This window comes from Pseudoliparis swirei, chromosome 23 (assembly GCF_029220125.1).
Source record: "Pseudoliparis swirei isolate HS2019 ecotype Mariana Trench chromosome 23, NWPU_hadal_v1, whole genome shotgun sequence".
Taxonomy (NCBI): Eukaryota; Metazoa; Chordata; class Actinopteri; order Perciformes; family Liparidae; genus Pseudoliparis; species Pseudoliparis swirei.
Window position 1 is genome coordinate 20,187,640 of NC_079410.1, and position 248,559 is coordinate 20,436,198.

Genomic DNA, 248,559 nt, shown 5'->3' on the forward strand with positions numbered 1-248,559 from the left:
TTTTATAAACCATCCCGCAGTGGGCGTCAAACGGGCTCGAACATGTGTTTTGTGAAGAAGGAAAAATATGAATGATTTAAGGTATGCAAGGTATGTGATCCCCTCTTTATTTTAAAGTGTACTTTGTACACTTTGTACTGTCCACCTACCAACACACACACACACACACCTCAACACTGGGCTATATGGAACCCACGAATATTACATAAAAGTTACACTGCACTTCCTCATCCTCCTCCTCCCCATCTCTCTGTTTCACACCTGACCCTGTTTGAAGATTTGAAGATGTTGTTCTTGTACTGGTTCTGAGCAGGGCCGGCTGCAGGGACGTCCAACCAGTGGGGCCCACTAGGGCACCTTTTTATACCAAGGGGTATGGGGGTATACGAATGCCAAAGAAGGAGCTTTAAACATGCTAAAATGAAATGACATCAAGAAATAATCGCTATTTATAACCCCACAAAGCCTGGACAGATTAGGAGGCGACGGGTTCCTGGATACGGACTTGTGAAAGCCCCCCCCCTCATATGAGTAGGACATCCAGAATGACAACATACATTTCTTTTAGTTGTTTTCGTCTATTTCTGTCTCCCTGTAGTCGTTTTGGATCTCTTTGTGTTCATATTGTGTCTCTTTGTAGTTTAACGTGGCTGAGTAGTTGTTATTTGACTCTTCTTGGCTGTTTTGCATGTCCGCATCATCATTTACTATAACTTAATCGTTGTTTTGCGGGGGTTTATTCTTGTCATAAAATGGTTATAACATTTTCTTTCTTAGAGTTGATATTTGTCTCTTTGTAGTGTTTTTTTTTAAACATGTCTTCATCATTTCACGTCTGTTTGGGGTTGTTTTGAGTTTATTTGTCGTCGATTTGCATGTCCTTGTAGTCATTTTTGTTGTAGTCTTTTTGGGTGCCATTGTGGTCTTTGTGCATATTTTTCGAGCTTCCATTCCAAAATGTTGTGGGTGCTACTGTATGGTTGAATCAAAGTTGTTAGTCCAGGCCGATATCGAGCCGATCCGATCGATTGGCCCCGGTCCCATGTTGGCGGGGCCGTGCTGGTGTGATATGAGCTGGACTGATGCCAGCTGCCTCCGGGCTCATTGGAGTGTCGTAACGGACCGGCTGGTTGTGAAAAGTCTGTCAGCGTCTGCCATTTATTTCCCTCAGCAGCGTCTGAACGAGGAGCCCCTTCCTTCTTTCTTTGCCTCCACTCTCGGCCGGTCAGGGGAGCTCTGCCTGTCCATTTCTATTTTTAGTCTCTATTTACAATGCAGTAGCTATAGTGACACTCTCTCCCTCTGTTTCCCTTCATCCGTCTCTTCCTGCCTTGCGATCCCTCTCTCTTACGCCGGCACCTCTTTCACTCGCTCACTTTTCAGACGTGCCCCTCACCTTTTGGTTTTCTCCTTCAAGCCGCCATCGCCATCGTCGACCATAGAGTCAGACGGAGCGATTCAACGCATTGAGCATTAGTGCTGTAGCGGCGCGCCACACCTGCTCCGCCGTTACGCACACACGTACAGTGTATTACTTTGTAAGGGGGGGGGAGGTTAATCTCTGGATGCTTTTGACCCAAATCACCACGGAACCTACATTACATGGCACCCCACCCCGATCCCACCCCCCCCAAAAAACAACAACCACCCCACAGCCCCCCCACCACACACACACACCCAAACATGTCAAGCAGCAGTCTTTTGGATGCCGACAGAACACCATATTTTCAGAGGCTCAGAGAGTTGTTAATTATTCCTGAGAAAACACGCTGGAGATATCGGATTTGGCCTGAATTGCCTTCAGGCAGAGATGAAGGGAAAAAAAGGAGAACAAAGTTTGATTAGAAGATCTCAAAGAATAGTTTTTAATAAAGCAAATGTAATTAACTGGTCCGTCGTCTTCCATAATTCCAGAGCACAAAACTTCAGGCAACCCCAACCTCCCTTAAAGCTCCACGTCCGCTGCAGTTCACCACTGAACAAACGCCCCGCGCTGCAGCTCTGCTATAGCTTCACATTGGCAAATTTACTTCAGCCAATTATTGACGTATCAGAGTACACATGCTGGAGAAATGAGCATCACTGGCATGCCTGCGCTGTGTTTCACAAGTCGGATGTCATGCAAAGCACAGGGCACTGACGGATCATGTAGAAATCGACTGGACCTTTTTCTCTACAGTGACTCATCGACTTGGTTGAGGACAATACGTCACACAGTGCACAGGGATCCAGTGCAGCAGATGAGGAATAATACATCTATTTCTTTTGTGTGTTTCCATTATACTAGCAGCGTGACTCCGGGGATGGCGACGTCGACAGCCGGTTTGTCATTTCCACAGTCCACCACTCCGGTCCGGACTGTAATAGCTCAAAACGACGAGATGGATCACCGTGAACTTTAGCACAGGCGTCTCCTCAAAATGTCTGCGGCTGACTGATTCTTTTGGTTTATTACCAATGCCACATTTATAACATTCTCGAGTGCCTCAGCGTGTGTTTAACCCTCCTGTTACCGTAGGGTCAATTTGACCCCATTCAATGTTTAACCCTCCTGTTACCTTTATATTTCCTGACATATTCTACCCTCGGGGTCAATTTGACCCCAGCAATTAAAACCTCTAGAAATTTATTAGAATTAATATTGTTTTCCAAGTTTAAGTGTGAGGTACTTTATGTTTGTTTGTTGACTACCTAAATAGCCCTTTAAATATATAAAAAAGTTGATATTTCTTATATGTTTGACACCGTGAAAAACAGCCTGGGGTCAAATTGACCCGAAAGGACACCGACATTAAACATTGAATGGGGTCAAATTGACCCTAAGGTAACAGGAGGGTTAAGGGGAACTGCGACCCATTCTTTAAATTCATACACGTTGTTTTGATGGTCTAAGAAGACGGTGCAAAAATATTAATAAATATGAACAACTCTCCCAAATCCAAAAACTTGAGCGCTGAAAATCTCATTTGTGATATCATCGGGTATACAGTGCAGAGCCGCTCAGTTTTTGCTGTGATTTTCTGAGTTTATGGGTACATGTTCTGTCTCACAACCGAGAACACTACTATAGAATAACAAATTAAAAAAGAAAATTCAACGTCTTCCGTTCACGGTCCGTGGAGCAACCCCGGACTTTAAACCTGATGACATCACAGGTTCGGGATCTACTTCTCTGCTTCCTGGCTTTGAGAAAGAGAACAGCTGAGAAGATGACTCGACTTCTCACTAGATTTATTACCTCACATTGTAAACAATGGAGTTCATGGTCTCATTCTCTAGTTTCAAGTCATTTCGTAAATTACGGTCCCATTTAGAGTCAAATAGGCCATAGAACAGGGTATGGGCGGGCGTGCTGGAATTGACAGGTTGCTTTAGTACGCGGCGTCTCGATATGGTAACTTCAGTTCACTCTTGCCAAAAGCCAAGACGGCAACGACCAAAATCTAAGATGGCGACAGCCAAATCGCCAAACTCGAGGATTCATAACCGCAGTGGGTGACGTCACGGTGACTACGGCCGACACTTTTAACCCTTGTGTTGCCTGAGGGTCATTTTGACCCGAATCAATATTACACCCTCCCCCCGCCTTAGGATTAATTTGACCCCATTCAATGTTTAATGTCGGTGTTCTTTCGGTAGTCAACAAACAAACATAAAGTGCCTCACACTTAAACTTGGAAAACAATATTAATTCTAATAATTTTCTGGAGGTTTTAATTGCTGGCGTCAAATTGAACCCAAAGGGTAAAATATGTTAGTAAATATAAAGGTAACAGGAGGGTGAAACATTGAATCGGGTCAAAATGACCCAAAGGCGGGGGGAGGGTGTAATATTGATTCGGGTCAAAATGACCCTAAGGCAACACAAGGGTTAAACAGACTGGTTTTTCCCGATGGCAGATAAAATAATTTCCCACGGACGTGCTCTTCAGTGCCGTGAGATGAGCTTTGAGGAGCGCCAATGTCGGCCATGTGACAGTAAACAGATGAGGCGTTATGAGAGTGGTTTATATTAATTGTGTCCATATAAATATTGGTGTTTGAATAAAATGACACAAGTGCCTTTTAAATATGGCGGCTGGTTGTGATGGGATTGTATCGTTATTGTGAAGTTTTTTTGCTGTCAGTAACAACCATAATCGCTCCTGGCAGGGCAACAGAGAGAAAGAGAGATTGATCACGTGTTGGAGAAAGTGTTTTGAAATCTGTACAGCTGGACAGAAAGCACTTAGTGCGGAGGCACTCGTGGAAGACGGTGGGGGACAGATGGGAAACGGATACGAGAGAGCGATGAGAGGAAGACAGTGAGAATGAAGCAGGGGGGGGGGGACCTGTCTCAGATTTAAACCTCTCGGTGTAAGACAAACATGGAAATCCTCATTTCCATGATTTTGAATTTCATTCGTTACCTTGCGGGTTGGAAGCTTAACGTTTGCTCAGGTGTTAGTCAGCTGTTATGCGGAAGATAAACACGGAGATGCACGGGGTGGCTATTGAGCAGTGGAGAGGTGGGGTAATTTGAGAAGGAAAGGAAGATGAGAGAGAATGGGGACAGTATAATAGAGACAGACAATAGATTGATGAGTCAGCGTATAAAAACATTGCTTTGACATCAAAGCTTTGTTTGAAATCATATGCTAGCACAGTATTCCCACTATCTATTGCAAAATGTAGCATGTGGTGCATTCCCACTGCAGTATGTGGGTTTTTCTGTACGTGAGAACATTAACTCGCCTTCAAATAAAACTGGAAAATATTAAATTGAGATACAAAGTGGTGATTTTTTTTTCTTCATCTTACAGAGCTGTTTGTCCTGGGCTCACAAAGTAAATGTAGTTTTCTATTCCTAAATGAGACGGCCAACGATGTAGAGATGGATGGAACAATCAAATAAAGGTGAAGGAGGGAGGGAGTGAAAAACAGGGATGAAGGAGATGGTGACCGAAAATAAATGAGAAAAGCATTCAATCCTTCTGTCGTCTCTGGAGGATGCTGCTGCAGCCTGATCTCAGCCTCTCTCTGCCTCTCCAATATTGGTGGTACAGACACACACACACACACCTGTCATCATATAATATTTCACCTGGTGTTTACCTCAAACTCACAGAACAAATATACTGGTACACACACTTTACTAACTCATTATGCCCGTCACGCCTCATTGAGCCACAGCTTTTTCTTGTTTGTGAAATATTGACATATGGGACCCTGTCGATATTTAGTATAAATAGGCATCGCTACGTCACCGATTGGCCGATTTGTTTGCCGTCGCCATGTTGTTGTTTTTTTTTGCAGCCAGTGAACAGTGAATGTTTGGAATCAGAAGAATGACGTAGTGACACCGTGTATGGCTCTGGTAGCAGCAGTGACCGGTCAATCACAGTAAGACCCGCCCTAAAGCATACCCTGCTTTATTCAATTCAATTCAATTCAGTTTATTTGTATAGCCCAATTTCACAAATTACTAATTTGTATCGGAATGCTTTACAATCTGTACACATAGACATCCCTGCCCCAAAACCTCACATCGGATCAGGAAAAACTCCCAAATAACCCTTCAGGGGGAAAAAAAAGGGAAGAAACCTTCAGGAGAGCAACAGAGGAGGATCCCTCTCCAGGATGGACAGATGCAATAGATGTCATGTGTACAGAAGGACAGATTTAGAGTTAAAATACATTCAATGAATATGACAGAGTGTATGAATAGTTCATAGTAGGCATATACCACGATGGAGACCTCCACGATCCATCAGGCAGATTATGGCCTATTTGAATCTAAATGGACTAGGGCTGCAACTAACGATTATTTTGATAATCGATTAATCGGTTGATTATTCTATCGATTAAACGATTAATCGGATAAAAAAACAAAAACACTTTAATTTTCAACGCTTTATTCAAAACAGGGTCCGTACGGTCATGGAAAACCTGGAAGTCATGGAATTTTTAAATGGCTATTAGCAGGCCTAGAAAAGTAATTGAAAAAAATAAAATCCCAAAATATTTGGAAAAGTACTGCAAATTTGTTTTATTCAAATTTTAATTTACACTGTATATATACGGTATGCTTTGGAATTCTCATTGTTAGTTTAAATACTACATCTTCTCACTTTGTCACGTATAGACAGAGTTTTCACAAAATGTTTAATCATGGAAATTTGGTTTAAAGTCATGGAAAGGTCCTGGAGATCCACTGGTCACCATGGTGATGAACCCGTCACAAACAGACTGACAGCTTTACTCTCCTGAGCAGTGGTCCCCATGTGGCCCCCTGAACAATATCAGAGACGCGTTTTCTTTTTCACCTGGCCCGCTGCCGTTGAGATTGCAGTGAGACGCGGAAAAAATGTGAAGTGGTGCTCTTCGCAATAAAACATCTTTGATGGACGTGTCGCGTCTCGGCCAATCAGCGTTCAGATGTCCACAGCGTTTTGGAAGTTGGGTTAGCTTGAATGTTAGTCCGCTACATCTGCTGCTGTCACGCTGCACGGTGTAGCGATACTAACAAAGTACCCGTACGTTAAAAACGATGTGATTTAGCATATTTTTAGTATCGATACTTCATTAAAAGAGCGATCAGAGCGCACTCGCTGCTCCGCTCCGTTAAATGGTGTCTGCACGCGCAGCGCTCACAGCGAGTCGTGGCTTATCTCCGTTGCCTTTCTCCATGGAAAAATATTTTCCGCTATCCGCCACGGAATAAATAACCACGTTTTCTACGTTATACTCTTGTGGAAATGCCACACGTAGTGACATGTAGCGCCCTGGTGTCTGGGTTCATAATGTCACCCGGAGGCGCACTTAGCTCCATGAATGTCTCCGACGACGTGAATGACTTCCGCATCCAGCGCCACGTGAGCAGCAGCAGCCAATTAGATTCATCAACAGAGGAGCAGCTCAGCGCTGATTGGCTCTCACAACGCAGCGTTCCGTCTCTCCTCTCCCTCTCGCTATGCTCTTGTTTCTCCTGCGCCGCTCTGCGCTCAACTCAACTTTGTTTATACTCCGTGACTTATTGAGTGCCGTAATAATCGCGCGACACAACGAATCGATAATGAAATTCGTTGCCAACTATTTTAATAATCGATTTTTATCGATTTTATCGATTCGTTGTTGCAGCCCTAAAATGGACCCTAATATACTCAATGGTAAATAGACCTGGACTTGTATAGCTCTTTTCTAGTCTGAGACCACTCAAAGTGGCTGTAAAAAAAGGAATAAAGTGGTAAAGCCCTCTTGATTGATTTGACTGGGTTTGAACATGGACATTTTATTTTTTACTGCGGATGATTGGTCTCGATCGGGCCTTTATGATCGATTCATTCTCTTTCTACATCTAAAATATATCTATTCTGAGGGAATGGTATGGAACATTGTTTTCCAATATGAGGCAGGGACATACAGTATATAGAAAACAAAGCATATATCTTTTTAGATTCCTGTTCTATATATATTTTCCAAATCAAGCCACTCTGCAATCACTTCAAAATAGACGTTGAGAGTTTTTCAGAGCCGTTTAAATACAAATTGAACGTGCCTATCGTGCCGCTCATTAGCAGCCTGGCCATGCGGTGAAGTAGGTGTTGAATTCGGAGGAGCTATTTCCAGCCTCGCAATGCCCCCTCACTCACTTAACTGTCATGAAGGACAATTGCGTAATATTAAGTGTTATTCGATACAATAGCATTGTTGTTTCGGTGCTGGAGCACCACAGTGGGATCGATTCTGAGTGCAGATCAGACAAGTGCTCGGCTCATCCCAATCCTCAAATGACTCGCACAGGCGTGCGCACACACACACACACACACACACAAGGGTACACAAACACTAGCACACACAAGAGGGAAAGAGTATTGTTGAGAGGGTAGAGTGGACACAGAGCGTAGGTGGGGAGAGAGAGAGAGAGAGAGAGAGAGAGAGAGAGAGAGAGAGAGAGAGAAAGAAAAAGATGCAGCGGATGAGAATGGAGGCAGTATTGTTGTAGAAGAGTTGATCACTGGCATATTTGGCTTTCTCAAGGTGCGTTCTCACCAAAGCGTTGCGAATTATCCGCGCGAGTAGATCCATTGCAAAGTCAACGTACAAACGCGAGTGGTTGCGTGCATAAGAATTTTTCGCCGGGCAGCGAATATTCAAAGTGAAATATTTCAATTTTGGCGGAGAATTCGCCCAATGGCGAGATTATTAAGACGTAGTCAGTGAAAGTCACCGAGCTGTGTGCGCCTACGGGTGATGTTATGTATATAAATATATATACATGATATTAATCTTATGAACCCAAACAGCGTTAGATGTTCAGACGTTTGTGGGATGTCTTCAGCAAGTGTAAAGCAGAACTAGTGGTTAATTCTTCCGTGATGGATGGCTTAAAATGTAACCGTTTCCACGGACTAAAGCCACAGAGATAAGCCCCGCCCCTCGCGTGAGTGAAGCAAAAAGCCACAAATAGTCACGCGAGTAAACTCACGCGAGTAAAGCGTTGCTAAACCTGGTGACCACTGAGCTACAGCCAACCCACCCAGATAGAGGTGCAAACTGTCCGTACCACACAATACATTTCACTTTAACCCAAACATATGTGTGTGTGTGTGTGTGTGTGTGTGCCGGGTTATGTGAAGTCCTAAATATTCTGTGGGTAAAGGCAGGCTTGGTTAGCGTGCTGTAACTAAGATGGTATCCATCAAGTGCAGAAACCTTACATTATCATATAATATGAGTAAAACTCACGATAAATACATGAGTGTTCTGTCTGCAATACTCAATCTTCAACTTTAGGCACGGATTCTGTCTTTGGTTAATTGTGGCTACTCCTACCGACTTACAGTTTTCGGTGAATATGAGCTGTTAACATGGACATTACTGATACAGATTGCAGAGAGAGGCCTGTTTCTTCTGTGCTGGGCAAGTGAGTACAGGCTGTCCTTTTTGTTTGGCAGAGAGGAACAAACATGTTCTCCTTTCCCTCCCTGTTGAACATAAACTACTCTGACCCGCATGCGATGCTCAGGAGTGGCAGTCCGATAGAAATGTGCAGGGTTGCACTTGAGTGCTATGTGTTGCGTAACTTTAACCGCCCCCCTCCCCGCTGTACGCAGGTAGAAAAGCCCCCCACATCGAGCTGCAACCATGGATGAAATGGACCTTCCCCAGATGCAGAAGGAGGTGGAGAGCCTCAAGTACCAGCTGGCCTTCAAACGAGAGAAGTCCTCCAAAACGGTGACTGAGTGAGTTGGCTCGAGTTCCACAAGCCAAGAGCTCATCGCCCCAAAAAGCCACTGTGATGAATAACTCTGAAATGAAACCGTGTCTAGCCTTTAGTCAAAAAAACGTGTTATCGTTGTACACAATTCCATTGGGTGATTGAAACCAGTTATCCTATTCAGGGGTCACGCTGGAGCCAATCCCAGCGGACATTGGCAGGGTTCACCTGGACAGGGAATCTCAGGGCAATAGTTTCACACATTTCAGTTTTTATTTTTAAGCCAAGCTTTTTTGCTCATTAGTTGAAAGGATGAATACCACTATTATGCTGAATAGTAAATATAAAGGTACAGCCAGCAGCAATTAGCTTAGGCTTAATGTGTTTGAACTCTAAATCTGTCCTTCTGTACACATTACATCTATTGCACCTGTCCATCCTGGAGAGGGATCCTCCTCTGTTGCTCTCCTGAAGGTTTCTTCCCTTTTTTCCCCCGTGAAGGGTTGTTTGGGAGTTTTTCCTGATCCGATGTGAGGTTCTGGGGCAGGGATGTCTATGTGTACAGATTGTAAAGCACTCTGAGACAAATTTGTAATTTGTGAAAATGGGCTCTACAAATAAACTGAATTAGCTTAGCACAAAGTCGAGGAAAAGGGATATGGCTCGCGTGACTCAGTCTAAAAGTAACTCAAAACAACCGAGATATTGAGTTGTATTCGTTGTGCTTTTGTTACCTTTTACCGACGCACAACCACCACTGTAACAACAGCATTGTTGTAAATAAAGAGCAACTCTTATGTACAAAGCGAAAAAAAGCTCCTCCCCATAAATTAGGCCTTTACATTAAATCAAACGTGACTGGTCGGTGTGGCAGCCGGCAGCTTTATTCACAGACGGCACCATGACTACCGAGCAAACCACATCTGCCAACGGAGGCCGTGCGACGCGGTTGAAAGCTCTGGAAGGGTTATTTGGGAGTTTTTCCTGATCCGATGTGAGGTTTTGGGGCAGGGATGTCTATATGTACAGATTGTAAAGCACTCCGAGACAAATTAGTAATTTGTGAAATTGGGCTATACAAATAAACTGAATTGAATTGAATTGGAAAAAGTGCCGGAGTGGACCTCGGGTTAACCAGCGGCTGCTCCCCAGCTAGCTCAAGTATTCAGAGGGTTATTCCATTACACACCAACGGAAAGACATAAGTACAATGATTACATGAACACAATGACTTTGAGTGTGACAGCGTTAGTCACTCCCCCACAGCAATAAAACAGTGATATGGCTTCATTAACTAATGCTGCCTAGAGGGCTATCGTCACAGTCGCGCACGTCGCATCATTAAGCGAAGCTGCGGCCGCCATTAGATTCTGTTCAGCGCTCTCTTTGCCCGTCTGACGCTCTCACTGCAGCGGCGGCGGCATATTAATCGAGGCGTCCGCAGACTCGTTGTTTTTCATGTTCAGAAGTATTCGGGACCAGTGTGTTGTGAATCTAAGAAACAATACTGAATAAAAAGCAAAACATAATAGATACTGTATATTCATTTCGAAGTACTGTTCACGGTAACTAACTGATTTAGTATTTTTACAAATGAGAAGTTCAATTCCTGAGACAATTAAATACACCTTTAGCAAATAGCACCACCATGAATTGGACTTCATTTCCATCTCAAGGTTTTGATTCACAAAAGATATTCCGCTATCGATATTCCGCTATCGATATTCTGCTATCGATATTGCCCTATCGATATTGCGCTATCGATATTACGCTATAGATATTACGCTATAGGTATTACGCTATCAGTATTGCGCTATCGATATTGCGCTATCGATATTAGGCTATCGATATTGTGCTATCGATATTACGCTTTCGAAATTACGCTTTCGATATTACGCTATCGATATTACGCTATCGATATTACGCTATCGATATTGCGCTATCGATATTGCGCTATCGATATTACGCTATCGATATTACGCTATCGATATTACGCTATCGATATTACGCTTTCGATATTACGCTATCGATATTACGCTATCGATATTACGCTATCGATATTGCGCTATCGATATTACGCTTTCGATATTACGTTATCGATATTACGCTATCGATATTGCGCTATCGATATTAGGCTATCAATATTGTGCTATCGATATTACGCTTACGATATTACGCTATCGATATTACGCTATCGATATTACGCTATAGATATTACGCTATCGATATTGCGCTATTGATATTACGCTATTGATATTAGGTTATAGATATTACGCTATAGATATTACGCTATTGATATTAGGCTATAGATATTACGCTATCAATATTACGCTATCGATATTACGCTATCGATATTACGCTATCAATATTAGGCTATCGATATTGCGCTATCAATATTGCGCTATCGACATTACGCTATCGACATCACGCTATCGACATCACACTATCGACATCACGCTATCGACATCACGCTATCGACATCACGCTGATGAATTTACACTACTCTTATTACGCTCGCAATATTACGGCAACGATATTATGCAAGCGACTTTGCGCTGACAATATTATGCTATCGATATTATGCTATCGATATTGCGCTATCGATATTTCGGTGTCGATATTTAGCTAACGACATTACGCTGACTTTATTACACTAGCGTTATTACGCTGGCGATATTATGACAACGATATTATGCGAGCGTCATTGCGCCGACGCTATTACTGTGCCGATTTTCCGCTAGTGACATTGCGCTTACGATATTATGGTAACGGCATTACACTACAGATATAACGCGAGCGACATTACGCTGACGATATAACGCTAGCGACATTACGCTGACGATATTACACTAGCGAAATGTCCTTCTCTCTTTCTTACCTTGTATGGAAAAAGGAGTGTAGATAGAGGATGGATTGTGCTGATAAACTTCCCCTGGAATAGCAAAAAGTCACTCTCTATTTTTCTCTCTCTCCATAAAGTTTGGTAAAGTGGATAGAGGACGTCATCCCGGAGGATCCCTTCCTGAACCCGGAGCTGATGAAGAGCAACCCGTGGGTGGAGAAAGGAAAGTGCATCCTTCTCTAGAAGAAACCACCCAGCACTGCCCCGACCCTTCACCTTGAACCACTCTGACCAACACGCACCTCGCGATGAGCCCCTGGACCTGACCCTCCTGTCCCCCGGCCTGCGAGGGCCACGGCGGGACAACGCCCCCCCAACCTCTCACCTTGAATGTACGACAGCTGATGTCTCCCCACCCCCACCCCGACTTCCCCGAACACACACTGCAACAAAGCACACACACACACACACACACACTTACACACTCCAAACTCTGGGTTGTTGCCCCCGACCACCACACACATCCACTGCAAGTTTATTCCTGCCATGGCGGTTGCATACGATATATGATGATCAATATTCCTATTACATGTCTCTGTATGATATATGGTATTTATGCAGCTGCCAGTTGACACGCTTTCTACTCTTCATTGTGTGCATAGCACTTTTTTTTCTCTTCCATTTTTGATGAGTTGTAATAAACTGTATTCTCATTCTCACTGCCAGACTGACCGCAGATCAGCGGGGGGTTGAACGTCAATAGATTGTAAAAGTATGTAGTCGACAAACTAAACTAAACTACACAAACCTATAATGATTCATAATTAAATGACGAGAGAGTATATTAATACACCAAATACGTGCTTGTATTGGCTTACAGACAATGGTTTTAATTCCCCAGACTTTCTATCGAACAACTAACCGTAACATACAGAACAGATGGGGGGGGGGGGGCGTCCTTGGCTGCACATCTGACGGCTATCGAACACGGTGGCGTCGTCTGCATACACTGCAAGCCGCTGTGGCGTTCTGAATGTCATTGTCAACCATTTTAAATCGTTATAGGTTTGCGTGCTGCAATTACAAATGATTAACTAATAACTATGTCAACACGGACAAAAAACGACCGTCCTGTTACAGGTCCGACTTTGAGAAGAATCCCCATGATTTGTTGCGTGAAACATATTAAAAAATGCTCGGAAGCCGGTCCGATCAGCTCGCCGTCCTCGAGACAAGCGATAAACAAGCAAGCGCGACAGTGGAATTGAGCGACTCTTCAACAGTTGTGTGTGTGTGTGTGTGTGTGTGTGTGTCCGGTTTGGTTTTGCGAGACTAGTAAAGCGTGGCTATCTACATCCTCTTGAGACTTGGATCTGCAAACGGTGTTGTTTTTGCCCCCCGGTGTCATGAGGTCACGAGGTTCCATAGCGGCTCTGTTTGTGTTGAGCTCTCGGTCTCTGGGGGTCGTCATCGGGGTTGAGTTTACTGCTCCTCCTCCTTAGCGACAGCCCCTGAGGACAACATGCACACACACACACACACACACAATCCCTCTCTACACATGTACAGACAGACCCCTTAACTTAACTTATTAACTTATTGATATTTACTTGCTTTATTTATTTATTTATTTATTGATGAGACCTTTCGGTCACCTTAGTTTTTCTGTCTTACGTCTACCCCCCACCCCTCCCCCCTCTGGACTACACCTTGCCAGGTCACCATCTACCACTGCCTTGGACACAGTTTCCTTAAAACCAGAATGTAAATACATGGCATGATAACCACTGACCTCAGAATTGGCCTGTGTGTGTGTGCGTGACTGTAACTGTGTTTTTGTGTGCATTATTACGAATATATTTTTTAGGTGCCCTTTTGGCTTGTGAAGCACGCACACACATACTGTACATGCACACACACACACAGGCAAGTCTGAGGCCAAGAAGATCAACAAAACAAACACACACACACACATGCTGCTGATTGAGAATGTGTATGAGGAGGAGTGTCAAGGATGTGAGGTCTCTAAATGACTTGGGACAGGGGAGCCTCACATCATCTCGGTACTGTAATGAGTCTCATTACATGCGTTTCCCCCGAAGGCTAATCTTAAAGAGTTTGTTTTTATCAAACATGCTGGCGTCCATCTTCCACCTGCACTTCATCGGGGGCCGTTCGCATGTTGCGTCTCAAAAATAAAACGTGTGGAAAACCGGACCGCTTTTAATCTTTTTATCCAAGGTGCTTAGGGGCGCCGCTTGCCGTTACCTAGCAACCAAAACCTGTGCGCTGCCACGGCGACGATGATGCGATCTCACTCACTGACTAAACTAAACAAAAGTAGATGGTTGTGAGTTTGGCTCACCTTTGACCCGAATGTCAGCAGGAAAGATCTTTAAAATCTTGGTAGGTAGTTTTTCCTCGTCACATGACACGCTACAGTGTAACAGGCGCTTGCACATGGCAATATTTCGCTGGCATGTCTTCGTTGTCAACACTGAATTTGAGGGGGTTGCAAAAAAACTAATTCCTGCGTCAAAGATTCCATCCAATCAGACCGACATGTTTTAAGGTTTATAATTTTAAAAAAGTGAAGTGAGGCCAGATAATTTAGATCTTCAACAATAAGCATATATGCAACATGACGACTCCGAATGGAGCCGTTTTTTAGGCTGCGTGGTTCACCGACATGTACAGTCAAGATCGCGCTTATTTCATTTAAAAATGTGTAATGTGTGTTTCCTGGTTGACAGAATGCTACTTTTAAGCTTTGCGTTAAAATATAGCTTTGTGAGTTCATGATTAATGCATGTAGGCTTTTAAAACAGCTTCCGCAAAGACATGTAAATCTGAGCTTAAGGTTTGTAGCTTTTCCAGTGTTAGGCTTCAGTTTATTCCCTCTGCCAACATGATCTCACAACTCAACGGTTTGAAACTTTTTTTTATTTTTCTTTCTCTCACAACTGGAAAAGCAACAAATGCTGCTCCAAAAGTACGTGAGAGGATCCCTGAGCCCGCTTGTCCCTTCTCTGTTTCCTGTTCAGCAACTGTAACATTGTTTGGTTTGTTTTTATATAACCTGAACGTGCGTATGTAAGTTATTACTATTATAGTGACAGCATAAAATATTGTCTAAATATCTAGCAACATATTCCTTGTGAGAGTGCTTTGGGAAAGAAGAAAAATATATTATGCATCAGATCAAGTCCTAGTGTAAAGATGACAATGAGCAATAAATTGAGATCATTTTTTATTGAATGTTTTACAAAAATCATTTCTCTTACTGAATAAAGTAGAAGATTTTTAGACAATTTGGTTGTTTTCTGTGTGTTTTGTATCAACGTGTGCATTTCAACAGTGGCCTCTTGTCAGATCTATGGATCGATGTGACATGTTCATCTTATTTGTTTCATTTTGGGAAAAAACACAAATGCAAAATGACGTCAACAGAAGAGATATGCCACTTCCAACTCATTTGTTGGTGCGAAGAAATACGAAACAAAACAACCCAATCTTCAAGCTGGAAATTGGAAAAGAGACAGAAGAATGAAATCTGATCAGCATGGTACAATATGGGAGAAAGGGAGAGGCACACATAGCAATACGTTTTACAATATCGCAATTTTCAGCTTAGTTTTGTTTGTGTTTCCTGATGTTACACACGATGTGTTCAAGAACCGCCTGAAAGATGCCTGGCCGAATAAACACTTCAACAAACTAGAATGGGCACTCGGTAGAGCGCATACCTTCACATATCACAAGATTAGGCATTGAATTATGAACAGTTGGCATTAGTTGCATGCCAATTAGATAAAAATTGACCGTGCTATGGTAAAAAGAAGATTTTGACCTATCCATGACCTTGACCTTTGACCCGATTGATCCCAAAATCTAATCAAATGGTCCCCGGATAATAACCAATCATCCCACCAAATTTCATGCGATTCAAGAAGATGTTGACCTTTTCATGACCTTGACCTTTGACCCGATCGATCCCAAAATCTAATCAAATGGTCCCCGGTTAATAACCAATCATCCTACCAAATTTCATGCGATTCGGTTTAAAACTTTTTTTGTTATGCGAGGAACACGCATACAAATAAATAAATAAAAAACTAGAATGGGCACTCGGTAGAGCGCATACCTTCGCATATCACAAGATTGGGCATTGAATTATGAACATTTTGGCATTATTTGCATGCCAATTGGTAAAAAGAAGATGTTGACCTTTTCATGACCTTGACCATGACCTTTGACCTGATCGATCCCAAAATCTAATCAAATGGTCGCCGGATAATAACCAATCATCCCACCAAATTTCATGCGATTCGGTTTAATACTTTTTTACTTATGCGAATAACACGCATACAAATAAATCAATAAATAAATAAATACACGGCGATCAAAACATTACCTTCCGCATTTTCATTGCGAAGGTAATAAATAAATAAATACACGGCGATCAAAACATAATCTTCCGCATTTTCAATGCGAAGGTAATTAGGGACTTTTGTGAAGTGATCGATGCGATATTTATTACAATATCAGCATTCGTGTTCATGGTATTGGGAAATCAGCCTGGTTATGGATAAGGATCCCAGCTATGCCAAAAAATATAGCCACGAAATTATATTTTGTATCATCTTAATTTGAGTTTCTTTGCAGAACACAAACATGCAGCTTTGGAGTGTGCCAACTTAGAGATATCTGTTGGCTTTCCTCTCTTCTATTTCGGTTATTTTAAGAGTGTCTCTCCTTCGCCCCCCATCACTCCCCTCACTCAAAATCACCGCTGTCGCTTTCTGGTTTCCTCCAACGAGACGACCCGAGTGGGCCTCATGTCGTCTCCCTCCCTGCGGATTACTGAGCTGATCCGCCGATCGGAGCGGCGGATCCCCTCGTCTTTGGGCCGTCATTATCTCGGCAAGGGGTTAATCCATCGCGGCTCACACCCTCGTATCACACTCTGCCGTATCCAGATGGAGCTGTCAAGTAACCAGAAATGTTTTTTTCCCCAAGTCTGTGCCAGCGCTGGGCGGCCTCTCAGTGGCCCCCAGTGAGCTGCTGCTGACACTGAAGGATCCCTCACATGACACCTGAAGAGAACAGGTGTCAAACACAAGGCCCGCGGGCTGAATCCGGCCCCGCCACGTCATTTTATATATATATGATCACCTTTTCTTTAAAAGATCCTGTGTTTTTATTTTGAAGGTAATTTTTTCTTCAGCGGAGTGCGGCTGTTCACTCTCCTTCGTGTTGCGTTCACACCAAAAGAGAAGCGAACTCTCGCTGGACTATTTGTGATTGTTCGCTTAATTCGTGCTCAAAGCGCCAGAGGAGGCGTGGCTTATCGCCATGGAAACAGTTCATTACCGCCTGTCCACCATGGATGAGATAACCACTTTCTGCTCTTTACATGTTGAGGAAGTCCCACAAACGACGGACCATCAAGCCCTCGTGTCTGGGTTTATAATATTAATATTAATATTGTATATTATCCGTAGCCACACACCCCTTCTCCAGGAACTGCGTCTGTGTGACGGCCGCTTTCAGAAGATCCACTTATCCTCCATAGTTTCTGATTCAACAGCATGACGTCAGTGATGACAGGGGGAGCATCTCAATGCTGATTGGCTGTAACGACACAGCCTCACACACTTTTTTGGTCTGAGTTAAAAAATTCAGCTTGCGTGAATGAACCTAGGACCACCTCATGTGTGGCTCTTGGAGTATTTTGACATCAACAATTTTCTTTACACTTCAATAATGCAAAAGATCAACACAAGAGAAGTGTATTAGAAAGATATTCAACAAGTATTTCAAATATTTGCACCATCTCAACACAGAACAATGTAATGGGTTGCAGGAACGTTGGGCACTCAACCCTGAAATTCGTAGACATTTTTTTGCAACCATTGAAAGCAAGTTTCCATATCTGGAATGCGGAGGAGTGTATTAGAGACGGCTCTGGTAGCAACCTGTCAATCACAGAAAGCCCGCCCTTAAGACTACCCTGCTTTATGGTATATTTTACTCTAAATGGACCATAACAATCTAAACTAGAATGGGCACTCGGTAGAGCGCATACCTTCGCATATCACAAGATTGGGCATTGAATTATGAAAATGTTAGTTGCATGCCAATTGGATAAAAATTGACCGTGCTATGGTAAAAAGAAGATTTTGATCTTTTCATGACCTTGACCTTGACCTTTGACCCGATTGATCCCAAAATCGAATCAAATGGTCCCCGGATAATAACCAATCATCCCACCAAATTTCATGCGATTCGGTTTAATACTTTTGGTGTTATGCGAGTAACACGCATACAAATAAATAAATAAATACACGGCGATCAAAACATAACCTTACGCATTTTCAATGCGAAGGTAATAAACATCATTCTGTATTGAAAGAGAGTAGATATCGAGACCATAAACTCGCGTTGACAATGTTTATTAAGGAAATAAATCAAAAGAGACAATATGACTTCTTGTGGCAACCGGAGCAGTGCCACAGAGCACTGGCCTGTGAGCTGTGCTTCCGTATTGTGCGAGCCAGAGAAACTGCCGTTGTTCGGTTCATGACAATAAAGTTTTTATTTGTTTACTTACAGTTTTCTCTGGGCCTCCTATAGAAGCTCTGGCTCCGGGATATGTATACAAAACCATTATGTTGAAATCTGCAAGAACAACAAAGAATAAGAAAGAGAAATGAGTGATGGACCAAGATACCTGGAGGGGAAATAAAAGATACGGCGACCGATAGCAACTGGAGACAGATGGTCTTATAGAAGACTCCAATCAAGGGTAAGATGGAGAGCTGCAATCTCTTCTCCCCCTTCTCCTCCACTGCTTTTTGTAACTCATGAATAATAGAGAACTAGCGCTTTCACTTTCTTCACCCTGTTAGTGCCTCTAGTCCCGTTCTCTTCTCTCTCTATCCCTGGCTAGCTTTTCCTCCATCACCCCTCACTTCTCTCCCAATATCAATTCTCAGTCTGAGGGAAACATTTATGTAGCAACAAAAACTAGTGTGTCCAACCCAAAAAAAGATATCCCCTAAAGTGCTGGGGATTACATCATATAATAATAATAATGGGCCTTTGTGAGTTTGAAAAGAAAAGAATAGAACAACCTTTCTCATACAAATAAAAAGGGGAATTCATAACTCAAGTCAGTACTCTGGGATGTTGTTGCTTTGGCCTTACTTGGTCTGGTATGACCATTAGCTCATGAGACCATTAGCTCATTGTGGCTAACTCTAGATAGATTGTGTTGCCATGACAGTCAGTTGGCTGTTCTCTACTTTTTCTGATGCAACATTCAAACCATGATAACGTCATTGTGACTGTAAAACACCTTTATAATGACTTAAAAGCAGCTGGCACATGTTAATGAAGAAAACAAAGAAATAAATCAAGTCTTATTTTCCTATCAGGAGTACAAAAACAACTTTATAATGAAAGCCCCCTGTATGGTAAATGTTCTGATGTTGCTGCTTAAAAGCTCTTTCTGAACCTCTCGACCTTTTGACCTTTTGATCTTTTATCTTAAGGTCAAGATAAACTTGGCAAACTGTCGTTCAAAAATAAATTTTCAGGTGCAACTATATAACATACACTATATTTAATGCTTACTCCCTGACCAAATTAATATATAAAATGTCATCTTAATTAATTTTTATCAAATAAAATAACAGTTAATTTTCGGCTCACAAAATTAAGTTCCCATAGAACTTCACTATTAGTTGTCTTGGGTTCTTTTAGGTTACAATGGAGGTTTTAAACACGTGATTAACGTTAATTGAGACAAAACGAAAAGGCAACAAAACTACTCGGCGAGGTTGATCAACATCATGGGTTTGGCTTAAAATATAAATTGGTTATATTATTCAAATTATGGACACAAATTAAATTGAGTCATGATTATTGACTTTTGGTGTCACACATGATAACAACACTGGTCTCTTAGGTGAAGGTCTTAAATCCAACCCCAAGCATCCACCCCGACCTCCACTTTATGGAGACGTCTGCGGACTATGATTTGAAAAACGTGATGTGTCAAAATAAAACGTTCTAAAATGTTCCGGCTCAAAACATAACTGACAATGCGGTTTCATTGCATGGGAATGTCATGAGAGCTTAAATGACTATTCAAACTGTGGCATGGAGCTCGTTCATCAGATGATGCTGACGCCTTCGGGCCAATCGCATCTTTTAATTATTGCATGTTCTCAATAATAATAATTGGTGCGTCGATTCAACGTGGAATAGTTTAAAAGAAGAGGAAGAGGACACAGCTGACTCTTGCTATCTTTTTATGGGTCAGCACCCGTCAATCCCTCCGACACACACACTGACACACACACACACACACACATGCACTCACTAATGCACCCAATCCCCCTCATCCTCGCTGCTAAATCCTCAACCCCATTGTCCCTTTCCCCCCTGAAATCTCCACACACACACACGCGCACACACACACACACACACACACTGCCCCTCTCCTCATCCTTCCCCAGTCTGTCTGCAGACAGGGCTAATGCACTAATGGCCCTCTAACCCCCCCATTCACTCTCAGATTGCACTCTCCCACATCAGGAATGCACAAACTGCGTCTCCGCATGCACATGCTCATTCACGCATAGACTTAAAACACACACTAGGAAACATGGATGTGTTCACTTACATCACGCATACACACACACACACACACATATACACACAGAGGCACATACACAAATTGGGAACTAATGGCCTGTTGGTTTCTGAGCGTGTACATTCACGAGTGGATTAGGATTAACAATCCACCAGCAACACCACTACACACAGACACACAGACACACGCACAAACACGGTGCACATAAGAGACACAGGACCAATCTCTAATGCATATTCAGACGGGTGGTCATAATCTCTCTCTGCCTCTCTCACACTCACCACACACACCAGACCGACTGCTCTCTGTGCAGCCGAGGTCACCAGATGCCATCTAATCTAAGAGCTTTAATCCACTCTTTTCGGGGGCCTTTTTTCTCTCTCTCTCTCTGTCCTCCCCCCACTCTCTCGTTAATGCACCGCTCGGTGTTTAAATGGGGGAAAGCGCTGTGGGCAGAACTGCATATTGTTTTTACCAGTTGGTGTCAGACACATGAAACCACCCTCAGGTCTGTGTGTACTTGTAGCAGCATTGACAGCGTGACACACAGCGATGTGCTGATGCTTTGCCCGTCGACCAGTGGGTTGCTGACTTTGACATTTTGCCTTAAAAAAGGGGAAATGTAGCCATTTTTCAATGTAGCTGGTAGGCACCAATGAATGTTCATTCATGGGTCATAGAAAAGACCATTTCACAGGGAAGAAAGGGAAGAAACCATCAGGAGAGCAACAGAGGAGGATCCCTCTCCCCGGATGGACAGAAGCAATATATGTCATGAGTAGAGAAGGAAGCATTACAGAGTAACAAAAACACATTCAACTAGAACAGGCACTCGATAGAGCGCATACCTTCGCATATCACAACATTGGGCATTGAATTATGAACATTTTGGCATTAGTTGCATGCCAATTGGATATAAATTGACCGTGCTATGGTAAAAAGAAGATTTTGACCTATCCATGACCTTGACCTTGACCTTTGACCCGATTGATCCCAAAATCTAATCAAATGGTCCCCGGATAATAACCAATCATCCCACCAAATTTCATGCGATTCAAGAAGATGTTGACCTTTTCATGACCTTGACCTTTGACCCGATCAATCCCAAAATCTAATCAAATGGTCCCCGGATAATAACCAATCATCCCACCAAATTTCATGCGATTCGGTTTAAAACTTTTTTTGTTATGCGAATAACACGCATACAAATAAATAAATACACGTCGATCAAAACATAACCTTCCGCATTTTCAATGCGAAGGTAACTATAAGAGCAGTTGTAGCTTAGTGGGGAGTGTGGTTGTCCTGCAACCGCCAGGTAGTGAGTTCGATTCCCCGCTATCCCCGTTAGTTGTATGTTGAAGTGTCCATAAGCAAGTCACTGAACCCCCATTTGCTCCCCGGGACCTTCACTGTGTTTCCACTGCTCCTTAATACCTCAGGATGGATTAAATGCTGAGGATACATTTCATATCAATATATAATAGTATATATATAATATGACAATAAAAGTTCTTCTTCTTCATGAAGCGGTTAAAAAAAAGCTGATTTGACCTTGAAGTGAATTCACACTTTCAGCCTGAACACCTCCAAGCCCGGGAGAACGTTACAGAGTATCTTGCCAGACAGAGTGTATGCCAGAAAATATAGCCATGCAATTATATTTGGTATCATCTTAATTTGAGTTTCATTGCAGAGCACAAACAGGCAGCTTTGGAGTGTGCCAACTTAGCTTAACTGTTTGCTTTCCTCTCTTGTACGCCGGCTATTTTAAGAGTCTGTCTCTCCTTCGCCCCCCATCACTCCCCCCACTCTGGTTTCCTCCAACGAGACGACCCGAGTGGGCCTCATGCCGTCTCCCTGCGTGGTCCTTGTGGGATACTGAGCTCATCCGCCGATCCGAGCGGCGGATCCCCCTCGTCTTTGGGCCGTCATTATCTCGGCAAGGGTTAATCCATCGCAGCTGCAGCTCACACCCTCGCATCACACTCTGCCATATCCAGATGGAGCTGTCAGGAAACCAGAAATGTTTTTTCCCCAAGTCGGTGCCAGCTCTGGGCGGCCTCTCAGCGGCACCCAGGGAGCTGCTGCGGAAACATTTTGCTCAGCCTCTGAGAAGTGTTTGACTTCCGCCCTCCTTTCAGCTGTCACCAGGGGGACCAAAACGTTTGGTATCACTAGAGGTGATTGTAACGTCGAGAGAAGGAAGAATGGCAGATCGGAAGGAGGGGAAAAAGTGCTGCTTGGTGTGTGTGTAGCATTAAAACGGCTTTAATTGATAATTTTTACAACTCATCAAATGACAATGTGACATACAATGTGAAAGGGGTCGCTTGTGCTGACCAAAATTTGCAGCAAAAACCTGGGAATTGCCATCCTTTGATACGAGCATAAACCAAAAGTGTTCCGGTGGAATCAGTTATTTATATCCCACTTGAAATGGAAATGAACATTGTAATATTGCATGCTCCATGAACACCACACAGCCATCAATGCGAGCTCAGCGCTACAAGATCAATAATAACCCAGCAAACAAATCGCACGCTCGGTTCGCATAACCAAGCAAGATCAAATATGAGGTCAGGTCACAGTCCAAGCATCCCAAATATAATACAAATGCCCCCTGTGATTGATATATGAAAATGAAATTGTTGTTATAAAGCTGCATCCTTCATTTGTACCTACTTTATCATTACTTGGGTCAACCCGTTCTCACGCAGCTGTGCGTAGTATTTCAATCAGCAAAGACGTGTTTATAGATGTTTAACAATAATTCATTACAATTGCATATATTTGAATAGTGCAAAGTCTTTGGCGATTAGACTCCATCAGTGATGCAGATATGTGCGAAGGCAGAACCCCCCTGGAGTCGAGACACTGGCGGGGGTGGAGGGTCGCATCGGTTTGAGCTGAAATGACAACTCACAGCAGCAGAGAGGAGAACATATTTTAAAAGTTTGCCAACAACGCTGTGATTGGCTTACAGAACTGCTCCGCCTCCGATTGGTTCATTCATCCTTCACGCCCCCAATCAGCTGATTGAGTAATCGCTGCTAAGACTACGAGACTGATTATGAATGAACCAGAGTGTAAAGAGTGTCTACTGAACTTCCTGTTGAGCTTTATTGTATCGTCCGCTCAACAAACACTGGACTTTATGTTGTATTTGACTCTAAATGGACCATAATTTACTAAATCAAGATCATGCAGTATAGAAGAAGACTTAAAACTAGAGATTGAGACATGAACTCATGTTTACAATGTTTGCAGAGGGAATGAATCAAGAGAGAAGTAGAGTCATTTATATAGACTTCTATACAGCCAGAGGGAGTCGCCCCTGCTGGTCAGTGGAGAGAGAATGCAAATGTAAGACTTCTACATCGACTTCACTTGTTTTTAGGATCAGAAGTTGCCGCCTGGTCGTTAGTCCTGTGTGTCGTTAGTTGTCGAGTTGCTAGTCAGCAAAAGTTGCATCAACCATGTTATTTGTTGTTGTTGTTGTTGTTTCTAAATAACTATCAAAAGTAAATGGAGGAAATGTATGTCTCTCACAAACAAAACAGTGACTCTAGACACAAACTACACATAATAGGATGACATCACTATCGAAAAAATAAAAAATGTTCCACAACAATTTTGCATTAAAGATCAAGAATAAGATCATAGCCTCTCTGAAACTAAAAAACGGATGGTGAGCAGATGTTCAATATGTAAAACATATGACCTGTCAGATAAGCTCTTTTTCAAGCAGTGACCCAGGTAAGCATGCTGTTGCTGAGCCAGGAGAATTCTGGAACATTTCCAGAGGCATTCCTTATCAGAAGAGTCTCTGCAGCTTACATAACGGTAAGGATTGCGTGGCAGATACAACACTTAGTGGTGGTGATAAAACTGTGCGACACCAGATGGCTACAACGGCATTTGGACACACATTCTTACTTGTGGTCCCTAGAGTCTTAAAAAGTAAGATGGGAGCCAGAGTCTTCAGTTATCAAGCTCCTCTTTTATGGAACCAGCTTCCACCGTCAGTCCGGGAGGCAGACACAGTCACCTCGTTTAAGAGTAGACTGAAGACTTTCCTCTTCGACAGAGCTTATAGTTAGGGCTGAATCAGGTTCACCTGGTCCAGACCCTGGATATGCTGCTATAGGCTTATAGGCTGCTGGGGGACGTTTAGGATACACTGAGCATCTGTATCCTCTTCTCTCTCTACTTAACCCTTGTGTTGCCTTCGGGTCAATTTGACCCGATTCAATGTTTCACCCTCCTGTTACCTTTATATTTACTAACATATTTTACCCTTGAGGTCAATATGACCCCAGCTATTAAAATCTCCAGAAAATTATTAGAATTAATATTGTTTTCCAAGTTTAAGTGTGAGGTACTTTATGTTTGTTTGTTGACTCCCGAAAGAACACCGACATTAAACATTGAATCGGGTCAAATTGACCCGAAGGCGACAGGAGGGTTAAATATTGAATCGGGTCAAAATGACCCGAAGGCAACACAAGGGTTAAGGACACATTATTAACTCTGCTTGCTCCCCGGAGTCTTTGTGACTTCACGTCTCATCGGGCCCATTGGACCTGGCTGTGTCTGATGCCTCCAGCCTGGTGGGACGGCCTCCTGCCATGGCCCTGCTAATGTTTTATTCTATTTTTTGGGACTATTTCCTGGTCCGATGTGAGGTCCTGGGACAGGGATGTCGTAAGTGTACAGATTGTAAAGCCCTTTGACGCAAATTTGTAATTTGTGAGATTGGGCTATATAAAATAAAGTGAATTTAATTTAATTTAATTCTGGCTTTCTTTTATGTCTTCACTAATGAGAATCATTTTCTCTGGTACTTATTACGTCCTTTCACCACCAACCCGCTAGAATGGTGAAATAAATGCTTCGTCTAATGTCTGTGGCATTTCCATAGCAGCTTCTTTTGGTCTTTTTCCCGGTGTCAAGTTGTTTTAAGCCATCACTCTCATTGTTTACGGCACAACTGGCAGAAACCAAGACATTATTTATGACCCAGTGTGCTGAATGGTGTTGCAGACTCAGACTGTGTGGCATTCTGTTGACTACAAATTGACTTATTTTGGCCACTAGGGAGCAGAGGAACAAGCTGTGGTTCACATGTTTTGACCTAAGATTGATTCGCGTGAGCAGAGAGCTCCCCATCCAGCAGATAAGCAGCTAGATATATTATTAGGGTCCTCGTGACAACTTCGTCGTCGAGGAACCTATTGTTTTTCTAGGAATTTTTTTCTCTAGCAACAAAAGTGTTTTGGGGCCTTTATCATATCCCAAACATTATCAAATTTGACAGGAATATCAGGACTGGTAAAAATGTTGATATTTTAGAGGTCTCGCATTTGGGTACAATATTTTTTTCCTATAGGTAGAAAAGCTGCTTTTTTTGAAAACTATGACCGATTCTTCTGAAATTTGGTATACAGGTTCACTTGGACCTGCTCTACAAATTAGTTAATGGTGGCCATAAAATGTGCCTTCTTAGATTTTCCACCGTTTTGAATTTTCCAAAACGATAGGTGCGATTCATACACAACTTGTTATGGTTCATTATTGGTTCAATGCCATTAATAATCTTTATGAGATTGTTAATATCTAATTGCGTTGAGAGGATATGGTCCAATGAACATCTAAGGGGTGTGGTCTAATATGTAAAGACACCAAAATTCAAAATCACTTTGCCTATCCTCATTAAATTGTTGGCCTAGGTCTACATGGCATCCCTAAACGTATCCTATTTTTTTCACAATATTTTAACATTAGGGGGCGCTGCAATCAATCCCTCAACATCTGCATTTTTAGCCAATTTTTCACATTTTTGGGAATTGTAAAACAGTCAATCCTCCTAGACATTAAACCCGATTCATTCCAAAGTCGAGCAGTATGGTCTTGAGACCTTTGCCGTGAAAAATCTTTGAAAGATTTAAAAAATATTAAACTATGTGCGGTCTCCGGACCGGCAAAGAAACACTATTCGCCATGAAATTGCAAGTTGATGGAACTCGGCCATACATTATCTAATCTACTCCATAGTCCTCGTATGTCATAACATACTGACCCTGAAGACATTCATATGCTAATTTTGAATTCTAGTCATAGCGCCACTGACCAGCTGTCTCCGGTGTTCACCGACATCTTCAACACCTCCCTGGAGACATGCCACGTTCCAGCCTGCTTCAAGGCCTCCACCATCATCACCGACCCCAAAAAACCCAAGATCACAGGACTCAATGACTACAGGCCCGTCGCCCTGACCTCTGTGGTCATGAAGTCCTTTGAACGCTTGGTCCTGTCACACCTCAAGACCATCACAGACCCACTCCTGGACCCCCTGCAGTTCGCCTACAGAGCCAACAGGTCTGCAGACGACACAGTCAACATGGCCCTTCACTACATCCTCCAGCATCTGGACTCCCCAGGAACCTACGCCAGGATCCTGTTTGTGGACTTCAGCTCTGCTTTCAATACAATCATCCCGTCCCTGCTGCAGGACAAGCTCTCCCAGCTGCACGTGCCCGACTCCACCTGCAGGTGGATCACAGACTTCCTGACCGACAGGAAGCAGCACGTGAGGCTGGGGAAACACGTCTCAGGCTCCCGGACCACCAGGTTCCCCCCAAGGCTGTGTTCTTTCCCCTCTGCTGTTCTCCCTGTACACCAACAGCTGCACCTCCAGTCACCAGTCCGTCAAGCTCCTAAAGTTCGCGGATGACACCACCCTCATTGGGCTCATCTCTGGTGGGGACGAGACCGCCTACAGGTGGGAGACTGACCACCTGGTGACCTGGTGCAGCCAGAACAACCTGGAGCTCAACGCTCTAAAGACAGTGGAGATGGTTGTGGATTTCAGGAGGAATGCAGCCCCACCCGCCCCTCTCATCCTGTGTGACTCCCCCGTCGACGCTGTGGAGTCCCTCCGCTTCCTGGGCTCCATCATCACCCAGGACCTCAAGTGGGAGCTGGACATCGGCTCCATCACCAAGAAGGCCCAGCAGAGGATGTTCTTCCTGAGGCAGCTGAGGAAATTCAACCTGCCAGGGAGAATGATGGTACAATTCTACACAGCCATCGTTGAGTCCATCATCTGCTCCTCCATCACCGTCTGGCACCCTGCAGCCACAGCCAAAGACAAGTGCAGGCTGCAGAGCATCATCCGCTCGGCCGAGAGGGTTATCGGCTGCAACCTGCCTTCCCTCCAGGTCCTGTTCACTTCCAGGTCACTGAAGCGGGCCAGAAAGATTGTCGCTGACCCCTCCCACCCTGGACACTCCTGTTCGAGTCCCTCCTCGGGAGGAGGCTGCGTCCATCATGACAAAGACCACCCGCCACACCAAAGTTTTTTCCCGTCGGCAGTCGGGCTCATCAATGGAACCCGGGACTGACTGACTGTCACCCCAGGACTACCACCTCTTCTTCCACCTTCCTCTCTCCTCCTTCTTCCCGCTCCTTCCTCTTCCTCCTCCTCCCTCTTCCTCCCACCTCCTCCCTCCTCCTTCTTCTTCCTCCTCCACACGTCACTTTAACATGCACTTTAACTTGAGGCCTCCTCCACACACATGCCACTTTATTTGCATGCACTTTAACTTAAACACACGCCACGCGTAACATACACTTTTAACTAAAACACACCACTTGAAGCACACACCCAAACACTTTCACATTATTTGTTGTCTTTCTGTCGTGTTGATTGTTGTTTGTTTGTCATGTCCAAATGTTGCACCTTCCACCAAAAAAAATTCCTCGTTTGTGTAAACATTCCTGGCAATAAAACTGTTTCTGATTCTGATTCTGATTCTGATTCTGAGTGGCCAAAGCAAATTAGCCTAAAACGCATCGGATTCACATATAATTGACATGAAGTGGTCTAGAGTTTACGTAGATACACATGATGCATGTATATGTTCACATTATCAGAGCGCCACCTCTTGGCTCAGCTGGACGTGCATGAATCTGGCCCGGATTTGTCATGCTTGTTACAAGTCACGGCCTGAGGATATCGACAAGCATAGTTTCACTCAGACTCAAAGCTCCACCGACTTCTAAAATAAAATCAGTTTCGCATGACGAACAGTCAAACACCCGAACGGCGGCCTGCGTTCTCGGCCGAGGGTACCGGCGTCCGGCTGGCACCCCCGACGTGCGAAGGAGGTACGAGGACCCGCACATCGCTGATTGCAGCTTTGATTTGGAGTGTTTCTGTCCACCAAGCAAATGCAAGTCCAATATTCTTTGTAGTGCTCCGTTTTGGTCTCCACCAACTCCTGAGGGAAATGTCTGGCTCTTTCGGAGCTGAATGTTCCCCAGCGAGCAGCTCACGTTGCCTTTTCCGTTTGCTTTGGAGCTGGTGGTGGACAGCGGGCATGATCAGAGCTGTTTCACAGAAAAACACATGGTTATTTTATAATTGAAAAAAGTATGAGTATCTTCTCATTTTATTAAGAGCCTCAGTGCGAAATAATCAGCTTTTTCTCCGAGAAAGGTTACTTAGAATGTGCTTATTATTATCCATTTACACGCACTTTAAAATCTCACCTGAGTGTGACACTTGGTTCAGACCACAACACATCACCGAGGATCTGACATGGTCAACAAACACAGACACTCTGGTGAGAAAGGCAAGGCACCTCAGGCAGCTGAGGAAATTTAAAGTTTGTCCTGACAGGAAGCATCACAGCCTGGTTTGGCAACTCAGGAAGGCTCTGCAGATTGGAACTACACTCCCACCAGGAGGTGCAGAACCAGGATCCAACAACAGACTGTTTCAGCTGCTGCGGTCAGGCAGGCACAGAGAGACTGAGTTTTCCTCAGGCCATCAGGATTGTGACACACACACACACACACACACACTACTGTAAATATTGTGTTGTTTTTATTTGTAAATAGTACTTGTTGGTGTGTATGTGACAAATAAAACATCTTGAATCTTGAATCTTGAATCTTGATCCTCATTGGACAAGAGCCACGAGAGCCAGGGGAACCCCCGGGTGTCCCTGTGACGTCACCGAGGCCAGGCAGACCTTCAGCCTGGCCTAGTTGTGTGTACTTGAGTATCGTGATATCTCGATGTGAGATTTAATCGAGATATGATTCTGTTGAAAGACAGAAAAGGATTGTATTGAATTATCACCTGGCCCTAATTTAAGTTTACCAAAACAGTTAAGTTGCAGGTGGTAGCATTAAAACAATTAGCAAACTAACTGGGCTCAACACTACGAGTGACCCCAGTAAATGACCAAGACCGACAAGTTAAGCCATCACTTCATCATATTAGTAAATAGTGCACGTGTTGGGGGCTATTTTTTTTAGGCACAAATAAATATTTTATGTGCGAGTGAGTATTTAGGGCATCAGACCGGGGAATAACCGACAGTCCATTGTAAACATGACCTCCAATGAAACTGCGTGGCTCATTCCTGCATTACTAATGTTCTTTTAAACCGCAGAGGTCAAAGGCAAAAGGTACACGAGATAGATGCTAAAAATGGGTCAGGATTTACAACGTGGACCCCTCAAAGGAAACCTTGCTTTACTTTGTCCATGGCCGTATATGGAGAGGAGAAGAAGGATCTGCTTCACCATCCGACTTCAGAGCTCTGAATTTGGCCGTACAAGGAAAAGTCCAACTCCTAACTAGTTTAGCCGTCACTCATCCATCTGGTCTCTCTCTCTCTCTCTCTGTGTCCTGTTCATCCACGGCTTCCATCTCCCTCCCATTACCGTCCTCTGCCCGTTTGATGTCTCCCGTGCGTACATTGAAAAGATGATTCTCTTTAATGTCCCTCCATCTCGTTCTCTCTCCCTCTCGCCTCCCTGCGTCACGAGATATGGGTCACTCAGGGGGCAAGCTTCATTTCTGTAAATGAGGACAGAAAAAGAAATCCCGACACACTAGTTAGTTAACGGCACACTGCCCCTCTCTCACCCTGACGCACACGCAGAGCGAGCGAGCCGAGACCTGTTTGTAGAGCTAATTAATTAGCATTGACTCTCTCTCTCTCTTCGTATGTGTGTGTGTGTGTGTGTGTGTGTGCGATAGCTGGGATAGGGTTGTGCTCTGTGGCCCAGTTTTGGCTGAATAAGGGAGAAACCTGTAGGCCTGATGGAGATACAGGGGTTAGAAAGGTCAGATATAGATAGAAGTGAGAAGAGGAGAGGGAGGGAGAGATGATGGAGTTGTTAACAGCTAAAGCACCCCGGTCCCCAGAGAGTTTCCTTCATGTGAGTGTGTGTGTGTGTGCGTGTGTGTGTGTGTGTGTTTGCGTTGTGTTTTTTCCTCTCTGGTGTCATTACCAGTTGTCCCGCTCCCATAGGAGTCCGTGTTTACCCAGCATGGCTTCCGAGCTGTCGCTGCAGGAGTCGTGCATCCGCAATTGCCGTGGCAACCAACGGACGCAGCCAGCGGGGCAAGCCTCAAAGTCACCTTCAAAAAATACATATTCAATTCAATTCAATTCAATTCAGTTTATTTGTATAGCCCATTTTCACAAATTACAAATTTGTCTCAGAGTGCTTTACAATCTGTACACATAGACATCCCTGCCCCAGAACCTCACATCGGATCAGGAAAAACTCCCAAACAACCCTTCACGGGGAAAAAGGGAAGAAACCTTCAGGAGAGCAACAGAGGAGGATCCCTCTCCAGGATGGACAGGTGCAATAGATGTAATGTGACCAGAAGGAATCATTACACACAAATTAAAACACAGAAACAACACAATCAATGAATATGACAGAGTGTATGAATAGTTGGCAGTAGGCATATTCCACGACCCAGACCTCCACGATCCATCAGGCAGATAGGATCTATGACGTCTCATAGGGACCGATGACCCCATGAGATGTGAAGTCAAAAGGACTCCGGGGAGAAAGCAGAGTTAGTAATGTGCAATGGAGAGATGGAAATTCATCCACAAGTAGAGAGAGAAAAGAGGAGATAGGTGCTCAGTGCATCCTAAAACGTCCCCCAGCAGCTATAAGCCTATAGCAGCATATCAAGGGGCTGGACCAGGTGAACCTGATTCAGCCCTAACTATAAACTCTGTCAAAGAGGAAAGTCTTAAGTCTACTCTTAAATGAGGTGACTGTGTCTGCCTCTCGGACTGAAGGTGGAAGCTGGTTCACATTACTAACTCTGCTTTCTCCCCGGAGTCATCGGACCCTATGAGACGTGAGTTTTTCCTGATCCGATGTGAGGTTCTGGGACAGGGATGTCTATGTGTACAGATTGTAAAGCACTCTGAGACAAATTAGTAATTTGTGAAAATGGTCTATACAAATAAACTGAATTGAATTGAATTGAAATGCAGCTCCATTGGATTCAGGTCAGGTGATTGACTTGGCCATTGCGGGACATTCCACTTCTTTGCCTTAAAAAGCTCTCTGGTCGCTTTCGCACTATGCAAAAGACCTGGAAGACCACGGAGAACAACTGTGGTGGATGACAGAAGAATTATTTCCCTGGTGAAGAAAAACCCTTCACAAGAGTTGGCCAGATCCAGAATACTCCAGTAGGTGGGCGTATCTGTGTCAAAGTCAACCATCAAGAGAAGACTTCACCAGAGTAAATACAGAGGGTTCACCACAAGATGTAAACCATTGGTGAGCCTCAACAACAGGAAGACCAGATTAGAGTTTGCCAAAAAACATCTAAAAGAGATTTGCAACCAAGTATTAAAATTGACAATTACAATGATGATGATGTTAGTTTGTCTAATTACTTTTGATCCCTTAAAAAGGAGGGTCCACATATAAAATGTGTTGTAATTCCTATGTAGACTATAAAAGTTACTCTTTCTGTCATCAAGTCCCCCCAATGTTGTGCACCGACAGATATGCTAGAGAGGTTCAGGTCATTTATGTTCGCTTTCTCTCATTCCAGGCTTCCTGATTGTTTTCACCTGTCATCACACCTGTCTCCTATGCTCATCAGTGTCAGCCCCGCCCCTGATTGGTCCCACCTGTGTCTTGTTACCATGTGCTTAAATTCCCCTGTCTCCCAGTGTTCCTTGTCAGTTCGTCTGGTCTTTTGCCATGATCAGGTCGGGTTATGTTGTGCTCTTGAAAAGTTTTTGATCCCTCACTACGTGAGCGCTTTCATTTTGTTCACTGCAGAACCGAAAAATAAAGTACTTACAAATACTTTATCTCTGTCTCCCGGTCGTGCAATTGGGTCCTACTTCCTAAGTGTCTGAGATCGTAACAGAACGAACTGACCACATTATGGACCCAGCCGACCCAAGAACGCTTCACGCCGCTCTGTCGGTACAGGGCGTGACGATTTTCATCACGAGGAAAAACTGGACAAAGTCAGCCGGAAATACAAGAGCTGAGAGGACACCAGGCCGGGTTCAGGAAGAATTATCTACACAGATGCAACAACTGGTTGCCCAAATGAATAATTTTTCACTCATCAACAGACTGCTCCTCCGTGACGTCATCCACAGCTGAGAATTTGCCTGTCAATACTCCAGCTGACGACCCAGGTCAGGCTGTTTCCTCCCGTTACGGCTGGCTCTTCCGGAGAGATCTGCCGGAGGCTCTTCGCAGTGCAGAGCCTTTCTGGCACAGTGACATCGGCATTTTCAACACAACCCAGCAGCTTTTTATCTGAGCATGGTAAAGTGGCGTTTATTGTGTCTCATTTAACGGGAAGAGCTGCAGCCTGGGCTACTGCAGAATGGTCTAGAGACACCGAACTATGTTACTCATTGGCCGATTTCATAGAGACTATGAGGCGCATTTTGACCACTCATCGCCTGCTACGGAGGCCAGCAAAGACTGTTTCAAATCGTCAGCTCAACCGTCAGGTGGTTGATTATGCCATCGAGTTTCGTACAGCAGCAGCGGACAGCGGATGGAATGTTCCGCTCGTGACGCCTTCATGACAGGACTTCCGAACCGATAAAGGACCAGCTGGCTCCACTGGAGACACCCGGGATCTGGAATCCTCATCGCTGTGGCCATCCGGATCGATAACCGTCTTCGAAAGAGAGAGGAGCGTCGACGCAACCGAGATGTTATTCCCAGCTTCCAGAATTCGCCTCGGAGGGTCGCGCGCCAGCGGAGGATTTCCAGCTCATGTTACCGGACCATCTGAGGACTACACTTCCGAATGACTCCGTGAACCCATGCAGCTTGGAAGAACCAGGCTTTCTCTGGAGGAGAGGCAGCGCCTGGAGGGTTGCTGTTTCTACTGCGCCAGCCGGGTCATCAACTCGCTTCATGCCCGGGAAAAGATCGTGCTCACCAGTCAAAAGGAGGCGCTGGTGAGCAAGTTTCCGCAGACTTCCCTCCTCGACCTGTTACTCAGGTAGACATTTGTATTAACAATCAGACCATTGACCAGGGTGTGTTAATAGACTCAGGGGCTGACGAAAGCCTTATAGACTGGGGCCTAGTCAAACAGCTAAAAATAAAATCTGTCCCGCTATCTCATCCTGTTAGTGCCAGTGCCTTAGACGGCCGCTTGTTGTTCACAGTTACCCATTGCACTGAGCCCATACAGATTACTATAAATAAGGACCATACCGAGAGCATGCAATTTCATATATTTGAGTCGACTCAGCACCCGATTATTTTGGGGTTTCCTTGGTTGAAGATCCACAATCCTCACATAGACTGGCCTTCAGGGAAAGTTAAGGAATGGGGAGAGGATTGTAAAGGCAGGTGTAAACTGCAACCTGTTAATGCACCAACAGACTCTAGTAGGATCATTATAGATCACCCTGACTATCCTGATCTACACAAGGTACCTTCCTGTTACCATGATTTAAAAGAAGCTAAACAAGTCTAAAGCCTTGTCGCTACCTCCTCACCGAGATTTTGACTGTCCCATTGATCTCTTACCGAGCCCCCATTCCCAAGGGAGACTTTACTCGATTTCGAGACCTGAGAGAACAGCAATGGATGAATACATCTCCTCTTCACTCAAATCAGGGATTATCCTGCCTCCATCGCCGCCAGCCGGAGCGGGATTCTTCTTTCTGGGAAAGAAAGACGGGTCTCTGAGTCCTTGCTTAGACTACAGTCCACTAAATGACATTACGGTGAAGAACCGCTATCCTCTGCCACTCATGTCATCTGCTTTTGAACTGCTTCAACGGGCCAAGATATTCACCAAGTTGGATTTAAGAAATGCATATCACTTGGTTAGAATAAAACAAGGGATGAGTGGAAGACTGGATTCAACACTCAGAATGGTCACTATGAGTACTTGGTAATGCCTTTTGACTGTGCAATGCACCGCTGTTTTTCAAGCTTTTGTGAATGAGGTTTTGCGGAATTCTTGAATATTTCAGTGTTTGTGTATCTGGATGACATACTGATTTTCTCCCCAGACGCTAAATCTCATGTTAACCATGTCCGCCAAGTTTTGCAGAAACTACTGGATAATCAGCTATATGTCAAGGCAGAGAAGTGCGAGTTCCACACAGAAGAGGTGTCTTTCTTAGGATACATAGTCTCACCTAATCATATCCAAATGGATCCTGCGAAAGTCAGTGCAGTATCCCAGTGGCCCACACCAGACTCCAGGAAAAAGGTTCAGCAGTTCCTAGGATTTGCTAACTTCTATAGGAAGTTTATTAGGAATTTCAGTTCTGTTGCTGCTCCTCTGCATGTTCTGACTTCTCCTAAGGTTCCTTCAAGTGGACCCCCAGGCGGATCTTGCTTTCAAACTTCTCAGAGATAGATTCACATCAGCTCCCATACTCACCATTCCAGATCCCCAGCGCCAGTTTATGGTCGAGGTGGATGCTTCCAATGAGGGAATTGGAGGAGTACTGTCTCAACGTTCTGCAGAAGACAACAAGATGCATCCATGTGCTTACCTGTCGCGAAGTTGACAACGGCAGAGCGGAATTATGACGTGGGAAACAAGGAATTGTTAGCTGTAAAAGCTGCCCTCGAGGAATGGAGACACTGGCTGGAGGGTGCAGAGCAACCGTTTTAGTCTGGACAGATCACAAGAATCTAGAATATATAAGAAAGGCTAAGCGTCTCAACTCCCGTCAGGCCAGGTGGACACTTTTCTTTAGTAGATTCAACTTCACACTCTCTTTTCGTCCCGGGTCTCAGAATCAAAACCCGATGCTTTGTCTCGCTTTACGATCCCGAACCACTTGCGGTAGAGCCCAAGACCATCCTTCCACTTAACCGGGTGATCGGAGCCTTTTCCTGGCAAGTGGAGTCAGACGTTAAAGAGGCAAATGTCATGAATCCAGCGCCTAGCGAGTGTCCCAACAATCTGCTGTTTGTTCCTGAGGCTCTTCACCCAAGGTCATCCACTGGGCTCACTCATCTGTGCTTTCGTGGCATCCGGGAGTAGCAAGAACAATGTTCAGGATTCAACAACGTTTCTGGTGGCCATCCATGAAGAAAAATGTGGCCGAGTATGTAGCGGCTTGTCCGTGTGTGCGTGTAATAAGACCTCATCTCAAGTTAAGATGGGCTTGCTCCAGCCGCTGCCGATTCCCCATCGCCTTGGTCACACATTTCGATGGATTTTGTGACAGGATTTCCTCATCCAGAGGCAAGACTACGGTTCTAACAGTGGTTGATCGATTTTCAAAATGGGCTCACTTCATCCCATTGACCAAGCTTCCTCTGCCAAAGTCACCGCAGAGGTCATGATGAATCACGATTCAGGATGCATGGATTCGGTTATGACATTATTTCCGACAGGGGTCCAGAATTCATATCCGCCTCTGGAACCAGTTTTGTCGAGTCATAGGTGCCACCGTCACCCTGTCATCAGCATATCACCCTCAGTGAAATGCACAGTCGGAGGGTCTGGAGCAAGAACTAGACACTACGCCACGCTGTCTCGTCTCCCGAACCAGAACACCTGGAGTGACCACCTCACATGGGTGGAGGTTGCCCACAATACCCTTCCTACGGCGGCCACAGGTCTCTCTCCATTCCATTGTGTCAATGGTTTCCAGCCTCCACTTTTCCCTAACAACGAGGAAGAGGTGATGGTTCCATCGGCACATGCCATGATCAGACGTTGTCGCAGAGTTTGGGCTGGTGCTCGCCAGTCTCTTCTCCAAGTTCAGCTCGGATGAAGGCTGTTGCGGACGCTCATCGCAGGGTCGCCCTCCTACAGTCCAGGCCAAAGGTTTGGCTCTCTACCAAAGACTTACCACCCATGTCGCCTCAAAGAAACTGGCTCCGAGATTTGTGGGTCCGCTTCCAGTATCCAGAGTCATCAACCCGGCGTCCGCTTGCAACTCCCCAGGACCTTGAGAGTGCACCCAACGTTTCACGTTAGTAGAATCAAGCCGGTGTGAGAGCACACTTGTTCCCGCCTCCAAGCCCCCTCCACCGCCCCAGTTCTTTGAAGGGGGTGACGTTTACAAGGTCCGTAAGCTACTGGAGGTCCGTAATAGGGGGAGGGGCAAGCAATTCCTGGTAGACTGGAAGGGTTACGGTCCTGAGGCTAGAAGCTGGATAGCTGCTTCATTTATCTGAGACAAGACTCTTATCCACGACTTTTACAATCAGCCTGGGCCATCAGGAGTTGGCCCTAGAGGGGGGGGTACTGTTGTGCACCGACAGATATGCTAGAGAGGTTCAGGTCATTTATGTTCGCTTTCTCTCATTCCAGGCTTCCTGATTGTTTTCACCTGTCATCACACCTGTCTCCTATGCTCATCAGTGTCAGCCCGCCCTGATTGGTCCCACCTGTGTCTTGTTACCATGTGCTTAAATTCCCTGTCTCCAGTGTTCCTTGTCAGTCTGCCTGGTCTTTTGCCATGATCAGGTCGGGTTATGTTGTGCTCTTGAAAAGTTTTTGATCCCTCACTACGTGAGCGCTTTCATTTTGTTCACTGCAGAACCGAAAAATAAAGTACTTACAAATACTTTATCTCTGTCTCCCGGGTCGTGCAATTGGGTCCTACTTCCTAAGTGTCTGAGATCGTAACACCCAAATGTGTTTTAATATCCGACGGGGCATTTATCTGAGAACTTCGCCCCGACATGCTCCGCGGCGCTCACGAGCTCAACGAGCAGAAGCACAACGAACACATTAGAATGATGTTCCACAGTGTAGGCCTTATGGGCCTCAGAAGTCTCTTATTAACAAGTACCCCTGTGGGTTGCACACATGACTCATTCATTGCACTGGTGGCAGCACTGTCACACACACACACACACACACACACACGGAGCAGTGTGACATATCGTGGCTATGCAGACGATGTGGTGCTGTGGGGGTGTTCCTGCAGAAGAATAGAAGGATGTCTCTCAGAGGACGGAGAGACAACAGAGCGACAGAGTCAGTGATTCCTCTGCCACCGACACCCCAATAATAATAAAAAAATGTGAGCATGAATTTGCATGTGTGAGTCTGTTTTGTTCCATGTGGTACTATGGCACGGTAGAGAATAAATCAAGTGGAAATGAGTTTGTTACACAATCTAAAAACAAGTGTAAATGTAGAAGAGTCTTTTTTTTAATGATCTGCATTGTTTTCTGAACCAAAACATTGCCTTTATTATTCTCTATTCCTCTTTTATTATTCACTTTGCTTACAAGCATACAATGCAAATATGGAGAGCATAACTCCACCATCACTGCATTCACAAACACCCATCTTGATTTAAAGCAAATAGAGAGCAGCTTTTTATTGAATTTCTTTTCCCACACACTGACAGCACTACGTTGCGAGGCAACGCCGTGTAGCTTCCCCTTGGGAGTTCCCCGAGTGTGTTCTTCTTACCGGACTGGAAGGCCTTCAATTTCAATGCAGAATATAACCAGATCATTTACCTTTCTGTCCCACTATAACCAGCTCATTCGACCTCTCTGTCCCACTATCACCAGTTAATGTAACCTCTCTGTCCCACTATAACCAGTTAATGTAACCTCTCTGTCCCACTGTAACCAGTGAATGTAACTTCTCTGTCCCACTATAACCAGTTAATGTAACCTCTCTGTCCCACTATAACCAGTTAATGTAACCTCTCTGTCCCACTATAACCAGTTAATGTAACCTCTCTGTCCCACTATAACCAGTTAATTTAACCTCTCTGTCCCACTATAACCAGCTCCTTCTACGTCTCTGTCCCACTATAACCAGTTAATGTAACCTCTCTGTCCCACTATAACTAGTTAATTTAACCTCTCTGTCCCACTATAACCAGCCCATTCTACATCTCTGTCCCATTATAACCAGTTAATTTAACCTCTCTGTCCCACTATAACCAGTTAATGTAACCTCTCTGTCCCACTATAACCAGTTAATTTAACCTCTCTGTCCCACTATAACTAGTTAATTTAACCTCTCTGTCCCACTATAACCAGCCCATTCTACATCTCTGTCCCACTATAACCAGTGAATGTAACCTCTCTGTCCCACTATAACCAGTTAATTTAACCTCTCTGTCCCACTATAACCAGTTAATTTAACCTCTCTGTCCCACTATAACCAGTTAATTTAACCTCTCTGTCCCACTATAACCAGTTCATTTAACCTCTCTGTCCCACTATAACCAGCTCATTCGACCTATCCTTCCCTCTGAAGGTTGGGCACTCACTAAAGTGAGACAGAGGTCACTGCTGCAGGATCCATCATGAGAATCTTTGAAATGTAATTAGTTTCTTCCTCCAGCGCTGTCGTCAGGACCACCTGAACGAAGACGAGGTCACGACCAAAACCAGACCACACCAGAATCTTAATACGTATGAATACTCAGTTTTCAAAAAGCAACCACAGGAGACAAGGACGAGTGGAACAGGAGGTCGTTAGCGAGACGAGGACGAGGCCTTCAAAAAGTGGACTTGGAGGGACCGGCCACCACGCCTGCAAACCGGCTGGAACCTGTTGAAAGCTCCCCATCCTGTCATGGTGGAACTCACCGCCGACAGGATGGAGATTCGGCGTACTGAGCCCCTCTTGGAGTAAATACATGTTTGCAGCCGGCTCCCCGATCGGTGTCACTCAGTATCGAGCATCTGCAGGGCCCCGATGGAACAGACGTAAAGTCAAACGTGGACATGCATCTCTAATTAAAGGACAACCTTTCTTTGGTCTGGACAAAATATAAAAGTAAACACACACACACACAAAGCATTTTTAGTAGGTCTGTGTCTGGAGGCCATGTGCCCTCAAAACGCAGCTCGTCTCAATAAAACATGGTGGTTGGTTGTTAATCTCTAATAGTTCTGTCCTTGAGAATTAACCCAGATGAACACACATTCACTCTCCCTTCCTTTCCTCTCCCTCTTTGTCATCTTATCATCCCTTTCCTTAATTCTCTAGGACCTCCCCCCTCCCTGCCTCTTCTTCATTTTCTCCACTTTAGAAAAAGACAGGGAAGAAAGCGAGGAAGGAGAAACATCGATGAGCAAGCGGAAGGTGTGGAAGAGGTCGTGTGCGCTGCAAAGGATAAATAAAGGAGCAACAGGAAGTAGGGGAACAAAAAACTTGGCGCTGAGCGATCGATCAGGGGGTAGTTCAATAAAAGATTTATGTTGCAATGCCGGCTGGGAGGATTGTCTGGAGGGGTTACAGCCGGTAGACACGTGTGCGTTATTCTGTTAGTGTACTTTGGTGATGTGGATCGAAAGCATTGATATATTATGATAACATCAAGATGAGACTCATTCACCCATCTTCCATCCAGCGGCCATGTCGATGATGTCCTAATCACCATCGCCGGTTCTCCATTCTCCCGTCAGATCCAGTTAAACACATAAAGCACCAACCAAAAAACTAAACACAACTAGTGACACATACTGATTTTTAATGATTTGGGAAATCTCTCATTTTGTACCTTCTGGCTTCATGCTCTCCTTCTCTGTCGGGTCATGTTGCGCTGACTGACTGTCTGTGAGTGGTCGAACTCTGCCCCCTGCTGGCCACATCGCAGAACTACACAGACAAAGTGTGCGTCTGAGACACATTTTCTTAGTGACGCACACACGCACACACACACACACACACACACACACATACCCACGCACACACACACACACACACACACACACACACACACACACACACACACACACACACACACACACACACACTTACACGTTATATAGATCCAGGTAAAGATGTTCAAACTAACTCCCAACTCATTCAGATACAATTGAAACACATCATCTGTATGTTTAAGCAATTAAAAAAGGTTTAATAAATACACTTAGGGCAGGGATCCTCCACTGTTGCTCTCCTGAAGGTTTCTTCCTTTTTTTCCCCATGAAGGGTTGTTTGGGAGTTTTTCCTGATCCGATGTGCGGTTCTGGGACAGGGATGTCTTTGTGTACAGATTGTAAAGCCCTCTGAGACAAATTTGTAATTTGTGAGAATGGGCTAAATAAATAAACTGAATTGAATTGAACTAACCAATTTACCTATACATTAATAAATAAACATGGAAAGAAATTCTGCTCACAAAAAAATGCAGTGTCTGACGGTCTTTGACCTCTTCCTTTCCTGGATCTTTTTTTTCCAAGTGTTCTATGGCTTTGAGCTGGTCTGCTTTGTCCATATGTGTCACTTCTGTTCCCTTTACATTGTTATTTGTGTTATTTGTGTTATTTAATTTAATTAAATTCTGTTTATTTTATGTTATTGGCATCACACTATTACTATACAGCTAATAAGCTAAATGCGTGTTACTATATGTAGTGACCCGTTGCCTATCTAAAAAAGACCACTACATTGCTGTTTGGATAGTTTAGAGACGCGTGCAATTAACGATGAAATGTCTAGTTTCCAAACATCCATCCATCCATTATCAATACCGCTTCATCCTCATTAGGGTCGCGGGGGCGCTGGAGCCGATCCCAGCTGACATAGGGCGAAGGCAGGGGACACCCTGGACAGGCCGCCAGTCCATCCAGGGCACACATAGAGACATACAACCATTCAGTCTCACATTCACACCTATGGGCAATTTAGACATCAATTAACCTGCTGCATGTCTTTGGACTGTGGGAGGAAGCTGGAGAATCCGGAGGGAACCCACGCTGCCACGGGGAGAACATGCAAACTCCACACAGAAGGACCGCCCCGACCGGGAATTGAACCCACGGCCCTCTTGCTGTGAGGCGACAGTGCTAGCCACTACACCACCGTGCAGCCAAACATGCAGTTTCCAAACATAAAAGTAATAAATTCTATATAATTGTATATTTTCCCAGAAAAACTGAAGACAGCGTCATAATCAATTTTCCTAAACCATATATAAAATAAATGATAATGTTCATTGTCACAGGTTATCATACGTTATCACACGTTCAAAAATGGATTTCTCCTGCCATGACAGCCACACCTTACCTAGTGATCCTCCTGATTGTATTGATCTTTTGCCGGATTGACAGCACCCCAACGCCCCAATTGGTGTAAGGTTAAACTAAACGAAACAATAACAAAATGGCTCTTATGACAACAGAAAGGGGCTCCTTCAGCAAAAAATAAACGGCCTGAGGCTACAAAATGGATCGATTGCCTGCAGCTTAATTCAGTCGACAGGACATTTCTGATCTTGAAAATTCATATGACGTTAATCTCATTTACTCTCAATGACCACAGTTTCTGATAATTGCAGGAATTTGCACTGATTATCGCAGTAGATCATAGCCTATCACTGAACACTATATTGTGTCTTTCGTGAAATTCACTTATTCATAAAATGCCCTCTTGGCAAAATATCCTGCACAAATATTTTAATCAATTTGATGCAATGATTGAGGAGAGTACACTTCGTTGTGTGGCATTGGACATGTGAAGCTTAATAGACTATAGACCTGTGTATCGTATTCCTTCCGCTAAAAAAGGGTAGGCTAAAGTCCGATAAGACTAACCGAATAAAAAAACACAACAGTTTATGTAGTACTTCGGTTTATCTCGCCAATTTCTAGCTTTAATTCACGAGACACTTCAGTATTGACAATTAAGGATCATGTTGAAACTTTGTGCTTCAGAGGTTATATGTTTTGCCAACATTCATAGTTTATGTGGGTCCAAAACAATAACAAACTAGCTTTAAATTATTAGGGAGTATAAAATATTAGTCCCTCATGTCTATTTTTTTGCAGAGCACATGAAAATATGTGACTACCTATTCCGCATGCTTCATTGAGTAAAGGACCTGTATTACCATAAATAAAAGTAGGAGACTGGATTTAATATTTACTATTTTAGTAATTATTAACAGAGACATTTGCAAACCACCTTTATGATACCCATTATTGTCCAATGGAATAATGAAGCTGTTGTAAAGCCACCACGTCACCTACTTGACAGCATGGCACAACCTGGCACTCTGTGGCAATCTTCAGACAAATGATGGCCGTCTGAGATGAACAAGACAACATGCTCTGCTGACAGAATGAACCCCAAGAAATTAAAAGAAATACGCAGTCACATCAATTCAAAAAGTGGTTTGATAAAATGTCTCATCAGGATACCACTGGAGGTTTTCCAGGCACGTCCATCTATCTCCCAGCTGGCCTGGGAACGCCTCGAGATCCTCCAGAATGAGCTGGAAAATGTTGCGGGTGAGAGGGAAGTATGGGTCAGCCTGCTGCGACACGACCCCGGATAAGCAGCTGCTGATAGTGGATGGATGGAAATTCTAACATTTAGACTTAGCCTCTTGCCAGTGTCAGTTGGCACTTTGCACATGCCACGAAACAGTAAAAAACGATGTTGGGTCGGCTGTAGCTGTCTGGGATGAGTAGTTGTCCTGTAACACCCTCAACCTTGTTCTTGCATGTGGCATTGAGCATTTGAAGGTCTTCCCACAGAATCCTCTTCTGTCAGACCACAACCTCATCACTTTTGAGTTCATACTACCGGAGTGTACACCGTTAGTCAAAAGTTTCTACACCAGATGTCTAACTGACAGTGCTGTAGCTAAATTTAAAGAAGCGATTCCTTCTGCATTTGATTCAATACCACGTCTCTATATAACAGAGGACTCCTGGTCTAACTTTAGTCCGTCCCAGATTGATCATCTTGTTGATAGTGCCACAGGCTCACTGAGAATGACACTGGACTCGATAGCCCCTCTGAAGAAGAAGACAGTGAGGCAGAGGAGGTTTGCTCCCTGGTATAACCCTCAGACCCGCAAACTATAGCAAACGTCACGAAAGCTTGAAAGCATATGGCGTTCAACTAATCTGGAGGAATCCCGCTTAGTTTGGCGAGATAGTCTTAAAAACTTATAAGAAGGCCCTCCGTCATGCCAGAGCAGCTCATCAGTAATAGAGAAAAATAAGAACAACCCCAGGTTTCTCTTCAGCACTGTAGCCAGGCTGACAGAGAGTCACAGCTCTGTGGAGCCGAGTATTCCTATAGACCTCAATAGTAATGACTTTATGAACTTCTTTAATGAAAAGATTTTAACTATTAGGGACAAGATTAATAATCTCTTGCCCTTAACCAGTGCCAATCAGTCCTCAAGTGGAATGGCCTTGGAAACCGCTGTATGCCCTGGTGTATATTTGGATGGCTTTTCTCCCATCAACCGTGACCAATTATCTTCAACGGTTTCTACTTCTAACACGTCTACCTGTCTCTTGGACCCCATCCCGACGAGGCTGCTTAAAGACGTTTTGCCTTTAATTGCCAGCTCTCTATTAGATATTATCAATGTGTCTCTGCTAACAGGCCATGTACCACATTCCTTCAAAGTAGCTGTCATTAAACCTCTCCTGAAGAAGCCCACTCTGGATCCAGAGGTGTTGGCTAACTACAGACCGATCTCTAACCTCCCCTTCCTCTACAAGATCCTTGAGAAAGTGGTCGCAAATCAGTTGTGTGACTTTCTACATGATAATAGTTTATTTGAGGAGTTTCAGTCAGGATTTAGAAAACACCACAGCACCGAGACAGCACTGGTGAAAATTACAAATGACCTCTTAATGGCAGCAGATAAAGGACTCATCTCTGTACTGGTCTTGTTAGACCTTAGTGCTGCATTCGACACCATTGACCATGACATCCTATTACAGAGACTGGAGCAGTCGATTGGCATTTCAGGCACGGCACTAAGTTGGTTTAAATCCTATTTATCAGATCGATCTCAGTTTGTATTTGTAAACGATGACGCCTCGATAACCACCAACGTTAATCACGGAGTTCCACAAGGTTCTGTGCTTGGACCAATTTTATTTACCTTATACATGCTTCCTTTGGGCAATATTATCAGGAAACATTCCATAAACTTTCATTGTTATGCAGATGATACTCAACTATATCTATCGATAAAACCAGAGGAGACCAACCAACTCGGTAAAATTCAAGCATGTCTTAAAGACATAAAAACATGGATGACCTGCAACTTCTTGATGTTAAACTCAGACAAAACCGAAATAATTTTACTCGGCCCTGAGCGCCTCAGAGATCAATTATCTGGTGATGTGGTTTCTGTAGACGGCATTGCCCTAGCATCCAACACCACTGTAAAGAATCTTGGCGTTATCTTTGATCGGGACTTGTCCTTTAACTCCCACGTAAAGCAAATCTCAAGGACTGCATTCTTTCATCTACGTAATATTTCAAAAATCAGGCACATCTTGTCTCAAAAAGATGCAGAAAAATTGGTTCACGCGTTCGTTACTTTGAGACTGGATTACTGCAACTCCTTATTAGCAGGCTGCTCTAATAAATCTCTTAGGTCCCTCCAGTTGATCCAGAATGCTGCAGCTCGTGTTCTCACTAAAACTAAGAAAAGAGATCACATCACTCCTGCACTAGCTGCTCTGCACTGGCTCCCAGTAAAATCAAGAATCACTTTTAAAATTCTTCTCTTAACCTACAAAGCCTTGATTGGTGATGCTCCATCATATCTTCAGGAGCTTGTCGTACCATATTGCCCGACTAGAGAGCTACGCTCACTAAATGCGGGACTACTTGTAGTTCCTAGAGTCTTAAAAAGTAGAATGGGAGCCAGAGCCTTTAGTTATCAAGCTCCTCTTTTATGGAACCAGCTTCCAATTTCAGTCCGGGAGGCAGACACAGTCACCTCGTTTAAGAGTAGACTTAAGACCTTCCTCTTTGACAGAGCTTATAGTTAGGGCTGAATCAGGTTTGCCCTGGTCCAGCCCCTTGATATGCTGCTATAGGCTTATAGCTGCCGGGGACGTTTTAGGATGCACTGAGTACCTATCTCCTCTTTTTCTCTCCTTAAGGATGAATTTTCATCTCTCAATCACACGTTACTAACTCTGCTTTCTCCCGGAAGTCCTTTTGACTTTACGTCTCATGGGGTCATCGGACCCTATGAGACGGCATAGATCCTATCTGCCTGATGGATCGTCTGGGTCGTGGAATTCCTGCTCATGACTACGCCACTGTCCTGTTGAGACTCCGCCCTCTCCTCCTCCCCACCGCCATCTGCCTGATGGATCGTGGAGGTCTCCATCGTGGAATATGCCTACTATGAACTATTCATACACTCTGTCATATTCATTGAATGTATTTTAACTCTAAATCTGTCCTTCTGTACACATTACATCTATTGCATCTGTCCATCCTAGGAGAGGGATCCTCCTCTGTTGCTCTCCTGCAGGTTTCTTCCTTTTTCCCCTGAAGGGTTATTTGGGAGTTTTTCCTGGTCCGATGTGAGGTTTTGGGGCAGGGATGTCTATGTGTACAGATTGTAAAGCACTCCGAGACAAATTTGTAATTTGTGAAATTGGGCTATACAAATAAACTGAATTGAATTGAATTGAATCAGGTTCACCTGGTCCAGCCCCTGGATATGCTGCTATAGGCTTATAGCTGCCGGGGGACGTTTTAGGATGCACTGAGTACCTATCTCCTCTTTTTTCTCTCCTTAAGGATGAATTTTCATCTCTCAATCACACGTTACTAACTCTGCTTTCTCCCCGGAGTCCTTTTGACTTCACGTCTCATGGGGTCATCGGACCCGATGAGATGGCATAGATCCTATCTGCTGATGGATCATCGAGGTCTGGATCGTGGAATTCCTGCTAGCAACTACGCCACTGCCCTGTTGAGACTCCGCCCACTCCGCCTCCCCACCGCCATCTGCCTGATGGATCGTGGAGGTCTCCATCGTGGAATATGCCTACTATGAACTATTCATACACTCTGTCATATTCATTGAATGTATTTTAACTCTAAATCTGTCCTTCTGTACACATTACATCTATTGTTCTGTCCATCCTGGAGAGGGATCCTCCTCTGTTGCTCTCCTGAAGGTTTCTTCCATTTTTTCCCCCTGAAGGGTTATTTGAGAGTTTTTCCTGATCTGGTGTGAGGTTTTGGGGCAGGGATGTCTATGTGTACAGATTGTAAAGCACTCCGAGACAAATTTGTAATTTGTGAAATTGGGCTATACAAATAAACTGAATTGAATTGAATTGAACTGAACTCCTCTTCTCTCACTCTACTTATGAATGAATTTCCATCTCTCCATTGCACATTATTAACTCAGCCTCCTCCCCGGAGTCTTTGTGACTCCACGTCTCATAGGGTCCATTGGACCTGGCTGGGTCTGATGCCATGACTCTGCTGATGTTCCCTCACCCACTCTTCCTCTCCACTGCCTGATGGATCACGGAGGTCCATGCCTACTACGTACTATTCATACACTCTGTCATATTCATTGAATGTGTTGTTACTCTGTAATGCTTCCTTCTGTACACATGACATCTATTATTCTGTCCATCTGTGGAGAGGATCCTCCTCTGTTGATCTCCTGGAGGGTTCTTCCCTTTTTTCCCTGTGAAAGGGTCTTTTCTATTTCTTGGGAGTTTTTACTGATCCGATGTGAGGTCCTGGGACAGGGATGTCGTATGTGTGCAGATTGTAAAGCCCTTTGAGGCAAATTTAGAAATTGTGATATCGAGCGATAAAATAAACTGAATTTAATTCAATTAAACAATGTTGAACCTGGTTGCTCAACACAAGCATACAGTTTTAAGCTACATAGATCGTCTTAATCGCACCGTTGACGAGTTGCATTTCCCCATCCGATTTCAACGGGTCCTGTTTATATTATACGTGTAGAACAAAAGTTATAAATATATATTGTAATTATTAAGTATAAATAATGCCAACATCTATCTATCCAGCCATCTATCTATATACTTAGGCATTGACAAAAGGCAAAAAAGCACAGCTCCTCTGTGACTGAACTAAAGTCCATACTATGATCATACAACTTATTTACGGCAGCTGACCTGTCGCAACAACAATGGGTGTCAACAGGAAATGTGGCTCCATCCACTCAGCAGTTTCTTGACGGGTGTCTAACGAGTGCTGCTCGCTTGCCAATGTCCTGACACCTGACTGACGTCTGCCAAACGCTTGCCACTGCAGAGCTACTGGCACGAGGAGGATTTTGGCCTTGCTCCCGTTGAGGACACACAGATTCCTTGATTCCTACAACCTAAAATGTGTCACAGACCAGTTTATTTCTACACAGGTATTTCTGAGTGTTGTGCAAAAACTGTTAGATGCAGTGGCTTAATTAGACAACTTGTTATGAAGGTTCGATAAAGATGCAGCCATTGACTTTATTGAAGCAAGCAAATCAAAGCCATCAATTATATGTTACTTAACGGAACAACTTTCATACGCGAGTTTTCACTTGATAAACATCTGACCGGACTCTCCTGTTAAATGTGTGGCACGGGGGCGGGACCCAAAGCTGTATTAGGTGGTCATATTCTAAAGGAAACTTAAATGAAGTCTGACTGTAAACATATTTTATTATTTTTGTATTGCATTTGCTGTAACTATATATAATAAGAGCATTTTTAGGTTTTAAAATAATAATAAAACAAGTCTCTCTCGTGTTCAAAGTAAGTCGCGTCGGACTGCAGGAAGTCTCGTGCTCTCCGGCCGAGCGCGAGCGTTCTCTCGCCGCACCACCAACTTGTCACCAAAGATGGCGATTTGCTGAGTGCTCATGGATACACACATTTTTTGGCTTGTCGTTGTCTCACAGGAAAACGCCAACTTTAGAAACAAATTAACGGCTTAGCGAGCGACTGTTTCTCCGCCTGAAGCGTAGTCGTCCGCCGCCGCCATGCAGATCACGCTGAAGACGCTGCAGCAGCAGACGATTCAGATCGAGATAGACCCCGAACAAACGGTGAGTGGCCGCTAGCTCAACGTGCTAACGCTGAGCTAACGGCAGCAGCTGTACGGACCCGTGTTGTTAACTTTGCGTGGAGACGTTGTATTTGTTATATTCCCTAAACACGGTAACGTGGTACGTGGTCGCGAGGAACCGGTGACAATTAACGGCACGTGCGAGGAGTTTGCTAACACGCACGAAACACACGAACAAGGCGGAACCTCCCGAGCGAACGTTAGCCGGCTAGCTAGCAGAGCAGCCCGGTAACAAAAGTCACCGCGCCGCCAGTGCCGACGTGGTTTCTACTCGTTTTCAAGTTGCTACCTGGGTGGATTCTCTGCTGCCGCTCTTCGGCAACACCTGGTGTGAACGGGAACGCAGTGCTGCCACTTCAGTGACAAGCCCGAGCCCCCCTACGATAATGGTTGGCATTGCTAATGCTAACGCGTATGACACTGCTAATTACAACTAGCAGTGTTGGGAGCTGGCTAAGTTTGTTAGCATGTTCACATCATCGGACAAGCAGCTAGTAGGCCGACGTGAAGGAAGCCCCACTCTGCGGTACTGACGGGACTCTGATGGATATCATTCCGACAGTTATCTCTCTTATTTTACGTATGTCGTATGCTGTGTGGTGCGCTGCGTGTGAAGTAATATGGTCTTACTCATATTACTTTTGCAAGTCAGCCATGATGTCTGTCTGTTAAAGACATTATAATCGTAGGTGCTTTGTATAAAATCGAAGTCCTGTGACTTTCAGGTCAGTGATTAAATGGGTGCAAAGAGTCTGGATATTAATGGGTGAAAATAAAAGCAGTGGGAAGTGACTGCAACGTCGGTGTGTTGCTGATGATGATTAATCTCCTCTTCCTCAGGTGAAGGACTTAAAAGAGAAGATCGAGGCCGAAAGAGGAAAAGATAACTTTCCTGTCTCTGGTCAGAAACTGATTTATGCTGGGAAAATCCTGCAAGATGACACGCCCATTAAAGATTACAACATTGATGAGAAGAATTTTGTGGTGGTGATGGTTTCCAAGGTAAGATGTTGATCGACTGTAATTCCTCCTGATGACATTGATTTTGACGGTGTTGTTTCTGTTTGAACTGCTTTGAGTAGCATTTGTATTGTAGTACTACTTTTCCTATTTGGCTGAATTTAAGGTTTACGTTTGGAAATGTTCACTATCAAAGGCACTATGAGTATGATCTTCCTATAAAATATTGCATACACATGTTAAAATAATCCTGCTCAGTCATTGCTTACCAACCACGAGAAGTGCGTGTTTGTCGGTCTCTATCTGTATTTTTTTTTGCCATGTTCGGGACAATTCTGGGCTTCGACCTCCATTTAAAAACGTATCAACAAGGTGCCAGATCATTAGCACCTCCAACAGGACACGATACCAAAATACATTAAATGTGTGCCAAGTGGACAAAACGGGCCCGGGCAGGAGAGGACAGTTTTGGATGCGAGACACAAGTCTTAACGGCAGCTTCTCCCAAACTGGCCAAAGGCTAAACCCGCAGCTGCCGCCGCCGCCGCCGCCTCGCCTCCGGCCTCGGAAGCCCCCAAGCCCCCTGCGCAGGACTCTGGCTCCACGTCAACAGCTGTCCCGGCTCCAACCCCAGCTTCAGACCCGGCCCCGGCCCCGGCCCCGGCAGCTGTCCCCGCTCCCTCCGAGGAGGCCAAAGAGGAGCCAAGTGCCGAAGCCACGGAACCACAACCGGCCAGGTAGAACTTGTCAGAGTTGTATTATTACTCGTCTTGGATATTATCTCTAATATCTAAGATGAGTATTTTAATTTCAACATAGTATGTCACTTAAAATGTAGCGTATTGTTTATTTAATGGAATGAATGATCTGTAAATGTAGTTCTCTCTGCGGCGGAGTGTGTTGTGTCTGACTTCCCTTCTTTACGTCCTGTAGCTCCAGTGGCACTGGTCAGGGCTTGGACGCCTCCTCGGCCCTGGGTAGGTAACACCTGAGTGTCTGCCACACTTGCACGCTGTACCGCTGTTAACAGTTTCTATGCTGTAGGTGCTGTCAGCGTAATGTTGGTGAATGTAGATTGTACTTTCAGACAATTGAGTATTCTAAATAGGTTAACGTCACACCCTTTTGGGTTGTTGTGTAAAACGTGGGTTATATTTGTTGTGCCACAAATTGTAACTGCTGCGAGTCATGGACTTCACAGGCTGCAGAGACGTACATGCTGGTTCTATATTTACACTGAATCGAGTGCAGCATCCCTCATTGTGGTGCCTCGGGGATTCCCATTGGTCCTATTATAGATAAAGTTGTACTTACTTGATAGAGACTGTAAAAGAGTATCAGTCATGCTGATATTTTAGCCCATTTTGTATGTTACAATGTCTTATGTATGGTTTTAAACATGCCATATATTAGACATTTGGAGTATATCTATAGACTCCAACATGACAGCGGCAGACGGCGCCAACAGCATCAACGCTGCTGACGGAGCTAACCGCAGAGTTAACCGTCACGCATGAGGGTGCAACCTTTCAAATGTACAACATATTTAGAGTAACTAACTTGGGGCTGTGTTTGCTTCTCAGTGACCGGAGCCGAGTACGAGGCCATGCTCACCGAGATCATGTCCATGGGCTACGAACGGGAGAGAGTGGTGGCCGCTCTACGGGCCAGTTTCAACAACCCCCATAGAGCGGTGGAGTACCTGCTCACTGTGAGTCCTCCGTCTGAAGAGTCCCTCTGGGTTAACATGAAAAGTAGTTTTTATATATTCAACTTCTGTGTGCCTACTGACCGTCGTGTTATGTTGCCTATTGTGGTAACCCACTTGTAATTTCCGACGTATGTACTAAATGCAAAATACACGAGACGTCGTCTAAACTCCAGCGTCATCTCACATCTCCGAAGTTTCATCCATCACCAGCTGCAGAGACTCGGCTTCATCCTGCGCAGCTTTCACAGTGTGGAGAAGTCGAGTTTAAAGTTTAATTGCGTAATGCTCCATATGCTAAAGCTTTGCTCTGTTTGGTACATTTTAAGGAGATCTATAGGGAATTAAAGTGTATCATGATGGAGGAATGTGTCACTGCTGTCAATCTGTACCTGTCCATCCTGGACAGGGATCCTCCTCTGTTGCTCCATTTTTTTGTCCCGTGGAGGGTTGTTAGGGAGTTTTTCCTGGTCCGATGTGCAGTTCTGGGACCGGGCTGTCCATGTGTACAGATTGTAAAGCACTCTGAGGTAAACTTGTGAGACTGGGCTATACAAAATAAACTGAATTGAATCTGGTGGCGATGGCTGATCAATCAGCAGCTGACGGTTAATGGGGTTAACCTGGTAGGAAGCCAGAGTTTGGGCACTGTTTCCATGACAACGTTGTTGTTCTGGCCAGAGATAAGAGCGCAGTGGCAGCCATTAGCCAGTCGACACAAACAGGGACTTCCATGTTTGGCTGGACCAGATATGTGAACGAAGTACAGGGAAGCGCTGATTTATTTACACACACACACCGGTAGAGTGAGTTGTAATTATCTAACAATTTGAACTAAACGGTCAGTTACCCACGGCTCTCCATGTTCTTAGGCAGCATGCAAGCAGTGTGTTGACCCTTGTCGTTGTGTTTCCAGGGTATCCCCAGCAGCCCGGTCCAGGAGAGTAATCCCCCAGCGCAGGCCCCCGAGTCTGGACCCACAGAGGCCCCATCATCTTTAGCAGAGGGTGAGGCACCTCTCCCATTCTCCCCCCCCAAAAAAACCGTTCTCCCATGGTGTTGCACGTGACGCTGAAGACCTGGACACATTTACAGATTACGACTGTCAACTAGTTCAGGCCATGACTCGTCATATGACTCATTGGTCTCTCAATGTTTTTCTGCCACTGTTGTTCAACTTGTTAGTTGCTACCAAATGTTGACCTTTTTGTTCCTTCAGTGTTCTCTCTCGTGGATACAGGCTTTTTGTTAATTAGGACGAGAGCCGATTAAAATAATAATTTTATTCATCGTTTAAAAAAAATAATTTAATTGGCCGAATAACCAACTATTGATGGTTTCAAGGTTCTATTATGAAACAATCTGCCACTTTTCTCTGCTAAAAACTTTTAATGCAATATATACAAAACAGTGCAAAAGATGGATGGGTTTACAGATATCCGCGATGTCGTGCACTTTCTCATTACAATGGAGGGCAAATCTGATTAGTGTCCCATTAGGAACCGTTCATCTGCTCTACTTCACACTTGGCGGGCGCATCGCTGCACAGACTGGGACTGGTGCAATGTGGACAATATTATTAAACTGAATGAACAAGACTGGAAACTTAAATCCCGCTCAACCTGGCCATGAATGACGAGACGTGTGAAATGGCCGACGTCTCCGCTGGGTTCAAATGGTTGTTTGTTTTGCACGCCTTGCAGGAGAGAACCCACTTGCATTCCTGCGGACCCAGCCCCAGTTTCTGCACATGAGACAGGCCATCCAGCAGAACCCCACTCTGCTGCCCGCTCTCCTCCAGCAACTGGGCCGAGAGAATCCTCAGCTCCTACAGGTCCGCAGCTGGTTCACGTCTCTGTGGCCGATCTGTCTGTTACTTTTCATTCACCAAATGTATATCCTTGCTCGCAGCAAATCAGTCAGCATCAGGAGCTGTTCATCCAGATGTTGAACGAGCCGGTGGGAGAGGGCGGCGAGGCGCCAGAAGTTGGCGAGTTGGCGGCGGCCGGGGAGGAGGGCGCACCTGTCAATTACATCCAGGTTACACCTCAGGAGAAGGAAGCCATCGAAAGGGTGAATATTGAAAATATCTACATTTGTTTCCTCTATTATTAGAAATGTGCTGCAGATCCTGTTTCTAAAGCCACGCTTCCCTCCCCGTCGTCGGTCTGTCTCAACAGTTAAAAGCGCTGGGTTTCCCCGAGGCCCTGGTGATCCAGGCCTACTTTGCCTGCGAGAAGAACGAGAACCTGGCGGCCAACTTCCTCCTCAACCAGGGACTGGAAGAGGACTGAGCGGCGCCGCCTTCCTGCTCCTCCCTCCTGCTCCTCCCCTCTTCAGCTCAGCATAAAAAGACTGCACCCCCTCTTTCATTGTACAGCTACCAACCTCGGCTCGACCCTACCAGAGGGGAGGGTGTGTGTGTGGGGGGGACGGGGAAGGGATGAGGGTGGGGTTACAGGCTTAAAGTACACAAAGAGGATGTCGCGGGCAGGAGGGTCAGACTTGGATCATAAGAGGTCGAGGTGTAAAATGTGGAGGAATGACAACACCCACGTGAATTCCAATGGAATGTGTGGGCTTTGTCTCGGGGAGATCTATAATTTGATTTTAGACGCACGCTTTGTGACATTAAGGGGGGGGGGGGGGTTTGCGACGACGTGCGTGTGTGAGTACATGTCTGTGTGCCTGTGCAGATGGATGCGATACAGTCTCGCTGAAAAAGTAAACAATTTTGCATTCTCTTAAGTTTGTTAATGGCGTAGCTGGAATCGTATGGAAGCACATTCTCATTCTCAGTGTGTAACTGCTTGTATGTTCGCCTCATGTACGGACGGCCATAGATGGACTGGACGGTGCTGCACCGATGTGTGTCTGACATGTTGCTGGGGTCTATCAGTCTGTTTGGGGGGGGGGGGGGTTAAAGGAAACTAAATTGACAAAGAAGTATCTGGTTGTTCTGTTCCCTCTGTACCACCTCATCTCCATGTGGCTGCACAGATGAAGCCGCTGCATAAACATGCTGTGCCTGCCTGTTTAGGTTCATCAGATGTGGAACTCTTTTTGTCTGATAGCTTCTGGTGCTAATTCACACTCCCCGTAAACATCGTGTGTGCCACTTAACGTACGGTTTAAAACAACCAAACGATGCAGTCTTGAGCGGAAGCTGGTTGCCACGGTGACGTAGTTTTACAGCCTTAAGTAAACGCCATTTTATCCAACAAGTATTTTTTTTTCTTCCTTCCCTCCGTTCAACAAATTGGTTTATTTTATCGGCCCAGACTTCAACAGTGTTTAGTTTTCCAGCATTTGACCACATGTGGGAAGACATTTTACAAGTTAAACAAAATGATTAAAAATCCACACTTACGTTCTCACGTGTTCAGTGGAAATATATCCAGATGAATCGGTCTAAACCATCTGCAGAGTCTCGCAGGATCAGGTTATCAGGCCCATGTGACTTATTATTTTTCTCTAGGTCAACATATGTTCCAAAAGATGCGTTAAGAATAAACAACTTCATACATTTATGCTACTAACATGTTGAGGGTGTCTAGAAAAGCATTTCATTTTGTGCACTGTAACATCGCTGCGAAAACACTTCAGGGAGAGAAATGAGAGCCAGGTTCATCTAAAAGTAAACGTTCTGTACCTCATCTTCCCAACGGGGAAACGGTCTAAACTATTTATTTATATCTAAGTTATGAGGCATAGACTAAATTCGGAATAAAAGCAAAATGAAAATTTGTTTAAATCTTCTGGCGCTGTGTGCTGCCCTGGAATCTACGGCCAATGATGGTTTGGCTCCACTTAAATAACTCATACCTACGACAAGCAGGGGCCGGCCGGCAGAGCGGCCCAGCGATCTGATTGGCCACTCCTAGTAGCTGGTTTATTAGTACAGGCCCATGGGCCTTTGCCCAGAATTTCTGTATTAAGTAAATTGTATTATTTGTTGTTGGAAATCCAAACGACTACAAAGAGGCGCAGAGTGACTTCAAAGTGAAGGAAATCTTCATAGAGGCGCAAAACGACTTCAGAGATGCAAAACTTTATCAGAGAAAAGCAGCACAACTTCACAGAGATGAAAATCTATCAAAGTGCGGAACGCTGCATCTGTCATGTTGGTTCTCCTTTCGTGTTTTACTCCTGTGGATGGGGGGGGGGGGGGGGGGCTCGCTAATTCTTGATATGGTTATTCAAGAATATTTAAAGTATATTCTGCATTTATTACATGCACCACGCTCCTCTGCGGCTCAATCTTTGACTTTGAACTTTAGAAATGTGCTTCTGATGAATATAGACACAAATTCAAGGACACATTTTACTTTTAAAGGCTACATTAAAGTGTTAGGAGATCAAACTACACACACAGCGGCCAGTAAGAAGACGTCATTCAGCGATGTGAACTTGGTTCCCCATCGAATTCGTAAACCCCTTTGTGAAGCTTATACTGACTACGGCTCATCTCAATGTGGGCCACGAACATCTGAATACTGAATATAAAGACTGAATGTCTCCAGTCTCTCAGTCTGAAGGTCATCAATACTGTGACCTTAGAGGTCATTAAACGTCTTTGAGGCCTTTGGTTATGATACTCACCGGGTCAACAGGCGCCCTCTAGTGGGTTAATCCTGCTACTCCAGCATGCGGTGGATGGAAGCTTTGGAACACAAACAAACCCAAATCAGCTGCTGGGGGTCACGACGTCTTCACAAGTGCAGGCCGAAATGATTCATACTAATAACTATTTATAATAATACAGCTAGTGCTCAGCTTGGCGCATTTAAAGTTGTAGGAATACATTTTGTCACGGAAATGAAAAGTTATTTAGAAATGTATCAAAAAGTAAAAATGCTAATTGAATAATTAATCTGAATTTCGACATTGTGTTGTTTTCCCTCTGCCTGCTGCCTCACTGATGAGAGCCTCGTGACTGAACCACAACAATGAGCTAAGAAACACGTGCCAACAGAATTTGAGCTATGATGCTCGGGGTTATCTCGAAGGACACCTTTCATGTTGGACATATTCTAGTTTTATCCAGAGTACATGTACAAATATTAACGCAGCTTTCAAATGAATTTCTTCAGCAAGCAGAGCAGCTAACAGCGCTAACAGTGTGGAATAATGGAAACAGTTATGACGGAGGCAACAGTGTTAACCTGAAGGGGAAGATAATTAGGAATTTTGACTTTTCCCATCACATTCATTCTGACGAAGTTGTGAATTCCCTCCTTAAATAATAACTCATTGCGTTAATAATCCCTCCTTAAATAATAACTCATTGAGTTAATAATCCCTCTTTAAATAATAACTCAAATTAATAATCCTTCCTTAAATAATAACTTGAGTTAATAATCCCTCCTTAAATAATAACTAATTGCGTTAATAATCCCTCCTTAAATAATTAACTCATAATTTCTTTAATTTAATTTACACGTCGTCATTCTAAAAATAGTGAGAAATTGCTCTGGGTTGTCAAGCCGTTTCATTTGAAATGAATAATAATAATCTCATATTAATAAATTTGATCCTGACAAGTTTGCAGGTCAGGTTCTGAGGGTCATCTTGCATCATCATGGAGGCCGTGAAAACAGATCCGGATACACATAATAATACTGGAGACAACACTGTATAGAATCATATAATCACCAACGCTTTGACTTGTCCTTGTCTTACGTCAAATATGTTACATTCTTCACTAAAGACCCAGCTGCTGACATGACACGGTAATAATCACAGGCGAGATGGGCGGATACAGCCAAGAACATCCGTTTATTCAATCAAGAAGGTGTTGCTCTTTTCAAACTGTTTTTTTTTCTTTATTATTATTATGGAAAAGAAACTGTAATTAACACATGCATTTCACCATGGGCTCTGGGGGTGTGTCTGATGGAGGAGGAGGAGGAGGAGGAGGAGGAGGAGCACTCGTGGTGGGAGGGGGGTTTCCAGGACCGAGGCTGGCCAGGTGGGTTTGGGGGCTCAGTCTACACTAAACATAGCGCCCAGCATCCGACAAAACGTCTTCAAAACAAACGAAGGAAATTAAAAAATTAAATGTAAAAATAAAACAGCGGACAGTTCAGCCGCATGGTCTGACTGGGCTCTTTGAACGGTGCAGGGGCAGAAACGTAGACACACACACACACACACACACACACACACACACACACACACACACACACACACACACACACACACACACACACACACACACACACACACACACACACACACACACACACACACACACACACACACACACACACACACACACACACACACACAGCCCCGTGCGACCCGTTCGTCTCTGCTATGGCTTCTCAAACTGTGGCGCTTTCTCTTGTCAAAGGCTTGCTTGATAATACTGCTGCTGGCTGCATTTGCATGATGAAGAAACAATTATAGTATATCACAAAAAAAGTTGAATATTGATTTTTTTTAAATTTTCTTCACAGGAATCTGTAAATCGCTGGCTGTTGCTGGTGTAATTTCCCCGCTGCTTTTCTCTAGAACTGGGTCGTCTTTTTCTTCTTCCCTTCGGCCAATCAGACGCTGCGGCTCAGGAGAACGTGCACAGCGTCTCGTGCCCGCGCTCAGCCTGTGACCTGAGCTGTGGAACCGCTCCGCTCTAGAAGGTGCTTCAAGTCCATAAAACTAAATTTAAAAAAATTATAAATACAATTTAAATAGCTGGTCACATTCAACCACTAGAAAGGTGCATAATTGAAGGTCTCAATAAAGTAACAATGACCAACAAAAAGAAAGAATCCAAATTCAATTATTAAAAAAAGGATTACGAACACATCCGCCTACACTAGCAACACAACTGACCATCTCTCTCTCCCTCCATCTCTCTCTTTCTTTTTTCTCTCTCTCGCTCACTTCCGGCCGAACCCAGACCTTTACACGAGTGCTCTCCTCCCTCCGACAGGAGGTGATGTGTCACAGGACTATTTCTTAGCTCCGTCGTCCTCCGCACAGCCCAGAGCCCCGTGGTGTAACTTGTTCACTTACATTAGCTGTTGAATGGAGAAGCGGAAGAAGATGGGTATGGTGATACAATGTGAAAGCGTACAGACAAGAAGAATAACATGTGAGCTAACTGCATTCTGCTCAGACAAAAAAATAAAAACCAAAATCTTTGCGTAATCTTTTTTTTCTTTTTTCAACCCCGCCATTCAGAGAAAGGGAGAAAAGGGAGGGGGCATGGGGGGGGGGGAGCGTTACGCGGCTACAGACTACTCCAGTGTCCGAGAAGACAGAAGAAGACAAGATACAGAGGAAGAGAAGCAGAAAATATCTTTTTTTTTGTGGCTTTTTTTTTATTTTTATGCTTTCCCTAATTATTCAACAATAAAAAGAGGAACTAAATCACACCAATGTCCTTTAGTACTACGTATACTGCTCGTAAAAAGCTCCAAGAAGAGGAAGAGAAAGATATAGAAGTATGAAGGAGGGGGACGTTTTTTGTGTATTTTTTTGTTTGTTTCTTTCGAGATGGGCACTCAGGATTACGAGATGGAATCTGTGAACAAAAGGCACTTTTTAGGGACAACCTTTTAGATGCTCTGAGTCTATAACACTACGTCACCAAACACGTATTTATAATCATTTACAGGGGGAGATTCGGTGTTAAGGAAAGTGGGGAGGGGGGGGCACTTGAATCGATGATGGCGCCCCTCTGACCAGAGGAGGCCTCTAACTCGCTCTCCCTGAGCCAACTGGACGTCTTACATCAGACCAGGTGTCATCATTCTCTCCCGTATAAAGGTGTGTGTGTGTGTGGGGTGCCTTTTGTCACAACAACCTTTTTTCAGAACAATGAACCCCCCCAATCGGTAAATACAAAAAAAGAAAAGAGAAATAGACTAATGCATGTTTTCCTAAAATTTGCTCTTATGACAACACTTTTTGTTTTGTTTATTACTATTTATGTATAATAGAGATTGAATTTACTTTATTCTTTACGAAAGCACCAGGTTTTTCATAGTGATATATATTTTTTACGAGTTGCAAAATTGTTCCTTCAGCCCTCCCACATTTTGAAAATAAAATCAATAGAAATCAACATTTTTGATAAACGCAAGAAGAAGAAGAAAAACAAAAAAACAACAACAAAAGGAAATAAAAAAACAAATTTCCCCAAACAAAGACTGGGATATCATCTCTCCGCCCTTGTATTTAGAGTCCTGGAGCACGTGGACTTGAAAAGAAAAGAAACCTTAGAGGGTTCTGCCCTCTTTTCTCGAGACGCCCTCAAAACAATCGCTAACAAACAAACACAATTCCTCTACCAAGGCATTGCACATGGCTCAATCGACATACATCATTTAGTTTCAAGAACAATACTTCCCATCAAAACAAGAAAGAAAACAACAAAATCTAATCTTTTTTTGTTTATTATCATCCTCGACTCTATTATCATCTATTGTTGTGTTTGCCACGCATAATGTTTTAATAATGTGGGTTTGGAGACGGCGGGTTGTTTTTTGCGATGCATCCTATGACTGCGCGATGTACGCCACGCTTCAAAAAATAACTAGACTGCCACAGAGCTTATCTTGCAAATAAAACAAAAACAATTTATATATATCTATAAATATATATATGTGTATTATATATAAAGATGCTTGCGATTATCTAGGGAGCTTTTTCGCCGTTTCCTTCTCGTTGTCTCCCTCTCCTGACGTGTTTTTTTTTTCACCATGCGCTATAGCTTATACGTGAGAAAAATGAACCTGAATTCATGTTTGACAAATTGCATAATGGGAATACAGAGGCACTTCCATAGATTAGAAAAAGAAATCGCTTCAGCCGCCATTGACGCCCTTTACTCAGCACAGCTGCTTTTCTCTCTACGACTCGGTCGTGTTTCCCTGCAGTGAAGAACATGGCCAGGCAGTCCAGTTATTTTGTGAGGTCGGATGGGAGATTTTCTACTTTTGACGGGTAAGAATCAGTGGGAGTATGTGCGGGCGGATTGGTGTGAAAACGATTAAAAGCATCAAGGCCTCCTCAGATTGTCTGTTTTTTCTTTTATTCATTTTTTTTAAAGACTTCCCTTTGAATTCAGTCGCGGGGGCGTAATAGTGGTCGGTGACTTTAAGATGCTCTGCGAGTGCAATTCCATCCCAGTGATGCGTCCACTGATTAGAAAAACACTTAAGTGGCGGTCGAATACTCATGAAAACTCACAAGGTCGGCTGGTATGATTGTTTTAGTGCAGATTTTGATCATCAAGGGCTCATCGATTCACAACAGTAAAGGGGGAGTGCTGGTGTGTGTGTTTGTGTGTGTGTGTGTGTGTGTTGGGGGCATTGACATATAATCCTGATCCTGTGCACCGAAACAAAAACAACAACAAAAAGCGGGGCACATGGGTGATCCTCCTACCGGCGGCCTTGGAGGCGCCCTCGTCCCAACAGCCGGATATGTCACATATTCATTTTGCTCCGCAGTGTGGCGCCCTCTGCTCTTGGAGCAGCGGCCCGTCTGGGAGTGTAAACAACTGGGTAAACTCTAGGGAGACTCGGGGTCCCGTCTTCAGCAACCTTCCACCTCCTTGCTTTGTTTTTTCTTCTTCTATCACTCATACCACCACCACCACCAGCAGCAGCACAAGCAGCGGCTGGGCCTGGGCCAAATAGAAGATGAGGCTAGTTGGGCTTTCTGTTATGAAACTGTATGGTTCAGCAGGTACGTTCGCCAGAAATTACGCTTCCTGTGATTGTCAAAATCCTGCATCGTGTGGTCCTCCAACGTACAGTAGGTGGCAAATTGGTTCATCTGGCACTGGGAACAAAAGAACCAGTTTGACACTGTGGAAAACACGCTTCTCGCTCATTTTGTTTCTTTGCCGAGTCAGCTCGTCTCAATCTCGGCAAGAGAAAAGAAAAACAAGGGAAAGAACTAGCGCATTTCCTAAAAGGTCAAACCTCGTCTTGACTTGTTTTGGCATCTACTATTTGGTCCAGGTCAGCTGACCACCCTGTCTACACCGCTTCAACATCCCACTGTGTGTCTCTATAAGGTGCTGTCATTCAAATACAAAACAATTATAAAATAGTACAAATCCAAAAAGGAATAAATTCAAATAAGAGAACACACAAGAGATAATCATCTACATTACTAGAGGGCAAACGGGGGGAACCAATAGCTGCTGTCTAGTCCGAAATACGGCGTTTCTAATCAAATAGGTAGAGTGAGTTCACTGGGCTGACACGTGTGTGCATATCAAACGGGAAGAAAAGAACCCAACACCACCACCTACAATCTAAAAATGTCTGACTGGGCAACTGTGTGTGTGTATGTGTGTGTGTGCGTAGTAAATTGTACCACACGCGCTGTGATTGTGGCACAGATTGTGCAAGTGTGTGTGTGTGTGTGTGTGTCGCACGCGCAGGGGTGGAGGTGTGAGAATGAGCGGAGGCCAAATGATTTGTCAAACTGATGGGGGGGGGGGGTTTGAGGACACGCGGAGGCTCCTTGCCACCTTGGCTTTCCCCCCTCTGTAAACCTCCTAATAGGCCAGTCTGGTTCACCTACCATGCCTGTAGGTAAATAGTGCACATCGTTACGATTAGTGTTAATTGATTCGAGCTTCTAGTGCAACCCTCAATCAAGATATGTTTTGGCATGGTCTCTCTCTCTAGTGGACGGAGAGGAAACGTCGGTCAATTGGATTTAGTTTTGGGTGATGGGCAGACATCACAGGAGCACGGGGCGGAAACCAAATAACGGGTTCATTGTGGGTGGAGCTTAAATGTTGTGTGGGAAAAAAAACAGATTTTTGTTTGTTTGTTTGTTGTTGTTGCGACAGTTGATTTTCTTAGCCATTCATGACACAATGCGTCCTCACGGAGGAGGAGGAGTTGACCTCGGGTTCCTCCTGCTCGGGTTCCTCCTGCTGGTTCGGTGTTGTGTATTCTAAGGAGCGAGCGGCTGGCTGCCGCTCCACCCCTTCACCCCTTCTTCATCCTGGCGTCCTCTTCGTCCTTCCGTTCATCTTTTCCATCGATACGCCGCCTCGCTGGAGAAAAGAAGCGGGTCCTCACCTCTGACTGGATAAATGAGTCCAGAGTTCCTCTAAAAAAAAGCGCCGTGCTGCTGTCGTTTCTCCTGCGTTGCTCGGTTGTGTTTCGGTGTGGGCCGGTCGGTGGGTGGAGGTGATGGAGGACGGCTGTTAACCTGCGGGTTGTTTCTCTGCTTTTCTATTTCCGATTGTAAAGAAAGAATTCTAGTTGCTGGTTGGTGCACAGATCTTGTCAGAGGAACCAAGACTGGAAAAGAAGAGGGGGGGGATCATGTTAGTATCAAAACCAGTAAAGTGTGTGCAAACAAGACTGGTAGGCAGAAAGACAGATTGGCATTTAGCATTTAAGATTCATTATAAATCATATTCTATAATAATAATGACATTTCCAAATTGTCCCCCCCCCCATTTGAAAAACACGGACACAAATCCAGCACGTTTTCTTGACACTGTTGCACTAACTACGTTCAATTGAGGTCCTCGTGGTTGGTGGCGTCGCACTGGTCTTCATATCGAGTATGTCATCAGAGGCCACGAATATCGAAAGCTTAATTTCAACAGACATTCTACAGATGCACCAGACTATGTATCTGGAGAAGGATTCATCCTCGAGGGGACACCAACATCTGCACAGCATTTTGTTATGATGTATTGAGTCGTCTATAAAAAAAGTGGTTGGATTCTGTCTTTGGGACCTTTGTTTGTCAAACCCTCTCCCCAGATTCTAAACTGTCCAAAAATAGATATAAATATGAAGTGTATCAGAAATAACTTCTTATGTTTCACTCCTTCAACGCTTTATCTTTATTAATTTGTCCGCTGGCTCAGAACAGAACCACCGGCCCAGCTATCTCGTCTACTTCTGGAGCCAGAACACCGTGTCTCGATAAGAGCAGCAGCAGCAGCAGCAGCAGCGGGGTGGGGGGTCCATCTTCACGTTGGGGGTCTCTTGGAGTAAGAAAGTGGGTCACCGTCGCCTGTTGGCCTGCAGGATCCGGAGCCGTGTGCTAGTGCGCCAACATTCTATGAGGCGAGCCTAGGAAACTACTCGCAGCCTTTTGTTTAGATGACCCCCCCCCCCCCCCCCATACTCCCCTGGGCACTGGCCCAGCAGGCCGTGGGGCATTGTAACTTCTCCATTCTTAGTTACTCTCCGTCTCTCTCCTTCACACACAATCTATCTCCCGTGAAACACTCCCACTAAATCCTTGGCAGCACAGTGATCCCCCTCTTCCCGCCCCCCCCCCCCCCTCTTCTCAAATTCAAGATCAACTGGCTATGACATCACGTCTGGTTGCTGGGGGTAACGAGACGGCTGGGACGTGACTTATGCCAGGGGGCCACAACTCTGTCCCCTCCTGCTCTGGCCCCGTCGGTGTCTCGTTTCCTCCCTTCATGTTCGCAGTGTTTCACATCTGCCACTAGAGGGCACACGGAGCCCACTGGAGTCGCCACATACACACTTGCTGACGCGCTCTTTTGTCTGGTGATCTATCACTGCTCAGTGGCTCATCAATCTTTTTTGTGAGGCACATGCAAACTATTAATGCTGTGTGTTTTGGCTCTGCCACCAAAAGTAAAACCAGACACGATGTCCCACTCAGGCAGAGATGGGCAAAAGCCATGTCCATAATTCATATTGTTTTGGTGTGGGGCTATTTTTTATGGTTTGGATTGAGGGCCCGGATGATAGTTTTCGTCAGTAGCACGCTTCCAACTTTGTGGCGCAGTCTGGAGAGAAGCTTGCCCCCCCACGTGGATCTCTGACAGGTCGTGTTGGTCCAAAACATCCCGACCTCCCTGTGGGGCTCTTGTGGCTGAACGGGTAGCGAAAGCCCGAAACCCAAAAGAACGGAGGCGCACGTGAGTTTTTTGGAACGAGGTGTTCCGCGATCACACACGATGTTCTGGGGTGCCCGCCTACTTTTGGCCCCATAGTGTGTTAGTTACGTGTCACACACCAGGGCGAACACACATAATCTGTCCAGAGGGGGCAGCGAAAGAAGATAAAGATTGGAGTAAAGAGAGAAAGAGAGAGGGTGAATAACATGTGGATGAGCAGGGGGGAAAGGGAGAGGGCAGAGAAACAAGGGAGGGGATAGGCAGAGCGGTTTTCAGATGGTTTCCATGTGTTCCGGAGCAGAGCCGGCTCCAGGTGGGTGTGGTTGGAACGCTAATGAGAAAAGTACTGGTGGTGATAGAGGAAGGGGGGAGGAGAGAGAGGAGAGAGAACTAAGAAGGTGAAAAAAGGAGAAAGTGTGAGGCCGAAGTGGGAGAAAGTGAACAAGAGGGAGGCGGGGGAGGGGGACGAAGCCAAATCAAAAGGAAGAGAGAGAAAGTGAAGAGGAAGAGGGAAAAGGAGAGGAAGCAAGGAGAGGCAGTGAGGAAAAAGAAAGAAAAAGGCAGCGAGGGAGAAGGTCTCAGGCTCCAGATGTGCGAATGCTCGCGATGGCGGTGCGCTGCGAGAGGGAACCCAGCAGAGAGTTTCAGAGAGGAAGAACTATTTTGGTCAACATCCACACAGTTAACAGGTTTCCCCTCCGCTATCCCACGCTCCTACCTGTGTCTGCTGCGGGATGTTCAAAAAGTTGTTGTCCCGTGATCCGATGCCGACAAACCTGTTGGGAGCTGTGGCGCCTGGCGTGGAGTATGCTGGGGAAACAGAGGAGGAGCAAACGGAGACATCACGGTGACGCGCAGACAGCGGGCGGCTTTACAGCGGGCGGCTTTACAGCGGGCGGCTTTACAGCAAGAGTTGACATTCTGGGGAAGATTCACGTTCTTACCCAACGCTGGATGAGGCGATTGATACCGCTCTAATGTCTGTAGGCAAACACGAAGCAGCCTGTTAGCTTAGCACAAAGACGGGGCGCGGCTGGCATGGCCCTGTCAGAAGCTAGCAAAACCCAGCAGCTCAAAATAAAATTGTACCAAGAAACGTGTCAAAACGACACTCTCATTTAGGTGTTTCTACAAATTAAACAAACGTGTGAATTAGTTAGCTAGTAGGTCGATAAAGATTCCTTTAAAAGCCGTTTCCCTGTTCTTCCAGTCTTTATGCTAAGCTAAGCTAACAGGCTGTAGCCTCATATTTCCCACACAGTTACGAGAGCCAAGAAAACGTTCAAACTTATTGCCTGAACATGTGAAAAGTAAAGCGTTAACCCACTTGTTCGCTGTCGGTAAATATTAAAAGATGCAGATAAATCAATTGAGAACGACAGAAGTATTTAATTGAGGCCATCAAAACCCAACAGAGAAGTCTGCCAAAATCTGGTACGCAAACTTAGCTTCCCCGAGTGATTAAATCCCGCTGATAAACTCGGCTGAATCCTGACATTGAGGATCAGTCAGGGACATTTAAAATCCACTAGCATCAAAGCCTCTGACAAATTTAGGGCAGTCTGAACACCCGACGGACTTCGGCATTTTAATCTCACCGAGGGATTCAGGATGCAGTGTGCAGACTTGTGTTTGTGCGGAGGAAAGGAAAGGGAGGACAGGGAGGAGAGAGACAGAGTGAAAAGATCATTTGGAGATTTTATGTGGATAGACATACACAGTATACATCCATGTGTTTCTAAGTTTGGAATAACATACATAAGACATTAAAAAAAAAGACTTTGAGATGCTGACTGGGGGGTAAAACGCAAACACTAACTTTGAAGGAAAGCTAAAAAAAGAAAAAGAAAAGAAGTGCTCCATCCAGTGCCCCTCCTATCACAGGTGAGGAAGACAAATGTGTTGTGAAAAAAGACCCACGGTTGGACAACCCCAGCACCTTAAGAACACACCCTATACTGCGTAACACCAAGCAAACAGACATAAATAAGTACAAATCGCACCAATAAACTAAAATCAGCTAAACCAAAAAACCAGCACAACTAAAACCGTTCCCACCAATTTTCTACTTTAATATTTTGGAGTCCATTGTAATTAACTGCCCATGTGTGCTCGTCACAAGTAAGAATCAATAAATAATAATCCCAATTTCTTTCTTGGTTTGCTAATGAGTCCGTCAAGTGAAGAAAGGAGGATCTAGGAGCAGGAAGAACCAGGGTGGTGATGCGGCTTCCACACCAGACAACGCAGAGTGGGGCTCAACCCCATGGGGCCTAGTACAGAACCCTGGTGAACACCACAGGACTCCGTTCAGGAAGGGCGGGTCTAACCAGACCTCCGGAGGCCTCCATCTACTCTGAGCTCCACAGTATGTCCTGTGCTGGCTTCCATAGCCTTCCTTCCAAAGGGTTAAAGGAGGCCAGATGTTGGATACACAGGAACAATGATGGCGCGGAGTCGGAGAAGAACAATGGCAGCGGTCTTTTCGCTGGAGACGGTTGGAGGGTTCTGATTATTTTGGGGGGGGGGGGGGGGAGGTGGGGTGGGGTGTTGTTGGTTCGATTTTGAGAACGGTCTCTTTGAGGGTCACTTACACGGAGATGCGGGCGAGGAGAGTCCGCCGTCAGGGGGCGTGCTGTTGGGTTTAGAGTCGGGCATAGGGAGGGGCACTGGGCGGGCCACTGGGGGAGGTGGAGGCAGCAAGAAGGAGCCTGGCATTTTGCTCTGGCCGCTCCCGTTTGGCTGCAGACGACACAAACAGGGTCAGGAGGACGACATGCGACAATCCGCAGACACGGAATGAAAAAGAGGACGCAGCTCGGGAGGCCAGGTCCAAAAAGAATATCCATGACGGAGGGGTGGGGGGAGGAGGCGATGGTGGAAGGAGGGAGGGGAAGTGGAGGGAAACAACAACCAAAGGAATGATGGATGTGGACGGCATCTTTTTATGGAGGTGTGAATACACAATAATCACCACGGGAGTGGAAGCTTGAGCTCGAGGGGAGCGGTTCCACTGGGGAGTGGTCCGTGGTGGGTGGAGGAGAGAGGTGAGCAAATTATTGACTGGGTTCGTCCAGAAGATGGCAAGAAATCAAAAACCATGGGAGAATACTCGTCAACACAAGCACAACACCACCAACGATACCAGCACCAAACAACCAAATCTGACTAAAAATCGTGAACGGCTCAAGATGAAAAAACACGATGACACAACACAGGTATGTTTGACTGGAGGGTGCCGTGACCGGGTCACTCTCCTGCTAATGGTTGCAACGCCTGAGGGGTTGGGTGGAGCAAAAAAATAATTGAAATCAAAGAAAGGGTCGTGGGAGGAGGAAGAGGAGGGGGAGGAGGAAGAACGATGGTCTGAAACAGCGAACGGCAAAATGACATAGACAAGACAATACAAAGATTTGTGGAGCAGCTGAGTAAACAGATGTGTGTGGAGTGCTCTTCTCTATATCACACGTGGACAGACAACAGCATATAATAAGCCTTTTGCATACGCTGAGGGAACTCAAAGTAATGACATAAATATCATTATGGGAATATTGCATTGTAAAGCAATGCAAACATCTGCTGTGCACTATGTTAAGAATTTTAGAGTGAGACTTCTAAAGGTAGGCATTGGAATCCATCTGTTGGTTTGTGGTTTAAATTTCCCTTTATCTTTCAAGATGAATAATTAAACAATTTAGGTTTTCAAATTCAGAAAAGCGGCCAATATTTAAAAAACTATTGACCTTGCTAAAATTGGGTTCAGTCAAATTCAGATAAAAAAAGAATGTAAGTAAACCATGTACAAAAAAAATTTGGTTACTTAAAATGAGATTCGTTACATTCACATATTTCAAAATAAAAGATTACAACTACTGGGGATTAACGAAGCCTGAAGGAATCGATCAGGTTTCGTCGCATGATTCAGGAAACGTCCTCAAAAATTAAACTTGAATAGATGATTAATTAAAAATATTGGACACTGGAATCTTCTGAATTTGGATACCAGAAAAAAAATTCAAACCACATAAAGTCAAACATGGTTTTCAAAGTAAAATATTTAAAAGAGATCCTTGTGAAAATGAGAATCATTACCGCAGCCTTTTTCTTCTTCCATACACACATTTTGCTGCAAAATATAGATGTATATTAATACATCTATATTTTGCTTCTTTCAGTGATCTTTCATCAACTTTTATAATAGCACTATTACTACAAGAATGAATCCTGCCGGCTAGGCGCAGGGCGGAGCATCAGCAAGTCTGGGTGAGGCTCTCTCTTACCTGTCCGGTGGCCTGCCCCGAGCCGTCGGCACAGACAAACTGCACAAACTCCTTCAGGGGGTCCTGTCCAGGGTGGTGGTGGTAGCGGATGGTTGGGTGGGTGAAGTAGGGGCTAGACTGCTGGATGATGGAGGGAGACGGGAAGTGCAAGGCCGAGGCTGAAGCACGGGGACTCCCTGCCAACAGAGACATTTCTGTTAGGAACACAAGCGGAGAAGTGAGAGCGACAACGCCGTGGACAACTCCTGCAAACTCTTGACAGATGGGATGAGATGACGTTGAGCGGTCAACGGATGACGGCAACCGTACATGACATCACAACTAGAAACGGTCAGAATGATGTACGCGAGAGGAATGTTGTGTTGGCAAAAAGCTGCGTTCATGTTAATAGCTATTGTGGGCATTGCTCATAACGTTTCATGTTTTATCAGTCCAATAACACAGCTTCATGGAGGGGATTCTCACACACACACAAACACACACACACACACACACACACACACACACGCTATATTTTGATGATCAGAAGCAGCTTGCGAAGAGAAGAAGCACAAAGAGATCATTGAGCGCCGTCTTAAATTAGCCGCTCCCTTCGCCTGTACGCCTGCTTGTCGTTTTGAGGGCGTGATTCATCGGCGTTGACGCAATTTGGCATCTGACACTTGTTTTTCCGATGACAGAACTAATTTGACCATTCACACCATGTATATCTAAATAAATGTTTTCTGTTAATATGCTTTGAAGCCTTATATCAGTAGATATATTTGTATGTGCACACGGCAGGTGTGGGGATGCACAATTTATCAGGATTAGGCGTTATTAAGCTTATGGGTAAAAAGAACATTCTCCCCCCTTTTGCTTTACAAGAGAGGAAAATAAAGTAATTCTCACCGAACAGAGCTGCATATAGGCGTGAGAGGGGAGCAGTTGGTTGAGCCCAACAAACATGTCTCCCATTCTATTAGTCCCCTACTAATCCCATTAGAGACTGGGTGAAGGCCACACGCTGGGGGTATGGGGGCAGGTTGGGGTTGGGATGGGGAGACAGGATAAGAGGGAATCCCTACACCCCCCTACCTACTTTGATACCAAGCTTTCTGTTTCTGTTGTACCCCGACAGTCCTGTCAGAGAAACTCCAAAACCCCTTCGTCAACACTAGCCAACAAATGTGTTCATTTAAATCTCAAACTGGATGTTATATAACACGACTGATGGTACTGGGTATCAATTACTTCCAGCCAACTATTCTAACAATGTATCCATTACTTAAAGCTAACAGTGTATCCATTACTTGTATCCAACTATTTCAACCATTGATCTATTACCATTAGATAAGTATTTCAACCATTTATCTCTATAACTTTTAGATAAGTATTTCAACCACTTTTAGCTTGCCCAGATCTTCCAGCTCGCTTTCCAACTAGTTTTCACTACAGTATGTGAATGTATATTGTATAAACTGTGTCCTCAGCTTTGCTGTGTGGAGTCTGTATATTCTGTGGGGCCTTTCTCCGAGTGCTCAGGTCTTTAAATTGCCCTCAAGTGGAGATGAGTGGTTTTCCTGTGATTGACTGCTGGCCTGGAGGGACAAACCCAACCAAAACCGATGCGAGCAGCAAGCCCGAGCACACTCCTCAACTCCACCTCGCCAACCCCGTAACCAACGCAGAAGAACAACAGCGCTGACGATGTGGTCGCCACTTTCACGCCGGCGCAGGAACCGTTCCAACTTGCGTGCTGTGAGAGTTTGTGTAAAAAGATACAAATCAAAACTGTATACATGACAATTGGTGGCCACAACAAGGATGGGTGTGAGTGTGAGTGGAGATTGCCTCTGCTGTAGCTACAACTCAAGAGGCAGACCCAGGGTCTGTCAACAACCACGGAAGAAGGTTTAATGACACGGCGGTCAACCTCATTGCTTCACATCTGCTTGCTGGCGGCGAGCCTTTGATGGAGCCGAGCTGCAGAGCTCAAGCACATGGGTAATTTCCTCCAGTGGGTGAATTCAGGCGGGAACTTTTCAAAAAGAAGAGGAAATCCCCCCTTTTCGATTTATGGTGTGGTGATAAAATAAGGAGGGATGATTTATAGTCGGAGCTCCTGGCTGTTTGATATCTGATGTTATCGCATGCTGCTCGTTTCAGCCTGGTGGAGGATCAGCGGGTTCACACTGGTTCTATTGTTGCCAGTGGGAATAAAAAAACATGCGCTCATCCACATTGAGATCCATTTGTTCACACTGTGTGAGGAAAATAAATAAGAAGCAGTAAAAAAACAAAGAAGAAAAAGAAGAAGATGGTTAAGAAGAGAGGGATCCATGGCCACGCTCCTCCACCTCTCAGTGCAACGCTTACAGGAGAACCAACTGTTATTAGTATCAACGTCAAACAAGATTTTGAAAGAGGGACTCAATAGGATGAGGCCTCAAGAGTAAAGACCCCCTTTATGCTCGGTCGATATTGTGCTTTCGTGATGCACACTTGAACACTCACAAGTGCAATTCATAAAATTACCCACAAACCAACTGCCACAAAGAACGTGAACCTGGAGATCTGGAGTCCCATTTAGTTTCTCCAGGTGGCCTGGGTGGCAATGCAGCCTCATAAAAACCGGCGCCAAGATGTAAGGCCCCAGTGGTTTGTACTCCCAGAAAGATTCAAGAAATGTTTAAACCAAAGCAGTAGATCGGTTTAGTTGTGAATAAAGCTCCAAAAAAGCTGGATCCTACATTTCCCATGCAACTCAATAGCATCTTTCACTAGTCCCCCCTTGCTCCTAAATGATTATCTCTTTTTTCTGCAATTACATTTATTTTAAATCGAATAAAATATCTGAACGAAATGTTGAGAGACGCATTTGAGAGACTTCACTTTTTTTATACAACTGTATTTTGTCTTTTAGATATTATATATATATATATATATATATATATATTAAATTATATCTTTTTTATTTTGATTTATATGATAAGGGACAGTGCACATTAATAAAAACATTTCTGTAAATGTGCCAAGTTAGCCACGAGGCTATTTTTCATCTGTAGTCCAAGGAGGCAGATAACACAAAACTTTAGTAGGTATTCTTTTACTGCTGGTCACCTATTATAAAACATGGGAGTCACGTGATTCCAATGTAATTCACGGCATTAGGAACAGAATAAGCGCATGAATGCCTCACAATCAGCTGTGAAATGAGGACATGAAGACAGAATAGGCAGCAGCAAGCCCCTCTGACCACATTCTTCCACTCTATAACAAAAAGAAGAAGTCTATATAGATATTCAGAGAAGTACCATCCACCAGACAGATCCAGAAAAGACACCACACCCAGACCCCCAAGGAGCTCCGTCACCAGTTTGACCCGTAACCCTACGAGGTCAGAATGCCCAGCCCCTCTCATCTCCCAAAGACACTGCTCCCACCTCTGTGCCCGGGGAAGGGGGGGAGGGGGGGGGGCCTGAATAAGTGGTTTGGGGTGGGTAGGAGGAGATGGTGAGGGGTTGGGGGGAGAGGAAGGAGTGGACAGGGGGCGGTCAGGGGGATCTGGAGCTGGGTTGGTCTCACCTGGTCTCACTCCCGCCAGCATTGGCAGTGGGTGGTGGGTGAACGCCATGCGGGGGGACCTCGTCTGGGAGGACAGGGCGCTGAAATCGTATTTCCCCGGCTTCTTAAGAGAACCAGGCGATGAGAGTCCTGGCAAAGAGGGGATCAACAGAATGGCAGAACAGAGACGAGGTTTTAATCAGACATGCCTGCTTTTTTTGTTTTGTTTTTTTACTTCAACTTCTTTACCCTTAAGTAATAAATACAAATTAAGCTTCATCCCTTTTAAATTTGATTGCAAGAATCTCATGATTATGATTGAAATCAATGGATTGATCGGTCGATTCATTCATTGATTTGTTGATTGGCTTAACACACAAATGGGTTCTGACGATCCGTTGTGCGTACAGTCGTCGGGCTGTACCATGTCCGTCAGATTGAAGGGGGAGCGGGCAGCGGGGTTGGAGGGCCAGGGGGGAGGGGGAAGGCCATGTTTTGAAGCAGCAGGGGGGTTCAGAGCAAAGGGGGGGTGACGGGAGGAGGGGGAGGGGGAGGCTAGAGGGCACAGCGTCACAGTGAGAGAGAGGAGAACTGGGAAATGCAATGGCGGTCCAATTACTGTCAGCAAAGTCCAAAGTCCTTCTGGTGCAGTATTTCATAAAAGGAGAGCACACACGCACGCACGCGCACACACACACACACACACACACACACACACACACACACACACACACACACAGCTTGGTTCAGAGCGGGCTCGCTAAGTACAGGCCGGACTTCGCCAGCGGACCAGAAACATGGAAAAAAGTGTGAGAACCGCCGGGAGGAGAAAGGAGGCTCTCTTCTGTGATCAAGGCCTCGTGTGGTGGGGCACTGAGGGGAATTTATTTTGATGTATGGTCATTCAGAAGGCACAATTTAAGACTTCTCAGAGCACCGCCGAACCACCGCGTATTTGACCCCTGACGGGCCCCGCGCTGTTGACTATTTACGCTGAAATGAAACCCAGGAGAGCGAGCCACAAACCAGGCGAATGAGGAGGAAGTCAGGAGGAGACGCACAGGCTTCCGTCGCTCTCTCTCCCAAACTTACTCCGCAATTGGTTGCAAGAACACAGTGATAAACAAGCTTGGCGAGCGAAAGGCCCCCCAATAAAGTTCTAAACGACACAATATTCACACATAAAACCAACGCACTCGAATAAAGACGTGGGCAATTTCGACATGGCCCGGGGAGACGTGAAAATAGATTTTTACGAGCGAGGCATATAAAGTCACAGAGAGCAGATCTCTGAAAAGCTTTCTCTTTTAATGCCACACCGGGAAATGTTTTATCACTGTTTACCCACAATGCTCACAGTGCGAAGCTGTGCGGCGTTGTGTGGGCACCGGCGAGTGTAAAAAAAAAAAAAAAGGTGGCCCACCACTTATGTTCAAGCTGTGACTCCACACAGAGGTGGGAGGAGAGGATACAATGAGCAGGGTGAGATTCATTTTAATCACGGTTTGATTTATGAAAAAAACAAAAGCCAGTCTAAGTCTTTCATTGTCGTTCAAACGTTGTACGTTTGGCTCGAACTCCGGCTGAGCAAGATAACGAAACGATCGGTGAAGTCGGGGAAAAAAACAACAACTGTGGACTAGAAGAACAGATGAACACTGAAGAAGGGTTCATAAAAAAGTTTCCAGAACGTCAGCAGAACGTTAAAAACGTCGGCTTGTCGCCCATCTGCCGGTGGCAGTTTACTTTCGATGGATTATTATTATTATTATTATGTTGATCTCCAACAACCAATGGATCACATGACTTAACTCGCCCCGTAACTCTTACCGCTTTGATTCGCTCATTACATTACAGATTATTTCGCAGACGCTTTTATCCAAAGCGACTTTCAATATGTGCATCCAACCATGAGTACAAACTTAGAACAACAAGAATCAAGAAAGCAGCATTTCTTCAAGAGAGCCAAACTACAAAAATACCATAAGTATCTCACTCCCACAGCCCTCATTGGTCATTTCATATGCTGATTTGCATTCTAAATGTTACTTAATTTACTTATTCAGACTCATATTATCAGCAAATATCGACGCATTAACACTCACTGTATCACTGTAAACTGTATTATTACTAGGGATGGGTATCGTTTGGGTTTTTTCCGATAACGGTGCTAAACCGGTACTTTTAAAACGATACCGGTGCCTAAACGGTGCCTGAACCGAAACTTTTTTTTTTAAAAGGCACAATGAGGACATTAAAAACCTCTTTGGCCATATTCCCTGTTGAAGCCGTTATCATGGAGCACTGACAAACAACGGATATCAGACTGTTAACATACACAATATATGTTCTCCATTATATGAGGTGATATGTATTGTCATGTGCAAACTTTATAGGGTTAATCCTGTCACTGTTTTGATGGGCAAAGAGAACAACCAATCAGAGGAACTGAAGATGACATGTGACAAATAAAGTTTTGCTTCTGACAGCCAGTTACACTGAAACAAAGTGATGCCCCACGGTCTTTATTCCTCTGTCATTATATTCCCGGTAACACCGGGTATACAGCCGGGACCGCTGGACATCAACACATCTGCTAGCAGACTGTCACGCTCGTAGCTACGAGCTAGCTTAAACATGGTTATAATGGCTAATTTATTATTTCTTGGCCTACTTTTATGAATGCAAGACTTGCAATCAACGATACGGTACTAATCTGAGTTAAGGCTGCTCACCGGTCCCCCTGAACACGTGGAGACCGATGACGGTCTCCCCGTCGCGCCCAGCCTGACGCTGGTGTGCTCGACACGGGTTCACGCAGTCACACACGGCGCACGCCTCCGCTGTCAAAGTTAAATATGAGAGGCTCGTAACCTGCTGACAGGGCGGAGTCACCAGAGACGTTCACAACAATAGTTTTTTTCAATTTCAATCGGCTCAGGCACAACAAAAAGCACCGAAATGTGCGTTGCGTTTCGGTCCGGGTAATACCGGTTGTATTGGAACCGGTACCATATTGGCACCGGTTTCCGGTACCCAACCCTAATTATTACTATTTGTATGTAAATCTTTAATCTACACAGTTACTGTGTATGTGTCGGGCTTAAGATATACACTCTCTGTAATGTCATGGCATTGATGTATATATAAGTAGCATTAAACAGACGAGCAAGACGAGTACTACAAAATTGTACTAGAGTACTCATGGTTCATTCTCACCAACACATACAAACAGCCTTTAAATTACACAATTTGTTTTTTCCCCCTAATTAGTCTGCGTCTCTGCCGACATATCTGGCGTGGCGTGGCGGAGAGGAGCGGCAAACGAGGCCCAGATGCCCAGTGAAAAGCGTTGTCTGATAGAGCTAACAGAAGCTGCTCTGATCTCCCTTAATCTTTGAGTGTGAGTCTCACACACACACACACACACACGCACACACACCTCCACTTGTTCTACATCACTTCTATGTCCTGCTTCTGGCACACTGCGCAAGCAGACTGGTGGCCAATTGCTCCCTTGACCCTCTAGTCTTGCGGTGCTAACAAGCTGGCGACCACACAAGCCCCCCCCCCCCTCTAACTGTCAGAGTACTGGTCCGGTAACATGTGCACCAACACACACACACACACACACACACACACACACACTGAAGAGTGGAGAGAGAGGAGAAAGACAAGAAGCTCACACACTCGTCCTTCAGGTGAAGCAGAAACAATGTGCGTGGACAGAGTCTTGTCCCTCGTTAACGGCCTCACACATCGTTGGCGCTCGTAAACACTGCGGTAGGAGGAAGGACACCTTCGCAACCACCACTCACAAACACCCACACACACAATACGTCGATGCAAAATAATTAGCTGGAATTTACCGTCAATATCATCCCCCCCCTCCCACCGGTGTTTCCCCACCCGTGAGCAGCAGGAGCAAGGACGGAGCAGAGCGGACCCGATGATGAGTCACATGATCACCTGCGATGCCTTTGGAGCTTTTCATGCAGGTAGAGAATCACCTGCGGAGCGGTAGGGAGGGCCAGGAGGCTCTATGCCCCTTTTTGCCTTCATTCCTCCCTCCCTCCCTCCTCTCCATCTCCTCATCTCTCACTCCCAACACCGCCGCCACCATCACCGGAACAGATGTCCTGCTGTAACCCAGTAGCTCCCCTTCGCTGTAGACACATGGAGGCGCCATCTGGAGCGGAACACCACTCCTCTCCAGATTGCGAGAGTGTGTGTTATTACGTGTGTGAGAATGTAAATCAGAGAGAGAGAGAGAGCTGAAGTGTAATTGTGTGTGTGTGCCGTTTGTAAGCCTGCGTTGCCAGTGAGTAAGCATGTCTCATAGCCAGAAGGCGCCATGTGCGTTGACGACACACCTGAGCGCCTTCAGTCCTGTTTGTTTGGGTCGTGGGTTTTTTTCCCCTTCTTTTTTTCTCCCAGGCGGCACCTCTCAGAAAGGCGGCTGAGTCAGGCCCACGGCAGGTGGGACGCCACTCAGCGGCTCCGTCCAAACAACCGGCTGCGTGAAGTGGCTACACGCACACACACACACACACACACACACACACACACACACACACACACACACACACACACACACTCCTGTGTCTTTCAACACTCCCTCAACACCCAGAGCACTTAGTCTGAATGTTGCTGACAAATTCACACCGCCTTGGAAAAACTGTTTGTGTGCATGTGGTGTGTGACGACAATGTGGGGTTTTTTGGGGGGGGGGGGAATATGATAATGCACATAAATACACATTGAAAATACAGTGGATCGTTTGTTGAGATATCGGATTTCTTCCACAGATTTTTACAACAACATATTCGAGGCAGACAGGCGGTGGATGTTGTGGAGCTACTGGGCCACCAAAAGGCTTTGGTCAACCCACAACAGACAACAGCAGACATCTGGCAGGAACAACCACACCCAGAGACCAGCGTAGCCAGAGAACCAGAACAACAACACGAGAGGAGGAGGAGGAGGAGGAGGAGGAGGAGGAGGAGAAGAAGAAGAAGAAGAATTGGGAGATGCAGAACAGCTCACAGGAAGTGCAAACAGACTTGGACAATAAAACAAGACACGATGTCTACATGTTGAGGGTGGTGTGAGCGGAGGCAGAGCATGGAGACAGGTACACAGTATATAATGTTGAATGTTGTTCTAACCATGGTAAGGAAACTGCACTCCATCACTCTCATGCTTAATCTTCCTCTCCTGCACACTGGCCAAATGGTGTTGCACTGAAAGGCCAAACAGGGGAGAAGGGAAGAATTAACAAAAGAGAAGGGGGAGGAGAAAAAAAAGACAGAGACAGACATGGAAAGAATGAGAGAGAGAGAGAGAGGGGGAGAGAGAGGGAGGGAGAAAGAGAGAGAGAGAGAGAGTTAATTAACGGGCAACAGGGGATTTTAATGTTATAGAGTGCAGCAAGTGTCTATAAAATAGTTACATCATTACTGCTCACAGCATTAAAATGGCAGCATGTGAGTGGGAGTGACGGTTAGAAATGGAAGAGTACATAAAAACTAGAATCAAATACCAAACCCAATATAATAGACATGAAGTATATTGTAAATACATTTGATAAAGGATATGGTTTTTAGAAGTGAATGGGTGGTTAACAATGGAGCTGCTCTGCTGTTTGGGAGATAACTTACTGAGGTAGATTAAAACATCGATACCGCTGTCACGACTGTACGCTACATCTGGATTTATGGGTCCCTTCCGCCTAGGACTCCTCTCTGTCCTGGTCTTGTTAGACCTTAGTGCTGCATTCGACACCATTGACCATGACATCCTGTTACAGAGACTGGAGCAGTCGATTGGCATTTCAGGCACGGCACTAATTTGTTTTAAATCCTATTTATCAGATCGATCTCAGTTTGTATTTGTAAACGATGACGCCTCGATAACCACCAACGTTAATCACGGAGTTCCACAAGGTTCTGTGCTTGGACCAATTTTATTTACCTTATACATGCTTCCTTTGGGCAATATTATCAGGAAACACTCCATAAACTTTCATTGTTATGCAGATGACACTCAACTATATTTATCGATAAAACCAGAGGAGAGCAACCAACTCTGTAAAATTCAAGCATGTCTTAAAGACATAAAAACATGGATGACCTGCAACTTCTTGATGTTAAACTCAGACAAAACCGAAGTAATTTTAATCGGCCCTGAGCACCTCAGAGATCAATTATCTGGTGATGTGGATTCTGTAGACGGCATTGCCCTGGCATCCAACACCACTGTAAAGAATCTTGGCGTTATCTTTGATCGGGACTTGTCCTTTAACTCCCACGTAAAGCAAATCTCAAGGACTGCATTCTTTCATCTACGTAATATTTCAAAAATCAGGCACATCTTGTCTCAAAAGATGCAGAAAAATTGGTTCACGTTCGTTACTTGAGACTGGATTACTGCAACTCCTTATTAGCAGGCTGCTCTAATAAATCTCTTAGGTCCCTCCAGTTGATCCAGAATGATGCAGCTCGTGTTCTCACTAAAACTAAGAAAAGAGATCACATCACTCCTGCACTAGCTGCTCTGCACTGGCTCCCAGTAAAATCAAGAATCACTTTTAAAATTCTTCTCTTAACCTACAAAGCCTTGATTGGTGATGATCCATCATATCTTAAGGAGCTTGTCGCACCATATTGCCCCACTAGAGAGCTACGCTCACTAAATGCGGGACTACTTGTAGTTCCTAGAGTCTTAAAAAGTAGAATGGGAGCCAGAGCCTTTAGTTATCAAGCTCCTCTTTTATGGAACCAGCTTCCAATTTCAGTCCGGGAGGCAGACACAGTCACCTCGTTTAAGAGTAGACTTAAGACCTTCCTCTTTGACAGAGCTTATAGTTAGGGCTGAATCAGGTTTGCCCTGGTCCAGCCCCTTGATATGCTGCTATAGGCTTATAGCTGCCGGGGACGTTTAGGATGCACTGAGTACCTATCTCCTCTTTTTCTCTCCTTAAGGATGAATTTTCATCTCTCAATCACACGTTACTAACTCTGCTTTCTCCCGGAAGTCCTTTTGACTTTACGTCTCATGGGGTCATCGGACCCTATGAGACGGCATAGATCCTATCTGCCTGATGGATCGTCTGGGTCGTGGAATTCCTGCTCATGACTACGCCACTGTCCTGTTGAGACTCCGCCCCTCCTCCTCCCCACCGCCATCTGCCTGATGGATCGTGGAGGTCTCCATCGTGGAATATGCCTACTATGAACTATTCATACACTCTGTCATATTCATTGAATGTATTTTAACTCTAAATCTGTCCTTCTGTACACATTACATCTATTGCATCTGTCCATCCTAGGAGAGGGATCCTCCTCTGTTGCTCTCCTGCAGGTTTCTTCCCTTTTTTTCCCCCCTGAAGGGTTATTTGAGAGTTTTTCCTGGTCCGATGTGAGGTTTTGGGGCAGGGATGTCTATGTGTACAGATTGTAAAGCACTCCGAGACAAATTTGTAATTTGTGAAATTGGGCTATACAAATAAACTGAATTGAATTGAATAGTAAACGTTTTGTTCAGGTTTCATTTGAGGTGTCCGCCGGTGAGACTTGCGCCTCCAAGCCATAACAACCGAGGTGTGGTCGGCACTCCTATATAAACTTAATACTGGTAAAAACTCTACAGAAACAATGTCCAGGCCACTCAGGACTTTACAGGTCTTTTAACGATTTGAAAATAGTCCCTAATGAAAATAGTTCTCAAAAACTGGGACACTTTGGGACTCTGTCTAGAAATAACTGGGATATTGTCTCTTTTTAACCACAAACTATATTCCCCTTCATTTTCAATGTAATAGGTTGGTGGTAGAAGTTTTAACTGTGCAATTAAAACCAAAACTATCTGTGTGCCCACTAGGAAAACAGGAAATATAGTTTATTTAATATTGTAGTAGGATGGCCCTTTAAGGCCCCGCCGTGAGCGATAAAAGCTGTAAATCTGGGCCGTGGCATAAAGGCGGCCCTTCTACCTCAAATAGGTCTACTCTGGGCAATGTTACAATGTGGAGAGTAGAGGTGGTGAATGGATAATGATGGGGAGAGGGAGGGGTGGGGTAGTTGAGCTGTTGCTTCTGGTCCATTTCAAGTCAGTTGGTGTCAAATCTACCCCTGGAGAAATTAGTAATTAACGGCCTGAAAACACATTTTGTCAATCGGCTTATTTCGACAAGCGATGATAACAGTTTATAGCTCAGGATGTTTTTCTTTCTGAACTTAAAACTGTTGTCTATTCAAGTCATGGAAATTTGAAGGAATAGTTCCAAGATTTTTGGAAATACATATTTGTTTGGAGAGAAAGAATAAGACAACTCTCATGTCTGTACAGCCGGTTAGCTTAGCATAGAGACTGGAAACATACTTTGTATGTTGGGCTCGTCATGGTTTATGGCTTATGGTTCGTAGGGTTTCTTCTTCTGGTAGCACACGAGCGCAAGTCGATAAACAATCTAACAGCTAACCGGCTGCTGAAACAGAATATTTCCTGACAATGTCAAACTATTTCTTTAACGTCTGAGAGAATTAAACATGTTTTCAGGGGCTCTAAAATTTGGTGTGAAGCTGCCTGTAAAAACCTTGGAGGAGCTGCTTCTGTTCTGAAATCCGAATCAACTCGACTGACGTGACGTGGACCTCGGCCCTGCTCCAGGGAAAAGGCGTCCGGGAAGCATGCAGCAGGGATGAGATGGGAAAGGCGGAGCCGGACTACCTGTATCCACATCATTGGGCCAACCGCTGGACTGGGAGCTGCTGCCAGCTGCTGGGGAACGGCCCGAGTAGAAGACATCGTCCACCGGGCTCTCCATCTCGCTGTCGTCGATGGACTTGCGCTTGTTGGAGCTGAGAGAGAAAAAAAGAGAGGAGGTTGGTTGTCTTCTTGAAGGAGGGAAAAGGAGGAGTAAGAGGAATGTCTTGTGTTTTAAGATTAATCACATTGTTTGTTTGTTTGTCAGGCCAGTTTCTAACTGGAACTAACAGGCACTGGGGCTCTACTGAAGGCACGCATATCATTTGCGGGACATTCGAGGACAACGTACGGGTGCGGACCTTCCCCGAAGTCAGGCATGCGTCTATATGAAATGAATTTATTAAAAAAAATTTTTTAAAGAAAAGAAAAATATTTCTAAAATGACACGTTTCTCTTCTCACGTTACGGTTTCGCCAAAGGGGGACAAAGTTGCACAACTGGGGACACGGCGAGACAAACACGAGGCCGTGTGTATGAGGCATGCGAGGAGCAGAGCACGGAGACGCTGGGAGTCTTTCGTACGCGCGTCGGCAGATTCCTACCGACTCGTCACATCTGTGGCCGATAAAAGGGGGGGGGGGGGTTCACCATCTCTCTGCCGACCCAACAATGTTTAACTGTGCATTTGTAATTGCGTGCATATCTGTGTGACATGCGTGTGTGTGTGTGTGTCTTTTGTGTGAGTGCGCCGCCGCCTGTGTTACATTATGACCAAGGAAAACATTCGGTAATGAGTGCGACTACCTCCGTGGTAGACTTGCATAAAGCTCCATTTCAGTCCTGCATCGGGAGATGGGTAGAGGCAGAGATAGAGAGAGAGAGAGAGAGAGAGAGAAGGACGGTAGACAAAAGACACAAGCAGAGACGGAAAGACGGACAGATTAGTGGAAGGGGGGGAATGAGAGGACACAAGAAGAATCAGGAGTAAAGGACGGGGGGAGAAAAAGGGGGGGGGGGGGAAGAAAAAGAGAGAAAACTATCAAAAAGCAGAGCAAGCTAAGCATAAAGAACACAGCAGCATAAGGGGCTATAGGAGAAGTGAAGGATATTAGTAGAGGAGAGGAAGAGAAAAAGTACATTTGGAGTTTGCATGTGTACCTGGTGGAGGGGGTGGAGGTGATGGAGCGCCGTCCCAGGGTCACCTGGTTGATGTTATAGTAGCCGGGGCTGTCCAGGTCAGCCAGGGAGAAGTTGGGGCCGGTCGCCGTCGCCACTGGGGCTGAGGGTGGAACGCACACACACGCGCGCACGCAGGACGCACACACACACGCACACACAAACACAAACATATCATATAGAAGAATAAGCGGAAACAATGTGCTCTTAATAAGTATTACTGTATTTTCTGAAAGGCTAAGGGTGGTGGTTATCTTTTATGTTAGCCACTAGCTCCTTTGCTCTAGGGATGGAAACTCCAACAATTGTATTATTGTGTGTGGGACTGAGAGTGTGTGTGTGCGTGCACACTGGTAAAAAGTGAAATCTAGTGCAACACAGACAGCACTTCATCATTGTTCATATATACCAATACTAGGGATGCACCGATCTGATCGGCGCCGATCCATATCGGCCGATATTCCCATTATCGGTTTTGATCGGCGTTCTCAAAACGGCCGATCAAACGTGGCTGATCAGATGACGTAATATATGCGAGAGCAACTATCAGAGACGTTTTAATCGCAGCGCACCACAACGGAGACGATGCGCCCGGCGAGGGCCGGCAGAGTGCAGAGGTCCACGAGGGGATCCTCACCACCGAGCGGCCCCCGTCCCCCGAGTAGAATCACTGTGGTCAACTCAGCCGACACTCGGATCTCCGAGGTCAACTCAGCCGACACTCACATGTCTGCCCCTATAGACTGATGTTGACGGTAAACGCATTCGATCGGGAGCGTGCGAGGGTTTTGATCAAGTTAGCGGAAGAATTTACGTGACAACATTCGGTTTTGCAAAGTTAGCGGAAAGAACCACGTGAAACATCCGTTTTTCAAAATAAGATGTCGACAAATCATACACTAACATATAAAAGTAAACAATGAACTGATTTTGTATCTTTATAGATCGTTTCTGAGATTTAGCTTAAATTATGCTAACATTAAAACATTTTTAATGTACCAAGGAAGAGTTTATAAAAATAATTCAGACTTTTGTATGTTAAAAAAAGTCCTGTATATAGATTTCCCCAAGAGTTCCAATTAGGACATTTTTCAAAGTAAAAGTCCTAATGGTTAAAGACATCTCTCATTTTTTAAATGTTTGAGGCGCTCTAGACATGTTTTCCCTCAGAGTCCCAGGCAACGACTGATTCAGATGTGTTCAGGACGTCCCTGACTTCCCCTAGCCTGGCAATCAAACATATTTACTGTCGCAATTAAGAGATTTTTCAAATTAAAAGTCCTAAATGTTTAAAGAAATTGGTAATTTCTTTAATGTTTGAGGCGCTTTATATATGTATTTCCTCATAGTCCTAGGCAATAATGCTACACAATAAATAGAATGCTTCAATCGACACCGTGATCGGTGATCGGTATTATCGGATCGGCAGATACTGATTTCAGTGATCGGCACCAAAAAACCTGATCGGTGCATTTCTAACCAATACTTAACATGTAGAATAACACCAGCCTTATGCTCTACTTGGTGTAGGAGGGAAGCTGCTCTGAGTGATTTCCACCACTAAGGTGTTACAAGGAAAGCGACCATCGGAGGTGTACACTGGGAATGTGTCTGCGTTGGGACAGACTGATGAACGGGGCAAGTTCTAGGCGTGACTTACTCTGCGACACACGGACCAGCTCGGCTACGTTCCACACCCCAGAAGTCACAAAGCAGTCCTGGAAACTCAAGTGGCCTGGGAAGAGGAGAGGGAAAGAGGTGTGTGTGAGAGAGCGCACTGTACGTACCAAACATAAAGAAAACGACATGTGGACGGGGATCAGGATACACACACACACACACACACACACACACACACACACACACACACACACACACACACACACACACACACACACACACACACACACACACACACACACACACACACACACACACACACACACACATATACAGTATATATGCAGAGGGATCTGAAGAACACATGTATGGAAAAGCTTGACACAATGCCAGCGTCATCCAGTGGGACCATGTGTTTTCTGTAAGATTTAACAGGCTGTTCATTTTTTTTTTTTTAACTGTAACATAAAACTTAAAAAGGAAAATGTGGGTTTATTACAACTTTGGTGTTAATTTCACATCTTTGGCCGTCTGCTCTATTAGAGCTGTACAACATTCAGACACCTTGTAAAAGGGCAAAGCATATAGTCAGATTTAAAAGGGATGGTTCACCCCAAAATATAAAAAATACACATTTCTCCTCTTATCTGTAGTGCTATACATCAATCTAGATTCTTCTAGACGGAGGAATCATCCGTTGAGATGTCCAATATAAGGGAATGGATGGCATTTGGTGCTCAAAGTTAACTAATGAGCTAGTTAACCACTGAGCTGGTTAACTAATGAGCTGACTAACCAACTAGCTGGCTAACTAATGAGCTAGCTAACCACTGAGCTGGTTAACTAATGAGCTGACTAACCAACTAGCTGGCTAACTAATGAGCTAGCTAACCACTGAGCTGGTTAACTAATGAGCTGACTAACCAACTAGCTGGCTAACTAATGAGCTAGCTAACCACTGAACAACAAGCCGACTAGTTTTATTATATTGGAGAGCAGGCAGACATCTCAACGGTTGATATCTCAATACTAAACAGATAAAAATCCCTCAACGTCAGAGGAAACATGCACTTTTGATTTTGAGGTGAATTGTCCCTTTAATTGGGAGCCTATCCTAAACTGGTTCCCAAGTCTTTTCATAAACACATTTTTAAGACCTACAACTAAACGAACTCGCTAAAACTTCCCAAAACAAAGAATTGTCAAAATGAACCACAACACTCCGTTCTCACAAGGGGAGACGCACAAAAGCGCACACACGCCTCAGTCTCAATGTTTTGTTAGCCTGCATGAGTTAACTGCGTTCACTCATGCTCCATAATGTCCACATCCCGATGGGCTCCTAAGCTCCAGGGTTGAGTGAACTCTAAATCCACACCCTTCCTCCTTCATTTCATCCCTCTCTCCATCTGTCCATCACTTCTTTCTGCCCCCCCCCCCCCCCCCCGATCTTTTTCTTTTCAAATCCGCGTCTCTTCACTTTCCTCCATCTCTCCCCTTCTTCCTTTCGCTCCATCCCCGTCCGGGGTTAACCGCACGAGGGGACGGCGCATGAGGTCAGCGCTCGGCGGCGGCCATGTGGTTCCCATCTTCCAATAACGTCAGTGTGATTTATGAGCGGGCCACCGCAATCGCCCCCCCCCCCCCCCCCCACCTACGGTACCATCGGATCTTCTTACCATAATAAACTGAGACCCAACTCTACCGGGACGCACTCCCACACAGAGAGACGTGCTCGTTAGGGAGCTCGAGTGCGTGTGTTTACACGGTGTGTGCATGTTTGTTAGCGTCTGTACAGGTGAGACTGCTTCGAAGTCAAAGGGGACAAACTCACCATTCGCCGGGGGCTTGACGTCTGTTTCTCCTTGCTGGTTTGAGATGTCTGATTGTCCTGATTGTTCTGAGAGAGAGAGAGAGAGAGAGGGAGAGAGAGAGAGAGAGGTGTTTACTCAGAGGAGAGACGTCTGGACGCCACTCCAGGTGAAGGGGGCAGGTTTAGCATCAGAGGGAACATTTCAGAGGAGAATAGGCCACCTTTCTTCTTTCTTCCAACTGAACATAGACATACGCACAAATTTAGTTTTTAGTTGTTGTTATTTTGGGCTTCAAATCCACTTTGAGGGACTCCCACCCACTCAAATGTACATGCACGGAGGTTGGAGGTTGGGTAAAGCACTTCTTTTTGGATTGCATCTTCTGTTTGTGCTCACAGAGCCTCAGAGCCTCAGAGCCTCAGAGCCTTCCCTGCTGCCGACCCTGACACTGAGAGCGACTTCAAATCGTACGCACGTGTGTTCTCGAGTCGTTGTTTGGATCTGCATCTCCTGCGTGTGTTTACCTTCACGTCTACAGAGAGCGGCGGGCAGAGAGCCACCTGCCCCGGCCGCTAGTTTTCTTTGGCCTCCGCCGGCTGCCATTCTTCTTCTGATGCGTAATGCGGCCTTCAGGAGGCTTTTATGGTTGTACCGCGGACGGCGTTCGGCCCAATTACCCGCCTCGCAAGCGTGAAGCTCTAAAGGCCGCCCCGGGTCTCCCTCGCCTGAGAGAGAGAGAGAGCCCTCCCTGAGCCTCACACATCCACTGAGCCCAAATCAGCATCCTAATCTTGGGTGGCATAAGAGGCAGCGATGTGCCAACAAAAAACAACAACAAGGTGCACCATTCACGCCGTGTGTGCGTCACCAAAAGAAGACAACAACAACAACAAAGAGAGACAACCAAATCATCCTGCAGGCGAGAGAGAGTTTTCTCCTCTTTTCTCGAGACTCTGCTTCCCTTATTCTCAGTCCACCTTGGTGTCCTCCTCCCTCGTCTCCTCTCGTCCCGTCCCTGCTTCCCTCTCCCTCTCTCATGCTGTCGCTCTCTGCGGAATCCTGGCAGCCATCTTAGCGCTTGGCAGCCATCTTAGCTTTGGCGGTAGCCGTGCATTCCTGCTAGCTGACGTCTCTCTCTCTCTCTCTCTCGCACTCTCGCACTCTCTCACTCTCTCTCACTCAGACCCAATGGTCTTAAAAGATCAAAAGATCTACAGAGGATATGCAATGCAAATCAAGACCACAGGACGTTTGTCTGCAGCCCGGTCGTTACGATGACAAGTTCAATAAAAATAGGTGATCGCCGCGATCAGACACACACACACACACACACACACACACACACACACTCGGAAGGGAAGTACACGACTCCCTCAAGGCAAATGAGAAAAAGAATGAAACTGAGCCCGAGGCCATCGGCGCTGTGCGTCCCGACAATTGCAAAACCGCTAAAAACCTTTGAAACCTTCGTGCCTCGGAAAATAAATACACACACACACACAACACTGTGTGACGGTTTCCCAGCCCCCAAAAATTGGGGTGCCTGGTTGTCATGGTGACAGGGATGGCACACCGCAGCAGCCCACCTAATGATGAGTGGTTGTTGAAGGCTGCGTGCGCAACGTTTGGCCCGGCAGTCAGTTGGGAGGAAGGTGATCATATACATATACCGGATAGACAGAAATGTGCATGTGTGTTAATATGGACACTAATGTCCACTCCACAGGCTGCAGAAAGGCGAAGGCCCGCCCCTTCCAGCGTCCTCCATGAGTGCTAGTTTCGGGAAAAAAATTTATATGATAGTCAACGGCGAAAGATGAATTTCTATGTATTTTTTGTTTTGACATCGTTACCTTCGTTAGCTTTAGCTCACTGAACGCTATTTTAACTGTGTTTTGCCTTTATAGGCAAGAAAGATAGTTGGTGTGAATACGTCCTGGTTACAGAACACATCAGAGAGACATCACTTAGGCTACACACACACACACACACACACACACATACACATGAATCAGCCTTATCTCCTGCACACAGTCGCCCCAAGGCCCCCTGCATACGCCTCAACAGAGATAATACAACAAACACACACACACACACACACACACACACACACACAGGCCATCAAACACACCGTGCTATCGCTCTAATCGCACACGGAGCGAGTCCATTTGTTTCCTTGGTCGGCTGAATGATATACTCCTTTGCGAGTGTGTACACAAATGTTAACACTGGCCATACATTTATCACATGGCGGATGCAGACGGAGGCTAATAATTCACACCCGGGCTAATGTACACACACTCAAATATCACACTTACTTAATCGCTCCATTCATCATACGCACAACAAAAACAACATGCCCCCCTCACACACACACACACACACACACACACAAACAAATCATTAAAAAACACTTTAACGTGAAATTGCGCACACATTGCGGTCCCGCTAATGGACTCGTGGCACATATTCATATATACGGGTGAGCGCTGCTCAAACCTAGTGTTTGTGAGCCACGCATGCACACGCACACACAGGACGTCTCTCGTATGACATGGAGTCCACCGTTCTATTTTTGTTCTCCAAACGTTATGGGAGTGCCATACTAAATTACTGGTGCTCCGGGTCAAAAACTATGCTGGCCAAAGAAAAAAGGACGGGGCCAGCCGAGGACCGGCAGCAGAAGCCCGTAGCATCATTGAGGCCGCCGTCACGTCATGCTATAACCCCCACACACACACACACACACACACTGGATTACAGTGCACAAATGTACAGAAGTATTAAATATAATGGAGCATGCAAAGCAGACGGCACTGATTGACACGTGTATATATATATATATATATATACACACACACACGCACAGTTTAAGTGTGTGTGGCTGCGAGGGCTCGCCCCCTCTCTCCACCCCCCCACTAGCCTCTGGATAAAGAATTCAAGCAGCCCCCCCAATTGGGTTTCGCTTAAGAGGTTTATCTGTATGTTGCTAAACATTCTGACCTTTTTATTTATTTATTTATTTATCTCTAATGCGCTTAAAATGTTCCAACACCCCCCCCCCCCCACCACCCTAATCCACGGATATACCACACAGATGTTCAGCTCTTTTATTGGACTTCATTTCAACCTCCTTTTCTTCTTCTTCTTCTTCTTTTTATTCTGCTTCTCCTTCTCCTCCTCGTTCATCCCACTCGTCCCTCTGCTCTTCTCAACCCCCTCCGATTTGTTCCCGATTTTGAAAACTTCAAAACGGTGGCGACAGGGGGAGAGGGGGGTTGACGCCAAAGTTGCAGCCGGAATGTTTCTTGGGAATTTGCTTCATTACGTATTTAGATCTGAAAATTCACATTTTAGTTCGAGTAGAGCTAAAAACGTAAACACGTTTTCTGTTGCTTCGTACGTCCACACATTCAGTCCGTGCATTCTCTACACTGGAGGTGGCGCTCAACTCCAAATGTCACACAATAAACAAACTAACGTGACTTGCACAGCATTGAGTTTGTTGATGTCCTTGTTTTATGTTTTGTGCACATGCTGCGGGGGTCTGTAGCTCTCGTGAATGTTGCCTCATGTTTGTCTCTATTCTTCTTCCGTTTAGTGTCAGTAAATGATCCTTCAAATAAAGTTGCCGTATTCTCTCTCTTCGGAAGTCCTAGAAAAAGCCTCCTTCACGTCCTTCCTTCGTGACGTTTTCCACAGAGGAAAAGTGGTTACGGAAAGATGTGGAAGGTTTTATTTTGGACCGTCCGACCGCAGGGCCAGAGGGCAGCCCGAGAGGCCTCCGTGCACTCGTTGCCCCAAATCTGCTGCTCATTAAATGTTTGGGACAAAGTGAAGGCGACTCGGATGAGCGGATCAACATTCCTGTCAACTCTCATCTCACACTAACTTGAGTGAGGGAATCGACCTGAACATATAAATAGTTGAAATCAGAGCCTTCATGACAACCACCCGGAGTGACTCTCTGTGCTCAGGTTTATAATGAAGGACTGCCTGCATCCTTCCAACAGTACAAATGTCCTGTGACTGGAAAGATGTCCCATTAACTGTCAACGGAGCATTCAAAGACTGGAGGAATAACACTCAGGGGTTTTGGGATGGATTTACCTTTTGGCTATTTTTTACGCTTCCCATGGGAAGTGTATTTGGCCTCCACGTCCGAACCGTGCCTAATAAACCTCCAGCGTCAACACCTTCCTCTCTGTTTTGGAAGCACCCCCCCCTGAGTCTCCAATCGTGGATCTCTGTTCCCACGCGTGGCGTGAAAAAAGTGACGACGGTGCCTCTCCGTTCAGTTCGGCGGGAAAAAAAATTGACTCTGGCGTGTAACTGCATGTGACAGCGCGGCGTGGGGCGACGTGATTCATTGTGAAATGTGTTTTTCTGTGCCGGCATCCGTGGCGTGGAGTGTGAACGCGTGGGCGCCAGAGTATAAATACATCACTCGGGGCGGCCACATGATGTGTGTGGAGAGATTTGTTATAAATTTTTTTCTCAGCGCGGAGCACATGTTGAGTCCCGGTTTTGGAGATAAAGCTCGTAAACATCTGTGACTGACAGGCCGGGCGGCCGAGTGTGGGAGGGAGATGGGTGCTCCTTTTAGATATTAAAAAACGCACAAGCGCGTATCGGTGTGCGGGGGAAAAGCGGCTCGTGGGAGTCTTCGCACATGTCTGCTCCCCATGAGGGGGGGGGGGGGGGGAGAAAGAGTTCAATAAATTGAGAGATATATTTCCTGCGTTGGATGCACATCTGTGTTCCTCTATGTGTGTGTGTGTGTGTTTGTGTGTTTGTGGCCGAGCCCCGTGCCAGGAAGGAGCAGGTGTGGCGAGGCAGCCCCTGCGTTGCCCCGTTGCCCATCTGCGTGGCCGTCTGTGTGCCGCCTGCGCCCTGTCGGTGCCAACGCCACACGGGGGGAGGGATTCAACCATAGGGAGAGAGAGAAAGGTGGGTGTTGGGGAGAGGCTGGCTGGGTGCCCATCTATACCCCCCCCGGTTCTTTTATCTTTTATGTGCTCCTATGCTGATGAGCTGTGTTGCACAGGGAGCGAGGATGCAGATATGAAGCTGCTGTCAGAAAACCCTCAGAAACGTCCACCATTTCGCTCTCTTTCTTTTCTACGTGTGTCTTTCCGCTCTCTGTCGTCGTGTCCGACTTTTCCCCGTCGAACTGCACACAGAGGGCGCTATTGCGCCAGCTGGCCAGCAGAGGTCGCTTGTCGGCAGTGGAGGAAGGAGGTGGTGGTGGGTCAGGGGGCACAACGCTGCAACACATGCTAAATAAATCTGCCTCTCGCAGGGTTGAAGTGAGAAGAGAGTGGGGAAGATTTCAAAGGGGCTTCAGCGAGGAGGGAGGGTGCATAACTCCCTTCAGTCAAAATATCGACCGACGTCTAAAATATATGCGGCTCCACAGTATTAACTCGACATTTTCAAACATTTCCAGTCACTAAAAAAGTTATTTTTGTTATGTCCCTGATGGACACAGACTGAGGAAAACAAGAAGAACAAAACTTGACTTTAAACCGGACTGCTGGTTTGTGTATATTGAGTTTCATGCACACATAGCCGAGGGTAAGACGTATAGCTGCTACGTTTCCCATGTTATGATATCTGTGTGTGTGTGTGTGTGTGTGTGTGTGTGTGTGTGTGTGTGCGGGGCGGGCACAAGAGGGAATGGGCATCATGTGATAGTCTTTTGCCAGGGAAAGGGTGAGAGAGACCGACAAGGACGAGAGAGGGGGGGGGGGGGGAAATAAGGAGAATGGAAGGCAACAAAAAAAGGGAGAAGAGAGGCAGACAAGAGAAAGTGGAGACAAGGAAGAAAAAAAAGAGATAGAGGGGAAAAAAGAGAGATAGTGGGGAATGATAGACTGAGAAAGAGTGGGGGGGGAGAGAGGGAGAAGGGGTGGGGACTTGAGGGGGAGGGGGGAGGGGCCGTGAGAGCTGTGGGAACGTTTTGCTTCACCAAGAAAGAGCGGAGAGAATAAAAGGGGAGAGTGAGAAAAGAAAGAGAGACTTGTTGGCAGAGCCGTGGAGGAGAGAGGAGGGTGCAAGGGTGGAGGGGGCGAAGGCAGCATGCAGGGGGCACCAGCTAGGGAGCAGGCGGCACTGCAGGGTTGAGAGGGGGGGACGGGGGGAGGAGGAGAGCAAACACAAACACACACAACACCAGCAGCGCCACCGCTTTGTAACAAGCCAGTTACTCTCAGCTATTCTCACAGTCCCCCCCCCATTGACAAACCTCACACACACACACATAACCGGTGTGCTATGATCCTGCCACTCAAGCCACGATTAAACGAGGAGCTGAGAACATGACCTCACTCTGACTGGATGCTCTTTGAGGGGCTATACCCCCCCCCCCCTCCCCCATCGGGTCACTTGCCCCCCAACGGAACAAATCTGCATCACACTCCACTTAGCCTTCAGAGCAAGGGAGCCGCTCTGCTCCTTGAGCCGAGGCCGGGGTGCTAAACGAGGCACAGCCGGTGGCGTCCCGTTAACTCATGGGCAGGGGGGTGGGTCATGAGGATTACAGAGGGGATTTACAATCTGTAGACATACAGTAAACAGTACAGTAAACATGTCCCCGGACCTCACATCGGTTCAGGAAAAACTCCCAAGAGGCACAGAGAAGGAGGCAGGGCCATTGGGAAGGAGGCCAGGTCGAGGCCAGAGGCTGGATGCAGGACCAGCCTCAGACACAGCCAGGTCTCGATGAAACGTCTACATGCGTTCAAACTCCACCTCGGTCAGGGAGAGGGTCAGGCGAAGGTTTGGTCATCACGTTCTCTCGTGATGTAATCTTGCAACAAGATAAGAACATATATGGCAATATGGCGGCGCTCATGGTCACTATGCATGCCAGAGCAATGCGTTGTCTCCGAACTTCTGTTTATCATAAACACCACACACAAGATGCCGATGCTGTTGATGATCATGCGTTCTGAGGGTTCAGTACCACAAGCATATTTTGCATCGTAGTCACATTTGGAACACAATGTGAACAGAATTATCATTCCGGTTGGAAGACGGCGGTGTTATGAGTCGTCCGCTCCGCCGACACCAGTGGGTCAGAACCCTGTACCCTCCTGGGACCCAGTTTATTTTGGGTTTTGTGGACTATGCAAAATAAATGTTCCCAAAAATCTATCTGGGGCTTGGAGGACGTGCTTTACGAGGGCCGTAAAAAAAACTCCACACAGGCACATAAAGCCGGCCCGTAAAAATAATGTGAGCTCTGCATAAATTCTCATTTGGACTAATGAATTAGGGGAGCGATGAATGGTTCTGTAAAAACCCCACATCCTCCCTGGGTGTTGCCAATAGAGGCGTGATGTATGACATGATTTGTGAGGCGGCCTGCGTTGTCCGCTTTTTTTGGGGGGGGGCTTTATGCTTTGCTTATACACATCTCAGCAACTACTTTACAGCATGAACAGCATGTATGACTCACGCTGCATGTCTTTAGGCCTTGCAGAGCGGCATGTCAAATCAGGACACACACACTCACACACACGTGCACACACACACACACATGCACGCACGGTGGCTAAACACTGACTAGCGCTGCGTTAAACTTGGGAGCTGATTACAACTCACAAACAGATCCAAAGTGGAACTGCCAGATCTGCTGCAAAACCTACAGCGTGAACTGAAGATTTATTCTTTCAGCTGACAGAGAGGAGGAAGAGAAGGAGGACAAAGAGAGAGAGAGAGAGAGAGAGAGAGAGAGAGAGAGAGCAGATGAGGCCAAAATGAGGGCACAGATAGAAAGGCCACCTTTGACCACCAGCTGTCTGCGAGTCGCCGGGCCGCGTTTGTTTGTCCCCGGGGGAGCCCCCTTTGGCCCGAGGGGTTGGGCGGCTGCCGGGCCACCGCAGCCTTTTACATGCCGCTTTCTCCCGGGCCAGATGAGGTAGCATGCCGGCCTCCAGCTGCAGCCACAGGCCTGAGAGGTAGCAGTGTGGTCCAGAGACAGACTATTCTTACGATGCGGTGTTGACATGGAGAAAGAGGTCCATACACGACAGACATGCGGGATGGGCCTAGTTGGAACGGCTTACGGCTCTCTCTCCTCGGTCAAGCTGATAATTGTAGATTTTATTCCGGCCATCTATCAATCCAATGAGCGTAGCTGCCCTCGGTCGTATCTTATTATCTCCCAGCGTCTCCATGAAGAAGAAACCTAAACGCGCCGAGAATGAATAACGAGAGAAATTTAGTAAAGATTCTATATTGAGATTCTATACACTACCGTTCAAAAGTTTGGGATCACTTAGAAATGACTTTATTTTTCAAAGAAAAGCACTTTTTTTCAATAAAGATAACATTAAATTAATCAGAAATACACACTATACATTGTTAATGTGGTAAATGACTATTCTAGGTGGAAACGTCTGGTTTCTAATGAAATATCTCCAGAGGTGTATAGAGTTCCATTTCCATCAACGATCACTCCAGTGTTCTAATGGTACATTGTGTTTGCTAATCGCCTTAGAAGACTAATGGATGATTAGAAAACCCGTGCAATTATGTTAGCACAGCTGAAAACAGTTATGATGGTGATATAAGCTATACAACTGGCCTTCCTTTGAGCTTGAAGTTTGTAGAACAAAATTAATACTTCAAATATTAATCATTATTTCTAACCTTGTCAATGTCTTGACTATATTTTATATTCATTTGATAAATAAAAGTGTGATTTTTCATGGAAGACACGAAATTGTCTGGGTGATCCCAAACTTTTGAACGGTAGTGTATATATCTCATGAAAAAAATCCTTCTCTGTTAAATGAGCTCACAATAAAGACATTTGTGATCGTGACATGGCTTAGGTGTTTGGATAAATAAAACCGGCACCATGGTAACACTTCTTTCCCAAAACATCTAATATATAAAAAAAGGGGGAGTGAAAGAGTTCACCACATTGTGGCCCCTTGTTCCCATGGTAGCCCAGAACGGACAAACTAGACACCGGCTCTAGAGAGGGCCTTTTTCACCTCACCTGAGGGGCCACCGACACACTAGTGAATGGATGTAATCTGCAGCCTTGCCACTGAATGACAGTAAATCCTGCACATTGCTCATTTACATTTTATAGGGGCCTGACCAGAGGAGCCTGCATCTGGCTGGCAGTCGCACAGAAACACTACGGCTCGAGGAATCGCTGGCGAAGCTCAGCCAGAAGTTAATGAAAAACAGAGTAAGAGAGAAGGAACCAGGAAGGAGAGAATTGATGGGGAGGGAAGGGGGGGGAAAGAGAAATTAGCTAAATGACACAAGGAGACAGGAAGTGAGATAGCGAAGAGGAGGAGGAGGAGGAGGAGGAGGAGGAGGAGGAGGAGGAGGAGAGGCTGGACGGCTGAACTGAGAAAAGGAACCAGGTTTAGATGATGATGTGATGTTTTCCATTCTGCTTGCAGTGTGTGTGTGTGTGTGTGTGTGTGTGTGTGTGTGTGTGTGTGTCTGTGTAAATGTGTGTGTGTGCAGGGGTTCTCCTGAGGCCCCCGAGGAGCCTGAGGGGCTCCCGCCGGGTTCTGCAAGTGGATTCGGGTAGGGAACAGGTGGGACCGGGGCGACTACATTCAGAGGACTCGATGGCTTCTGAGTCAGTTCAGACCGTGTGCACGAGGATGCCTGCGTGTGTGTGTGTATTCCTTGGATTAGCATGTGACAGGCAGCCCTGCCTTCAGTCAAGCCCCAACCCCGACCCTCCACAACAAACCCGCTCTGGTTTGGTCTCCGTCTCGGCTGTCATCACGTCTGCCTCCTATCAGCCTCGCTGGGGAAACACTGGGGCCATCAGGGTTTTTCCTGGGTCAAAATGGGTCTTCGGTGCTCCCAACAAAAAAAAAATTCATGCACGTCGGGCTGTTGAGTGAGTGATCAGCAGCTGGCCGCTCTGTCCATTCGCACACCTCACAGTTCCGTATTGATCAGACAAGAAGACACGATTATCAACTCCAGTGTTTCCCCAACCATTATAACAGGGTGAAATCTGACCACCCGTCACCCTGTAATTTTCGTCTACCCCCCCCCCCCCCCCCCTCGTCAACACTTCTCGGCTCGCGCGACAGAGCGATGTGCGCGCACACATCCGCGCCCACGGGTGAGCACACTCTCACCACACTCTCACTACCCCCCCCCCCCCTCCCTCCTTATGAGTGTTTTTTGGTATGTCGGGCCAGTGTTTCATAGGACATCTGTTACTCGATCTTAACGTGTCAGAGAGCTAACGTTAGCTCCTTCTTTAGCTGTGCAGCAGCGACACCTGGCAGGTACGAGTTGGAAACTAGCTTAGTTTACGCTAATCTGCGACAACCACTGGACAGAATTCTACATTTAATTTGCTTTACTCCTCCGTGAATGCAATAATCTCCACCCATCTGGTGCCCGGGGCAGGCTAAAGCACATGCTTCATTTCCATATATCACCTCCATGATGCACAATAAACTCCTTTCTTTGAAGGTTGCAGGCTTTGACCCCAGGGGGCTGCCATCCTTCTGCAATCGGCCCACGAGTTTCTCCACTAAAACAATCCCGGTAGTTATTTATTTATAAAAGAGGGGCCTCTTCGGGTTCGGTACGGATCCACCGGGGGGACCCTCCTCGGCGAGAATGTGCACTAAACCCCGGCCTGCAGCGGCGAGGTGGCAGCGTGTTTATTTTACTGTGGACTGTATCGGGCCATCATTATCTCATGCAGCAGAAGGAGAAGCTGTAAACAGATGCTTGCGGCCTACTCGGCTGCAACAGCTCGTCTGGCTGTGGCTAGTGTAGAGGGGGGGGGGATGCCGGGGTCGGAGGCATGAGATGGAATCCCGCGGACAGAGACGCAGGCGATTTTGAGCTTTATTGCGAGGGAGCAACTGTTCTTTGCTGCAGTTGGTGATAGAGCCAAAAAAGAGGAAGCCAGGGGAGCCACGGTGCCGAGGCGGGGCGGAGCCCGGCCCGGGAGAAAAGATGGTCAAAACGACAGAGGGGAAGCCGTATTAGTTCAAGATGCTTGTGCCGGAAAGCTCAACAAACACTGCCGGCAAAGTTTTCACTGAGCCGCGTGGCCTAAACAAACGGCTGTGGAAAGAACAGAGTCATGTGTGTGTATGCCTGTGTGTGTGTATTTGTGTGTGTGTGGTGGTAATGGCGTCTCTGTTAGTTACAGTTACGAGAGAGCGGGATCTGCCGCTTTCAAAAAAAACTTTAATCAAAAGCAGAGAAAAAAGAAAGAAAAGCAAAGTTCACATGAGCTAAAGGCAGCAAGGGGGTGGCAAGGGGGGGGGGGGGGCAGAGACAAACAGACAACTACTGACGAGCAGCTGCACAGAGCACAGAGAGAGATAGAAAGAAACAAAGAAAGAAAGAAGGAAAGAAAGAAAGAAAGAAGAAAAATGGAAAGTCCTCACTTTAGTGAGGCATGGAAAATATGGTCCTCGTTTCATGATTCAATTCCCTCTCCCTCCCTTCTCTAACTACCCCGCTCCCCGACCACACTCCCCCACGCTCTCTTTTGCAGCTGCAGCCGGGGTTGTGGAAGGCCGTTAAAAACACAGGAAGACCAGTAAAAGGCACTGAAAAAATAGCAGGAGGCCGGTCCCGGGCCGAGCCACTAGAACATTGTGAAAAGAAGGGGGTCCAAACAGAGACGTGGTTTCAGCCTCAGCAGTCAACAGCTTTCATTCAAAATACGTTGAACAGATCTTACCAAACTTTTTTTCTTCTCTTTTTCAGCAAATGCAATCTCACATCTGAGATCGTGTCGCTCAAAGTCTCCCAACGTCCACGCAGCATCTGCGATGGACATTAAGTCGAACCTCCTCTGCGGACTTTTGCCAAAAAGCACCACGTCCATCCCTCACTTTAATCTCCAACTCATCTCCTCTTCTTCTCCTCCTCATCCCTCCGTTGCGTGTGCAGTGAGACACAATGTTTTCAAAGCCCCTCTAGAGAAAAAAAAGAAGTGGCGGTCGGATGCGTTCTCTGTGACCCTGTGCACAGGGGTGGCGTGGGGTGGGGGTGGCACGACTCATCCCGGCTTCGCCTCCCGTGTCTTCCCCTCATACAGTCCCTAATCTCGGCAGCTTTACATCTTAAAACCCCCCCATAGCAGCTAAGGGAGAAATAGAAAATGTCGCCCTAAGACGCTGAGGAAGAAGCGGGAAGCAAACTTGAACCCAGCCGAGCATGTCCACGCCACGCGCGCTCTTGCCACGCGCGCTCTTGCCACGCGCGCTCTTCCTACCCACGCTCTGCCCGCACACGCTCTTTCCATGTTCGTCCCTTTTTTTATTTTTCTTCACCACTATCCGTGGAGGTTTGGGTTCTTTCTTCTTAATTTCCCCTCCACCTTCACTCACTCCTTCGTCCTCCGCCAGCTCGTACCCGGCTCTCCTCCTCCGCAAACTCACTTCCCCTCCCTGCTCACATCGCCAGGCAGTTCATTATTTAAAATTTACGGCCCGTCCGTTTGGCCGGCCTCGAGGAGGAATAAAAGTGAAAATGTAAAAAAGAAATCGAGACTTTGGTTCACGTGGTGATCCAAAAAAAACCTACTTCTACAACACTTTTACAGCTTTATATAAAGTCACGCACACATGCACACACACACACCCATAAACTCAGCACATGCAGTATAAACACACACATAACAGCCCTCTTACTTACTCTCACTAATTCAATTTGGCATTAGGGCTGGTGTGTGTGTGTGTGTGTGTGTGCGTGTGCGTTTGTGAGTGAGGGGGGGCATAGGAGCCTTCATCTAGTGGAACACTGATAAATACTTTATAAAATAAAGTATATATATATATATACTTTATATATATACGAGTGCTATAAAACCAGAAAGAGACAGTACCAGCGTGTGTGTGTGTGCGTGTGGAGGAGTTCGATGAACCAACATGTCAGCGGGTGTCTTGTGCGATGCGTCCGTGTTGTAATACTAAATAATGACGGTCTGCGCAACATTGCGGCCCTCAAAGCCTTCCTATCCCTACACGCTCATAGGCCCTTTGGGGATTTCAGTCATTTGAAAATATTGTAAAGAGGCCCGTTTCCCTCCCCCCCCCCCCCCCCCCCTCCCTGGATCAGCGGCTCAGAGAAGCCTTAAAACCCTGCGGCTAAATCCTGGGGTTATGTAAGGTAAAGCCCTAAATCTCACCACGCCTGATGTTACATATTACTGGAATTGCAAATGGGGTGGGGGGGGGGGGGGAATACGAAGAAGAAAAATAAAGGCTGGGGGGGGGGGGGGGGGGGACACAGAGAAAGTGTACTTTTGGGGGCTTGCAGAGGGAGGACAGAAGAGGAAAGGAAATGAGCAAGGTGTGAGAGGATAGATGGAGTTGTGGAAAGAGGGATGGAAACAGGAAACGATCGGGGGGGCGAGTCCACCCGGGTCCCTGGCGTGTACTCTCTCACTTGCCTTCCCTCAGCTCTTGCCTCTCGGCAGACAAGAGCGCACTCGAGAGGGGAAAATCAAGGGCGACGGGTCAAAACCGTGGACTAAAGAGGAAATCCCAAAAACACCAATAAAAATAGCATTTATCATCTGTCCACCTGACATCGTCCGTCATCTTCCAACCCAAAAACCTCACGGGGCAGAAAGAGACAGGCCGAGTCTGGGAAAACGTTAAAAATGAAGCGACATGAAGAGAAACTCCAAAGTGTCACTTTCACCCAGTTTTTCACGTGCGCACATGGTTTTTGGCGTGCGTGTTCTTTTTCCCTCTTCATGTATGAATCGGAGATGTGTGCGGAGGCGGCTGAGGGAGGTTTAACATTGATGATCGGGGTGCGTGATGCAATGCAGCGTCTGAAGATGCAAACAGGCTTTAGAGTCGCCCCCTCCTGTCAGTCAGCCAACGCAAAATGTGTAACACCCTGTTCTGTTTCTCCTGTGTTCCGTGTCTCCTATGTCTCCTCTGTGTCTTCTCTGTCTTAATTGTTTAATTCCCTGCACCTGCCCTCAGCCACTCTTGTCTCGTTACTGTCTGATGTCGTACACCTGTTTCCCCCCCTATATATTGTGTCAGTCTTTCCCTTGTTTCCTGTCGGATTGTCGCCTCTAGTTCCGTGTCCTTTTCCCGTCGTCCTGTCCGTGTTCCTGGTTCTGCCTGTTGACCCTGCCTGCCCTGAACCTGGATTCTCTGCCTGCCCCGTTTGGACCTTGTTTTTTTGTAAACTGTTTTGCCTCATTAAAGAGTGCTTTTTTTGTTATTTATATTGCGTCCAGCCTGTCACTCTGCGCCTGAGCCTCACCCCATCACAAGAACCTGACAAAATGTACACAGGGGCTGGTTCGTTTATTTCACAGGACATTTAAAAAAATAAAAAATGTCATCAATTCCCTCATTTTATCTTATAAACATGTGTGAAATTGTAAGAAATAGCATTTGACCTCCACATTTGACCCCTTCAGTCCTAGTGGAGGTGCTCCAGGGATGGATGTACGTACGGACATAATACCATAAAACAAAATACCTCTGGCATGACACATCTAGTGTGTAAGCATGCAAATATTTCCTCATCGACACAAAGAACAGTGGAGGCTGGTGGGAAAGAGAGTTTTGCAAGTCTTAGACAGGTTTATCCTAATGATGCGCCCACAATATTGTGGCAGCAGAATGAGAGTTCAGCTGCAGACGGACACAAAAGGTGCTCGATCACTCATTCACGCACGCGACCGATTGCATGATCCTCCCATAAAGAAATGTGATGGAAGGGCTGAGTTCAAGAATGCCCATGGGAATCTCCCCCATCGTGGGACCCACACATCCCTGCAGCCCTGTAACCCAGCCCGTTGCCATGCCCATTGAACATCATAATGAAATCAAGCCTGCATTACCACTGGCACCAGGGGACGGGATTATACCTCGCCGTTAGATTAGAGGGCCGTGAGCGGTACAGACTCAAGGACGGACGAGGGAGAGGGAGTGAGGAAGGGGGCTGACGGAGGGGCTGGCTAAATGCTGCTCACATAGATCACTCACACAGTCTGTGGCATTGGCCGCCGTCCAAGAGGAGGCCAGTCAACAAAGGGGGCCGTGAAAAAGAGGAGGAGCTGAGATGTACTCTTGCTGTGTAATGGCTGGGCATGTCAGGTAAGAGGAGCTGCCGGGGAGCTGTGCGAGTCAAGAGATCAATGGAGGTTTGTGTCAGGTGGCACCGGACGAGCTGACAACAGGCCGGCTGCAAGGCCCAACTGAGGGATCAGCGAAATCTCGTTGCCTGGTTTGAATCTCCAGAGACATTTTGAGCTGGTAAAACTCTCAACGGCGAGTTCAGGATTCCATATGTTCATGAGGACTTCTTGAAAACACACTGCGATGTGCAAAGGTTGTACCGAACTACAGCACTCAAAGAAGGGGCAAAAATCCCGTCATGGCCTCCAAACGACTTCCTCCCTGATCCCCCCTCTAAGAATTATGTGTCTTTTTAACGTTTTCGTAGTCCCAACACAATGAATCTTACCAATGGGGGATAACAGAACACCTGGCCATTGGCTGTGTAGAGTTGGCTTGATTGTCCAATTCATAAAGTGTCCCAATTTATTGGAAATACTTGTATTACGTCTTAGAAAAAAGGTTTCATAAACGGCTTGACAGTTTCCCTCGGGAGATGGTGTGCAACAATAACCAAGCAAAAAGGAGAGAGAATGCGCGACTTTCATCAATCAGTTGAACCATGGATGTATATAGAGAACAGGATACGGTGTACTTCCAGTAAAATATTGCATGCCTCTTAGCCCTCGGCCCAGCCTTGGTCTCGAGGTCATTCACATGAAGACCGAGGGAGGAAAATAACTTGGGTTTCGTCTGTTATAATCAATGTTACAAAACTAATTTCTAGAAGTATTTAGATACTGTATATCTGCCCAGCTCTATTCCCCTGAAACTCAACTCTTTTCTTCTTCTTCTTCTTCTGCTGCTCCGTCTTTTCCACTAGAATTCCTGCCAACCATGTGATTTCACTTATCTTTCTAGTGAAATTAGAGTGGAGAGGAACAGACTAATGGTCATCTCACTGTCTCCTTTCCTCCTCTCTCTCTTTCTTCACCGTGGCAGGGCTTGATGAAAGGACCTGTGTATTTTTGCTTCAGTTTCAAATTCCGCTGCCCCGGGAAAAAAAAAAGAAGAAAAAGTGCAGATGTGGGCTGCGCGCCACACCTACGCAAAAAAGAAACGTGGTGAAAAAAACAAAGCAGTGCAGACAAGGAGAGGAGCAGAACGATCTATAACAGCAGCCATTGTGAGCAGAGGAATGAAGTTTTGCCTCCTACCCAGAGACTCCAAAGGTTTGCCCATGACCTTGAATGCCTCCATGTGTTGTATTCACACACCTCCCAAGTGAAACGCCAGTCATTAGTGTAAATCACCGCCTCTGTGGTATTCCCAGACGTGCTGAGCCAGCACGGGTCGGGTCACGAGTCGACGGAAATCACCTCCGTCCCCGACAGCAGCCTCCCCTGCGTTCTATTGGTCCCGAGGAGGGTCTGGTGTCGTCTTCAAGGCGCAGTAATGGCAATCAGAGAACCCCACGGTCCTCCGGGCTCTCTCCGTCATCTCCTCTCGATCCCTTCGGGGGCGTTTACGAGCCACGAAGACGCAGTGTTCCATCTGCGGCAGCCATCATCGCTCGAGTTTAGGGTCAAGAGATGCAGAGACCGCTTGGAACGAGCGGATGTGATGTGGGTTTTCCAGAAAATTAATGTAATACAATCTATTCTCGAGAGATGGAATTTCGGCGTTACGAGCAAACGCTGACGTTTGGTGCAAAATGTGTGTTTGGGTTTTCTTTTTTCCCAAATGCATTCAAGTCGAGCGAAATCTCAGCGGGGGAAGATGATTCCTTTTTTGGCTGAAACAGTTCATCCCATGAGAGGGCGAACAGACAGCCAAACGAGACAAGCCAAAGAGCCATTCTTCGGAGCCAAGAGCGATCACAAATGTGGAGAATATATATTTTCTGAGTGAATATAAATTACTCTTATGAGATGAACATGTGTAACATGGAAAATATGTATTAAAAAAAAGAGAGAAAAAAGAAGAAATAATTGAATATTTGAGCCATCTGGACTTTCCCTGAGTGGTGTGCACAGGGCTTTAGTTAGACTGACTGTGTATATTGTGTTTAGCATTTTGAAAACCGAAAAGATCAAGAGTAGAGTGTCAGTTGGCTCTTGTGAAACTGGCAATTTTTGTAGCATTTCTGGCAAACTATCTTAATACCGACAGTAATAACCAAGTGTACCCAGAAACAAAGAAGAACTGAACCTCACTTGGCCCACCGGTTACCTTACAGTCAAGAAGTAGTTATTGACCACTTAAGATAGCAGTTAATGTTGTTATAAAAAAGGGTCACTAAAACAGTCAAAAAACGTGAATCACTGCAACCACGAGAGTTCCTTGAGCACACAGTCGTAAATCAGCACAAACATATGAGGCTGGTGAGTCGAGTGGTATGCAGGATACGCCAAGGACAGAAAAACAGACCCAGTGCATGCCTGGCGGACATTACTGTATCCCTCTACTATTTTGTAGGCTTACAGGTTGCGTCTAACCACACAAGCGTCAGCCGCGTATGCTATCCAGTAGCTTAGGCTAGTATTAGCAGCTAGAGTCACCTTCCAACCAACTCCGGGGGCTAACGTTAGCTTAATTAGCAAGCTAGCGACAGCTGATAAAAATAGCTACCCTTTCAGCCGACATATGGGGCCTGCTTTTGTCTTCTTGTCTGTAAATCAAGGACTCATTGTTTAACCCATCACCCATCATTTGGCTGGTAAACGGTCAGAGTTATTGTAAGCTGCATATTTGCCATACAACATGAAATTAAGAGGGGGGGCGGGGCCTATTGAACGCCAACTTGTTCAGTTTGGGAGCAAAAAAAAAGAATTGCGTCAAGTCCTTAAATGCTCCACAGTGCACAGAGAAAGGAAACTTACAGCAGTACGTACCTCACCAATGGAAACCCCACCGGGATCGTAAGATGAAATGGAAAGAAAGAGAGAGAAAAAATAGAGGGAGGGAAGACGGGAGAGAAAAGTCCGGGGAAGAGATTGGTGGAACGGCTGCTAATGCATTCTGCAGAAACTGGCTCCTGAATGTTCGTGTAATTGGTGCAATCTGAGAAGTCTGATCTTTCCATTCCTCTTCTCTGCATCTTTCTTTCTTTCTCCTCTTTTCCTCTCCTCCTTTTCTTCTCCTCTTTTACCTTTTTCCCATCCTGTAAACCAACGGGAACCATGTTGTTTTCTCTCTCTTTCTTTCAAATTCTCTGTCTCCTCCATTTAGCAAAAACCCAAGTCCGAGAGGAACCACAGAGTAGTGACACCGAACAAGAGGGCGAAACAACTCTGCCCTCGACGGAAAGGCCCTGATTATTCCAATCAAAATGTTAAGTCAGCATGGCGCCCGATGAAGGGCGAAGCCAAAATCAACGTCGGTGAAGAAACACAGGTGGCAACTTCATAATCGCAGCCTGAGAGGTTTTCCACATGGGCTCTACTTAAGACTTCCTTAATGTGCTGCTTACATCGCCAACAGTCTGTACTGGTCAACCAGCTGCAGGAGACCTCCTCATAGGCGCTGATCCAGGACTGTAGGACTCCACTCTCTGTCCCTCGGGTCCATTTTTATGTTATCTAGTAATTGTCTCTGGGGGGGGGGGGGGGGGGGTCCAGCTGGTTCTGGAAGGTAAGTAGGTCCAGTAAGAAACTGAACTTTGCAGCCCAGTGTTGATCTTTACAAAGTCTGCTGATTTGAGATTAACTTGTTTTAAATGTATTTAAGAGTTTCCCCATTACGTAAATCCTAGTTAAGTATCATTGGTGGGGGGCGTGGGAGGCGGACTGAGAGGTTCTCCCCGGCATGAGCACCTTTAAGACCTGTGGCTTTAGAGCTGAAACAGAAGAGATAAGCTCACTCAGCGGAGCACAGAGACGACCGACACACCACACCGGTGGAGAGGAGGTGCCGATTTAGACGGATTATTCACCGGCTATCTGATCCATTCATGTGTGCCATAAACCGGTCCATGATGAGCCACACAAGGATGCTGAATACCGGTGCCCACACCAGGTCACGGGACCGAAACCAAAACTTATTTTGATACCTTATTACGTACAGCTCTACAACAACTATGCCCAACCTATTTTAAATATGTCTAAAATGAGCAAATTAAATATCTGAGAGCAAAGGTTGTGACCCGAGCATTCAACACATTTGGATTCTGGGTAGGCTTTCACATGTTACACTTTAGTTAGTCATAGTGTGGGCTCTGATGGAGAAGCAGCGGGGTTTAGCTAAGGGTCAACTACACCATCCTCAGTTCATGTCCAGCTGGGCTGTCTGCGTTCATTATAAAAAAAGATCTGATATGCGTCCCTACAGAGGGCACAATCTGGATTATGTGATAGTTTAGCTTGCGTACTTGAAAAATGGAAGTGGATCTCCGCTCTCCATAAAGGATCATCCAATTCCAAACAAGCTAGCCCAACCTCAGCTCAGATTCTGTCCCAAATAAAAAAATGTTTTTTTAAAAGCACAACCTCTTCGTTTAATCCAGCTCCATAATCACAAACACTTTCGTTCACATCAGTCTGGCCTCGCCGGCGCTCTGTACAGCGTGTACAGGGCCGCACGGGCAGAAAATGAATATCTCCGCTGATTAAATCATTACGGAGCTTTTTTTTTTTTTTTTTAAAGTCCTGTCCGCTAAATTTGCCTCTGCTGCCCCTCCCTCTGCCACTGCAGCTCTGGAGTTAGTGAAGGGGATACGGTGGGGGCGGGGATTAACTTGTTTGGGCTGTCGGCAGGTTCAAACACTCAGCGCTCAATCACTCAATCACCAGGATGCACACGCTCACCGGGACTTAGCCCTCACAGATCCCATCGACATTGACCCGCCGGCAGACTCCTGAGTTGACCCGACACAGCCTGCCGCAGATCCCGTATCTCTATCTGCAGCTTGCTGTGAGGGATGATATCAAACCCAGAGAGGGTGTGGGGGGGGAGCAAGAGAGGTAAAGCAGGTAGGTTGGCCCGTTTAAGTTTTTCTCCAACGTACCCAGAAGGGACAAAACAAATAGAAACGAGGGGGGTGTTTGATCCAAATTTGCAGATTGTTCGGTTGAAAAGACCCTTTGAGGATGGTGACGGCCCTCCTTTCTGCTGAGCACCATCAAACTTTCTCACGCGCACTTCCTGCTGCCCTCTATGACAGGGTTCTTACACATTTTGACCAATGGATTTCCATGACTTTCCCATAACTTTTCCATGACTTTAAACCAAATTTCCACGATCAAACTGAAATCTCGGTATAAACATGAACAATTTAGAGAATTTTGAATTTAAAAAATGAGAATTCCAAAGCATACAGTTTACCTTAAATGAAACAAATGAATGAGACAATAGTTTGATAAAAAGAATAAATATTTCTATTCAAGTTTATTCCTTTAATCACTTATATAAATGTTTATTCTTTATGTGCAAATCCATCTGTTTATATTAATTATTTCAAACTCGGCATAAATGAACATGTGAATATACCAACATTTCCATGACTTTTCCAAAACTTTTATGATTTAAGTTTTTTTCCAGGACTTTTCCAGGCCTGGAAATTACCATTTTAAAATCCCATGACTTTTCCAGGTTTTCCATGACCGTACGAACCCTGTATGACCAACATATTAAGAGTGCTTTGTACTGCCATATACAGGACTGTCTCAGAAAATTAGAATATTGTGATAAAGTTCTTTATTTTCTGTAATGCAATTAAAAAAACAAAAATGTCATGCATTCTGGATTCATTACAAATCAACTGAAATGTTGCAAGCCTTTTATTCTTTTAATATTGCTGATTATGGCTTACAGCTTAAGAAAACTCTAAAATCCTATCTCATAAAATTTTAATATTTCCTCAGACCAAGTAAAAAAAAAGATTTATAACAGCTGAGTGTTTGTCAAGGCTCAGGAAACCCTTGCAGGTGTTTCGAGTTAATTAGACAATTCAAGTGATTTGTTTAATACCCTACTAGTATACTTTTTCATGATATTCTAATATTTAGAGATAGGATATTTGAGTTTTCTTAAACTGTAAGCCATAATCAGCAATAAATCAGAATGAAAGGCTTGCAATATTGCAGTTGATTTGTAATGAATCCAGAATGCATGACATTTTTGTTTTTTAAATTGCATTACAGAAAATAAAGAACTTCATCACAATATTCTAATTTTCTGAGACAGTCCTGTATGTAAATATAACCTCATTCCCTCGACGCAAGTTCTTTCTTTTTTTACCTGCCTTTTCTTTCTCTCTCTCTCACTAGCTCACCCAAATAAATGGACGCAGCAGAAGGTCGTTGGGTTGCGTTGTTTTTATCGGAAGAAAAACGGTGTGTGCGTGAGAGGGAGCGATAGAAGTGACGTCAGAAAAGTTAAACCCCCCCCCCTTCCCCCACCCCAGAGCTCATTAATATCTTGCTAGCGTCGACGTGTGTTCCCTCCTCCTCTCGACACCTCGTATACCAACGCTGCTCTCATCGGTGTCTGAAGGCTACCTGTTCAGGAGAAGGGGAGCACTCCAGAGACGGAAGTCCCCAAACTGGAGCTTCCTGGTTGTGCTCCAGGAGAAAGCCGATCTCATTAATAAACCACATTTCATGTCATGTAAAGTAATAAAGATACAGCATTGAAGCAGAGAATGTGTGTGGGTTTTTTCATCTGGATATTTAAAATAAAAAAAGGGTCTGATATCAGTGTTTATTCAATATTTCTGCTGAAGTCTCTCTAGTCTTCCCGCCGTCTCTCTCTATTGGCCAAGACAATTTCAAAATAATAAATATACAGGCATTCGGGGGGGGGGGGGGGAGGGGTCGACAACGAAAGTTTGATCCTTTTAGATACGCGGATCCAGAATTTTTTTTGCTTTTACTGGCAGCCAATCACCGCATGCCTCTTTCCATTTATTGCCACATGGGATTGGCCCAGTACAACCTACACGGTCCGCTGTGTGTGTCGAGACGCCGCCGAATCGGTACCGGTTTGGTGTTTTTTTTTTATGATACCGAGGCCTAAACTACTGTGACGGAAAGGAAGAGCGAACCTGAAGAGCCTGAGGATCCTGGACAGTGACCAGCAGAAACACCCCCGAGGCAGCTGTGCAAGTTGCCGTGCCAATAAAAATCATAAATATACATATATTTTTTTACTTTCAAACCTGCCAGTAAATTGGCACGGTGAGCAGGATAACATTTGTATTTCTGGTAAATTGGTATATTAAGGCAGAACTGTTTTACCGTGACAAATGCGTTCATAGAGTGGGCACAATGACTCGCCTGCTCCACCACCTATCCCTCCACACGCACACACACCCCTGCTCCCCCCCCCCCCCCACCCATAGGAAACATCAGGTGGTGATTAAGCTCATGTAGCCATCTTACAAACAGAGAAATACTGAAAGCCAGTCAACTGTAACACGGGTCTGTTTTATTGTCCATAGATTTTATTGTGCAAACTGGAGGAATATTAAAAAGAATTGCCTTGATGAGAGCAAACTGTTGATTCAGGGCTCGGGCCAACTCGCAGCGGGCCAAGCGCTGCCTTTATTTATAGAGGGTATTACATTTTCATTTCACTAAAAAAACACGGCCTCTTAAAGTGTGCGCTCATTCTTCTATTTGAGTGTCATTATCTAAACATCTTATCTCCATTAGCCGACAGAGGTTTGCCCGCTGGGGCGACTTCAGCTGCTGTGGCCTGGCCTTTAAAAAAAAAAAAGTGTTATTGTGGAGCGACTACGGGAATAATCTCTTCCTATTCTCTAACCATTGTGAGAGTTGCAGCGTGCTTCTCAAGGGGGAAGAAGGGAGGGAGACTATGGACTGAAGAGGAAAACCTTGGAGAGAGGCGGAGGTGAGAAAAGGATCACAACGAGGGTTTTGTAGAGGGGGGGTCGGGGGGAGGAGAGCAAACCTAGTGGCGCTGGGTGTCTGTTTTCCCTCTGGCTGGCGATGGCCGACTGCAGCCAGCATAAACACATGCCTTCATGGCTCACACATTTCCTGCTTCGCTCCACATCCCCAGTGTGCTGGGCCACACAGGCTCAGGACACCACAGCGACTGGTGTGTGTGTGTGTGTGTGTGTCTGTGTGTGTGCACACGCGTGCATCACTGTTCTCGCGGTCGACGTGGACTCGCGCCGTTTGCGCAGATCTTTTTTATTTGCACCGCAACTCTGAGCGTCTGCGAACACACACACACACACACACACACACACACATCACTCTTAACCCGTCCGAACTTCAAGCAGTTTTTAGGTGTTTTTTTCTTTCTCCCGTCACATTTTTTCATCTCTGTGGCCTCGTTTTTCACTGCAATATATATGTAAAAGTCTCTGTGCACAATCATGGCAAAAAACAGAGAGTCAAGCATGTGCAATTCAACAGTTACCATGACATAAAGACACAAAATTCAGAAAACAAAGCAGTCTATGTATGTCAAACATTTCTCAAAGTGCCCACAGGTGTCGTCAATGTTGTAAAAACAAAATGGATACATTTCTACAACCTCTACCTCCGGCCTCTTTTCCTCTGTGCTCAATAGCAGTTTCACAGAATTCTTGTCACGTTAATCACGGCTTCCTGGTTGCGCCGAGCGTGGAATTTAATGTTTTTTTTCCCTTCTTCTCCAGGATCTGGTTACTTCAAACGTATTTTTTGGGGGGCGAGATTTAAAAAAATTGTAATGTTTTAGAGAGAAATGTCCCGACTTCAGTTGATTGTTTCTCAAGTCAACACTATTAATCTTCCTTACTTGTTGGCGTTCCTCTCCAACCACGGGGCGAGATATCTCAATGCGCTCTCTCTTCATAATGCATATGTGTTCGCGTGTGTTGCGTCAATCTGTTACTTTAAGTCACTGTACAGAGAGCCTCGTTTTCATCTGTAGCGAGACTCTCCTGTGTCACTTTTCAGGCAAAATCACACAGAATATGGGACAATTAATTTTTTGCTCCCCGGGTCTCAGAAAAATACATCACCGGTCGACTCCAGCTGCGTTCTGTTCCTGTCTACACTCTGTGTGTGTGTGTGTGTGTGTGTGTGTGTGAGGGGGCTTATTTACACATGCTTTGTTTTTGGGTGTTAATTTGAGAGATGGCGGAGGAAGCACTCCTCTTGCATCCCAAGCAGCTGTGTAGACTCTAGGGCGAAAGGGGTCAGCGAGGCAAGTCGCCCCCTCTCTTCTAAGTAAATAGGGTGTAAAACAGGCCCGGTGTCGAGAGCGTCTGTAGCCCAGGAGGAGATGATTATCTGGGGCTAATTTCAGCCACAGCGGGGCTCCGGGTATCCCTTACGGACCATATCGGGGCCTGATGGACACTCCGCGGCACTGGATGAGGCGTCCCTGAGGTGCTCTTACGAGCCGGTCATGTGGATATCATGCTCCCACCGTGGACGACTCTGCGCTGTGTTCTCATAAATCTGGCTGAGGAGGAACAAGGAGTTCCACATGCGTGCTATAAAAACAGGACGAGACCTAATTCATCGGTCGTAAACACAGAAAAGACACCAACTGTACTCAGGATGCATTCAGAAAAAATGGATGTGCTGAGTCCGGACCAAAAGCCATTACCATCGTTCTCTACTGGCCATCAGGGGTCGACTGCAAATGTATCATTCAAGCGTTCGGATGTACTTAGCTCAACCCTCTCTCTGTTATTTCTGGTTGCAAAAAAAACAAAGATGGTAACGGAAAAAAACTAAAATGACAAAGACTGAGAACCAAGCTGGAGACGGCCAAACTGTCACACTCGAGGCTTCAAAACTGTCGTCCACAAGTCAGTGACCACTACCTGCATACACAGTCTGCGCTGCTAGCCTGATACACCAGAACCTCCGACCAACCGGTTGGTTCCCTTTAACTCCGCCCCCCAAGCCTTCGAGTCTCGGCCCATCCCTCATTAACAGCATTCTACCACTTTTAGGACCTACTTATTTAAACAAGAGCCGTTTGAACCGGAGCATTTGTTCTGGAAAGTTAATTCATCTCAGAAGAAAGTCATCCGCTGAGTTACAGTTGTGTCTTTCCCATTGTACCCGTTTTTTTTATTTTTTAAATGAGCTCCAAAGGCCCTTCCTTCGGGGCTCGGTTTGGACAGCGAAGAGTAATGCAAGCCCTTAAAAAAGTAACCCCTCTCAGCGTGTGTGTGTGTGTGTGTGTCTCTGAATGCATGCATATATATGCACACTGTATATGTCTGCGCATGCATAAAAGTGTGTGGACATGTGTGTATTTTCTCCTGTGGGCCCTGAAGCGGAGCGCTGAGCATGGGGCTGTTTCGGGCTGCGGTCTAAGTTCAATAAGCCAGGTTTGACATGTGCAAGCATTCTGTACAAACACTGTCCAGTGGTCGGGCCTGCACTCTAACCCTGCTATTATGACTGCTGTGTGTGTGTCTCTTCTTGTTACAGAAAGAGCAAAGGAAGAGAAAGAAAAACAGAACAGGAAACTAAGAAAAAAGTACAGTAGTTTGAATTTGAAGAGAACATGATGTGTCGGGTTAGAAGCAATGTCAATCAGGCCAGCAGGGGGCCTTACGCAGCTGGTAGAGAGGCATCCACCCCTGCTTGGTTCACTCTGGCTCGGGGTGCATCATGGGGGAAACCTTCCCCAGACGACAACAGTCCAGTCTAGACAAGATTAGTCAAATAAAAAATAATAGTTGGGAAACCAGACTTGAAAGAAAATGTACTTACCAGACTACTATCCTCCCATTATACTATCCTTCCATCCTCCCATTCTACTATCATCCCATTCTACCATACGACTACTCTCCCAACCCACCATCCTACCATAATACTATCCTCCCAACCTATCGTCCTTCTATCCTCCCAACCCACCGTCCTACCAACCTACTATCCTATCAACCCACCTTTCTCCCATCCTATTATCCTACTATCCTATCACCTACTATCCTACCTTTTAATCACCCTCCCATTCTACCACCCTGCCAACTTACCGCCCGCCAACAGTATGACAAACCTCCTGGCTGCTAAATTAACAACCTTTGCTCTACATTACAAACGGTCGTAAAGCCTTTACACACCAGGTGTAAAACTATTCTAAAAATACTGAGAACATTTTGCATTGCATGTGACAGTTGCAACACTTTTTCAATAAAAAGGTTTGGATAGATTTATGCAGGCAACTACAAGGGATCCCATTGGCCCAGAGCAGCTTCTGGCAGTCCGCCTGATAAATTGTTGAATAATAGCCTTGAACGACTGTAACCTATATGATTTAGTTTCCTTTCAAAGTTACGCAGTGTATACGTCTTGGGCTTTTATTGTGACCAGGTCAATATCGAAGGCGTGGATCTGGTCTGCCTTTGTGAAGGTTGAAAGAGTAATTAAGCCTTGTTCAGTGCAGTGAATACAAAACGTGATTGGCTAACGTCCCCTTTGCGTCAACATATACTGATGTGCAAATGATCACACACACACAAATAAATGCCCCCAGAGAGAAAAGGCCTCGACTCTCCCCCCGTCTCCCTTACTGGATAGCAGACATCAGATACTACTGTCTTAGTGGTGGTTCCCTCACACAGAGCTGCAGAGCGTCTGCCAGCTTGCTGCTCCCATAAAGACGTTGGAATGAGGGACCAATCTCATTAGGGGAAGATTACGGCAAATCTGTTTGCTGTCCCGCGCCGCCGCTGCAGCTGTTGCAGAGCTGTGACGAGTGGTAATGCTACTGTCAGGGTATTGTACCAGCAAACACACACACACACATACTTTCCACACGATCTAAGCTGTTATGAGATACTAATCACCGCTGTCATTGGCTTGGAGTGGGAGAGTTAGCTGCGGCCTGACCGAGAGAGAGAGTGTGTGTGTGTGTGTGTGTGTTCTACTGTTTGCTCCAAGCCCACAAACAAGTCCCAAAACACCCAGGAGAGATGAGTAATAGACCAAAAGACGGAACCCAAAAAGCTATAATGTAATGACAGGGGGGGGGGGGGGGGGGCAACAAGTGAGTAAGAGGGAGGGAGGGAGGGACGGAAACACGTGAGAAGTTTAACTGTAACAGAGGGTTTATTGTTTGTGGTTCTTTGGGGGAGGAAACCAGGCGAGCGAAGGAGGGAAAAGTGAGCAGGGAGAAGGGAGGAGGAGGAGGAGGAGGAGGAGGAGGAGGAGGAGGAGGAAAAGGAGATGTTGGGGTACAGGCCCGAACGTCAGTCAGACATTGGTGAGACCAATGCCACTCGGGAGACGGCCGGCGCTCTGGAAACCAAACCGCTGCGGCGCCAGATTAAAACGCTCTGCGATAAAGTAGGTCGCCCACAGACGACCACAACGTCAAGCAATGCCCTTTGATAGCCGTGCCACAAAAAAACGCTGTCACTTCGGTGGCCCCGAGTCGGAAAGGATGTTCGAAACGAAAGGGTAGCTCTAGGATTTTGCAAGAGCACTCGTTTGTTCAATTGGGGGAGATCAACAAACAAAAGCTGCAAGTCGATTAGCATAGCTCAGCAAAAAGAAACACAAGTAGTCTTTACGTCAAGACGAATGGAGTTGATGGGAATAAGATGCAGTGTTGTAGGTATAGAGTTTTTTTTCCTTTTTTGCTAAGCTGCATGTAGCCTCTCCTGGTTCTAGCTCCATACTCAACCCACAGATAGAACTCGGGCTCGACCCGATTTCAAGCTTTTTCAAGCTGATGATTTCTCTTTTGTCATAAAACATTCAGAGCTTAATTCGATAAACGTCAATAATAGCTTTGAATCAAAAATCTTATCGCCTGATGTTAAACCAAGCAACTTGTAAAATTCTTATTTTAAAGTGTAAAAAAAAAAAAATCAATACAAATCACCCTCGCATCTTTGCTTCGTATTGCCTTTCATGGAAGAGGCCCCTCTTTGTCGGAGCGTTTTTGTTGTGTATGAGAAAACAATCTTATTCCAAGGTCCCCTAGCCAGCGTATTTTCAGAGCGTTTTAAACCTCATCTCAAGGCCTCCATCAGCAGATGGAACCGGTCTGCCTGGCTTTTTTGGGGGGGGTTTCCATCTTTAAAGTCACTAGGAAGATTCTGCCGACTTTGTATTGAAGATACTTTTTTTATTTATGGTACCATGGTCCTGGAAAGCAACAAACAGACACACACACACACACACATACAGACACACTAGCAGGAAAACAACTGGCAGATAAGGATCGCTGGAGGGGGCCAAGCAGTCCCTCCGTCTCTCTCACTAACTCTTGCACTTACTCGTTTTCTCTCTCTGCCTTTGACAGATTTCAAGTAAATACCAGCAAACAAGCAATTACTTATGGCACCTTCCCCCCTTTCCTCTCTTCTAAAAAAAACGTGGAGAGCATAGGGGGTGGATGAAATCACCCTAACAGATGTGATTTAAATCAATATTACAGTATATGTGCCACTATTTATTTAAAAAAGAAAGAAAAAAGTCACGCGGGCCATGTGATGACTGCTGCCCTCCACTTGATAGAATAATTGCTTTTAAAACATTTCCTTTTACCCCTTGCCTGTCCTTTCTTCTGAGTTCCTCCAGGGCTGAGCAATCTCCCCCCGATGTTAAAATAATAGAAGGGCGGAAAAAAAATAATAATCATCCGAGCTGTCAAACGTAAAGTTTTAACACAAACCATCTGGTGGGGCGATCGAGGTAAACAGGCGCAACACAGAACTGGGCTGGGAGGGAGAGGCGGAGAGGCCACGCTGAGGGAGGAGAAGCAGGGATCTTGGGAAGAGGGGAGACGGGATGAGATGAGCCGCCCGGATGTTACGGAGGAGGAGGAGGAGGAGGAGGAGGAGTAGGGAGTAACGGGAGACAGGCAAGAAAAACTAAACAAAAGTGGATAATTTGGGCGCGGGAGAGGTGGAGGATGAAGAGGAGGAGGCGGAGAGATGGATAATTGGGAGGTGGATGGGTGGGTGGGGTGGCAGGGGGAGTGGGATGTGAACAAATGAAGGTGTTGCGGAGGAGACTTGACAGAAGGAGAGGAGGAGTGGGCGCCTCAGACACTCTACTGTGTTGGATCCACTATTACGGCATGCGGGACAATGGGAGGGCTGCGTTCCAAAACGCTGTGGAAGCCACTACAAATTAAAAAAGTTAGCTCGCAGTAATTGTGACACGGTTCCAAAATACGTCTAATTAAAAATCACATTAGGACGTGCGCAGCTTATTGATTGATTTTCGTGGCACTTTCATTTCACGCTCAGAGCATGTTGTGTCACTTCAGACTACTCTATAAAGAACTCTGATTTTGTGGACATCTTTCCAGCATAAATATTATTTCCTATAATAAAGGCTGCAAACAACGGTTATTTTCATTGTTGAAGAACCAGACAATTATTTTAAAGATTAATCATCCTAGCTCGTCAAGTTCAAAGTGACTTCCTAAAATATCTTATTTTGTCTGTCCAAGACCTGAAGATATTCAGCCCTATGTGTCATAAAGCAGGAAATCTCCATATTTGAGAACTGAAAAAAGCATTTTCTGCCAATTTTAAATGAAAGATAACGATTAATCCACCATCAGTGACTGACTAACTGATCTGTAAGTCGACTAGTGGTTGCAGTTCTAGCTACAGTCATCTGAATGGTTAACTCAACATTGTAGCTGGGGCAAAGAACCTGTGGTTAAAAGTGCACCATGCAAGATTTGTAACATTTCGATTGCCTCTCAATGGCTCTTAACATGGCGACGCCCCCAAGTCATTGGCTCACTGAGGGAGAGCGACTTCGTTCTGTGCTCAGGAAGACATTAATCCAGCATATCTTGTCATAGATAATAGTGACATGCTGCTGCAACGCTCTGAATGTTAGATAATGCTCTTTAGAAATAGGTATTGTGTGGAGTTGACTGCTGGTATTCGCTGCAGAGTGATGTTTTTACTAGTGGGTCCCTCGTTTTGTTTGCATCGCGCTCGTCGCCCACGAGGAAACCTTCACGCTGCTCCGTTCATTGTTGGCATGAACAGAAACATATTAATGTTGGCAGTGGAAGAGAAGACAGCTAGCTCGCTCGCAAACAATGTAGGATTTAAAATGTGCCATAGTCGCACGTCGATGGGCAGAATCGTGAGAATCGTGTCCGTCTCTGGACAATTTTTTGTTGTTGTTTTCCTTTCAATTGTATGAGTACATTTGGGAGAGGACCTATAGTTCAAGTGCAGGGGAAGTTCAAACGCATGTCAGTGGTTTGGTTTCTTACCTTTTGGTGAGACAGCAGCGGGGCGGCAGCAGAAACATGGAGGGAGAAAAGAAAAGAGAATGGAATTAGCATCACAGGTTTCAGGAAACTCTTCAGTCCGAACAAGGTCAAAGGTTAAATGCACCATCAATGTAGCTATATTTGAAAAACATTCTTTCCCTGTGTAGAACCGCAATGGAAAAACACCAACGATTTTTTGTTTGCATTCTTATCCTGTATGCTGGTTCAGGTAACTATTAAAGCTAGCTTAGCAAGACTAGCTTAGCATGACAAGCTTAGCATGACTAGCTTAGCAAGACTAGCTTAGCATGACAAGTTTAGCATGACTAGCTTAGCATGGCTAGTGGCGTACCACCACTTTGGTGCGAGATGGACTGCTGTGACATTCTGTGGAGACAGTAATGGTCCCGAGGGTGAATTTCTTAAACCGATGGACCTCCTGACATTAATGCGTGCCCACTCGCCCTGGGGCAAAGGAACTCTGTTTTCGGGCAAATAGAAAGCGTTATTCAGTTGTCCGTTTGGTCCAGTGTCAAATTAATGGGATCTTTATTAGGGCGATTTGGAGAGGGTCCCTAAACAGTCCTGCTTGGCTCAATAACTAACAGCTCCCCGGCTAACTAATAGCTAACAGCGTAGCAACGTTTAGGACAACAGACGTCATCTGACCCGTAGGCCTCACACTGAACACAGTGAGTATGGAGTCTCTCCTTGGCTCCTCAGTCCTGCTCATAACGGAGCTAACAGCTTATGCGCAGAGGTCCCATACAGTTACACTGCGTTGTATCGAAGCCCAAAACGGCAAGAATTTGTATTGGGGCCAAAGGGAATGATAACATTATCATGATGTGTTCAAATGTCATCAAGTAAAACTTGTTTTTTAAATTGAATATATCCAGTTTTTCTTTCCACAGCAATATAAATAGAGGGGAAACTATGTTTAAATTCCCACTCTCAGCTACTTATGAGCAACATAATTAAATACCCCTCAAACATGTTTGATCAAAGCAAATAGCAAAGTAGAAAAAAATAAAATCATCTCTTTTCTGATCATTTTAATGGTGTTGATTTTATGTGAATGACCCCTATAGAAGACAATCTAAAAGAAAAACGGCAACATTCAAAATATGTGATATGTTTTTACAGGTTTAATTACCGAAATGTTTGCATATTTAATACATTTTTAACAGGTTTATATTTGTGTTATTTTGGACTGCTCACTCCGGCCATCGGGCTCGTAACACCTCTCGGTTGCTTGCCTGGTCGGCCCTGGTGTGTGTAACTGTATCTGTTGGTGGGAATCGGAAACAGGACTTGGTATCCACTAGGGAGCTGGGGAACATGTCACAGCCCAGCTGCACGCTCCTTCATAATGTCAATGACTCCCCCCCTCACTCTCTCTCGCTGTGTATGCCTCCCCCCCCCTCCTCCTCCTCCTCCCACCCCCCACTGTGGCATGGCCCCTCTCAGGTGACACAGGAGCTGATGAGGCCTGACAGGGGGGTCACGACCTCACTTCCAACTCTAATTGGTCCTGGGTGATAAAGCGGCCCCCTGGGACTCCGGGGTGAGACGTGGTGGACTTGGTTGGAGCAGGGAGGAGCGAGGAGTAGTAGAGTGGATCGTGTGGGGAGTGGGGGGTGGGTCCAGCGTGGCTTCTTCTAGCACTCAAGCATTTGGTTATGCGCTAATTAATTTGAAGAGTCCGACACCCACCCCCCCTTTACTTTCTGGTCCTCACCAGAAACAGATGTTAAGCTAAGAGGGAGGGGAAGGGGGTGGGGTGGGGGGGTGGGGAAGAACGCCGCTGATACAGATCTCCAGAAGAAAGGAGGATCACGGAATAACATTCTCTCTCTCTCTCCCTCTCTCTCTCTCTCTCAGGTGAAGCGGATGACGCTGCAATTTCACACCTCTTCGAGCGAACGACAAGACTCTTCTGTTTGCGAGGAGGAGAGAACAAAACATCCTCCTGAGGACACACACACACACGCACACACACACACACACACACACACGGAAACACAGACTGCAATACACTGTATTATGTTAACACTCGTGGGTTACACCCTGAGGGGAAAAAAAACTAAACACAATGGCCCAGTCATAATGATATGTGTGTCCAATGACACGTGTGGCTTTGAAGAAGAGAAGGGGCGTGTGTGTTGGATGCATTTGTAACTTAATAAATATATCCAGCGACACACAACAAAGATGTCAGCAGTGAGTGAAGGATAACAGAAGCGAGAGGTTGTGGGTTTTTTTTCTCCTCCCTTACTAATGTGTCAGGGGGATCTGGAAGTGATCTGAGGCCCTGACATGAAAACACGGGGAGGGGGGGGGGGTTAACGGGGTAAAGGGGGTGTGGGGAGGTCCAGGGAGGCCCAGTTGTTGTAACCTCTGACCTCTCGGCACGCTTCAGGGCCTCCCAGAAGCCACTTAAAATGCACCCTGAATGGGAGCCCCGTGCCACAGAGAGAGAGAGAGAAGGAGAGAGAGAGGGGGGGGGGGGGGTCTCAGCTGTCATTGCTGTTGCAGAGACGCATGTACACTAAAAACTAAGCGTACGTGTTTCTGCTTCTGTGATTGTGTTAAAAAGCCTCATTTAGTTACCTTTAGTCCCTGTGGACAAGTTGCAGACATCCTCACAGATGTACAATATACATATACATATATATATATATATATATATATATATATAGTTATTTAACCTACAAAGTTTAATGGCTGCTAACTTGCATCAATGGAAATCTATTTAAGATGTCCTTAAACGAAGTATGTGCATCTTCAGACTGAAATGCAAGAAAAAGAAGAAAGAAATTAAAGAAAAACATGTTATAATAACAAATTGAGTACAAATTAAGTAAATGATTAAGAATGGATTATAAAAAATGATATTATTCATTTTCTCTTTCGGTCTTGTCTGTTTATCGTATTGTTTTGCTTCCCCGTTGTTGGTCACCTGTTGCAGATTGCTGTCATTCGGAGATGTGCTTGTGCTTTCTCGCGCCCGTTTGATCCGATTGATCCAAACACTTGATGAACATTTTAAAAAGGAGTGTGTAGGCAGAGAGTTGTGCTTCTCTTCTGTCAAATCTCCTCTTTGGCTCGACACCTGTTTTATTTGGATGCACGTGTTCTCAGGCGCTCACCCTCAGGTCGTAAACCTGAGCACTGTTGTCTTTTACTGTCTCTCTTTCTTCCTCTGCCCTCCAAAAAAATAAAGAGTTGAATGCTGATTGAGGGAGGCGAGTTTTTTCGAGGAGTGTGAGGAGGGAAACGTGATATCGTGCGCGAACCGCCGACCTCCGGTGAGAAAGCCGACCCACATTGAGTGTTGCCATGCCAACACCGCTTGCCCTACTCGATCCCCCCCCCAAATTCTTCTCACAGACCCGCGACTATTTCTGACAAACACACACCTGATGGGAATCTATGAATCTATCATCAATCAATCCTCCTGACACACACACACACACACACACACACACACACACACACACACACACACACAAAGTGCCCCATGTGGCTCCACCGCACGCGAGAGTGAATTTCCTTCCAACTCGAGCCTCCTCACAGTCGCACACACTTCCTCCAACAGGCCGAGGGCAGATTGCTCATTTGCTCTGGCTGTCAGCAGGCGGCAGACACCTCGGCCAAGCCGGCCCACAGAGCCGAAAACAAACAGCAACATGTTGTGCTTTTTACTTCCACCAAATATGTGTAATAACTTTTTTTCTTATTTTCCTACTAAATCTCGACCCCTAGATTTATCACGTGACTCTGTGTGCTGGGTCAGGTTTTTGGAAAAGATTACGTTGCCAGTACTAATACCGGTATCTTTAGAGTGACTACATTGGACAGCCTGTTGCTGTTGCTTGGCACAGCCGGCAGCCGGCTGGCCGCTCAGATTGGCCATCACACGTTCCATCACATTGAAAAAGGCTTTCAGTGATTGGCTGTTTGCAAAACAATACAAATAAGTCTTTGTTTCTTGGTGCTGGGTTATTTGGGTTAATATCTTAGAAGGGTATAGAATCCTAATACACTTGGAACCAGTGGAGTAGAGTAGCTAACTGTACATAATATACACTAGCTGCACCTCCAGCGGCCACAACAACAACATGCCGTTTACACATTGATGTCATAAGTATTCAGGATCGAACACATTTTACTGAAGAAGTAGTAATTTTACTTTGACGACTTAAAAGCATATTTAGTTGATAATACTTCCATTCTTTTATCGGATTTTAAAAACAGGATGAAAAAATGTTTAAAGTACACATTCTTTCTTTTGCTATTTCTTTCACCACTGAAGGATGCAGATGAAGAGAAGGGTGAGACCGAGGAAGAGGAAGAGAGGCTCTGCCAACCACCCACCAGGCTGTGTCCCTGCTCGCAGTTAATTTGAAAAGCACCGGTTCTCTAGCCAAAGAGTAAAAACACATGATGCAGATCATTACTTTGAGCCGGCCGATACACAGTTCATGCGGTTGTAATGATGTTATCGCAACCGGACCGGTAATGACAGGTCGACGATAGGGGGGTGGGGGAGAGGGGTGTCCAGAGGTGGAGGGGATCTTAGTCACTTTAGTCCTTCATTTCCTGTGAAGGCACAAGAGAGAATCCAGCAATGTGCTGCACATTTTCCCAAACAACTGCCGACCATATTGGTGATCACAACTGGCAACATTCCTCTTGTGGGCTCGACACTCTCGACAGATTGAGCTGTGCGAGTCTCTGTGTGCTCGCCATCGCACGTGTTCCAACCGCCACACCAGTCGTCTGCTTGGGAGCTCTCTACATACACTGGGCACACATGCACACACGCACACACACACAAAGGGAAATATTGACACAAGCTGCTGGAAGCTCGGCTATTTTGTGCAGCAAAATGCAGGAAAAGGCCTCGTCTCACAACCGTTCAGATCTTGGCCCCCCCTTCCGGCTCTGTTTGGTTCATGTCTGGCTGCGTTTGCGTGACAATGCAAGGCCATCTCTGTGTTGCCGTGCGTACATTAAGCTTGCAGGGGGGGGGGGGGGGGATGCTGTGTGTCAGCTCTCCGTGAGACTTGGAGGAAACGGGTCTTCGGCTACAGCCTCGGGATTGTGGGGTTCTCCGTGAATCCCTGGAGAACATCCCGGCGACATATAACGTCAGACACCATGAGTTCTGGAGTCAATGAGCCTAACAAATGTTAACAATGCGGCCCCCTCTCGCCGTCGCCCCCTTTTCGGCCCCCAACCGCCGGGACCATTGTAGCAATTAGTATAATGAATGTGGTTTTGCTGGTAGGTAATCACATACTGTATGGCGCAGCCCCCTCTCCCCACATACAGCCTCTCGGCTATGAATGCTTTGGTTTCATTACAGTCCTCCCAAGGAAAAAAAAAGAAGAAATCCACTCACTCCCACTTGCTTTCCCTCTTTCTTTCTCTTCCTCGCGAGCTCGCCTCCTAACTCCTACACCCTTCCTTTCCGCTCCGTTCAAATCTAAACAAAAGACACATCTGGTCTGTCTCTTACACCCCCCCCCCCCTTTTCTTCCCCTCTCTGCTTTCTTTCTCTTTAACTCCCTCCTTCTTTCTAGTCTTTTTTCAACTGTTTCTATCAGCATAAGAGCAGCACTTTGTTGGTGGGAAGAGCCGGGTGAAGGAGCTTTGTTGGGGGGGGGTCAGCCACTCGACTTAAGACTGTCGCTGGAGTCCGACTCGCTGTGAAAGACGGCCACTGTATCCACAACCTCATGTATACAAACTCCTAACTGACTGTATCAATCGGCTTTTGTAGAGTCCTCAGAACTGTTTATGTAGACCAACATTAGTCATCTACAGCACATGTTGTCTGATGTACCCCCACGGCCTGTCGGATGAAGTGCCCCCTTCATCCACACACCACTCGTCACGTTCCAGATGTGCTCATTTGAATGGATTTTTAACAGGATATTATGACATTTTTCTTTCATACAATTTTACCATCCATGGAGTGGCAGGAGCTTGACTTTTCAAACATTTCTACTATTTATCCATCTCTTCTAATTATCACTTTCTACTGTTATCCATCTATTGAAGTTAAACATTTATAATATTTATCCATCTCTTCTAGTTAACTCTTTCTACTATTTATCCATCTCTTCTAATTATCACTTTCTACTGTTATCCATCTATTGAAGTTAAACATTTCTAATATTTATCCATCTCTTCTAGTTAACTCTTTCTACTGTTATCCATCTCTTCTAGTTAACTATTTCTACTGTTTATCCATCTCTTCTAGTTAACTCTTTCTACTGTTATCCATCTCTTCTAGTTAACTATTTCTACTGTTTATCCATCTCTTCTAGTTAACTCTTTCTACTGTTTATTCATCTCTTCTAGTTAACTCTTTCTACTGTTATCCATCTCGTCTAGTTAACTCTTTCTACTGTTTATCCATCTCTTCTAGCTAACTTTTTCTGCGTCTCTTCTAGTTAACTATTTCTACTGTTATCCATCTCTTCTAGTTATATATATAATTTCTTAATCAAAGTATTATTCAATTCTTTTTTTAATGAGCTGATCCCTTCCCTACCAACATTCCACCTAACCACTGGCATCTGCAGAAGTAGCCCCCCCCCCCCTTCCCCCTCCTCATTTATAAACCTCTTGCTGGGGAAGCAAACATCCATTACATCTGTTTCGACTATGTCTCAAGCTATTTACTGCTCAAATGTATAAAGTATTGATCATCTTCTCAAGAGATAATCTCCTCTGTCTGCTGGTGCCTCATCTGATCCCAGTGGGGGTCTCTGGTCTCCATCTAGCACACTGACACAGATGGAGCCGCGCGTGTGCTGAAGTATTACAAAAAAGGTGGAAAAAAAGGCTGTGACATCTGTACGAGGGTGTTGATACACTTTACGTGTTTGTTGGTTTGTGTGTGTGTGTGTGTGTGCGTGCTTGTGCCACCTTCAACCCCTCACCACCGTAATCACACACACTGAATATCAGACTGACTTCAGGGTTCAACTCTCAGGCTGCCCGCCTGTCCTTCACAACGGGGCCATGCAGGTCACCGTGACTCATGTTGGGCCCCACGAGCTGCCAACACTGCAACGGACAGCTCCACATCTGGCCCCAAGGTGCTATTGTCAGACCACAATCATCCTCTTCTCGCTTTTCTTTTCTTTTTTTAAACCTTTTTGTATATCTCTCTTTTTCTCTGGCCCAGTTTCTCCTCCATCTCTCCCTCCCTTGGTTTTTTTATATGGAAACACATTCCTGGTGTTCTATTCGGCTCCAGTGAAACCTGGTGCTTATTTTCAGTGCCCTAAATTGATAGCAAATGTGAGGACAGATCCCTCCTCTCGTTCACTCCCCCCCTCCCCTTTTGGCATTAACAGTGAGGATACGTGGAACATTTTTGTGACCATATTGAACCCTGGGGTTTTTATGTTTTTGAAGGTGTTCCCCCTTTATTTTCAACGGCATGTGTTTTTGTTGAATTTCTCGGGAGAGAAAGTCGACTCTGAGAGCAAGACTGAGTCATAGACTTTTTGTTTTTCAATAAATCCCCCCACCACCGCAGCGAAGAAACTAAACCTGGTTAGCCTCAGCTGTCTTTACCCATAATTCAACAATCCCTGTGTGTTTGTTTTCTCTCTTTGCTCCCCCCGCCCCACCTCTCCCACCCCCCTCTTGCTCTCCTTCTCTTACTCTATTAGTGAAACCCTAACTGCTCCCTTCATTTTGATGCAGCCAACTCGAGTTCTGTTGGACCAAAATGCCCTCTATTGTTATGGATGTGTGCCGGGGAGAGAAAACTGAGCCCCATGGATCGTCCCTCTGTGGGTGAAGCTTACGGTGGTTTTGATTAGGAAGAAAAGGATGGGGGGGGGGGGGGGGGGCCTAGTCGGCTCCCTGCGAAGTCTGGTTTCGTTTAGAAATGCAAACCTTTGGACTTTGTGGGCGAAAGCAGAGGTGTAGCCTGTAACTTTGCATGAAACCATCTTGTAAAGCTTCAAAATGTGTCAGATTCTGGTTTCATTTTGTATTTTATATTTATGTTTGCAATGTACGCTCACAACACACAGATCAAGCAACCGGCCACATGGAAGACGGCGTAACACCCAGTTCAGCTGTTTTTAATGGTTGCCGGTCACAATGAGTCATCGGTCCATCAGCTGCAGCTTGTCATCAGCCAGCACACCACACCACAGGGAAGAAGGACGGCGCCCTGTGGAAGCTAGCTCGTGTAAAGCAACAACAGCTAGCCTGAGCTAAACTCTCCCCCGAGCAGCCAAATAACTGACATGTTGGAAGTTAGTAATTCCAACCTAATTTAATAATGCGAATGACTGAATGTGGAGGAAAGGAACAGCTAATCTGGTTCCGCTTTAAAAGGCATCCAGTCTAGCTTAGCATGGAATCAAATACTTTCATATGTAGGGATGGGTATCGTTTGGGTTTTTTCCGATACCAGTGCTAAACTGGTACTTTTAAAACGATACCGGTGCCTAAACGGTGCCTGAACCGATACTTTTTTTTTAAAACACACAATGAGGACATTAAAAACCTCTTTGGCCATATTCCCTGTAGAAGCCGTTATCATGGAGCAACGACACACAACGGATATCAGACTGTTAACATACACAATATATGTTCTCCATTATATGATGTGATATGTATTGTCATGTGCAGACTTTATAGGGTTAATCCTGTCACTGTTTTGATGGGCAAAGAGAACAACCAATCAGAGGTACTGAAGATGACACGTGACAAATACAGTTTTGCTTCTGACAGCGAGAGTTACACTGAAACAAAGTGATGCCCCACGGTCTGTATTCCTCCGTCATTATATTCCCGGTAACACCGGGTATACAGCCGGGACCGCTGTACATCAACACATCTGCTAGCAGACTGTCACGCTCGTAGCTAGCGCTAGCCACGAGCTAGCTACGAGCTAGCTTAAACATGGTTATAATGGCTAATTTATTATTTCTTGGGCTACTTTTATGAATGCAAGACTTGCAATCAACGATACGGAACTAATCTGAGTTAAGGCTGCTCGTCATCATCGGTCTCCACGTGTTCAGGGGGACCGGTGACGGTCTCCCCGTCGCGCCCAGCCTGACGCTGGTGTGCTCGACACGGGTTCACGCCGTCACACACGGCGCACGCCTCAGCTGTCAAAGTTAAATATGAGAGGCTCGTAACCTGCTGACAGGGCGGAGTCACCAGAGAAGTTCACAACAATAGTTTTTTTTCAATTTTAATCGGCTCAGGCACCGGAAAGAAGCACCGAAATGTGCGTTGCGTTTCGGTCCGGGTAATACCGGTTGGATTGGAACCGGTACCACATTGGCACCGGTTTCCGGTACCCAACCCTATTCATATGTAGTTCCAGTGAATTTCATGTTGTGATTTGGTGTGGATAAGTTACCCTTAAATTATTCTCTATAAACAGAGATCTGCACATGAATGCAGAATCTTAAAGGCACCGCAATAAGACGTTTGGTATCGGATGCACAAGAGAAGTGCCGACCAATCGCGTCTGAGCAGGTTTGGTTACAGCAGGCGTGGAACGCATTGGCTGAATGCAATCCTGGAACCCATCAACTATCGCCGGAGGACGATAGCTTACATTAGCTTTACATTAGCTTGCATAATTGGGACAAAATCCGGTCCGAGACGTCTCAAGTTGCTAACTGGGCTGTAAACAATGACTCGTGCATGAAAGAAGAAGTTGCTGTTGGTTATGTTCAGCCAGCAAGAACTACAATCAATCTTTTCAGGCCACCTTGAGCCAGCAGAAACAATATCGACTTGTTAGCAACTCATTCCTCCAGTGGTTGAAGAGCAACATGTGTAAGTCCAGTGTAAGTGTCTCTTCAGCAACATTTTAACCGCTATCGCTAAATGTCTGTCTGCTCTTGAAAACTTTGGCTACTGTAAGTTTTCATATCTTTTGTTAGCTTTCTTCTCTGGTTAAAAATGGTGCTATAAGAGTGAAATGGTAGTTATAGGGTGTAAAAATCAAAACAATGAGCTAAAAACCCTGTGGAGAGCAAAAGAGGCGTGTCATAATTCTTGCTGCAATCGCATCACTACAAACAAACCCTTTTTACTTTACATACATGTGATCGATTCTATAAATATATGAATACTTTAAATGTTAGCTATTAACACTGGATGAGCTGACAGCAGGCTATCTTGCATTGAGTTTTGGATACAAAAGAATACCCCCCAATAAACCCCATCTGACAGCCTCTGGTTGCTCTTGGGCCCCCCCGGTGGACGGTGGTAGGCTCGCGGGTGGCTGCTGAGCTCTGTACGGATGGAGAGCCAGGCCTGCCTGTTTGAATTGGCCGACTCTCAGCATTCCACATGTCATTGTGATTTTCAGCTCCCTGACCTCAGGAGACCCTCCACGCTACTGTAAGTTATACTCACACCAGGAGCACAGATGGATCAGGAAGGAACGCTACCATCCTATTGGTGCCTGGACGGTTTCTACGGCCGGGAGTTATGAAAAATACTGGCAGCTGCCACAGAATATCAACCGTACCCCTCAAATATGAGTTGATGATTCCTGAACATTAAAAAAAATGCTGATTATTAGCATCTATTTTTTTCCTTCTTCTTCCCAGACAGTCAATGAACATCTGCTATAGTTTGAGGAACTGCATCGGAAATTCCAGCATTGGAAATAAAGCCAATAAGTGATCATTTTATTTCCCTCATTATTAACAAATACAATGAAATCGGTCACTGCCGTGACCCGTGTGGGCCGTGTCGTTTCGCTCTGACGCAATGTGAGCAGGGGAAGCCATGGGGCTTCTAAAGAAAATGAAATTAGGACCTAACAGAGTTTAGAGGTGCTCAATACAGACCATCACTAACTGCCTGGGATAAAAAGATTTCATCTCATTCCAACGGCACCCGCATCACAGTTTACACAGTGTGTGTGTGTGTGTGTGGCGCGCCGGACCAAAGTTTATCACTTTTGGTAATTAAGTCAAAGATAATGATAAATGATGTTGTAGTAGAAAATGTATGAAAATGTATCCCGTGGTGTGATATGATCATTAATGATGTTGGAAACCACAAATCAAATGTTGTTTTAAAGTCTGAAACCGTTGCAATATTATATAAAACTATACTGCTATATTTCCTTCTGTGTGGAGGTTATGGGAAACACACCAAATGCTAGTGTGTAGTTTGCAAATTTCAAAACAAATTCCAAAAATCAGGTGGCAAACGTGCAAGTTTTGGAAGTTTGATCCTGTTTGTTTTTAAAAACCTGGTCGTTAAAGGGTTAATAATTAGATGAAGCTTTATAACACAAACAAAAGCTGCTTTTAATCATTCAGTGTTGAAGTGTTAGTAAAGTGTTTATTTAATGAAAAAGAAAACACAATGTTTTGTGGAACATGATGAAAATAATGAGGACAAAAACATTTTAAGAAATACTATTGTAATTCTATGTTATGCAACTCTAGAATTGAGAATAATCTATTTCTATTTATTTAGCAATCAAACATTGGTGAAAACAACTGCAAGTGTGTAGACAGTTCTTCCGAATACTGGTTGCTGAACGAGGCCCCTTGACTCTAGAGGCGGAGCCAGTGGCTGCGTGTTGACATAACAGTGTCGCTGTCACCTTGCCCTCCTGCTCCACATGTGTCCCATTGGCTGATCCCGGGCAGAATAATGAGAACGCGATGGGATGATTGCTCCCCTCCCTTTTAAAAAAGGGTGTTAAAAAAGGGTAAGGTGAGGAGGAGAGGCGGCACACAACAGATGAAAGAGAGGGAAAATGTCAACAAATGCGCTCGACTGGGATGAGGCGCGTGATTAGGTGAGAAGGGGGGGCGGGAGAGGGAGTGTTTACAGCCACATTAAGGAGCAAAGCGGCGCCTAGGGGCTGATCGGAACAGGATTTACCTGTTGCCGTCGCCGGGTGACGAGCTTCACTCATTTACCCGCCGCCACAGGGTTTCAACTACCAAAGATCTCGTTAATTAAAGGTTGCCGAATTGCAAATCCTCCTAGCGTGTGTGTGCGTGCGCGCGTGTGTGTGTGTGTGCGTGTCTCCTTCAACACAACTCTCTGTTTCTTTTTCCCCTCAATCATCCGAACACCTTCACTTTCACTCAGGTAAACACACAGTTAAAAGTTTTAAACATTCTCATATGTGTACGTTTAGAGGGCTGCCCGTAACAGAGCACTCTCTGTTACGCCCACGTGAACCCGATCACCCCGTCCTGTGCGCCTGAGGGGCGGGCCATTTCTTCAACTTCCGTCAGTGGAATAATAAATTACGGCCAACCGTACTGTCGTAAATCCTTGAAACAAAACAGAGGGCTGACAGGTGTGGATGGGGGCGGGGACGGAATATTCAAGCACATGTTAACTAGTTAACAAGTTACTCAACGTACACTATGAAATTACGCAGGGGCGCATGCGGCGGTGGGTGGGGGAGCATAAAAACCGACCCAAAAAACAATAACTGTGAGCCACATTCAACAACAGCTTGAAAAACAACGCCTGGACCGGTTCCATCTCCCACGCCGTACCTCTGCAAACGGGGAACAAACTTGCTATTTTACCCCCCCCCTAAAAAGAAAACACATAAATATCATATATCTGCCCTTTGCCCTGGGATGCGTGTCAGGATGGCTTACGCTCTAAAAACAAACAGAGAGAAGAGAAATGGATGTGGGTTTGGACGAGGCGGGAGAGGGAGAGGAAGGGAGCGGAAAGCGCAAGAGTGAAAGTTGTCATAAAAACAACAACAATAAAAGGCCTCGGTGCCACATCAGGGCTTCTGTAATGACAGACTGCGCGAAACACATGTCGGCCTCAGTGAGGGCGTATCTTCCGTCAGAGCTTTAAAAAAATAAAAAAGACCTTACACTTTTAAAAAATTAATTAAAAAATGGCTTAGTTAGCCAGAGTAATATTATTCCCAGCATATGGACCCATGCACAGGACATCTAAAAGGTATCGCCAAGCAACACTCGGCCGGCAGAGTGGACCCATGCAGGCCGAGGTGCATGTGTACTTTGCTGCACAGTGGTTTTTATAATATCATCATTTGTTTTAAGGTGATATGTAAGAATCATTCTCTACTACAAAGTATTTTACATGCATCCCTCAGTCTGAACATACTTGTATTAGCCCTCTGTCGAAAACGCTACGTTTCAGCGCCCGTCTCTTGAGGAACGCCTTCAAGAAATAAATCAACACAGTTCGGTGCAGCAGAAAGGCTTAATATCTTACTTATCCATTTGATCTTTCTCATGGTACTACTCTGGGGACCATCAGTACACATTCACATTGACGGTTGTTGGTCTATGACAGTGGTTCTCAAATGGGGGTACGTGAGCACCTGATGGTACGTAAAGGCCCTCCAGGGGGTACGTGAGATTTTTAAATATATAGAAAATGAGCATTTAAATTCTTAAAAAAGTTATGTATTAAATATTCAATACAATATAAGTGTAAACTGAATTGTATGTATTCCGTATGAAATCAGACACAGATTGCACAGCGCTGTGTAATACAACCTTATTTTCAACCAAAAATGCTTTCCACTGGTTAGGGGGTACTTGAATGAAAGAAATCTTTCACGGGGGTACATAACTGAAAACAGGTTGAGAAGCACCGGTCTATGACTAAAGGTCCCTGGGAATATTAGTTCCCTCTCTTAATCACGCTCATGAAAGCCTACGTGCCCCGCAAGTCCAAGGCCTCGTTTCAGTCCAGGCTCCAATGTCAGACCGCATGACGGCACACCATCTGAATGTGGGCAGTGGATCGGTTTCACGGCAGCGGAGCGACTGAAGTAATGTGCACCACGCTGCCCCGTCGTCTCTCTAAAGTAATGCTAACATTAGCCACCATTAGCTTGTGATTGCTCGAGACCAAGTAAGGCTGGAGCAGAAGCGAGACAGGTGATTTTGTTTTTTATTGCTCATGAATTCAATTAGTTTTTATGTGCGAAGTCACGGCGACACAAAATGATGATTATTAGTTTTATTTACTGCTCACTTTAGAGGGAATTGTCAAGTGTACGAGGGAGGTATTTCAATAAAAGACACTTTAAATTTGATGGTAATGTTGTCCATCATCATCACAGTTGGGACATCATTGATTGGGGGTGTGGCTTAAGAGTACTCAGACGCATCTATGAAAGGGTTTTTCAGTTTTTTGGGGGAGTTTTTCCTGATCCGATGTGAGGTCCTGGGACAGGGTTGTCGTCTGTGTACAGATTTTAAAGGACTCTGAGGAAAATTAGTAATTTGTGATTTTGGGCTATGCAAAATAAAACAAATTGAATTGAATCCAGTGCAGCTAGCACGCCTGTTCATTGGTTCACCTCCATAAAAGAGAGAAGAAGAAAAAGAAACAGGAGCTTGGCGCGAAAGAAGCCAAAGGAACAGTGAAATATGTTCCAAGAAAGAAAAAAAACGTGAGCATTTCCAAAATAAAATCAGCAAACTTTGGCCCTGGAGTGTGATAAACAGTGTGTGTAGGACACGGCTGTTTACCTGGACAAAGAAAAGCCAGACAGGCAGCAGTGGAGCGATGGAGGGACCTGAGCCCGGGAGAGAAAACCCTGTTCTCTTTCACAAACACCTTGTCGGAAAAATAAAATGAGGAAAAAAAAGCCTGACCACAAAAGAGGCTCTGTGTGCTTGAGGCTATTTCAGTGAAGAGTTCCAGCCAGGACAGATCCACAGAGAGCACAAGTGAGATGGAGAGGGAGAAAGAGAAAAGGGAGCTTTATTTGGTTAACAACTTCCACGAATCAGTGCGGGGGGATAGAATGTGTGTAATTTGGCTCTGTTTGTTTTGCATTAGGGTATAAAATATGTCGGGATTACGTCATCACACATCTGAAAGCCCAATGAAAAGGAGATGGGCGAGAGTCGAGAAGGAGGGAACCGCAGTCGTTTTGGAAGTCGGGTTTTGGGTAACGTATCAAATGTGTCTCACCGAGACGGCGGCTTCAGGATAGCACAGTGGAAAAAGAAGAAGAAAAAAAACTGAGCTCCCAAAAAAACATTTTTATTTTTTTTGCTACAGCGATCTTTGGCAGAAAAAAATAAACAGGTAGAGCAGTGGTTGACAACTTTTTTTGACAGTACCACCCAGCCCTTTTTAATTATCACCATATATTCCTTACTGTAAGCTATTTACCCTTTATTTTAGCTAACTATGCATCCATTACTTGCTATTTTACCATTTATCAATTATGTATTTTATGTGTGCAGTCATTCCTTTGGCTAAATAGGTCACATGTGGTTTACATTCAGACAACTTATCTGCTTGCTTGATGACTATTTTTCATGTGCTTTCAACTTCCCATGGACCATGTATGCAGGTAACTGGGGCCGAACCACCCGGGGAACAAGCAGGTTTGGATGCAATGGTCTTGAAAGTATTAGTTGTTGTTTTGAGCGGGCGACGTGGAGTCTTGTTTGAAGCTGCTGGCTAAGGATAAGCGGAGATACAGTCAGATTGTAATACACGCTGTGCTGTGGCCGACGCCCCGCGCCCGCCGGAACTCACTAAAAAATTTAATGTGGAATGTGTGTTGCTTGCAAAGACGTTGTCGGACACCACTCTTTCCTCCCTCTCCCAAATTTGACGACAGACAGATTGTATGTCAATGTCGTTTTTCCTTCAACCGCTGGCTGTCGAGGTGGTGCCCATAAATGTGGCCGGAGGACAACTGGAAGACTTTTCTGGGGGAAAAAAATCTGGATCAGGAGGAGAGAGATCGAGCCATCCACGGACGGAGCGAGCGCTCTTTCTGCATGATATACCAAGTTGATCAATCGACTTAATGGGGACAACCCAGGGTTCAGATCAGAGCAGAGTTAGCAGAGTAGTTTAATTCCCCCTGCTCTCTCCTTACCATCGAACCCAGTTACCACCCTGACTTTTAGAGTAGAGACTGTCGTCCTCCCATCCACTTCAATTAAATTAAAAATAACCTTAAGAGAGCAGACACACAACAACATAATAAACATTATTAACACAATTATTTAATACAAAATATAAAAACAAAATCTCTAAATTAAATGAGTCTGTCATCTAAAGCTGTGTTGTAAATCATTTTTGTTAATTGATGTTTTACTGATTTTATGTTATGAAACTGAACTGCCTGGCTGAGCCTGGAAGCTGATGTCTATATGTCTGCCTGAATGAATCCAAGTCATAACACATATTAATACTTACATTCAGGAGGTGGAGGGGTCGAGTAGGGAATCCTCAACATCCATTAATCCTCAACCAAATCAATCCTCAACCAAAAAATTACTATACAACTCAAATTGTGCTTAGTCTTTCATTTCTCATCCAACCACCAAAACACTACAGCCAATCTAATTTGTGATTCTGTATTACAATTTGTGTTTATATTTATAATTAATCTTCTTATTCAGATTTTATATCTTTATTGTTGGAATTAAAGTTATTATTGTTTGTTATTTATCTATCCTCCATGTGGATGTTGATATTGATTTGATTGTGATTTCATCCTTGTTGGACCTCCGAGCATTTCTGTCAGAGCAGTAGAAACTACACCACAGCTTTGGCTTGCTCTTGGTTGAGCTTACTTCTTTGACATTGAGCATTTGAGACATTGAGCATTTGAACGCCTTCCCATTGAATCCTCATACACTTGATTTATACTCCATTACTTTTACTATTCACATTCAAAGCCTCTACACTAGATGTCTAACTGATAGTGCTGTAGCTAAATTTAAAGAAGATTTCTCCATCTCAGTGATGATCCTCCTGTATCAACTCGATATCCGTCTGTTGAAAATCATCTTGTTGAGCCAGATTGATCCCCTTGCTGACTGGACCATGAGCTCTCTGAGAATGAGAAGATGATGACAGAGAGGTTTGCTCCTAAGAAGAAGAAAGGAAGAAGAAGAGGAAGAGGAGGTCAGCTCTCTCAGACCTGGCGTCAGACCAAACTAAAACAAAAGAACTTAAAGCTTGAACGCAGATGAAGCTCAGTTAATCTCAAGAGTCCAAAACAGTTTGGCCTAGATATCATAATGCCTATAAAAGAAAAAACTCCAACAACCCAGAAAATAAAAATTACTCATCAATAATAGAAAAAAAATAAAAACTGTTCTGTGAGAGTCAGAGCACAGAGTGCCAGAGAGTCATAGCCTTTGATGCCCTAATGATTTTATTCACCTTAGGGGTAATGACTTTATAACTTTTTAAACAAGATTAATAATTATTAATCTGAGATTAATAATCTGTCCTATAACCAGTGCCAATCTGTCCTCTAGTGGAATGGGTGCCTATTTCGCTTTCCTGTCCACTGGTGTATATTTGAGATTTTTTTCTCCTTCAACCTATTTAATTATTTTTCTATTCTCTCAGGGACCATCCTCTAAAACGCTCCTACGATCGCCTTAGCTTGGGCTGGCTGCTTTTTTTAGTTATTGTCATTCTCTCTATTAATTCTCCAATCTCTGTCTCTACCTTAGTTGTGGTTACACTTCTTCAAGGTCTCTAACCTCCTTCTCCTGCCAGAGCTTGATCATGAGAGAGGTATTGGCAGACCGACCTCTAACCTCTCTTCCCTCCTCCCTTCCGAGAGTCAAGTCAAATCAGTTTCATCTTCAATCAGGATTAGAAAAACACCACAGCACCGAGACGCACTGAAAAAAAATTACAATGACCTCTCTTAATGCAGATAAAGGACTCCTCTTGTATTTGTAAACGATGACGCCGATAAACACCAACGTTAATCACGGAGTTTCCAGGTTCTGTGTGTTGGATTGGCGTTATCTTTGATCGGACTTTCCTTTAAACTCCACGTAAGCAAAATCTCAAGGACTGCATCTTCATCTCATATAATATCAAAAATCAGCTGCAGCTCGTGTTCTCACTAAAACTAAGAAAGACTTGTCGTACCATATTTGCCCCTACTAGAGCTACTCTACTAAAAAATGGGACTACTTAATGGGAGCCAGAGCCTTTAGTTATCAGCTCTCCTTTTATGGAAACAGCTTCCAAGTCCAGTCCAGGGCAGCAGTCACCTCTTAAAAGCAGCCCCTTGATATGCTGCTATAGGGCTTAGCCGCTGGGGTTTTAGGATGGATGCACAGTACCTCTCTCTTTTTTCTCTCCATGGATTTTCATCTCTCAATCACACGTTACTAACCTGATGGATCGTCTGGGTCGTGGAATTCCTGCTCATGACTCCCTTGAGTCTAAAGGTTGTCATGCCGACTGGCCTCCTTCGTTTACGTAGCCCTCACCATAAGGATTTCCCTATGCAGCTGCCTGTGTAGTTTGAATAAATGGCCAAAGACAAAATATGTCATTCCATCAGAAGGGGAGAAGAACAGAATTGTATCAAAAACAGAAACCGTAGCCTTGGAGCAATCACATTTTTTCGAACTTGGTGGAGGAAAGCCCCTTGGATCTAGGCAGTTGGGATAATGGGACAATTCCTGATGCCTTTTGGTGCGAATAGTATTTTTCGGTCAGGCCCGTTTTTTTACAGCCAAGGCCAGAGGGGAAAGTGAACTCGGATCAAAAGAACAGAAACAATAAAAGGGAGGAGAAAAAATAAATAAAGAGGAGATCAGAGATGCTCTCAGGGCCAAAACCGCAGATACAAATCTAACCACGGAATGAAGGCCAGATTGCTCTAATTCACTGTCATCTCAACTATTTCTTTTCTTAATAGATGGCGAGGAGCGGGACAGATAGAGGGGTCCCTGTGCTCCCTCCTTCCCCCCGCACACACCACTCCGTTAGATTTACTGCTCTTAAATTGTTTGCCCTCTGCTTTTAATGGCCATCTCTAGATCATCGGCTCTTTAAATAAACACAGTGGCTCGCATTACATTCTCCATCACCACTGAATCTCTCTCTCTCTCTCTCTCTCAGGCAGGGCTCCGAAGCCGGGTGGTCCCGCATCTAATATGTCTGAAACGTTACCACAAAAAGGGGAAAGTAACAGAGTAGATGAGCTCCATCGCCGCTGCGAAGACCAGAAAGAGTGAAAACACAGAATAACACGTCTCATTTTAATAAGCAGTCTACAACTTCTTGTATTCAAATCAAATCGCAGGTGATTTCTGAGCAGGATTTCAAGACTGAATATCATCAGGCGATATAACTCTCGATTGTAGCGCTGACAGCCTGCATCCAGTCGAGGACCAGCGAGGGACACCCAGTCGGGGCCTGGTTTACCGGGCCTCTCCGAGGCCGGCTAGCTCACATCGGTGCATGTGCCTTGTTTTTGTTTGGACACGTTTGCTTTACAAAAGTGTCTGCGTCTTCACCTTGCTTGCACACGCGAAGCCCACAGGCATCAGGTGTGTGTGTGTGTGTGTGTGTGTGTGTGTGTAAGGGGGGGTTCAGGTGCCCGGGTGAGTCCAGAGAGGACGCTCGTGTCCTCCGCTTGTTGTCGCTCAGCCTGCTGCACATGAGCGTATGCGCGGAGGCGAAACAAAACACGGGAAAGCACACTTCACACACTCTGCTCCCGCACGTGGACTTGAAGAGAAGCCGCTCGGGGGACGCAGGCCTGATCTTTGCAGAGGGAAAAAAGCAGATCACGGTAGAAGATAACTAAATAACAATCCGGCCAACTGGAGGTAAACAGCCGTCACTCCCTAATTTGAGGGTTTTTACGTATCCCTGATGTTGTGTTTGGGGTCCTGGAGACCACAAGGATCGCACTTGGAATGCAAAACGCTCTTCTGTGAATATATTTTTAATCGGAACGATTCAGCGCTGCAAATTTACAACAGTTGTGAAACTTTTTCAACTAAAAAGCGTTTGCAGGCCGAGGACCTACTGACCCCGAGCAGCACTGTGGTGTGCACACAGCGTGATAGGTCGTTACACCTATTTGGCTAAAAAGAGCAGCAATACATCACTTCGGCCATGCAACGTCAAACGGGGAAAAGTTCCTCCCTTATTCCCCCGTGCCAGCTCAGCTGGAGGCTAATGAGGAGGTGATGCTTCTCTACATAGCGGGTTTGAAAAAGAAAGGTCAGAAGAAAAGCAGGAAAAACATTTGGTTTTCAAACACGTTGTGTTTTATACACAATGAGGGTTCAGAGCCGTGTTTGGTTTCATCTCACAGGCTGCCCTGCTTTGTAAATCATGAATTGTATCTTAGCTGAGAGGATAAAACTAAGCCCCCTGGACGGAACTACGCCCGGCACAATGTGTGAATGACTTAAATAAGGGAAATATCGACTCTAAAACTACAATATTTTTTTATTTTTTTATGTCTCACTTGGTCAATGTGTTTTATTTATATATCCAGAAAGAGTATATCAATACACAAAGAAAACCTAATATCCTTCCACTTGCCCACTCTTTTGAAAGTGGAACCGCGCTGCCATTGACTCCTATTTAGACTCAAGCGGCTCAAGCGGGTCGAGGCGCCCCGCTGAGGACCGGAAAGAGATCCGAGCGGATTCCTCTGGCACAGCTCGCCGCTGCGGGTCGCCCGCACGGCGCTGTCAACCAGGTCGCTTGTTGACGCCGCTTGGACGTCGCCCAGGAAAGGTGCACTGAGTTTTTTTTAAATGAAGATAAATGCTATGTGGCCATGGCAACACTATTCTACCCATTCACATGCGGAGGGGGGGGGGGGGGGGGCGTGATGGCTTCTGTCATTTGTGAGGTTTAAAGTCTACAACAAGAACATGAAATGTACATGAAAAATGTAGATAACTATAATATTGCACATGTATTATTCTGAGAGTTAAATCCCAAACAAACAACTGCAATTTGACAAACTTCTCTCCTCGTTATCTCTTCCATATTTCTACCCGTTGGACGAGAATAAAACTGGGTCAGCTGAATAAAAACATTGTGGACTTTTCATCCTTTTCGAAAGCCACAGGAAACCGAGCTGTGGTCCTGACTGCCGCCACGTCGTCCTCATGCCAAACAGTCTCCTTTATCCTCTCCGAGTCTCTTTGTCCCTCGTCAGAGACAAACCACTTTGTTTTATTGACATTTCCTCAACAATTTTAAAGTTAGCGCTTGGTTAACCCCCGCCTCTCCCCCTGCATCAGAGAAGAAACACTTTCTGTGCTTTGTGGTGCATTTAAAACACACCACACAGACAAGTTACAAACTACGACTCAAATTACAATTAAATAAGCATAAATATGCCAAAAATAAAGAAAGCAGAGTCGCACTGAGAACAGAACTCCCTCCCTCCCCCCCCACCCATTCACTCTTGTTATTTCAAGGGGTTGAACAAAAGCGGGGGCTCTCGAGGTCTTGATGGATCCATGAAAAGCTCCTGGTCCTGGTCCTGAATAGGGGCCTGTCACACTTAGAGAGCCTGTTTGCTCTCCCTTAATAATGGCTCTAATTTTCTGATGATTAATGAGTAATTCCATCCATGCCCCAGCGTTTTAACGCCTTCTCCCATCAGTCACGGCCCCTCGGTCTTGTCCAGTACATGTTAAAGCCATCAGTCCTTACACTCGGCCTACCATTATTCCTGGTCTGCCTGGAAAAAATAGAAAAAGAAATACCACGAAGAAGACGTCAAACCCAAAGAACATGCAAAAGGCAGAATTTAGAGTCACATAAAAAAAAATTTAATTCAGCGGGCATTTAGTATTTTTTTGGTGTGGAGAGAGTACAGGGGGGTGGGGTGGGGGGGGGGGTATCCACATGTGAAATCGCTCTCTCTCTCCTCTGATTGGAGAGGATCAGCGCTTCATCCTCCATTTTGTTTTGGACCTGAATCCACAGCAGCACCATCACACGAGTAAAAGTAATCGCTCTGCTCGAAAAAAGAAAACGATTGAAAATATTTTTGAAAGAAGGGAAAGAAGAAAGAAAGAAAAAAAGGAAAAAAAAGAACAATGAGTAATTTTTTTCCCAACGCGTCTCCGTAGAACTCAAAGCGTTATGAAGCTCGGCCATTTGTCTGGCGAAAATAATAAAAATCCACGGGAGTGAATGTAAAGGGACGAGCAGAGGAGAAGAAGTGTTCAGTGGAAAAAACAGGGATATAAATAAATATATATATATATTGTTAAAATGAGAGAGAAAGAAAGGGATCAGAAGGAGGGAAGTTGGCAGGGACTGTGTCAGCTTGAAAAAAGCTGGCAGCTCCTAAACGGAGCCGAGGCTCCGTGTGCCAAACGCTGCCAACCAGCCCCACCAGCCTGAATATCTGCCCCCCCCCACCCGTCCCCCCCTACATCTCCCTTTGTTTCCTCCGTGGCATTTTGCATCATCTCTATTCTGCGTCTTTCTTTTCCACTTTAATATCAGCGCTCGGTATCATTCCAGCAGCAATAACTGACATTTTATTACCAATAAATGACACAATGAGGCCGACACATGTTTTTTTTAAAAGGTGTTCATTATTAGTGTTCATTTCAAGGATTTTATTGTTTATATAAGAGGATTATTTTTTCTTGAATAAAAGGTTGTTTTTCTTTTTCAATTTGTGTTGTTTTTGTAAATAAAACAGAATCGAGCCACTAGCAGGCGGGTAGGGAGGGGGAGGTGGATTGGTGCTCGGCGGTTGTTCCGGCCCGGTTTTCTTTTTTTCTCCCCCCGTATGGAAAGAGCTGTCCCAATTACAGGGCAGCCTCCCTCTCCTGCTCCACTGGGCCGAGAGGCGCGACGTCGGACCGATCCGAGCCGGCCCAGTAAAAAGAGACGCTTTCCTCCAATGTCCTCACCTCTCTCTCTCTCTCCCTTTTGCCCGAGATACCCATGTTTCTACGGTGGGGGGGTTGGACAGACGGATTTCAGGCCTGGCGCCGGTACAGAGAGACGAGGACCGGTCATGCAAATTTGCACGCTGAAAACGAACCCCCCCCAAAAAGAAAGAAATAACACTGTTGTTCTCCTGTTTTGTAATTAAAAACTCCATTCAGGAACACAGTTAAATACATTAATTTGTCTTTTACTGGATGTGTTTTACTGTATTGTATCCATTCATGTTTTAATGTGTACAAACTAGCAAATTAGAATTTAATACATTTCTCTTTGTTCCATGTCAGCTACCATATATTAAACAAAGGTGAACTGAGCTGAGCTTCTAAATTGCAAAAGAGACACCATCGCATTTATTTATTAACCTTCATTACACAAAATAATTAAAAATCACTGTACAGTGAAATTGGGAAATAAAGCTAATCCATGTCGCCCACAAAGGGGACTTTCTGGTACGGGCCCTTTCTCTATTGGAGACCTGACCGTTGTTACAAATTAGACTTTAATTCAATCACATACTCTTTTGTGTATCCCTCCCCAGTATTATTCACTAAACTGGATAATTACAGGGAGTATGGAGCGGGTTGGCCCGCTACCAAGAGCTGCTCAGCAGTCGGACAATATAGAGAGGTGGAAAGTTGGGAGAGATCCTTTTTTTTTTTGGCATAGCGGCTTTGTCTCTTTTACCCGATTCATCTGGAAACCCTCGATCCTACCGGAATGATCTGCTCACGAGCGATTCCTTACACACTCCGCGGTTCTTTTCTCTTTACCTCCGTTTACGACACACAACACACATGTTGCAACAAAACAAAAAAAGATTGTAAAAAGCGGGGCCTGTGTAAAAGCGGGGCCGCCGGAGGCCTCTGTGTCCCGTCACTTTATTGGCCGCATTATTTTTTACGAAGCACAAGAAAGTTTCCCGTTGAAAAGTGTCGGACCTTGTTTTTTGCACACAGATCAGCGTATGTTTTTTCAATTAAAAAAGATTCTTCTCCATTTTAGTCATTTAGTCTCTTTTCTTCCTCCTGCAAACATAACCTCACTGCTGGTGTGATGCGAGATTAAACCCTGTTTGGTCTCATTATGTGACTGCATCTGATAATGCCGCTAACGCAGGATATTGTGGCGAACCCGATGAGATGTGCGTTTGATGGACTGGATTGAGTCCGGCCGCCCTGTCCATTCCTCTCTTTGTTCGCCTCTATTAAAAAAAGATATTCTGGCGGTCGATTGTGATGTCGGGAGTGAAATCGAAACAAAAGAACACTGATGGGTGAATAGGTCTGGCAGCGTTCAGGTCACCTCTCTGCTCCACCAGACACGGCGTTGCATCATTACCAGCTCAATGAAAGCCGCGTGGAATCGGCTCCGAAACGTGACTCACGCTGGACCTCGCGGAAAAACACGATCTGATCTGGGGGTCTCTGGGTGAAGGAAGGGGAAGGCCCGCAGTAGCCAACTGGCGAGCCGGTGTTTCGTGTAGGACAGACATGTGATCAAAGATGAGCTCAGACCACTCCCCCACCATCTCTTTCGCTCTTATCTCCCTCCCATGTGTGCGGACAGGTATCTGTCCAAAGAACATTTTTGGTATCGGGACCTCGCATTCACAGCTACAGAGCGGGAGCTGGGATCAGAGTTGAGCGCTTGTGATCCCCCCCCCCCCCCCCCCCGTCTATAATTGGACAAAAGCAGAGACACATACTGGACTGTGGGGAAGCAGAGACAGGGAAGTGGGGGGTGGATCTCCTGTCCTGTCAATCACGCCGCTTGCAGCTGGCAACAGTGACATCATCGGGGATGAGAGAGAGAGAACTGAATTGCACAGGGGGGGGCTGCGGTCCAACCATCGGCGCGCTGGCGACCGACAGCTTCCGCCAAGACACGGACACCCTGGAAAGAGGAGCTAAGAATAAAACTGTAACGCTGCCACCCCCGAAGGTTAGAGCGGAGCCAGCGTCGGCCCCGTCCTTCTGTAAACTCTGGTTAACCCCAGACTGCTTCAACAAGTGGATGTTTTTGTTGCTTTATCTCTCTTATCTCCTGATGGTGTCTCTGTCCCCCTCTGATGCAGAGTGCTACTTCATTTACGAACTTTTTCACCAGCCCCCAATTTAAAAACAATAACAACAAAAAACATGCCTATAGTCAACTCTCGACTGTGAAATCTTTGTGGAAGAATGCTCACATATGTGCAAAATAAATAAATGAGGGGGGGGGGGGAGGCTGCTGGATTCTGGCACACGGTGGACACAAATAAATAAATAATAGAGGCGTGACTCCGAGGGGCACCAGGCCGCTGTGCTGGGAGCTAATCGGAGCCGCGTCTTTTTTTCCGCCACGGCGCATTGTGGATCACGAAGAGGCGCCCGCGGAGGCCCCCGGCACGCTCAAGCGGAGTTACACGCCGGGGCTGAAAGGAGCCCGGCGTGGTGCTGCTGGGGGATCCCTGCCGAGCGGAAGAATTGAGGTCCAGCAAATGGAGACCCGAGATAACAGACCTGACTCGACCTGCAAAAGCAGACCCGCAGTGAAAAAGGCTAAACTTATATTTGCTAATTCCTTTATTAAATCGGCAAATATGGTGTGCAAATATGATAAAATCACACCAAACAGCTAAACATGAGAGCCACTGTTTGTCTGACACAAAGCACCACCGACACAACCGTCAACAGCTGGTTCACTAGATTAAAAGCCACGTTTCATTTTTTTCTTCTATTATTTTTTTGATGCTATTTCAGTGGATTATTTGCAATGAATAACAGATCTACTCATATCGATAGAATTTTTTATTTAATGACACAATATAGTATTTTTGTTTTTTATTAGAAGTGTCTTTCCTTTTTTTGCAAAAACAAACAGGAAATAAATTGTTATTTCATATTATAATTTATTTTAGTGTTGTTATTTGGTAAGAGACAGGAATTAATGAAGGCATGAAATGAAAGTATTAATATACATTTTTCCACCAGAAATATTCCCACCTGAAGAGAATAGAGACAGGTTTGTGTCCACATGACTCTCTATTTTAACTCTTAGGCCACAGCAGGAAACACGTGTGCCGAATATGGAAAAGAAAAACGTCTTATGAACAAAAGCCGCGCCGCCGCAGACAGAAAAGTCTCAACTGTGTGTGTGTGTGTGTGTGTGTGTGTGTGTGTGTGTGTGTGTGTGGGTGTGCAGAGAGGCCGAGGCTGCAGACTCTTGCTGCCTCCTAAACTACCTGGGACCGAGCCAGCTGTCACTGAACTCCAGACCACACGCACACACACTCTTGCTCTAGATACACACCAAATCTCACAATAACACACATGGATACCAAACACATGACACACACACACACACACACACACAGAGAGATAAACAGGCTCGCAGATGCTTTTGTTTACACATGGCACTGGAAAACATGCACATTTGGATTTGGACAAATTTGCGCGCAAATACTTGAACAAATGTACCAATGCAAACAGATCTCGGGGTAAACAAAGGGTTTAAGCCTGGTTGCCGAATTCTCAGAATCTACTTTAAAACCAGATAGAAACGTCTATTTATTTATTTTTGTTAAAAAGATGATCCTGGGCAGACTTTAAATGTCATGTTATTGCCATTAGAGCCTGGCATTGTGTCTTAGTGAGCTGGGAGGACAGGGTCTAATCTGTGACTCACATGCCAAAGTGTGCACACCAACCGACCAGTGTGTGTGTGTGTGTGTGTGTGTGTGAGAGAGAAGTCGCTCATGGAGATGTGTGTGTTTGTTACACGTACCTGGCGAGTGGACGAAGTAGGCCAGGTAGAGGTCCAGCTCCTTGACCGCCACTCCGATGTGGTGCGGCTGCACGCACAGGCCGTGGTTGGAGCACTGGGGCGACTTGACCAGCCGTTCGCCGTCCGTGCTCTCCAGGGGGCTGCCCTTGAACAGGATGACCATCACCAGGTCCAGCCGCCACACCTTGTCGGCCTGGCGCAGGCAGTCGATGCGGCGGATCTTGCCCTTCTGGTCGGGGTTGGACAGCACGCAGCAGGGGGGCTTCTTCCCCGTGATGGTGAGCACAAAGTCCTCGCGGAACTCCGGCCGGATGTCCTTGCGGAGCTTGGCCAGCAGGCGCGAGGCCCACTTTTGCTTGATCTCCGGCTTCTCGCCGAGCAGCTCGTCCTTCACCGCGCACTCCTCGTCCTTGGTCATCCTCTTCTCGTGCTTCTTGAAGTACTTGCGCTTGCGGGCCTGCAGGTTGAACCAGGTGTAGGAGAAGGCACGGACATGGGGGAGGAGGGCCTCGATGAAGGGATGAAATTCATCCTGATGGCGAAAGGGGGGGGGGGGGGGGGCGAGAGGGAGAGACTTGTGTTGTTAGGAGGCAAAAAAAGCTTTTTAATTTGAAAGAGTGCAAATTATTCAAAGAAAACTGTGAAAATACTGAGACAATGTAAAAATGGAAAGAGGCAAAAGAGTAATCGTGAAAATTTCAACAAAACTGAAAATATGAAAATAAATACATTGTCAGCTAAATTACATGTTAATTACAATATACCCCCAAAAAATATAAGCAATTTTAAAAAAGCAATTCAAATAAATAAATATTTAAAAAGTCTAAATATCATTATTACCAATAAGAAAATAATATTAATAAATATGCAGCGATGAACAATAAATCTCAACTGTAAATACAAACCAAAATATTCAAAACAACAAACCACAACAACAAAAAAGCACTAATTCTAATCCAGAAGAAACAGAAAAGCTGAGCCAAGTTGCGCTCCCAGTTCTCTGCCGCAAGAAGAAGAAGAAGAAGAAGAAGAAGAAGAAGAAGGGAAAAAAAAGTTATTCCGCTGCACCGTAATACCTTCACTACATATCTCTGGGCAACAAAGCCCAGATCTCGCCACAGCGCTCCCGTGCCAGGGTTGCCACACACCGGTCGCTCACCGCCGCCAAGCTTTGCCGCCACGAGACCGCTGTTGAAATGTGCAGCTAAGAGATCGGCCATACCATGTCCTGTCTCTCTCTCTCTGCTATGCATGCAAGGGGAGCTGCAACCAGACTCACATTTCCACAACAAACTGAAAGCAGACAGAAATCACCACAGAAAACCACAGTGTGCTATAGAAGACAGACGGCCTGGTAGTTACCATTTTGCACTCTCATCATAAATTTGGCACAGCGTTTAAAGTGGAAAAAAAAGAAGAAAAGTCTCCTGCACCAGTTTTTTTTTTTCTTCCCTCCCCAATGTAAAGCAAACGCACGTTTGGCAGACTGTAGAGAGTTAGTAGATGGGGCAGTGGGGCGGGGGGTTGTAAAAAATAAATAATAATAATAACAAGAAACAGTGGGCCAAAGTTTAAAATAAAAAGGAAGATTTTATAGAAGGGCCACAACCAGCAAAAACAATTAAAACAATTGTAACAACAAATATTGTCTAATAAAAATAGAAATGTTAATATTAGAAGAAAAAAATTCAACGACGAGATGGATGCACTTAAAATAAAACAGTGCTTTCCACGAACCGTGAACAAAAAAAAAGAATCCTTGGCAAAGTGTGGTGGTGTCTGTTCTGATCCCTGGGCCGCGGCGGCGCAAGACTCACGCACACACTCTCACACACGCGCAAGTGCGCAGATGGGGGAGGGGGGGGGGGGGTGCAGCTAGAACAGAGCACAGAATAGGGAGGCCGAGAAGGTGAAAAAAAACCAGAAAAAATAGAGCGCCGAATCAATGTTGGACGAGCGCATGCGACCGCTGGCAGAGCCGAGTGCTGCTTCTTTTTTTTCCCCTTTTCTCTCCAACTCTCTCTCTCCCTCTCTCTCCGTTTCTCGCTCGCCGTCTCTCGTCCTCTCCGCGTTCTTTTCCCCGACCATTGCTTGAGCCTTTGCCAAGCGCGAGTAGGGCCCACCTATTTGGCAACCAGACGCCTGTAGCCCAGCCAATGCGTTAGCTTCAAGAGCTGAAAGGGAGGGAGAAGAGAAAAGGAGGGAGGGAGGATGGGGGTGGTGTAGCAGCAATGAGAGAGAGAGGGAGAGCAGGTGGGAGGGTAGGAGCAGCCTTGTCCCGACGACGCGCAATTTTGCCAAATCGACAAGTTCCACTCTGACATGGAGGCAAAGTTCAAGGGAGCAAGTCCTCTTCCTGCACCAATCCCCCGCAGCCTGCCTCCATCTTTACCGTGGCCGCTGTCGCCTCCCCTCCACCCTCCTCTCCTCCCGTCTCCCTGCCCCTCCCTCTACCCCTTACTCTCCCGGCTTGCATAATGCCACCTTGGCAGAGGATGGCAAAGAGAGGACATACAGCTTCAAGAATTCCTCCAGACACCACCGCCGGCAGCTGCTCACGTTTTGTTTTTTTACCACAGCAAACAAAAGAGGGGGGGGGGACACACACAAACCCGGGACAGCCGCACTCCGCCGACTGTGCACAACGACACAAAAATCAATGACGGGGTTGAGTTAGAGGGGAGAACCGGGGAGAGGGATTCAAGGGGGAAACCGGGATTCGCCCGCAGAGAAATGGTAAGCAGGAACACAATTAAATAAGAATACATTTGCTCCACGTCCTCCCTTTTTGGACTCTCGGGAGGGCTTTTGGGCACAATGTCATGTCATTCAGGGGTATCCGCTCCGCAGAAAAGGTTGTAGGCAGAAGTGCTGCTGAATCACAGACTTGGGGAAGGAGGCTTGTGGTTAAAAGAACCCACCCTATTCAGATGTGTTCGGTCATGTGCTCCACTCAACGGGATTCACCTGCAACTGGTCGGGTTGTTGCTTTGAAGCTCGAGCCTCTCAGCTGCGACGATACAACTGAGGATCTGTTGGGTAATTCAAAAGCCGTTGACTGAAAATAAAATCAGAATATCACAGCCGCCTGGCACTTTCCACGATTAATCGAGACGCCGGTCGACTGATCACAAGGACGTTCTGAATGAATATTTGAGCCGTGTTTCTAGCAAACGTTCCAATTCACAAAAATGCCCCCCCCCCCAGCTCAGAGACGTCTCTGCCAGCTCTTCAAGGAGACAATAGCGAGCAAATCTCTGGGAAAAGAGGCGGCCGATGGTTATTGCCGTTCTCGTGGAAGCCGAGGCGACATCGCGTAAGAGGCGGGAACAAAAGGCAGAGGCAGTCAACACCAGCTCCGTTCTGTCTCGCCATGGCCTCTGCTCTCCTTCCAGCCATCAGCCTGATGGAACGCAGACCCCCCCCCCCCATCATCTGTTAACAGAGTGAAGGACGGGGCACACCTCCGAGTTTTTCCCCCGCTTTTGAGTGTCATCGGCCGTGGTTAGATAAAAGCAACAAAAAGGTGTGTGTGTGTGTGTGTACGTGAGTGTGCGTGAGAGAGAAATATGGCCTCAGTTCAATATATTTCCCATCACCACCTGTGACGCACCTTAAAAAAAGGAAACTTAACTGGCACTTGAATGTGATTTATGCTTTTCAGTAAAAAAAAAAAAAATCAAAAAGTGAAGTCTGTCTGCCTGACCCTGCCAACATGCAAATGAACCAGCATTCAAATGTCACTGGAATTTGACTAAGGGGGTTAAGTCAGTTTCCTTAGCTATGATATTTGCCTGAAAGGAAGAAAAAATGAATATATCCAGGAATAACTGTCCGTGGGAGCCTTTTGAAACGGTTATCTTAACTGTAGATTAGCGTGTCTGTGCTATCAGCTGCGCCACACCAGGCCCGCGTCACGGCTCGGGTCGCCGGGTTGACGCCTGCGCTTATTTGAGGTTATAGAGCCGACATAAGACCATCACGGAAGGTGTGTGTCGGTTAATCTTTTTACCTGGAAATTAAATTAAGCCCAAACGCGCGTGGACTTTAGTTGTTAATTCGGGTTTATTATCAATTAGCAGCCGGAGCGAGCGGTGCTTTCTTCTTCATCTTTTTACAGGCGGCGCGAATATCTGACGCGCGCGCGAGCTTTCCGGTGGCTGTCATCCCGTCACCTTAAATGTCCCATAAAATGAAAACTGCATCCACTCTGCATGTGATGCATTTTTGGTCACATTTCAAGACTGACGAATGTTAAACAATTAATTAATATGACAGCCCAAATTAAAGTCCTTGCTTATTCTTTCTTTTCTGGCTAATTCCCTCCAGCATCCAGTCGCCGTTATTAATACGACGGAAAAAACTCAACCAAGACAATATAATATGCACCGTCACTCCCACCCCCAATCCCGTGCATCTCCCTTCTCCGAGGGCACTTGAGATATACTCAACAAAAAAAGGGCGAAGACATCAATGACGGAGTCTGCCAAGAATATAACATGATGAAAGAAAAAAAGAAAAGACGAGCTGACGTTCCCGCCAGCGACAGGATTGTCCTAAACCGTTACTAAAACCCCACGTCAATGAGTTCAGGGAGAGGAGCCCGAAATACGTGCATATGTGCTGGAAACGTTGCGTGCGTGAAGTCAAATGAACGAGCTTCCCAATGAGGCCCTGAATGCCCCGAATCCCAGCTGTGACGCATACATGAATTATCATGGATGCTGGAGCCTGCACTTATTTGTTATCATATTCATAGAACTGAAAAAATAAAATGAAAGTCTGTCCATCTAAAAGAAATAACACGTAAATATTCAAATCTGTGCTGTTATGATATTTTCATAATTATTGATATATCAGCCCCCCCCACCCTCATCCGTTGCAAAAGCGTCGATTTCAATGTTTTTAAAACGTGCTACAAAAAAGACTCATCTGAATTCAAACAGGCTATGACCAGACAAAAGAAATTATTTTGAAGTCCTGTTTTTTTTATTCTCCGCACGTCTGACCGAGACGAAGGAGTTGGCTGCCAACTTCAGATTAACTCTTTCAGTGAGGAGAGAAAAGGCTCATTACTCTTAAAAAAAAGAAAGAGTTTGATTCATTAGTGGGCCACAGAGGAGGGTTCATCATTTAAAATAGTTCTTTAGTTTTTCTAATTTGTCATGAATATCTTCCAATTGATAACCATTTATAATATTTAAGTCAATAATTTTCCTTTTAATTGTTTGTTTTTAAAAAAGCACTCAAATAAAGCTAGAAACAATTATTAGAAATTTAAATTAGTTCCAATAATGTTGCTTTCTATGCAATGTGGAACACTTCTGTCTAGGCCAATGCCAATTATCAGAAAATACAGGCTGTACGCTTCTATTCTATTCTCTCACACGCTTTACATGTTCCAAATAAATGAATGAACATTCAGACCAAATAAAACTGCTATAGCAGGGGGCCGTCCTTCCTGCTGACAAAGTCAATCTCGAAAACGAAAGGCAAATAAAAGGCCTGCAATTAGAATTACAGCACAATTAAGAATGTGTTTTTTTAAATTTTGTATTATTATGTTCAGGCTACCTCGTCTGGCTTTTACGTGAAACAATGGAGGTGAAATTTAGCTTTGCTGTAAAGTCCAAATCCTAAAGCCAAATAATCAAAACTCTGGCATGGTGAAATGCATTATTTTTGTTGTTGTTTTTTTTGTTATGATAAATCCTTGGCTTCTATTTTTTTGTTTTTCCAAACCAGTTTTTCCACCCTTTTAAATGCCCAGATTAGAAGTTGTCTCCAATCGTTCCTAATTATCTTGAACTTCAAAAAAGTCAAACTCGTGAAAAAACTTGTTCTCCTCTTTCTGACCCCCACAATGCCTGGCGGCATCCCCTCTCGGCCCCGCTCTTCCCCTGTGGCCCCCCCGGACCTTGCCCGGGCCTATATCCACCGCCTCTCATCAGACCAATTAAACCGTGGTCTGAGTGACCCTCCCGACCGGCCTTCCCCTTCATTAGCACAGCTCTGTGCTGCTTGGGGCCCCGGCTCCGTCCTCTTCTGTCCTCCTCTGCCCCCCCCCCCCTCCCTGAGTGGACAAGACCCCTGGGTGGAGCCCGATGCTGGCTCTCCCTCTGACCTCCCGGCTCGGAGCCAGAGAGCATGGGAGGGAGGTGGCGGAGGAGACGCGGGGAGATTCAATCATTTGCCGAAGAGTCCTCTCCTGGATTCATACGATGTATGGATATTGCATTCAAAAGTGGTCTTATATCATTTTGAAGAATTTAAGTTTCTAACATTTTTATATTACAAGAAGTTTCCAACCCCCCATCTCTCCCGCTCTAACAAAAATAAAGTTTTTCCCTGAATGTCTCCTCTAGCTCGCTGTGGTTCAATTTTGTAATCAGAACATGCCTGCTACATTACCCTCCATTGTTATACAGTAATCATTCCTGGTAATCATTTAAACTGGGACTACAGATGAAAAATAGCCTCTTGGCTAACTCTGGCACATTTACTGAAATGTTTTTATCAATGTGCACTGTCCCTTATTAAATAAACCATTACAAAATAAATAAAAATAAAGACGGCGGAGATGGAAAAAAGTACCCAACATAAAAAGTACCCAACACAAAAAGTACCCCACACTCGCTGGAGTGGAGTGATGCTCTCTCGAGTTTACGAACCAGCACGTTACTATGTGTGAAAAATCTGCAAGCAATTTGCGGTGGCCGCGTGCTAACGTGCCCAGAATGGGCCGCGCGAGTGTGTGTGTGTGTGTGTGTGTCGGACCGGCTAAGGAAGAGGCACGCACGGCACATTACTGCCCCACAAAAGGGGACTCCGCTGCCTGGCTGCACAGCAAAACCCAACTGGGCTCTTCCGCCCTCTGGACTCTGGTTGTCCCCCACCCTCTCCATGACTTCCACCAACATCAGCGACTTTTGTCTTTGAGGCCTGGTTCCATCAATACAGATCACTCACGCACATTTAAATAAAAAATGTGATCGAGATTTAATAAAACATTGTCTGTTCCTGCACGAGAATGCTTGTTGAGACGTGCAGATGACAGTATTGATGAGCGCTGTGTGGGGTGGGGGAGAACCTTCAAGCACAACCTGTCCGTGCGCACACTCACACACACGTGCACGCACACGCCGGTGATGCCGTGGAGAAGGAATGTGCTGCTGGATGAAGCAACCCGTCCTAACGCGTGGCTGTGCCGTGCCCAGGCAGGCCGACTCAGCACCACAGTCGGCTGTGACTGTGGTGTTTTTCTCACACATCCAAACAGACTACCGCCGCTCACTCTGCTGAGTAACGGCAACACTACCAACTGGGCCACCACGTGGCGTCCTTTTGGTGTCTTTTGGCTCGACTTCTAAAGGAGTCGTATATACGTTTTTATTTTAGTACTCTTGCTAAATGCCCGTTCCACTCCTATTCTATATTTCGATGGTTTTAGCACATTTCAAAGTGATTGCGTTGCTACACTCAAAGAAATGACTCATTGGATGAACTCAATTAAATTGTTGGCAGGTTTTCCATCCAATAATTATATGCAACTCCAACTCAAATTTTGCACATCAGTGCAATACAATGTAATTAAGTTAGTCCAACTCATTTGTATCAAATACATCTAAAATAAAATAACGATATTCATTAAATTAAATTAATTTGTGTTTGTCCAACTCAAAATATAAACTAACTAACTAAGAAAATATGCAAACTCCTCACAGAAGGAAAGCCCCGACTAGGAATTGAACCCACAGACCTTTGGCTTTGAGGCGACGGTGCTAGCCACTACACCACCGTACCGTCCTGAAAGTGTCCTCACCTTGTAAACAACTGATTTTCAGCTGGCGCATGCGCAAAGGGTAGTCCTCAATGAAACACATTTATTTTGAGTTGATATGCACACCATCTAACCTAAATAAATCCAATAAATGAAAGAATTCATACATTTTGTGTTCCACCCATTAAATATAAATATCTATTTTTGTAATTGATTTATTAAATGTATCAAACAATATTTAAATGTGTCACCTCGAAGAAGGGCTTGAATCGTTTTTGTGAGTGTAACCTAAATAAATCTAATAAATGAAAGTATTCATACATTTTGTGTTACACCCATTCAAAATAAATATCTTCGTTTTGTAGTTGATTTATTTAAATGTATCAAACAATATTTAAATGTGTCACCTCTAAGAAGGGCTTGAATCGTTTTTTTGAGTGTAGCTTCTTCACTTCCTGTCAGCTGATGTCACACCCACTGTCACATACACTGCAACCGGAAAGAAACAGCCAAATGTACATGTATTTGCATTTTTAAAGTGTGAAATTGTCGACATATTGTGTCGTTGTGATATCACAACGGTATGGAAGTCCTGACGGCTCTTTTAAAAAGCAGTTTCTGATTCGATACGTTTACATGATTTATGTCGCACTTATACCTGTTTTATAATAATAATAAAGAAGACATAAGAACGTGTTACAATACGGGGATCTTTAAATTGAATAATCTAAACTAATATGACGGGATGGGGAGGGGGAGTAAAAAAAGATGCAATCGCTTACACAATTTCATAAACCAAGATACACAAATAATACGCCTGTAGCCAAAGTGTTTGGTATGGTAGAGGAGAGAAACTTCCAGATCACAGACAGCTTTTAGCAGCATTAAGCTTGTGGCAGGTGTTCTTTTTCTAGCCTGGTAAAAACCAGCTCTGTAATCAGTAAGCACTATGAGCCTGGCCCGCAACAAAGAAACGCATTTAGCGTTCCTATTTCGGTTTGACGGGAGGTGATTCATTGTCGATTGCCAGAAACGCTTTATCGTACCAAAAAAGTGAGACATCGTACCATTATAACGGCACGTAAGCGGCCAGTGTGCCTGGTGGTCTTCACCGTGTTCACCATCTTTGATGGAGACGGTCTGATGCGTGGTTGACACACATCACAGAGGATTAAGAGCATGCCGTTAATTCATCAATAGGCTCAAAGCGGAGGGATGTTACACCATAACCCCTCCAATGAAAAGATCCTTTTTTTGGGGGGTGGGGGGGTTGAATTTCAAGCCGCCGTGAAATGAAAAGGATCTTCAGGGTTCATGTGTTAACTTGCCGCCTAACAAAGCTGTAGGGCTTTACTCCCCCCCCCCCCCTCTTTTTTCTCAAAGACGCCAAAGTCGGCCCTTGACACGCCGCGGGGAAAGAAGTAAGTGAGCTGAAACGAGACGAGCCGGGGTGATCCGAGCGGAACGCCGGCGTTCGCCGCCCCGTTTTGAAGATAAATCGGTGCTTCGCCGCACCAAAAGAGATTCAAAATAGCCGTCCTGATTGTCTGACACCGACACCATGCTTAATACCGGTTCTGACCTCTTTTATAACATATTTTTGATTGATTTGAAAGTAAACTTACTGAAGACAAGTACCGTACTTAAAGGGCCAGTGTGTAGCATTTATTGGCATCTAGTGGTGCGACTGCAGATTGCAAACAACTAAAACTTCTCCCTATTGCCAAGCATGGAGGAGAACTACGGCGAACTGGCCATTTTCTGTTTGGTTTGGCCGTTCTGGGCTTCCGTAGGAACACGACGGACTCCGTGAAGAGGAAAAGCATTGTTAGCTCGATATGAACGGCTCATTCTTAGCCAAAAAAATTATACGAACGAAAACACGTTCTTTTTTTCAGGTGATTATACACAAAAGAAAAAATAACTATTAGAGATGTCACGAGATCTGATACTTTGACACTCGATATTCTCGAGACTAACGGCATCTAAAATATGAAAGATAATGCAGATATTGACACGTACTTGTTGAAATCGTTAGCTGTTAGCAGCAGCTGGGCAGAGCAAGCAACTAACGTTAACAGAAGGTTGCACTGCGTTTCAGTATGTTGCGTTCAAGCTGTGAAGATTTGCACGAGGCGAAGGCAAATCATAATGTTATCATGTTCCAATGTAATCTGGTCAAATTTTGTTTTTGGTGAGAAACTTGAGAACAATCAAGTCGTTTGAAGGAAATAGATATTAGAGAAGTAAATATGACATGTTCAACTTCCTAACACAAACCTCGAGGTGTGTATTGGTTTTGTATTTTTTTACCCTCGTATTGAATTTCATTTGCATTGGTATCAACCCCTACATTTCTGGTCTTGAGACATCCCTAATTCTTATTAATAGGATATTACATTACTGCCAATACATCCCCCTTAATCCTAAACACTGTCTTATTAAGTAAAATGTTGAGGTACTTATATGCTGTTTGTCTATTTTTACACAAAGGGAAGTATTGTCATGTTTTTTCTTTAACATATTTGTCAGGTGACAATTTTGAATTAAAAATACCAAACGATAAGTTCATAAAATACAGCACATTGTCAAAGAATATGAGATTGCCGTTCGACTTCCATCGTGGTCAAAGTATCAGATATTTCACAAAATAGCAAATACTAGAGAAGTATCATGAATCTGATATTTTTCTTCTTTCCTCAACCCCCGGTGACATTTTCCCCTTTTTGAACAGCTACAACGTTAAAATGCTGCTGACTGATTGGTAATGCACCAGTATTAATATAATGATGTCAGAAATAACAATATATCAGTCACAGTGGGATTTTTATGATCATTTATTGTTTTATTACTTTAATACTGCTGATAAAATACTTAATTATCTCAATTCATTACAGTTTATTCTGAATGCAGGCATTTGGAAATATTCTGGATTTTTTCTTATGTGTCCTCTTTGCATAAAGCTCCCCAAAAATGTTTATATCTTTGGAAATGTTCTTGCTTCGAGAACGATATCATGAGAGAAAAATAAATACACCTTAAATTTTAGTTCTTTATTGAGTTATTTTCCATTTCATATCATCATCAATTAAATAGATGTATTTTCTTTTGTAGTAATCAGACAAAATTAGCGCCCAAAATATCACCGAAAAAGATTTTAGTGTGATATTGAAAAAATAAATTCCCTTCACACAACAGAGGTGAAACAACGAAGGTTATCGAGGTCCGGGGTCACAATGCGTTTGCATACATCAAACTCTTGGCGGTTCTTTATGACCATATTGATGTCCATATACTGAGCTTATGGACCCAGGGCCAGAAATAACACACTAAATAATCGCCCTCCCCATTACCACGACGTTACCACAACCACGGCCCAGCATCCTGGAGAGGGATCCTCCTCTGTTGCTCTCCTGAAGGTTTCTTCCCTTTTTTTCCTGTAAAAAGTTTTTCCTGATCCGATGTGAGGTCAAAAGTCATGGATGTCGTATGTGTACAGATTATAAAGCCCGCTCAGGCAAATTCGTAATTTGTGATATCAGGCTATATAAAATAAACTGAATTGAATTGAATTGAATGAGGGGTTTTTTGGTGGCGTTGTCCGCTGGTGCCTCGTCTCCAGGCCTTTTTTTTTATAACCATGTTTCCACGTACAAATTTAAAATACGACCGAGAACACATCATCGTGCAGAATCCACGCGGACGTTAACCTGAGCGGGATACAAAAGGCCGGAGGAGGCCGCTACGGAGCTTCGTGAAACGGGTCAGAAACTTCCCCCGAGATGCCCGACCTGCTAGTTGTGCAGGATATGAACTCTATATAGCATATGTGCCGAGCCACAATCACAGACCAGGGCCAAGACTGAAGAAAACCCCCAAACTCCTACATAGAGGCTCCAGGAAAGTAAAGCCCGCTACGACTGCGGTGGTGAATGCTTTGCAATCAGACAAATAAAAGGGGCAATCTAGCGCACAATCAAACTAGAGATTTAGCCCGCTCTCCTGCCAACAGCGAGGGACCTCCTCTTTCTGAACAAGGGATGCACTATTGACTACACCCCCCCCCCCCCCCCCCACCCCCTCTCTGTCTCTCTCGCTCCAGTCTTCCCTCTGCCAGTCTGAAAGGCGTGATGCCAACCTTTTCCACCATTGGGCATGCCGCCCTGCCCTTTATGCAAATGCGTCGCTGCAATCCCTAACTCACAACCCCCACTGTCTCACCCTCCTCGTCTGCCTCCTGTCTCTATATCCTTAAAAAAAATCTTTATACGTTTCCATTCAAATTGGGCAAGTAACTGAGCTTAAGCCGTAGCCATAAGTTATTAATTAAACCGCCGATGATCTGCCTGTACGGCTCGTGACTGGAGCCCGTGGGCCTGTACTTTGTGCGGCGCCCTCCGTGGGCAGAAAGCACTAACCGAAGGGCGAATGTTTGACAGAGGTGTGGTTGTATGTGTCTGTACGAGCCCTGATAAAGAAGGACATCTCCGAGGAAAACTAATCGAACAAAGACAAAAGAACAGGATGGGGGGGGGGGGGGGGGGTACAAATGAAAGGAACGGGGGAGAATTTCCTGCAATTAGCTGCTGCTTTTATGGATTACATTTACATTTGTGTCAACTAATATGCATTTAGAAACATAATAAGTCACGATCCCTCACTACCGGGGTCACGAAATACAGAGACTCCAGGAGTCGTGGTTCTACAGCATTGTACCGTAAGAAGCACGACACACTCTATTGCAGCCGATATTTTTGCCCTGACAACAAATGGAAGCGGTCAGGAGGAAAGCTGGTTCACGAAGGTTCCACCGAGTCACGTTACCATGGGTTCAGTGAAAAAAAGGATCAGGCGGAGGTTCATTATAATGTCATCATGGTTTGTTCACGTGTAAATCTACTTAAAATGACGTTTTTTGGCGGGAAACTTGAATGAATACAGTTGTTTGACGGAGATGATTTCCCGGCAACAACAATGTCAAACAACTGATATTATGACCAAACACATTGGGTTCATTGTTTAGTGTTTTTACTGCCTTATCGAGAACTTGCTGGTTTTGGTATTGACATGTTTGATATTGTGCCATCCTGTGAGTTAAAAATCAAATGAAAAAAAAAAAAAACTTGGCCATCCACTTTTAGAGCAGCAACTTAATGAGGGGTTAATAAATGTGCTAGATTAAATAGGAAGGAAGGGGTTAATAATGTGGCCGAGGAGAAAGTCAATCATGGCTGTCACTGGACAGGCGGGTCTCACAAGTTGGCACGGGGCTTAATGAAAAAGAGAGGTTAATGAATTAGTGGGAGATAGAGAACGACTGGATGGACCTAAAGAGTTAACACAGACAGAAATTGAGGGAACCTCATTTCATTGTATTTAACCTTTATTTCTCCGTGCTAAACTTTAAGTTTTAAATCTTTCTTTACGACGGGTTCCTGGTCGCGAAGTGGAAAATTCCAAACAACATAAAAAAAACATATTTAACATAAAAACCCCGCATTAATTGCATTTAATCAAAGACGTTTCAACTCATGTCAGGACAAGTTGTCAGTGCTCAAATGATGATTTAAAAAAAATCATGCCCGCTTATAAAATAATCTAGTTTAAAATGTGATGACGAACATGTGCGTCAGTAGAGGAGATAAAGAGGCAGTGTGTGTAATGTACGGCCATAAAAAGAAAAATGACACATGGGAGACCCCAGCACACACACACACACACACCGCCACAGGAAAGGAGCTGGGCCTAAGACAAACACTGCACAACCAGACACAAACACCATGATCTCCTTATATGCCCCGGGTGTACCATGTGGTCTGTTACACATATTATTCAGAACGACGGTGAACAAAACAGGCCACAACAAGTCAATGAAGGCGGTCACGCAAATGAAATGTCATACGCGTGACGGCCTCTTTTAAATAAGGTTTACGCCGTGTGTACATGAACAGGTTTCTGAGGACGGCTCGATCTCAGTTGCGACAAATGGAATTCTCTCTTCCCAGATAAACAAACCGAGGCGACTGAAACCCTCACGACCAACGGCGCCGCACCGCAACAATCTCCATATATAAACTTGCAGCTTTATTTCCCAAGCCTCCACACAATGGCCGTCCTAATCTTCCTGAGAGCGCAGAGGCAAATAAACAACAGCAAACAGGTTGATAGAGGCAGAATTAAAACTTTAACACCCTTTCCTCTACTCTGTGTATGCCACTGCACACACACACACCTCCCCCCACACCCCTGCTTCCTATGCCGACTTCCTTGTCTGAAGTTACAGTAATCAAGTTTTCCAAACCTGACGTGGAGCCAGTTAGTGACGGAGGGCGATGATGAAAAGGGGTCAGGGAGTTTGAGGAGAAGCCAAACAAAGGAGAGGCGTGAAGCTAGAGAGTTAACGGCACTGCACGCACACGCACACACATTCTATTTGCTTTAATGTTCAAAGTTGCTTCCAGCCAATTACTCGTGAATGCACCACGACGAGAAATGAAACTCATTTTTGTACACGTTGATCACACGTTGTGTTTTGGTTGTCTTGCCTGTTTGTAGGCGTGAACTTGCGTCAGTATACAAGTATAGTGTTTTATACCATAAGCACATTTTAGTTTGAACGTATTACTCAACAGTAATGAAATTACACGAACACTGGGTCCAAATTTACCGGGTTAACTTTTCATATGAAGGGTTATGTCGCATGCTGATTGTTAATAATGTATTAATCGTTCAACGTTTTGAATGTCACATGCCAACACTTTGTATAAAAACGAGTAAACGCCGTTACAGTGACAGAAAAATAAAGACGTATTCAGATTACCAATACAATAAGTACAAATTGGAATTACTAGCAGGATTAAACAAATATAGAATCATATACTACAATGCACATGTATACACACTTTTTATTATTTTATTATACTTTACTCATATATATTTTATTATTTTGTATGTAAAAGTAGAAAAAAAGGAGAGGAAGGGGGGCATCACAGTAGATTGAGCGTTTTGTTTGGGCACGTTCTGGCTCATTAACATTACTAGTTTTTCCGCCGAGAGGCGTGAAGAGACGGTTTGACGGGCGGCAAACACCACACAGGAAATACCGGGTTCTTTCCATTTCCTCTACGTGAGCACCGCCGCTGCAACGAATAAAAATATAACAAAACACTAATGATGCCAAATGATTGGAGTCCTTGGAAGATGACGGATGCTTTTTTACAGCCGGCAGGAAGAATTTGCACTGAACCGTGAAGTTGTTACTCTTTTCTGCTTTTCATCGAGAATAATAGATTGAATTTTTAGCATTTTTAGCATTTTTCTTTGATATATTAGAGATTACTTTAATTTGTTTCCTTTAATTTCTTGATACTTGGATTATGTGTTTGAATACGCTTAGCCAAACACCTTTAACAGGTAATTTAGTAATTGAATACATTTATAAAACATGGAGTAAAAAATCTGCAGATTTTAGTTTTGTTAAATAACCCAATAATAAACACAAAGAAGCCACTGGTAGTGGGTAAAGTTAGCCCGGTATTGCGTCTGTTTCTCTCGTGTTTACATGCCGACCGTATCCAAACCGTCAGACGCAATCACGTCGTCCACATCGATACATTAACGACAATAACTAAACGCTAACAAAAGCACATAATAAGAGAAATATCAGGAAGTATTGGAGCGTAATTTGCTTCCATCAGGTCATACCCGATCACAGAAAGAGATAGAAAATGGAACGTGTGTGTGTGTGTGTGTGTGTCGGTCTGTTCATGTGCGGTGGAAGGAGGGAGGGAAATGAATGAGGCCTTTTTTCTTACAGCAGGACCCAGATCAGTGCTCCTAACTATGGGATTTGGTGCTGTTGCCTTTCTCCCCCGGGAGGGAGTAATTAGGTTAAGGGAGGACAACTGCTGCATTGTTTTAACAGAGGAGGGATTGTGCCGGCCAAAGTCCCACCAGCAACATGCTTCCCTCACAACAAAAAATGCCAAACGGATTCTGCGTCTCTGATCCACACGGAAACCCGCTTCTTTTTCTTCTTCTTTTTACTCGTGGGTTTTTAAGTTCTTTTAAACAGAGAGCGAAAAAGCTGCTTTCTTCTTCTTCTCCTTCTCCTTCTTCTTCTTCTTCTTCTCCTTCTCCTTCTTCTTCTCCTTCTTCTTCTTCTCCTTCTCCTTCTTCTTCTCATGCAGCATGAGTCGTTGGTACTGTGTGTGTATCACACACGATAATGTCAAACACAGTCCACCGGTGTCAGATGTCCTCTGGTGTTGTGGGATTGTGACTCGGTTCCCCTTCAATGTAACTGCGTCCACCCTCCATGCATCCAGGGGCTTGGCAACATGCACCGCTCCTAACTAGTGTAATATGGTTATGATGCATTCTGCATTCCTTCCAATCCCCCAGGAAACACAATACGCCTATATCGCCGGTTTTAATCACGGGCCGCTTCCAGGGAAAGTAAGAGGAGAATACAAACAGCCGCGGCCATAAAGAGGCTTTCTCAAATAGACTTCGAGTTCGTTTAAACACATCCTCTGCTGATTGATCGAGAGTAAATCAAACAAATCAAGCTGCAAGGAGAAATAAAAGGGGACGCTCCCCCAGTTTACTGTATTTACAGTACACAGACCCTCTTTCATTCCCTTTCGCCTCTCTCTCCTTCCACATTGCATGTTTTCTTTCTCTCTTTTTGAGCTGAAAGAAAGAAATATATCGGTTTCATTCTGAAGGCCTTCAGCTCATCCAAGTATTTTTTTCTTTTTTTTAAAAGGTAGCATAATCTGCACCTCTGCACAGCCGCCACATTGACTTCCATCATAACTCTCCACAGCCTGGCTGCAATACGGAGGCGATTTGTGGTCCCCTTATGAGTCCTAACTCTAGTTTGGAAAAGCTTTTATTCAGGTGTGTGGATGGGGAGGGAGGACAAAATAAGTAACACGATGAATGGAGGGGTGACTGGAACTCCAACAGGCCGGGCCCAAGAAGGCCTGCAGGAGTCGTTCTTTACCGAAGCTCGCCGCAGGTGGCGGAGATAGATGATTGCGCTACGGTATATTCCAGATGATGACCATAACGGGGGCCCGGTTCCAGTTTCACGGTGGGCTGAAGAGACCGACAGCGGCAGGGACACGTCGGACAGCAAAAGAAAAATTCTAATTCAGGGACCAGATGTCTCAAGAAGTGGGGCGGGCACAGAGCTGAATTTATAAACCACCGCAAAAAGAGCACTGTCCTCCGCTGCCGTGAACCACACGGAATTAAAACTCGGGGGCTCCTATCTGGGTTTTTCCGCAGTCAAATATACAACTTTTACATGTAACGCACACTAATCCCGCAAATATTTCTCCGAGCCTAAACAGAGGAGAAAGGAGTTTATATCAGGGCGCAGCTGATTGGTTGGGGTCGACCGGGCCAAAAACGAGAAGGCAGAGAGTTGTTTTCCGGGGTCCAACCCTGGGCCCGGCTCGCCGCTCCGGTTTTATTTCAACAAGGGCTCTGTTTGCCTGTACTGCACTCTGCTCGACGCAAGTCACAAGCAGCATAGAGCACGCACTCACAACACACACACACACACACACGTGCACACACACACACACAGTTAATAACGCACAAACTCCCGCCCTCCGGCTCTGTTTGCTCACAGCTGCCAGGCCTCCTCACAGAGTTCATCTGAGGTAAAGATATGTAATATTATGCAACCAAGTATAGATTTTCCACCCTTGGCGCAGCGCCAACTTCCTGCTCCAAAGAGCGAGAGCTCGGGCCCCTTTGTTCCCTTGGGTGACAGCGACTCCTTGCCGGACAGGGGGGGTGGCCGAATTGGATACACATGCAGAAACGGAGAGAGGGAAGGTAATAAGGGAATGAAAGGCAAGGCAAGAAAAAAAGGCAAGGAGACGAGAAAAGAAGGAAGGAGTCGTCTGAACATATTGTTGTCTGACATGCTTTTCCTGTAACTAAAAATTATCCTTCCCTGACCGACTCTCTTTTTCCCCTCAGCCCTCGAAAAGAATCAGGTCACAACTGTTTTCATTACTGTTTGACTCGCAGGTTCGCAAGCCTCCAAGCGTCAACGTTCCTCCACCCGCCCCCGGGACAGGAAAAGACTTCTCCCTCCCAACGTTAACCCAGTAAATGCCGACCGAGCCAAGTCACAACCCTTGAACATACCCGCAAACTCCTAAGGGGTGGAAAAGTGCCCTAATAATAATAATAATAATAATAACAGGAATAATAATAACAAATATACATTTTCATTACTTACAATATGGTTAAAGTCATTCATGAACCAACTTCCTTTTTTTGGCCTGAACAAGTCCTTCAAGGACTGATTTGTGCTGCTTAGCCATGTGCTGATTGGCCAACAAGTCACATCAAAGATGTTTTATTGCGAAGATCACGACATCACTTTTTCTCCTGGTCTCACTCCAAGCTCAGAAATACCGCCCCCCCCAAAAGAAGTCTTCGGATCTACACGTTTTTGGATTTCTACACAGCGACTTTCGCCGAAAATCGACATGTTTGCAGGTATGCTTGAAAGAGAACGAAATCAGATATGGGCGCCGCTTGGAAGTCGCCAACAGCGGTCTGATAAATAGCCGGTTGCAGATTATAATCCGGCATGGTCACTGTTTTTATCCCCCGTGCTCGACCGCTGTGTCTAGGACGCCATGAGGTCACGCATCGACATGAGGAAAACAAGAAAGTCGGGGTGAAATCTGACGTACAATCAGCAAGCCAATCAAAGCCTCTCTATCCCGCCGCTACTTAAAGGAAGGCCGGAGGAGCGCTGAAAAGATGTTGAATGTGACATCACGGAGCGTTCTCACAACCCTTGACGGTTGAACGGAATTTTAGAAATACAAATTGCCAAGTATATAAGGAGCCTACTGACGGCTCAATTCTAACAAATGGTTGGCCCCAGCTCAACTCCCTTCTGGTACCACGGGCCTTTACTCAATTTAGTTTTCCACTTCACGTCGTAGTGACGCCGCATGACGGGTTCCCTCTGTGACCAATCAGTGGTCGGCAGTGTTTTACCTACACCTTCTAGTAAATGCTCAGACTTCGTGGAACATTAAGGGAAGTAGCACCAAAAATAAATACCACATACCAGGTAGCCTATGATTCTCAACTTCTGCCAATCGGAAACCACCGAGGAACAGTTCCAAGTGAGCCGTGAAAATCAAACACACACACACACACACTCTCTCTCAATCTGTAATAGTCGTGCTGGGTGTGACATTTCTAACTGAAGGAATGCACACCTGTGCCTCGTGTGATTAAGTATGCGCAGGTGCGTTATGCATGAGGGAAAGAAAATATAACTGATATACAAAGTTTGGGCTTTGAACTCAAACTGATCCAAAATGTGAGGGAGGATTCTGTTTTCTGAGCGGGGAGGATTTATTGTGGCTACGGCTCCGGGTCTTATCCGCAAGACGAATGGCGGGCGCCATGTATGTGTGAACGCCATGCATCTGCCTCTCTGTTCCACTTGGTCTTTTCCCCGGACTGACTTGACCCCGGGGACGAGAGAGAGGGAGAGAGAGAGAGAGAGAGAGAGAGAGAGAAAGAGAGAGAGCTCAGATTTCATCCGGATTATTCCGAGCTTTGTACTGAGGTGGTCTACTGTATATATTTAGCCGGTGCAGTGAGATGTAGGTCAGACAGACAACCTGCCTAGATCGCCCTCACCGAAGTGACCTTGAGTCAGCCGTTGACCATCCGCAACCGCAACAACGACTCTCTTATCCATTCCCGTTGACCTGCGAAAAAGGACTCGCCGCCGCCTCCGTTCCGAAAAACTGTTTTAAATAATTAAATGAGCGATTCTCATGTAATCCACATGTAATAGATTATATTAGTTTTACACACATCTATTATTATTATTCACTTTTTCAAAACTCTTAAATGAGTTTGCGCTCCTCGTCTCTTCTGTTTGAGCTTCGCCGTGTAGTATTTCTCTGTGTACGTACAACAATTCTTAAAGGGTGACTCGAAATACTACGACAGGCTCACGAATCCTCAGCGATGCGCTTCAAAAGTTTTTTGGCCCTTGAAGGCCACTCCAGTGCAAGCAAAGCGTGGCGGCTTAAATGTGACATATCGCTGATACTCCAACGGATAAAAGATCTATTCAAAACAAACTGCAACCCAGAAGGAGGAGGAGGGTAAAGAAAGAATTGTGTGTGTGTGTGTGTGTGTCATGGTGCATCTGTGTAAACCTTAGGAGCCACACCCTCTCTCATACAAACACTGTAGAGATCTCTCCATGTATCATTCTCTCACGACCCTAATTGACACAGCAAACACCTCCCCCTCCATTGCTCAGTCAAATTGGTTGTCATTGTAGTTGTTGGAGTTATGACTTTAAATCAGAGGGTAGAGAACACGCTGTCTTGGTGTCTGAAGCTCCGCGATGACAAAGCCCTCAAACATGCAGCAATACGTTTCTGTTTTCCAGGCTGGCAGCGGCTCACTGGTCTTAGTGGTTTTGTGAATTCATTCAGAAATGAACTCGAGACACTCTTTGAATTGAGGGTTGACAAAAGGTTCCCCCTGAAGGGCTGAAGTCCTACCCGGGATCATTTTCTTCTGGAGAAAGAGGTTTTCCAAGGGTTCCTTGAGAGACAGAAGGGTTTCATTTAAGAACACTTCATCCGAGGAACTCCTTTGGAAGAGAAAGTTCTTCTGCCCACTCCCCCCAAAAAACGATCACGTAGGGGGAACCGTGATTATTGTTCACCACATCAGCTCCAGCCCCTTAGGGGCCTCATGAGGAACACTGGGTGCTTTCTAGATGAAACCCTTGGGATATAAAAGGGTTAATGGTAACACCCCCTGGGTGGGTTCTAATTGAAACCCATATAATAAGGAAAGGGTTCTTGGTACAACCCCCTGGATGGTTCCCAGATGTAACCCCTGGAACAGAAAGGTCTTCTCTGTAGAACTGTCTGGTTGGGTTCGAGACGGATACCTCAGAATATAAATAGGTTCTCTGTAGAACCCTCTTCTGGGTGGGTTCTAGATATATACCGGCCCACCTCGAGCACAGCTCATAATGAGCCTTTCACAGATTGTTCGATGTACAACCATTTATGATGAGTTCTAAGTAGAACCTTCTTAAGGGGTTCTGCCAGTAACCATAGAACCCTTTATGGTTCTGGTAAGTACATTTATTTCTGAGAGGCGATCTCCCTCCTGCCTCTTCCCCCTCCCTTCTCTGCTCTCACATTGTACACTAAGTATTTTGTGTTCCTCTGTATATTTTAGCTCAATTATGTAATGTAGCACCCGTGTGTGTGTTCAGTCGCCATGGCAACAGCACAACATATCGGCGACCACAGCACCGCACTGGGGCCGCGGGGCTCTGCCAGAGTTGTGCCAAAGACTAATCCATGCCAGAGGTGACATGGGCGAAGGAAAAGTGAAGCGGGCGGAGACAACATGGCACACACATGAAAAATCACACATTCACACACACAAACACACACACACAGAGAGACAGAAACAGACAGACATGTACACACAGACAGACACACCAGCGTTTAACTCTCTCCTCTCACTCCTCCCATTCTTCTTGGCTGGAGCCTCCTATGGCAATAGCAGCAGGAATCCATTCTCCACGGATGCTGGGACAGCTGTGCTGATACTGAATGAGACTCAGTTGGTTCTGCCTCTCTCTCTCTCTCTCTTTCCCTCTCGCTGCATGCAGCTTGAGATAAAAAACTACATGCTACTTCATTCAAATCTATATCGCCTGCTGCCAAAATGCGCCCGGCTCATCCCGTCTTTGTCCCTGCCACCGGCGAGAGCTCTGGATTTCTTTTGCGAAGGACTGCTGTCAATTCGATCCCGCTGACGCACGGTGGCCCCCAGTCGCCGGCCGACAATGAGCGCGGGAAAATGCATATCGCCGAAAAAGGCATTAATCACGGAAACCTTCATAAGCCTCTCAGCTATATGCTCATACTGCAAATAATCCACAACGTGGTACCGGTTTTGGAGCTGCGAAGATAACAAAAGGGCCCACAATGGAAGCACTGGGATGTCTTAGTAGGGATACACCACAAAAAGCCGAGCCACGGCCCAGTGCGTGAAATACTTTTTTACCGTTGGCGGTGTTTGGCCTGTGAATGGCTGCGTGGCATGAATGAATAAGTAAAAGGAACACGGTGTCCCCGGCAAGTGTCTGGCGCCACGACCTCCCGGTGTCCCGCGATGAGACGCCACGGCACGAAACAGCAGCTCAGTCGATCGTGAGGGACTCCGATTTCACCAACGCACTCTTCTGCCCCCCCCCCCCCCACACACACACACACACACACACACACTTGCACGTGCACGCAACACAACTCAGTTACAAGGGAGCACAATGGATCAGCCCCATCTGTCAATCAAGTGTACTATGAGTTCATTATTCTGTCTGGTGTCCAAGAGCAGAGTGCTTTACTGGCTGCCGGCTCGCTTTTATCCACACAGACTAGATGTATTTTCTACTGGTGAAATACACTGTATATTTATACTGTATATATAGATCTAAGTCGATTAAACTTGTGTGCGACCGCACCAAAGCCTGTGGCGATGCCATCATCGAGCACGCAGACCAATTATTAAGTCCTCGCCATGTACCTTCAGCGCTAGTTTTTCAAATGTGAAGCCGCAGCCATTGGCTCAGAAGGATTTGGGGAAATGGATGAAGGTGTGACACGGGCCGCCTGGTCACTGGCATCCACGGCTACAGACGCTCTACCGCGACCACGGAGCCCACACTGTCACTAACTGCTCTCCCTGACGGAGTATTCTCTCATTTCTGGTCCAAAATAATAATACAAAAAGAAGTCATTGCAGAAGCAGGCAAAACAATCTACAATGTGCATTTCAAGGAGATATTCAAAGTGATTCGGTCCTAGCGGAGCATAGAAATGCTAACGCTTGTTAGCGATGTGCGTTCACGTTTTAGAGACGCGAATCTCGCTCCAACTTCTCCATGTAGCGAGCATCGCCATTAAACGTCGCTACCTGATCACGAAAAACCCACAAAACCCGCCGGAAAGAAAAAAGAAAATTTGGAAAGGATCGCACAGGGAGTCTCTGGAGCAGAACTGGACCCGCGCTCGGAGCTGGGTGTGGGTGTGAGGGGCGGGACTTAGCTAAGGAGACGTGCATGTCTTTGATTTTGAACCCAAATCTAACATTTTCTGTTTATTTAAACTATAGTTCCATCAGCTCTGAATCCTATGAACAGCTGTTCCATCTCACTTTGCAGGCCTTGGGAAGAGTGTGTAGGGGAGGGTCATCATCATCTTTAAAATCATTGCATGAAATATAAAGTCGAGATATTGGTGACATTCACTTTTTCATACACATTTTTTAAATTAAAAACAATTTTTTTTTAGTGAAAACACTGCTCAAGCAGTGAGGAGAAAAATACACAAAACGCATCGACTCGGAGCGACACAAGTCACGTGGGATGAGCCGGCGACCTCAAAGCTGTAGCGACTGCTGACCAACAAAGAAACATATTTGATATAATAAACAAACTCGTCATATAGTGGACTGCTGCATTAAGCTCTTTTTGGAATAAGGAAACAGGAACATGAGAAAGACGTGGCCCTGAAAAAGTGCTGCGCAACTTTAAAAGAAAATTATCAGATTTGTATATACTTCTCTCCGGACCTTTTCTCTGCACACATTACAACATAGTTTTTGTTCTCTATTTTTGCTGCTTTAAAATAGGATAAATAAAAAATGATGCCCGGTTTAAACCAACAACAACCTCAACACAAAAAGAAAATTAAACTTTTCATGGAACCTTTGTGTGTGGATGCAAAAGGATAATTTCAGACCCTGCAGGAGTATACCCCCCCCCCCCCCCTCCTCCCAAAATAAGGCATTTTCTTGAATATGTTAAAACACAAACACCTAATGCGGAATAAGTAGGGACTAAATAGGACTTACCACTAAGGCATTGTTTAGAAGGTGAGTAGGGTAATACTTTAGTGTTGAGAGGGTGTTAAGAGGCGAGGAGAGCAGGGGTCAGCATCCAGGCGGGCAGAGGAGGGGGAGGGGGTGGGGGGTGGGGGGGCAGAGGGAAGGAATCAGTTAAAATGTCGCACCAGTGAAAACAATATATGAGAATATATGAACTGCATTGTTGTAGCTACTGAACACATTTTCAAAAATATGCAATGAGACAAACAGAGTTTGAAGGGCTACACTTTGAGGGAGCAACCAAAAATAAATAAACAGAGGGGAAAGAATGGGACAAATAAATGGCATCTTTAATTTAAAATTTACAAGAGACAAATGACGTCAGGAGATACGCGTTAAAGGCTTCACATGTTTTGTTTTAATGGATGAATGGGAAATTAACAAATATGAGACTGTAGTGGTGCAGGCACCTGCTTCTCTTCACACGCTTAAATATTAAATTTTACACTTTAAATATTAAATATAATTTTATATTATTATAATATGATTTTTATTTCACACACACACACACACACTCCTCTCAGGGCTCTCCCCGTCATTTGCAATGTGTCCATTACAACCAAGCTGCTGCTGCTCTTCTTATTTATATGTTTTATTTATTTAAAAATCACAGTTAATAATTCATTAGTTTGTGTTAACAAATTGGTGCCACATTCGAGGTCCAAGTTCGAATTTCTTAATTATTAACAGCAATTCAATAAACAAAAATGTGCCTCCTGTCTGCAAGGGAATGTTGTGTGTGTGTGTGTGTGTGTGTGTGTGTGTGTGTGTGTGTGTGTGTGTGTGTGTGTGTGTGTGTGTGTGTGAGAGAGGAGAAAGAGAGAGGGGGGGGGAAGAGATGTCACAAAATAATATATAGTATATATACATATATATATTATATATATGTATATATATATATATGTATACTATTTACAAATATATAGTAAATATATTTAACGGCTTCCTTTGCTCAAAGGTTATCTGCTGTGAAAGAAATTGTTCGTCAATTACAGATAAAGTTGTCAAGGTCTGTGTGTGGCGAAATACTCTTGAACACACACACACACACACATATATATCCTCATCTGCAGGCGAATGAGCGTCATCTGTATCTATTTTATGTCCATTTCTAAGTCACTTTGAGTCTCCGAGTCAACACGGCACATAAAAAGCTCCCTCAATAAAATGAAGAATTAAAAGGGAAATGATAATATTTTTTTAAACGCTTGTGTCAGCAAAAGCTCTAATCCTTTTTAAATGGGAACCAGACAGGACTCGTGCCCCGCACCGAACCATCCTCTCGGCCCGGTCGGTCGGAGGCTGTACGAGGCGTAAAGGAAGGAGTGTGGGGGGGTTCTCTTTTTAATGAAACCCGCTGTAAAAATCAGGGATGAATTACACATGAAACGGGGCCTGGCAGTCCGCTGTCGGACCAAGCCAACAAGGAATAAACAAGTCAGCTTTATAGGACTCGCAGCAGCTGTGTAACCGGGCCATGTCGCTGCCACCGGTTGGCTTCATTAAGGAGACCTTCTAAATAAATTGTGTGTGTGGTGGTGGGGGTGGGAATAAGAGGCTTTGTCTGGAACAAAGACTAAAGAAAAGTGGAATATGTTAAACTAAGAAAAAAGTATACATGGGGCTAATGCCAGTTAATAACAGATATGGATTGTGAGATTTCTGCAATGTGCTGAAAAGCTGCACCAACGCATGCAAGAAAAAAGTTCTGCATTTTTCACTCGGCTCCCCTCTAAGGGTGATGCTAAAAAATACTAAAATTAACGAAGGGTTTTGAATGTATGATCGAAGTGGAGGGAATTAAAATAATTGGGTCAGAAGGTCACATTTGGTTGCAGATGCCTCAGACCTGAAGAAGTTCAAACCGCTACTACATAATCATTATGGGGGGGGGGGGGTACTGACACTTATCATTTCCTCAACAACAACAGCAGCAAAGTAACAAATAGCATGTTAAATGTAGGAAAAATATGTAAAATAAAAATAAGAAGAACTTGGAGAAAAAAAACAAAGGGTGAGTTGGACCTAGAACAAGATGTAGTGGAACACTTTACATTAAAAAAATGAATAGCATTAAGTGCATCAGGAAAAGCAACTCCTACACTCAAATCATGGCGGGGGGGGGGGGGGGGGGGGTATTACAAGGAGACAAGAGCGTGAACTTTAAGTCCAAAATCAAATGCTGTTCCTGTTAAACTCTATGTGAACACGTGTTGCGTCCAAGTGCAGTCAACTTGCAATAATAGTCAACCACAGCGCAGCAAAGATCCAGATGCAATTCAAATCACTCTATCTGAGAAAAGCGTCTGCGCTGCTCTTCACAGTTTATAATCACGCCCGCACGCACACGCACACACACCATCAGATCCAGTGTGTGGCCTCTCCACATGCTTCTCGCAGCTCCTAAAGGCAGCGGCGCGCGCCCTGCTCTCCTGAACCCCTCTCACCGCCCACATCCAACAAGAAAAAGCACACTTTCAACAACAAAAAACATCTTCGCAGTTAATATTAAACTCCGGTTCACATTCTTCTCTTTCCCTGCGCGCCCCAGCTTCTCTCCCCTCCTCCTCCACCACCTCCTCCTCCACCTCCACCTCCTCCTTATTATTCTCATTTTGTTCTCCTTTTTTTTTTTTTTTTATATGAAATACATTTCAGGAGAAGCGCCATTTTACTCACACACACACACACACATGGCAAAAAAACTAGAAAAAACATGTGCAATGAAAAAAACGCACAAGAAAGTTCCCTCCATGGCGCAGCGGGACGGAAACGCACCGTGGAGGCGAAGGGCACGAGCGGCGCGGCTTTCACTGTTTCTCTTTTGTAGTTTTGGAGTTCCGGAGCGAGAAAAGAGCCGCTCCGGTACGAATAGGAACACGCGTGAAATACTGGCGAGAAGCAGCACAGTACAGAAGGAGAAAGAGAAGAAGAAGGAAAAAAAGAACTCGGCGGTCCCGGTCCCGGATTCCACCTCCCTCCCTCCCTCCCTCCCGCACTCCAAGTACACGCGACCCACGGTGAAAGAAGAGACGGTATTTTACCTGTGTCAAGCAGTACGGGGAGTACATGGCTGTGTTCTAGAGGAGCGTGTTAAAGTCGGATGGAAGCTCGGCACGGTGCTGCATCGCTATCGCTCGCCGTCCTGTTTCTCTCACTCCATGCTGCTGCAGCGTACAGTAACCCCGCCTAGAAAGTGAAAGCTTGCACAAACTTTCAGGGAAAAAACTTTCTCTCCCTCCCCTCTCTCCTCTTGCACGAGTCTCTCTTCTTTTTTTCTCTTTTTTTTTTCTTCGTTTTTTCTTCTGTTTGTAATCGCTCTCCTCGTTCTAAACTGAATTCTGACTAAAAAACAAAACAAATAAAGACGTTTGTGTGTTTAGTTTTTTGAATTATGTTTCTACGCCTTTTTTTAAATTTCTATATATATATAATTTGTTTTTACTTTTCACATAATGGCGAATCTTATTTCGAGTAATCTGCCCTGACACCGCTTTCACCGTGCGCGTTGGCCGACCCGGTTCGTCGACACGTTATGTCGCGGAGAAATAGAGCGACCGGATGGGGCAGACGAGTCGCGTTGATGTATTTGGAGCAACGTCGTTGTTACATTTCTGGACTCGGAGGGGAACACGTAAACGCATCATAGCAGGCTAGAGCCGAGTGGTGAAACAGATGGAATATATATACAGTATATATATGTATATATATACTGTATATATATAAATATATATACAGTATATATATGTATATATATACTGTATATATATAAATATATATATGTATATATCAGGATATGAACAGCTGTCAGGTGGACATATCTTTATTAATAACATATTATAATGGATGAGCTGCAGGAATACAATATTTAAATAAATTCAAGAGGATTTCACCAAGTCTCGTGCATTTATTATAGCGCTAAAGTGTGAACTGAATTGCACATGTAAAAGTCACTTTGCGGGAGTTCCAATCGACGCATTAACTCAGCACAATTATACACTGAACCATTTTTGACCCAGTCTGAACCCCGCAGCTGCATGCAGGGTTTTTTTTCTTCCGAGTGAGTGCAGCGAGTCACTCGAGCCGCTACATGCACTCACTATGCAGCAGAGAACTCTCCAGACAGACATATAACCAGGACCTCTGGGCAACAGCGGAATTTCAAGATTGCGCTAAAAGTTGGTGCGTTCGAGGAAACCGGGCCCTGAGTAGTGTGGGCAGTCTGGGTGGTGAGGAAGTCATTGTGAAGAACCGGAGCTGAGATTTTTTTTTTTTTTTTTTTTAAGAGGGGGGTGGGGGGGGGTGACAGTGCCTCGCTGCTTGCGCGCGTCCACCACAAGACTCCCCAACAAAAGAAAGGATTCGCAGGGCCAAGTTGCTGCACGCGGACCGAGCGAGCCGGGCGCGGGTGGAGAAAAAGTGCTGTGGTCGCGAGAGAGTATACATGTGCTGGTATTCATACTTCGTGTGTTATACGGTGTGTATTACACACAAAGTATGAATGCCATGCAGTCTTCCGTGTGAACGCCACACACCGACGAGTAGCGGACACGCCTACCCAACTAAGACGCAAGCGCACGCGCACACACCTGTTTGGCTTCTCTTCACGCAGGTGTATTGACTTTTTGCGGAGCCTTTAATCACAGCTCTCTTGCCACGCCGTCATTAAAAAACATCGCGAGGGCAAAAGGTTAAGGCGCGCGGTTAGACGAGCTCGCCCCCCCCCCCCCCATCCCTCCTTTTATGGAGCCGACATTCATGCTAAACACCCCTCTGCCATGGCTCCTTAAATGAGCCGCACATTTCTCGTGGTCTGTGTGAGTAAATCTCTCATTAAGTAACACATGGTAGAGCCATATGCTCCGGTTGGTGGGTCCGCTTCTTCTTCTTGTTTTTTTCTCACACGCTATCGTCTATCTACATAGAGGAAAATGACTTTTAAGAAGAAGAAAAAGAAAAAACGATCACAAGGGATTGATGTGTCGACAACTTCAGGGCGAGCTCCGGGTGTTGCGTGACATGTTGTTCGAGAGCCACGGTAACCACACATTTGCCTTTTTGAAGTGATGTACGCAAACACCAGCCGTGTGATCGCACCACACCTGTCTCAGAGAGGGGGAGGGGGGGGCGGGTATGATTGTGGTTTTTCTGTTGTGGTTGATCAGGTGTCACCTCTGGGGGCCCACAGTTGACATACCTGAAGAAGTGGTTCCCAACCTGGGGGGGGGGGGGGGTTACATTAGAGGGGCTTTGTGTCGCTGCAATGTGGGTGGCATGTGCGAATGAACGTGCAAGTTTTTGGATGCGAGGGGTGAGGTGTGGGGGGTCGGGGGAGATGCATAAATGGGTGTTTTGCTTGACAGATGATTGACAGGTGCACTGACCAGTACCAATGGAACCGAATCAAGATGGAATCATCTTGATTCTTTCGGAGCCCAAAGAAGGCCTGGCTTCGCCCCTCTTGAAACTCCAAAACGAAAGTGAGGGGTCTCGTGGACCCGCACCATTAGGCTTCTAAAAAAAACAGGGATTTGTTCATCTCTTATCGAGCCTCATGCTGCGTTCACACCAACAGCGCTGCACTTTTTTTGCACGAGTACATCCCATACAAAGTCAATGCACAGACGCGAATGGTTGTGAATGACGCAAAGCGAAAAATTCGCCTGACGCTTAGTTGCGAAAGCCAATCAGCGTTGAGATGCTCCGCTCATCATCACTAACGTCGTGCTGTTGGTGAATCTAACTGCTATTTCTTCCATGGTGGATGGTGGAAATGATAACTGTTTCCAGTAAAACCGAAGTAAAAGCCCCTCTAAAGGTGCGTTCACATCAAAAGCGATGCGATTTTTCGCATCGCCCAAAACGCGTGAGTTTACTCGCTCGACCATTCACCGTGTTCTCACCATAAACGTCGAGACGCTCCGCGAGGGGCGGGGCTTATCTCTGTGTCTCGTCTCTGTAAAGACCGTTATCATTTCCTTCATCCACCAGAATAACTAACCACTAGTTCTGCTTTATATTTGTTGTGGACATCCCACACACTAACGCCCTCGTGTTTGGGTTCATGACATCACCCGTAGGCTCACTCAGCTCTGTCACTTTCACCGATGAAGTTACTGTTACGTCTGAAAGACTTCCGCTTCCAGCTACGAGAGCGGAACTCAAGAGCTGATTGGCCCGAGTTGCGAGATGACCGCCTCAATGTTGAAATATTTCAATTCGGGGCGAAAATTGTGCCGCTGGAAACCCGCCGCTGGAAACGCGTCGCCCACATGGCGTCGCCCTAAATGCCCCAAACGCGCCGCCCGGGAAAATATTGCGTCTATCGCAGCCACACGCATCTGTACGTTGACTTTTCATGGGATTCGGTCGCGTAAAAAAGTAGTTTCGCTTTTGGTGTGAACGCACCTTAAGGTGTGAAGGAAGCGAATGACGCGAATTCAAGATTCAAGATTCAAGATGGAATGTGCAAGGGCAACAAGTACACTATTTACGTGTGTGTGTGTGTGTGTGTGTGTGTGTGTGCCTAAGAGGGGCAGTTTGTGTGGGTCTGGGGTCCGCTGAAACAGTCTGTTGTTTGTACAAGTCCTGCAGGGTGGGAGTGTAGTTCCAATAGTGCGCTCAGCCGAACGCACTCTCTCTGCCCTTCTCCTGTCCTGTAGCGAGCAGCAGCAAACCAGGCTGTGATGCTTCCTGTCAGGACGCCTCTCAGCTCAAGTGGACTCCCAGGTATTTATACCGCTCCCCTCTCCACAGTAGTCCCGTTAATCCCCAGTGGTGAGTACGTCTCTGTTGTTGAGGCCTTCTCGCCGTTGTCGAGATCAGGCCCACCACCACTGTGTCATCCGCAAACTTGATGATGGTATTGAGTTGAACCTGGCCACACAGTCATGTGTGTACAGGGAGTACAGGGGGGGGCTGAGGGCAACCCTGGGGATCCTGTGTTCAGGGTGAGGGATTTGAGGTGTGTTCTGCCCCCTGACCACCTGTGGCCTGGCGGTCAGGAAGTCCAGGATCCAAGCACACAGGGGTGTTCAGTCCCAGCTCAATCAGCTTTTGAGGGGACTATGGTGTTGAAAGCTGAACTATAATCAATGAACAGTAGTCTCACAGCCCCCCTCTGGCTGTCATTTCATGACCACCGAGGTGAGCGTCACCCGTCGGTAGTCATTCATACATGCTGGAGGAGCATTCTTGGGCACAGGGACAATAGTGGATCTCTTGGAGCAGGCGGGGACCACGGACTCAGCCAGGAGAGGTTGAATATTGTGGTGAACACTGGAGCTAGCTGTTAGCACAGGTTCAGTACACCCAGATATGCCATCTACCTGACCTGCAGCTTTCTGGTGTTCACCCCTCAGAGCCTCCTCTCACTGTGCTCGGGTCACAGAGAGTGTGTGTTCATCCCCCAGCGGGGAACTCACCTCGCTACGTGTTGTTGTTTGTTGTTGCAGCGAGCTAGCGTATTGTTGCCCATTGCGCTGGGTCTGCTCTCTGGTTTTGTGATAGTCCGTAGCCCCTGCCATAGCCGCTGGTCGCGCTGCTGTCTCGGTACTTCCTCTTGGCCTTCTTTCACCTCCTGTACTCGTCCATGTGTTGCGATACAAGACCGGAGTTATAGGCAGCAGTGCGGCGCTCACAGCTTCACGGATGGATCTATCAACCCACGGCTTTTGATTAGGAAAGACCCCAACTTTACCGTGGGGACGATGGTGTCCGGTGTAGTTATGAGGCTCATTGCTTTCTCACTGCTCGCTCTAACGCACTACCACCGCATTACGCTCGTCACTACGCTTCGCTCCCGCGAAATGGCGTATAGCAGTGGTCCGCGTTCTTTTCCCTCTGTAAGCACAATGTGCTGGTGTGAAGTTCGGCACTTTTTTTAGGTTTGCCTTGTTAAAGTCCCAGCCACCACCACAGCCGCGTCGGATACTTGATGCCGATGCGCCACAACATCATGTAGGTCCGATAAGCTACGCGTCGGTGTCCCAGGTGGTGGAATGAAGACGGCTGTTTCGTGAGCAGGAACGAAAAAGAGTCTCTTTCTTTTGGTCGCACACCACATTGTTGTTTGTCATGAGCAGACCCCCTCACCCTTAGATTTACCAGACTCTTCCGTTCTGGTCTGGAAAAAAAGAGAAGGACTCGCTGACTCCATATGACTCATCCGCAGCAGTGCAGCAGCGCAAAGATCAGACAAAAGAAAGATGTTACATCCTCGCATGTTCCGTTGATGCTCTCATCCCTAAAATAAGGTGGACGGTGGGCTTGAACTCTCAGTCTGTTCGAATTCGCCGCCTCCTCCCTCGATTTTTCGTCGTCTCGTAGTAGTAGCGTTGTTGTTGTTGTTGTTGTGGTTCTCTCTGCTCGCTCGCCTGTTTTGCGCAAAAGTTTTATTCCAAAGTGTGCTGCGGTCGTATGTTGTTGGTGCTGATGTGTTGTGTTAATTAAAATAAACACAAAAACTAAAGGCGCACAATCTCTCCGCGAGCTGCGCTGGGCGACTGGACACAGCCGCGCCATCTCCCTGTGTGAACTACAACTTGTGGGAGCGAGTAAACTCTCACAAGTGAGTGTGAATGCAGCATTACTGTGTATCACAACCGGAGGTTTGTAGACTGCCATTATGAAGACCTGAGTTACCATTTTATCATATTTGGAATGCGGAGGAGTGATGTAGAGACGGTGTATACAGCTCCGGTAACATTACCAAATTAACATGAATGAATGCTTTTTGCTGCTGAAGAAGTCGTTGAGCACTTGCTGCCCTACCGACCCATTTAGAGGAGCGAGTCAACGACGGTACAACACAGTGAATCGTCTTATAAAAAATTGAGATTCATCGCAACCACAAGATTTCCTCGAGCACACAGCACAACTAAAATATTAGGCGGATGGTTCCAGTCCAATACCATGATCAGCTGTAGACAGACTGACACTCACACGCACACACGTGACCGGACCCATGATCTCCCCCCCACTCTCCATAAAATAAAAAAGTAGAAGGGCTTGTTGACCTTCATTTGCATGCACAGCAAAAAGTGTGGCTGGCGCCCGCCAATCGTCCCTTGCGAAAGCCTGCAGTCTGAATACGTGCGGGGTCGTTAGTCTGCTGGACTTTGTCTGTCGTCAATGCATTCAGTCAATGCTACATAATATACGTAATATACCGATACTAATATACACAAGTCGATTTTTCTGTTAGAAACATCGATGGGCTCACCAAACGTGCCTATTTTTATCCCGAGGCTGAAAACGACATGATTGGATAAACATTCTGGACCTTCCCTAAACCCTTCGGAGGAGGCGACCCGACACAGAGATCTGCTCGTGTCCCACATCCCTGGGCAAGTCCAAGTCTCCCCATCTCAAGGGGTCACGTTCTCCAAAACTTCGACATCTTACACCTCAGGAGCGTATAACATTTCCAAAACAGGGCGTCAAACTCACACCAGTCCAGTTTTAAGGATATATGTAAATATAGTAGTTTTAGGGATTTTGTTTGCAACCTCAGGAACCCTGACATGTAAGCCAAGCAGACACACACACACACACACACACACACAAACACACGCACACAAAGAGGGAAAGAAGGGGCCCTGTGATGCACTTCATACTAAATAAACGGCCCCAACAGCGGACCTCCTGGTGAGAAGCTGGAGGTGGACACCCTCCTGTGGATGTTCTTGAACCCGCTGACCCCCTCCTTGGAATCCTATAGCTTCCAACGCCGCCATGCCCCCCCCCCCCCCCCCCCCGCCGCCCATCTCCAAAAACGCTCCTCCACCAGCCACTCAATTACAGCCATAATGGTTGGTTTCTGCACCCCAAGACACACGATACACTGTAGCAACCCAGATTCTGTGTGAGACTTGGCGTGAGTCTTAACTCCGGGAGACAAAGACTTGCAGCCTAGAAAACCGTCTCCCACCTCATTAACAATCACATTTTCAGTTACTCCCCCCCCCACTCCCCTCTCCTCTCACCGTCACCTCCCCTTCCTTTGTTTTTATTAACATTCTATATCACGATGTGAATAGTTATAAATCCACTGCGTGAGCTGGGAAAATTTCTCTTCTTTTGTTCCCTCCCTTTTCTCCACAAAAATCTGCTCACAATTTCTGTATCTTTGGACTCCCTATGCTTTCGTACAACGAGGCTTTTTGCACATTATCGTCATAACTTTTTTAGTTCCCATGAGGCGAGGGCGCTTCGGTGAAGTTGCAAGGCCCCCCTCCTTTTTTTTCTTCTTCTTAAATGTGCGTGTGGAAATAATGATTGTAATGGTTTGCAGCTGAGTAGAGGGAGCTGTGAATGACATTATGATTGTGGTGCAATTACCAAGAGCATGAAAACAGACTGTCAGTCATAGTAATGAGTAATGACTCAAACCACACATTTAATATAACACATGAAAGAATGAGGAATACTAATGCTAATTCTTATAATAGTGATATAATAATACTAGTAATAATAATAATCCGCAACACACATAAATGTAATTAAATATATATATAATACTAGTAATAACAATAATTATAATATTAAATCAAATGAAATATATTTTTGATAATAAAATAATACAAATATAATACATAAGAATAAAATATATAATGATAATAATAAACAAATGAAACCATAACTAAATTTAAATAAAATCATATATGATGATATTAGTTCAAATGAACAACAACAATAATGATAATAATAATGATAATAATAATAGATGCATACCCTGTATGAATCTGATACTACAAAGCATTCAGGCATCCCAGGACCTCTGGAGGGTTCTTCGTTCAACAAAAAGGTTTCGGTGGCCTGAAATGTAACACAACAGTCATTTATTCATTCATCAACACTGAATTTATGTTCATGGAATTCACAAAACACAGAAAATATGGCTGAAAAACTTAAGCACCTCCTATCAACCTATTTATTAGTCCTCCTTAAGTCCAACCCACCACCAGATAAATGTTCCTTCTTTACAATACAACACAAACACACACACAATCACACATACATAGAGTTCACGGTGTGCGCTGCCTGCCCCGCACACAATATACCACGACACAAAGGAATTTCCTGTCCCTGCTATTTCACCTGCATGGTCACTTTTCTGTTAGCACGCACTGATTAAGCACAAATCATTCACACACACACACACACAAACACAGACAGAGGCCATACGTCTGCCCGCATGTGCGCACAAACACAAGCGCCTTGGCTAACGCTGGGAAGTTGCTACGCTGCATTCACTGATAGATGCAGCTGAAGTGTTTATTCCGAAGTGTTTGTTTCCATTCAGAGCAGATCATTTGTATGCCGCGGGACGCGCCAGCAGAGACTCGGGCCTCTGAATGAGCATCCTTTGCGGTTTCTGCTGTCAATTAGAGGCAGCCAGACAACATGGACGGGGAGGGAACCACAGACTGACGATCTGGATCGGGGATGGGAAGCTCTGCCGGGTTGGCCGGCTCGCGGGCACTACTTTTTTAGTCCAAGCTAATACAAATTGGTTCTCGCCGAGTTGAATTTGAATCCTTGTTTTTGGATATCGACTGAACCTGTTAGGCGGGGGCTATAAATTACTATGGGTCTGGTTCCAGAGATTTTTAAAAGAAGTTGAAGACCGTGAGCTAGTTTCTGCATCAGGGAAATGAAATAATCCCCTTTTCCAGAACTTTGCGTTCCCCCGTCTCTCGACGTACCTTCGTGCAGAAACAATCGTGGAGCCCAAAAACATGAACAAACATCGCCCGCGGCAATTAAACGAAATGTAAAGTTGTGCTATTTAAACTGGCACGTGAGGTAAACAAGCTCAAACAGACGCGAGGCGACTTAAGCGTTTACACATGCACACGCACACGGGATCGCACTCGCAGAATATGCACGCGCAGACACATGCTCAAAAACACACGCCGCTATAATAAATCCCAGACCCAAGGTGGGGGGGGGGGGCTATTCATATCCTTCGGATTGAGAGGTTACAGCTTGAGTCACTTTTTTCTTTCTCCCTGCTGTGACATGGAAGGACACCTGTGTGTGTGTGTGTGTGTGTGTGTGTGTTTGCGTGTGTGTGTGTGTATGTGTGTGTAATTTTACTCCATCTCTGCAGCCGATTGATTAACATCGTTTTTTTGTTTGGCTCGGACCACATGGAGGGGGAAAAAAAGAAGAAAAGAAAAGAAAGAAAAAAGTTAGAATTCAAGTCATCCAAGTGACTGAGAGAAAACACTCCTCGTGGCGTTCGGCCTCGTGGCGTTCGGCCTCGCCATCCGACCTCTGGCTTGTCACCATTGATATGTGGGGGAACACCGGAGGGAAACCATTTGACCCACTAAATGGCGGCCTTGTGGAGCTCCCAGGGCTTTCTGCTAAGCCCCTCAACTGCCCGATGCCGCTGAAGGATGTGTTTGACTGTCGGTAATCACAGAGCAGCACGGGAGGAGGCTGCGCTCGGTCGATGCGGTGGCCTACGTCTCACTGGTTCGAGTAGCTTTGAAGATTTGGGCCGCGCAGACCATGAAGATCATGACAATAATAAACAAAAGGAAAAAAACAATATACATATTTTTTTGTACATGGGTCCGTTAATGACCCACGTACGTCTATATCTTTCTATTGTTTGTTTGAGACTGATTGTTTGATGTAGCTCCCTGCAGCACTGCCCCCCTTTTCCTTCAGTCTTTATGGAGCATGGTATCAATTATACATGTGTGTTTATATATATATATATATATATATATATATATACAGAGCATATGCCGAATCCATATGGCCGGCCCTGAGCTAGAATAAGCACAGATCATTTGATGTCTGGGATGTTGACTCTTTTGGTGGCTGGGACGGAGTGTAATACATTACACTGAAGTGGTTGTCAGATTTTATCGGTGGGGAGTGCAGACCGGGTCCCGAAGACTGCAAACCCAGTGGAGAGGAGCGTGAGGAGATTTCACAACACGAGCCAAAGAACAGAAGAGGACGTTACTTTTTTTTCTTTCTTTGGCTTTTTTTTGGGGTCTCGGTCAAAGTCGCAGTTCGATTCTCCCTCTCATGTGTGTGTGTGTGTGTGATGTATGAGAGAGATTTGCTCCATGAGTCGGGGGGAATTCACTCGGTGAGTGCGAGCGGGTCGAGGAGATTCAAACCACATGTGTGCGAGTACAAACTATCCCCATTTCTGAGCTCTGAACTCTTTGTGCAGTCACACACAGGCTCCATTTCAGCCCGGCCACAAACACCCTCCGACTTACGGCTGGTGAAATGGGGTTAAGTTACTCCCATTCTAGAAAATAAATGTAGCACTTAGAGAAATCTAGGAAATAAACAAGGAATTAGTGTGTTCAAAATAAGTACATTATACTTAAGTAAAAACATTTTTTAAATAGGTGAAGTGTGTATGTTACAATATAAAAACAGCAGTGCAAAATTAAAATGGGAGCTATGATTAAATGTGTAAAAATTATTATATATTACAAAAATTATATTAGATAAAAATATACAGTACAAATACATGCATAATAGACATTTTAATTATTGCACTGAAATATTGTTCTGTTGAGCCAGTATTCAAAATGATGGGGCTCTGGCCGCTGATAGGGTTAAAAAAAAGCAATTGGAACTCAATTTGGAGACCAGAGATGCGTACAGGTGTAAAATCTGGATAAGAGACACGTGATAATGCGAGGTGTCTGTGTAATGTCAAGTGGGTTGCTCGCGGTGATCAAACCCACAGAGAAGTATCCTCTGACTTTATCGTGGTTTTTATATTCTCTTGTTTTTTTATTCTGTTAGTCTGTTTTGGTTCATTCTCACGGCTCTTATTGTGTTTTTGACCGTGTCGGTCAGCTGTTTACAGCGAACGAGCTAGAGCAAGAGGCCAAAAACCTATGGTCCCAAATGAGGCGTAATACAGAAAGTACGAGTACAGCCCAACAGGCTCAGCTCGTCGGGCCCTATCTGAAAGGTTAAAAAACTACCTTGGCAACCTCAGTCATAAACATAACTAGGTCTTTTAACATTTCTGTGGTAATTAGTCATATTTAGATGTGTTGTCAGGTATCTTATTTTTTACTTTGGACAGAACCAGGCTCGTGGTCTATATGCTAAGCTAGGCTAAGATCGATCTCGGAAATAGAGCAATAAAGGAATTTCAGAAAATACTGAACTGTTGTGTTACTTTTATTGCCAAACAACTTCGGACAACAGAATTCTGACCCACTACTCGGAACAAGTTTAACGCCACTCAAAGTTAAGTTCTAAGTTCTATTCCTGCACTGATGTCACATAATTCGGGAGCAATGAGGTCAAAAACCCACGCTTTGCCCAAGTCCCAAATCTATCTAACCCAAACTCTATGAATGGTAAACCATATACTAAAAGGCAACGTTAGGGATATTTGCCTGTATTTTAATAAAAGAAGAATACACACTGTCATCGAGTAAAACTTGTTCTGCGTGTCAAAATATGTAAAAGTTAAATGTATTGTGATGTCATCTTACCTCACGTTTCATTTTCAATTGGGTGTACTCAATTCACTTTATAATGGTCATCCACATTTTTTGTTAATTTTTGTTGTTAAAAATTAAAAAGGGGGATAATTGTTACCTCCTATACTTTGACCGGAACGCTGCGTCATCTGTAGACTAAGCCCCACCCCCCGAGCTACCATTGAGCCACACTGTTACTAAAAAGATGGGCCTACAATATGTTTGAAGGCTAATCCAGGACTTCGAAGTGATGTATGCTAAACTCGACTAACATCAACCTTGGAAATAGAGCAAATAAGGGAATTTCTAGAACGTGAAAGTGAACCACTTCGTCACCAGGGGCCGGTATTTCAAAATGATCGACCAGGATTAATCCTCCTGGATTGGATTAAATCCTGATCAGATTCCAAAAACGGGTATTTCAAAGCAAATCTGATCCTGAAGATTCAGATTCTGATTTGGTAATCCAATCCTGCCTTTTATCCGGATTAAACACTGCTGTTGAGTATTTCAAAACTTTGGTGGGAAATCTGGATCAGTTTGATCCTAAAAATCAGGATTATCCTCAGAGGTGGATTTGAGGGAGATTACATGAAAAGGTTGGACCAGCCGAAGTGTAACTGCTCCCAAAGTTCATTGTTTGATACACATATAGCTAGACTGCTGTTTGAGCAATGTTTATTTTCTTTGCACATTCCTTTCTTTTTCAGAAAACACAGTGAAAAATTGAAGTAAAAAAAAAATACAACGTATTCGTTGAAAATCAGTCAAATATATTTATTAACATGCATTCAGCACACACACTTAATGTTCATAGCCAAAGCTTAAACGGTTATGGCATTTGGAGCAGTCTGTCTTCTCTTTCCACACACATCTATAAAGAAAACGCATATTAAGATTTTATCTCTTTTGTTGACAACTGTTTCCTAAAAATGCAACTTAATTGAGTTTATTTTGTGTAGCCCATTATCAGAAATTACAAATTTGCCTCAGAGGGCTTTACAAACTGCACACATAGACATCCCTGTCCGAGGACCTCACATCGGAGATATGTACAACACATTTTAAAATCTACACACAATGCATTGCGAGTAAATGCATTAAAATGTGGACCGCGACATACCGACGCTAGCCTCTTTACTAGCTTGTTAGCTCCTTAACACAGAAGTCAATGGAGCAGCGTTAGCTCGCGTTAGCGCGAACTCGGCTTTGTTTGACTTCGCCGAGCTATTCTTTCAACTTTGTGCGGATTTACGTAATTTGTTAACTCAATATAGTGATTGCCTTTCATCTCGTTTTAGGACGCATCAACACTGACCAATATTATACTTAGATTTAGAGACAACAGTAGTGCCAGCTTCTCCTTTTTTCCGTAAAATGTTCGCTCCGTTTCCGGTTTCCTGTCTGATCCGGTATCAGGATCACACTGATCCAATCCCGCAAAGTTTTGAAATACCGGGATAGATCAGGTTGATCCGTGGCTGAGGAAAGGGGGATCTGGTTATCCGGATCATTCTGATCTTTGTTACAAGTTTTGAAATACCCGCCCCTGGCGATCGAGACAGAAGACAATGAAGAACAACAGGTGCTCTCTATTCACTGTCACCATCTTGGATTATGGCCATGGCCATGTTGTTGTTTTTTTGCAACTGAAGAAAGGAAGTTATCATATTTGGAGTGCGGAGGAGTAGGGACGCCGTATACGTCTCTGGTATAAAAATGTACATCTTCCACTCTGGGTAACGAGCGTCACTATGACACAACGGTTCACCGCAAATCCACTGAACCTTCATGAAGAAAATGTGAAACTATTGCACAACAGTCTGTGTGGCACAACCGGATATCTGGCCAAAGCTATGATGGGCCAGTCTGGGTTTGAGGGGCGGGAGGGTGTCATTTGACCAATATACTCTCACATGCGAAGAGGCAAACTGAGCATCCAGTGGAGCAAACATGAATCTGGATCTCTACGTGACCTCAACAGTAACACAATAAGTCTGTTATATTAGACATATACATACGGCCCCACCTTCACCCCGTCGCTCTCATTCTTTTGATCTGGATATGCAATCCTCACAATCACCGAGCATCCCAGCGACCAATCGCAAGGTCGCGAGCTCAACAGTTCTTTCCGGAGCATCAGAGACTTTCATCTTCTCTTCTGCTGCGAAACAGAATTGACACTCTACCCAGTCGCCCACTTTCATTCAGAGCCTAATTGTAACCTCATTCTTCACCTGGTAACACGCTAACAAACCTGTGCAGATGTGGCAGGCACATCAAAGAGAGGGAGGGATGGGAGGAGGGGGAACTTGTTTGTAGAAGAGGAAAAAAAATGTGAGGAGGAGTGAGGAGGGTGGATGGGGGATATGAAAGGGAGAAATGTACATTGTGTGAGTCCGCGCCAGCGCCACCTCAGGGAGAAATGCTTGAAAAATGTGATATTTTACACCTGCGTCTCAGGAGGTGAGGAATGAGACAAGGAGAGCTGGGGAGGAGGTAATTAGAGGAGTGTGTGTGTTCATAAAGGATTTTTAGGATGTTTCTGGGGCTTGCCACTGGTTCTTTTTTCAGCATTCAATTGGGTATGATGCATTCGATGCCAGATTATTAAGAATGCTAAACCTGGTTACGAATAGAAATTGTAAAAAAGCGCACAATTTAAACAAATATGCAAATATTTTTACAGTGATAAATAGCTGGCAAAAACTCTGTTCAAAGAATAATGCTATTTGCTCTAATTCCTCATTAAGGCCCTAAAGGTGAGAGCAAATACGTATATTGTTGTTGTGTTTTTTTCTTTTTCCAAATTAAACTCAGAAGGCAGAAGATACCAACACCTTCCCAAATTAAGTAGATTCAAATTACTCGGTTCCACAGCTGGTGTGCAGTCTGGGGTGTCTTGTGAAACCAATTAATGTGAGGGTTAAGTCTTGATAAAGTAATTGAGGGCCGGGTTAGAAATGAGATGGAAGAGGTAGGGGCTGTAATGTGATCAGCGCCAGTTTGATGAGGCGCTGCAACTAAAGAAAAAAAGAAGAAAGAAAGAAAGTCAAATATATCCATCTCGGAAAAACTGTCGTTGAGACGAGTTCAAGAAAGCACACTAACTGATCTGGGATCTGGAGTCAGTGATTTTTTTGAGAACATTCTAAGGCGGCATCGGGAACGACGCTTTTATCTCAGATAACAAGTTCATCGCTGATCAGCAGAAATGAAATATAGTCGAAATGTAAGTATGTTAAATCAGTATATAATCAGATGTTGTTGTGTTTCGTGAGCTTAGAAAGAGTCCTTCATTGAGGAAGCGCTTCCTCTTCATGGAGGCCACCATGTTGCGCGGTCATTTTTTCCTCCAGCAGCCCGGAACGGACGGACCAAACGCTGGCTCTCGTAAAAAAAAAGTGTTATTTTTCCATCATAGAGAGCACTACTGCGCATATGACCACAGTGGTACAGAGTGGCTAAAGCCACCAAAATGAGTTTGAGTTTTTGCATGTCTGGTTACCTCATCTCGAGGGCCAATGAGCTTTTTTTGAATGGGCCCTATTCTGAAGCTTTTACGTATACATGTCTTAAAAAAGGTGGTTGCCAACAAAGTGGCTTAAACTAGTCCGCTTATAGCTTGGTGTATGACAAAAATCCTAAAAACTAAATATGGAAGTATCCTAACGGCTGCCTCCCCACAGAGCTTATTATCTCGACCTACAACATGACGCCGTGCCGGCATCATCTCTCGGAAGCCGGAGAGAAAGTCCAAAACTTGGACCGTGGAGTTTGAAAGGTGAGAGCTCACGATACCCAGTTGCATTGTGGGAACTGTGGGATCGAGCATTTGCGAAGTTTGAGTCGTCAGAGTGACAGAAAGACATCTCGACACTCCGACGCTTCTGGTTTGCACCATTCTGGTTTAGACCATTTTGGTTTGGAGCGTTCTGGTTTAGACCGTTCTTGTTAGGAACGTTCTTGATTGGACCGTTCTGGTTTGGACCGTTCTGGTTTGGATCGTTCTGGTTAGGACCGTTCCGGTTTGGACGGTTCTGGTTTGGACTGTTCTGGTTTAGATTGTTCTGGTTTAGAGCGTTCTGATTAGGAGCATTCTGGTTTGGACTGTTCTGTTGGACTGTTCTGGTTTAGACCGTTCTGGTTTGGAGCATTCTGGTTTGGACCGTTCTGGTTTGACGTCTCTAGTTTTGGGACTTTTTAAAGAGAAACATGCAACCGATTTAATTACGCCCACGAGCTTTCAATTGTCCTTTTCCCCCCTTTTGTCCCCATTAGTGCAACACTAGTGGCTCAAAAAGCAATCACACCTGACAACCCCATTCTCTGACCTCACTGCCCTAATAGTGCCCCCCCCCCATATTTAAACTATATATATAGTTTATGTACCACGTGCGCAATCGTGGCATGATGAAGCCGTTATTTGTTGGTGTTTTTTACGGCAAGGGACTCTGTGTACCGCGAGGGATGACATCATGCTGGCAGCGACAGCCAAGAGGGAGATCACACAAGACTGGATCATCATGTGGTGGGCCGCACACACACACACATAGTGCGGGATACAATTACCCCAACTATTTACACAGCACTCCATGATTACCGTATTTGTTTCTCATGTTCCTACACTGAGCGTGATCAGTGAAAATGTGACCGAATGTGTGTTGGGCTCAGTTTCAATGACGGTGGGTCAATATTCCTATTTTTTTGCTTCCCAACGTCATTTTGGTAAGAACCGATAACCCACTGAGCTTCTAGCGGCTTGTACCTGCAGATAAGATGGGATCCTGACATTGATTGACAGATGCCCCATACAGTGCATGCTGACTTAACCAACATGCAACTGAGATATTTGGCACAATTTCACAATATAGTCGTATACCCTTTTGGAAAAAGGAGGAAAAAAACGAGGTGAGTTGCTGTGGGAGAATAACAAGTCGAGATAATCCCATGTGAGGGCTGTCCTGAATTCTGTATCTTTTTTTTTTTTTACTGACAAGCTTCTTGGGCAGCTGCCATGTCAGCGAAGGATGCTCGTAAACAAATAATTATTCATACTAATAATCTTCCATATTCGTGTGCAAATAAGATCCCCCCTTCCTTGTATCTAAGCAGCTCCAAGGTTGTATGTGGGAGGTTCCCCTAACTATTCCCTGACTTGACTCATATCTTGCCAAAAAAAAAGAAAAAAAATCTATTCAGAGGTCAAGGATGTGCCAGCTACATATCATAATTCTGTAGAAAACAGACTTTGTGTTGCTAAATTTTTAAACCTACAAGAAAATCTGCGTTTCCACAACCTCACAGGGGATGCGTTTGCCAATTTAAACACATAAGCTCAATGGGGACAAATGGGGATAAAACAAGAAATAATAAATACAATTTAAAAAAAAAGAAGTACTCAGCCTATTCAAATTATAAGGAATGCACAAATCAAATCTCAAATGCTGATGGATGAAAGAACTATGATCTATCGTGGAAAGCTTTTGCTCTGTGACATCGCCGAATTGGCACAAAGAAATCACCTGCCTAATAAAGGAATTGGTTTTAACCGCCGTGCGTAATTACGCACAAATTCAAACGAGCGCATTATTGGATGTTGGCGCAGTGAATAAGTTCCATCCGCCCATGGCCAAGTTTCCAAACTCTGTTTAACTTTGCCCTTTATATAGGTGGGATTTGAGCTCGAAGTTGCACGTGCACGTCACCACGTATAACCTATTTTTTTCAATAAATCGTATGGCGCCTCTTGATTAGCCTCTAACACTGTGTGACATGCGATAGCGCGTATCATATGTGCCTATAAATAGTCCGCAAGGCAGGCATCACCGACCACTACCGGGAGGGAAGGTGGGGGCCTCCTTCTTGTGGATAGAGCGGCAGAAGGCGATGGGTGGGCATCAGGCGGGGAACTGAGAGGGCTGGACACCGATTTGGCCCAAAACACACATTTTGGAAACGTTCTAATAACCACAACAATAAGTTGCATTATGTTTTCCCAGCAGTAACACTATTTAAAACAAACAGTATCAACGAAAACATACAAGACAAATAAAAAATAAAAATAAAATATATATAACTGCGACAGGAAGGTGCAGGACTTGGCACACTCGTTTGGTGACTGTTACGCATTAGCTACACAAGTACACAGTAACACACATACACACACAGACACGCACTATAATTAGAAGTGGGTAAACTTGAAGAAAACAAAGTCTGCGTATCATTAAATCTATGAATCTAAAGCTAAATGAATCTGAAAAGCTGACTACACATGAGCAAATGATTTGGTTTACACAGCACGTACCATTGTGGCGTGGAGGGATTTGAGCCAAGCACCTCTCAAAGACCCATTTTTCCACTCCTGAAAAGTTCGGCTTCCAAAAAAAAAAAGTGTGTGGGAGAGAGAGAGAAAACTTCTACCGGAAGCAAGAAGAATCCCTAAAACACAACCTGGTGCCCGTTTTTTTTTGTGAGGGTGGGGGCGGTGGTAATGTGTCAACTCCTCTCAGTCAATGCGAAGGAGGACAGAGCGGCGTAATCCAGGTCGTCCGCTCCCTCCACCGACTTCTTCACGCAAGGTGTTTACGTTGGTTTTAATTCCATGAAAAAATCCGACGGAGTGTGTGTGTGGGGGGGGGGGCGGTTCTCTCCCCTTCTGTCCCGGTACCGTAACGTCCACCCGTAAATCACCCGCACCGCCGCGCAGCCACCGTCCGATTCGCCCCCCTAACCGACCGAGCTGGGAAGTCTGAGCACCGACAGACAGTAAGTAAACGAAGCTCGCGCTCTCTGCTTCCACGCGCTCTCCTAAATCAGCTGTTGCTCCTGAGGTGGGAGGGGGGGGGGGGGATCGCCGTCACGCGCTGTTTTTTTCCCCCACACACCCCCACCACCCACAATTACCACCACCAGCTCCGCAGCCACCACTTTCGTGCCGGCTCTCCGGACTCCGCTCGGCCCACGAGGACGTCCCTCCCTTGGCGCCCCGCGGGGACCCTTCACCTCCCCCACCTGTTCCCTCGGCGTCCGGTGAGAGAGGGAGAGAGAGAGAGGGAGAGAGAGAGAGACAGAGAGTAGGAGAGAGAAATAGAAGAAGGGGAGAAAGGTGCCTTCACGGTGCACTGTTCACGGGGACTGTGGAGCGACCGCCGGGAGGCTAAAGCACAACAACAACAAATAGGCGAGAGGGGCAGCAAACGAATAGAGTCTGGAGAAAAAAGAACCCGGCACGCGCGCTCCAGCAAGGGCGTGCGTGTGGGCCGGGGGAGGGGGTGGGGGGGTTAGGTCCTACGGCCGCGGCCGGAGGAAGCGAGGTGGGGGGGGGAATTATTAATAACCGGAGCGGTTCGCAGTCTGTCGTAACCAGGGCGGCAGCTGGGGGTTTAGAGGAATTAAATACGGGCTCAGAGTAAACCGTGGACGCGGGGGATTAGTAGCTCTCACCGGCAAATTAAATAAATAAATAATAAATAAATAATACAAGTTTGTATAGGGCAGCGGAGAGAGAGGGAGAGGTGGAGGTTCTGATGAACCCACATAGTTTATGTCTGTGTGTCTGTGTGTGTGTGCGTGCGTGCGTGTTGTGATACCGATGGGGGAACTTTACATTCATACATGTGAGACGTGCACGTGGCTCTGCGGGGCCAGTTTGTGAAATGTGACCTAATTATAATTACTCTGTCACGTGTTTTGGACTCACATCCAGAGCTGTTAAATCCCATCATGATAATCTGTTTATTTATTCTGTTATGAATAAAAGACAGGTCACGTGCACGACTCGCAAACTTTGTCTTACTCTGATCAACTCAGATTTAGGATGAGCGATGACCATTCATGGTTGTAGCGGGGCGCGGACGTCACTGCAATAAAAAATAATTAATTAAATGTTTTTAAAAACTGATAAGCTGCTGCCGTGTTGGTTGAGAAGCTGCTAAAATTGTTTTTATTCAAGTGTACTCAGCAAGAACATCAAATGTAATTTGTAATCTTTATATTGACTTATAATGAAAAATACACGTTATAAATGAATAATAATTAATCAAATAATGTTGATCGTTGGACCTGAAGAAGGTCTTGTGGCCACACGGATCCGTTATTATTATTATTATTATTATTTATATTATATTATTACATATATATATATATATGTATATAGTATTTATTCGATTTGGCATTTTCACAATATGTGTAAAATGCTCAACGAGCCGCTATATCTGACCCGTAGTTAAAGTGGAACAGGTGTTCGTGAACGCCTCATTAAAGAGAGCAGAGTTGTTGCGGTCATTTAAATTAGCATACCGGCTTTCCGTTTATATTTACAACATTAAATATACCAAAATAAAAAGACTAAATTAGCGACTCTATAGGTTTTAAACGGGGCAAATATCACGGAATAAAAGACAATAAATGGCAAAGAATCAGTATCGGCCTCACGTGTTATATGTGTGTTTATTTGAAGGCTCGTCATAATTGGGCTGCATGGATGCTATGGGGATACATGTATTTATTTCCTATTTTGGGGATGTTAAATGTCCCAAAATTAATATCTGTGAAAAATGTCAGAAGGCTACAAAAGCATCAATATGTTCATTAGAATTGAATTATATTACATTTTTTTGTTATCAGACAGCACATTTATTGCAGATAAATCCGTCCGATTTAATTATTTCAAGCTGTAGGCTGCATGTGAACGTGCGTGATTCGTGTGCGGGTGCATGTTTGGTCTTTTTCAGGTGAGCGGAGTCTTCAACCATGCCTGCATGGGCAGTCACGTGTGCGTCAGCTTAAAATTATAATAATGATAATATAAATGAATGTGCACCCCGAACTCTTATGATATTATTACACACGCTTATATCCATATCATAATTTGTACGTTTGACTAATCAACCTGCGCCGTCTTTAAAACAGCCCTGTGACGTCAGTCGGCTGCTGCTGTGTATAACTCAATGCGCGCGTGCGTTAAAATGGTGCGTGTTTGGTGTTACTCTGATGTGGTTTTCGTGAGGGACTTGACCCGAGCGTTGACCTCAACACTGCTACAGCTTTATCGCCTTTTTTCCCCTTCTCTTTGGACGTCTTTGAACGCAACGGCCGTTGGCGGATGCTTCAATATTGTTTTTATATATGTTAATTTAAAAGGGCAAACAAAAGTATTGTGCATATATTGGAAACGTGAATTCAACTCACTCTATGAAAATCCGTCACCCATGATGTCTAGTACCACGCGGCACCCGCTCTCCCTCTCAAAAACCTTCTAAAAATGTTGAGAAAGTTACCGAGTTCAACTTGTACCTGTACCATGAAGGCACCACGCGGTCCCTTTTATATTTAGCGGTTTACTCCGCCTGTATATACCGGCTTTCCCCCGGAGGTTTACACACGCACGCACGCACGCACGCGCACACACACACACACACACACACACACACACACACACACACACACACACACACACACACACACACACACACACACACACACATGAGAAAACAAAAAGTTATACCGTGGCAACGGCCCCTTCACGGAATGCTGACTCCGGCATGGAAAAGCGGAACCGGGTGAGCAGCCTCACAGCAGCGTTAACATTGAATTAATATAGATTCATACAATTCATATCTAGAGTAGTGTCAAGCATACAATAAGTATGAAGCACACTTGTTATTAAAAGTCTATTGTTCTGATAATAAAGGGGATTTGAAAAGTGACAAAGACGTGTGTTTGCTTCATTGAAGGTAGCATTAGGCTGCCACACAATAAAAAGTACGACATTATAAATAACATAAAAAATCCTGATTCTTGATTTGACTTCAGAAAAAAAATACGTATTGGAAATTTACTTTATCAAAAAGTAAAAGTACTCATTAGGCAACAGAATGACCCTATACTTTTTAATTAATGAATATTGATGATCATGCATTAGGCAACAGAATGACCCCTATAATTTTTTCATTAATTCATATTGAAGATACTGCATTCACCTGTGTTTTATTGCACAGATACAAAAAAGACGCACAGGGAGAAGAATAATGATGAAAATGGAGGATTTCAAATTCCCATGCAGGATCACACCCCCTCGCCTCCCAGACCTGAAGAAGGCAGCGGGCCTCATGTCAAAAAGGTTCATATTTTATTTTGTATATATACCATTTCTTTCCTATTGTTGTTTTCTTTCTTCTTTTGTTCCCTTCTTTAACTCTCAGAGCCATCAACCCAATATCTGTTCTCATTTTATTTTATTATGTTAAATAATATATGATTTTTCATTTTTATTTAACATAATTAAATAAATAATAATACAAAATAAACTTGACTTCCTCAGCTTGATTTCAGGCTTCACGGCCCCAACACTGCTATGCCGACCCACCGCTGAAGTGCATTTTAATTTAGCTGATTGATGTGGAGAACATTCCCCTTAAACAAGGCAGTTGAACCTATAACAATATATATTTATGAGTAGTAACGAGTACTAAAACGTACCTTTATAATGCAGTGAAGTAACCGTGAAAAGCAGCTTCCAATAAAGAAGTATATTGCACTCAAGTACTTGAGTAAGTTTCACCTTTGAAAATGAGGTCAAGTAATTTTATACCGCAGAAGAAGTCTCGAAAGATATGGTGCACATACAGAATCAAACACTTTATCACTGCACACACAAGAGGGAAAAATGAATACATTAAAATAAAGAAAAATATAGAATATCAGCTCCACGTTCACAGAAATGTGAAGTTTATAACGTACATGTTTCCGGCTCAGTTGGTACCGTTAATCCGATATTCATCTCACTCTTTCTAAATCTTTTCCACGAAGCTCTGGAGAACAGAACTGAGGCCTTTGAAAGGAAAATGGATCGCTCGTTATACCGACTCGACTCCTCAAGCGACTTGTGAAGTTGAAACGCGGTATTTCAATATCTCCCCGCGTAGAGGCCGATTCATCTGAGAAAGTAGCTGGATCCCAACGGGCCTTTGAAATACAGGTTGAGGCTTAATTAGAAGAGGTACTTAATTACTAAAACACCCTTGAGAAAGTGTGCGGGCCTTGAGTACATCAAGGTAGGAAAACACTACTCCCCTCACTTCAAATATAGAAGTGTTTACTCTTTTATTACATTTTTTTTCAGAATAACTCTAAAAGTTAGAAGAACCAATCACTTTCAGATTTTATTGTCCGGCAGAAAAAGATGTGACTTGCGTTATACTTTTCTTTTTAATCAGAGTACGATTTTCTCATTTGCACATCGAGCACCAAGCATTAGCATATAAACATGTATCTGCTAAACACAAACACACACAGCAAACACATCCACCTGCGGGCTGAGCGCTGAGATTAACAACACCCGATGGAGGAGCGCGATTGGTGGAGCCTCGGGGCCCTGCGAACTGCCGATTGGCTCTGCAGAAGACCTGGCTAACTGATGCTGAGTGGCCTGTGTGTGTGTGTGTGTGTGTGTGTGTGTGTGTGTGTGTGTGCCTGAATCTCTCAGGGTATTCCACACTCCCCTGCCCTTATCAGGCAGCTCCACGGCACCGCTAGAGGAGTGCTGCTCTCAGGAGGGAAGGGCTACCAGCTCGGCGCTTATCTCCTACCGGCAAGGAGGGTTTATAGGTTTCTGATTAACCCGCTGTTTGTATGTGTTGTGTGTATGAGAAAAGAACGAAGAGAGCCGGGGTATATAACTGTGTGGTGGGAGAAAGGTTGTCTGTGAAGCACACGGCGAATAAGGACGAACGCAGTCTGGTTCCCTCAACCAATCGTAGCCCAGCAGAGGCAACCAGGAAGTGAAATATTGCTATTGTGACACTATTATTCTGATCATTAACGACAAGGTTAGAAAAATGCAAATCAAGTCAAAAGGCAGTGGTAGAAGAAGAAGTGTTGAAGTCTTTTGGCTGAAGTAAAAGTAGCATTAGGCGACTAGCATAAAAGCGCTCTGGTTAGCCTCAAGCAATCGTAGCCCTCAACCAGGCAACCAGGAAGTGATACGAAGCCCCTCTCTCTCTCTCTTTCTCTCTCTCTTTTACTTAATCGCTTTTGTGACACTATTAAACTAATGATTACCGAACAACAAGGTCTTTAAAAGTATAGCATTAGGCTACTAGCATTAGCACTGTTGTTCCTTCAACCACATCTAAGTCCTTCTGAGGCAACCAGGAAGTGAACAATAACTTTGTCTTTCTTACACTTTCTTGCTATTGCAAGACTATTGTACTGATAATACGGAGGATGAAGAAGTTAGAAATATTGAGATAAAGTAAAAATAAGCAGCGGCTGGGGAAGTGCTGAGGTCTTTTGCTGAAGTGAAAACAGTGGCAACTAGAATTAGCGCTCTTGTTCCCCTCCACCAATCATAGCCCTCCAGAGACAACCAGGAAGTGAAAGAAAGGGTCCGTCTCGAGCGAGTTGTGACCCCTTCAAAAGCTTGTGATGCATTACAACACTCAAAGAAGCAGCATTTGTCATTGGGTTGATTGGAGCATACACTCCTCCAGCCGAGTGGAGCGATGGGATTCGTCCTGGTTTGGGTCCAGACGTCGCGACCAGAGAGTCCTCGTCTGCAGAGGGGAGGGGACGAGTGGGAAGAGTATGGTCGCCCCCCTCCCCGTCTCTCTCCACCCAGGAGAAAACGGGGTTGCTATAATCTCTTTTCCTGGCTCTCCATGAAAGAGAGGAAGAGCCACCAGAGCCTCGGTCAGCTTAGATCTGTTGCCCCTCACCCCAGCTGCTTATGTCCTATCTCCTATCTTCTATTTCCCATCTCCTCGCTCCCCTCATTCTCTTCCCTTCTTGCTCTTTGCCCTCCACTTCGCTTGCTTGTCCACGATCTTCTTGTCCCCGTATACTCGCATTTTGTCATTCATGCATTTGCTAACTTTCTCGCATCTCCTGCTTTTCAGATCTACAGAATGTGCCTGAACTCCTCTTTTGGGGTCCGGTCTCAATTCATTTTTTACCATGCTAGTTGAGGATGACAGTGGGTCAGTCAGCTAGGTTGGTTGGGGTCGGTCCGTCCACCAAGATGAATTGCCGCGACATTCGTGGTCCCAGGTGGATGAATCCTCCTGAAATGAGGCTCCGATACCACCAAACTGCAATGTAAATGACGTTTCAAGGAAATGTATTCCACCCCGGATCACGGTGCTGACGGATTCCACACCAGCGTTGGTTAGTTTTCCCTCCGGCACCACCATGAGGTTGACAATTGTGGTTAAAATCGGGTTTTTTTACAGATTTTGAGTGGATTGCGATGACATTTGCGACACACGTTCAAGCTCCTCCCGGGATGAATCACAATCATTTTGACGATCCACATCTCTAGCGCCACCATCAGGGTCAAATATCTTGCCAAATAAATGACGTTCCCAAATGCTAGCGTGCCAAAGACTGACATGGGCCTCACGGAGCTGCTAGCATGGCTGCAAACTCCACGTCATCGCTCCCCCGCCTCTTCAAAACGCTTTCCTCGGTTATTTGACTGCAGATTTGAAGTAAAGCCCTCAAAGTACAAAATGTTCCCGTCCTGTTTCCTAAATTTCCCCGCTCCCCTTTTTCCCACCATTTCCTCCTGTGCCCGCCTCTTATTGTGCCCCCTCTTTCACACCTCTGAGGGTGGGGGTATCATTTTATGGATCCCTGCCATTCAGTCTGGCCCTCTTCCCCTTCCTCCGTCTGCCTCAATTTCCCATACTCTTCAATCACGTTTCCCTGACTTACCCTCTTCTTCCTCCTTTCTCCTTCCTCCTCCCTGCTTCCTCCTTCCTTTCCTCCCCTCGTCCTCACCCAATGCCAACCCCAAACCCACCCCCTCTTTTTTTTGATGGGTGGCGTCTCCTCCCTGGTGCCATTTTCTGTTTGGTAGTACATACAAGGGAACATGAATATTCATGACTAATACACACAACCCCCCCCCCCCCCCCACACACACACACAACTCGCCCCTGCCATCGAAGGCAACACTTGGTAGTGGCACATGGCGAGACAGCTGTTGCAAACCAAGCCAGGCATCTGTGCAGCGGGAGCACCCGAGGAAGAGAGAGCATTGGGAGAAAGCGAACAAGAGACAATGTTCGGAATAGATAAAAGAGGACAGAGATAAAGAGACGGCGAGGCGGACATACACGATGACGTGAGATAAGAGTGAGGATGGCATGGAGTGGGCAGCGGTTGGGGGGGCATCTGGGTATAGGAGAGCCAGACAGACAGAAGGAACGGGGCGGCGGCAGGGTCATCTGAGTGAAAAGGAAAGGGGACGAACCAGACGGAGGGAAATGGGCACTGATAGGAGGGTCTGTCTGGGGACGGCGAGGGAGACAGATTGAAAAAAAGATGGGCGAGGGTGAGACAGAGAACATGGGAGGGAGGGGAGGGAGACAGAAGGGGGCATCTGAACATGAGTGACAAAAACCTGCAAAAAGACAAGAAGATGCAGCAATGTCGCACCTGACTTCAATGATTTCTCCTTAAATGGCCCCAGGATAAATGGGAGGGGGGGGGGGGGGGTCACAAGCAGCGCCATTACCCAGAAGAAAAAGACACAGAGGTCATGAGTCCAAAGGATTGAAACAGGATTCCATCCCACCTCGGGAACGTCTGACCATGCTACAAACCAAACTCAATACAAATGGCTGGGTCTTTAAAAAAGACACATCCTATTCAACTTTTTGATTTTGTTTTCTACACATTATATATTGAGAGATTTGTTTTGTGATTAAAGAAAAAGCTTTAGGCTAAAATAAATATCAGAATCCATGTGTAGTGTGTTGGTAATCACAAAAGGCTGAAACCTATTACTCCTCTTCTTCTCTTTCAACCCCTCAGATTCCCAGGAATACCACCAAGGAAAATGGCCACCAGTATCTACAGCGCTGGTCACAAGACCATTACAGGGAAGGCCAGTTAAAATCCTTCAACAGCAACGATCCGAGACCAAAATATACATCAATACAACCAAGAAAGGATTTTCATTCATTAATGTTTATTAGATCACATTACACATCTCGAGTACTACTCTACAGGCTTTGTAGGGAGCTTTTTAGAGCCTGGATGACCCTGATGATGTTATTGTGATGTCCTCGAGGTCATTTCGGCTATTTTATTGTACAGAAAACTGACATATAAAAATAGTAGTGACATTTCTAAAATGTTTTTTATTTAGGAAGCAGTGAAAACAATGAATGTACACTACTGTTCAAAAGTTTGGGGTCACTTAGAAATGTCTTTATTTTTCAAAGAAAAGCACTGTTTTTTCAATAAAGATAACATTAATCAAAAATACACACTATACATTGTTAATGTGGTAAATGACTATTCTAGGTGGAAGTGTCTGGTTTCGAATGAAATATCTCCATAGGTGTATAGAGGCCCATTTCCATCAACTATCACTCCAGTGTTCTAATGGTACATTGTGTTTGCTAATCGCCTTAGAAGACTAATATCTGATTAGAAAACCCTTGTGCAATTATGCTAGCACAGCTGAAAACAGTTATGCTGGTGATATAAGCTATAACTGGCCTTCCTTTGAGCTTGAAGTTTGAAGAACAAAATTAATACTTCAAATATTAATCATTATTTCTAACCTTGTCAATGTCTTGACTATATGTTCTATGAAATGTTCAATTCATTTGATAAATAAAAGTGTGAGTTTTCATGGAAGACACGAAATTGTCTGGGTGACCCCAAACTTTTGAACGGTAGTGTACGTCTATATTTTATGATTTACTTCTGTTGCCTCGATTTGAACAATTTCTTTTTTTTAACACGTCTCTTCATTCCCTTCATTTAATGAAAGTGTAATGGTGGCGTATCCCTTTAAATGCCTTTATTTTTCTTCTGCAACTTCAAAGTCGAATAAACTGTGTTTACCTCCCACTGAATCCTTTCCTTTGGCTCAGAAAAAAAAATCTGCGATCTAAGAAGAGAAATCACAAGAACAACAAAAAACATTTAAAGAATGAAATCTTAAATTTAAGTATGTCTAGAAAGAAACAAATTCAAAATATATTAATCCCACCCCCCTCCCGGCTTTGTGTATGACTGAGCTGAGACGCTGCATGTCCACAGACGGGAGGGAATGCTCCTTTGCCAGCCATGCCCAGCCTGTGCCCCTTTCTCTGCCCCCGGTAGCACCCGGTAACCCCATGCACCCCTCCCCATCTCCTGCATCCCTGCATGGGGCCCCCAATGCTGGCTGCCATCCCTCCCTTAGTCCTCCCCCAGCTCTGCCCTACATAGCGGCGAGCGCAGCAGGCTGGCGCTGAGAGGAGCCCTCGGGTTTACAAACTGTGTCAGGCCTCGAGACACCTCTGTCATCAACACCAAACGCCACATGAGGGGAAATAATAAACTGCTACCGAGAGATCGAGAGTGATTGATGTTGTCAATATGTGAAATCTGGAATAAATTAGCTCTCTGATCTGATCCAGACTCTGGATGTTTGTGTCACAGACACACAGACACAAAATACAAGACGAAGGTCAAAAGCGAAGAAGACAGTATCCACAGCAGTGGCTTTACACAGGTCAAGCAACTTGACTTGATTTACAGTCGCAAAGTAAACGGAATACATCGCTCATGAAAGTGTCTGAATGTGAAGTGAATTCACTCCTACGAAGGATTCATTGCAGAAATAAATCCAGGAAGAAAAAAAAATTTCGTCAGAAAAAAAAGCACATGTTGCCCCAGAAGTGCTTCATGGCCTTAATACATTCTGAATCATTTCCTCGAGTGGCGAAAACAGGTTTTTAATTAAAAAACCTTCTCCCTTTGGGACAAGCCCAAGATATCTCTGACGGAGTCAATCACCCAAAATTATCTTGTGATTAGAATTTATGAAGAAAGCACATTTCAAGGGAAGTATCCAAGTAAAATACTTTTTTTGCCATACCAACATTGTCACACGCCACCGCCATCATCACTTCATTCAACGCATTTTAAACACTGGCGTCACACAAACCTTCACTTGAGGCGCCAATTGACCCACCGGTCGCCTCGGAACGCACACAAGACACGTGTAAAAGCAACACGCAGCAGATGCACATCAGGTCAACATTAGGTCACATTCTGCGTCCCCCAAGAAAATAAAAAAATAAATGAGAGAGGACAAATGTGACAAAAACAGAATGGGATGGATAGATAGAGAATGAGGGAGGAAATGGTGGGGGGGGAGGTTGCATCCATCCTACCATCCACCATGAACTGGCAGAGAAGTCATAACACAGCTGCCACCTGAGCCCGGGGTCACTCTGCCTCTCCCACGTCATTCCACACGCCGCCAGAATCCTCTTCCTGGGACTGCTGATAGATATTTAAATAATTATATTTATGTATATATATATGTATATATATATACATATATATATTAAACTAAACGCGGATGGAGTCACCAATCAGGAGCTATCTGTTACCAGGGTGCTGCTGCTGGTGTGAGTGATAGAGAGGGTGTGTGTTTGTGTTGGTACTGTATGTATGCTCTGGTGTGTGTGTGTGTGTGTGTGTGTTTGGAGGGAGAGAGGGGACACAGACACAGAAATGCCACCGAGCCCTATCCAAGCAGCTGTGCCTCTCGCCTCCACCGGTCCAACTCGCTCTGGCTGCTGCCATGTTGCCGGGCTTAACCGAGCCCCCACCAACTCTGCACCCAAAAAAAAAGAAAAAAGAAAGGTTGCACGCTGGAGTATTTTTGTGCTCGTGCGGTGGCGGCGTCTCAGCAGCATCCCGACGACTTGCGAGCCATGCCGTTCGGTCCAAAGCAGTGAGGTCTATCGGCTGTGCTCTATGCCGATGTGGACTTTCCAGGAGGCCGCGGGCCAAGCTCAGATGTCAGAGCCAGCTTTTCTGAAGGGGCTTCCGTTGCACACACAACATGGCCGACCCAAAAAAAACAAAGCTCGCCGTGCATTAAAATATCTAACTTGTCTCATATGGTAGTACTCGTTACATCGGCTCTATTCGTAGAATCCTACAATCTAATGTCTACTCAGCCCCACGGATGCACAGCTCACTGAACCTGCATGTTTCCACCAAAACGACCATGTTCTGACATCATTTCTTTATTTCACAGAGACAATGGACATTCCTTGACTGTCTCAGACGGAGTACAGAGAATAAACAAAAAGTAAAAGTGTTAAGTACTTTGTGGTTATTGTTCATATGATGGAAAACATTACAACCAATTATATTTGTGATTCTGTACCGGCCACCAGATCCATATTCAGAGTTTATATCAGAATTTTCAGAGTTCATATCAAGTTTAGTTCTTAAAACTGATAAAGTTATTATTGTAGGAGATTTTAATATTCATGTGGATGTTGATAATGATTGCCTTAGTGCTGCATTCATCTCATTGTTGGACTCGATTGGCTTCAGTCAGAGAGTACAGAAACCCACTTACAGCGTTGGCCACACCCTCGACCTTGTTCTTGCATGTGGCATTGACATTGAGCATTTGAAGGTCTTCCCACAGAATCCTCTTCTGTCAGACCACAACCTCATAACTTTTGAATTTATACTACCGAGTGTACACCGTTAGTCAAAAGTTTCTACACCAGATATCTAACTGACAGTGCTGTAGCTAAATTTAAAGAAGCGATTCCTTCTGCATTTGATTCAATACCACGTCTCAATATAACAGAGGACTCCTGGTCTAACTTTAGTCCGTCCCAGATTGATCATCTTGTTGATAGTGCCACAGGCTCACTGAGAATGACACTGGACTCGATAGCCCCTCTGAAGAAGAAGACAGTGAGGAAGAGGAGGTTTGCTCCCTGGTATAACCCTCAGACCCGCAAACTATAGCAAACGTCACGAAAGCTTGAAAGCATATGGTGTTCAACTCATCTGGAGGAATCCCGCTTAGTTTGGCGAGATAGTCTTAAAACTTATAAGAAGGCCCTCCGTAATGCCAGAGCAGCCTATTACTCATCAGTTATAGAGAAAAATAAGAACAACCCCAGGTTTCTCTTCAGCACTGTAGCCAGGCTGACAGAGAGTCACAGCTCTATGGAGCCGAGTATTCCTATAGACCTCAGTGGTAATGACTTTATGAACTTCTTTAATGAAAAGATTTTAACTATTAGGGACAAGATTAATAATATCTTGCCCTTAACCAGTGCCAATCTGTTCTCAAGTGGAGTGGCCTTGGAATCCGCTCTATGCCCTGGTGTATATTTGGATGTTTTTTCTCCCATCAACCGTGACCAATTATCTTCAGCGGTTTCTACTTCTAACACGTCTACCTGTCTCTTGGACCCCATCCCGACAAGGCTTCTTAAAGACGTTTTGCCTTTAATTGGCAGCTCTCTATTAGATATTATCATTTGTCTTTGATAACAGGCCACGTACCACATTCCTTCAAAGTAGCTGTAATTAAACCTCTCCTGAAGAAGCCCACTCTGGATCCAGAGGTGTTGGCTAACTACAGACCGATCTCTAACCTCCCCTTCCTCTCCAAGATCCTTGAGAAAGTGGTCGCAAATCAGTTGTGTGACTTTCTACATCATAATTGTTTATTTGAGGAGTTTCAGTCAGGATTTAGAAAACACCATAGCACCGAGACAGCACTGGTGAAAATTACAAATGACCTCTTAATGGCAGCAGATAAAGGACTCATCTCTGTACTGGTCTTGTTAGACCTTAGTGTTGCATTCGACACCATTGACCATGACATCCTATTACAGAGACTGGAGCAGTCGATTGGCATTTCAGGCACGGCACTAAGTTGGTTTAAATCCTATTCATCAGATCGATCTCAGTTTGTATTTGTGAACGATGAAGCCTCGATAACCACCAATGTTAGTCACAGAGTTCCACAAGGTTCTGTGATTGGACCAATTTTATTTACCTTATACATGCTTCCTTTCGGCAATATTATCAGGACCATTCCATAAACTTTCATTGTTATGCAGATGATACTCAACTATATCTATCGATAAAACCAGTGGAGCTCAGTAAAATTCAAGCATGTCTTTAAGACATAAAAACATGGATGACCTGCAACTTCTTGAAGTTAAACTCAGACAAAACCGAAGTAATTTTACTCGGCACTGAGCACCTCAGAGATCAATTATCTGGTGATGTGGTTTCTGTAGACGGCATTGCCCTAGCATCCAACACCACTGTAAAGAATCTCGGCGTTATCTTTGATCTGGACTTATCCTTTATCTCCCACATGAAGCAAATCTCAAGGACTGAATTTTTTAATCTCCGTAATATATAAAAAATCAGGCACATCTTGTTTAAAAAAGATGCAGAAAAACTGGATCACGAGTTTGTTACTTCTAGACTGGATTTCTGCAACTCCTTATTATCAGGCTGCTCTAATAAGTCTCTTAGGTCCCTCCAGTTGATCCAGAATGCTGCAGCTCGTATTCTCACTAAAACTAAGAAAAGAGATCACATCACTCCTGCACTAGCTGCTCTGCACTGGCTCCCCGTAAAATCAAGAAACACATTTAAAACTCTTCTCCTCACCTACAAAGCCTTGCTTGGTGATGCACCATCATATCTTAAGGAGCGTGGAGTACCATATTGCCCCACTAGAGAGCTGCGCTCACTAAATGCGGGGCTACTTGTCGTTCCTCGAGTTTTAAAAAGTAGGATGGGAGCCAGAGCCTTTAGTTATCAAGCTCCTCTTTTATGGAATCAGCTTCCACCTTCAGTCCGAATATTTCTCATTTTACTGTAGCAGACTGCCCCGCTCACTCCTGGTTCTGGTTCTCCCGGGCATCTCTTCCTTCCAGCGGGCCCAGCAATACGGCCTGGGCCTACAGCAGCGTGGTGTTGGTAAGCAGTGAGGTGAGGCTCTGCTGGAGGAGGAGAAGACGTTGCGTCGTTGCGATATATCTTTAAATATCCATCAGCAGTCCCAGTCGTCGCGTCACGCCGTCGCGTCACGCTGTCACGTCACGCCGTCGCGTCACGCCGTCGCGTCACGCCGTCGCGTCACGTCGTCGCGCCACGTCGTCGCGCCACGTCGTCGCGCCACGTCGTCGCGCCACGTCGTCGCGCCACGTCGTCGCGCCACGTCGTTGTTACGTTGTTACGTTACGTTGTTACGTTACGTTGTTACGTTACGTTGTTATGTTACGTTGTTACGTTACGTTGTTGTGGGTCTACAGCAGTGTGGTGTTGGTGAGCAGCGAGGTGAGGCTTTGCTGGAGGAGAAGATGTTGTTGCATTGCGTTGCGTTGTTGCGTTGCGTTGTTGCGTTATGTTGTTGCATTACGTTGTTGCGTTACGTTGTTGCGTTACGTTGTTGCGTTACGTTGTTGCGTTACGTTGTTGGGTTACGTTGTTGCATTACATTGTTGGGTTACGTTGTTGGGTTACGTTGTTGCGTTACGTTTTTGCGTTACGTTGTTGCGTTACATTGTTGCGTTACATTGTTGGGTTACGTTGTTGGGTTACGTTGTTGCGTTACGTTTTTGCATTACGTTGTTGCGTTACGTTGTTGGGTTACGTTGTTGCGTTACGTTGTTGCGTTACGTTGTTGCGTTACGTTGTTGGGTTACGTTGTTGGGTTAAGTTGTTGGGTTACGTTGTTGCGCTATGTTGTTGCGCTACGTTGTTGCGCTACGTTGTTGCGTTACATTGTTGCATTACGATGTTACCTGACAGCAATAACAGAGAAGGATGAAAGGTTCCTGTCAACTAGGGGTCATTTTTGACCCACTTGGGGATTCATGGAAAAACTGGAAAAAGTTTTTCGAAAGGTTTTGTCACATTTCCTCTTCTCTGCTCCACGATGTATTGGATCTGCGTCGCACCAATTTAGTGTTTGTTTGTTGTGTAGATCAACAGAAAGACCGCCAGCCATCTCTTACCGCTGCCACCTACGCTACAATGTAACTGTTTATACCGCGAAAAGAAGAAGAGAAAACCTTCCCCTTAAAAGTTTTCAGGACCATTCACATCACCGAGCACAATGTTTCTCTTCCCCTTGCCGCGCGTGCATGCACACCAGCAGGGAAATCTGTTGCTGATGAACATAATAAAAACAAACAAAGGTCATTTTCTTCTGTGGTATAAACAGTTAGTCATTTCACATGAGGACGGCATTATTGTGGATTTTATTTAGTCACGCCTATTATAGCAAATAAAAAGAAACGTCTGAGAGCAAAATTGGGTTTGCCCTTTTGTTTTGAGCTCGGTGCTCAATCCAATGGAACGGCAGATTTTATCTGATGCGTCGCATCCATTTGATCCGTCCGCTCGCCAAATGCACATCGCCATCTTTATTTATCTGTCGCTCTGCTTTTATTTCCAGCTCAGTGTCCACTTTGTCTTTGGTCCGGGGGGGGGGGGGGGGGGGGGCGTCTGTCTCTCCACCTCTGTGTCTGTCTCCGCTGTCTCCCTCTCCATGCCAGCCTGTCTGTCTGCCTGTCTGTCTGGGAGCACAGACAGGCCTGTATGTTTATGTATGGGTTCATTAACAGCCATTGACAGCTTGTGAAGGAGAGTGCCATTAACGTTGCATGTATTCCCAGGTGGCGCTTCTCTGTGTTTTACATGCGTGGTGGGTGACCGCAGTGAAGGAGGAGGAGAAGGAGAAGGAGGAGGAGGAGGAGGAGGAGGAGGTGTGGGACGAGTGGCAATTATGGGGGCCGGTTATGGTGCGATAGCTGGCTCGCCAGGGCCCACAAGTTTGGCACGGATCCCCATTTTAAGGGAATCTAAAAGCACTAGACCGGGCTCTGTTGTGCGTGACCCCTCCTCCTCCTCCTCCTCCTCCTCCTTTTCTTCCTCCTCCATCATCATCATCATCATCATCCAGCCAGCCAGTGCTACCTTCCAGTCAGGATTCAACCCCGCCAGGCCTCGGCACAGTGCCTAGATGACCCCGGGTGATATGGAAATGGTTGGAGCAGCAACACTTACAGTCCCTCGCGGGCCCACACACAAACACACACACACACACACACACACAAACACACAGACACACACACACACACGCACATACACGCACACACACACACACACACACACACACACACACACACAGAGCTACTGCTTACTTTAGAGCACGTATATATACAGCCAGTCGACTTCGTTCTCCATCAGAGCAGCTTCACCTGAAATATTTCTTCCAACAGAGCAACATTTTAGCCTCATTGGAGCCCCCCCCCCCAGCTCCGGCAACGGCTGCTCCCACTGGAGGAAGTCCGTCCGCTCTCCCCTCCGCGCCTCCCCTGGCAAAAAAGATCCTTTCGATGAGCGTTTGTGTATCAGAGACTCTTTCCGTGTTAACTTAAGAAAACGTTGCTTTTTCTCGCATAAATTCACCGCAAACAGAGTATCCCCCCAAAAATGGAGAAAAGTTGCTTAACAACAGTGAAACTTTATCAACACATCCACAGCGTTATCTTTTGGAATTCAAGGTCACAGGGGTCGAGTCACTGATACCCAAATGGTCATTTGAAGGATGTGGCACTCATGAAGTAATGCTTTCCCACTCGGGGTTAAAAGCCTTTACACTTGAGAGACAGGACACACTAGAACTCCTAACGTTGAATCCCCCCCAAACACACACACTCCCGTTGTAATTTGTCTGGCCACTGCTTTCACTTATTACGTTTCAAAAGGTTTCTGGGCAACGTGGTTTGAGAAAAAGGGGAGGAAAAAAAAAAAGGGAACCATGGCATTTTTTTGGCACGTCGCTCTGCCCGTCTTGCCCAGAACGAGGAGGTTACCATGGCATCGCTGGGCACCTCATAAAGCAGACCATTGTTGGTTCCTGTGCATGTGTGTGTGTGTGCCACATTGAGTTGCATGGCAACAACCTCTGGGCACCGCCGGTCCTATAGCAAGGAGCCCATATCTTACAAGGGGGCAGCGCCAGCCTGCAGTACGACGAACCGTATACCCCCCCCCCCCCCCCCCCAAACTGTTTGATTCGGATTCCCTTATCCTTCTCATGTTACTTCCCTCACAAGCTGGACTTCACCACTGCTGCAATGAAAGTGACAGATTCCCAGTCATGATTTATCATCCCATCAAACACAAAGGCGGTGGTGGATTGTCATTAAATGCTGGCAAATGATTGAGAGACACGTACGCTTAAAGAGCGGCCGCCATAATTAGAAAACGAGCCTGCAATCTGGAATAACCCGAGGGTGGAGAACAGGAACGTTTCATTTGCTTGTCTTATAGTCAGGTCCATTAGTGGGGGAGAGGGTAACACACAGGTTGGTTTCTAATTGTTTCAGTTCCAAATAGCCCAAAATGTTAAGTTACTATGTGTGAAAATCTGGAGACAATTTGTGGTTCACTTGGGGAGGAAAAAGAAGGGGGAAAAGGGAGGAGGAGGGAAGGGAAGGAGCTATTTTCATTTTAAAAAAAACTTTTGGTCGGAGTTAAAAGGCGTGGGGGACAACAACACTCTTTGACAGGTGCGTGATCTCGACCTTTGTGTCGGAGGGGTGTGTGTGCCTGTGTGTGTGTGTCTGTGGGGGGCGGGGGGTGGGGGGGGGGCGTCGAGGCCTAAGTGTGTGCTAGGTGGTGAGCTGCAGGATGAAGTATGTGGAGTAAAGAGAGAAGTGGGACGCGGGTCCTCTGGCGCGCTCTACTGGTGCGCTTGGAGAACGCAGCAGCTGCTCTGCAGGAGAGAAACACGGTTAACCCGCGTGCTTCCCGCCATTGTTGTAGTCCTCCGGCCGGACGGTTTTTAAGGGTCCCTGCAGTCACATTTTGGAGAAAAGAATTTAGCGTTCTAAACCACAAATAGTTGAATCTGCAAAAGTAAGCATGACATTAAAGTGTTTTATAAAGATGGTTAAATTAACAGAGGAACTGTGAACTTGAGTTTCTAAAACACTCTGGTCTTGGTCCTGATATACAGTAATCTGGTCTTGACTTGGTCTTGATACAATCTGCTCTTGACTTGGATCCCATCTAATCATGTTCATTTTACATACAAGCAATGTAACGACATTTTACATTTGTATTAAAACAACAAAAATGAACAATGTTTTTAATGTTTCCTTCGTAAAATGTAGCCTGCTTCAAAGTGAAACCCCACGGACCTGTTTAGCTTTTTTGTACCCAACCATTGCACAAAAAAACAACGAAACAAAAAACGTGTCCTCATAACTCCCCCAAAGCCCAGCTTATTGTTATCGGTTACTGTCAGTAATGTCCATATGTGTCAATTGTTGCAGTGATTATATGTGCTGTTGCACATTATTCCATCTGTTCGGTGTTGTGTCATATTCTGTTAGGTTTCATCTATTAAAGTAACATCCTGATATTTGCATCTGACAACCAATTTAAAAATAGGAAAATGGTTTGATGAGAACTGGTACTGGTGATCCACTAAGTGTTAACTTATTCCATAATGTAAGATGCATTCATTCATTCATGCATGGTGAATGATGCATTGTACAAATTTGGTTTAAAACAATTATAATTCTTAAAGACACAGGTGCATTCTGGGTTCCCTAAACCTGTGTTATCTCGCAATCCATATTATGTTTCTAGCACTACTGTGACGTACCAGTGCCAGTGTACCCGTCAAGGGTTCAACGTGATCACAACTTCTATATGCAACCACCTGGAACCGACTTCCTCGCTTGCCAAATACATGCCATGTTTAGCCTGTGTGTGTGTGTGTATCAGGTCTGGTGCTGGTTTGGTCCTCCACTGTTGTGCAGCATGTGGCCCACAGATTAACGCTTTAAATGAGACTCTCCTGCTCTGAATGCCCCCTCTCTGTTTGCTTACAAGACCCGGGTGAGACCGAGTGGAAGGGTTTGAGGGGGGGGGGGGTATCTCCTCCTGTTCAGAGGGGGCGGGGGGGGGGTCTTCCTATTATGAGTGAAAAGCTTAAGGGAGGGCACGGCACGGTCACAAAGGGGTTACAACTGGAGAGTCTGTGTTTTTGGTGTGGCTTTTTTATTTTTTTCCCTTAAAAAAAAAAAAGACGTGGAAAACGGCTCCAAACGATTTTAGTGTAAGTCAGGTGCCAGCTTTGCCATCTGCTTTCAGTTTTACCTCCCTCTCTGTCTGCTCTCTGATGATGCCCTCCTCTTTCTACACGATTCATCCATCTCTTTCTCTCTCTCTCCTCCTCCCTTTCCCACCAATCAGATCAGCCTGACACCCTACCCATCACATGTGCTGGCACACACCCTTTAGGTACCTGGAAGAATTTTACGAGTGGAAGGAAATCAAATCAGAAGGAAATCCATTAAGTTCAGGTATGACATATTTGGAAAATATTTGGTTTGAAATGTGCAAGAATATGCATATACACAGATGGATGGATTTGGGACTGTGTGCAAGTTATTAGGGAGGGGAGTAGGGGTTAAAAAAGGGGAAGGTTCTTTGGGGTTTTTCTTGTTGAAAGGAGGGGAGTCAAACATTTTTGTGAAAGCAGAAGAGGTTGTTCTTTTCGTTTTTCATTTCGTTTTTCATTTTTTTCTTTTTCTCCTTCCCTGCTTTATTATATATTTCACCCTTCCTTTGGGACATTTCATAAAAAAGACAAAAAAGTGTTCATAATATCGTAATGAATAACTTTCTGCAAACCAGTGATACAAGTGAGGTAGTTTATCGAGTTACGTGGCATAGTGTAACAGAGTTTACAAAGTGAGTGGGAATGGTGGAGGAGGAGTCAAACAAACACAGGACTTTCACCCAGGAGCCCTTTGTTCATGCAGGAAACCAAAAGAAAACATCGAGTGACGCTCCGTAAGAAAGGCGTTCTCATTATTTCTTTAGAAGGTCTGCTAAGGGGAGGTTGTTATTTATTTATTGTAGTTACACTGCATCGTTAGGTAATCTATAATAAGAAAGTCTGCTAAGGGCTGCTAATGTATTTATGCTAGTTATGTTGTTAGGAATGTTACGCTTGTTAAGTGATATTAGGAAGGACAGTCTGCTCGGAGCGGTTAATATGTATTTCTGATGTTGATTCAGTTGTTACATGATGATTTTATGCTTGTTACTTAACGATATGTAAGGAGGTTTGCTCATTAAGTTATTGTTTTTCTAACCTTAAACAAGTAGTTGTGTTGCCTAAACCTTCACAATGTGTTGCATTGTGCGTTTCTATGAGGCTGTCATAAGACTTATTTCTGTGTTTCGGAAACGTCCCCATAGAGCAGGGGTGTCCAAACTTTTACGAAAGTCCGGGTCACTCACTAGAAGTGAGGTATATCACCTCTAAAGTTAACAAAATGAATCCAATTAGGTCATATGGCTATTTATATATATATATATATTAATTTTTTTAATTAAACATCCTGCATTACATCTTTCCATAAATGTTTTTTTTATATTTATTGATTTTGTTTCAAAAAAAGTTGGCCACTCATTCTCAAACAGCAGCCTGAGATTGCTTCTCAGTCAGGATGGTGAACCCCTTCACAGCCCTGTATATAGGGAGAAAAACAAGGGGATGGTATATTTAGACTAGTTGTGCAGATATAAGGCAAACAACTTGGGGTTGTTAACAGCTCAACAAAAAATTGTTATAAAATGATAACTTGAATTGATTTAATTTACTACATAATTGGGCTTATTAACAAGGGAATCTTGTGTGTAGGATTAGTTAGGTGTGTAGTTTTGTCTCAAAGAGACGGCGCTTCGCACAGAATGCTTTTAAGTATGCTTACAGTATATTGAGATGATGAGTAAGATCAACTAGGAAGGCCAGAAATGCCAACCATAAACTCGGTTCATGAAGAGGTCCTTCTCTTTAAAAAACTGGTACATTTCTGAACTCGGGGAATGTTAAACCCCCTGCAGCACGGAGACTGAACCAGCGCACCGATAGAGGTCCCCGTATTCAGCATCAACATCAGAGAGAAACGCTTGAGATTATCTATGGCATCAGCGATTTAATGAACTTCTGAATAGATTTTATCGAGTGTGTTTTGAAAATAAAATCACATGAGTTTCTAAATTTCCAGCTGTTATGATTCCTCATAACAGCTGGAAATTTAGAAACTGGGAGGTCGTGACTCAAAAAGGTTGAGAACCACTTCCCTATACTAGGTTTACGGGTACCTGTGCTAAGTTTTAGAAGTGAAGTTTCTTTAATTTAATCTAAACTGAGTATCAATCAGTTTCGCCATGATGTGCTGTTTTTTTGTATGTGATTATTGGCCAACCAGATCTGTTCTTGAGAATCGTTGTGTACTTTCAGATGACAAAGACGACAACAAGGATTAATGAGGGGCATAGTCCCAGCCAAATATTAATAAACTGTAACACAGGAAATTATCAGTTTTTGATGTTTAAACAATATGCTTTTTTCGTAATTGAAATGCACCTTGAAATTCTGAAAATTAGTGTTTTGGATGTTTGGGGCCTTTCCATGAGAACCTGATGGTACTATTTTACAATATTGACATGTATGTTTTTATTTTTCATCCATCTATTTATACAATTTGATTTTTCTCAAGATTTCAATTTCAAGATTTCAATTTCTTTTATCTCTTTAGTTTTTCTTTTAATTCTGTAAGGGTTATTTTTGTCACCATTACATCTTTCCTCTAAATTTGTAAAGTGGGGTAATTGAAAAAAACCTATAAAAAAATTCAAAAAATAATTTGTAAATTTGTAATAAAATAATAATAATTATAAAAGGCCCAGAATTATTTGTATTTATTATTGATATGACTTGGAAAATTAGCAACATGGAGAAACAGACTTGAACTCCCAAACAGTTTATTGTACAAAGCAAAGATCTGAAAAACTGGGGCCAACTGTCTCCTGGTCCAGTCATGTACCGTTCCCTGTCCCGTCCATGTTCTAAGTGTGCATTTCAAGACAAAGGACTGCAGTTGCCACTTCTGGTTTCTGCAATCCCTTTAATAAAAAAAATCAACTTTAATGGCCAACTAGACTTATGAAAATACATAAAAGTAAAAACACATTGTTGGCTCCTTGCTCTGCAGCTTCCCCATGAGAAACGGGGCCAAGCCTCATTTAAAGTGCGGCGCCTGTCGTTCAGAAATGTGGGGTTTGAACCGGGTGATTTCTTCCTGGAATGAGACCGCTGCTAATGAGCCCGCTCGGACAAAGGTGAGTTCTAAATGAGCGGAAAGAAAAGTAAACAAGCCAGGTGACAAATTACAAATCAGCAAAGTGTCTAGATTCTGTCCACGAATACAAAGTTGCTCACACGGAAACCAGTGACTGTCAGCGCTGTAAAGAGTTGTTGGGGCTGTGAGTTTTTGTTTTTGAGACTTTTGTAGCACGCAGGTGCTCTTTTCAAAGCCAGCCCTCTCCAGCAGGCACTTATTGGCCGCTGTTGAATGTTGGGCCCCCGGGGTGTTTGTTTGGGTTCTGTTTTGTATGCGTAGTGTCTATGCCCGCTTGATACCTATTCCTCTTTTCTTCTGTTTTTGAAGTGAACGCTTGCGAGGCGTTCCAAAACATATAACCCGCTCACAAAAGACTGCGGGTCACTTTTTCCATTCATGACGAGCAAAAGAAGAAAAGCAACAGGAGACTTAGCCACAAGTTCCCAAGCCATGTATAGTCCAGGAGCCGTCATCTACACGTTACTGATTTCATGGCTCCTTCTCTGGACAATATATCCCCCGACAACCAGCCGGTCGCCAGGAAAAAAACCTGTTGGCTTTGTACGTGTCTGCAAACCACCGATTCATTGAAAGTCTATGCTTTTGTATTTGGTCAGAGAAACGGACACCATGAGCAAGTGATCAATCGATGCTATTCATGTTGTTACGGTTGCATTGTATTGATTGCTGCGTAGCATTAAGGAGGAAAGTCTACTCAGGGCTGTTCTGTATTTATGCTAGTTATGTTGTTACGTTGGATGCGTAAGGTTGTTGCGCTTGTAAAGTAACATTACTAAAGCCGGGTCCTTTGTATTTAAGCTAGATAATGTGTTACGTAACCTTTGCTAATGTTATGCAATAAATTCTACTTCGGGCAGTTCTGTATTTATGCTAGTTATGTAGAAAGGTATTGTTAGGTTGAAATAGTTTATTTTGATTCTGTAGTCTTGAGCTTTAAATTAATACATATAGAAATATATTATAATAGGAAATATTAGGGACAATATTGATATTATTATGAATGTATTATGAAGCATAGGGGTACTGTTTACTCTATGCAAATGTTAATGTCAATGGCAAGAATTAATGATATGTATCATATCAAATTTTTATTACAGACTCAAGGTCCAGATGGTACAAAACATTAAAAAACATACAAAACCACAAGCAAAACACAAGCAAAGAACAAAGAACTACACATGCCTTATAAATAGACAGCTGTACCAGTGTATGTGCATGGAATGAATGTTACAGGAAAACAGGAAGGAAAGCCCCCCTCTTGCTTGATCCGATTGGCTGCCTTGGCCGAGCGTGAAATTGATGAGCGCCTCCGCACCTCGCGTTTAAAGTTGTGAATATTTTAACTGTAAAGCACGCCTTAAAAACGCTCGAAAAACGCGCCGTGCGGCATTTAAAAGCCATAGGAAATCGATGGTTTTGCTAGCGACGTGTTTTTAGGAGTCACATCTGGTGTGATCGAGCCAAAGGGCTGTAATGTATTTGTGCTAGTTAGGTTACTTAACAACTGTAACAACACAAGTATATTTATGCTAGTTACGTTGTTATGCCAAGTTGTTACAGTTGTAATGTAACGGTACGTGAGAGTCTGTAAATGTTGTTTGTTATTTATTGACATTGTTGCAGTTGTTACATTCTTACGGCATTGCATTATTATTTTAACACAACCCATGATCTTCTTTTCTAAACGAAACCAGATTGGGTTTTTTCCGAAGCCCCAACCAATCGTTTCACAACATAAACCACCTGACATTGTGAGCTTTCTGCAGGGAACATATTTTTGGGTTCAGAAAAGTAAACGAATCGACATATTACACGGTTTGCAGAAACGCACAAAGCCAACATTTGTTCCGACATTGACGATGCTACACCCCCCGACGAGCTAATATCACGTTCACGCTCCATCTAAACCCTGCGTCTGTGTTTGTGGCCCACAGCATTTCATTGTGTGTGCGCGATTGTGTGTGAAATCATCGATGCGTCAGATGGAGCCCGTTGTGCCAGGCAGCCGGGCAGCAGCGGTGCCACTCTGTGTGGTCAGGGCACAGTGTGTCCTCTCAGCTGCTGTTTCCAATTCACGACCAACTCGACAGCAGCATCCTCTGCTCAATCACTGGAGCAGATGGCGGCGAAGCTCGAGCTATTCGGCGTGCGTGCGTGCGTGTTTGCCCATTTCTTTTTGGAGAGCCAGCTGTGGGAGGGTGGCAAAGCTTTGCCCACTGCTGCATCCAGTGGCGTCATGAGCATGGCAACAAAGATGGGGGGGGGGGGGGGACACAATTGAAAGAAAACTCTGGAGTCTGAAAGATCAGAGAATCTCATTAAGAGGCTTGTATTTATAAAAACTCCCATATCACGCTGTATCGCCCATAGAGGCTACGGCCAGCTTCATCTAGAGAGTAATCCTTGAGATTATATCCCTACGTGGTGGACAATGAGCAAATGGTTGCAATCTTGTTGCCGTAATCCAGCTCAGCACCATATGCAATAGACAGCGTAGATGAGAGCTGCGGTGGTGAATGTCCAGTCGGAGCAGGACAATCCCTCTGCCACCGGAAAATATCTCGGTGACAATAAACCTGAGGCAGCAAATTAAGAGTTTATTCTCATTCGGCCAAACATTTTTAAAATGGGGACCGCGACATGGTACAGCCATTCAAGTCTCCTCGGAGTCTTTTAATGTTTTAATATGATTACAATTTTGGTTGTAACCTCGGGTGCACAGAGAGGAGATAGATTAAAAAAATGGGGATGGGGGTGAGACCATCGATTTTGCGGGAGAGTCAGAGAGACGGAGGAAGAGCTCTGGAGGAGTCAGAGTTGTGGGTCAGTCTACACACAAGGACGTCATACAAAAACGCTGCACAGCCTTCAGGGTCTTTGCGTTAATTTTAAATGACCAGGATGATTTATATCTGATAGATGTTAATATTTCTGCTCCAATTTTTCTGAACGTTTCACACAACAAACATGAACGGCAAAATTCTATGGCAACAACGTGGAAGTCAAAACAACACAATGTGTTCCTGGGAAACAGAAGAGCCTTGCAGGAAATAATGCAAAAAGACTTAATAAATATTGATAATTAACGGAAAAAAACTAAAAACGGCCACGAATATCGGGGGACTGCAGTAAAACTTTTAAATGAACAGATTTTTTACTCTGCTCGATTTCTTCCCGTGGAGCCGAGGCCCATAAAGAGGCCACATTGTCGGTTCGCAGACGAGATTTCATGCTAGCTAGACATGCAGGACGGGCAGGCGGGCGTTGCCGGAGGAGGAATCCTGGCTCTGTACTTGTACATGTGTAATGACAATAAAGTTGAATCTAATCTAATCTAAATCTAAAAATGTAAGGTGCCTTGGTTACCCAGCTGATCCACAACCACACCATCACAGCCTAATAGGCTCTGTTCCGGTGAATCACTCCAGGTTTCCTTAATGGAAAAGCCAAACATACTGCTCTAACATTGGGTGACAAGGGCACCTTGGGTTTGCAGATGTTCACGCAGATGACAGATGGCAACGGCGTAGCTAAGGGAGCGACGAGAACGATGTCTGCGCCAGGCTGGTGCCACATGCACCCCCCCCCCCCCCCCCCCGCTTGTATAGCTGTGTGCATGTGTGTCTGTGCCGGTGTGTGGTTATCCATCTCAATGTGAGCATGCAGTGACTCAGCACCCTGCGGTTCAGGACTCCAGGGACAGCCCGATCCCGTGTCCCCGGGTCACGGTGCTGCCGAGTTAAATCAAGTGGCAGCTTCAGGTACTCAATGTGAGGTTACGGGGAGGTCATTAGGTCACGAAGAAAAAGCACTCTATAACTACTTGGTTAGGTTTAGGAAAAGACCGTAGTTTTTGGTTAAAGAAGATAACCTGAAAAGTGCCGTAACTACACTACGCAAGTTACAGGATAAATAAGTCCCTGTTGACTGAACAGCGGCCTTCTGGCTGAAGAATCATTCAAAACTAAAATCAATCAAAACTTTCTTTTACATTGCTAGTCATTTCTTGAAACAATGGATCCTTGATTTCAGACAAAAGCTTCTCATCTCTTGCCAGCTTTCGCGAGCTAACTAAATAAGCTAATGCTAGCATAGGCACAGTAAGACCTAACTTTGGAGGAGGGGGTGTTATTTAGTGTGTACAATTTAGCGCAGGTATTTTTTATTGAATTTCAGTGCATTTTTTCTGATACGATACTTAAAAAATGCGCCTAAAAATATGCTAATAGAAAACAATAAGGTAAAAAATGGTTTTACGATTGCGGCGACAAGAGGCGTAACTCCCGCCCAGTAAAGGCTTCCGTCATCACATCCTTGACGTCTCCATCAGCGGCTCGGTGCTTCTGATCGGAGATTTTAGGTGCGACCAATGACATTTGACAACAATACCAACGGAAAAGAAAGCAGGAAGAGCTCTGCTGACCAAGTGGTTGAGGTAGCACTTAAGGTGCGTTCACACCAAAAGCGAAACTATTTTTTCGTGCGACCGAATCCCATGAAAAGTCAACGTACAGACGCGTGTGGCTACGATAGAAGCGATATTTTCCCGGGCGGCGCGTTTGGGGCGACGCGATGTGGGCGACACGTTGACAACGGCGGCGCAATTTTCACCCCGAGTTGAAATATTTCAACTTTGAGGCGGTCATCTCACAACTCGGGCCAATCAGCTCTTGAGTTCCGCTCTCGTAGCTGGAAGCGAAAGTCTTTCAGACGTAACAGTAACTTCATCGGTGAAAGTGACCGAGCTGTGTGAGCCTACGGGTGACGTCATGAACCCAAACACGAGGGCGTTAGTGTGTGGGATGTCCACAACAAATATAAAGCAGAACTATTGGTTAGTTATTCTGGTGGATGAAGGAAATGATAACGGTCTTTACGGAGACGAGACACGGAGATAAGCCCCGCCCCTCGCGGAGCGTCTCGACGCTTATGGTGAGAACACGGTGAATGGTCCAGCGAGTAAACTCACACGTTTTGGGCGACGCGAAAAATAGTTTCGCTTTTGGTGTGAACGCACCTTTACAGTCAGCAGTGGAGAAGGCCTCGGGATTAGATCCCCTTCGTGCACTATGAGACATTCGGCGGGGCACTCAGGCATTTTGCGTCAGGTGAGAGCAACAACACTTGCACATCAGTAAAATGTGGAATAATCTCCCAAATCAAATGTGTTTGAGATCCATCAGTGGAAACAAATTAAGGGATTTGATAAAAGCGTTGGCTCTTCATTGAACACAAGCATTGGAACCCCAGGAAGCAGCGCAGGAGAGGGGGAGGAGGAGGGGCTGTGAGCAGGTAGGGCTGATAATTACCGCCATTCATCTTCACTGGACCCCGCCACCGCTCTATGAAGGTGCATCGGAGTGCCGACCTGCTTTTGATGAATCTCCCCCTTAAATTAGCAGTCGCTGGTGGATTGAGAGCCTCCATCACTCCGTATGCTCCCATTCATCATCTCAGGACCCTGGGCCGTGCGGGCCTGAGGTCCCCCCAAAGAGGAAGGGGAAACTATGAGCTACATCACAACGAAACAATTTGTTGTCGGTTGTTTACAAATCTGTCTTAAATTTTTTTTTTTATAAACCACAATCTTTTCAATTCCCATGATGGTTTGATCATTTGTGGTGGGGGGAAACAATTTAAAATGTTAATGTATCAGGGGCAGAGAGAGGCACAGTTGTTTACTACTGTGGGAATCTAGTGCCATTACAGACCTGGAACTAATGCCAAATTCTTATGTAAACCCACTGAGTGTGTGTGTGTGTGTGTGTGTGTGTGTGTGTGTGTGTGTGTGTGTGTGTGTGTGTGTGTGTGTGTGTGTTTTAATAGGACTGTGGTTATTTTCAGGTGTTTACATTAACGATTTAAATTAACGAGGTATAAAGATTTGTGATGCAAGATCATTTCGAGACAACGTTACAGCCAAGATGTGGCGGCGGGGAATCCCAGCACGACATTTCTTTACAGTGCTCTCTGGTGGCCCCGGCACGTCCTACAGCCAGGTGGATATGAATCTTTCACTAAGCCACGGACACCTCCTGCAGTTTGTTTTTTTCTCCAGCATGGAGATGTCCCCCCCCCCCCGTCCCAACTCAAACACCCCGTCGCGCTCCAAAAGCATCACTAAATGGATCTCCATGTGGTACATCCATTACCGTAAAACACACACACACATGCCCCTCCACCACCCCCTTCATAAGACCGCTTATGATGGCTTTTCTGAATTGGGCCATGTCCAAGTTTAACATTAGTATGGGGGGGGGGGGGGGTGAAAAGCAGCCTGCGGAGAGCTGCAAGAGTCACATGATCGTCCATGACGGCCTTTCTGTTGTTGTTGTCTGTAACCGCTAATTGAGGAATCAGGAACGCCCTAGAATTAGTCCAGAGTTTACGTGCAAGAGGCATCTATGGGGAAATATATGCCTATGTTGCCAAGAAAACATTAGTTACCTTTGGATTATTAATTTGTTTGCTGTGATTTATGACCGGGCGCCACGGGGACCCTTCTCACTGATGAGGCTTTGCTTTGTCCTTTCCACTCTTGGGCTGAGCAGTGAAGCCACAGCGTTCTGTCATCACTAGGAAATGGAGAGATTTCTTTTTTTCGGGGATCGGCTCTATTTTATTTGGATTTCGTCCTTGTCCCCTGTTCCTGGGAAATGCTGACGCATTGAATTCTCGGTGCCAGGATTCTGAGCACAAAAAAAAGCTCCCCCATGTCATTGTTTAAGGCCAACATATGAGCAGTTCATTGAGACTCAATTTATTTGGATTTTTTCTTTGTGTCAACAAATAGTAACACTGGCTGGGCAAATTGCTTCTTAGAAAAGACGCCCGCCAAACAGTGGCTCTGCCGGTGTATGTGTATTTGTGTGTGTTTGAGAGAGAGTGAGAGAAACTATAATTATTATCATTATAAATATTAACATTTGATTTTTTTATTGGACTATTATTACAAATGAAATCTCTTGATGGTTATAGGTTAAAAGCTAAAACAAAGTACTTTCATTTTGTATTATTTTGGCTGCGTGTTTCACCAGAATCATCACTCTGACCCACTCACGATGTCCATGACCTATTTTAATGTTCAATGGTAACGAATTCAAACTTCTGGCGTCAGAGACCGTGAAGGAACACCAATGATGCCGATGGCTCCAGTATGGATGAGCAACCCTACGATGGTGGTCTCAGAGAAAGGGGCACCAGCACCACCACCTCAAGTGGTACTGGTGAGGAGGCCCTATAGAGCACCTGGACCGATGGAACTGCTGTTTGCGAACATGTGCTCTCGTATTTAAGCACGAACCCTGACCAACCTCTTCTGAGAGATCCGTCTCCAAGCGCCCAGATGTGGTCTCGCACCAACAGTGAAGGCCAAAGCGTTGCTCCACGCGGAGAATGCCAAGAACTTCTCCCTCTTTATACGAATCAAACACATCTGTCAAAACAAAACAGATGCGATTTAAAGAAGGTCATAATTCAGGTGGGCATGTTCCATATAACTTCCCTCAACATGTATTAATGCACCACCCGGGCCCTCCTACTCACATACTCACTCAGAAATAGACCTGTCATCTTGCCACCATGCCCTTATCGGCTAACTGCTAACAAGCCTATTTGCCTGTGACTGACGTTGATGTGATCCCTCAAGCCCCGGGCTTGGCACCAGAACGCTCCTAAGCCAAATTAAGCTTCTGTCATGCCCCCCCCCCCCCTGTCCCCCACCTTCAGCCTAGTGCTAACCCTGCCATGGGAACCCTAAATCTTTAATGACGATGGAGAGCTCCGCATGCTCCCACGACACAAAAGCGATGACATCTGTCTCTGTAAGTGCTGCACTCCAGAGCAACCCCATTTGTTCCATCTCCGCTTCTTGAAAAGAAATCAAATATGAAAAGTTGAGGGAAGGCTGGGGCTGAGAAAAAGAAGGGTAAAAAAGAGGAAGGAAGAGGTGAAGTCGAGGACGTGAAAAACAAAAGATCCTCTTTTCAAAGGAGGTTTACTTCCCTGCCCTGTGGCCCTGAAGTGTTCAAATAAGGTGTTAAAAGAGGCTTAGCTTCCCTTCTCGTTCTTCTTTCAGCCCACCTGCTCTCAGCTACCTCCAAGTCAACGGGGATGCTTCAGGAGAACTGTGTCATCGCCACTACAACACCACACCAGACCATACCATCACCACCTCCACCACCACCAAATCCACACCGCCAACACCACACTAACACCGCACCAGACCACACCATCACCACCACACTACCAACATCACACCATCGCCAGATCACACCACCACCGCACCACACCAGACCACACCACCAACACCACCACCAGACCACACCATCACCAGACCACACCATCACCAGACCACACCATCACTAGACCACACCACCATTGCACCACACCAGACCACACCATCACCAGACCACACCATCACTAGACCACACCATCACCAGACCACACCACCATTGCACCACACCAGACCACACCAGACCACACCAACAACACTGCACCACACCAGACCACACCATCAACACCACACCGCCACCACCAACACCGCACCACAACATCAACACCACAGCAATTAAATTATATTCAGCACATCAGCAGGGATATGGCATCAGACCCAGCCAGGTCCAATAGACCCGATGAGACGTGAAGTCACAAAGACTCCGGGAAGGAAGCAGAGTTAATAGTGTGCACTACCACTAACAATTACATTTATTTTGTATAGCCCATGATCACAAATTACAAATTTGCCTCAGAGGGCTTTGCAATCTGTACACATTGACATACCTGACCCAGGACTGAAAGGTGGAAGTTGGTTCCATAAAAGAGGAGCTTGATAACTGAAGGTCTGGAATGTGTTGTAACTCTGTAATGTTTCCTTCTGGTCACATGACATCTATTGCATCTGTCTATCCGGGGAGAGGGAGCCTCCTCTGTTGCTCTCCTGAAGGTTTCTTCCCTTTTTTTCCCAGTGAAAGTTTTTTTTCTATTTCTTGGGAGTTTGTCTTGATCCGGATGTCGTATGTGTACAGATTGTAAAGCCCTTTGAGGAAAATGTGTAATTTGTGATATTGGGCTGCACAAAAATAAACTGAATTGAATTGAATAGAATTGAATTGTCACAACACCATACACCACCAGCGCCCCCACACTACACCACACCAAACCACCACCACTCCACCACCACCAGGGAACCACTACCACTACCAGACCACACCACTACCACAACACCACCACATCACCACCGCACCAAAAGTGATTGATTTACCAGGCTCAGGACTTTTTCCTGCTGATTGTGCAATACTGTTCTCACATTTCTGCGCCGCCTTATTTTATATATATGTATATATACATATATATAAAATATATATGTATATATAACTCTAAATCTGTCCTTCTGTACACATTACATCTATTGCACCTGTCCATCCAGGAGAGGGATCCTTCTCTGTTGCTCTCCTTTTTCCCCCTGAAGGGTTATTTGGGAGTTTTTCCTGATCCGATGTGAGGTTTTGGGGCAGGGATGTCTATGTGTACAGATTGTAAAGCACTCCGAGACAAATTTGTGATTTGTGAAATTGGGCTATACAAAAGAATTGAATTGAATTGAATATATATATATATATGTAATATATACATATATATATAATTAGCATTTACCTCCCTTCTTAGTCTTGACAGAATAGTTCAAGACCTCAGGTCCCGTGGCTGCAGGAAATTCAGGATCCAATGGTTTAAAGTTGAACAATATTTAATGGCAAAGGTGGAGAGGCCACATACTCTCTCCAGGCCACATACTCTCTCCAGGCCCCATGAAGCAGGGGCTCGGGAGACAGGGGACTGTTAACCCTAAAGCTCCATCACAACGGGTTTGGTCGTTAAAGCATGCAAAAGGGGTTCACACCTGTGGGTTAGTAACTATTGGCTGAACCAAACAATGCTGACATTCTGCTTGGCTAAGCTAATTATTCAAGATGGCAGAGTCAAACGTTAAAGTCAAGGAGCTGAAGTTCCTTCAGAATCAGAGAAAATCAGATCCTGCCTTCTAAATTCAATTCAATTCAATTCAGTTTATTTGTATAGCCCAATTTCACAAATTACAAATTAGTCTCGGAGTGCTTTACAATCTGTACACATAGACATCCCTGCCCCAAAACCTCACATCGGACCAGGAAAAACTCCCAAATAACCCTTTAGGGGGAAAAAAAGGGAAGAAACCTTCAGGAGAGCAACAGAGGAGGATCCCTCTCCAGGATGGACAGATGCAATAGATGTAATGTGTACAGAAGGACAGATTTAGAGTTTAAATACATTCAATGAATATGACAGAGTGTATGAATAGTTCATAGTAGGCATATTCCACGATGGAGACCTCCATGATCCATCAGGCAGATGGCGGTAGAGAGGAGGAGTGGGCGGAGTCTCAACAGTGGGCGGAGTCTCAACAGGACAGTGGCGTAGTCAGAAGCAGGAATTCCACGACCCAGACCTCGATGATCCATCAGGCAGATAGGATCTATGCCGTCTCATAGGGTCCGATGACCCCATGAGACGTGAAGTCACAAGGACTCCGGGGAGAAAGCAGAGTTAGTAACGTGTGATTGAGAGATGAAAATTCATCCTTAAGGAGAAAAAAAAAAAGAGGAGATAGGTGCTCAGTGCATCCTAAAACGTCCCCCGGCAGCTATAAGCCTATAGCAGCATATCAAGGGGCTGGACCAGGGCAAACCTGACTCAGCCCTAACTATAAGCTCTGTCAAAGAGGAAAGTCTTCAGTCTACTCTTAAACGAGGTGACTGTGTCTGCCTCCCGGACTGAAATTGGAAGCTGGTTCCATAGAAGAGGAGCTTGATAACTAAAGGCTCTGGCTCCCATTCTACTTTTTAAGACTCTAGGAACTATAAGTAGTCCCGCATTTAGTGAGCGTAGCTCTCTAGTGGGGCAATATGGTACTACAAGCTCCTTAAGATATGATGGTGCATCACCAATCAAGGCTTTGTAGGTTAAGAGAAGAATTTTAAAAGTGATTCTTGATTTTATGGGTAGCCAGTGCAGAGCAGCTAGGAGTGATGTGATCTCTTTTCTTAGTTTTAGTGAGAACATGAGCTGCAGCATTCTGGATCAACTGGAGGGACCTAAGAGATTTATTAGAGCAGCCTGATAATAAGGAGTTGCAGTAATCCAGTTTCGAAGTAATGAACGCGTGAACCAATTTTTCTGCATCTTTTTGAGACAAGATGTGCCTGATTTTTGAAATATTACGTAGATGAAAGAATGCAGTAATTGAGATTTGCTTTACGTGGGAGTTAAAGGACAAGTCCCGATCAAAGATAACGCCAAGATTCTTTACAGTGGTGTTGGATGCCAGGGCAATGCCGTCTACAGAAACCACATCACCAGATAATTGATCTCTGAGGTGCTCACGGCCGATTAAAGTTACTTCGGTTTTGTCTGAGTTTAACATCAAGAAGTTGCAGGTCATCCATGTTTTTATGTCTTTAAGACATGCTTGAATTTTACCGAGTTGGTTGCTCTCCTCTGGTTTTATCGATAGATATAGTTGAGTATCATCTGCATAACAATGAAAGTTTATGGAGTGTTTCCTGATAATATTGCCCAAAGGCAGTATGTATAAGGTACATAAAATTGGTCCAAGCACAGAACCTTGTGGAACTCCGTGATTAACATTGGTGGTTATCGAGGCGTCATCGTTTACAAATACAAATTGTGATCGATCTGATAAATAGGATTTAAACCAAATTAGTGCCGTGCCTGAAATGCCAATCGACTGCTCCAGTCTCTGTAATAGGATGTCATGGTCAATGGTGTCGAATGCAGCACTAAGGTCTAACAAGACCAGTACAGAGAGGAGTCCTTTATCTGCTGCCATTAGGAGGTCATTTGTAATTTTCACCAGTGCTGTCTCGGTGCTGTGGTGTTTTCTAAATCCTGATTGAAATTTCTCAAATAAACTATTATGATGTAGAAAGTCACACAACTGATTTGCGACCACTTTCTCAAGGATCTTGGAGAGGAAAGGGAGGTTAGAGATCGGTTTGTAGTTAGCCAGCACCTCTGGATCCAGAGTGGGCTTCTTCAGGAGAGGTTTAATTTTAGCTACTTTGAAGGAATGTGGTACGTGGCCTGTTAGCAGAGACACATTGATAATATCTAATAGAGAGCTGCCAATTAAAGGCAAAACGTCTTTAAGCAGCCTCGTCGGGATGGGGTCCAAGAGACAGGTAGACGTGTTCGAAGTAGAAACCGTTGAAGATAATTGGTCACGGTTGATGGGAGAAAAGCCATCCAAATATACACCAGGCTAAATAAGAGTATCGTCTCAATATGTAAACATGTACATACAAAATGTAATTCATTCTCATGCATGGTGCAAATGATCACATTTGTCATTACATACAGCTACAACAATAATACAGTGTATTTCTCTTATGCTTCACAATACATCCATCATACATTCATCTTAATATTCCCTATTTATAATATATTTCTGTATGTATTCATTTAAAACATAAGACTTCCTTATTTACATGTGCAAGTGTACAACAAATCCACTCCAACTCTAGTCTACAGTATTAACTTTTTTTATTTGTATTCATTATATGGAGCAACTGTCTGTTAACTGCACATGACAATAAGAAAATATTAGATATTGAATCTTGAATATTATCCCCTTCTTGTGCTTTAAGAATGCATGACTTGTGTGGACACACACATATACATCCACACACACACATATATATATATATATATATATATATATATATATACACACATGTATATATGTATATACATACATACATATGTATATATACATATATACATATACATTCACACACACACATACATATATATTTATACATAAATATATACATACATATATAGACACACACACACACACACACCTACACACATTATATATTGAAACAAAAAGTAAAACAAATAGAAATTTTAAATAATGTCTAAGTGGTACGTAATAAATTAAATTCAGATTATTGGTATAATCCATGGTTTTTTGTGCTGGGTACAGTCAATGCAACATTTTAAAGTATTATTTAAAGTAAATGTCAAACTGCACCAACACACGTACGACTCAGCAGTCACAATAAACAGGCACTGCAATAGTCACCTCCTTCTGTCTGTCGGGTCCTTCTTGTGAATTATCAAAGATGGCGGCATCCATGCTATGCAGCAGGACGGCAATGTTATGTAGGACTTTAAAGCTAATTTCATGTTCAAAAACGGTACTTTCCGAGGGCTCTCGGAGCGTGCTCCTAATGCAGACTAAGTCCTATAACCCCAAACCCCTAAGGCTGAACCTCCGCGATCAGTACATCCCTGACAAGGACAGCGAGAAGACACCCGAGTGGCAGAAGACGGTCCGGTATGACCGGAAGCTGTTCGGTCGGTACGGTTCTGCGTCGGGTATCGACCGTGCCTCGCTGTGGCCCAGTCACGAGCAGCTGGAAAAGATGATCGTGGAGGAAAACGAGTGGCACCCTCCATTGGCGGTCATGCTAAAGAGCATCGAGGAGAAGGAGAAAGAGCAAACCGAAAAGCGGACGGCGAAGTGAGTGATGGTAACGGTGCGCTAATGATCGGACGGGCTGTCAAACCCGCTTCGTGCGGCAGTTCGGTGCTAGCGCCAATATTACCGGGCGATACGGGTGTACGCATTAAAGTTGCTTCTCGTTATGTGGCGGTTAATATATGGGAGGCCCAGCCACGGGGCTAAGATAATGCGGCGGAAGATAAACCAGCAGCCATCGGGTCGAGGGTTTTTGTCCGACAACCTTGAACTTCTCACCACCTGATAGAGAGGGTCTTAATGTACGATATTTATCATATTTTAGACAGCTACTGGTAAATAATTATTTCAAATATTTAATTTTAAGCCAGGTTCAGTTGAGGACAAGTTACTTAAAAGTTACAATAATCGGTTAAAGGGGTAAGTACTCTCTTTCACAAGAGCCATCAGAGATGTCTACTGGCTACGAGCTTTAGTATACTTTGATTGATTATTGCACTCTTGTCACTACACGATTGACTGTTTTGCAATTGAGTTATTAGGGGAAATAATATTTAAAAATTATATGGTGTGATTTTTGCAGCGATCTGTGACAAACATTTGAAAGATTAAGTAAAGTGTTAAAGTCAGTGTTTATTAATGAATGTGTAAACAGGCATTTACAATCATGTATGTGTGCTATGTATTTATTGCAATTTTGATATTGACTGGCGACTGGTTTTGGGCTACAAAAGATCCAAATAAAGAATCTGACAATCAAAATGATTCCAGTTTATCCTGCGGGGACCATGATCTGTACCAAATTGTCCCAGCAGTCCACCTCTTTGATGTGGAGATGTAGCGCTCCACATTCAACTCTGTCATGCCAATCTCTCCCCCCACCCCAAATGTCCCATCACAGGGAGAAACTCATCGCCGCTAACATGGCCAAAATGCCCAAGATGGTGGCCGACTGGCGCCGGGAGAAGCGCGAAGCCAGGAGCAAGCTGAAGGAGGAGACTGGTCGTCGCACCAAGCTGCTGGCCGAGGCCAAGGAACGCTTTGGCTACACCGTGGACCCCCGCAGCCCCAAGTTCTTGGAGATGGTTGCCGTGCTGGAAAAGGAGGACAAGAAGAAGAGGAAGCTCATGAAGCGCAGAGATAAAGAGGAGAAGGTGGTGGGACCCGCCGTCGTATCTCCTCCGGCCTCCTAGTGTTGGTCCCAATAAATAACTATTTAATGTATTTAATGAAGACTGACGTGTGTTGCGCAGTAACAGCACAGTCCTTGTTTTGACCTGATGGCATCTGTAAAGACCTGAAATCAAGAAAGCCGATTTTCCTTCTGTAAAAAGCGAAACAACTTCAACCATGTTTATTTCTCATTACCTCTATGTATTTAGTTGTCACTGAGATAAATTTATTTCTGTACGGACTGCATGTTGTCTAAATGTGTTGTGTTTGTTTAAGATAAATGACAGTGCTGCTACTTTAGGCATCATTTATGACAAAACGAACAATTTGTATGGAGAATTTATTAAAGCAAAAATATTTTGTATACATTCTGAAGTTTCAAAAAAATGTGTACATACATAAACACCTTTTGGGTAAATTCAAACGCACCAAGAAGGTATGAGTGTCCCTGACGGTAATGAGCCTTTTCATTGGAACTGTAAGGAATGGGAAATTTATGATGAGTCAGAAATATGAAGCCAGTGAACCATTTCCTAAATTTCTAGATGTAAATTGTATTCTTAATTCATTGAATAGTATTTTAAAGTTGAAATACCATGAACCTAAAAAAACATTGCGTTCACTCCATTGTGTAATCACGAAGAGCTCTTTAACACAGTCAAATATAGCCCTTATTATACATTAGATTTTTTCAGGACATTTGTTACATTAGATATTTATAGTGTCTTTCAATCCACTGATTCAAAGTGTAGTGTTCTTTAATTTCCAGTGTAAACCATACAAATATTGTAAATAAAGTACTGTACATAGACCCAACTCGTAACACTTTAATGCTCTCGTCTGGGATAAAACAGGATACTTTTTTTCTCCTGTGATATCTTAATGAAGACTCAAAAATGAATACCTGACCACAGATAAAATACCCAGCATGCACTTGCCGAATATGTTTATAGGTTAAAATACAAACACACTGGGTATGAATCTGGAGCAGCCGTCACCGTGACGCTACTACATGTGAGTGTCCTCCTCCTCTCCGGCGTCGGCCTTGAGTTTGGCCAGAGCGGCGTGGACCCTGAACTGCGTGCGGGACTCCATCGAGTAGTGTTTGTAGTTTTGTCTACAGGTTTAAGACAGTGGAGGGAGGTTAAAAGGGTGAAGAAAAGAAAAAGGTTGGTGCTTTATTACATCAAGGTTAAACAGCAATCTGCTGAGTGAGTTGCCTTTTATCCAATGGGAGCAGAGGGTCGGTGTGTGGAGCCCTCAAGAGCCCATGTTAGTACCCCCCATGTGCGGATGGCCTTTCAGGTGTCGATTTAATAGGCAGAGAGCGACCTCTAGTGTTCCTGTACTGAAAGTACTCCCTGCACATTGGAGTACTGTCCTCTCCCAGCAGGCCTGAAATAACCACTCATCATTCTAATTGCAATGAATACATATAATGGGTAATAATATATTTGTATACTTATTACATATATTGACTCATTTCTAAATCAGATACGTGTGTAAATTCACAACTTCAGTGGTAGTAAAAAAAGAGCAGGACATTCTTTTGCAATAGTTCAGCAATGTGGTGGAATATGCTTATTTGCCAAGGTTCGGATGAGAAGTTTGAAACCCCTCGTGTCTATGCTGTGTTATGATGTTAGCTTAGCAACAAGACTGGAAATATGTGGAAATGGCTAGTTTAGGCTCTGGTCAAAGGTCATTGCATGTATTCAGCTTGTGAAACGTTCAAAAACCAAAGTCTATCAACAACAAGTCGCTGTCTTTTGGCAAAGAACATTTAATTGCTGCTACATATTATTCCCTACAGTAGCTGTCTAATAAATGGAAACGCTCACGGTGTAGTTGTTGAGTGTTGGGAAGATTGTCTTCTTGAACGAGACACAAGAGGAAGCACAAATGTGCTGTTGTGACAGTAGTATGAAAAATGAATAGGGGCTTAGATTTCAATTAACAATCCCAAAATATCAGTCTCCTACGCCGTGTACACACCTGGCCTTGTGCAGTAGCTTGATGGCCTCGTCCCTCCTGCCTTGGTCGATGTAGAGCAGGCCAAGCTCCACCAGGCAGTTGGGCACCAGGTAGTGGTCGAACCGGATCTTCTTTTCGCTGAGAAAACACAGGAAGAAGGTAAACCAACGGGGACGGTCACGTTACATTTTACACACATTAAGTCAACACCCTGGAAGACGGGAGAGTTTTTCCCCCCCCCTCCATGTGGGTTAGTGACAAACTACTTCAAGGTGCAAGTGACTTTTTTTCGTCCCGATGTGCGCGCACACGCCGGCATCCGAGCTCTGCGGCGCCCGACACGGAGATCGGAGCCGTGTTAACGCGACACGTAGAGACAGAATGACATGCTGCTGGTTAGAGACGACCAACAACAGACGGATTGGAAGCTCATTCTGCGCATGCGTTAAATGCGGTAAAATAAATTAACTAATTAATCCTGTAATTTAATTAACTGAGTTAACACGTTATTTTTCACAGCACTAATACAGGACTGTCTCAGAAAATTAGAATATTGTGATAAAGTTCTTTATTTTCTGTAATGCAATTAAAAAAACAAAAATGTCATGCATTCTGGATTCATTACAAATCAACTGAAATATTGCAAGCCTTTTATTCTTTTAATATTGCTGATTATGGCTTACAGCTTAAGAAAACTCTAAAATCCTATCTCATAAAATTTTAATATTTCCTCAGACCAAGTAAAAAAAAGATTTATAACAGCTGAGTGTTTGTCAAGGCTCAGGAAACCCTTGCAGGTGTTTCGAGTTAATTAGACAATTCAAGTGATTTGTTTAATACCCTACTAGTATACTTTTTCATGATATTCTAATATTTAGAGATAGGATATTTGAGTTTTCTTAAGCTGTAAGCCATAATCAGCAATAAATCAGAATAAAAGGCTTGCAATATTTCAGTTGATTTGTAATGAATCCAGAATGCATGACATTTTTGTTTTTTTCATTGCATTACAGAAAATAAAGAACTTCATCACAATATTCTAATTTTCTGAGACAGTCCTGTATATATATATATATATATACATACACATATATATGTTTATATATACACTACCGTTCACAAGTTTGGGGTCACTTAGAAATGTCTTTATTTTTCAAAGAAAAGCACTGTTTTTTCAATAAAGATAACATTAAATTAATCAAAAATACACTCTATACATTGTTAATGTGGTAAATTAATATTCAAGGTGGAAGTGTCTGGTTTCTAATGAAATATCTCCATAGGTGTATAGAGGCCCATTTACAGCAACGATCACTCCAGTGTTCTAATGGTACATTGTGTTTGCTAATCACCTTAGAAGACTAATGTCTGATTAGAAAACCCGTGCAATTATGCTAGCACAACTGAAAACAGTTATGCTGGTGATATAAGATATAACTGGCCTTCCTTTGAGCTTGAAGTTTGTAGAACAAAATTAATACTTCAAATATTAATCATTATTTCTAACCTTGTCAATGTCTTGACTAAATGTTCTTTGAAATGTTCAATTCATTTGATAAATAAAAGTGTGAGTTTTCATGGAAGACACGAAATTGTCTGGGTGACCCCAAACTTTTGAACGGTAGTGTATATATATATATATATTAGTGCTGTGAAAAATAACGCGTTAACGCGTTATAATTAAATTACAGGATTAATTTGTTTTGTTTTTTAACGCATTTAACGCATGTGCAGAATGATCTTACAATATACCTATTTAATCTGAACTATTTCCCGCTCTAATGCAGACGGTCGTGCTGTTCATCGGTAATGATCCTTCCGCAGGTTCACCTACGGAAACCTTGTTATGACTTTTACTTCCTCTAGATCAGGGGTGCTCAATACGTTGATCGCGGCGTAGTATGGTAGATGACATTTTAAAAAATTGGCCCGCCCCCCTGTAATTTTCTCTAGAGCACGTCTTTGTTCTTTTATTAAACTAAACGTTTGTTGTTGGTCATCTCTACACAGCAGCATGTCATTCTGTCTCTACGTGTCGCGTTAACACTTCTCGGCTCTCCGTCTCGCGCGCCGCAGAGCTGTGTATGCGCGCATCGGGACGGAGCAAAAAAAAGTCACTTGTCAATCCTTTCCGTGTCCGGGCCGGGTGAGGTTTCCCGTGTTGAGTCAAATTAAGCTGCAGGCTCCACTCCTGGTGGTGCCCTTCCGTCAATTCCTTTAAGTTTCAGCTTTGCAACCAAAGCCCGGCGGGTCATGGGAATAACGCCGCCGGATCGCTAGTTGGCGTCGTTTATGGTCGGAACTACGACGGTATCTGATCGTCTTCGAACCTCCGACTTTCGTTCTTGATTTATGAAAACATTCTTGACAAATGCTTTCGCTTTCGTCCGTCTTGCCCTGGTCCAAGAATTTCACCTCTAGCGGCACAATCCGAATGTCCCCGGCCGTCCCTTTAATCATGGCCCCAGTTCATGAAGAATACCCACAAAGTTAGTTTGCCTCAGCAGCTGGCTAAAGGAAGACTAGCTAGGAGGGCCTTTAGATTGTATCATGGTGTAGTTAATGGTTGACAAAAAAGAGAAACATTTTCTGTTTAAACATTCTGTTTAGGATGAAGATATATTAATGTTCCATATGGAACATTGTGTGTGTGTGTGTGTGTGTATGCTAAATAACTGCTGAGTTGCAGCACCATTGTTTTTTTTTATGAATAAAAAAAGAATGTATAAATGTATATATCCGTCTTTTGTCATAAATCTTTATGTTCTCACAAAAATATACCGAGAATATCGGTAATATGTGATTAATCATGATTAATCCACAGAAACCTGTGATTAATTTGATTACAATTTGTAATCGTTTCACAGCCCTAATATATATATATATATACATACTGCATGCAGGGAACAACTCGAGTGGGCTTGAAGTGAATCCACCGTAACTCACCTGGACAACACTTTGCGGAAGCTGTCCTCGGCGGCCTGGAGGAGACCCTGGTTCTTCAAACACAGACCCTTCAGCAGGTGGATCAAACAGCGGTCATCCACTGAATACTCGTTGTCTGTGGAGGAGGAAGCGGAGCGGCCATCAGCGCTCACATGGTATAGAGTTAAACTTCGGACGAGCGAGAGGTTGTTTGCAAGGTTCCGGCAACATAAATTGGATTACCGGGAGACTCCAGCAGACTGTGCTCCGCCTCTACCAAGGTCTGCACCATGCCTTCAGTCAGTTCTGGTCGCATGCTGATCATACTGAAACCGTTCCACATGTACATCATCTCCTGTAACGAAACGGCGAGCGCTGTTGGACGGCCGCTGGCAGTGAAACACGGAGCGCATTGTGAGTGTGTGGTGTGTGTGAAGCTTTTACCAACACCGGCACCGGCAGCCGGATCGGGCAGTGGGCCTTGTAGCGTCGGGCTTTGCGGATGGCAAACTTCTCGGTCGGGGGGGACTTCCCTGCTATCTTCTGCTTGAAGGTGGACACCTGTCTAAAAGACACATGGAAATAATAAAGAGAGAATAAAAACAAAGCTTGGGGGTTTGCTGTGGCAACAATGAGTGCAAATTACTTTCCAACAATGTGCTCTATGAAATATTTTCTTTTTCATTCCATCACTTGACCAGTACAACAAGTATTAAACACATGTAATTGTGAGTGAGTTTTAAGGGGCTGTTGACAGTTAATGGCACTTAAAAAATAATATAGAATAAAAAATGGTGGTAATCGAACCCACATTTACATATAATATTGCAGTTATATTAGAATCTTTTTTGAGGAATAATGCATGCAGATATATATATATATATACTAGGGCTGTCAGCGGTAACGCGTTAATCTATGCGATTAATTTGGCCGCGTTAACGCACTAAAATATTTTAACGCAATTAACGCAACTTTGTTTACTTCCGGTGTTCGTTGAAGTTTTTACACTCAAACCGAGTGTCAAACCGCGGCAGTACGGTTTAACACTGTTTCCGTTTTTAAAACAATTATTTCTCCACGAAAATAAGGAGCAGAAATCAGTTTAAACTCGTGGATGAATCAGTCGGGTTTCCTCCTCCGCTCCTTCCTCCCGTCTTCCCCTCTGATCCACAGAGGAACGGAGGGGCGACGTGTCAGGTGACGCGGCGCGGAAAGAACTCGTCACACGAAACCTTCACCGTGATTGGTCAATCCGTTTGTCTGTCAACATTTTGGGGAAAAAACAACCAATGAACACTCAGTAAATCACAAAGGACCTCCCACCTCACAGGTGAGGCTCTATAGCAGCCTGTCAGTCAGAGAGCAGAGAACACGACAACCAGGGCTGTGTCTACTACCGCACACTTGAGCACTTCGAGCACTGACTTTCAGTGCTCGAAGTGCGCCACACTGACAAAACCAGCAGAATTCAGTGCACTGAAAGTACCCGGATGGTGCACTGAAAACGGGCAAAAAATGTAGTGTAAAACGAAGGACAACTGAGCCTCATTGAATAGAGAGCTGAGATTGTTCTTGAATGTTTGATGTATAACACGTGGGGATGTGTCATATGAAAACGCCTTTAAAAGGTGAATTTTGTTGTTGTTGTAAAATGTATAAAATGAGCCCAGCCTCCAGAGGGTTAACGTGAATATTTGAATGTCAGTTAGTTTACCAAGGCCACTGTTTCTGCTGCTGTTCAGTGTTAAAGATGACAGGACCAATGGGGTCTCAATATACTTCTTTTTTTTTACTAATCTGATGTTTCACTGAAGAAACAATTTATCATCCACAATATTAAATACCTCGCTGGCACTTTATAGGTAGGAGCCTCTTTGAAAACACAGCTATGTGTGAAGTTTGGTTTTTAAAATGAATGAACTTTTAACTTTTAATTGCGATTAATGAATTTCAAAATGTGCGATTAATTAGTTACTTTTTTTTAATCGATTGACAGCCCTAATATAAACATAACATCATCCGTGGGCTCACACAGCTCGATGACTTTCACCGACTACATCTGAATGACTGTCTCTTCCAGTGCTACTAGAGTAGCAGCAGTAGTTAAATTCAGCAACGGCACGACGTCAGTGATGACGGGCGGAGCATCTCAACGATGATTGGCTTTCGCAACTCAGCGTCAGCCGTTTTCCCCCCCGCTTTGCTCTATTCGCATCATTCGCGCTTTCTGACGAAAAAGTTTGTCATTCGCATCTGCGCATTGACTTTGCATGGGATCTACACTTTTGAAAGATTCGCAACGCTTTTGGTGTGAACCCAGCATGAGGGTTCTCGTACCCACATTCAAGTAACACTGAATTAGTGAGACAGTGCCTCAAACCTTTTATGTTTGGACTAAAACATTTTTTATTTGGTGGGTTTATCATACATTAACAGCACATTTATCGTTTAAGAAATATTGCCACGACTCTGAGCTTTATTCCCAAGAGGTTACTGAGAAACTGGTCCATGTTTTGTCAGCTCGACTGCTCACACAACAACAATACAGACGTGTAAAACCTGTGATGGCTTTGGCTTCCAGTTCAGAATTGTCACAAGACATTGCAATATTGGCCAGAGATGATGCAACTGATCTACCCCCATCCCCCAGCAAATGCACTCTTTCATCCTCCAGTTGCACGTGTGTGAACACGTTTCACTTTGTTAAAAGTGCAAGTATGTCATGAACCTCAGGACAGTGTGTTCCCGGGATAAGTCATGCAACATCCAATGTGTGTGTGTGTATGTGTGTGTGGTTACCTGAAGAGCTCGACCTCGTCCTCCCCAAAAGGCCTGGCCTCATCTTCACGCAGCATGCTGAGGTAAGCAGCTTTCATGTAAACATACATGGTCTAGCAGGGAGAAAGCACAAACACACAAGTTGCTCATTTTTCTCTCAAGAGGATTTTTTGGACGCACAGGTCGAGAGATATTGGCCCAATCAAATTCCCCCTCGTCCTGTACCTTGGACCAGCGGCTCTCCTTGCTCAGTAGGTCTGCATAGAAGTACGCCATCTTCCAAGCCCGCTTGTAGGTGAAGCACCACATCAGCTCCCAGTAGCACATGTGATGGAACTGCTTCCAGGCCTGCTGGGCCTTGCAGCCGTCCTCAAAGAGTGCCACCGCCTGGCAGCACACATCGTATAGCACATTAAATGGGGTTCTACATGACCCTTTGTGTATGAGATCATGCACCCTATGTTACCTAAAATGCATTAAAACGTACAAGAATGTATATATATATATATATATAAAAAAATATATATATTTATATATATATATAAATATAAATACATAATTAATATATATATATATGCACAGAATATACACATACACACATATATATATATATATATAGACGTACGCAGGCATGCATCAATTAATTAGTACATTTTTCCAATGTTGGATGTTTGTTTGTACGTAAACATGTTTCCTCATCTTTGATGCTTCCCATAAAAAAAAAAGTGAAATATTTTATGAAACGCACCTCATCAATATTCCCCTTGATCTCTTCAGTCCTGCCTGCAAAGAAGAGAAATATTGCTCCCTAGAAAGAAGAAAAAGAAAGTACAAATAAATATCTCAATATATTCTTTGTAAAATGACAAATGACCTCATGAGATAAAGGATTGATCTCTGTACCGGTCTGACTTTTGTAAGACCGTAGACCATTCAACAGCATTGACAGGGAGCTGCTGTGCACTGGCTCTGTAAAATCCAGAATCACATTTTAAATTCTGTTTAAATGGATCGTGGTCCATGTACATTAATAATTTCACATTCATTGAATGTGTTGTAATTCTGTAAAGCTGTTCATTTTGTTCACATGAGATCTATTGCTTCTGTCCATTCAGCGAGAGGGATCTTCCTCTGTTGCTCTACTGAAGGTTTCTTCCCTTGTTTCCCTGTGAAAGGGTTTTTTCTGTTATTTTGGGAGTTTTCCCTGATCCGATGTGAGGTTAAAGGTCAGAGATGTCGTATGTGTACAGATTGTAAAACCCTCTGAGGCAAATTTGTAATTCTGGGCTATACAAAATAAACTTAATTGAATATGGAGGCTTATTAGCCACCAGTGTTACAGTATTACATATCAATCATCTGTCTGTTAAATAACCACCTATCTGCAGGCACACCTGTTGTTTTAAAATGACTCTTGGCAACCAAGACATTTCCATTATGGTTTAGTACACATTGTGTCAGAGCGCTGAGTTTGTTCTCTGGGATGGGCAGGCGTGTAGGTAAAAGGTGGAGTGTTAACAGGGATTGTGAATTTACAAGAATGTGAGTCAGGTGAAATGGTCGGAGTGTTAGTGTGTAAAAACAGAAGGAGATATGGCGCTCAGAATTCCGGGTGCAGAAGGAACATGCGGAGAGAGTAAGGTGGAGTGCACATCGGACAATTAATCAGGGTGGGGATGATGGAAAGAAAAGAGAAACCATGTGAGTGGAAGGAGGGATCTGTCAGAAAGAGCTGACCTACGGTGAGACACAATGGAGTAAAAATAAAACAATTACACTAACAAGGTGGCGCCCAAAGAAAAGAGAAGTGTTAATGAGGATCTGGCAGGAGACGTAATACAAACATTGGCATACAACTATTGGCAACGAGGAACTTTTTTTTACATTAATGATACTTCTGTACTCACTGTAACCACTAATTGGTGAGATGTAATAAAAACAAAGTATGATAGGGAAAGAAAACAATGGTGTTCATCCAGATGATCTCAACCAATTTCCCTCAAAAAGGCACGTACGGGTCTGTACCAAAATCTCAGCCATTAATGGGGAGTAAAATCTATGTATTTTCATTAAATCGGGAGAAACGATGGCCCACAACTACAAAAATGAGATAAATAGAAGGGAAACTTAAGGAAAAGAAAACTGATTGATCATTTAATGGAGTACTTTAGTGACGTATAGTAAAGTTTGAGTGTTCATAAGAGGCACATTGAAATACGAATGCTCAAAATAGATGCAGCAGAGGCCGTCATATCCTGATTTTTACTTTCCTCGACGACAAAAAACACCAGACGAACGGCCAAACTTGTTGCAGCTGCAAATTGTCCACAAAAGGTTTTCGCTTTTGGAACGAGAAGTGTGGCAGATGTTCATATGTAGCCAACCCTGACACGTTCAGATAATAAATAATTGTATATTGTAAAACATAACACATTTTATGGTTTCTTTAAGACTCTTAAAAAAAACTGAAAGATGTAGAATGAGTATTGTTATTAATTATTATTAAATGTATATCCTCGACATAAACATAAGTCAATATATAAAAAAACACATATGGTGAGAATATTTTGGCCCTATGATACGGTACAATCTACTTTAATATCCCAGTCTACACGTAACATATCGAATTATACAGCTGCCTCAAAAGTACAAACAAAGAAAACATTTAAACAATGCACATCATAACCACTAGATACACACAAAGCTAATTTGTATTGTTATTACTGGTTAGTAATATTATTATTAGTTAGAATCTATTGCACAACCCCAGAAGCCTAAAGTATGATGGAAATCTTTTATTTAGTCTTCAAACCAGTGGAGTTTACATAGGGATACTGTGTTATGTTTATTACACAACATAGAGTAACCCAATGGTTCTTTCTAGAAGCTAGGCAGTGAGCTGCAGTAGCCTTGCAAGCTAACAGCCAGTCGCAAACAAGCTAGCATAGTACCTTCCCAAACCCAAAATGCTAACATTCAAAGATAAATACACTTTTTTGTGATTCTGTTTTTGTTACGGGGGAGGAGCCTGTTTTCCGTTACGGGGTAGGAGTCTTTTTTTTGTGACGGGGGTGGAGTCTGTTTTCCATTACGGGGGCGGAGTCTGTTTTTTGTGACGGGGCGGAGTCTTTTTTCCTTTACGGGGGAGGAGTCTGTTTTTTGTGACGGGGCGGAGTCTGTTTTCCGTTACAGGGGAGGAGTCTGTTTTTTGTGATGGGGGAGGAGCCTGTTTTTTTTACGGGGGCGGAGTCTGTTTTTTGTGACGGGGGCGGAGTCTGTTTTCCATTACGGGGGAGGAGTCTGTTTTCTGTTACGGGGGAGGAGTCTGTTTATTGTGACGGGGCGGAGTTGGTTTTTTGTGACGGGGGCGGAGTCTGTTTTCTGTTAATGGGGGAGGAGTCTGTTTTCTGTTACGGGGGAGGAGCCGGTTTTTTTGATGGGGCGGAGTCTGTTTTTTGTGACGGGGGCGGAGTCTGTTATCCGTTACGGGGGAGGAGTCTGTTTTCTGGTTCGGGGAGGAGTCTGTTTTTTTTGTGACGGGGAGGAGCCTGTTTGTTGTGACAGGGGCGGAGTCTGTTTTTTGTGACTTTCATACCTCCTTTCCTTCCTTGCCTCCTTTCCTTACTTCCTTCCTTGCCTCATTGCCTAGGTTCCTTCCTACCTTACTTCCTCGCCTCCTTCCTTCTTTCCTTGCATGCGTTCCTTTTCTATCCCTCCTCCGCAGCTCGGACCCCACTATATATCATAAATGAGAATCTGTGTGTGTCAAACTGCTCTAGTGAGAACACCTGTGTGCTGCCAACATCAAAGTGATCGCTTCAAAGGGAAGACAGTTGCCAGAATTAACATGGAGTTAAAGCTAGGGAACTCCTATCAAACTCAAAAAGTCAGATAACCGTCACTCCATTTCTTTCGCCAATATTGTTTGAGAGGAAGGATGACTTGATGAACAGATAGTGTGAATGGTGGGACTGTCGGGTAAGACATGTGTCTCTAGCGGCGATTTAGAAAGCAGGTACGATTGTCTGTGAGAAATCTTTTTGGAGGGAAAGTTGTTATGGTGCTCTATGGGGCAAAATGTGGACTTGCTCCCTCGTTAAGGCTTCTCTAGAAAAATCTGGGAAACTGTTGGATTCCATTGTCACATGTCTACGACAAGTACAAGATTCCCTACTACTTTACCAGAAAATAATGCCTAAAGAGTAAGAATTGTGGCCGTAGTGACGATATACAAATCTTTTTTTTGCAAGATTCTGAAGCAGCACTGCACTTTAGCGAAGACGTCACCGCTCTAAAGGTGCGTTCACACCAAAAGCATTGTATGGATGTGAATGAATGATGGTGGTGGTCGGAGGGGCCGTAGGCGCTGATTCGCAGCCTCGCTTCCGTCAGTCTGCCCCAGGGCAGCTGTGGCTACTGATGTAGCTTACCACCACCGGTATGACTGTGTGTGTATGACTACTGGACTCTGGACTCTGTAAGCGACTTTGGGTATTTAGAGAGGCGCTATATAAAATTGAAGGTTATTATTATTATTATTTGTTATTATTATAAAAGCGGGCGGCGCGTTTGGGGCGACGCGATGTGGGCGACACGTTTACAGCGGTGTGTTTTCAGCGGCGCAATTTTCGCCCCGAGTTGAAATATTTCAACTTTGAGGCGGTAATCTCGCAACTCGGGCCAATCAGCTCTTGTGTTCCGCTCTCGTAGCGCTGGAGGCGGAAGTGTTTCAGACGTAACAGTAACTTCATCGGTGAAAGTGACCGAGCTGTGTGAGCCTATGGGTGACGTCATGAATCCAAACACGAGGGCGTTAGTGTGTGGGATGTCCACAACAAGTATAAAGCAGAACTAGTGGTTAGTTATTCTGGTGGATGAAGGAAATGATAACGGTCTTTACGGAGTCGAGACACGGAGATAAGCCCCGCCCCTCGCGGAGCGTCTCGACGCTTATGGCTTGAACACGGTGAATGGTCGAGCGAGTAAACTCACGCGTTTTGGGCGACGCAAATTTTGTTTCCGCTTTTGGTGTGAACGCACCTTTAGGTCCCCCACACACACACATTGAAAACTGCAAGACGAGCTGAAAAACACCAAACTAAAAAGGGTTGTTTTAGCTAACAATGTTCTCAACATTTTAAAGGTGGAATTGTTTCTTTAGCTGAATGTATGTCGATATTGTAAGCTTTTAAAGTTGAACAAGTTTAAGCGGGCTTGAAGATTTCCACCATTGGATCCCATTCATTATTTATTCCATAAAATAATTCATCATTTGAAAATTTGAAAAGATAAAAAATATTTGAAAATATACAGTAATAGGTGAAGGCTGTGTGAACATAAAAAAAATGTAATAGCTGAATTTGCTGAAAATATGAAGATACTGTAAGTTTTTTTAAATTGAAGATTTTCTCCATAGGATCTGATTCAAGAAAAACAACATTAAAGTATTTAAAGATTACAAAAATTAAAACATTTGAAATATGAAAAGTCTTTCCCCTCTATTCCTTTGAATGGTTTAAATAGCTGAATATATGAAGGACTAGAAGAGGGACAAAAAAGTTACGGAATAAATAGAATAATAATAATAAAAAGTTTATTAAAGAAGCCAAGAACAATAGTGCATTCCAACTAATAAAGATTACAAGAACAATAGTTATTAATAATCCTGATTGACACTCACCCGTGGGTAGCGGAGAAGGAAAGGTTTCAGCAGCCTCTCGGCTTCAGTGACTTCTCCCTCACCTGTGCCTGAGAGGACAGAACAGAGACGTGACATGTTACGACGTTGAGCTTATCGCACAGATCTAAATTATCCGAATCTGCAATATTTGGGGCCCGGCCCTACCTAGTATGAACGTGAGAAAGGTGTAGTAGCAGAGCAGCAGCAGAGCGCACAGCATGGAGCGCAGATTTATCCCCGTCGCACCATCGTGCAGCAGGGACAGACCGTATTCCTAAATAAAAAGGGACCACACCCATGAGTGTGAGCGCGAGCGAAGGAGTGAAAAAGCTAAAACGGGGGGAAATGAGTGTATTGCACCTTATCTCCGGAGAATCCCGCGAACTCCAAGACTTTGAGTATCCTCGGAGGAAACAGAGAGAGTGTCTATGAATGAAGGAGACAAACGATTACACACGACACGCATTCAACTGATGTTGTTAAAAGACACGTACCAGGTTAAACGCTCCGATTCCAAATGATATTCCTCCCTCTAAGTGCACGTGGCTCGGTTCTTTGAGACAGCTGTGAGATTTAATGAAGGAATGCAGTTCTCTGGATGAAAAATAACAACAAGGCATCTGTGTCAGTTTGAAAAAAGAAAAGAAAAAGAAAACACCCTATACTGTGTATGGAACGTGACTAAGAGAGGAAAGAGAAATGTAAAAAGGGTACTCTGGTGATTACTTCCATAAGGCTAGGGATTTTGTATTGTACAGATTAAACTGACTCTGTGCAGCAGAGGCTAAAATAGTCTGACTTTAGTCCAAAAAACACTTTATCCTTCATTTCCCAAAAGGCAACTTAACAGCATCCTTTTTTTTCATACCTTATCTGCCCGATAAATTAATTAAATTAAATAAAAAATTTAAGGAAAAAAGAATAAATCTGCACGAGAAAAACTTGGGAGTAAAATGTAAAAAATAAAAATATGACAAAACTATGACATAACTAGAATGGGCACTCGGTAGAGCGCATACCTTCGCATTTCACAAGATTGGGCATTGAATTATGAACATTTTGGCATTAGTTGCATGCCAATTGGATACAAATTGACCATGCTATGGTAAAAAGATTTTGACCTTTTCATGACCTTGACCTTTGACCCGATTGATCCCAAAATATAATCAAATGGTCCCCGGATAATAACCAATCATCCCACCGAATTTCATGCGATTCGGTTTAATACTTTTTGTGTTATGCGAATAACACGCATACAAATAAATAAATAAATACACGGCGATCAAAACATAACCTTCCGCATTTTCAATGCGAAGGTAATGATAGTCACTCTTTAAAAGGTTTCCTCCAAAACTATTAAAGGCAAATTGTTGGAGTCCCTTACTAATACTGAATAATAATACCGTAATAAATACTTTTTTCACATGAACGTAACACACCAGTCATATTCGCCAAATACCTCTTTACTTACTTGTAAATGAGGTAACTGTTTCGTACTTTTATCCCCCCTTTGATGAAACTCACCATGTTCTCATCCTGCAAAAATTAAATCCATTAATAAAAACATTAATAAGAGGACAAGAATGAATTTGAGAAGAGGTGCTTGGATTAGATTTAGCTCTATGGAATGGACAATGACATGAGTGGAATTTGCATGCCACATATTTACAAAAAATTATACACTGTGTTGACAAGCTGGATCATGTGGGAACCAGTTGTGTGCTTTAGGATATATATATATATATATATATAGTTCATGGAGGAGTTGTAAAGAGTGGCTTCGCCTACCACACCTGTAAGAAGGTGAGAGCAGCTCTTTGGAGTTGGCACTCTGCGTAACACACTTCCGCATGAAGCTGCACTGCAAAAACACACACAGACACACATTTAGTCATACATAACATACAATTGCAGCCATTCCTGTCACAGGATGAATTGTAATTATTTGGTGATCCGCTGTCCTCTTATTTAGCGACATGATCACTTAAAAAAACGAAGCTTTTACCGTAGAATGTTGTTATCCAGCTCAGAGATGCCGAGACACGACACACCAATAAATTAGCTAATTAGCATGGACCTTATTTTTTTCTTTTTATACCGCGGGTGTAATTATCAATGAAACATAGTTGAAAACCAAATGGATATCGCCATTGAAATAAGGAAAACAAATCTAACAAAAATCGATTTAGGGTGGACTTTTTACCTTCAGTGAGCGAACCCCCGACCGACTTGTTAGACAAACTCGGTGACTTCCGTCGGAACCTGAAACACCAAACAATATTTCAGCATAAAAAAATATTAGTAATATTCTGTTGATAATTCCCGCCAACCACATATTTGCAGACAGCAATCATCCGCTAATTACAACATGTGTCCAGGCTATCTTAGCAGCCTGCTAGGCTACAATGGCTCCTCTCATGCAAACACAGTCAAATCGGGCCATGGAAATTAATTTTGTGATAAATGTGCCTGTCGCGACTGAGGGGGAAAAAAAAAGTACTGCGCTTTTAGGGCACAAAATGATACTCTGTCAAAACCCATTGAGGGTCACGTGACCATCCTGACCTCTGGCAGACCTCCTGGGCATTCTTCATGGTATTTCCTGCGTTGCTGATGTCCTCCGGCTGGAAAGTCATCATGGCCTGCATTTCCAGCACTGTGGCGTAGATAAGAGCGTGGTACATGCTCTCGTTAACTCTACATAGGGAGGGGGGACGCAGAAAGGTAGTAATCAACACAACGTCACACTGTAAGCAAACAAGAGAGGCCGGCTACTGTTGTGAAAAAGATAAGAGTGAAATATACAGTATGTGCTTCTCTTTACGCTTCCTATCTCCTCCCTGCTGCCGTTCCCAGGCAGGTCTTGTGCACACTGTTTATTTTTTGCACCGCTTGGCTCTCGGGATCAGTTAGGCCTTTGGGCGTCAGCTTCAGCAAACACCTCATATCCTGGAAGACCCAAGGGCCTGGACGGGGGGCCACCGTCACGCTGCGAGACCTTCCTCGACATCAGGCCGATAGCCCCGGGAACTAAATATGTCTGACAGCACGCTGAAACGCACTACCGAGAATGAACCTAAAGACTCACCCCCCCCCCCCCCCCCAATGGAGCCAACTATGACTCATGAGTCAATTCTCTTACCTTGGCCGCAGCATCTCTAGGCTCTCATTAAAGTGGTTGTTAAGGAAGAGGTCCAGCGCCTCCATGCACTCGTCCAGGCACTCTTTCAGAGTCATCTGCGAGGAGCTGCAGCACAAAACAGAAAACATGGGTGATTTAGCTGTGTGTGTGTGTGTGTGTGTGTGCAAAACGCAATAAAAGTTTAAATCTTTCCACAAAACACACGATGCAATATGAGCATCATAACACTGCAGCACCTGCTATATACTATTACATATTAGAGTCCAAATGAAGTGTTTTCAGTCGGCCATGTTTTGTTTACCAAGACCCGCTTCAGTGTTGAACTGGAACTCTTACTGGAACATTACGTCAGAAGAAGACAAGGAAACGACGACTAAATCCAGCATTTCCTGGCCAATTTATGATTATAGCCAATTATTATTCCTCCTCCACAGAATCCCAAACTGGCGGCGAAGAACAGGTTCAAGATATTAACTATTTTAAAGAAAGACAAACTTTTTTTGCATTGCCGTGTCAGTTGAGCCTACTTTTCTGCAGCATTTGCGTCTTTCCCATTGGACATGTTCTCTCTCTCTCTCTGGACGGGTCGCGAGCGCCCCGACACCTGTTAGCAGCTCAGCGGGTCCTCGCAGAACTATCAACATACATTCACCGCTTCAGAACACCTGGGGAACCGAACTTCTGGTCGTACGGCAGTGCGCGCGGAAAGTTGGCGTCGCCTCACGTGAAGTGCTCCGAAGGTGATGGCACGCGCTCGTCTGTGAGGATCCTGAGCGAGCGGAGCCCACCTTCGAGGCGCATCCGACTCCTCCCCCCATGACGTCGCTGCCACGCACACATTAAAACATACCCTGTTAAAGTGGTCGCTTCGACGGGTTAAAGAGGAGCACCGACCAATGCGTTCTGTCTGTGTCCGTTTGTGAGCGCGAGCTACTCGCTCGTGCTCCATTGACGATGTCATGCGTCCGAAAATCCAGACTGAGATGCTACTACGCAAATATACGTGCGATTTTTTTATGTCATGTATGTCAAACTAAATTGTATTAAACAATAGTTGCATACTATTTCTGGAGAAATATTACACGCACACACTGGACACGCGAGTATTATACATCCCACAATGCTATGCGTTAGTGGCGGACAGTTCTTTCACGATGAACCATTTTTAGTGTAGTAATTTTGATTTCACTTTGCTAATATGTATATATGTTTTACTTCATTCAGACTTTATGGTTTTAACAAATCGTTTGGTGACATAAGGTTTAGAACGGGTTTCCGTAGTTAGGAGTGGAAGTTATCATTAGGCGACGTGGTTATAACAGTTCAGGCGATCTGTAGGCTAGTACACGCAATAAGTGTATGTGGTGAATTGTATGCAGATTTCGGACGCAGAAATGTTGTTTATGGAGCACTTCCATACTTGATAACTTCACGAAATAGAGTTTTTCATGTTTGCCCATTCGCGTTAACGATTTTTCAAATGTGCTTAATTTCCCTTTAATGTTTGCTTCAGCAACCTTTAAGTGTTCATTCGCCCACATGGACTTCATGTTATTGATATACTTTTGCAGTGGGATCACAATGTATTATCAACCTTAAGAGCATATTAGATTTTGCTCCGTAACATATAGTAGTGAACAGTAGCCTACGTTTGGAAGGATGCAGCTTTTCTTTACTTTAGGGGACCAGGAGACAAAATGTAAAGTTTTTACTACATTAGATCAATTTGAATAAATTTGAAATGAATCAGTGATTGCAAACAGCAATATGTATTTAAAACATGGAAGAAATGTTTAGATGTGTTCAATTCCATTCAATTGATTTTATTAGCCAGTTTGTAAAGCCCAGAATCTCAAATTACAAATTTGCCTGAGAGGGTTTTAGAATCTGTACACATACGACACCCCTGACCTTTGACCTCACATCAGATCAGGAAAAACTCCCCAAAAAATGAAAATAAAACCTTTCACAGAGAAAAAAGAGAAGACACCTTCAGGAGAGCAACAGAAGAGGATCCCTCTCCCCGGATTGACAGAAGCAAAAGATGTCATGTGTAGATGGACAGCATTACAGAGTTACAACACATTTAATGAATGTAAAATTATTAATATATATATATATGTATGAATAATTAGTAGGCAGTACACCCTCTGGATTAAGTATCGTCTATAGGCTGATTCCATAGGTTTTAGACACACTGTTTGATCACGTTCAGGCCAACACAACAATAAAGAGTTTCTTAATATAATTCATAATTATTTCTACACCGTAACGCCATTCTTGGCTTTGAAACAGCATCATTTGAAGGAATCAAATTCACAGAGGAAAAGCAAAAGAATATTTTCACTCTTAAGTAAATCTGAAATCACGAATTGTCTCTGAATCCAGAGGAACTATTTTTCCAAACAGCATAGAAGTAAAAGACTCATCATGCAATCCAACCCAGCGCACATCTCAGTATGCAAGTCAAGAGCAAATAATAAGTAAAGATATGGACTGAGCTAGAATATGTAACTGTGGAGATCCGGACAAGGGAAGGAGAGATCATAGTTATACATTTTCATAATCCCTGTAAAAAATTTGATGTGAATAGGCTGGCTGAAATTGAAAGGATAGGTGTCAACAAGGTGGTGGTGTGGGGATTTTAATATAGCACATTATGGGTTGGAGTAAGACTAGATGTAAACGGGGAGGTAATAAAAGAGTTACTATAGAGGGACATAATTTGGTTTCCTTAAATTATGGTAGAGGGACTAGGTTAGATGTTCACATGTAGGGAATATGTCGGAACTAGACTTAACTATTGTATCTAGGAATTTATTTAACCAGAGGAAGCATTGTAGGAGAAAATATATGAACCAGACTGAGGATTGGACACATAACACTGAACAAAAACTATGCAACTAATAAATAAACACTCAGAAATTCATAGTTTATAGACATGCTGCGAGGAAGTTGGAAGTAGAGGAAATGCAATTAAGAAATGCATTAACCTTGGTGGCAATAGGTACTGCAATATTTTTTTTAAACATAATTGAGTGGAAGGATACAGGTTAGGTTTTTCATTTATTTTTTTAATGTGTTGATAACTCTGGACTACACACCCATACAAGTAGGTGGCGGTAGTGCACCTTTTGTTGGATGCCATCCGCTATAAAACCTAAAAAGAAGAAGAACGCAGCGCACGTTAGGTTCCGGGTCACGGGGTTAAACCGCTGACATGTTTTTGTTTTAGAACTCTCCCCCAATTTGAGCCATTAGTGCTTCTTTTATTATTTATGTCACTTTACCCTCTCTAGTGGCAGCTAAGATGGATTCTTTGCACAGACACCGCTCACTTTATAAAGGAACCACTCCGCCATGGAAGGAAACGTACCGCCAGGTGAGAAACACAGCTGGCGAACGTTAACTTGTGAGTTAGCTAACAGCTAGCTTAGCTATCTAATGGCTGACAACTGACAGCTAGTAAGCTGTATGTATGCATAACTAGCTGCATGTGTACATAAACTGTCTGTTTGTGTACATATGCTAGCTTTGTGTGTACATATACTAGCTGTATGTGTACATAATATACTTGCTGCATGTGTACATATACTTTCTTCATGTGTAAATATACTAGTTTTTTTATGTTCTGTTTTTCTCTTCCGATTTTCGCAGCGCTGTGTGGACAGACTGAAAAACAGCCGGACAAGGCTGCTGGAGAGGTATCGGCAGATGGGGAGAGCCCGCAGCGGATCGGCTGCGGGGCCTCCATCATCGTCCAGGAGGTGATGGAGGAGGAGTGGAGCGCTCTGCACTCCGAGGACCGGAGGCTGCCCTCGATGTGGGGCCCAAAGGGCATGGAAGAGGTCTGTTAGTCTTTTCCTCTTACTAACGAGGTTTACTAATACTCCTGGGTCTCTCTCTCTCTCTCTTTTTCTCTTTCTCTTTGCTCTGTTAGATGTCTACTCCCAGAGAGAGATCACCTTCTACCCTTTTTAGACTGCGCTGCACCTATTTTTTTAAACAAAAAAAAAGTCAAAATAATTATTTCTTAACAAGAAATCGGTCTGTTTGCTTCTTTCTTTTCTTCCACAAGCAAATGTTTGGTGTAATGAATGAGTACGATGAACTGGCAGTACTGGAAGAAATCCAACAGGAGCTGGTGTCTCATGGTACAACATTTCGATCATTCAAACCACAATGTTTATTATATTTGTATTATATTATAAATGTAATAATATTCAAACAAATGCCACAGAGCAAAGTGATTATATGCTTGCGGCAGGGTTGAGATGTTTTTGCTGATGCACTGTAAAAAACTAAAAGATAACCTGTTGACTGTGTATTCTGTGCCACAGAAATGTCTATTATTGAAGAGTACGAGAGGAACCTTCAGTTTGAGCAGCAGTACATATCGTCTGTTGTGGAGGGGATGGAGGACACGTATATTATTTGCCCCATATGTCACATGTGAGTCTGAGGAATGGCGTATGGTTTCACATATCTTCAACCACCAATCTCAAATTGCACAAACACAATTTAAAACCAGTTGTGGACAGGCATCTCTAATTTTTTTTATTTCTCTTTTCCATAAATTGTCGATGCAAACATGGAAATCTGTCGCTAATGCCATGTGGCGGTTGAAACAAACACACATATTTCTGATTCCAGTTTTGCATGCTTCTTCTCTCTCACAGAAACAACTTGAACATCAACAGCCATTTCTTCTCCTGCCCCTGTGGACTGTACCATAACACCAAGGTTTGTTTGTTTGTTACACTCTGTTGTGTTAGATCGGGGCCCTATTCCTCGTACCTGGCTAACGTTGTTAGCGGGATAATTTTCAGGATTGGATTATATAAATCTGGCTATTTGATTCCACAAAGTTTGTTTGGCAAAATCACCATAGCAACACATACACAAATGTGAACCTGCTAAGTTAAATTAGCTGGGAAAGCTTACAGCTCCCTTACTCAGAGATCCCATTGATGAAGGAGAGACATTAATTAGATTTGCGTTTTATAGGGAGAGCGTTCTTATCACGTCATGATGACTTCCTATGCGAGAGCTATCCATTCTGCCCACAAGGAATCATTTATTAAAGACTTTCTCGAGCCATCAAATCGCCCAAACGAGGTAGATTTTGTCAATCGAAAAGGCTTTAACAGCATTAATGTGCAGGTACTTTTGACATAATTTTCCTCAAATTAAATTGCTTTAAAAACAATCATGTCTTTGACAAGAGGAGTAATGAACCGTGCAATTGCCTGCTTTAAGCTAATTATGTACTGTACAATACTCATATACTGTACAATACCATCCATGTACTGTACAATACCCATGTAGTGCACAATACCATCCATGTACTCTACAATATCCATGACATCTTAGATGATCTGTGACTCCACCTGCCTCATAACAAATGTTGAGGCTCCGTCCACGACTCCAGAATATTGTAGAACATTTTTAAGGTTGACTCATGAGAAGAATAGAGAGAATCACACACAGAATTATTTTACATCTCATTGGATGATGCATTCCAGCAAGAACATTTTAAGAAATATAATTGGATTTATTGGGTTGACGAGGCACTTAAAATGAGCCGATCCATTTTACCAACACATATCCTGCGTTCACACTAAAAGTGTTGCAAGTAGATTCCATGTCAATGCACAGATGAGGATGGATGCGAATAAAGAGGATTTTCATCCAGTTATTCAAACATAGTCGGTGAAAGTCACCGAGCCTACGGGTGATGTTATGAACCCAAACACGAGGGCATCAGATGTTCCGACGTTGGTGGGATTTCCACAACAAGTATAAAGCAGGTTATTTCTTATATGGTGGAATCTATAACTGTTTCCACAGAGATAAGCCACGCCCCCTCAAGTGCAAATTTAGTTAATGAATAAACCACAAATAGTCTTGAGATTAAACTCACATGAGTATTGTGAATATTGGTGTGAATGCAGCATTAAGGTGCGTTCACACCAAAAGCGAAACTATTCGCGCGACCAAATCCCATGAAAAGTCAACGTACAGACGCGTGTGGCTGCGATAGACGCGATATTTTTCCGGACGGCACATTTGGGGCGACGCCAGTGGGCGACGCATTTTAACCGGCGCAATTTTCGCCCCGAGCTGAAATATTTCAATTTTGAGGCGGTCATCTCGCAACTCGGGCCAATCAGCTCTTGAGTTCCGCTCTCGTAGCGCTGGAAGCGGAAGTCTTTCAGACGTAACAGTAACTTCATTGGTGAAAGTGACCGAGCTGTGTGAGCCTACGGGTGATGTCATGAACCCAAACACGAGGGCGTTAGTGTGTGGGATGTCCACAACAAATATAAAGCAGAACTAGTGGTTAGTTATTCTGGTGGATGAAGGAGATGATAACGGTCTTTACGGAGACGAGACACAGAGATAAGCCCCGCCCCTCGCGGAGCGTCTAGACGCTTATGGTGAGAACACGATTATGATCATCTTCAGCTCGTCAGGGGAGAAAAAAGAGTCTTCCTTTGAGGTAATTTGCCATTGTGCTGTTAGAAAATCATGGTTCATTCAACGACTTTCCGTCTTCAGAAACAGAACGTCACCCCTGACGTCCTGAGGAGTCTCCTGGAGTCCAAGGTGTCGGAGCACATGGAGGACTGTCTCCACAACCCTGTTTTCTCCGTAGCTCCCGACACAGACGGCTCTCCCAACCTCATGATGAGCTGCAAGGTAGGGCCAAGTCTTAAGTTTCAGGAAGGTAATACCCAAAAAATACTTTTTGCTAGTTTCCTTTTCTCATTGGCCAATTTGTTTCCATTTTATTATTGCACATGTTGCTCATATATGTTCTCTGCTTAACTTAACTGCTTTTTTGTTGTTGTGCTTTCAGGTTTGTGACTACCTGTCCATTGTCCTGTGAAAGCAGACACAGCTGTTATAAGTGACTTAACTTTTGATATTGGATTTTTATTTGATTGTTTTGTTTTTTGTGAAATAAATACAATCTTTTTTGTAAAATATTTAATATGTTTGTCTTACTTTAGTTTACTGTATGCTACCCATTTCCTTGAGTCTGGCCTGTAACTTTACTAGTTTCATACCTGCAAACTTGTCACCTTGAACTCAAAATAGGTCATCCACGTGAATCGTGGAGATCCGAAGAGTTTTTGTTTTGGGGGGGGGGGTTGCCCACCTCGCCCACCTGGCCCGCTGCCGTTGAGATTGCAGTGAGACGCGGAGAAAAGTGTGACGTGGTGCTCTTCGCAATAAAACATCTTTGATTGGACGTATCGCGTCTCGGCCAATCAGCGTTCAGATGTCGACATCGTTTGGGGGTTCAGGTTAGCTTGAATGTCAGCCCGCTACATCTGCTGCTGTCACGCTCCACGGTGTAGCGATGCTAACAAAGTACCCGTACGTTAAACACGATGTGATTTAGCATATTTTTAGTATCGATACTTCATTAAGAGAGCGATCAGAGCGCACGCGCTGCTCCGTGTCGAGCTGTCTGCGCACACTGTGCTGCGCAGCGCTCACAGGGAGAGAAGTGGCGCAGCTTTAGAGACCGACTTTGGCTTAAAAAATAAAAAGATGCCAGAAGTGATATGTTTGTCTGTAAAGTTGTGTAACTACAGCTGCTCATCCTGATGAACTGTGTATCATCTGGTCAGAGACTAACGGCCTCAGTGTATAATCAATGCTATGATGGAACCATGTAGTTCATTCATATCTGGCTGTATTAATACTAATATTACTGTCATTTGTTAAGTGTTGAAAA

General features: G+C 44.6%; 6 protein-coding genes and 1 long non-coding RNA gene across 19 annotated transcripts in view; 5 read left to right on the forward strand and 2 right to left on the reverse strand.

The window, feature by feature from the left end:
* gng13b (guanine nucleotide binding protein (G protein), gamma 13b) overlaps positions 1-12,760 on the forward strand; it is a 13,444-nt gene extending 684 nt beyond the window's left edge. The window contains exons 2-3 of the mRNA XM_056408203.1: positions 9,096-9,224; positions 12,179-12,760. Coding sequence (XP_056264178.1) covers positions 9,127-9,224; positions 12,179-12,284 — 204 coding nt within the window. The 5' untranslated portion in view covers positions 9,096-9,126 and the 3' untranslated portion in view covers positions 12,285-12,760. The remainder of the gene's footprint in view (positions 1-9,095; positions 9,225-12,178) is intronic.
* Positions 12,761-48,595: 35,835 nt separating this feature from the next.
* On the forward strand, positions 48,596-54,874 carry rad23aa (RAD23 homolog A, nucleotide excision repair protein a). Its single transcript, XM_056407972.1, has 9 exons — positions 48,596-48,812; positions 49,673-49,834; positions 50,312-50,529; positions 50,726-50,769; positions 51,376-51,503; positions 52,417-52,507; positions 53,204-53,334; positions 53,412-53,573; positions 53,681-54,874. The coding sequence occupies exons 1-9, from the start codon at positions 48,747-48,749 to the stop codon at positions 53,792-53,794; spliced, it is 1,116 nt and encodes a 371-aa protein (XP_056263947.1). The 5' UTR covers positions 48,596-48,746; the 3' UTR covers positions 53,795-54,874.
* A 2,385-nt stretch (positions 54,875-57,259) lies between these two features.
* LOC130189231 (nuclear factor 1 X-type-like) lies at positions 57,260-187,157 on the reverse strand. Of its 10 annotated transcripts, XM_056407978.1 has the most exons (13): positions 186,857-187,157; positions 176,795-176,878; positions 166,028-166,063; positions 142,282-142,813; positions 85,546-85,611; positions 83,752-83,826; positions 82,074-82,194; positions 80,937-81,067; positions 77,375-77,449; positions 72,228-72,356; positions 68,661-68,836; positions 65,099-65,190; positions 57,260-62,785 (listed from the first exon to the last, which is right to left on the reverse strand). In XM_056407978.1, the coding sequence occupies exons 1-12, from the start codon at positions 186,857-186,859 to the stop codon at positions 65,119-65,121; spliced, it is 1,500 nt and encodes a 499-aa protein (XP_056263953.1). In that variant the 5' UTR covers positions 186,860-187,157; the 3' UTR covers positions 57,260-62,785; positions 65,099-65,118. The 10 variants fall into 10 exon arrangements, with proteins under 10 accessions (XP_056263953.1, XP_056263957.1, XP_056263954.1 ...); XM_056407982.1 differs by lacking the exon at positions 176,795-176,878; XM_056407979.1 differs by lacking the exon at positions 166,028-166,063.
* An 86-nt stretch (positions 187,158-187,243) lies between these two features.
* LOC130189233 (uncharacterized) lies at positions 187,244-196,417 on the forward strand. The gene is made up of 3 exons (XR_008830732.1): positions 187,244-187,317; positions 190,551-190,672; positions 195,370-196,417. It is a non-coding gene; the product is annotated as an uncharacterized LOC130189233 (long non-coding RNA).
* Positions 196,418-222,763: 26,346 nt separating this feature from the next.
* Positions 222,764-224,681, forward strand: gadd45gip1 (growth arrest and DNA-damage-inducible, gamma interacting protein 1). The gene is made up of 2 exons (XM_056407430.1): positions 222,764-223,179; positions 224,039-224,681. The coding sequence occupies exons 1-2, from the start codon at positions 222,779-222,781 to the stop codon at positions 224,328-224,330; spliced, it is 693 nt and encodes a 230-aa protein (XP_056263405.1). The 5' UTR covers positions 222,764-222,778; the 3' UTR covers positions 224,331-224,681.
* On the reverse strand, positions 224,143-241,621 carry zgc:158403 (tetratricopeptide repeat protein 39A). 4 transcript variants are annotated; one of them, XM_056407428.1, is made up of 19 exons: positions 241,337-241,621; positions 240,810-240,914; positions 240,233-240,364; positions 239,871-239,929; positions 239,461-239,528; positions 239,139-239,203; positions 238,162-238,261; positions 238,028-238,093; positions 237,833-237,941; positions 237,668-237,735; positions 232,736-232,795; positions 232,213-232,374; positions 232,009-232,100; positions 229,654-229,774; positions 229,453-229,564; positions 229,231-229,345; positions 226,306-226,422; positions 225,282-225,427; positions 224,143-224,231 (listed from the first exon to the last, which is right to left on the reverse strand). In XM_056407428.1, the coding sequence occupies exons 1-18, from the start codon at positions 241,369-241,371 to the stop codon at positions 225,319-225,321; spliced, it is 1,695 nt and encodes a 564-aa protein (XP_056263403.1). In that variant the 5' UTR covers positions 241,372-241,621; the 3' UTR covers positions 224,143-224,231; positions 225,282-225,318. The 4 variants fall into 4 exon arrangements, with proteins under 4 accessions (XP_056263403.1, XP_056263400.1, XP_056263399.1 ...); XM_056407425.1 differs by lacking the exon at positions 224,143-224,231 and adding an exon at positions 224,709-224,786; XM_056407424.1 differs by lacking the exon at positions 224,143-224,231 and having other exon boundaries at positions 225,120-225,427; positions 241,337-241,607.
* Positions 241,622-244,069: 2,448 nt separating this feature from the next.
* Positions 244,070-247,806, forward strand: rpain (RPA interacting protein). The gene is made up of 7 exons (XM_056407020.1): positions 244,070-244,191; positions 244,467-244,657; positions 244,888-244,963; positions 245,150-245,261; positions 245,489-245,552; positions 247,371-247,511; positions 247,672-247,806. The coding sequence occupies exons 1-7, from the start codon at positions 244,170-244,172 to the stop codon at positions 247,699-247,701; spliced, it is 636 nt and encodes a 211-aa protein (XP_056262995.1). The 5' UTR covers positions 244,070-244,169; the 3' UTR covers positions 247,702-247,806.
* The last annotated feature ends 753 nt before the right edge of the window (positions 247,807-248,559 follow it).

Coding starts and splice junctions, on each gene's coding strand:
- gadd45gip1 (XM_056407430.1), top strand. CDS start 222,779: ATGGCGGCATCCATGCTATGCAGCAGGACGGCAATGTTATGTAGGACT. Junction 223,180..224,038: donor ACCGAAAAGCGGACGGCGAA/GTGAGTGATGGT, acceptor GTCCCATCACAG/GGAGAAACTCATCGCCGCTA.
- LOC130189231 (XM_056407977.1), bottom strand. CDS start 143,534: ATGCATAGCAGAGAGAGAGAGACAGGACATGGTATGGCCGATCTCTTA. Junction 85,612..142,281: donor CTACTTCGTCCACTCGCCAG/GTACGTGTAACA, acceptor TCTCTCTCTCAG/AACAATCAGGACAATCAGAC. Junction 77,450..80,936: donor GCCCAATGATGTGGATACAG/GTAGTCCGGCTC, acceptor TTGGCCTTTCAG/TGCAACACCATTTGGCCAGT.
- rad23aa (XM_056407972.1), top strand. CDS start 48,747: ATGCAGATCACGCTGAAGACGCTGCAGCAGCAGACGATTCAGATCGAG. Junction 51,504..52,416: donor CGGTGGAGTACCTGCTCACT/GTGAGTCCTCCG, acceptor TTGTGTTTCCAG/GGTATCCCCAGCAGCCCGGT. Junction 53,335..53,411: donor AGAATCCTCAGCTCCTACAG/GTCCGCAGCTGG, acceptor CCTTGCTCGCAG/CAAATCAGTCAGCATCAGGA.
- rpain (XM_056407020.1), top strand. CDS start 244,170: ATGGAAGGAAACGTACCGCCAG. Junction 244,658..244,887: donor GCCCAAAGGGCATGGAAGAG/GTCTGTTAGTCT, acceptor TTCTTCCACAAG/CAAATGTTTGGTGTAATGAA. Junction 245,262..245,488: donor ATTTGCCCCATATGTCACAT/GTGAGTCTGAGG, acceptor TCTCTCTCACAG/AAACAACTTGAACATCAACA.
- zgc:158403 (XM_056407428.1), bottom strand. CDS start 241,371: ATGTCCAATGGGAAAGACGCAAATGCTGCAGAAAA. Junction 239,204..239,460: donor CTGCTCTCACCTTCTTACAG/GTGTGGTAGGCG, acceptor TAATTTTTGCAG/GATGAGAACATGGTGAGTTT. Junction 237,942..238,027: donor CGGGATTCTCCGGAGATAAG/GTGCAATACACT, acceptor CTTTTTATTTAG/GAATACGGTCTGTCCCTGCT.